Below are 282925 nucleotides of genomic sequence, written 5' to 3' on the forward strand. Positions count from 1 at the left end.
GGGCTGTGGGGGATCCTTCGGTCTCTTGGATGGGGCAGGGAGGGGGCAAATGGAATCAAGGTGAGACAGGGATCAGGCAGCCCCACGCCAGGCAGCGTTTTCTCCTCTGAGAGCTCCTCTGAGCTGAGCGAGCTGGTGAATCCTGCGGAGCAAATGAGACCCGGGAGCGAGGGAAGGGCTGGCTGGGGAGTCAGATAAACCCAGTGGGTATTTCCCTTTCCAAGGGGCTTCTGGGGAGACAAAGGAGACAAGAAGGATTCCCCATCTCGTGACATTCCCTTTTTTCCTTCAGTAGTCCAATTGCAGTCACTGCATACAAGAGTTTAGTTGATCCCTTTGATGCCAGGGAGCACCCAGAACTTGAACCTTGCTGGATCCAGCCCTGTCTGCCTATCACTGAGCAGAGGGAAAAGATAAAGAACCTGGGTGGGGGTTGAGCCAAAATGGCATTTTGCCACTTCTAATCTTCTCCCAGCTTTTGCAGCAGGGCAACAACCCCATCGCTGCAAACCACTCCCTTTTGCAAGGCACACGTGGACCTCGCTGGCAGCTCAGGGCTCCTGAAGGAGCTGCTGCCGTTGGCAACTGGAGCTGTTGTTGAACTTTTCACATTGCTTACCCCCCCCCATCCAAATGCCATCAACTGTCTGAGGAAGGACACAAAAATATTACCCTGGAGAAAGTGGGGCCAAAAGCTTGGAAAAGGATAAAAGAAATGTTCTTATGATGACAATGACAAAAAAACACAATTTATTTTTGACAGCAAATGAATACCCACAGCCCTCCAGCCCTCCCAGACTGGCAGGCCGAGTGGGGCCGTTTCCATGGCATGAGGAGCTGGCAGCCTGCAGAGAGAAACCAGAGAGCCACGGTCAGTCACAGAAGGCTCCTGTGCCCCTGTCCCACCACGGCCTGTGCCTGGGCCAGGCTGCTGTGTGCTCAGAGCCCAAACCTCCTGACCCATTCTCCGTTTTTAGAGAAGGGCAGAGTGGTAAGCCACATTCCATCTCCTCTGCTGAAGCACAGCCCAGCAGCCTCCTCAGCAGCTGCAAGGGCGGGATGCCCGTGTGCTCGGTTTCCTGGCTCCCCGGCAGACCAGGGGTTAAACGTTGGGTGTCTCCTGGATTGTCCCCGGAAAGAGCCCATCTCTGCACCCAGCTACCTTTTTTCATTTAGAAATTAGGTCTTTCTTTCTCTGCCAACTGGTTTCTCCAGCCCCGGCTGCAGCCACTGGTCATATAAAACTTTAAGAATCTTTTTCTACAAGCACAACTGACTTGATGTATATTTTACACAAGCACAAATTATTCCATAACATATATTACAATGGAGCTGCGGAGATCCCCTGCAGGTCCATGGGGCTGCAGAGATCCCCCTGCAGGTCCATGGGGATGCAGAGATCCCCTGCGGGTCCATGGGGATGCAGAGATCCCCCTGCAGGTCCATGGGGATGCAGAGATCCCCTGCGGGTCCATGGGGATGCAGAGATCCCCCTGCAGGTCCATGGGGAGGCAGAGATCCCCCTGCAGGTCCATGGGGATGCAGAGATCCCCTGCAGGTCCATGGGGCTGCAGAGATCCCCTGCAGCCCCTGGAGGAGCCGGGCTGGAGCTCGGCGATGCCTGAGAGGAGGCTGTGAGCCCGCGGGCAGAGGGGCCCCGCTGGAGCAGCCTGTCCTGGCAGGACTGAGCCCGTGGCACAGTGACCCACGCTGCAGCACTCGGAGGGGGCTGTGCCCAGGGGATGGACTCCGCTCCGAGAAGTTCCTGGAGAAGTCTCGGCCGGGAGAGAGCGCAGGGTGCAGCAGGGAACGACTCCTGTCCCTGAGCAGAGGGAGAAGCCCCGGGGGATGAGCTGAGCATGGCCCCATTCCCTGTCTCCTGCCCTGCCGGGGGAGGAGGTGCAGCTGGGAGCAGGGAGGCGTGGGGAAAGCTGCATTTAAGGCTCTGCGCTGACTTCTCCTTCTCCTGCTCCGAGTCTTTGGAGTTTTCTGCCAGAAATCTCTCCCCTGCCCCACCCACCCACAGGGCTTCGGGCAGGTTTCCCTTTTCGGGGGAAATCAAAGCGAAGCACTGATGCGCTAACGAGGGGCAGGAGAAGTGAGGCTCCTGGGCTTCCCGCAGAGGCGGAGGCACGGAAGGCGCAGGGCCGGGAAAGCCGTGGCGGGAGGCGCGGAGAAGTTTGTTTGTGTGGGCAGCTCAATCCCGGCTCGGGCCGGGCCCGTGCCGGGGCTGTTCCTCATCTCCGGCTTTCCCCTCACGCAGCCCGGGGGCGCCGAGAGCGCGGGGCGAGGCGGGGCCGTGCGCAGAGCCCGCCCCGAGCTCGCTGCCATTGGCCGCCGGTGCCGTCAGTCGCGGTTGCGGCGCGCTGATTGGTGGGAGCGGGGCGCGGCGCGGCCCCGGCGGCGGGCTGAGGGCGGCCGTGGCCGCGCAGCGCCGCCATTGGCCGAGCGGCTGTGCGGGCCCGGCAGCGGCGGCAGCGGCCGGAGCGCGGTGAGGCGGCGGCGGCGGAGCTCGGAGGCGGCCCCGGCGCAGGTGGGAGCCGCGCTGGGCTCTGCGGGGGCTCGGGGCCGGCTGCGGGCGGAGGGGGCGGCAGGGGGCTCCGGCGGCTCGCCGGTGCCGTGTCCGGCCCGTGCCGGCCCCGGGCCGAGGGCGCTGCGGGAGCGGCTGCCCGCGGTCTCCTTCCCGCCGGGGCCGGGCAGGAGCCGCTGCCGGAGCAGCGCTGGCTCGGCCCGGCTGCTGTGGGTAGGACAGAGGGGCTGCCCCGCGGCCGGGAGCGGGCGGGGAAATTCCCGTCGCCGGAGGTTCGTGTGCCCGGCGGAGAGCGAGGAGTCCTGTCAAAGTGACTTTATTGCCGAGCAGGGGCAGAGGCCGTGGGGCATTTGCCGTGCGCTCTCTGCCGTGGCTGTAGTCCGCAGCCTCCTTTTTATCCTCATTTTCCCGGCCGATCTCCCTCTGCCTTTGCCCACCGGCTGAGTTCCTTGGAAGGTTCCGACTTCCCGATGCGCCTGGAGCCTGTCCTCGTTAATGTGCACCCTCCTTTTGTATAGCAGCCGATATTCATGGCTCTGATAAGTCTTTGTTCTTCTCCTCGAAGTCCAGGAATGTGGCGGGACTTTGAGCAGCTGTCTGGGTCAACTTGTAACATTTATTGGAACTGATGGTTTCTCCCCTTCTCTACAAGTGCCCGGCCCTATCTCCAGGCAGATTCACTCCTTGACTCTGTTTTGTCCTTCTCGGGTCCTCTTTGGTTTTGGGATTATTCTCGGTGCCCTCATTCCCTGTCCTTTTGTAGCCGTTTGTGGATCAGGAGGCCTGGCTGCCACCTGCATGCCCTGGCTCAGCTGCTGGATGAGCTGCACTGCCAAGGTGTGGAGCATGGTAAAGAGATGAGAGTTGCTGCAGCACAGAAGAGGAGAAGCAGCATTCCTTTATCCCCTGGTGTGCTGGGGAGCCAGGAAAGCGTGTCCCATTCCCATCCTTTCCATGTTTGGACCAATACATAAACTGCTCTCCTATTTCCTTTTTATCTTTTTTAGCAGTTTTCTCGTCATCTCTTTGCCAACAGCAGTTTGAGCCATTTAGTTTTCCACAAACTCCTGCTTTTTCTGCTAAGAGATAATCTGATCCCATTCTCTGGTGAAATGTTGTGTTCCTCGTTTCAGTGGCTTGGTCGGCAGGAAGGTCAGGAGCTGGAGCTGTCTGGTTGGTTCTTATTCTGAGGACAGCTTGTAATCAAATTATGCCATTCAAATGAAAAATGGGTTCTCTGTCTCCTGATATGAATTTGTGAGAAACGCCAATCACTTGGTTTTTAAAATGTTAGAAGTTTAATACTAGTAAAATGGTTATAAAAGTAGGAATACAATTAGACTAATAAAAATTTAGAGTTAGGACAATTGCAAGACATTAAAAAGCAAAGACTTGCAGATGTCCGGATGCTCTCTTGGGCACTTAAGCCACAACAAGCATACCTTGTGAATAAAGGAATCACCCCTAAAAAAATACACTGTTGCATATTCTTATATCCTTCATGGTTATGCATACATTTTATTTAAAACAAGTAACTCTGTCTGTTGTATGTCAGCTGTTTTTTTTAATCCCCACGGCATCCTCCAGTCTGAGCATGGCCTGAAGAAATTAACTTCTTCTAGTAAGAAATCCATAAATTGCTCTTCTCTGGAGAATGTAGGTGTACCTTGAGCGAATTTAGGTGTTCTCATTCCTTAAACACCCCCCCCCCACACACACACACACACACATGCATGTTTTCTCTTTTAACTGCTAAAGCTTAATTTTATCTACAAAGCTACGTTTACCGTACTATTAAAATGTTAATACAGCACAAGTTATCATTATAACATAATACATGTAGTAACTATCTGCACAGAGCCATATAACATGCATTTTTCACAAAATCGTTTTGGTTCCCAGGGGCTGGTCCATGGTGTTGTAGGATTTGTTCTGGTGGCCGTTCATCTTTTCCCCATGTTTGGGCGCTCCCTCAAGCTGGGGCTGCATCAATTGACCATTTTTTTTCTTACTCCTTCATCATACACTTGAATTCCAACTGATTTCCCTGAACTTGTTCTAGCAAAACCCCCAGTGCTCTGATACACCCTGTACAGCACAGACAGTGGCAGCAGATGTTGGAGTGGGCAGAGGGATGATCCCCCCCTTATTTTAGTGAAGTTTTCCCAACATTCTCCATTTGCTGTTTCCCTTTGCAGCTTCAGCCATTTCTGTTGCAGTCAGAGATCCTCAGCATGGGCTCTGCCTTCAGCTGTGCAGATTCCATCTGTGCAAGCAGGCAGAGCTTGGGGTGAGGGGCAGAGGGAATCAGCCAATTCCTGCCCCAGGCAAGAAGAGCCAGGTACATTGTCCCCAGTTTGCCCCAGCAGTGTTAATTTGCATTTCTGAAGCTCCTCCTGGGTGCCTGGAATGCAGCTTCTCTTCCACAGCAGCCTTCAGCAGCCTCAGTTGTGCCCCCCCCCACAATCTGCTGCTTTTTTTTTTTCCTTCAAATCATCTATTTATTGTTCATGAGTTAAAGGGTCACCTTTAAATCTCATCTAGTTTTGATAATTTTGAAAAACTCTAATCACTTGGTTTTTAAAATTTTAAAAGTTTAATAATAATAAAATGGTTATAAAAATAATAATACAATTAGAGTTAGGACAATTACAAGACAAAAAAAGCAAAGAATTACGGATGTCCAGATGCTCTCGGACCCTAAGTCAAGAAAAGCATGACTTGTGAACAAAGGAATCACCCTTAAACCAAGACACTTCTTGCATAGTCATACATCCTTCATGGTTATGCATACATTCTGTTCTAAACAAGAAACTCTGTTGTATGTCAACTGTTCCCTTTAATCCCCTGGCGTCTTCAAGTCTGAGCAAGGCCTGAAGAAATTAGCTTCTCCTGATAAGAAGCCATAAATTCCTCTCCTTTGGAAGATTTAGGTGTTCTTGGAAGGGAGCATCTCATTCCTAAAAAGAAAACTCCCCCCACATACATAATCTCTATTTTAACATTATGTTGTAACCTAAAACTACACTTAACACAATATGTAAGGGAATTAATACAGCATAACTTTCTAACATTACACATATAATATTCATTGTAACATTTGCGAAAAGCCAATCATAAATATGCATTTTTCACAATCTCACCTCTTACTGCTCAAGCCAAATGATTTATAAAGAATATTTCCTGTCCTCTTGCATTCTTTGGACTCTGTTGGTAATCAAATAAAACATGGGATTAAACAAAGAAGAAATAACAAAACACTTGTAACACATAAAAGGAAGAATCCTAATTTCTTCCACCATCCCATTCTCAATACATTACCCCACCTGCTAGTTTTTAACGTTATTTTCCCATTTTTGGACTGATACCTGGGTCATAATTTTTTTCTGATATCCTTTGTTTTTTCCAGGATGACATCCTCATTGCCATCTATTTTCAACAATCTGTTCACCCCATTCTTTAGCCAATAACTAGCGTAAAGCCAACCTATTTTAATGCACTGCAGGTGATGTTTGGCTTTGCAGACTCAATATTAATTCCAATGCCTGAGCAGCTTTGTTTATTATCTTCTCTATAACCGCTTGGAGTCATTTAATATGATTCAGGATATAATTTGGGGTTAACACAGAGCTAGACTGCTGTGCTTGTTTTACCTTTTTTTTACTAACTGTCTCTTTACCGAATCTTGAACTATATTTCTAAGATCAAATGTAAAACAAATCCATCTCTCTCCTTTTGGACATTCCATGCCCCAAGTATTACTACTTTTTCCTAAGTTCTTTGTAATGTGATAATTTTCCCCCTTTTTCCTGCAGGTACTTAATTTGGATGGGTTATAACAGTGGCTGTTGACATGGGTGTGTGTACCAAAAAGGAACTTTGGTTTCTTTCCATGTGATACTTTCTGTAGCATTTGTGACACGATCTTGCTGCTATCTCAGAAGGGAAAAGACAACAAATGAGAGACAGAAACAGGAATGACAGAGGTCTGGCGTGGCTTATACCCCCACCTCCCCTGCCTGTGGGGCTGCTGCCCACAGCAGGTACGTGTGATCTTCTCGCTGGTGAGTACAGTGCTCAATCCAGGCTTGCCCTCTGTTTCCCTTGTCACTCCTTTTTTACTCATTTCCAGGCAAATTGTTTTTGACACCTTTTAACTGTGGTTTTCCACCATTCCTCAGGTATCTCTCAGTCCACAGGCATTGATAATCCCCATCTACAAAAGCAATTTATTACTTCAGTTTTTGAGGTCTTTCTGTATAGGGGATTGATTCAGTACTCAATACTTCTTGCCACAAGAACATAGATTTTGTGAGCTACAATGCCAATTATTCTCATAATTTAAACATTCACTTATAACCCAGCTGCCATGTCCAATATGGGGATGAATCAAATAAAGTATACAGCATAGTATTAATGGCAATTTCCCTTCTTGCCTGTACAAGCCACAGGCTAAGGCCAGACTATAAGAACTCTTTGACTCAAACACTCCCGATCCTCCTGTTTGAAGTGGCAGTGTTCCTCTGCCAAGGAGGTGTCGGAGGCGTCTCAGGGCTTATTCAGGCAGGGCTTAGAACCAGTGATGCAAGCTTTGCCTTATTTCTCAGTTAGGTGTTATTCTTTGTACCTGCCTTGGGTCATTTGGGTCTTCCCAAACCATTACCACCCAGTCCTGGTTGAAAGTCAATTTGGTATCACCCGGTTTAGACGTGATAGTCCATTCCTCACGTTTCTTCACAAATTCATTTATTTTGCTGGCATGAATTCACCCTCTTTTCCATGGTTGGGATTGCTGCTTTAGTAGTACCTGGAAAGGACTTCTTAATAACACAGTGTTAAAAGAAAAACAGTACTGCATTAACTTTCACCATTAGTTTTCTTCAAAACTTTCTGGGTTTAACTAAAAACTTTTTCTGTAGCTGCTTCTTCTTCTTGTATCCAGCTGTACTAATTGCTGCAGAGGCCAATTCTTCTTCTTGTGAGCTATAATTAGTTAAATAAAAAAAGACTAGCCCAAATTTAACACAAGATGTATCACATCTCTTGTTTTTTTGCTTTTTAGGCAACATCCAACTGTTTTAGTCTTACAGACCCATTCTTCAGAACAAAAGCCTCCTTTCCTTAACAACAAAAATCAGAAGGAAAAAAAAGAAGTCTTGTTTAAAAAAATAAAGCACATTGTGAGAGTCAGCTATCTCTGCTTTGATCTTATCTCTATTGGTGGTCCAGCTCTCCCTCTTTTTCACAGCTTTGCCTTTGACTGTACTTCCTCACTCCCCTCCCCTTGTTGTCACTCTGTCTAGCAGGAATGGGGGAGAACTTACAAATAGCTGCGGTATGGGGACTTTGGGGTGTATTTCACTCTTTCTCTTTCTCTCTCTTTCCCTTTCTCTCTCTTTCTTCTTCTCTCTTCTTCTCTCTTCTCCCTTTCTCTCTCTTTCGCTCTCTTTTTCTCTCTTCACATTTCAACATCCACATTCCAATATCAGTCCACTTTCTAACATTAGTCCTACATCCTGGAGAGGTGAGTCTGCCAATCACCTCTCCCTCCTTTTTCAACTTCCTTACAAATTTAATTACTTTTGTTATGTGTGTTCTGCAGGCCTTTAATTCACGGCACCCTCCACCAAGGGCTACCAGCTACCCACAGCTGACACTGCTAAAACTAAAGACTTATTTTGCTGTCACAATTTTCCATTCACAAGCTTGAAAGGGTTGTAGGAACAAGGTAAACAAAAACTTACTTCTGAAGTGATCTTGCCTGCAATAAAAAATTTAAGGCAATGCTTGTTAGTGCAATATAATTTGCAAAGAAGCCAAGGTTTGATTTGGGAAGGGCATCTGAGGACACAGAGCATGAGTTTTGCAAATCTATAATTTGAAGAGGGAATAGACAAAATGTGGATACAGTGGGGGAGACAGCAAGTAAGGAATTTATCTCTGCGATACTCTCTTTTTGACTGCCAGGAGACACTCTCTGAAGAGGTTCTTACAGTACAAACAATAACTGGATGGGAAGAGGCACTCTTGAATTTAAGCTTTGGTGTCAAAATAGGAAACTGCCCCTGAGCACTGCAGTGCTGGAGCACCCTGCCTGCAAACTCACCAGAGGCAAGCCACTGCTGCCACGCTGCAGGGCTGCCTGCAGCACAGAGGGAACCATGGCCAAGCCCTCCCTGCAGGCCTGGGCAATCCACACAAGGAATCACAATTGCTTCATAGCTCTCTAACTCATTAAAGAAATAGGAAACTGTAGTAAACAGAGATCTCCCTCACCATCTTTTTCATATGTGTGTGTCAAACACCCACTGTGATGCTGGAAGTAACAAATTGTTTACATTAGAAGATACTGAAACTTTTTCTTCATCTAGCTTTGTAGGTTCCCTTTTCTATATGTAGCCACCTCCCATTGTGGGGAAAAAATGAACCCTATGTTTTTTACAAGTGTTTTGTATGCACAATTTTAATTTCTGTTCTAGATACACTGCAAGTAGTTAGCACTTCCAGAAAAAACAGCAAACAAACAAAACAAAAAAACTAAGAAAGCAAAACACATTTGGGTACATGAAAAAGGACTGGTTGGAAGGAAAAATGTTTCTCATTGACCTACCAAGCAGCTGGTGTTACCTTTATTTTAACTTTACACACTGAGAACACTTGATTGAACAGCCTGCATTGACTCAAATTAATAGCAGGTTTTGCTATGTCACAGCTGTAAACTAGTTTTTCAATCCTAGAGTACAGTAAGTTATGTATTTCAAGATAAAAATCACAATGCAAATTGGAAGAAATTTAGTACTGCATGAGGTGTGCACACAATTAATTTACCTCTAGAAGTCAGTTTATGACTTTCCTCTACCAGGATTGCAGTAGCTGCTGTAGCTTGAATACACACTGGCCAGCCTTAATTTACTGGACGCCACATCTTTGATAAATAAGCCATGGGTCTCTTTACTCCTCCCCACTCTTGAAACAAAACCCTATGAGCTACCCCCTTTTTTTTCATTTACATACAAATGAAAGGGTTTTGCTAGTGAAGGTGAGCTTAAAGTTGATATTGGGGCTAGTTTTTACTTCTTTTTTCTTAGTTTTTCATTATCCTTTTTGGTCCATTTTATATCATTTCCCTCTGTCAATTTTTTTATTCAAAAATTTTACTGCCTGTGTATATCCTTCAATCCACAATTTATAATATCCAAATAATCTGAGTAGCTTTCTGATTTCCCCCTTTGAAGGGGGAGGGGGAAGGGATAGAATCCCTGTGTTTCATTCTAGGTTGAGCTTTCAACTACCCTTCCTAATCAAGTGTCCAAGATATTTTACCTCTGATTCTACAAATTGCAGCTTCCCTTTTGATACCTTTAATCCTTTTTCCCCAAGAAAATTCAAAAGCTTTATAGTAGCCTCTCTAACTTCAGCTTCAGCTTTCCCAGAAAGTAAAAGATCATCTATGCATTAGATAACTTGTATTCCAGGGGGAGTGGGGAATGTTTGTAGTATTGTTTCTAAAGCTTGTCCAAATAAGTTTGAGGATTCTGTAAACCTCTGTGGTAGTTTTGTCCATCTTAATTTCTGTTTTCTCCCAGTGAGTGGGTCCTTCCATTCAAAAGCAAAGATTACTTGCTCTCCTGGGCATCTTTAAGGTCCACTACACTAAACCACTGATGCTGGGGAGGAACTTTACTGGAAAGAGTATAAGGATTTGGTACCACTGGATAGCGGGTCTGAGTTCCTTTGTTAACCTCCCTTAAGGCTTGTACCAGTCTATAGCTCCCATCAGGCTTCTTTACTGGGAGTATTGGGGTATTATGGGGAGACATACAAGGTTCTAATGTCCCATCCTTTGTTAGTCCTTCTATTACTGGCTTTAAACATTCCCGTCCTTCTAAAGATACAGGATACTGCCGTACATGTATGGCACAATTTTTTTTTCCTCAATTGTAATCTTTATGGGGTCAATATTTAATCTTCCCCTATTTCCCTCCCCAGCCCAAACTTCCTTGTTAATTCTTCTTCCATCCTCCTGGCCTAGTTTTAAAAGTCTAGCTGTCATCTTCCCATCTTTTGGAACAACCCCTATTCCTAATTTCACTTGTAAATCTCATCCCAATAAATTGCTACCTGCCCCTGGGACCAAGAAATTATCCCTCATCCAAAATCTAGTTTCTCCCTCTATTGCCACATTTTTAATAATGGGTACTGTGAAACTCTCTCCTTTTGGTCCTGTTACTTTTACAGTATCTTTGCTTACACTATAACCTTTTGGAATATTTAACATAAAGGTTCTTTTTGCCCCTGTGTCTACCACAAATTCCAATTCTTCTTCTTGGGGACCCACTCTTAAAGTTATCTCAGCATTCCCCACCTGGACCCACCTGTGCCCCCCCTCGGCCCCATGGCCCCGCGAGGGGAATTTGGGGAGGTGGGAGTGGGGCAGCGCCAAGGCCGGGCCCCCCGCGCTGTCCTGGCGGGAGCGGCTGCAGTGGGGACCGAGTGCGGGCGGGAGCGGCCGAGAGCCCAGCGCTGCCCCAGCCCGACCTGCCCCAGCTCCATCCCTGCCCCTGCGCTGGGATGCTGTGGGGCTGGGGAGAAGAGGGAGCCAGCAGTGGGTGCTGGGGCTGGGGGCAGGAGGAGAAGGGAAGGAGAAGCAGGCTTGAGGAACAGAATGGTCATAGGATGCAGGTGGCAGGAGAGGGTGGGATTGTGCAGGAGAAGGAGGAATAGTAGGAGGAAGAGGAGAGACACAGGAGGAGGAGGAGGAGGAGCAGAAAGAGGAAGCAGCAGAAGGTTCCACCCCTCCCTGTGTCTGCAGCCTCCCCCCAGCCCAGGAGTGCTGCTCCCCCCACATGCAGCAGGTGACTGTGGAGGGGGATCCACGATTTTCACAGGGTGAATCTTGGTGTTTCTGAGCTTGCTTGGGCTAAATGTTGGTGCTTTGGTTTTATGTGGCAGCTGAATCTTTATGTTTTGGAGGTGGATTTGCTGAGCTGTTATGTTTGGGGAGGTTTTGTACTGTGTCTTGAAGTTTGCAGGATTTTTGAGCTAAATCTTGGTGTTTTGTAGGTTCTTATAGACACAAGATTCCCAGTGACTTCCTGAGATGAACTTGGGCAAGGAGGAACCTCCAGTAAAAGGAGCTTTTCTCTTGTTTTTCTGTCAAATCAGGATTTGTCATTTCCAGGGCTTGGCTGGATGGAGGAGGAGCAAAAGCCCCGGAGATGCTGCAGGAAGAGGAGCTGCAAACCCAGCCCAGGGAGCTGCAGGGAGGAAAGAGCCCCCCTGAGCCAGGAAGGCGGGCGGAGATCCAGGCGGAGCTCGGAGCTGGTGGAGAAGCTTCATGGCAGGGAGAAGCCCCACAAGTGCTTGGAATGTGGGAAGGGTTTCAGCTGGAGCTCCAACCTGATCCAGCACCAGAGGATCCACACTGGGGAGAGGCCCTATGAGTGTGGGGAGTGTGGGAAGAGATTTCAGAGAAGCTCCCATCTCCTCAGACACGAGCGGAGTCACACAGAGGAGAGGCCCTTCCTCTGCCCCGACTGCGGGAAGGGCTTCAAGCACAACTCCCACCTCATCAGGCATCGGCACATCCACACCGGGGAGAGGCCCTACGAGTGTGGGAAGTGTGGGAAGAGCTTCAAAGACAGGTCTGGCCTGATTGAGCACCAGGTGATCCACAGTAGGGAACAGTCCTATGAGTGCTTGGAATGTGGGAAGAGCTTTGGGAGTATCTCACACCTGAGAACACACCAGCGCATCCACACTGGGGAGAGGCCCTACGAGTGTCCCCAGTGTGGGAAGAGGTTTCATACCAGCTCCAATCTCCTCCTTCATGAGCGGATTCACACAGAGGAGAGGCCCTACTGCTGCCCCGACTGCGGGAAGGGCTTCAAGCACAACTCCAATCTCACTGTGCACCGGCGCATCCACACTGGGGAGAGGCCCTACGAGTGTGGGAAGTGTGGGAAGAGCTTCAAAGACATGTCTGGCCTGATCCAGCACCAGGTGATCCACACTGGGGAACGGCCCTACGAGTGCTTGGAATGTGGGAAGAGCTTTGGGTGGATCTCACACCTGAGAACACACCAACGCATCCACACTGGGGAGAGGCCCTACGAGTGTCCCCAGTGTGGGAAGAGGTTTCGGACCAGCTCCGATGTCCTCAAGCATGAACGGATTCACACAGAGGAGAGGCCCTACCGCTGCCCCGACTGTGGGAAGGGCTTCAAGCACAACTCCAGTCTCACTGTGCACCGGTGCATCCACACTGGGGAGAGGCCCTACGAGTGTGGGAAGAGCTTCTCCATGAGCTCAAACTTGACCAAACACCAACGGAGGCACCACTAAGGGAAGCCCTGTGAGTGCCCCGAGTGAGGGAAGAGCTTGGAGTGAGGGGAGAGCTTGCAGTGAGGGAAGAGCTTGGAGTGAGAGAAGAGCTTGGAGTGAGGGGAGAGCTTGGTGCGCTGCTGCAGCTCCATCCCCCATGGGAGGATCAGGGCTGGATGATCCCCAGTGACCCCCGTTGGGCAGAGCCCTGCTGATCCATGGTCCTGGTGATCCCTGTTGGGTGTGGGGAAGGTTTTGGCTTCTTCTCCTTGTGCTGCTGTGATTTGGGTGGGTTCCCATGGATGGGGGATGGGAGGTGAGTGGGGGGTCCTGGCACACTGCGGGGGGCTCATGGCTTGGGGGGTCCCAGCACTTTGGGGGGGTCGGTGAAGGGGGGAAACAGTGAATGGAGGGGGTCCCAGTAAATTGGGGGGGCCCTGATGATAACAGGGGCTCCTGGGAGATAACGGCGAGGGGGGGGGGAAGGACCAAACCCTAAGGGACTCCCCCAGTGCTGCTGAACCCCCCCGTGCCTCCCCGGCGCTTGGGGTCCCCCCCAGTCACAGCACTGTTCCTGGGGGTCCTGCAGCTCTGGGGGGGTCAAAGGGGAGGGAATGGAACCTCCGTCATGGCTGGGGGACACAAAGGGGAATCCAGGCCCAGTGCTTGGGGGGGTCGGTGCACGAGGGGGGCCCGGTCCCTGTCCCGGTGCACGGGGGTGGTGCTGCCCAGGGGGTCCCGGTGCCCGGGGGGTTCCCAGGGTTCAAGGGGGGTCCGGTCCTTATTCCGGTGCTTGGTGAGGGGGGTGCTGTGCCCGGGGGGCTCCCACTGCTCAGTAATTGGGGGGTGTCAGAATCCAGGACATCCCTCTGGCTGCCTGGATGGCTCAAGACGCTGGCAGGGGGCTTGGAAACCTTGGCATGGTGTCGAGAACACCAGTGGCTTTGGTTTTAGCCCCTGGAGAAAATTGCCAACTTTGTATGAGGAATTACAAGGCACAAGGGTTTGAGTAGCGTGGTAGGTGAATTAACACAGGGTGGAAAAGTAGAATTGCAACATTTTAAAATATGGGGTTCAAGGGAACAAGGTGGAGGGATTTGGGTGTGTCCTGACCTTCTTCTTCTTGCCCTCCATGTCTTGCTGTGATGGTGACACTTTTCTATTGGTTGAAGGTAGAGACACACTGTCCAACATAAATGATAGATGTTGGCACGTTATTGTAAACACAGTAGAGGTAGTTTTTAGTGTAAAAGGCACATAGCGCCCTGAGGGCAGGGAGGCTGCCACAGACCGAGCTGCCAGACAGAGCTCAGCAGAGGGGACAAAGCGTGTTAGAGACAAGGGAAAATAAACGGCCCTGAGAAGCAAAGCTCCGCATCTCGACTCCTTCTCTGCCCACGCGGGCTGGGAGAAAAGGACTTTTCACAATCTCGGGGTCATCTCGACCACCAGAAAACCAAAGGGGGGTCTCCACTTGTCCCAGTGCCCGGTGAGGGGGGGTCAGTGCTAGAGGTGCGTCTGGGGCACTGAAGGGGGTGCGGGTGCAGTTTTTGGGGGGTCCTGGCACCCCCCTGGGAAGGGTCAGTACTCAGCAGCGCGGGCTGCCTGGGGACCCCCCCGGCCCCCAAATCCCAGCCAGGTCTCCTGCAAAGCACTGAGGGGAGGCTCGTTCACCCCCCTGCCCCCACCAGCATCACCACATGCCTTCCCAAAGTGTCCCCAAGTGCTCCCAAAGTGCCCTCAGTGTTATGATTGTGCACAAGAGGCCATCTGATCCAATTAACAGAATTTATTTAATTCATTTAAGAGAGTATATGAGAGCAAAGCAAAAAGCAGCGCTGCGGCGACAGAGGGGAGCAACCGCTCCGCCAAACTGCCGCCCTGTGATCTCCTAGCTCACTGTTTTTATCTCCTTCCTTAGTTCACTCGTTTCTTCTGCGCAATCGCATTCTGTTGCTAGGTGGTCGTTTTCTGCCTCCTGATGGTCGTGGGATGAAGGCTGGTTGTCTTCCTCACAGGTGTCCTTTGATCTGGGGATTCTCACAGTCTCAAGTATACGTGTTATCTTAGAAATGCGTGTTATCAGTTAAGCACTGCAAAGCCTATTGCCTACTACCGCTGTAAAAGGTTAGGAATGCGTATTATCAGCAATTCACAGCCTGTTGCCTATTACCGCTGTAAAAACAAACTTCTTTGAAACAAATTACTATCTGCAGCTGCATCGAACAAAAAGGTCACCCTTCTCTTACACTCAGGATGTCCCCGAGTCTCTGCAGAGATGACACCAGCCTGATGACAGCCCAGTGGTGATGTTGTTCTGTGCACAGCAGCCTCAGGATGTCCTCCATGGCACTTTGGCCCCGCTCGGCCACCACGCGGCCACCGTGGCCAGGAGAGGGACAGAAGAAGAGGGTGTTGATGTCCGAAAGTGTCCCCAGCAGGTGACGTGTGGCCAGGCGGGCACTGGCCTCCCACAGCTGCTCAGCCTCGGCCACTGTGGCCACCAAGGCCACACGGAAATCGGGGGACACCTCCGTTGTCCCCTCCAGGGCAGCTTTGATGTCCCCGAGCCGGTGCTGCAGCTCCCGGGGGAACGCGGTGGCTTCGTCACACGCGGCCACCAAGTCCCCCAGCAGCCCCAGTGCAGCTCCAGCCGCTGTCCCCTCCTGGTGGCCGCATCCCTGCAGGCGTCGCAGAGCTTGGTGGCCCCCTTGGCCAGCCGGGCCCAGCTGTCCATGAGCCTGTCCAGCACACGCCTGGCGCTGGCCAGGGCTCTCACACAGGCCCAGGTGGTCCCTGGGGTGTCCCCGAGGTGGGCCAGGGTCCAGCCCAGGGAGGGGACACGGTAGTGGCGCAGGGCGTCCTGGAGGTGAAAGATCAAGGTCCCCACAGCCACCTGCAGGAACTCTGGGGACACGGCCAGCAGCACGTCCCTGTGTGGCCTGGCCACGGTGGCCGTCAGTTCTCTCAGGGTGGCCACCAGCTCGCCCAGTGTGGCCACCACAGCCACCATCACCTCCAGCAGCTGGTGGGGGGACAGCTGGGGAGGGGACAGGGGAGGTGTCAGGGGCCTGGTGGCACTTGTGGCCTCCTACAGTGCCCCTGTGCCCTCCCAGGGTTCCATTGTCCCCTCCCTGGAGGGCTCTGCTGTCCCCTCTGTCCCTTTGCCACCCCCTCATCCCCCACTGTCCCCTCCTGCCACCCTCAGTCCCCTCCACCCCTCTGGCCCTCCTGTGTCCCCCCAGTCCCCTCCCGCCCCCACGCCGGGATTGTCGCACCTCGTGGGGCTCCATGGCTGCTGGGGACACTCCGGGGAGGGGACACGGCCGGGGACACTTGGGGACACGCGGGAACATGGCTGGGGAGGGAAAACAGGAAGAGGTGACGTCATCGCCCCGGCCCTGCCCCACCTTTGGCCGCTTTTGGGGAGTCCTGAGGAGATTTTGGGGAAGTCCTAGGTGAGCTTTAGGGGGTCCCAGGTGAGGTTTGGGGGGTCCCAGATGAGAATTCCCAATGATTTGTGGTTTCCCAGCTGCCCAGGTGAGGTCTGGGGGTCCCAGGAGAAGTTTGGGGGTCTCAGGTGAGAGTTTGGGGGGTTCCAGGTGAGGTTTGGGGGTCTCAGGTGAGGTTTGCAGGGTCCTGAGGAGATTTTGGAGGGGTGCAGGTGAGCTTTAGGGCATCCCAGGTGAGAATTCCCAAAGATTTGGGGGTTCCCAGCTGAAAACAGCTCCGGGGGACCGAGGGGGGAGGGGCTGGGGAGGTTTCGGGGTGTGTCCCATGGGTGGGGGAGAGGCAGTGAGGGAAGGTACGGAGGAATTTGAGGGGGTGGGAGCGGGCAGGACGAACCCCCAGACACTGACCCCACCCCCTTGGGCCGCGCCCCGTGTTTTAGCCCCGCCCCTCGCGGCTGGACACGCCCACCGAGCGCCCCGCCCCCTCAGGCCCCGCCCCTCCCCATTCCCAGCTCCGCGTTCTGGCCCCGCCCCTCCTGAGGCCCCGCCCCGAATCAGCCTTGGCCCCGCCCCTGAGTAGATAGTTTTATCAATGGAAACCAAGAATCGCCACAAATCGACCCAAAAATTCAAACGCAGGGCAGTGGGGGAACAGGACCACACCTGTGATGTCAGGAGGGAGAGGCCAGGTGAGATTTTAGGGGTTTCCAGGTGGGCTTTGGGGGCGTCCAAATGAGTTTGGGGGGGTCCCAGGTGTCCCTGGGTGGGTCCAAGTGGGTTTTCAGGGAGTCCCAGGTGGATTTAGGGGGGATCCAGGTGAGTTTTAGCAGGGTCCTAGTGAGTTCCGGGGGTCCCAGTGAGTTTGGGGGGCAGGTCCAGCTGTCCCTGGGTGGGTCCATGTGATCCTGGGTGGGTCCAGATGGCTTTTGGGTGGCTCCTGGTGGGTTTTGGGTATATCCAGGTGGGTTTTGGGTGGGCCCAGGTGGTTTTTGAGGAGATCCAAGTATCGTGAGGGAGGTTCAGATGTCCCAGGGGTGATCCAAGTGTCCCTGAGGCATTTCCAGGTCGTTTTGGGGGTGTCCCAGGTGTTATTCGGGTGGATCCAGGTGTGCCTGGGGGTTCCTGCTGTGTTCAGGAGGCATCCAGGTATTCCTGGGAGGGGTCTCAGGTATCCCGGGGGCAGTTCCAGGTGTTCCTCCATGGCTCCAGGTGTTTTTTGGAGGGATCCCGGTGTCCTGGGATGATCCAGGTGTGTCTGAGTGGGGTGCAGATGCCCAGTTGTGTTGGGAACTGGTGATCCAGGTGTGCAGGAACCCCAGCATCTGGGTGGGCTGGGACTCAGGTATGAGGGATCCAGGTGGGAGGAAACAGGTGTGAGGGTTCCAGGTGCCCGGGTGTGGGTGGGACCTGGTTATCCAGGTGTGATGTCACCTGGTTATGACATCACCCACCTACCCAGGTGTGACATCACCAGCTCACCTGGCCATGACATCACCTGTCCACACACCCTTCCTGCCCAGCTGTGACATCATCCAGGTGTGTGACCTCCAGGCTCACCTGGGCGTGACATCCCGTCATGCCCAGCTGTCCCCTCCCCTGTCACCTCTCCAGCCCACCAGGTGTGATGTCACCAACTCCACCAGGTGTGATGTCACCAATACCACCAGGTGTGATTTCACCTCACCAGCTGTGATGTTCCCCCCCACTCCCCAGGTGTCTCATCCCCCAGCTCTGATAATGTCACACATGTGACATCACCGTGTCCCTGCACAGGTGGCTCTGTGTCCCTGCACCCACCCAGGTGTGACATCACCCGTGCCGAGGTATGACATCTGTCCTCAGGTGTAACATTACCTGTGCCCAGGTGTCACTCAGGTGTTACTCAGGTGTGATGTACCTGTGTCCAGGTGTGCCAGGTGTCACTCAGGTGTGCCAGGTGTCACTCAGGTGTCACTCAGATGTGCCAGGTGTCACTCAGGTATCACTCAGGTGTCAGGTGTGCCAGGTGTCGCTCAGATGTCACTCAGGTGTCACTCAGGTGTCACCCAGGTGTAGTAGATAGGGACAGGCGAACGGAAGATTTCGGGATGTGACGGAAAGAAAGACCCCTTCCCCCTCTCACCCTGCAACATGTTATCCATTTACCCCAAAGAATGTAACCACACCTAACCCAGTAGTTTTCCACTCCTGACTAACCCTAGAGACCCTACCAACCCCCCCTGACGTAGCAGAGTCCCCCAAGACTATTTAAACCCATGAGATAAGATAATAAAGGCTTTCGACCGTCCACCACATTGGTGTCCAGCGCGTGTTGTTAGCCCGAGTGGCCCAGGGGAGACTGGGCTGCCGTGCTGTTCCTTGAAACCAGGTCGCCTTGCCTTCCCCTGAAGGCAACATAACTGGTGCCGAAACCCGGGAATAATTCGCTCGGGCAGCGGGTGTCGCCTGGACAAGAGCAGCGGCCAGACCGGTGAGACCGTGTTCTCGGCAAGGGAGACGTCCCAGGACCCGCGATCATCATGGATGCCATCGCCAGGGTCGTAAGTGAGGTTCATAAGCAATGGGGAATTGAGTGTAAGCTCAAAGACTTTTATCTTGCTATAGCAAGGCTGCTTGAGCTTGGGGCAATTGAACACCCTGTGGATGTTTTGCATCCGGAGATATGGGAAAAATGCACAGCCTTGCTGGCCGAGGACACGAAATCCTCAGGCAGCGGCAAATGCCTTAAGTCATGGGGAAAAGTAGAGAAAGCCCTGCGCAGAGCAATAGAAGAGCAGGAGACATGGAGCGCGGCGCGTACGTGTTTATTGGTTACACCCAAGCTAGGGGTAGGAGCGGCAACGCAAACAGCCCCTGAGGGTAATCCGCCCGGGAGCGGGGATCCGGGGGGGCCCGGCGCGTCACCCCCCTCCGCGGGCCGGGGCCCGGGACCCCCCGCGGAAACCTCCCAAAAATCCGCGGCTTCCCCATCCGCCCCGCCACCGCCGGTCAGTGACCCGGTACCGGAGGTGCAGCAGCGCGCAGAGCTCTGTCAGCGGGGACTGGCGGGGGAAGCCAGAGGCGCGGGAGCCGCGGCTCGGGAGGAGATCCTGCCCACACCGCCTCCATACCCCTTTGAAAATGGCGCCGGCAGCCAAGGGGAGGGGCGGGACGCGGGCAGTCTCGGGGCGGAGTTTTGCTAATGAGCGTGTGCGGGAGAAAGAGGAGGGGAGCGGCAGAGGGCTCGGAGCCGATCGGCAGCCGCGCCCGACGCCGCTACCATGTAAGGGAGAAACCCACCCCTGCAGGAGGCAGGGCGAGCCCGGGGGGCGGCAGCGGCGCCACCCCCGGGGGGAGGAGCGGGGTCGGAGCCGCACAAAACGGCACCGAGCCCCGGAAGTGCGCTGGCATTCGACTTCCGACTCTGAGTCCAACAGCAGCTCCAGCAGCTCAGAAGAGCTGCCAGGAGCCGGCTGGGACTCTAAGACGAAGGGAACAGAGCTAACGCAATTTAAAACAAAACCAAGTAAAGCTTTAAGCCGCACCAAAAAGCAGCCACAATACGAACCAGCCCAGTTTACCGACTGGGGAGAAATAAAAATAGCCTGTGCCGAATGGTCCCCAGCGGCTGCCGTACAAGCCTTCCCGGTGAGGATCACCGGCCCGGAAGGGAACCAGCAGAGGGTATATGCCCCAGTAAACCCAAAAGATGTACAGTCAATTGTCAAAGCCATTGCAGAAAAAGGAATCAATTCGGCCATGGTCTCCACATTAATTGATGGTCTTTTTAGTAATGACGACCTGCTTCCCTTTGATATCGAGCGAATAGGTCGCATGATACTTGATGGTGCGGGAATGATTGTGTTTAGACAAGAATGGGAGGATAATTGTACAAAGCTATTAGCCCAAGCATCTGGCGCGAGGCAGCCACTACACAGATCGACTCTATCCAGGCTTATGGGAAAGCACGATGATATGATCACGGCTCAGCAATAAGCCACGCAGATGCGGGCTGAGGAGGTCAGGGCGACCACTTGGGCTGCTAGGGAGGCTATTCGTGCAGCCTCCCGGGTCGTAGCCAAGCCGTCGCCGTGGTCCACCGTGAGGCAGGCAGAGAGCGAAAGCTTCACGCAGTTCATAGATCGCCTGCAGGCAGCAATAGACTCCTCTACCCTGCCGGCAGAGGCAAAGGGCCCCGTGGTATCTGACTGCTTGCGCCAGCAGTGCAACTCTGTCACCAAAGATATCTTACGTTCCCTGCCAGCCGGAGCCAGCCTGGCTGACATGATCAGACATGTAGTGAGGGAAGAACACCTGACACCCATTCAGGCAGCCGTCCACACCCTGACCAGTGCCATGGCGTGTTTCAAGTGTGGTGAAGCAGGTCACATCGCGGTGAGCTGTCCCCAGCCGGCACGGCAGCCCGCCGCGGCACCTCCACCCCAAACACGCAAGAGAAGAGCCTGTTGGAGCTGCGGGAGGAAAGGACATCTAGCCAAGGAATGCAGGTCCCGGCCCCAGGGAAACGGGAGAGGGAGGGGGCGTGCGGGCTGCACCCAGCCTCCTCCCGCTGCAAATGCAAGGCAGCCCATCTATGCCAACCCCCAGTGGGACGGGGCGCCCTTATACCCCATACCCCCACAGGAAACAGCCAGCTTCGTACCCTCACCAGCGAATTTCGCAACACAGCCTGCGGTACCTTCGTACCCACTACCGCCGCAAGCAGCGCCCGTGCCGCAGGGTCAGCAGGGGACGCCCCAGAACGGGACCCCTGGGTGGCCCTGGCCATGAAAATAGGGAAAGAGCCACCGAAGGTGTGGGGGACGTGCCGCCTTTATGGCAGTCAGGACCACCATGTCATAGGGCTTCAGTTTTGGGTGGCAACCACAGGAGCCCGACAAATTCTTACAGTTCACCTGGGCACCCTTTGGCTGCGGAGATCACAATGCACAGCCTAGATATCGGGGATGTGTAAGTTATAACATGACCGTTCTACAGCCAGACCACCCTAGTTAGACCACAGGTAGAACGTGGACAGTGGTCCTCAGAGGACCGAGAAGGTGGGTGAATGTACGAATTATCAAACTCCAACCACCAGCACCTCGACCAGTAGGACCCAATAAAGTTATCAGGAATGTGCTCAAAGGGAAAAACACAACCCACCCCAAAACCTTGCCCCCAAAAGTCACCGACACCCCGGCTAGCCATGCAGATGTATTCCAGATAAGCCGCACAGCCGAGTCCGATCCAAACCCAATCTTTCGTATGCTAGAAGCTACCTTTCTAACCCTAAACGAAACCAAACCGAACCTGACTAACTCCTGTTGGCTTTGTTATGATGTTAAACCCCCTTTCTACGAAGGCATTGCTTTAGACACCCCCTTCAGTTACTCCACAGCCAGTGCCCCCCACCAGTGCAGATGGGACACTCCCCGCAGAGGAATCACCCTGAGTCAAATCACAGGACAAGGCAAATGTTTTGGTAATGCAACTTTAGCAAAGCAGAAAGGCAACTTCTGCACTAAAGTTGTCAAGCCCAACAGAAAGATCGGTAAGTGGGTGGTCCCATCCGCATCTGGGATGTGGGTTTGCCAGCGATCCGGAGTGAGTCCTTGTGTGTTCCTTGCCAAATTTAATGACTCTATTGACTTCTGTGTCCAAGTTCTGATTGTTCCTAGGGTCCTGTACCACTCAGATGAAGAAGTGTACCACCTTTTCGAAGAACCTGACAGACTCCACAAAAGAGAAATAATCACAGGTATAACTATCGCAATGCTGCTCAGCCTGGGAGCAGCTGGTACAGCCACAGGTGTCTCAGCCATCGCAACCCAACAGCACGGACTCTCTCAGCTGCAAATGACCATCGATGAAGACCTGCAGAGGATCGAGAAATCCATCTCCTATCTAGAAAAATCAGTCTCTTCGCTTTCAGAAGTAGTTTTACAGAATAGGCGAGGACTGGACCTCTTGTTCATGCAACAAGAAGGACTGTGTGCAGCTTTAAAAGAGGAATGCTGCTTTTATGCAGATCATACAGGAGTCGTTAAAGACTCTATGGCAGAACTCCGAGATAGACTGGCTCAAAGAAAGAGAGACAAGGAAACCCAGCAGAGCTGGTTCGAATCCTGGTTCAATCAATCACCTTGGCTCACCACTTTAATTTCTGCCCTGGTAGGTCCACTGGCAATACTGCTTTTAGCTGTTACCATAGGACCATGCCTGCTGAACAAGCTAGTCTCATTTGTTCAGGCCCGTCTAGAACGGGCAAACATTCTGTTTGTAGGCCAGCAACAAATGCTGTAAACCAAAAAGTGCGAACACAGTCAGTTGCAAAAGCCTTCGAAACTCACCTTGCGAGATTTACTCAGGTTTACCAAAAACCCTTTTTTCCTTACCAAGTTACAAGTTTGTACCTCACTCCAGTGCCTATATCTACGACTACCTCATGTTACTTATGAAAAGGAGGGGGGAGATGTAGTAGATAGGGACAGGCAAACGGAAGATTTCGGGATGTGACGGAAAGAAAGACCCCTTCCCCCTCTCACCCTGCAACATGTTATCCATTTACCCCAAAGAATGTAACCACACCTAACCCAGTAGTTTTCCACTCCTGACTAACCCTAGAGACACTACCAACCCCCCCTGACGTAGCAGAGTCCCCCAAGACTATTTAAACCCATGAGATAAGATAATAAATGCTTTCGACCGTCCACCACACTGGTGCCTGCGTGTGTCGTTGGCCCGAGTGGCCCAGGGGAGACTGGGCTGCCGTGCTGTTCCTTGCAACCAGGTCGCCTTGCCTTCCCCTGAAGGCAACAAGCCACCTTAAGACAAAGATAAACAACGTTAGCTTGCCAATCAGAGTGCCTTTGTAAATTGTAAACTATGTAGAAGTGTATAAAAACTGCCATCTTCTCTCAAATAAGCGGAGAACGTGGCATTAATAATATTGGTTGGTGGGCGTTCTGTCTGCCAGCTTTCCCGTTTTTTGATGTCCCTGGCTTTTATCAAGGACCCACCGTGTTACTCAGAATGACATCAGCCCATGGTGAGATGCTCCACCCAGGGGGAAGAGCTAAACATTCCGACCTAGATATATCCTGCGATTTCTAGACAGAGAGGCAGCCTTCCCACAGGTTTCCAAGAGGACACAGCTGGGGTTTTCCACTGGACCGACTACACCTTTTATACAGGACCACTGCTCTCACAGAAACCAGCTTTGGCTGCCTTCTGGCAGAGAAGCCCTTTTGGGGCACGGATTTCTGGAAATGGGCACCGGTGCAGCCAGGGCTCGGGGGAACTCTGCTTGGGCAGGGACTGTGCCTCACCTGCTGCTGTCAGCGCTGCCCGGGCCCCAGGGCTCAGAGCAGCATTCCTGCCCTGGCCCACACGTTCCCGGTCTGTGTCCCACGGCCGTGCTTAGGATGGCCACCATGTGGGACGTGTCCCGAGGAGGCCGTGCCAGCTTCTGTGGAGGCCCCGTGCCCTTCCTGCCGCGGCTGCATCGGCAGCTGCGGGGGCTCCTGCTGCTCTGAGCCCGCAGAGCAGGGCAGCGTTTGCTGATGGGCTGAGCCCTTCCTAAAGATCCTGTTGGGCTGTCTGACACACCTGGGGCTAGGCATTCCTTCCACCCTGGGCCACTCTGGGGGGCTGGGGGTGGCCCCAGGGCAGGTGGCAGTGCGTGCAAGGGCCCTTGGTGACACGGTGCAGCATGGTCACCGTGGAATGGAACGGGACAGGGGATCCAAGGGCCCTTTGTGACATGGTGCAGCATGGTCACCGTGGAATGGAACGGGACAGGGGATCCAAGGGCCCTTTGTGACACGCTGTGGCAGAGGTGTTGGCAGTGACATGGCCATGCCACAGTGCTCAGTGCACGCAATGGGACAGGACGGGAGAACGGTGCTGTGAGGAGCCCTCGCACAGCCACTCGTTCCTGGCTGACGCAGAGCTTTCCCAAGGTATTACTCCTGCAGGTGAGCTCGTGTCCAGACCAGAGCACTTGGTGACCCCTGGCCTTCCCGAGGCATCTCTTCTGCAGCTGCCCTCGAGAGCAGACTGTGGGGTTTGCTTAGCACCGTCCTTGACAGGAGTCTCCTGTCCTTGTGGCTGGAGCCCCCAGGACCAGAGTGCAGGACTTGCTGTCCTGTAGCCTTGCCAAGTCTTCACACTTGCAGGTGCCCTCAAGGCACGACTGCAGCACTTGCTGACTCGGACCTTTTCCGAGCCACCTTCTCCTACAAGTAGCCATGAATCCAGGCAGTGAAGATAGAGCTCAGACCTGCGAGCATCCCATCCCATCCCATCCCATCCCATCCCATCCCATCCCATCCCATCCCATCCCATCCCATCCCATCCCATCCCATCCCATCCCATCCCATCCCATCCCATCCCCTGGGGCCATGCCCATGGACAGGATGGAATAGGGGCTGGGCAGACACCCCACAGCCGTGCTCCATGCCCTGGGCCGTCGCGGGGCTGTCCCTGCCTGGGCAGCGCAGGGCTGGGCTGTGTTCTCCGGCCTCTCCCGCAGCCCCTCAGCTCGGGCTGCGCTCGCTCTTTGCCAGGTGCAGCCGTGCAGCGAACACGAGAGCAGGAACGCACCCGTGGCCGCTTCCGCAGAACAGCGCAGGTACCTGCAGCCATCCCCACCTGGGCTGGGCCTGCTGGCACTGCTCAGCCCAGCAGCACGCCTGCAGCACTCCGTGGCTTCTTGCCCTTCTACAGCTCGTTTGCAAATTCATCAAGAGAATTCGGCAGGAAGAGACCAGCGCCATGGGCCCTGGGCTCAGAGCCTACTCAGAGCTCCTCGGACATGAGACCAGTGCTGCCCTGCTGGATTTGCTTGTGCAGAGGGGTGTTTCCAGAGCAGAGCAAGTAGGCAGCTGTGGCCAGGCTTCAATTCCCCCATGAGTCACACGGCTTCCCAAGCCACAGTGCTGGGCCCTGTGAGCCTTTGAGGCCATCGCAGTGTGGTGGGAAGGGAAGCACTTCTCTGGGGACCCTGGGAACACTGCTCCCTCTGGCAGCTTTCCAAGTCTCCCTGTGCCTTCTCCAGGTGCCTGCCATGGTGAGGTACATCCACCAGTGGCTCATGGCCAATGATTCTGCAGAGCACAGGCTGGACAACGCCCTGCTGTATCTCACAGAAGCGCAGCCAAATGACGCAGTAATGACACTCCTGCGTGTGGCCCCATCCTGTGACAGGTACGGGGCCCACCTGCCCAGAGGGCTCAGGGCTCACCCCAACCCATCAGCCCTGCACAGCCTGTGCCAGGTGTCTGACCAACAGAGAGTCCCAGGGCCCTCTGGCTGCTCCCTCTGCCAGCCCTGGCACGTCAGCCCCCGAGCCTGCTGCCATGTTCCCTCGCTGCCCCACAGGGGCCTGTCCCCACAGGGCTGGGCTGCCTGGCTGCTGCTGGAGAGGGGCAGTGGGCAAAGGCAGAGCCGTCGGTCAACCCGGGCCCCTAGAGATGCCCAGGCCACGGTGCTGTGTCTGAGATCCCCTGAGACAGATCTCTAACCCCACAGAGCTGCCATGGCCATGTGGAAGAGCACCATGTGCACACCCTGGACTGCAAAGCTGGCACAGCAGATACTCCTGGATGTGCTGGGGAGCTGGCCAGAGCACAGCACGTGCACCTCCGATGGGGACAAAACGAGTGTCTTTGTCCTGGCTGTGAGTTTCTGCCAGTGGACTTTGCTGGCCCCAAGGCCACCTGTCCAGCAGCTCTCCATCCTCCTTCCCCCACTGCATCTCCCTGCCTCAGGGCCTGAAAGCTGGCCTAGGGACAGCTGCAGGGCCACCAGGCCCGCTGCTCCCCCTGTGTCTCTCTGGGCCTCTCCCTGCCACGCTTGGGCCCTGTCACACGAACACCTTGGCACTGAGCCCTGTCTCGGGGGGCTTTGTCCTTTGCAGGCAACTGTGGTGATATGGAAGATCCTCCAGGAGCGCTGTGTCCCAGATATAGTGGATGAGCATTTCCCGCAGTTATTTGTGCATCTGCTCTTCCATGTGTTCTTCAGCACCAAAGAGATGCCAGAGGCGGTTGGTACCTTCTGGAAGGGATGCCAGGAAGAACACAGCCTTGCCACTAGCCCCAAATAGTGCTCCATCCCAGTCCTTCTGTCCCTGCCACACAGCCAGGGCAGGAGCCAGTGTTCCCAGTGTGACCCGGGCTTTGCTCTGCACTCAGGTTTGCAGTGAGGACCCTGAAGTCCCTGCTGTGCCAAATGAACTATGAGGATGTGGTGTTGTCAATGGAACGCAAGCGTGGCTGGGACACGCTGCTCTGTGCTGACACCCACATTTATGCCGTGGGTCTGCTGGCCAGGTGAGACCCCCTTCTCCCCATTGCTCCTGGCATTTGTGCTCTGTGTCTGGGGTATCCCACTCAGTCCCCGTGGCTGTGGGCCAGAGGGACAAGGGACGGCCAAGCAGACTGGGAAAGGCTGGGAGAGGAGGCTGCCCAGTAGCAGCCACATCTCAAAGGGCCCAGGTCCCCCTGCAGGGTGGGGGGTAAAGACAAGAACTGCATCAGTCTGTCCTGGAAGGGGCTTCCCCCCCCGGCTCAGGGTCTTAGTGTCGTAGGAGCAGGCCCCCAGCCGGGTAATCATTATCACTGACTCCATGTATTGCATAAGTCTGATTAATAATAATCTTTATTAAGAAACCCATTGTTCTTATAGATAGTTATGATATAGGTAGATTTAATTGCTTTTCTAGTCTAAACACTATCACCATTAGTTAATTAAGAAAGCACCCTTTGGTAGACAAATCTCCGTAACATATTCCATATGTTCACAATACCAGTTGCAGCATGTTAGGATAAGAATGTTTTTTCATTCTTTCCTCTGATCTTCTCAGACTTTCTCAGGCGATGCCTGGGAAGGTTGTCTGTTTCTCTCTGAGGCCAGAGAGCTGCTGCCACATCTTAGTGCCATTTTCCTCCTTGCAGAGAGATGCGCAATGAATCCACCTGCTTGTGCAAAAGCATCTCAGGCTGTCTCCTTGAGTTGCTCAGCAAAGAGATGCCATACTGGCACTTCCCTGCCCTGGCATTCCTTGTGGAGGTGAGTCTGAAGGCCGGCACTGCCTCCCAGCTCTCTGCCCTCTCGTAGCCGCAGCTGCCTGGGACGGTGCCCACGCCCTGTGCTGCTGCCTGGTCCCCGCCCTGTGCGGTTCTGGGCTCCTGCCGGCCGGGTCCCCTGTCACTGCCCTGTGCCTTTCAGGTCCTGCATTGCCTGGACTTGAGCGCATGCAGTGACAGCATCATGGATCTCTTGTCGAGGCACTTGCTGAGTGAGTGCACAGAGATGCGCCGCCAGGTTCTGAGGGCCCTCCTCTTGCTCAGGGATAATCCCTCGCTGGTAAGGAGGGGCAGCAGCTGAAGCCGTGCAGGCAGCGTGGGGCTGGGGAACGCAGTCGCTGGAACTTGGCTGGGCTTCAGGCACTGGGGCAGCCGCTCCCAGCTCTCCTGCCTCCCACTTCAGCTGCCCGAGTGCCGCGGGACAGGCCTTTGGCCTCTGGGCCCTGTGGCAGCAGGGTGGCCTTTCACACACCTTTGTTCCAAACAGGCCAAAATAATGTGGAGCCTGACTGAGATCTCGCTGTGCTCACCAAGGATCCTTGGATGGTAAGAATGGGGCAGTGGCTGAAGCTGTGCTGGGCAAAGCAGCCCCTTGGACTGGCAGGGCTTCAGGAGCTGAGGCAGCTGCTCCCAGCTCTCCTGCCTCACCTGCCCCAGTGCTTTGGGACAGGCCTTCGGCCTCTCTGTGATGTCACACGGACATCTCTGTGATGTCACACTGAAACTGTGAGGTCACATAGCTGTTTGTGATGTCACAGTGACAGCTATGTGATGTCACAAAGCCCTCTGTGATGTCCCACAAACATTTCTGTGATATCATACAACTTCCTGTGATGTCACACTGACATCTCTGTTATGTCACACAGCTCTCTGTGATTTCACAGGTTCATCTTTCTGATGTCACAATATCTCTTGTGATGTACACAGACAACTCTGTGACGCCACAAAGCTCTATGTGATGTCACATGGACATCGCTGTGCTCTCACACATCCTCCTCTGATGTCACAGAGACATTTTTGTGATGTCACACTGACATCTCTCTAATGTCAGACAGCTCTCTGTGATGTCACACGGACATCTCTGTGATGTCACACAACTCTCTTTGATGTCACACTGATATGTCTGTGACGTCACACAGCTCTTTGTGATGTCACACTGAGATCTCTGTGATATCACACAACCTCCTGTGATGTCACACAATCAACTCTGTGATGTCACACATCTTTTTGTGAGGTCACACAGACACACAACTCTCTTTGATGTCACACTGACATTTCTGTGATGTCACACAACTGTCTTTAATGTCACATAGCTCTCTGTGATGTCACACAGCTTTTTGTGATGTCACACGGTCATCTCAGTGATGTCATACAACCTCCTATGATGTCACACTGACATCTATATGATGTCACACTGAAACCTTTGTGACGTGGCACAGCTCTCTGTGATTTCACACTAACCCTGTGATGTCACAAAGCTCTCTGTGAGGTCACACTGACATATCTGTGATGTCACATAGCTCTCTGTGACGTCACATGGACATCTCTGTGGTCACACAGCCTCCTGTGATGTCACATGAACATCTCTGTGATGTCAAGATGACATCCCTGTGATGTCACACTGACATCTCTGTGATGTCACACAGTTCTCTGTGATGTCACATTGACTTCCCTGTGATTTCTCACACTCTGTGATGTCATAATGACATCTCTGTGATGTCACACCACTCTCTGTGATGTCACATGGACACCTTTGTGATGTCACACAACCTACTGTGATGTCACAGAGACATTTCTGTGATGTCACATGGAGATCTCTATGATGTCACACAGCTCTTTGTGATGTCACACAGATATCTGTGATGTCACATGGACATCTCTGTGATGTCACATTGACTCACTGTGATGTCACAAAGCTCTCTGTGATGTCACACGGTCATCTCTGTGATGTCACACTGAGATCTCAGTGATGTCACACAACCTCCTGTGATGTCACACAGTCATCTCTGTGATGTCACACAGTATTTTGTGATGTCACACAGACATCTCTCTGATGTCACACAACTCTCTTTGATGTCACACTGACATTTCTGTGATGTCACACAACTCTCTTTAATGTCACACAGCTCTCTGTGGTGTCACACAACTTTTTGTGATGTCACACGGACATCTCTGTGATGTAACACTGGCATATCCGTGATGTCGCACAAAATACTGTGATATTACATTGGCATCCCTTTGATGTCACACAGCTCTCTGTCATGTCACGCGGTCACATCTGTGATGTCACACTGACATTTCTGTGATGTCACACAATTTTTTGTGATGTCACATGGACATCTCTTTGATGTCACACAACTCTCTGTCATGTCACACTGTTCTCTGTCATGCCACAAGGTCATCTTTGTGATGTCACACAAGCTCCACTTGATGTCACCTAGACATCTCTGTGATGTCACTCTGACATCCCTGCGATGTCACACAGCTCTCTGTGATGTCACATTGACATCTCTGTGACGTCACAATGATATGTCTGTGATGTCACACAGACAGCTGTCTGTGATGTCACACTTACATTTCTGTGATGTCATGCAAGCTCCTGTGATGTCACAGAGACATCTCTGTGATTTCACACAGCTCTCTGTGATGTGACACTGACATCTCAATGATACCATGAAGCTCTCTGTGATGTCACACGGTCATCTCTGTGATGTCACACTGACATGTCTGTGATGTGACACTGACAGCACAGCCTGGAGCAGAGCCCGCGCGGCCTCGGGCTGCAGCAGCGGGCAGGGGCACAGCTGCCAGCCCGCACACCGAGCACCGCGCGCAGGGGCTGCTCCAGGCTGGGGCTGCAGCTTCCCGGCCCTCCTTACCAGGATCTTAATGAACCTCCACAATTTCTCCTTCTTTACAGATTTTTCAAGGTCTCTCCTATTCAGGAATTTGGCCAAACAAAGCAGGGTTTCCCGAGAAGACTGGAGAGCAATAGAGACACGGAAATGTCCCCGCAGCCCAGGGCCCAGGATCAGCATCCCTGTGCCAGGGCCAGGAGGAGGATGCAGCCCACCAGGCACCAGGGCAGGAGGCAGCCGAGCCCCCTCCCAGGGGAACAGCAGCAGCCCAGGTGTCCTCACCTCTGCCACACTCTGATTCTCCTCATGGCAGTGGAAGAAGAGTGGCAGCAGGCTCTTACACACTTGTGTCATCAGGGGCTTTTTTCCTTCTTCTTCTTCTACAGCAGACAGCAAGGTTTGAAATACAAACATGGAGATCCACTGCACATGCCTGTCATCCTGTGGAACAGGAAGGAAACAAGACCTTGGCATCAGCTGATTCTGGCCCACGTTGGTGCAGGCCTGCATCTCCACAGGGCACCAAGTGTCTGGGCAGCAGCCAGTGACCGTGGCTGAGGGCACAGAGCCTTATGTGGTCAAAGAGTGGCAGGAGCACCTTAGCCAGCTGCAGGGCGATGGGGCTGGGTATTGGGGCGTCATTATCCAGGAACAAATCACTAACTAGAACAATGGCCATCCTGACCACATCACTATCATTTCCCTGCAGGAGCTCCCCGAGGCTTTCGGTCAGGCTCCACATTCTTTTGGCCTGTGCGGAGCAAAGGTGTGTGAAAGGCCACCCTGCTGCCACAGGGCCCAGAGGCCAAAGGCCTGTCCCAGCACTCGGGCAGCTGAAGTGGGAGGCAGGAGAGCTGGGAGCGGCTGCCCCAGTGCCTGAAGCCCAGCCAAGTTCCAGCGACTGCGTTCCCCAGCCCCACGCTGCCTGCACGGCTTCAGCTGCTGCCCCCTCCTTACCAGCGAGGGATTATCCCTGAGCAAGAGGAGGGCCCTCAGAACCTGGCGGCGCATCTCTGTGCACTCACTCAGCAAGTGCCTCGACAAGAGATCCATGATGCTGTCACTGCATGCTCTCAAGTCCAGGCAATGCAGGACCTGAAAGGCACAGGGCAGTGACAGGGGACCCGGCCGGCAGGAGCCCAGAACCGCACAGGGCGGGGACCAGGCAGCAGCACAGGGCATGGGCACCGTCCCAGGCAGCTGCGGCTACGAGAGGGCAGAGAGCTGGGAGGCAGCGCCGGCCTTCAGACTCACCCCCACAAGGAATGCCAGGGCAGGGAAGTTCCAGTATGGCATCTCTTTGCTGAGCAACTCAAGGAGACATCATGAGATGCTTTTGCACAAGCAGATGGATTCATTGTGCATCTCTCTGCAAGGAGGAAAATGGCACTAAGATGTGGCAGCAGCTCTCTGGCCTCAGAGAGAAACAGACAACTTTCCCAGGCATTGCCTGAGAAAGTCTGAGAAGATCAGAGGAAAGAAAGAAAAAACATTCTTATCTTAACATGCTGCACCTGGTATTGTGAACATGTGGTATATATTATGGAGATTTGTCTACCAAAGGGTTCTTTCTTAATTAACTAATGGTGATAGTGTTTAGACTAGAAAACCAATTAAATCTACCTATATCATAACTATCTATAAGAACAATGGGTTTCCTAATAAAGTTAATTATTGATCAGACTTCTGCAATACATGGAGTCAGTGATAATGATTACCCGGCTGGGGGCCCGCTCCTATGACACTAAGACCCTGAGCCGGGGGGGAAGCCCCTCCCAGGACAGACTGACGGAGTTCTTGTCTCTACCCCCCACCCTGCAGGGGGACTTGGGCCCTTTGAGATGTGGCTGCTACTGGGCACCCTCCTCTCCCAGCCTTTCCCAGTCTGCTTGGCCATCCCTCGTGCCTCTGGCCCACAGCCACGGGGACTGAGTGGGATACCCCAGACACAGAGCACAAATGCCGGGAGCAATGGGGAGAAGGGGGTCTCACCTGGCCAGCAGACCCACGGCATAATGGTGGGTGTCAGCACAGAGCAGCGTGTCCCAGCCACGCTTGCGTTCCATTGACAACACCACATCCTCATAGTCCATTTGGCACAGCAGGGACTTCAGGGTCCTCACTGCAAACCTGAGTGCAGAGCAAAGCCCGGGTCACACTGGGAACACTGGCTCCTGCCCTGGCCGTTTGGCAGGGACAGAAGGACTGGGATGGAGCACTATTTGGGGCTGGTGGCAAGGCCGTGTTCTTCCTGGAATCCCTTCCAGAAGGTATCGACCTCCTCTGGCATCTCTTTGGTTCTGAAGAACACTTGGAAGAGCAGATGCACAAATAACTGTGGGAAATGCTCCATCACTATATCTGGGACACAGCGCTCCTGGAGGATCTTGCATATCACCACAGTTGCCTGCAAAGGACAAAGCCCCCTGAGACAGGGCTCAGTGCCGAGGTGTTTGTGTGGCAGGGCCCGAGCACGGGAGGGAGAGGCCCGGAGAGCCACAGGGGGAGCAGCGGGCCTGGTGGCCCTGCAGCTGCCCCGAGGCCAGGTTTTAGCCCAGCGCCTGAGGCAGGGAGATGCAGTGGGGGAAGGAGGATGGAGAGCTGCTGGACAGGTGACCTTGGGGCCAGCAAAGGCCACTGGCAGAAACTCACAGCCAGGACAAAGACACCCATTTTGTCCCCATCGGAGGTGCACATGCTGTGCTCTGGCCAGCTCCCCAGCACATCCAGGAGTATCTGCTGTGCCAGCTCTGCAGTCCAGGGCGTGCTCATGATGGTCTTCCACATGGCCATGGCAGCTCTGTGGGGTTAGAGATCTGTCTCAGGGGATCTCAGACACAGCACCGTGGCCTGGGCATCTCTAGGGGCCTGGGTTGACGGACGGCTCTGCCTTTGCCCACTGCCCCTCTCCAGCAGCAGCCAGGCAGCCCAGCCCTGTGGGGACAGGCCCCTGTGGGGCAGCGAGGGAGCATGGCAGCAGGCTCGGGGGCTGACGTGCCAGGGCTGGCAGAGGGAGCAGCCAGAGGTCCCTGGGACTCTCTGTTGGTCAGACACCTGGGACAGGCTGTGCAGGCTGATGGGTTGGGGTGAGCCCTGAGCCCTCTGGGCAGGTGGGCCCCGTACCTGTCACAGGATGGGGCCACACGCAGGAGTGTCATTACTGCGTCATTTGGCTGCGCTTCTGTGAGATACAGCAGGGCGTTGTCCAGCCTGTGCTCAGCAGAATCACTGGCCATGAGCCACTGGTGGATGTACCTCACCATGGCAGGCACCTGGAGAAGGCACAGGGAGACTTGGAAAGCTGCCAGAGGGATCAGCGTTCCCAGGGTCCCCAGAGAAGTGCTTCCCTTCCCACCACACTGCGATGGCCTCAAAGGCTCACAGGGGCCAGCACTTTGGCTTGGGAAGCCGTGTGACTCATGGGGGAATTGAAGCCTGGCCACAGCTGCCTACTTGCTCTGCTCTGGAAACACCCCTCTGCACAAGCAAATCCAGCAGGGTGGCACTGGTCTCATGTCCGAGGAGCTCTGAGTAGGCTCTGAGCCCAGGGCCCATGGCGCTGGTCTCTTCCTGCCGAATTCTCTTGATGAATTTGCAAACGAGCTGTAGGAGAAGGGCAAGAAGCCACGGAGTGCTGCAGGCGTGCTGCTGGGCTGAGCAGTGCCAGCAGGCCCAGCCCAGGTGGGGATGGCTGCAGGTACCTGCGCTGTTCTGCGGAAGCGGCCACGGGTGCGTTCCTGCTCTCGTGTTCGCTGCACGGCTGCACCTGGCAAAGAGCGAGTGCAGCCCGAGCTGAGGGGCTGTGGGAGAGGCCGGAGAACACAGCCCAGCCCTGCGCTGCCCAGGCAGGGACAGACCCGGGATGCCCCAGGGCATGTAGCACGGGCACTGCGGGGTGTCTGCCCAGGCCCTCTTCTGTCCTGTCTATGGGCACGTCCCCACGGGATGGGATGGGATGGGATGGGATGGGATGGGATGGGATGGGATGGGATGGGATGGGATGGGATGGGGCCAAGCTGTCTGTGTCCAAGTGGCCTGGCTCTGCCACTCACCCTTCTGCCGTGGCTGGAACTGCTTCACTTCTTCAGGCTGCTGTGCTGGGGCAGCTCCAGGGCCTTCTTTCTTTTCCTTGCCCCAGGCCACCCTGGGCACAGTTGTAGGTCTGTGCTCTACGTCACTACCTGGATTCATGGCTACTTGTAGGAGAAGGTGGCTCGGAAAAGGTCCAAGTCAGCAAGTCCTGCACTCTGCTCTTGGGGGCTCCAGCCACAAGGACAGGAGACTCCTGTCAAGGATGGTGCAAATGCCACAGTCTGCCCTCGAGGGCAGCTGCAGAAGAGATGCCTTGGGAAGGCCAAGGGTCACCAAATGCTCTGCTCTGCCCACGACATCACCTGCAGGAGTAACGCCTCGGGAAAGCCTCGGAGTCAGCCAGGAACGAGTGGCTGTGCGAGGGCTCCTCACAGCACCGCTCTGTCCTGTCCTGTCCCGTCGCGTGCACCGAGCACTGTGGTGTGGCCTTGTCACTACCAACACCTATGCCACTGCGTGTCACAAAGGGCCCTTGGATCCCCTGTCCCGTTCCATTCCACGGTGACCATGCTGCACCGTGTCACCAAGGGCCCTTGGATCCCCTGTCCCGTTCCATTCCATGGTGACCATGCTGCACCGTGTCACCAAGGGCCCTTGCACGCACTGCCACCTGCCCTGGGGCCACCCCCAGCCCCCCAGAGTGGCCCAGGGTGGAAGGAATGCCTTGCCCCAGGTGTGTCAGACAGCCCAACAGGATCTTTAGGAAGGGCTCAGCCCATCAGCAAACGCTGCCCTGCTCTGCGGGCTCAGAGCAGCAGGAGCCCCCGCAGCTGCCGACGCAGCCGCGGCGGGAAGGGCACGGGGCCTCCACAGAAGCTGGCACGGCCTCCTCGGGACACGTCCCACATGGTGGCCATCCTAAGCACGGCCGTGGGACACAGACCAGGAACGTGTGGGCCAGGGCAGGAATGCTGCTCTGAGCCCTGGGGCCCGGGCAGCGCTGACAGCAGCAGGTGAGGCACAGTCCCTGCCCAAGCAGAGTTCCCCCGAGCCCTGGCAGCACCGGTGCCCGTCTCCTGCCCCAGAAACCTGTGCCCCAAAAGGGCTTCTCTGCCAGAGGGCAGCCAAAGCTGGTTTCTGTTGGAGCAGTGGTCCTGTAGAAAAGGTGTAGTCGGTCCAGTGGAAAACCCTAGCTGTGTCCTCTTGGAAACCTGTGGGAAGGCTGCCTCTCTGTCTAGAAATCCCAGGATATATCTAGGTGGGAATGTTTAGCTCTTCCCCCTGGATGGAGCATCTCACCATGGGCTGATTTCATTCTCAGTAACACAGTGGGTCCTTGATAAAAGCCAGGGACGTCATAAAACCAGAAAGCTGGCCGGACAGAACGCACATCCAAACAATATTATTAATGCAATGTTCTCCACTTATTTGAGAGAAGATGGCAGTTTTTATACACTTCTACATAGTTTACAATTTACAAAGGCACTCTGATTGGCAAGCTAACATTGTTTATCTTTGTCTTAAAGTGGCCGAAACCTTACACTATAAACCTATACTACTTCACACCCAGACAGCCCAGTGCTCCCCATCACACCTTAATACAATTTCTAACTGCACCACAAACTCTTAATTTCTAACTGTTTCAGAGGCTGGAAGGCCTCACAGGGCCCAAATCTGAGGCCCAGACTGGAGTAGCTCAAATCTCATTCCAAACATAAATCATGACCTCAGAAATGCTCAGAAATGCTGCAACACTCGATCCCCTGTTAAACAGAAATGGCTCTGGAGGGAGTTATCTCTGAGCCATGTGGGAAACATTGATGGGCCCATTCACAGGAGATAAGGAAAACAGTCCAGAGGCAACTGCTACACAGATGGCAATAGAAAACATCTGGCCTCTCAATCTCAGACAGCAAACAAACTGTATGTTTACTGATAAATGAAATTGGATATTGAAAGATGAAAGAAACGATGGGGAAAAAACATAGATTCCATGAAAATGAAAATCTAAAAGTGAGGGTCATAGATTAGAGGGGAATCTTTGGTATCAGGCATATCAGGAAGTCTGTACCACTTAAGTACCTTATCCAGTGTGGAAAGACAGAAGGGAAATTAGGATAAAAAGGAGGCTGTGTCCTCCAAAAATTGGAAAGACCTCAAGAGAATGCCCCATGGCCTCTCCCTTTATTTGAATAAAATAAAAGGACTCCTCTGTCCCTGTTTAGGACATAAACCTGTGGCAGCAGCTCTCTGGCCACAGAGAGAAATAACTTTCCCAGGCATTGTCCTGGGGGCAGGCTGTGAGAAGATCAGAGAAAAGAATGAGAAACAATTCTTATCTTCACTTGCTGCACCTGCTGTTGTGAACATTTGGAATGTGTTATGGAGATTTGTTTACCAAAGGGTGATTTTTAATTAGCCAATGTTGGTGGTGTTTGGATTAGTGGACCAATTAGGTCCAGGTGTATTATAACTGTATAAAAGCAATGGGTTTCTTAATAATGATATATAATATAATGAAGAGGTTGATCAGCCTTCTGTGAATCCTGGGGTCAATGCTAATTATTACCCAGCTGGGGGCCCGTGGCAATGACATAAACCTCTGGTGTTTGTGGATTAATTTTCCTGACAAGTTCTTCCCAAACTGTTCCAGCGGGGATCACTCTTCCACAGAGCGCAGTCCTTCAAGGACAGCCTGCTCCAGCTCGGGTCCTCCCAGGATCACACGTCCAACCAGGAAACCTCCTCTGGGGTGGGCTCCTCTCTCCACAGGTCTGCAGGTCCCTGCCAGCAATCTGTTCCAGCACAGGCCTCCCACGGGCTCACAGCCTCCTCTCAGGCATCCTCCTGCTGGGGCATGTGCTCCTGCAGGGCTGCAGGGCAATCTCAGCATCCCCGTGCCCTCCCTGTGCTCAGGGCTCAGCTGCCTCCCCAGGGCTGCCCCAGGGCTGCAGGGCAATCTCAGCATCCCCGTGCCTGGAGCACCTCCTGCCCCTCCTGCAGGGACCTGGCTGTCTGCAGGGCTGCTCCTCTCATACATCCTCACTCCTTTCTGGACACAATTCCTTTGCTGCACTTGCTTTTCCCTTCTTCAGTGAGTTTACATATTCACAGCAATAACAGAGGCATCAGCACATCCGAGACGGGCCCGGCCCAGGCCAGTGGGCCTCTCCTGGAGCCGGCTGGCATTTGCTCTGTGGGCATGGGGGAGCTTCCAACAGCTTCTTACAGAAACCATTACTTCACCTACCAAAACCTGGCCATGCTAACCCAACAGACTTTCTTATCTATTTCCCACCTCCTCACTACACTAAGAATTTAATGCTAGTGATGATAATCATCAAGTGGTGACCAAGAGAGAAATTTAACATGTAAGTCTGCAGGCACTGAAGTTCACACTACAGACTAAATGAAAAAATGCCTCAAACCTACTCATCAAAGAGTCTAACTGCTGGCACATTTGTACATGTGCATTTATTCAATAAAACTCATAATTAGTTGTAATGTTTAGGCTGAATACTAATTTCGCACCAAGATCCAGGTGGCACTGAATTTTAATGTTAAGAGGGACTGGAACATACTACATTCTTTATAATGATTTACATTGACAGTTCACCCTTACTGCTTATGTCACAGCCCTCAGGTATCCAGCTGACACTACAGACTGTCTTTCTCAGGTTCAACACCTACACAAACAGAGAGATGGCCTCCCAACACATCTGCATAGGTAAGATGGGTAAAACAAGAGAAAAATTTCCTTTTCTGATTGTCCAAGATTGGAGCACCAAGATGTTTCTTATTACCATCTGAGTAGGAGCTGCCTCTGGGCAGTTTTCCTTAACTCCTGTTAATGGCCCATCAATGTCTTGCCTCATGGCTCAGAGACACTCTCCAGGAGACAGTTCTGTTCAACAGGTGATCAAGGACACACCTCGTGACTCAGAATAACATCAGCCAATTGTGAGATGCTCCAGCCAGGGGGGAGGAGCTAGGCATTCCCACCTGGATAAAACCGGGACTTTCTAGACAGAGAGGCAGTCTTTCCACAGGTTTCCAAGAAGACACAGCAACCACATCTACCAATCCAAGAGAACTGCAGCCACTCCAATTTGGACTGCTACCAGCATGCTGGCCAGAGGGGTGTTAGGTTGTATTCTGACTTTGTCAGTGGTCTTCTTTTTGTATTATTGCACATATTTTTGGGTTTTTTTCTCTTTTCCCAATACATTGTATTTCTGACTTACAGTCTCTCACTGGTTTTTCTTTCAAACCAGAACATTGATACAAAATAAAGAGGAAAGCTGGCAGTCCTCACCCAGAGCTCTGCAGAAGGCTCTGTGGGGAGCGCACCTGATGTTACTGAAGCTGTGTGTTCAGCCCAGAGCCCTGGAAAGATGGGATTGGCCTGGCTGCCTCAGCCTGTTTGGCGCTGGCTCTTGCACCGTTCTGGCCCTGCTGGTACAGCACTCACTGCTTGCCCAGCTTCCCTGCCATGTGTTGTACATGTTCCTGACCCATAAATCCTGTGAGACTATTGCTGATGGAATAGGGAGGAGTCACACTTTGAAAGAACCCTCTTCAGTTCCCCTTTGTTTGAACAGAGGTAATTCAACAAATCTATCCACAAATGCTGGAAGATATCCTCCAGTTCTGCCCATGGAGATGCAAATGGCCCTGAGCAGCACAAGGGCTTTGGCAGGAAGGCCACTCCTTTCCAGGATTTCCCCAGGAGCCCCAGGTCAGTCTTTTCTTCTCTGTGCTCCCCTCTGGCTCCATTCCTATGCTGCCTCCAGATCATGAATGTGGCAGGGACAGCCAAGCAAACCACCGTGCATGTGTGACAATGGATCTTTCCTCCAGTTCCCACAAAGGCCATGCCAGACACTCCTGTCTGGCTTCCAGGTCTGCAATTTCCTCCTCCAAGTGCAGCTGGTGCTGCCGAAGGGTTACCTCCTGCTCCTTCATCCTCTGGGCAATTCCTTTGTCGTCCTCAGGAGAAATCCCATTTTTTCCAGGGGGCTGGTTGATGCTGACAATGGCCATCAGCACCAGGTACCTATGGAAGATTCCTTCAGCCATGGCTGATCCTTCCCTGAAAGACAAAGAAAGGAAGACAGAGCCAAGATCCAGACTATATTGCCTCGGGAAGAGACAGGAAAGAGGCTCGCCCCTGGCAGGAAGGCTCTGGCCAGCCCTGCAGAAAGGCTGGAGGCCAGAGGTGCTCCTCAGGGCTCACCTGCTGCTGCCAGTTCCAGCCCAGCTGCCCAAAGAGGCTCCATGAGTATGTGATAAGGAGGAAGAGGAGGAAGTGTGAGACACAGGGACACAAACCTGAGCAGCTGGGTCTGAGGAGAAAGAAGCTCAGCATTGTAGATGGCAGAAGAAACCTAGCCCAGTCCCCCAAGCAGGAGGAGGAGAGGAAGGGCCCCCAAGCTGGCTGCAGGCAGACAATGGAGACCTTTCCCAAATGTTCCCAAATGGGCTGGGGGGAGGGAATACACAGCTTTGCTTTCCAGATGCTCCCACCACTTCTGTCCCTGCCACTGACTTGAGACAAAGCCTGATGAAATCCTGCTCAGCATGGGCAAATGAGACCTTGAAGGGCTTAGTGTCAGGTCAAGGCTTCCTTTCCCTCCCAAAGCCTTCCCTTGGCAGCCTTGGGCAGGGGATTCATCCTCCCTCCCTCACTCCTTCCCACAGACCTGCTCTGAACCACTCCATGGGCACTTTCCATTCTCTGTGTCTGTCCTCAAGTGCTTTGCCAGCCTAGGTCAGTCCTGGCTCTGTCCTGAGCTCCCAGGAGCTCACAGGCTGAGATGGCAATGCTCAGCCACACCAGGGCCCTGCCCCTGCCAGCAGCACCCCCACAAGCAGAAGCAGCAACAGCAGCAGCAGCAGCAGCAGCAGAAGCAGCAGCAGCAGCAGCAGCAGCAGCAGCAGCTGCAGCTGCAGTCGCCTCTCAGCTGTTGGTGCCCCTGCACTGCAGCCCCTCCCGCTGGCACCAACGTTCCCCTGTGACCTTGGAGACAGTCATGAATCCATCCATGAGGTCACAGAGCCATGGAATCCCAGAGTTCCAGGTTCCTGTAATCCTAGAGTCATTGAATCCTGAGAACCACACTCAGAGGAGGAGGAGGGGGAGGAGGACGAGGACGAGGATGATGAGGAGGAGGAGGATGAGGAGGAGGACAAAGAGGAGGTGGAAGATGAGGAGGAGGAATAGGAGGAGGAAGAGAGAGAACAAGGACAAAGAGGATGATGAGGAGGATGAGGAGGAAGAGGAGGAGAACGAGGAGGAGGAGGAGGAGGAGGAGGAGAAGGAGGAGGAGGAGGAGGGGGAGGAAAAGGATGAAGAAGAGGAGAACAAGGAGGACACGGAGGAGGATGACAAGGAGGAGAATAATGAGGAGGAGGAGGAGGAGGACAAGGATGAAGAGGACCAGGAGGAGAAGGACAAGGAGGATGCGGAAAAGCAGGATGGGGAGGACGAGGAGGAAGTGGAGGAGGAAGATGAGGAGGAGGAGAAAGAGGAGAATGAGGATGAGGATGAGGAAGAGGACGATGAGGAGTAGGAGGAGGATAAGGATGAGGAGGATGAGGAGGAGGATGATGAGGATGAGAAAAGGACAAGGATGAGGAGGACAAGGAGGATGAGGAGGACAAGGAGGACAAGGAGGAGGAGGACGAGGATGAGGAAAAGGACAAGGATGAGCAGGACAAGGAGGATGAGGTGGACAAGGAGGACAAGGAGGAGGAGGACGAGGAAGATGAGGAGGAGGAGGAATAGGAGAAGGAAGAGGAGGAGAATGAGGATGTGGAGGAGGATGATGAGGACGAGGAGGATAAGGATGAACAGGACAAGGAGGACGAGGATGAGGAGAAGAAGGAGGAGGAGGAGTAGGAGGACAAGTAAATGGAGGAGGAGGATGAGGAGGAGCAAGAGGACAAGGAGGATGAGGAAGACCAGTAGGAGGAGGACGAAGAGGAGGAGAAGGAGGAGGAGGAGGAGGAGGACGAGGAGGAGGAGGCGGAGAAGGGGTTGTTCAAAGAGCAGTTAAAGAATGAGTGCTGGGAACCTGTCCCCATGGGGAACCCATCTCCAGATGTGCTCCATGCCCTTAACAATGGCCCCTGGGGAAATGGAAACCCCCTGGCTGTGCACGGCTGTTCCCAGTGTGCAAATACAGCCCTGGGCAGTGATACTGGGACTGCCTGGGAAATTATTCTGGGTGTGATGGCCCTGGCAGGGCCAGCCCAGAGGCTGCAGGGCTGGACCTTCATGCACTGGAATTAGTCAGGATAAATCAGAAGCAAATGAGAGTTAACAATGCAGGAACAGGAATCCAGATTCCTCCAGGACACTTCGGTAACTGCTCTCTGGAGCTTGGCCTTGCAAAGTGCTCATGCCATGGGAGGAGGAACTGATGCAGATTATCAAGGAGAAATTGAAGTAATTTGGTTAAAGAATAGTGAACAAGATGGGCTTATTCAACCCCATGACAGGGTAGCACAATTATTGATATTGTCAGGGTTTAAAACAATTGGAAAAAAGGAGATCCACCTCAAATCACTGCTGTTGGTGGAGATAAAGGGTTTGGATCCAGCAGTGCTAATAATGGAGCCAGAGTGTGGCTCCAGAGGCCAAAAGGCCTCCCGAGGCAGCTGAAGGAACAGCTCCTGGGAAGGACAGCAGTGTTTGAATCCTGAAACCTGGGCAGGAATGATGGGAATGTGTCCCTGCAGCCAAGTGCTCTGTGTGAGAACAGGTAGATATTACAGGGGATTGTTTTACACATCCTGCCAGACCAAATCCCCCTGTTTGCCCCAGTGAAAACTCGTGACCTGGACTCCCTTCTAGGATGGAGCCAGGGCCAGGCTCTTGTACTGCCAAAGGTGTATCCCTTGAAGGCCTTTTAATAAATCCTGCTTTATTCCTTTAACACTGCCTAGCTCTGTTCTAGGCAGCCTCTCAAGGCATCACCACCAAACCAAGGGAACACGGACCAGGTCTGGCTGGCTGGGCCTCCTGGGGACCACCTGACCACCTTGGCATGTCCAGGGCTGCTTCTCACCTGCCCTGAAGCCCTGGGGCTCTGGGCTCTCCTTCCTATGGGAGAGAACTCTCCTTCTCCTCCATGGGCCATGGCCAAAACTGGGATTCCTCCTCCAAAACTCTGTACATCCAAGGATTGCTCCCAAGTGAAAGCTGCCAGGACAGACAGGTCTGGCTGCCCTTGGCCTCCTGGGAGCTGCCTCTCATCTGCTTTTGAAACACTGGGGCTTGGTGCTTTCCCTCCAGTGGAAATAACTGTCCTTTATCTCAAGGTGACTGTTGTCAAAATTGAGATATCTCCTCCCAAATTCCATGTATGCAATGATTCCTCCATGACAAATGATGCCAGGAAGAACAGGTCTGTTTGGCTGAGCCTCCCAGGAGCCACCCCTTTCTTCTTCTGCCTTTGAAACACTCGGGCTCTGTGCTTTCCTTCCTATGGAAAAAACTGTCCTTCTCCAGGTGTCCATATCTGAAACTGGGATCCCACCTCTAAAATTCCCTATATCCAAGGGTTGCTCCCAGCCAAAATCTGCCAGTACCATCAAGTCTGGATGGCTTTGGTCTCTGGTGGCTGCCCCTGCCACACTGGGGCTCGGTTCTTTCCTTCCCATGGAGATCACTGTGACACTGTGGGCACCTCATGGAACCAAGGGGATCATTGTGGCACCACTGGAGCCCATGGAACCAAGGGGCCATGGTGACACCGCAGGGGCTTCATGGACCCAGAGACCATTATGACTCTGTGGGGCAGATGGAACCATGGAGACCATTCTGACCCTTCAGGGCCTGGGGTCACCATAGGGGCATTGTGACACCTCAGGGCCTCCTGGAAGCAAGGGACCATTGGGACACTGTGGGGCCACATGGAAGCGAGGGAAACATGGAACAGGTCTGGCTGGCTTGGCCTTCCAGTGGCCATCTGACAGGTCTGGCTGATGCTGGGATGTCAAGGGCTGCCCCTCATCAACTCCTGGTGCAATGGGGCTCCTTTGTTTCCTTTGTATGGAAAAGAACCATCCGTCTTTTCAGATGCCCATTGCTGAAACTGACACTCTGCCTAAAATCTTTCCTATATTCAAGGGTATCTCTAAGAACAGGATCTGGCAGCTCTGGCTGGACATTGCCGCTTGTGGTCACTTCTCATTTGCCCCAAAAGCAGTGGGGCTCTGTTCCTTCATTCCTATAGAAAAGAACTGGTCTTCATGTCCAGGGACCATGGCCAAAACAAGAATTGGCTACCGAGCCCGGCCGGGCTCACAGAACCATCTGCAGCCCCGGGAGATATTGACTCTGCCAGTGCTGCCATCCTCCCTCCAGTGAGAGAAAAGGACACAGGGCAGGCACACAGAGGAGCAGCATGAACACACCGAGGTCAGTGAAGAGGAAGTTGAGTCCCAGATGGGAGGGATGAGGAGATGCCTTGATCTTGGGGCTGAAATCCTCTGCTAAAGCTATGGAGAAGGATATAATGGATACATCAGACTATCTTTTTCCCTATAATGCATTGAAAAGTATGGGGAGATGACTTGTTTCAGCAAAGGCCTCCATGCTAAAGTAAGCTAATGTTGAAGTAGCTGTGATCCCATGAGAAGTTTGAACAGAGAAGGAGAGCAGAGTGATGAGACCCTGTGTCCTCAGGGAGAGAAGATCTCTGTTCCCAGAGATGATGATTTCAGAAATAGATGAAGAGAACCTTTGCTCTTAAACAGCTCATGTTTATACTAATACCCCATAAGCTGACATGGCCCATAAACACAACTGTGGGAAAAGCTGTGAAAAAATGGGAGGGACTTCATGACTGCAGATTTTTCCAGTCAGCTGTTACTCACGGAAATGAAAAGCCATGAGATAACTGTTTTCTTGTGGAGAAGTCTTCATAACATTAACAAGAGGAACTTCTCTCCCTAAGTGAAGTGAAGAAAGACTATTTTAGAGGTGGTAAACTGACTGAAAATTTTGGGTTTTGTCTCTTTACATTGTCAGGTTGTATGGAGAGAGGAAGTGTTCTGAAAGTTTTGTTGTAATTCTTATTACTCTTTCTTTAGTTATTGTTAATACAATTTATTTATACCCTTTTAATATTTTTTGACTACTTTGCCTTTCTCCTAATCCTATGTCACAGCAGGAAATAGTAAGTATATTCTAGTGAGTGCACTGGTAATTAGCCACCACACTATTGAAGCATTGGCCGAGAAATCTCAAAATGATGACCCAAAATCACTACAGAAACTTAATGACAAGCTGCACGAGAGCAGAGAGAAATTGAGGCAGACCCGTGGTTTGTCAGGACATACTTGACCCTAATGAGCCCCATGGTGCATTTGGAGCTGAGCCCTGGAACCTCAGGGCCTGAGAGGAGATTGCAAAAACTTTTCCCAGAGTCAAAGTCAGAAGAAAACCCCAAAGTGGTTGGGGTCTAAAGCATTAATGGGAACCACAAAGGTTCATCTATACCACAGTCTCTTCATGGAGTCCTTGGAGGAGAGAACTGGAGGCCAGGATGGCACAAAAACCTCTCAGAGACTCAAAATGGCACAAAGAACTGTCAATGTGGAAAGGAAAATCCAAAGTACCTTACAAAAGCTAAGAATCTCAAAGTATTAATGAGCCCTACTGAGTGCCTGTACAAAGCTCTCAAGGGACTCATTAAAGCAGATAATTGGGGCCATGATTGCACAAACCTCTCACAGAGTCTGTATAAAAAGGCAAACACCAAGTACCTTAATAAAACTGAAGTACCTTGAAGCATTAATGGGCCCCACTGAGTGTTGTTCCTGACAAAGCCTCTCCTGGGACTAATTACAGCAGATAATTGGAGGCCATGATTGCATAAACCTCTCAGAGACTCCAAGGCAAAAGCAAAAGCCAAAGTCCTTTGAAGAACCTGCAGTCCCTGGGAGCATGAAGGAGCCCCCAGGGCCATTCCTGACCAAGGCTCCCCAGGGACTCCTTCCAGCAGATCCTTGAGGCCACTGGGATGTGGGCATGGGGGGGATGCTGAGGGCAGGACCAGGGGGTGACAGTGCCCAGCCTGGCTGGGGCTGTGCCAGGAGGCCCCAGGGCCTCAGGACAAGGTGTCTCCTCACAGCCCTTGGTGGCACAGACCCTGCTGTGCCCCAGGGCACCAAGACTTGGCTTCTCTTTGTCCCCACCTGGCATCAGTGCCTCCAGTTCTCTGCCCTGCCTGGGGCCTGGGGACACTTTCTCAGTCGTGTCCCTCAGTGGGACCCATTAAAAGTCCCAGAAACTTTGGAGGTGGATTCTGACTTGGAGTTCTGCAGAGGTTTCTGCAGCTCCCTCTCAGGGCCTGATGCTCAGGGCCTGAGCACAAAGCCCCAGAGGGTCATTAAAGTCCTTGTGCTGTGTCTGTGCTGCTGAGCTGGGCCGGGCTCCTGGCACAGAGGGTGATCCTGGTAACCAAGCAGAGCTTCAAAAGCACATTTCTCTTGCTGAGCAGCTCTTCTGCCAGCCCAGCAGGGCTGGGGCACTGCCTGCAGCCAGCCCGGGCACAGCACAGAGGCACAGAGAGCTTCAATCAGTCAGGGCTGGGAAGGGGCTGAGAAGTGCCTGGGGCAGAATCACTGCCAGCCCTTGGCACAGGAACCTCTGGCTGCAGGACAATGCAGCTGCAGCTCCTGGAGAGATCTCCTAAAGCTGGAACATGCCAATGCCCACAGAGCCTGTGAGTGCATTCTCTGCTCATCTCCTGTGCAGAGCAGCCAGGGGTGCCCAGGGCTGTCCTGCAGAGCAGGGTCCTGCAGCCCAGGGCGCTGTGCTGGGCCAGGGACTCTGCTGCCTGCCAGGGACAGCTCTCAGCCAGCCCTGGAGCTGCTCCCAGCGCTGGCCAGGAGCTGTGGGGGGAAGGAGCCACCCTGAGCAGGGCAGGTGCTGCTGCTGAGAGGGGCTGGCTGGGGCAGGGCTGCTCCCAGCTCCAGACCAGCCTGGGCACAGCTCCAGAGGACACTTCCCAAAGGAGGTAAACCTGGGATTGCTGTAAAGGTCAGGAGCTTTCCTGAGAGTATTTTCTATTTCCTGCTTGGTGCAGGATGGGAATGTTGGGGTGGTTACATAAAGATTTTTGCTTTTTATACATTTTTCATATACTGTAGCTCTGTAAGTTACTATTTTATAATTATAAAATTATAATCCTTACTTAGCTCCATTAAACTCTTAATTAGCTTTATCAAACTACTATTATGTACTTATGTAACTGTAATCTTTGCTGACACTAGTATGTTTCCTACTTTTCTCTTAGATTTTAGTACAATAAATTGACTGTCTAAATATATTCCTGAAATACTGTATCGTCTTATTATCAGGAAGAGTGTATACAAGAAGAATATTTTGGTATTTGACCACAATGTGAACAGTCATAACTAAAACTGGGGCAAAGAAGTCCTCGGACTTACTGGAATGTGTTGATCCAGGGGTGTGGAATTGGGGCAACTGAATCTCCTACTGGACGTTCCTGTTAAATATGTTAATTAATTAACCATAATGAACTTTTGAAATCAGGGGCTGGGTGTTCCTCATCCTCACTGGGACACCTGGAAACTTCCAATAAAGGTATGGTTTTTACTTTACTGTTCTAACACTGTTGCAAGGGTTCTTTTTTTGTCTTTTGATTATAGGCAGCAGGGCGTTGAGAGAAGCAGAACAGAAATTGTAATCCCAGAATCACAGAACATTCTGAGTTGAAAGGGACACACAGGATCATCAAAGGAATGATAGAACATTTACAGAGACTCCAGAACTGTGACTTTGGGTGGTCAGTGTCTCTGCTGGGAGCCTCCCAAAGGGCCTTCAGCCACTCCTCAGCCCTGGGCAGCAGCAGCATCACCTCTGCAGGGCCCAGCAGGGCTCTCCTGAGCTGCCCTTACCCAGCTGCACACAGAGCCTGCCCCAGCCAGGGCCCTGCACACAGGCAGGTTTCTGTAGGGCCGGGCCCAGGGCACACAGGGTGGGATGGGCTCTGTGAGCGCTGGCAGGGACAAGGCACCTCTCAGGAGGGGATGTCCAGGCCCAGGGAGATGCTCAGGGAAGGAGAGGGGGCTGGACAGAGCAGTGCTGGGGGAACAAGCCCATCCAGCCCCTCACCTTCCCTCAGCCACAGGGAATCCTTTGCCTCTCACATCTCTCAGTGGCAAACTCTGAGTGCAGCAGGAATGCTGGGGATTTCTGACCTCAGAGAACCATAAATGGTGTGTAGGTAGGAACACAGTTCCTAAAACCATCTCCTTCCATCCTTTTGACCTGGGAGTGCAGATGGTACCAAGCCTTTCTGCAGTAGGAGTGATTCCCCTGAAAAATACTGAATATCCACCCTTGTCCCTCTGCCAAATGGCCACAAACCCAGGGCAGCAGGGCAGGGATGGCTCCCTGAGAGCCCCCACACACAGCCTTGATTGCTCCTGGCACACTCAGCCAGCACAACTGGAGCTCAGGCAGGGACCTGGGTGAAGGTTTTCCCAGAGCAGGAACAAGGGTGGGTGAGTCCCAGCAGGACAGGCTGCAGGGAATGGCCCAGGTTTGGCTCCAAGCAGCCTCTTCTGACTTGTCCCTGTCCTTTCTCCATGAACAGGTGCCCATGTGCAGCCACAGCAAATGTCCAACAGCAGCTCCATCAGCCACTTCCTCCTGCTGGCACTGGCAGACACGCGGCAGCTGCAGCTCCTGCACTTCTGCCTCTTCCTGGGCATCTCCCTGGCTGCCCTCCTGGGCAACGGCCTCATCATCAGCGCCGTAGCCTGCGGCCACCACCTGCACACGCCCATGTTCTTCTTCCTGCTCAACCTGGCCCTCAGCGACCTGGGCTCCATCTGCACCACTGTCCCCAAAGCCATGCACAATTCCCTCTGGGGCACCAGGAACATCTCCTACACAGGATGTGCTGCACAAGTTGTTTTTTTTTTTCTGTACTGCAACAGAATATTTCCTGCTGACCATCATGTGCTACGACCGCTACGTGTCCATCTGCAAACCCCTGCACTACGGGACCCTCCTGGGCAGCAGAGCTTGTGCCCACATGGCAGCAGCTGCCTGGGCCAGTGCCTTTCTCAATGCTCTGATGCACACAGCCAATACATTTTCCCTGCCCCTGTGCCATGGCAATGCCCTGGGCCAGTTCTTCGGTGATATCCCAGAGATCCTCAAGCTCTCCTGCTCCAATTCACACCTCAGGGAACTTGGGCTTCTTGTGGTTACTAGCAGTTTATCGTTTTGTTGTTTTGTGTTCATTGTTTTCTCCTATGTACAGATCATCAGGGCTGTGTGAGGATCCCCTTTGAGCAGGGACGGCACAAAGCCTCTTCCACCTGCCTCCCTCACCTGGCTGTAGTCTCTCTCTTTGTCAGCACTGCAGAATTTGCTCAGCTGAAGCCTGCCTCGATGTCCTCCCCATCCCTGGATCTGGCCCTGTCAGTTCTGCACGATGAAATCCTGCTCAGCGTGGGCAACTGAGCCCTTGAAGGACTTAGTGTCAGGTCAAGGCTTGCTTTCCCTCCCAAAGCCTTCCCTTGGCAGCCTTGGGCAGAGGATTCATCCTCCCTCCCTCCTCCTTCCCACAGACCTGCTTGGAACCACTCTGGGCACGTTCCATTCTCTGTGTCTGTCCTCAAGTACAGTGCCAACCTGGGTCAGTCCTGGCCCTGTACTGAGCTCCCAGGAGCTCGCAGGCTGAGATGGGAACGCTCAGCCACACCAGGGCCCTGCCCCTGCCAGCAGCACCCCCACAAGCAGCAGCAGCAGCAGCAGCAGAAGCAGCAGCAGCAGCAGCAGCAGCAGCAGCAGCAGCAGCTGCAGTCACCTCTCAGCTGTTGGTGCCCCTGCACTGCAGCCCCTCCCGCTGGCACCAACGTTCCCTTGTGGCCTTGGAGACAGTCATGAATCCATCCATGTGGTCACAGAGCCATGGAATCCCAGAGTTCCAGGTTCCTGGAAGCCTGGAGTCGTTGAATCCTGAGAACCACAGTCAGAGGAGGAGGAGGAGGAGGAGGAGGAGGAGGAGGAGGAAGATGACAAGGTCGAGGAGGACGAGGAGGACGTGGAGGACGAGGATGAGGAAGAGGACGAGGAGGAGGAGGACGAGGAGGAGGAGGACAAGGATGAGGAGGAGGAGGACGAGGACGAGGAGGAGGAGGAGGAGGACAACGAGGAGGACGAGGACGAGGACGAGGACGAGGAGGAGGACGAGGAGGAGGAGGAGGAGGAGGATGAGGAGGAGGAGGACGAGGAGGAGGACGAGGAGGAGGAGGACGAGGAGGAGGATGAGGAGCAGGAGGACGAGGATGAGTAGGAGGAGGACGAGGATGAGGAGGAGGAGGACGAGGAGGAGGAGGACGAGGGGGAGTATGAGGAGGACGAGGAGGACGAGGAGGAGGAGGAGGACGAGGAGGAGGAGGATGAGGAGGAGGAGGATGAAGAGGAGGAGGACAAGGAGGAGGAAAAGGAGGACGAGAATGAGGAGGAGGACGAGGAGGAGGAGGACGAGGAGGAGGAGGACAAGGAGGAGGAGGACAAGGAGGAGGACGAGGAGGAGGACGAGGAGGAGGACGAGGAGGAGGACGAGGAGGAGGAGGACGAGGAGGAGGAGGACAAGGAGGAGGACGAGGAGGAGGAGCACGAGGAGGAGGACGAGGACGAGGAGGACGAGGAGGAGGACGAGGACGAGGAGGACGAGGACGAGGAGGAGGAGGACGAGGACGAGGAGGACGAGGAGGAGGAGGTGGAGGAGGAGGAGGAGGAGGACGAGGAGGAGGAGGAGGAGGAGGAGGAGGAGGAGGACGAGAAGGAGGAGGACGAGGAGGAGGAGGACGAGGAGGAGGAGGAGGAGGACAAAGAGGAGGAGGAGGACAAGGAGGAGGACGAGGAGGAGGAGGGCGAAGAAGAGAAGGAGGAGGAGGAGGACGAGGAGGAGGAGGACGAGGAGGAGGAGGATGAGGAGGAGGATGAGGAGGACGAGGAGGACGAGGAGGACGAGGAGGAGAAGGACGAGGATGAGGACAAGGAGGACGAGGATGAGGAGGAGGAGGACGAGGAGGAGGAAAAGGAGGACGAGGACGAGGAGGAGGAGGACGAGGAGGAGGATGAGGACGAGGAGGACGTGGAGGACGAGGAGGACGAGGATGAGGAAGAGGACGAGGAGGATGAGGATGAGGAGGAGGAGGACGAGGAGGAGGAGGACGAGGAGGAGGAGGAGGAGGAGGAGGAGGAGGACGAGGAAGAGGAGGAGGAGGACGAAGACAAGGAGGAGGAGGAGGACGAGGAGGAGGAGGAGGAGGACAAAGAGGAGGAGGAGGACGAGGAGGAGGACGAGGAGGAGGAGGACGAGGAGGAGGAGGAGGAGGAGGAGGACAAAGAGGAGGAAGAGGACAAGGAGGAGGACGAGGACGAGGAGGACGAGGAAGAGCAGGAGGAGGAGGAGGACGAGGAGGAGGAGGACGAGGAGGAGGACGAGGACGAGGAGGACGAGGACAGGACGAGGAGGAGGAGGATGAGGAGGAGGACGAGGAGAAGGAGGATGAGGAGGACGAGGAGGACCAGGAGGAGGAGGAGGACGAGGAGGAGGAGGACGAGGAGGAGGAGGACGAGGAGGAGTATGAGGAGGACGAGGAGGAGGAGGAGGATGAAGAGGAGGAGGACGAGGAGGAGGACGAGGAGGAGGAGGACGAGGAGGAGGACAAGGAGGAGGACGAGGAGGAGGAGGACGAGGAGGAGGAGGAGGAGGACGAGGAGGAGGAGGACGAGGAGGAGGACGACAAAGAGGAGGACGAGGAGGAGGTGCACGAGGAGGTAGAGGAGGACGAGGATGAGGAGGAGGAGGAGGACCAGGAAGAGGAGGACGAGGAGGAGGATGAGGAGGACGAGGAGGACGAGGAGGAGAAGGACGAGGAGGAGGACGAGGAGGAGGAGAGGAGGAGAAGGACGAGGAGGAGGACGAGGAGGAGGAGGAGGATGAGGACGAGGACGAGGAGGACGAGGAGGAGCACGAGGAGGACGAGGATGAGGAGGAGGTGGACGAGGAGGAGGAGGAGGACGAGGATGAGGAGGAGGAGGACCAGGAAGAGGAGGACGAGGAGGAGGATGAGGAGGACGAGGAGGACGAGGAGGAGAAGGACGAGGATGAGGACGAGGAGGACTAGGATGAGGAGGAGGAGGAGACGAGGAGGAGAAAGGAGGACGAGGACGAGGAGGACGTGAGGACGAGGATGAGGAAGAGGACGAGGAGGATGAGGACGAGGAGGAGGAGGACGAGGTGAGGAGGAGGGCGAGGAGGAGGAGGACGAGGACGAGGACGAGGAGGAGGAGGAGGAGGAGGAGGAGGAGGAGGAGGAGGAGGAGGAGGAGGAGGAGGAGGAGGAGGAGGAGCGCGAGGAGGAGGGAGGAGGAGGGGAGGAGGAGGAGGAGGAGGCGAGCCGAGGAGGAGGAGGAGGAGGAGGACGAGGAGGAGGAGGAGGACGAGGAGGAGGAGGACGAGGAGGAGAAAAATGAGGATGAGGACGAGGAGGACGAGGATGAGGAGGAGGAGGACGAGGAGGAGAAAATGAAGACGGGGACGAGGAGGAGGATGTCTCCTCCTCCTCCTCCTCTTCCTCGTCCTCCTCCTCCTCCTCCTCCTCCTCTTCCTCGTCCTCCTCCTCCTCCTCCTCCTCGTCCCCCTCGTCCTCCTCCTCCTCGTCCTCCTCCTCGTCCTCCTCCTCCTCCTCGTCCTCCTCCTCCTCATCCTCGTCCTCCTCGTCCTCGTCCTCGTCCTTCTCCTCCTCGTCCTCCTCATCCTCCTCGTCCTCCTCATCCTCCTCCTCGTCCTCCTCTTCCTGGTCCTCCTCCTCCTCATCCTCGTCCTCCTCCTCCTCCTCGTCCACCTCCTCCTCATCCTCCTCCTCCTCGTCCTCCTCGTCCTCGTCCTCCTTCTCCTCCTCCTCCTCCTCGTCCTCCTCATACTCCTCCTCGTCCTCCTCGTCCTCCTCGTCCTCCTCGTCCTCCTCGTCCTCCTCATCCTCCTCCTCGTCCTCCTCTTCCTGGTCCTCATCCTCCTCATCCTCGTCCTCCTCCTCCTCTTCCTCGTCCTCCTCCTCCTCCTCCTCCTCCTCATCCTCGTCCTCCTCCTCCTCATCCTCATCCTCCTCGTCCTCTTCCTCATCCTCGTCCTCCACGTCCTCCTCGTCCTCATCCTCCTCCTCGTCCTCCTCCGCCTCGTCCTCGTCCCCCTTTTCCTCCTCCTCGTCCTCCTCCTCCTCATCCTCGTCCTTCTCCTCCTCCTCCTCCTCCTCAGCCTCGTCCTCCTCGTGCTCCTCCTCGTCCTTCTCGTCCTCGTCCTCATCCTCCTCCTCCTCCTCGTCCTCCTCCTCGTCCTTCTCCTCGTCTCCTCCTCGTCCTCCTCCTCGTCCTTCTCCTCCTCGTCCTCCTCCTCATCCTCCTCCTCGTCCTCCTCTTCCTGGTCCTCCTCCTCCTCATCCTCGTCCTCCTCTACCTCCTCGTCCACCTCCTCGTCGTCCTCCTCTTTGTCCTCCTCCTCCTCGTCCTCCTCCTCCTCGTCCTCCTCCTCGTCCTCCTCCTCCTCTTCCTCCTCCTCGTCCTCCTCCTCCTCGTCCTCCTCCTCCTCGTCCTCCTCCTCCTCGTCCTCCTCCTTGTCCTCCTCCTCCTCGTCCTCCTCCTCCTCGTCCTCCTCCTCGTCCTCATCCTCCTTTTCCTCCTCCTTGTTCTGCTCCTCCTCATCCTCCTCCTCCTCATCCTCCTCCTCTTCGTCCTCCTCCTCCTCCTCGTCCTCCTCATACTCCTCCTCGTCCTCCTCATCCTCGTCCTCCTCCTCCTCGTCCTCTTCCTCCTCCTACTCATCCTCGTCCTCCTGCTCCTCATCCTCCTCCTCGTCCTCCTCCTCCTCGTCCTCCTCCTCCTCGTCCTCCTCCTCGTCCTCGTCCTCCATTTCCTCCTCCTTGTCCTCCTCCTCCTCATCCTCCTCCTCCTCCTCCTCCTCCTCCTCCTCCTCGTCCTCCTCCTCCTCCTGGTCCTCCTCGTCCTCCTCATCCTCCTCCTCCTCGTCCTCCTCCTCGTCCTCCTCCTCCTCGTCCTCATCCTCGTCCTCCTCGTCCTCGTCCTCGTCTTCGTCCTCCTCCTCCTCGTCCTCCTCCTCCTCCTGCTTTTCCTCGTCCTCCTCCTCCTCGTCCTCCTCCTTGTCCTCCTCCTCCACTTTGTCCTCCTCCTCCTCCTCCTCCTCCTCGTCCTCCTCCTCCTCGTCCTCCTCCTCCTCGTCCTCCTCCTCATCCTCCTCCTCCTCTTTGTCCTCCTCCTCCTCCTCGTCCTCCTCCTCCTCCTCGTCTTCGTCCTCCTCCTCCTCTTCCTCGTCCTCCTCCTCCTCCTCCTCCTCCTCCCCCTCGTCCTCCTCCTCCTCGTCCTCCTCCTCGTCCTCCTCCTCCTCCTCGTCCTCCTCCTCGTCATCCTCATCCTCCTGGTGCTCATCCTCCTCCTCGTCCTCCTCCTCCTCGTCCTCGTCCTCCTTTTTCTCCTCCTCGTCCTCCTCCTCCTCATCCTCGTCCTCCTCGTCCTCCTCGTCCTCCTCATCCTCCTCCTCGTCCTCCTCTTCCTGGTCCTCCTCCACCTCATCCTCGTCCTCCTCCTCCTCCTCGTCCACCTCCTCCTCAGCCTCCTCCTCCTCGTCCTCCTCCTCGTCCTCCTCGTCCTCGTCCTCCTCCTCTTCCTCCTCCTCCTTGTCCTCCTCCTCGTCCTCGTCCTCTTTTTCCTCCTCCTCGTCCTCTTCCTCCTCATCCTCGTGCTCCTCGTCCTCGTCCTCCTCCTAATCCTCCTCCTCCTCTTTGTCCTCCTCCTCCTCCTCCTCCTCCTCCTCCTCCTCATCCTCCTCCTCCTCCTCCTGCTCCTCCTCCTCCTTCTGCTCCTCGTTTTCGTCCTCGTACTCGTCCTCCTCCTCCTCCTCCTCGTCTTCCTCCTCCTGGTCTTCGTCCTCCTCCTCCTCCTCCTCCTCCTCGTCCTCCTCATCCTCATCCTCCTCGTCTTCGTCCTCCTCCTCCTCCTCCTCCTCGTCCTCCTCCTTCTCATCGTCGTCCTCCACCTCTTCCTCCTCGTCCTCCTCCTCCTCGTCCTCCTCCTCCTCGTCCTCCTCCTCCTCCTCCTCCTCCTCGTCCTCCTCCTTCTCGTCGTCGTCCTCCACCTCTTCCTCCTCGTCCTCCTCCTCCGTCCTCCTCCTCCTCGTCCTCCTCCTCCTTGTCCTCCTCCTCCTCCTCCTCCTCCTCCTCCTCCTCCTCCTCCTCCTCCTCCTCCTCCTCCTCCTCCTCCTCCTCCTCCTCCTCCTCCTCCTCCTCGTCCTCCTCGTCCTCGTCCTCGTCCTCCTCATCCTCGTCCTCCTCCTCCTCATCCTCGTCCTCCTCCTCCTCATCCTCATCCTCCTCGTCCTCTTCCTCATCCTCGTCCTCCACGTCCTCCTCGTCCTCCTCGTTCTCGTCCTTCTCCTCCTCCTCCTACCGCTCCTCCTCCTCCTCCTCCTCCTCTGAGTGTGGTTCTCAGGATTCAATGACTCCAGGCTTCCAGGAACCTGGAAGTCTGGGATTCCATGGCTCTGTGACCACATGGATGGATTCATGACTGTCTCCAAGGCCACAAGGGAACGTTGGTGCCAGCGGGAGGGGCTGCAGTGCAGGGGCACCAAGAGCTGAGAGGCGACTGCAGCTGCTGCTGCTGCTGCTGCTGCTGCTGCTGCTGCTGCTGCTGCTGCTGTTCTTGGAGGAGCTGCTGGCAGGGGTAGGGCCCTGGTGTGGCTGAGCGTTGCCATCTCAGCCTGCGAGCTCCTGGGAGCTCAGGACAGAGCCAGGACTGACCCAGGTTGGCACTGCACTTGAGGACAGACACAGAGAATGGAAAGTGCCCACAGAGTGGTTCCGAGCAGGTCTGTGGGAAGGAGGAGGGAGGGAGGATGAATCCCCTGCCCAAGGCTGCCAAGGGAAAGGCTTTGAGAGGGAAAGCAAGCCTTGACCTGACACTAAGTCCTTCAAGGGCTCAGTTGCCCACGCTGAGCAGGATTTCATCGCGCAGAACTGACAGGGCCAGATCCAGGGATGGGGAGGACATTGAGAGGGGCTTCAGGTGAGCAAATTCTGCAGTGCTGACAAAGAGAGAGACTACAGCCAGGTGAGGGAGGCAGGTGGGAAAGGCTTTGTGCCGTCCCTGCTCAGAAGGGATCCTCAGCACAGCCCTGAAGATCTGCACATAGGAGAAAACAATGAACACAAAACAACAAAATGATAAACTGCTAGTAACCACAAGAAGCCCAAGTTCCCTGAGGTGTGAATTGGAGCAGGAGAGCTTGAGGATCTGTGGGATATCACAGAAGAATTGGCCCAGGGCATTGCCATGGCACAGGGGCAGGGAAAATGTATTGACTGTGTGCAGCAGAGCAGTGAGAAAGGCACTGGCCCAGGCAGCTGCTGCCATGTGGGCACAAGCTCTGCTGCCCAGGAGGGTCTCGTAGTGCAGGGGTTTGCAGATGGACACGTAGCGGTCGTAGCACATGATGGTCAGCAGGAAATACTCTGCTGAAATGAAGAACATGAAGAAAAAGAGCTGTGCAGCACATCCTGAGTAGGAGATGTTCCTGATGTCCCAGAGGGAATTGTGCATGGCTTTGGGGACAGTGGTGCAGATGGAGCCCAGGTCGCTGAGGGCCAGGTTGAGCAGGAAGAAGAACATGGGCGTGTGCAGGTGGTGGCCGCAGGCTACGGCGCTGATGATGAGGCCGTTGCCCAGGAGGGCAGCCAGGGAGATGCCCAGGAAGAGGCAGAAGTGCAGGAGCTGCAGCTGCCGCGTGTCTGCCAGTGCCAGCAGGAGGAAGTGGCTGATGGAGCTGCTGTTGGACATTTGCTGTGGCTGCACATGGGCACCTGCTCATGGAGAAAGGGACAGTGAAGGGTTAGAGGAGATGCCTGTAATTAAAGTTAACGCCATTTCCCATACACCCTCCTCTGTAACACAGATGTGTACACTTCTGTATTTGAGAGTTTTGTGGTTTTCTTTTTATGCTGCCTCCATGTTTCTCCTGGTATTCCTGGATATCAGAAACCCTCAGCATATCTCCATCCCATTGATGACTACAGTGAGTTTTCTGAGGAAAGATGATGAGTGGAGACTGAGAGGAGATGATTATTCATTCTGTTTGGAGCTTCTCTTGGCTTTCATTTTTCTCACATGAAGGATGGTCACACTCCCATGTTTCTCTTACAAACCCTCAGGTACAGGTAAGAGCAGATGGATCCACCGCAGCCCAGTTCCACATTTGTAGCCAAGGACTCACTTTGCTCATTTCACCAACCCAGCAGCATTTTCAGTGCCACAACACCTCTACCTTTCCCCATAAATCTCATAAATCAGAGATGCTCTAGGACAGCTTTGCACTCTGCATTGAAGCTCCCAGCTTGGACTGAAATCTCAGGGACACTTCCAAGTGTCCTTCTGATGGCACTGGATGAAGGGAGGTGCAGCTCCTTCCCTGGCTGCACAGCCATCATTGCCCAGAGCCGGGCACTGGGGACAGCTGTGTCACCCTGAGCCAGCTGTGCCCCCTGCCAGAGCCCCCAGTGCCGGGCAGCTGCTCCCAGCCCTGTGCTCTGCAGAGGGAACTGGGCCCGGGGCTGCAGAGCTGCCCCACGGCTCTGCTGCAGCTCTGCCAGCACAGGAGGGGCTGCACGCCTTGGAGCCCCGGCCCTGAGGGCAGAGGCTTGGCTGGGGCACAGGAGGGAGGGGGCTTGTGCAGAGGGAGGGGCTGCACTGGAGGGGATCCTCTGGACATCTCTAAACTCTCCCTGCCTCAGCATTTCTGGGTTTTCTTTTCTCTCCTTCCCTGATCTTCTCTCTGCTTCCTGGAGATTTTCCTCCTGCAGGTGTTTCCCTGTGCCTCATCTCTCCCTGCCAGCATTCCCACACCCCAAATATCTGTGCACTCTCCTTGGCCTGACAGAACCCTGCCTGTTTGCAGGGCACTGGCTGGGGGCATGTTCTGTTTGCAGCTTGGAGAAAGGACAGCGCAGACTGAGCCTGATGGCTCCAGCAAAGGTGCTGCTGGTGCTGTCCATGTGCAGAGTGGCTGAAAGCACATTAGGGATCTCCTGTGAACCTACTGATCACTAAAAGTTACAGTTCAGACGTCTCATGCACTTGTCAATATTCATAATCAACCTTTAATATTTATCCTTCTTTCCCTGCCACTCTTCAATAGTACACAGCTGACTACAAATTCTTAGGAAATTTCCACATTTTTATCAAAATCCTTGTCTTGGAAATATTCTATGACTAATCAGAAGCCCTCAGTATGTCAGAGCTTCATGAGCATTTCACCTCCCCTGCACCAGAAATACTCAGTACTCACAGGATCTGTGGGCATTGGGATGTTCCAGCTTTAGGAGATCTCTCCAGGAGCTGCAGCTGCATTGTCCTGCAGCCAGAGGTTCCTGTGCCAAGGGCTGGCAGTGATTCTGCCCCAGGCACTTCTCAGCCCCTTCCCAGCCCTGACTGATTGAAGCTCTCTGTGCCTCTGTGCTGTGCCCAGGCTGGCTGCAGGCAGTGCCCCAGCCCTGCTGGGCTGGGAGAAGAGCTGCTCAGCAAGAGAAATGTGCTTTTGAAGCTCTGCTTGGTTACCAGCATCACCCTCTGTGCCAGGAGCCCAGCCCAGTTCAGCTGCAGAGACACAGCACAAGGACTTTAATGACCGTCTCAGGGGCTGCTGTTGTTTTCATTAGTCTCATTCCCAGAGAGTGTGCTCAAAAAACTTCTCAAGAACTCAAAGTGTGATTGAAACACTGAAGTTTCTTGGACTTTTAATGGGCCCCACTGAGGGACACGACTGAGAAAGTGTCCCCAAGTAGAGCATAATGCTGGAGCAGAGATGACAGCAAGGGACAAGCAAGGGGAAGGTGTCTCTGGTGCTGAGCAAACCTGGATGTGTTTCAGGAATGCAAAGGGCCCAGGCCAGAGCCCCAGCCCCTGGCAAGGCAGATCCTGTCCCTCCCTCATTGCTCAGGGCTCTTCCCGGGATGGGCACTGGCATGTGGGGATGTGCAGTGCCAAGGGCAGGACCATGGGGCGGCCCCTGCCAGGCTGCTGAGCAGGGACAAGGAGGCACTGAGGCCCCAGGGCTGCAAGGGTCACTTGTCCCCTCGTGGCTCAGGCCCAGGGCCAGCAGCCATGGCCAAAGGGCTGCACAGGTTGGCTCTGTCAGGGCCTTGCAGCTGCTGCACATCCCTGAGCCCTCTGCAGCCCAGGCTGTCCCACGGTGTCCCTGCCCTGCGCCTCTGTCCCTGCAGGCTGTCGTCACCCCCGGCTGCCCCACCTCGCTGGCCCTTCCTTTGCTGGCAGCTCTGCCTCCTGCTGCCCCTGCCTGGCCACACAAAGCCTTGGGCTGCTCCAGGCTCCTGCTGGGGACGTGCTGCACCACAGCCCTGCCCTGGGAGGGAAATTCCTTTCTCCTCCTGTGTCCAGTCTGGACTTCCCCAGCTGCATTTGTGGCATAATTTCTCTCCCTGCCTGATTCCCACTATGGAGAAAAGCTCCACCATTTCAGAATCCACCTTTCAAGCCCTGCCAGGCCACTCCTGATCTGTCCTCAGTCTCTTCACAACTGAGCCCAGGCACATCAGCCTCCATACATGGGTTATGTTCCTGAGGCCTGCAAAACCCAGCTCGGGAGATCTCTGGGTCCTGTCCAAGGTGTTTGCAAAGGAAAACATTCTGCTCATATCACCAGAGGCCAAGGCCAGGCAGAACTGTCCTTCCTGGCAGCTTTTGTCTGGGAGCAATGCAAGGATAGATGGGATTTTGGTGGCCACATTCCAGTTCCTGCCATGGCTCCTGGACAAGAGGGTCAGTTCTTTTCTGCAGGAAGAAAGGAACAGAGCCCCAGTGCTTCTGAGGCAACTGAGATGCGACCATCAGAGGCCAAGGCCAGCCAGAGCTGGCAGGTTTTTTTCTGGCAGATACCCTTGCATACAGGAAATTTTTTAGGGGAAGTACCAATTTTGTCCATGGGTGTCTGAAAAGAGGGACAGTTCTTTTCCATAGCAAGGAAAGCACGGAGCCCCAGTGGTTCATGGGCAGATGAGAAGCAGCCCTTGACATTCCAAGATCAGCCAGATCTGTCAGGTGGTCCCTGGGAGGCCAAGCCTGCCAGACCTGTTCCCTGTTCCCCTCATTCCATGGAGCCTGGTCCCTTGTTTCCAGAAGGCCCTGAGGTGTCACAATGCCCCCTTGGTGACACCAGGCCCTGAAGAGTCGGAATGGTCTCCATGGTTCCACAAGGCCCCACAGAGTCATGGTGGTCTCTGGGTTCCATGGAGCCCCACGGTGTCACCATGGCCCCAAAGTGTCACAATGGACTCCATGGTTCCTCCAGGTCCTCACTGTGCCACCATGGTCTCCACAGGAAGGGAACAACCCAGCCCCAGTGCTGCAGGGGCAGATGAGCCACAGCCACCAGAGGCCAAGGGCAGCCAGATCAGATGGTGCTGGCAGATTTTGTCCTTGGATATAGGGAATTTTAGAGGTGGAATGCCAGTTTCAGACCTGGCTGCCTGGAGGTGAAGGACGGTTCTTTTCCATAGGAAGGCAAGGACAGAACACCGGTGTTTCAGGGGCAGATGAAAGGTGACCATCAGAGGCCAAGGGCAGCCAGACCTCTCTGTTCTGGTATTTTTTTTGTCTGAAAGAAACCCTTGGATATAGGGAATTTGGGAGGTGGAACCCCATTTTCGGCCATTTCTGCATTGTTAAGAAGGATGGTTCTTTTCCATAGGAAGGAAAGCCCAGAGCCCCAGTGTTGCAGGGGCAGAAGCAGAGAGAGAAGGTTCCTGGGAGGCCGGGCCAGCCAGACCTGTTTGTCCTGGCAGCTTTTGTCACTGAGAAATCCTTGGACCTAGGGAATTCTGGAGGAGGATTCCAAACTTTGGCCATGGGCATCTGGTCAAGATGGATGGTTTTTCCCATAGGAAAGAGAAGCGTGGAGCCCAGGTGTTTTGGAAGAAGATGAGAGGTGGTCACCATAGGCCAAGAGAGCCAGACCTGTCTCTCCTGGACCTTTCATCTGGGGGAAATCCTTGGATATTCAGAATTTTGAAGGTGGAATCTCAGTTCTGGCCATGGGCACCTGGGCAGGAAGAAGAGTTCTTTTCATCAGAAAGGAAAGCACAAAGCCCCAGTGTTTCAAAGGCAGATAAGAATCAGCTCTTTGGAAACCAAGGCCAGCCAGACTTGTCTCTCCTGGAAGCTTTCACCTCGGAGAAATCCATGGATATAGGGAATCCTGGAGGCGGATTCCCAACTTTGGCCATGGGTGCCTGGATGTGAAAGGTGCTTTTTTCCCATAAGAAAGAAAAGCACAGGGTCCCAGTGTTTCGCAGGCAGATGAGAGGTGGCCCCCAGGTGGCCCAGCCAGCCAGGCCTTGATGCCTTGAGAGGCCACCTAGAGCAGAGGCTGGACAGTGTTACAGGAGTAAAGTGGGGATTTATTAAAAAGGCCTTCAAAGGATTCACCTGGGCAGTACAAGGGCCTGGCTGAGGGTACACCCAGGATGGACGCCAGGTCACGCGTTTTCACACTTTTAAAAGTTCTGGTTCATTTCCATATTGGGGTTAATTGTCAATTACACCTTCAGGTTATGCAGCCCCACCCTCCCAGTCTGCTCTCCTCAATTCGCTGGTGTTTTCACTTTTTGGGCCTGAAGCTGCAGCGGTGTCCTTGGATCTCGGGCAGGAAAAGGATTGTTTTGTCTGACTACACTGTAAGAGAACTTGCTGACACTCTGCATGAAGTTCAGAGTTACAGACTGATACAGCACAGAATTGGGAAAATATGGAAGCTAAAACTTAAGGCATCAGCCTGTCCCATGTTCCCTTGGTTCCATGGGGACCCACAGTGTCACAATGGCTCCTCGTGACACTCTGGGCTCCACAGTGTCACCCTGGGCCCTTGGATCCATGGGAGCTTCCCAATGGTCTGCTCTGATTCCACGAGGTCCCCACAGTGTCACAGCTGACCCATGGCTCCATGAGGTTCCCCAGTGTCACCAGGGTGTCCTTGGACCTGCCTTGTCACAACTGACCCATGGTCCCATGATGTTCCCCAGTGTCACCAGGGTGTCTCTGGACCTGCCTTGTCCCAACTGACCCATGGCTCCATGAGGCTCCATGAGGTTCCCCAGTGTCACCGTGGTCGCTGTCAGAGGCTGGATGAGATCAATGTCCCCAGACACCTTGGGCTGAGCTGTCAATCAGTCACACAGATGGGACAGCGCTCACCCAGCTCTGAACACTTGAGATATCAGAAGTCCCAGCTGGGGGGAGGCCCACGAAGGCCCAGGGGCTTAAAACCAAGGAGCTCAAGGTCAGCCCCTGGTATGGACTCTGCCTTCTCCTGGGGTTTGTGTCTCGCCCACACTGGAGCCCCGGGAGATGGGAGCCACATGTGTGTCGTTCTGTGGAGCTTCTGTCTTCCTGTCTCTCTCTCTTTCCTCTCCTTCTAATGCTCTTTATATGGAACAGTTTTGGGTACCTGAACAACTTCAGTGTTTAGGGGTTTCCAGGCTAAATGGGCTGAGGGAATGAAGTTACAGCTGTGAAAAGTGATTTAAGTTGGATTGGATTTGTATTAAACACTTTTCCAAAGTTCCTTGTTCTTTTGTACTTTGCCAGTAAAATTTTGGGGGTCCCGAATGGGCGCTGAGGAGCACTTGGGGGTCCCGGAGGGTCTGGGGGACACTGATGGGACAGATGGGGGCGGTACCGGGGTTCTGTGGAGCGCGGGGCATGACGGGCGTTGTAGTCCCGGCTTTAATGGGGTTCTACGGGGCCGCAGAGCATGACGGGAGTTGTAGGCAAAAGAAAAGATGGCGCACACCCCAGGCACCGGCCTCAAAGCCATGATCCCTGGCACTGATTGGTTGGGGCTGTGATGGGCGGGAGCCTCGGCCAATGGGAGCCAGTGCGGGCGGGAACAGCCCATTCAACCCCTCCAGTCCCTCCCAGCACAGCCCAGTTCATCCCCAGTACAGCCCAGTACAGCCCCAGTGCCCCTCCAGTCCCTCCCAGTACAGCCCAGTCCCTCCCAATACACCTGAGTTCATTCCCAGGCCCTCCCAGTTCCCCCCAGTGCCATCCATATCCCGCTCCAGTGTCCCCCAGCCTTCCCCACAGCGTTCCCGCCCATTGCGGGGCAGCGGCACAGACGGAATGTCCTGCGGCCCAAACCTCCTGCTCCTGCCACACAGCGCCAGCCTTCTCCCCTCCTCCTCCTCTCCCAGCACGGCACAAATTGCAGCTCGGAGGAGGCTTCCCCAGAGAGGGCTCCGGCTCCTGTCTCAGCCCGAGTGTCCCTGCAGGGGAACAGAGCATCTTTCAGGCACTTCCACAAGCTCAGGGTTCCCATTTCATGGGGAATCTGGGATGAAAATGGCCTTTTTCAGAAAGACAAATGCAGAGGAGATGGATTAGAAATTATTTGGGAAAAGTGACCCTTCTTCCAGACAAAGTTCACCAAGTCATTGCCTGCATTTCTCCTTTTCAGATTCTTACAGTCATCTCCTGAGAAGTTCAGATTGTTCTGGTGCTTTTCATGAACTGATTGAACTCTTGATATATATCAGTGCATGAGATGTGGAAGCTTCTAAACTGAACACAGAAACAAACTCCCTCTGTCAGCCCATTTTCATCTTCCACATCACTTTCAAGCTGTCCATAGGGGTGTTGGAATGATTATCACACAGCTCTCCATTTCTGGCTGCAGGCTCTGGAGATTCTTTCTCTGCATTCAGTCAGGCTTGCATTCCCTGACAATTCCTGGTAGCCCATCATGGTTTCTTAGGGTAGAACAATAACAGTGAAAATCTCACCAATGGCCCAACTGCCCATCCCACAAGGAAAAGAAAGAACAAGTTATAAAGTTCTTCAACTATTTGTCCCGCTTTTCTGCAAGAGTTGAGCTGCACACACGGTCTGGAAAGGCAAGAGAAGCTGCAGCTGGTGGCACATCTTGTGACAGAAGCTGCTCAAAGCCTCCTCGTTCTCCAGCCAAGGTTCTTGGAAATAGCAAACAGGACTGTGGAGAAGATTCTAGGAAAACTGAAACAGCTTTTAGAAATGAAATGAAAATTGAAAGAAACAATCCAAGATGTTTTTCTCTGTTTGTTTTTATGCTACCTTTTTCTATCTTTCACTACTTGTCCTCTTCTCCTTCCCATTAATTGCAAGTGGATCTCACTTCTATGATCCACGATGTGGAAAGTTTTAGAAAGTGTAAAATAAAATACCATGAGCTGTTTTGTTTTTTTTTTTTTTTTTTTTTTTGGAGATCAGTGCTGGGGACTAAGTGCAGTTCTTGGGACAGGTACAAATTCAGCATTGAGGGAATGTGCTCCAAGAGTGTTTGACCCTCAGCAGGGACAACGCACAGCCGTGACCGAGGGGATTCCTGTGCTCCTGGGCAGGAGTCCAGGCTCTGGATCTGGGCTGGACACGGCAAAGTTCCCATGTTTGGACAGGCTCAGGGGCTGCCCCGGGGAGCGTGGGGCTGCGCACGGGGGCGAGTGGGCAGCAGACACACGGACACGGAGACACACGGACACGGGGACACACGGACACAGGGACACATGGATACGGAGCTTCAGCTGCAGAGGCAGCAGTGGCAGCGAAAGCAGCGAAAGCAGCGAAAGCATCTGGCACTGGGGCGAGCTGGTGATGAGCCGGGCCAGCGGCAGAAGCCGGGCCGTGCCGGGATGAGCCGGGGCCCGGCAGGGTGGGAGCTGCCAGGACGCCTGGAGGGAGAGCGGGCATGGGGCCAGCACAGGGCGCAGAGCATCCCGGGCTGGCTGAGGGGTTCCCGACCCCCGGCACGGCATCAGCCCCACTGACGGCATCGTGCTCCTCCCGCAGCCCCACGGCACCAGCGCAGCCCTGGAGATCGCGCTGCTGGACAAGGTCTCCTCTGGCTGTGCTGGTGTCATTCAGCTCCAGGAGTGGCTTCAGCTCCCCGACAGCTTTGTGCTGGTGCTGGAGCATCCGGAGCGGTGCCAGGACCTGTTGGGTTTCCTGGCGGAGCGGGGGTTCCTGCCGGAGGAGGAGGCACGGGGGCTGTTCCGCCAGGTGCTGGAGGCTGCAGCATCCCCCTGATGAACTGTGTCTGTGTTCCACAGAAACCCTGTCCTACAGCCCACCAGAGTGGATCCACCAGCAAGGCTACCACGGTGAGGCAGCGACGATCTGGTCCCTGGACCTTCTGCTGCACCACCTGGTCATGGGGAAGCTCCCGTTCAGGAGGGGCCAGGAGATATCTGGGGGCAGATCTTGTTCCCAGGATGGCTCTCTCAAGGTGGATCCTCATCTCTGGGCAGAGGGGCAAAGCCAGGGCTGGGAGACAGCAGCAGCTCATGGGCGTCCTGCTCTGGCAGCTGCTGAGGAGGTGGCACATGTCCTCCTCTCCTGCTCTCCTCCAAACAGAAAATCCATGGGGAAGTTTAGGCCCAGCTCTGGGCACACCCAGCATGGCCTGGAAGTAGGGGGGCAACTTCTCCATCTGACTGGTGATTGCTGGTTTCTCTCCCCAGAGTGCCAGGATGTCATTAAGAGGGGTTTGTCCATGCAGCCCTTGAACAGGCCATCCTTAGAAGAGCTTTTCCGTGATCCTTGGGTGCAGGGTGTTCCTCTGCCCTAGAAGGTGGGAGAGATCCATGTGCACAGTTGGATCCAGGAGCCTGGCACGTAACAGCTCCACACATCTCTTGTCACTCAGTGGCAAAGCCAACCAGACAGGTTTTGTCCTGCCTGTAGCTCTGAGCAGGGGTCAGCAGAAGGGAACACAGCTCATGGGCTGGAGCTGAGCTGGAGACCTGGTGTGGCAAGCACTGGGGGCCACCATCCCCCTGGTTTTGCTTGCCATGGTTCATGGATGGCTGTGGCCCTGGGCAGAGCCCTGACAGCCTGGTCTGGCCCAGGGAAGGAGAAGGAGCCCCTGGAGAAGCTGTCCCAGGTGGGGCTGCTGCTGCTGGGGACAGTGAAGATGATGTCAAGGATGACAACCTCTTGCTCCACCTGGTCTCTGGCATGCTGAAGATGATGGACTTTGATTCTGACACCTTCTCCAAAGCCAGGTTCCACAGGGAGTTTGCAGATGAGTCCACATGCAGGGGGATGCTCCCAGATTTGGGCATTGCACAGCCTGGCTGGGAACCAAAGGTTCCCCCTTTGCTGGGGCGGATGCAGCTGATCCTTCAGTCGGCTGCCAGGCTGCTTCTGGCAGGGCTGGGGGCATGGGCTGGGGTGGATATGAAATGGGAGTGGGCTCCTGGCCCTGCCAACAGCCCCCAGCACCCACCGTGCCCCGGGCTGGGGCTGGGCTGGGGCAGCCAGCCTGACACAAACAAACCCCCATGGTGGGAGCAGAGGTGGGACTCCAGACCCTGTGCAGGGTCTGCTTTGCTTTGCAGGCAAGGAAGGACTTGGGCTGCTCCACTGCCCTTGTTTGCTTTGGGATCACCATGGGGGCAGTGCAAGGGAAGGGAGAAAGCCTGGGATTCCCTCACCCATGGTGGGTTTTTCCCTGGCATGCAGGGGTTGGGCCTTCCTTAAGGCCCTGACAGAGGTAAGATCTTTGACCTTTTATCTTGTTCTCCTTTTTGTCTGTAACCTATTTTCCATAATTTGATGTTTGTCTTTCTAGAGGAAGCGTTCCAGGTGGGGCCCAGTCTGGATCAGGACGTGCTTGGGAGCAGCTGTGGCGTGGATGGGCCGTGCCCTTGGAGAAGGCTGAGGGCATCGTTTGGGACCAGCTTTTCTTCCAGCAGGGGATGGCGTGAGGTGGGTCCTGTCTGCTGGGGATGGTGGGATCAGAGCTCTGGGGAGATGGCAGCGAGCACAAGAGCATCCTGCTCTGGGCAGCTACTGAGGGCTGGAGGTGCCGTGGCTGGCTGCAGGCTGGGCACATGTCCTGCCCTCCTGCTCTGCTCCCAAAGGCAGCAGTGATGGGCAGCTCTGGGCACAGCTCTGGCACGGCCAGCATGGCCTGGGCACCGCGGGTGGCTGGGACAAGGGGACAGGAGCCTTCAGCTGACGGGGCTTTCTGGTTTCTCTCCTTGCAGCCGGGCTCTGCGGGTGCTGAGGCTGCTCTGGGCTCTGCCAGGGCCCTGCTGGAGCTCAGCACTGGGCTGCAATCAGCCAAAGGAGAAATGGGGTGACCTGCAGCACAGACTGGCTGGAGCATTTCAGCAACACAGCTCAAGTTTGCAGAGTGTACACCTCCAAGAGAAAACATGGCACCACCGAAAAAATAAACTTGTTCAATAACTTCTGAAATGAAATCAATCTGGGATGACCCCAAATGACTTTTTGCAGCTTGCTCAAGCAGTACCTCAGCCCTTCTCTGAACTGTTCTCTCCCCCACCTGTCTTTTACTTCCCAGCTGCTCCCTATTTTCCCTCAGTGAGTTCCCAGCCCATTCCAGTCTCCATCACACTGTTGCCTTCCCTGGTGCCCCTCACCATGAGGAAGGCCGAGCCCCAGACTTAAGGACTCATCCTGTCACTGGCTGAGGAGCAGCAATGTCTCAGATGTCCAGTGGGATTTTAGTGTCATTCAGAGCTGCTCTCCAGCCCCCAGCTCTCCTCACTGCTGAGTTCCTGCTCCCTTTTCCTCATCCTTGCAGCAGGATGAGCTCTGTGAATCCCCTGGAGCCTCCCCACTCTTCCCAGCCCACAAACCCACCCCAGTTAGGCTGAAGCTGCAGCTTCTCTGTCTCCTCTGGCACACCAGTGCAGTCTCCTGTGCGGGGAGCCCCAGCCCCAGAGCACAGCACTCAGCAGTGCAGTCGGGGCTGGAGCAGCTGCCCTACAGCCCTGCCTTGGCTCTTTGTGGCAGGGAATGCTCCCTGTTTGCAGCTGTCCCTGCAGGATGGCCCCAGGGCAGAGCCCAGCCGGGCTCCCACTGCAGCCCCTGAAGCTTGGGGCAGACAGTGGTCCCAGAGCTGAGGTTCACGGGGAGCTCCCGGAGCTGTGCCTCGCACTCTGTTGCCGTGTGTCACCGTGCAGGCTGGCTTGTACGGGGTGAATGTACCAGCCCTGGTTTGACTGACAGGGGCCGGGCCCATCACATCTCTCCCAAGGCTGCAGGCATTCCCCAGGCCAGAATCTGAAGGGGCACAGAGATCAGAGCAGTGAAATCATCCAGACTGGGTTTTCAAATGCCCTTCAGAAAGAAAGTCTTGAGAATAAAAGTGTTCTTTTTGCCACACAAACATCAGGGTGAGTGGTCTCTTTAGCTCCAACCCACTTTCCTCCCCGAGCCAACGTTACCCTCTCCCTCACACGTCCCCCCTGTGCCTTCCCACTGCCTCGTCCTGTCACGGCTTCTGCAGCCCCTCATCCCTTTGTGGCCCCGTCCCCTCAGGGTCTCCCCAGCCCGGCCAACCTGCCCGGCAGCAGCGCCGCAGCCCCACAGGAGCTCCAGAGGAGCCCCACCAAGAGGCACCTGGGAGCCCTCAGCAATCCAGCCAGCAACACACGGGCAGGACACGGATGGCGCTTCCTGCCTGGGACAGGGCTTGTGGCCGTCTCCAGGCACCGCTCTCACAGAGATCCCCACAGCTCCAGCCCCTGCCCATCTGCTCTGTGGGCAGCACAGAGGCTTCAGCAGAACCACCAAAGGCCAAGGGGCTTCTGGCCATTTTCCCTGCAACCCTGCATGCCTGGGCAGCTTGCTGAGCCCAGGAACCCTTTTCTCCCTCTTCCCCTCAGCCCTGCAGAGCCTGGGCAGCCAAAGAAAGATCCTGCGAGACTGTCTATAGCAACACATCCTATATTTCTACACTAAAGAAAAAAAAAGAAAGAAAAGAACAATCTTAAAGAAACAAAACATTCCTGCTGGCTCAGGTGGCCCCAGCAGACAGAGCCTCTGGAATCAGCTCTCTGCAGAGCTCCAGCAGCGCAGCCAGCCGAGCCCCGACAGACGAGGCCGTCTCCTCCATGCCCTGCAGAGCCGATCACGCAGGCTGTCAAAGATGGAATATGGAGCTCTCTCTGCTTCCTGGACGATGTATGGTGTTTGAACTGCCAGGCTTGCGACGGCGTCACTGTTGTCATTTTCCAAGCCTTCAAGGGCTGAAAGAGAGAGGAACAGAGCCATGGTCAGTTCCCACATCTGAGGGGACCCGAGGGGACTCTGTGCCAGGGCCATCCCAGCCGGCTCTGGCCATGGCCAGAGGGAGCAGGGACCAGCCGGATCAGCCCAAAGCTGCTGGCCATGAATCCCCCAGGTGCCCTGAAAGCTCTGTGTGCTCTGCCCACGCCGGCCCTGGTCCGCACAGGGAGCAGAGCCCTCCACAGCCGGGGCAGGGCTCGCAGCTCCCCCGGCAGCCCCCGCTGGCAGCCTGCTGCCCTTGGTCACCCTCAGAGAGGAGCTGGAGCTCTTCCTTCCTCCCCCTCAGGTGCCGCCCGGCCGTCCCTGGGAACACAGAGCCTGTCAGGCCCAGGGCACAGCTCCCTGCCAGCGGCGCCGCCAGCCCTGTGCCCACACGCCCTCCTGGCCCGGCTCGTGGCTCACCCATGAACCTGACGGCCGCCTCTCGCAGGGGCTCCTGTGGGCTCTGCAGGTAGGGCAGGGCCTGGCGCAGGTGCTCGGCCACGCTGCTGCTGTCCTCTGCCAGCTGGAGAGAGCGGCAGGAGGGAAGGGTTGGCCCCGCAGCCCCCCGGGCCGGGGCTCCATGGGCACCCGGCTGGGGCCGCAGGAGCCTGGAGCAGAGCCCGCGCGGCCTCGGGCTGCAGCAGCGGGCAGGGGCACAGCTGCCAGCCCGCACACCGAGCACCGCGCTCAGGGGCTGCTCCAGGCTGGGGCTGCGGCTTCCCGGCACTCCTTACCAGGCACTCGGTGAACTGCCACAGCTTCTGGTTCTGAACCATCTGTCCAAGATCCCTCCTCTTCAGGAACTCGGCCGCACAGAGCAGTGTTTCCTGAGAAGCCTGGAGAGCAGCAGAGACGCGGAGATGGCCCCACAGCCCAGGGCGCAGGACCCCGTCCCTGTGCCAAGGCCAGCAGGAGCTGCAGCCTGCGAGGCACCAGGGCAGGGCCAGCCCAGCCCCTGCCAGGGGCCAGCGGCAGCTGCCGAGTCCTCACCTCTGCCACTCGCTGGTTCTCATCGTGGCAGTGGAAGAAGAGTGGTACCAGGCTCTGGTGCACATGTGCCTTGAGGACCTTTTTTTCCTCTTCCGGAAAAAAATCCAGCATCTCTCGGAAGATAAACAGGGAGCACAACTGCACCTCGCTGTCCTCCTGTATGAAAGGAAGGAAGAAAGACCTCAGCGTCAGCTGTTTCAGGCCCACCTGGGCACAGCCCGTGAGTGCACAGGGCACAAAGTGTGCGGGCAGCACCCGCTGGCCGTGGCTGGAGGCGCAGAGCCTTACGTTGTCAAAAAGTGGCAGGAGCGCCTCAGCCAGCTGCAGGGCGAGGGCGCTGGTTACTGGGGCACCATTGCAGAAAAATAACGCTCTGAGGAGAACTGTGGTCATCCTGAGCATGGTGCTGTCATCTTCGTGCAGGAGCTCCACGAGCCTTTCATGCAGGCTCCACATCCTTATGGCCATCTACTTGTGGAACACAAGTGTGTGAAAGACCATCCTGCTGCCATAGGGCCCAGGGGCCACAGGCCTGTGCCAAAGCCCTGGGGCAGCTGCAGCAGGAGGCAGGAGAGCTGGCAGCAGCTGCCCCAGTGCCCCAAGGCCAGCCAAGCCCCAGGGACTGCCTTCCCCAGCCCCACGCTGGCAGCACGGCTTCAGCCCCTGCTCTCTTCTCACCGAGACACTGGTGGTGCCGAGCGCCACGAGGCCTCGGAGTGCCAAGCGACGCCTCCCCCTGCACTCGCCCTGCAGGTGCTTGGACAGGAACTGCAGGACGCTGTCCCGGCACTCACTCAAGTTCAGGTGCTCCAGGATCTGAAAGGCACAGGCCGGTGACGGGGGAGCGGCCGGCGGGAGCCCAGAACCGCCCAGGGCCGGGCCCAGGCAGCAGCACAGGGCGCGGGCTCCGTCCCAGGCACTGCGGCCAAGAGAGGGCAGAGAGCCGGGAGGCAGCTCAGCGAGGCAGCGCCGGCCTTCAGGCTCACCTCCACAAGGAACGCCAGGGTGGCCAAATCCCGGCATGGCGTGTCCTTGCTGAGCAGCCCGAGCAGGTGGAATGCAATCCTGGAACACGCGGCTTCGGATGCGCGGTGCATTTCTCTGACAGGAGGAAACACGAGTCAAAGCCCTCAGCCAGCGGGGGCAAACCTCTCCCAGGACTGCCTCACAGAGCTCTGGCCTTTCTCCACCACCCTGCAAGGGGCAGCTGAGCCCTCGGGGAGGTTGCTGCTCTTGGGCACGCTCCTCTCCCAGCCTTTTGCAGCCTCCTTGGCCGTCCCTTGGTGACAAGGCCTTCTGGCCCACGGCCATGGGGACTGTGTGGGGCACCTCGGGCACAGGGCACACATGCCGGGGACAGCTGGGGAGCAGGGGGTCTCACCTGGCCAGCACGCCCACAGCACAGTGGTGGGTGTCAGCACAGAGCAGTGTGTCCCAGCCACGCTTGTCTTCCATGGCCACCACCACATCCTCATAGTGCAGTCGGCAGAGCAGGGCCTTGAGGGTCTGCTCTGCAAAGCTGTGCACAGAGCAAAGCCCAGGTCACACTGGGAGCACTGGCCCTGCCCTGGGCACATGGCAGGGACAGGAGGACTGGCATGGAGCACCTGCTGGGGCTGGTGGCAAGGCCGTGTTGCTGCTGGCATCCCTTCCAGAAGGTATCGACCTCCTCTGGCACATCCAGAGTGCTGAAGAGCACTTGGAAGAGCAGATGCACAAAGAGGCCGGGGAAATACACGGTCACTACATGTGGCACACAGGGCAGCTGGAGGATCTTCCACATCACCACGGTTGCCTGCAAAGGACAGAGCAGCCTGAGACAGCGCTCAGTGCCGAGGTGTCTGTGTGGCAGGGCCCGAGCACGGGAGGGAGAGGCCCAGAGAGACACAGGGGGAGCACCGGGCCTGGTGGCCCTGGAGCTGCCCCGAGGCCAGGTTTCAGCCCAGCGCCTGAGGCAGGGAGACGCCGTGGGAGAGGGAGGATGGAGAGCTGCTGGAGAGGTGGCCTTGGGGCCAGCAAATGCAGGAACTCACAGCCAGGGCAAGGACAGCCGTGTGGTCCCCATCGGAGGTGCACGTGCTGTGCTCTGGCCAGCTCCCCAGCACATCCAGGAGTACGAGCATGGCCGGCTCTGCAGTCCTCAGCGAGCACATGATGCTCTTCCACATGGCCAGAGCAGATCTGTGGGGTCAGAGCTCTGTCTCAGAGGAGTCTGGGACACAGCAGCGTGGCCTGGGTGGCAGCGGGGAGCTGAGCTGCTCTGCCAGCCCTGCCTCTGCCCACTGCCCCTCACTGGCAGCACGCAGGCAGCCCAGCCCTGTGGGCACTGGCCCCTGAGGGGCAGGGGGGAAGCATGGCAGCACACTGGGGGGCTGGCAGGGGCCAGGGCTGGCAAAGGGAGCAGCCAGAGGGCCCTGGAATTCTCTGTGTCAGACACCTGGGACAGGCTGCACAGGGGGAAGGGCTGCTGAGCCCTGAGCCCTCTGGGCAGGTGGGCCCCGTACCTGTCACACAATGGGGCCACACGCAGGAGAGCCATCACCACGTCAGAGGGCTGTGCCTCTGTCAGATCCAGAAGGGGCCTGTACAGATTGTATTCAGGAAACTCATTGGCCACGAGCCACTGGTGGATGTACCTCACCATGGCGGGCACCTGGAGAAGGAAGGGGAGACTTGGAAAGCTGCTGGAGGAAGGAATGTGCCCAGCTGCCCCAGAGAAGTGCTTCCCTTGCCACCACACTGCTATGGCCTCAAAGGCTCCCAGGGAGCAGCAGGTGTGGCTTGGGAGGCCAAGCAATTGCTGGGAGAAGAATAGCCAGGCCACAGGCTGCTTACTTGCTTTGGGCTGGAAGGACCCTCCTCCACAAGCATATCCAGCAGGGCAGCGCTGGTCTTGGTTTTGAAGATGGGAGAGTACGCTCTGAGCACGGTGCCCATGGCGCTGCTCTCTTCCTCCCGAATCCTCTTCATGAATTTGCAAACCATCTGCAGCAAAAAGGCAAGAAGCCCGGGATGCTGCATGGAGTGCTCCGAGCACAGTGCTGGGCTGAGCAGTGCCAGCAGGCCCAGCCCAGGTGGGGATGGCTGCAGGTACCTGCGCTGTTCTGCGGAAGCGGCCACGGGTGCGTTCCTGCTCTCGTGTGCGCTGCACGGCTGCACCTGGCAAAGAGCGAGCGCAGCCCGAGCTGAGGGGCTGCGGGAGAGGCCGGAGAACACAGCCCAGCCCTGCGCTGCCCAGGCAGGGACAGTCCCGTGACGGCCCAGGGCACGGAGCACGGCTGTGGGGTGTCTGCCCGGCCCCTATTCCATCCTGTCCATGGGCATGGCCCCAGGGGATGGGATGGGATGGCATGGCATGGCATGGCATGGCATGGCATGGCATGGCATGGGGCCAAGCTGGCTGCAGGCACCAGCCCTGTGGCCCAGCTCTGCCACTCACCCTTCTGCCGTGGCTGGAACTGCTCCAGCTTTTCAGGCTGCTGTGCTGGGGCAGCTTCAGGGCCTTCTTTCTCCTCCTTCCCCCAGGCCAGCTTGGGCACGCTCGCAGGTCTGTGCTCTACGACACTGCCTGGATTCATGGCTGCTTGCAGAAGGTGAAAAGGAAAAGGTCCGAGTCAGCAAGTGCTGCAGTCGTGCCTTGAGGGCACCTGCAAGAGTGAAGTCTTGGCAAGGCTACAGGACAGCAAGTCCTGCACTCTGCTCTTGGGGCTCCAGCCACAAGGACAGGAGACTCCTGTCAAGGGCAGTGAAAAGCAAATGCCACAGTCTGCCCTCGAGGGCAGCTGCAGAAGAGATGCCTTGGGAAGGCCAGGGGTCACCAAGTGCTCTGGTCTGGCCACAAGCTCACCTGGAGGAATAATACCTTGGGAAAGCTCTGGGTCAGCAAGGAACGAGTGGCTGTGCGAGGGCTCCTCACAGCACCGCTCTCTCGCGTCCTCTCTCGTCGTGTGCACCGAGCACTGTGGAGTGTAACTGTAACTTGTAACTGCCAACACCTCTGCCAGAGCGTGTCACCAAGGGCCCTTGGAATCCCTGTCCCGTTCCATTCCACGGTGACCATGCTGCACCGTGTCACCAAGGGCCCTTGGATCCCCAGTCCCGTTCCATTCCACGGTGACCATGCTGCACCGTGTCACCAAGGGCCCTTGCACGCACTGCCACCTGCCCTGGGGCCACCCCCAGCCCCCCAGAGTGGCCCAGGGTGGACACGGAGCCTTTGCTGGGTAGGGCTCGGCCCTGAGGCGCCGGGCGGGCGGTGCCGCTCCCGCCGGGAGCCTGCGGGAGCCGGGACAGCGAGAGAGCCCGGGCCGAGCATCAGCCCCGGGGCACGGCCCGGGAGGGGGCACAGCCCGCGGGTCCCGCAGAGCCTCCCTGCTCCAGAGCCGCGCCTGCCGCAGCGGGGCAGCTGCGGCACCTGCGGGGCGCGGAGGAGCCGCAGGCGGCGTTCCGAGCGCTCCTTCGGGGCAGGATTTTGTCCCGCTGCGGGGAATTCCCGCGGGCCGGGCGGGCCGGGGCCGCTGCCGAGCGCCGCCGCCTTTCCCGGGAGCCGCCGGGCAGAGCTCTCTGCTCGGGGCTGGGAAAAGCACCTTCACTGCCCTGGGAACATTTAAAAAGTTTAATACAGGACAAGAGGAGACAAGGGCCATAGAGCAAAGGTTCTTACGGCCGGGTGCATCTCGGCACTGAGCCAAGAGCACACGGTTATCTCCGGAGATACCCCTTGAATACCTTTTCCCTTACACCAGCCGGTTGCATATTCATAGTCCCTTATGCATAGTAAACTTTTTCCCAAGCTAGTTTACATATTCCAAGAACTGTTTAGCATGGCTCCTCCTCGGTTTCACCTTTTTAGGGCATGTGTATTCCTTGGTTGTGGTTTTGGTCCCTTTTTTATCATCATCTTCAGTTTTGGCCCCGGCCCACACTGCCTTCAGACGGTGAGTGCTGATGGTTGGCAGATCTGTACAGGTGTCCTCATCCTGTGCTCACTGGATGTTATCCCATCCAAGCAGGAATTTTAACACAAGCATGCTTCTATCAGCTATGGCACTAGTATGTCTGAGCGTAATCAATGAACAACAGAAATAAAAACTATATAACAAAGTTATTGTAACACCACACATATAAAATCCAATGGAATGTTTACAAAAAGCCAATATTATAATATGTATCTATAACAGGGCCAAGGGCCGGGTGCCCGCTCGGTGGCCCCGGGACAGCAGAATTTTGGGGTCCCGGTGCTGGCTGCCGGCAGAGCCCCGGCGCTGGGCCGGGGATGCGTGGGACCCTCCCGCGGTGGGGTTGGGCTGCCCGGGGCAGGCGCTGCATCGTCAGCCCGGAGCCACCGGGGATCGCCCGGTACCGGCGAGGCGGGGCTGGGGAGCGGAGAAGGGCGGCACCGGAGCGGGGGGACCCTCTGCAGCCTGCGGGGTCGGACAGACCGATAAGGGGGTCCCCGGGAGCCTGGAACGTTGTGAAAAACGCTAATCACTTGGTTTTTAAAATTTTAAACGTTTAATAATAATAAAATGGTTATAAAAATAGTAACACAATTAGAGTAATCAAATTTAGAGTTAGGACAATTACAAGACAATAAAAAGCAAAAAATTATAGACGTCCAGATGCTCTCTGACACTTAAGCCAGGACAAGCATGCCTTGTGAACAAAGGAATAACCTTAAAAGCAATAGCCTATTGCATATTCATGTATCTCATACATGATGCATAAATTCCTTGCAAATTAGGAACTTTTCTGGATTTTGTCAACTTCTTTCCCTTAATCCTGGTGCTTCCATAAAGATGGAGACAAGATGGAAGAATGTTTGTCTCTTCTGATAAGGAGGTTGTAACTCTTTATGTGCCCCAAGTCACCACCATCCCTGTGTGAAGAGTTTATTGATTATCTCATCTCTTGCTTGAGCAAGTAAAAACATCCTACATCGCAGAGTTTCTATTTTAATATTATGTTGTTACCTAAAACTCTATTTAACACACTGCTTAAGAGAATTAATACAGCATTACTGTCTAACATTACACATATAATATTCATTGTAACATTTGTGAAAAGCCAATCATAAAATAAGCATTCTACACAGAAAGTGTTGAAATGGTAAAACCAGTCAAAACCCCTTAGGAATTGGAAGGAAAACCAGAGGCAGTGGCAGCTAACACCTCAGAAACCCGTGGCTTTTGCTCCTCTCTTCGACCTGAGAGCTTCCTGGGCAGGGGCGACTCTTCCAACTGCACCAGCGTGGCCATGGCTGGGAAGGGCAGCGAGCAGATGGGTTGAGCTTCTCCTGCCAGCCCCTGAAGTGCCAGCTGTCATTTGTGTGCGCTGAGGATTCCCTTCAGGCTCGGAGCTGGCGCAGCTGCTCCTGGGCGCTGCTCGCCCGCGGGCGCAGCGGTGCTGCAGCCGCTGTCCCGCACACAGGGAGGGCTCTGGAGCCTCCCAGGGCACCAAGGAGCGGAGCAGGGAACGTGCCGGGATCTGCTGCAGGACCGTGGGGCTGTGGGGGATCCTTCGGTCTCTTGGATGGGGCAGGGAGGGGGCAAATGGAATCAAGGTGAGACAGGGATCGGGCAGCCCCACGCCAGGCAGCGTTTTCTCCTCTGAGAGCTGCTCTGAGCTGAGCGAGCTGGTGAATCCTGCGGAGCAAATGAGACCCGGGAGCGAGGGAAGGGCTGGCTGGGAAGGAGTCAGATAAACCCAGTGGGTATTTCCCTTTCCAAGGGGCTCCTGGGGAGACAGAGGAGACAAGAAGGATTCCCCATCTCATGACATTCCCTTTTTTCCTTCAGTAGCCCTATTGCAGTCACTGCATACAAGAGTTTAGTTGATCCCTTTGATGCCAGGGAGCACCCAGAACTTGAACCTCGCTGGATCCAGCCCTGTCTGCCTATCACCGAGCAGAGGGAAAAGATAAAGAACCTGGGTGGGGGTTGAGCCAAAATGGCATTTTGCCACTTCTGATCTGCTCCCAGCTTTTGCAGCAGGGCACCAACCCCATCGCTGCAAACCACTCCCTTTTGCAAGGCACACGTGGACCTCGCTGGTAGCTCAGGGCTCCTGAAGGGGCTGCTGCAGTTGGCAATTCGAGCTGTTGTTGAACTTTTCACATTGCTAAACCCCCCCATCCAAATGCCATCAACTGTCTGAGGAAGGACACAAGAATATTACCCTGGAGGGGCCAAAAACTTGGAAAAGGATGAAAGAAATGTTCTGATGATGACAATGACAATGACAAAAAAACACAATTTATTTTTGACAGCAAATGAGTACCCACAGCCCTCCAGCCCTCCCAGACTGGCAGGCCGAGTGGGGCCGTTTCCATGGCATGAGGAGCTGGCAGCCTGCAGAGAGAAACCAGAGAGCCACGGTCAGTCACAGAAGGCTCCTGTGCCCCTGTCCCACCACGGCCTGTGCCTGGGCCAGGCTGCTGTGTGCTCAGAGCCCAAACCTCCTGACCCATTTTCCGTTTTTAGAGAAGGGCAGAGTGGTAAGCCACATTCCATCTCCTCTGCTGAAGCACAGCCCAGCAGCCTCCTCAGCAGCTGCAAGGGCGGGATGCCCCTGTGCTCGGTTTCCTGGCTCCCCGGCAGACCAGGGGTTAAACGTTGGGTGTCTCCTGGATTGTCCCGGGTAAGAGCCCATCTCTGCACCCAGCTACCTTTTTTCATTTGTAAATTAGGTCTTTCTTTCTCTGCCAACTGTGGTTTCTCCAGCCCCGGCTGCAGCCACTGGTCATATAAAACTTTAAGAATCTTTTTCTACAAGCACAACTGACTTGATGTATAATTTACATAAACACGAATGATTCCATAACATATATTACAATGGGGCTGCGGAGATCCCCCTGCAGGTCCATGGGGATGCAGAGATCCCCGTGCAGGTCCATGGGGCTGCAGAGATCCCCTGCAGGTCCATGGGGATGCAGAGATCCCCTGCAGGTCCATGGGGATGCAGAGATCCCCCTGCAGGTCCATGGGGATGCAGAGATCCCCTGCAGGTCCATGGGGATGCAGAGATCCCCCGCAGCCCCTGGAGGAGCCGGGCTGGAGCTCGGCGATGCCCGAGAGGAGCTGTGAGCCCGCGGGCAGAGGGGCCCCGCTGGAGCAGCCTGTCCTGGCAGGACTGAGCCCGTGGCACAGTGACCCACGCTGCAGCACTCGGAGGGGGCTGTGCCCAGGGGATGGACTCCGCTCCGAGAAGTTCCTGGAGAAGTCTCGGCCGGGAGAGAGCGCAGGGTGCAGCAGGGAACGACTCCTGTCCCTGAGCAGAGGGAGAAGCCCCGGGGGATGAGCTGAGCATGGCCCCATTCCCTGTCTCCTGCCCTGCCGGGGGAGGAGGTGCAGCTGGGAGCAGGGAGGCGTGGGGAAAGCTGCATTTAAGGCTCTGCACTGACTTCTCCTTCTCCTGCTCCGAGTCTTTGGAGTTTTCTGCCAGAAATCTCTCCCCTGCCCCACCCACCCACAGGGCTTGGGGCAGGTTTCCCTTTTCGGGGGAAATCAAAGCGAAGCACTGATGCGCTAACGAGGGGCAGGAGAAGTGAGGCTCCTGGGCTTCCCGCAGAGGCGGAGGCACGGGAGGCGCAGGGCCGGGAAAGCCGTGGCGGGAGGCGCGGAGAAGTTTGTTTGTGTGGGCAGCTCAATCCCGGCTCGGCCCGGGCCCGTGCCGGGGCTGTTCCTCATCTCCGGCTTTCCCCTCACGCAGCCCGGGGGCGCCGAGAGCGCGGGGCGAGGCGGGGCCGTGCGCAGAGCCCGCCCCGAGCTCGCTGCCATTGGCCGCCGGTGCCGTCAGTCGCGGTCGCGGCGCGCTGATTGGTGGGAGCGGGGCGCGGCGCGGCCCCGGCGGCGGGCTGAGGGCGGCCGTGGCCGCGCAGCGCCGCCATTGGCCGAGCGGCTGTGCGGGCCTGGCAGCGGCGGCAGCGGCCGGAGCGCGGTGAGGCGGCGGCGGCGGCGGAGCTCGGAGGCGGCCCCGGCGCAGGTGGGAGCCGCGCTGGGCTCTGCGGGGGCTCGGGGCCGGCTGCGGGCGGAGGGGGCGGCAGGGGGCTCCGGCGGCTCGCCGGTGCCGTGTCCGGCCCGTGCCGGCCCCGGGCTGAGGGCGCTGCGGGAGCGGCTGCCCGCGGTCTCCTTCCCGCCGGGGCCGGGCAGGAGCCGCTGCCGGAGCAGCGCTGGCTCGGCCCGGCTGCTGTGGGTAGGACAGAGGGGCTGCCCCGCGGCCGGCAGCGGGCGGGGAAATTCCCGTCGCCGGAGGTTCGTGTGCCCGGCGGAGAGCGAGGAGTCCTGTCAAAGTGACTTTATTGCCGAGCAGGGGCAGAGGCCCGTGGGGCATTTGCCGTGCGCTCTCTGCCGTGGCTGTAGCCCGCAGCCTCCTTTTTATCCTCATTTTCCCGGCCGCATCTCCCTCTGCCTTTGCCCACCGGCTGAGTTCCTTGGAAGGTTCCGACTTCCCGATGCGCCTGCTGCCTGTCCTCGTTAATGTGCACCCTCCTTTTGTAGAACAGCCGATATTCATGGCTCTGTTCAGTCTTTGTTCTTCTCCTCGAAGTTCAGGAATGTAGCGGGACTTTGAGCAGCTCTCTGGGTCAATTTGTAACATTTATTGGAACTGATGGATTCTTTCGTTGCTTCCTTATCTACAAGTGCCCGGCCCTATCTCCAGGCAGATTCACTCCTTGACTCTGTTTTGTCCTTCCCGGGTCCTCTTTGGTTTTGGGATTATTCTCGGTGCCCTCATTCCCTGTCCTTTTGTAGCCGTTTGTGGATCAGGAGGCCTGGCGGCCACCTGCATGCCCTGGCTCAGCTGCTGGATGAGCTGCACTGCCAAGGTGTGGAGCATGGTAAAAAGATGAGAGTTGCTGCAGCACAGAAGAGGAGAAGCAGCATTCCTTTAACCCCTGGTGTGCTGGGGAGCCAGGAAAGCGTGTCCCATTCCCATCCTTTCCATGTTTGGACCAATACATAAACTGCTCTCCTATTTCCTTTCTTATCATTTTTAGCAGTTTTCTCGTCATCTCTTTGCCAACAGCAGGCTTTGAGCCATTTAGTTTTCCACAAACTCCTGCTTTTTCTGTTCACAGATAATCTGATCCCATCCCCTGGTGAAATGTTGTGTTCCTCATTTCAGTGGATTGGTCGGCAGGAAGGTCAGGAGCTGGAGCTGTCTGGTTGGTTCTTATTCTGAGGACAGCTTGTAATCAAATTATGCCATTCTAAGGAAAAATGGGTTCTCTGTCTCCTGATATGAATTTGTGAGAAACGCCAATCACTTGGTTTTTAAAATGTTAGAAGTTTAATACTAGTAAAATGGTTATAGAAGTAGGAATACAATTAGACTAATAAAAATTTAGGGTTAGGACAATTGCAAGACATTAAAAAGCAAAGACTTACAGATGGACAGATGCTCTCTTGGGTGCTTAAGCCACAACAAGAATACCTTGTGAATAAAGGAATCACCCCTAAAAAAATACACTGTTGCATATTCTTATATCCTTCATGGTTATGCATACATTCTATTTCAAACAAGAAACTCTGTCTGTTGTATGTCAGCTATTTTTTTTTAATCCCCACGGCATCCTCCAGTCTGAGCATGGCCTGAAGAAATTAACTTCTTCTAGTAAGAAAACCATAAATTGCTCTTCTCTGGAGAATTTAGGTGTTCCTTGAGCGAATTTAGGTGTTCTCATTCCTTAACCCCCCCCCCGCCACACACACACATGCCTGTTTTCTCTTTTAACTGCTAAAGCTTAATTTTATCTACAAAGCTACATTTACCATACTATTAAGATGTTCATACAGCACAAGTTATCATTATAACATAATACATATAGTAACTATCTGCACAGAGCCATATAACATGCATTTTTCACAAAATCGTTTTGGTTCCCAGGGGCTGGTCCATGGTGTTGTAGGATTTGTTCTGGTGGCCGTTCATCTTTTCCCCATGTTTGGGCGCTCCCTCAAGCTGGGGCTGCATCAATTGACCATTTTTTTTCTTACTCCTTCATATATACTCGAATTCCAACTGATTTCCCTGAACTTGTTCTAGCAAAACCCCCAGTGCTCTGATACACCCTGTACAGCACAGACAGGGACAGCAGATGTTGGAGTGGGCAGAGGGATGATCCCCCCCTTATTTTAGTGAAGTTTTCCCAACATTCTCCATTTGCTGTTTCCCTTTGCAGCTTCAGCCATTTCTGTTGCAGTCAGAGATCCTCAGCATGGGCTCTGCCTTCAGCTGTGCAGATTCCATCTGTGCAAGCAGGCAGAGCTTGGGGTGAGGGGCAGAGGGAATCAGCCAATTCCTGCCCCAGGCAAGAAGAGCCAGGTACATTGTCCCCACTTTGCCCCAGCAATGTTAATTTGCATTTCTGAAGCTCCTCCTGGGTGCCTGGAATGCAGCTTCTCTTCCACAGCAGCCTTCAGCAGCCTCAGTTGTGCCCCCCCCACAATCTACTGCTTTTTTGTTTTCCTTGAAATCATCTATTTATTGTTCATGAGTTAAAGGGTCACCTTTAAATCTCATCTAGTTTTGAAAATTTTGAAAAACTCTAATCACTTGGTTTTTAAAATTTTAAAAGTTTAATAGTAATAAAATGGTTTTAAAAATAATAATACAATTAGAGTTAGGACAATTACAAGACAAAAAGAGCAAAGAATTACGGATGTCCAGATGCTCTCAGACCCTAAGTCAAGAAAAGCTTGACTTGTGAACAAAGGAATCACCCTTAAACCAAGACACTTGTTGCATAGTCATACATCCTTCATGGTTATGCATACATTCTGTTCTAAACAAGAAACTCTGTTGCATGTCAACTGTTCCCTTTAATCCTCTGGCATCTTCAAGTCTGAGCAAGGCCTGAAGAAATTGGCTTCTCCTGATAAGAAGCCGTAAATTCCTCTCCTTTGGAAGATTTAGGTGTTCTTCGAAGGGAGCATCTCATTCCTAAAAAGAAAACTCCCCCCACATACATTGTCTCTATTTTAACATAATGTTGTAACCTAAAACTACACTTAACACAATATGTAAGGGAATTAATACAGCATAACTTTCTAACATTACACATATAATATTCATTGTAATGTTTGTGAAAAGCCAATCATAAATATGCATTTTTCACAATCCCACCTCTTACTGCTCAAGCCAAATGATTTATAAAGAATATTTCCTGTCCTCTTGCATTCTTTGGACTCTGTTGGTAATCAAATAAAACATGGGATTAAACAAAGAAGAAATATCAAAACACTTGTAACACATAAAAGGAAGAATCCTAATTTCTTCCACCATCCCATTCTCAATACATTACCCCACCTGCTAGTTTTATAACGTTATTTTCCCATTTTTGGACTGATACCTGGGTCATAATTTTTTTCTGATATACTTTGTTTTTTCCAGGATGACATCCTCATTGCCATCTATTTTCAACAATCTGTACACCCCATTCTTTAGCCAATAAGTAGCGTAAAGCCAACCTATTTTAATGCACTGCAGGTGATGTTTGGCTTTGCAGACTCAATATTAATTCCAATGCCTGAGCAGCTTTGTTTATTATCTTCTCTATAACTGCTTGGAGTCATTTAATATGACTGAGGATATAATTTGGGGTTAACACAGAGCTAGACTGCTGTGCTTGTTTTACCTTTTTTTTTACTAACTGTCTCTTTACCGAATCTTGGACTATATTTCTAAGATCAAATGTAAAACAAATCCATCTCTCTCCTTTTGGACATTCCATGCCCCAAGTATTACTACTTTTTCCTAAGTTCTTTGTAATGTGATAATTTTCCCCCTTTTTCCTGCAGGTACTTAATTTGGATGGGTTATAACAGTGGCTGTTGACATGGGTGTGTGTAACAAAAAGGAACTTTGGTTTCTTTCCATGTGATACTTTCTGTAGCATTTGTGACACGATCTTGCTGCTATCTCAGAAGGGAAAAGACAACAAATGAGAGACAGAAACAGGAATGACAGAGGTCTGGCGTGGCTTATACCCCCACCTCCCCTGCCTGTGGGGCTGCTGCCCACAGCAGGTACGTGTGATCTTCTCGCTGGTGAGTTCAGTGCTCAATCCAGGCTTGCCCTCTGTTTCCCTTGTCACTCCTTTTTTACTCATTTCCAGGCAAATTGTTTTTGACACCTTTTAACTGTGGTTTTCCACCATTCCTCAGGTATCTCTCAGTCCACAGGCATTGATAATCCCCATCTACAAAAGCAATTTATTACTTCAGTTTTTGAGGTCTTTCTGTATAGGGGATTGATTCAGTACTCAATACTTCTTGCCACAAGAACATAGATTTTGTGAGCTACAATGCCAATTATTCTCATAATTTAAACATTCACTTATAACCCAGCTGCCATGTCCAATATGGGGATGAATCAAATAAAGTATACAGCATAGTATTAATGGCAATTTCCCTTCTTGCCTGTACAAGTCACAGGCTAAGGCCAGACTATCAGAACTCTTTGACTCAAACACTCCCGATCCTCCTGTTTGAAGTGGCAGTGTTCCTCTGCCAAGGAGGTGTCGGAGGCGTCTCAGGGCTTATTCAGGCAGGGCTTAGAACCAGTGATGCAAGCTTTGCCTTATTTCTCAGTTAGGTGTTATTCTTTGTACCTGCCTTGGATCGTTTGGGTCTTCCCAAACCATTACCACCCAGTCCTGGTTGAAAGTCAATTTGGTATCACCCGGTTTAGATGTGATAGTCCATTCCTCACGTTTCTTCACAAATTCTTTTATTTTGCTGGCATGAATTCACCCTCTTTTCCATGGTTGGGATTGCTGCTTTAGTAGTACCTGGAAAGGACTTCTTAATAACACAGTGTTAAAAGAAAAGAAAAACAATACTGCATTAACTTTCACAATTAGTTTTCTTCAAAACTTTCTGGGTTTAACTAAAAACTTTTTCTATAGCTGCTTCTTCTTCTTGTATCCAGCTGTGCTAATTGCTGCAGAGGCCAATTCTTCTTCTTGTGAGCTATAATTAGTTAAATAAAAAAAGACTAGCCCAAATTTAACACAAGATGTATCACATCTCTTGGTTTTTTGCTTTTTAGGCAACATCCAACTGTTTTAGTCTTACAGACCCATTCTTCAGAGCAAAAGCCTCCTTTCCTTAACAACAAAAATCAGAAGGAAAAAAAAGAAGTCTTGTTTAAAAAAATAAAGCACATTGTGAGAGTCAGCTATCTCTGCTTTGATCTTATCTCTATTGGTGGTCCAGCTCTCCCTCTTTTTCACAGCTTTGCCTTTGACTGTACTTCCTCACTCCCCTCCCCTTGTTGTCACTCTGTCTAGCAGGAATGGGGGAGAACTTACAAATAGCTGCGGTATGGGGACTTTGGGGTGTATTTCGCTCTTTCTCTTTCTCTCTCTTTCCCTTTCTCTCTCTTTCTCTCTCTTCTTCTCTCTTTTTCTCTCTTCTCTCTTTTTCTCTCTTTTTCTCTCTTCTCTCTTCTCTCTTCTCTCTTCTTCTCTCTTCTTCTCTCTTCTTCTCTCTTCTCTCTTCTTCTCTCTTTCTTCTTCTCTCTTCTTCTCTCTTTCTTCTTCTCTCTTCTTCTCTCTTCTCCCTTTCTCTCTCTTTCGCTTTCTTTTTCTCTCTTCACATTTCAACATCCACATTCCAATATCAGTCCACTTTCTAACATTAGTCCTACATTCTGGAGAGGTGAGTCTGCCAATCACCTCTCCCTCCTTTTTCAACTTCCTTACAAATTTAATTACTTTTGTTATGTGTGTTCTGCAGGCCTTTAATTCACGGCACCCTCCACCAAGGGCTACCAGCTACCCACAGCTGACAGTGCTAAAACTAAAGACTTATTTTGCTGTCACAATTTTCCATTCACAAGCTTGAAAGGGTTGTAGGAACAAGGTAAACAAAAACTTACTTCTGAAGTGATCTTGCCTGCAATAAAAAATTTAAGGCAATGCTTGTTAGTGCAATATAATTTGCAAAGAAGCCAAGGTTTGATTTGGGAAGGGCATCTGAGGACACAGAGCATGAGTTTTACAAATCTACAATTTGAAGAGGGAATAGACAAAATGTGGATACAGTGGGGGAGACAGCAAGTAAGGAATTTATCTCTGCAATACTCTCTTTTTGACTGCCAGGAGACACTCTCTGAAGAGGTTCTTACAGTACAAACAATAACTGGATGGGAAGAGGCACTCTTGAATTTAAGCTTTGGTGTCAAAATAGGAAACTGCCCCTGAGCACTGCAGTGCTGGAGCACCCTGCCTGCAAACTCACCAGAGGCAAGCCACTGCTGCCACGCTGCAGGGCTGCCTGCAGCACAGAGGGAACCATGGCCAAGCCCTCCCTGCAGGCCTGGGTAATCCACACAAGGAATCACAATTGCTTCATAGCTCTCTAACTCATTCAAGAAATAGGAAACTGTAGTAAACAGAGATCTCCCTCACCATCTTTTTCATATGTGTGTGTCACACACCCACTGTGATGCTGGAAGTAACAAATTGTTTACATTAGAAGATACTGAAACTTTTTCTTCATTTAGCCTTGTAGTTTCCCTTTTCTATATGTAGCAACCTCCCATTGTGGGAAAAAATGAGCCCTATTTTTTTACAAGTGTTTTGTATGCACAATTTTAATTTCTGTTCTAGATACACTGCAAGTAGCTAGCACTTCCAGAAAAACTAACAAACAAACAAAACAAAAAAACTAAGTAAGCAAAATACATTTGGGTACTTGAAAAAGGACTGGTTGGAAGGAAAAATGTTTCTCATTGACCTACCAAGCAGCTGGTGTTACCTTTAGTTTAACTTTACACACTGAGAACACTTGATTGAACAGCCTGCATTGACTCAAATTAATAGCAGGTTTTGCTATGTCACAGCTGTAAACTAGTTTTTCAATCCTAGAGTACAGTAAATTATGTATTTCAAGATAAAAATCACAATGCAAATTGGAAGAAATTTAGTACACAATTAATTTACCTCCAAAAGTCAGTTTACGACTTTCCTGTACTAGGATTGCAGTAGCTGCTATAGCTTGAATACACACTGGCCAGCCTTGATTTACTGGATCCCACATCTTTGATAAATAAGCCACGGGTCTCTTTACTCCTCCCCACTCTGGAAACAAAACCCTATGAGCTACCCCCTTTTCTTCATTTACATACAAATGAAAGGGTTTTGCTAGTGCAGGTAAGCTTAAAGTTGATATTGGGGCTAGTTTTAACTTCATTTTTCTTAGTTTTTCATTATCCTTTTTGGTCCATTTTATATCATTTCCCTCTGTCAATTTTTTTATTCAAAAATTTTACTGCCTGTGTATATCCTTCAATCCACAATTTATAATATCCAAATAATCTGAGTATCTTTCTGATTTCCCCCTTTGAAGAGGGAGGGGGAAGGGATAGAATCCCTGTGTTTCATTCTGGGTTGAGCTTCCAACTACCCTTACTAATCAAGTGTCCAAGATATTTTACCTCTGATTCTACAAATTGCAGCTTCCCTTTTGATACCTTTAATCCTTTTTCCCCAAGAAAATTCAAAAGCTTTATAGTAGCCTCTCTAACTTCAGCTTCAGCTTTCCTAGAAAGTAAAAGATCATCTATGCATTAGATAACTTGCATTCCAGGGGGAGTGGAGAAAGTTTGTAGTATTGTTTCTAAAGCTTGTCCAAATAAGTTTGAGGATTCTGTAAACTTCTGTGGTAGTTTTGTCCATCTTAATTTCTGTTTTCTCCCAGTTAGTGGGTCCTTCCATTCAAAAGCAAAGATTACTTGCTCTCCTGGGCATCTTTAAGGTCCACTACACTAAACCACTGATGCTGGGGAGGAACTTTTACTGAAAAGAGTATAAGGATTTGGTACCACTGGATAGCGGGTCTGAGTTCCTCTGTTAACCTCCCTTAAGGCTTGTACCAGTCTATAGCTCCCATCAGGCTTCTTTACTGGGAGTATTGGGGTATTATGGGGAGACATACAAGGTTCTAATGTCCCATCCTTTGTTAGTCCTTCTATTACTGGCTTTAAACATTCCCGTCCTTCTAAAGATACAGGATACTGCCGTACATGTATGGCACAATTTTTTTTTCTCAATTGTAATCTTTATGGGGTCAATATTTAATCTTCCCCTATTTCCCTCCCCAGCCCAAACTTCCTTGCTAATTCTTCTTCCATCTTCCTGGCCTAGTTTTAAAAGTCTAGCTGTCATCTTCCCATCTTTTGGAACAACCCCTATTCCTAATTTCACTTGTAAATCTCGTCCCAATAAATTGCTACCTGCCCCTGGGACCAAGAAATTATCCCTCATCCAAAATCTAGTTTCTCCCTCTATTACCACATTTTTAATAACGGGTACTGTGAAACTCTCTCCTTTTGGTCCTGTTACTTTTACAGTATCTTTGCTTACACTATAACCTTTTGGAATATTTAACAGAAAGGTTAATTCTGCCCCTGTGTCTACCACAAATTCCAATTCTTCTTCTTGGGGACCCACTCTTGAAATTATCTCAGCATTCCCCACCTGGACCCACCTGCGCCCCCCCTCGGCCCCATGGCCCCGCGAGGGGAATTTGGGGAGGTGGGAGTGGGGCAGCGCCAAGGCCGGGCCCCCCCGCGCTGTCCTGGCGGGAGCGGCTGCAGTGGGGACCGAGTGCGGGCGGGAGCGGCCGAGAGCCCAGCGCTGCCCCAGCCCGACCTGCCCCAGCTCCATCCCTGCCCCTGCGCTGGGATGCTGTGGGGCTGGGGGGAAGAGGGAGCCGGCAGTGGGTGCTGGGCCTGGGGGCAGGAGGAGAAGGGAAGGAGAAGCAGGCTTGAGGAACAGAATGGTCAAACGATGCAGGTGGCATGAGAAGGTGGGATTGTGCAGGAGAAGGAGGAATAGCAGGAGGAAGAGGAGTGTGAGGAAGAGTAGAGACACAGGAGGAGGAGGAGGAGCAGAAACAAGGATCACCACAAGGTTCCATCCCTCCGTGTATCTATAGCCTCCCCTTAGCCCCAGGAGCATTGCCACCCCACATGCAGCAGGTGACTGTTGAGGGGTTCCACGATTTTCACAGGAGTGAATCATGGCATTTCTCAGCTTTATTGGGTTAAATGTTGGTGCTTTATTTTTTTTAGGGGCTGAATCTTTATGTTTTGGAGGAATTTTTTACTGAATCTTGATGTTTGGGGAGGTTTTGATCTGTGTCTTAAAGTTTTGAGGATTTTTATGCTGAACCTTGGTGTTTTGGAGGTTCTTATAGACACACAATGCCCAATGACTTGGTGAGATGAAGTGGGGACAGGAGGAACTCCCAGTCCAAGATGCTCTGTTCTTTTTTTTTTCCCCCAGACCAGGATTTTTCATTCCCGGGGAGGAATAAAAATGGAGGAAATGGAGGAGGAGGAAAAGCCCTGGAGATCCCGCACAAGGAGTGGCAGCAAACCCAGCCCAGGGAGCTGTGGGGAGGAAAGAGCCCCCCTGAGCCAGGAAGGCGGGCAGAGATCCAGCCAGAGCTCAGAGCTGGTGGAGAAGCCTCGTGGCAGGGAGAAGCCCCACAAGTGCTTGGAATGTGGGAAGGGTTTCAGCCGGAGCTCCAACCTGATCGAGCACCAGGTGATCCACACTGGGGAGAGGCCCTACGAGTGTGAGGAATGTGGGAAGCGTTTCCGCTGGAGCTCCAGCCTGAGACTTCACCAGAGATTCCACACCGGGGAGAGGCCCTTTGAGTGTGGGGAGTGTGGGAGGAGCTTCAGCAAGAACTCCATTCTGATCCAACACCAGAGGATGCACACTGGGGAAAAGCCCTTTGAGTGTGGGGAATGTGGGATGAGCTTCAGCCAGAGGAGCAGCCTGATGCAGCACTCGGTAATCCACACTGGGGAAAAGCCCTTTGAGTGTGGGAAATGTGGGATGAGCTTCAGCCAGAAGGGCTACCTGATGCAACACCAGAGGATCCACACTGGGGAAAAACCCTATGAGTGTGGGGAATGTGGGAAGAGCTTCAGGCAGAGCTCTGGCCTGAGGAGACATGAGAGGATCCACACTGGAGAAAAGCCCTACGAGTGTGGGGTGTGTGGGATGAGTTTCAGCCTCAACTCCCAGCTTACGGAACACAAAAAGATCCATACTGGGGAAAAGCCCTACAAGTGTGGGGAATGTGGGAAAAGTTTCAGAGAAAGCTCAGCCCTGATTCGGCACCAGGTGATCCACACTGGGGAACGGTCCTACACCTGCTTGGAATGTGGGAAGAGCTATGGGTGGCACTCAGACCTGAGAAAGCACCAGCGCATCCACAGCGGGGAGAAGCCCTACGAGTGTCCCCAGTGTGGGAAGAGGTTTCAGATCAGCTCCAGTCTCCTCGTACATCAGCGGAGTCACACCGAGGAGAGGCCCTACCGCTGCCCCGACTGCGGGAAGGGCTTCAAGCACAACTCCAATCTCACCGTGCACCGGCGCATCCACACCGGGGAGAGGCCCTACGAGTGTGGGAAGTGTGGGAAGAGCTTCTCAGAGAGATCAAACTTGATCAAACACCAACGGAGGCGCCACTAAGGGGGGAAGCCCTGTGAGTTCCCCAAGGGTGGGAAGAGCTTCTTATGCTCCTCCCAGCTCCATTCCCTATGGGAGGATCCATGATGGATGATCCTGAGTGACCTTCATTGGGCAGTCTTGGTGATCTATGGGCCTGGTTATCTGTGTTGGGAAGACACTTGGCTGGGAGGCTCCACATCTTCCTCGTTCCCTGCGGGCACCTAGATAAACCCAGTGGCAGGAACATCCATTGGGGCACAGACCAACAATGAGAATTCCTTGGGGAGAGCAGATTTAATGACTTCCAACTCCATAAAATCTTTTGCATTCAATCCTATCTTCTGGTGGCATCAAGGAATACTGAATGGTCTTGGAGGTATGTCCTAGGTTGACTATATGATGCTTGTATCTCCAGTTGTCTGTTCTGTTTATAGTGAATTATAATTTTTGCACCTTTAAGACTTGTTCCGAGAGCAAAGGAGGGAGAGAAGGGCAGAGTTTGTTTTCAGAAACTGCACTCACTCCTCCACATTCCTGCTCCTGGGCCGGGTTGTCTGCAGATGGACAGACAGAGGTACAGAGCTCTCCTTTGCTGTTAATTAGTTTTAGCTAGCTGTGGCAGAGAAGTTCCCTGGACTGTGGCTGCTTTTCCCTTTTCTTTGGACCTGTTTAAACCTGCTCTGGCCTGAACACCCAGAAGAGCACCGGCAGCTCACACCTGTGGCCCAGCGGGCCAGGCCTGGACTGTGGCATTTCCAGCACCGGAGGGACTGATAAGAGACTGAGTGAGCTGAGCTACAACCCACGGAGGGACTTCCTGAGTTTGTCTATCTTTTAGAGCAGCAAGAGGTTTTATTGTTTAATATTGTTTAGGTTTTATTCTTTAAAAAACAGTTTTTTCCACTGTTCTCCAAGGAGATACTTTTCCCAAACTGGCTGGGGGAGGAGCCAATTGAATCTGCTTTCCAGAGGAATCCCTTTGGAGGTTCTCTCCCAAATTTGCTCTGAACCAGGACAAGGTCTTTTCCAACTTCAGGGATTCCACGATTTTGATTTCCTATTGCCCAAGGGTGTCTTCTGCAGCCAGATGGTGGAAAAACTGGGGAAAAGACCAAGATTTTGGAGACAATGGGGTAGAAACTCCACCAAAAAGGTTCTTCCCTCCACCCAAGCACGTGGATCCTCAGCTGGCATGGACATGGAAGTCTTTTTCTTTTGGCCTTGATTTTGTTTTCATTTCTCTTTATCCCTTTAAAATATCCAATATTGAAGTAAAAATAGACATTGAACTAAGTTAGTGGATATGGCCATGGTAGGACACAGACATGGTGGGACACGTGTAAGAATGTGCCCTCTGTTGACAGAGTAGACAAGTTACCTTTTGTTCCCTTAAAAAGGACAAAAGGCCAGGTGTTTCTCTCCTCAATTTGGTTTAAAGACACCTCATAGGACCTCTGGGACTTCACCTCAAACTTAAGGGTAGCTAATTGGACAGGAGCCAAAAAGTCCCACCTAAGCAATTCCCTAGAAAAGAAGAGAACAAAAGAAGTTAATTGCTTTAGTGAAGTGTTTTAGCAAGAGCAAGAGCCTCTGCCCTGACTTGGCTTTTCTCTGTAAAAAGCTTTTTTATTTTTGCCTTTTATTAAAACTTTTTATTCCCAACACTGTCACATGAGCCATCCTGCTTGTTTTATGCCACCTGAGGTAGCTGAGCTATCAAGGGTATAATGCTTATCTCTGAGAGCTTATAAGACCAGGCTCAAAAAGAGAAAAAGCATTAGACATGGAGAGTGACATGGGCACGCATGGACATGGAGGGGGACAGGGCCATCCCTAGGGACATGGGGAGACACAGGCATGGATGGAGACATGGGGGGCAGTGACAGGGATGGAAACATGGTGGGGAGACAGCCATGGGTGAGGACATGGTGGGACATGGCCAGTGACAAGTGGGGACATGGCCATGGCCGGTGCCATGGGAGGAACTTGCAGGGGATGTGGGGGATGCTGGGTTTGAGGGAGTTGAGGGTTCCTGGGCAGGACTTGGACCTTGCTGAGGCCTTTGGGGAGCCCAGGCCGAGCGGCTCCGGCTGCACTGGGAGAACCTGGTGGAGGTTCTGGGGCAGCTGCTCAAGGACCCCTGACCTGGAGCCCCAGCTGGGCACTGGGCTCCTGGAAGGGGATGAACGTCCTTGTCCCTAGGAGGGAAATCCCAGCACCCCCAGGGTGTTGGGGACAGCTGAGGGGCCACAACAGGGAGGGGAAAGCCTAACAGAGCTGTCCTCCTCCTAAGCTACATCCTAAAAGTCCCAAAACTCAGGGATTCCTCCCAGGAAAAAGCTGCCAGGAGCTGCCTGAATTGAGGGAAAGGGGGGATGTGATCCTCAAACTGAACAGGAGGGGCCTGGATCCCCAAATCCAAGCCCAGGGGTGAGAGATAGAGCTGGAGGCACAATGGGGAAGGGGTGGGAGAGCAGGGGAAAAGAGGATTCTGACCAGGAGAGGAATGGGACCCTCAGATTGAGTTGGGAGGGGTCTTTGGGTTGGGGGAACAATGGGAGTGGGGAGGGAAGGGTGGGGATGGGATCAAAAATGGGTGGTTCCATGGGCATCCCTTAGTGTCCCCATCGCTTGATCCCTGGAGTGATTTCCGTGAGGCTCTGGGAGGGGGGAATGGATCTGCACTGGGTGGGTCCCCAAGCCCCCTGCCCATACCTGGGGGGCTCATGGGAGGTTCCCTCTACCCAAACGCTGGTGCTGCAGCCATGGGGGAGAGGTGGGTAGGAAAGGGGGATCTGGGGTGGTCAGGGAGAGGAGCACTAGGAAGAGGAGAGAGAGATGAGGAGGAGGTTAGGGAAAAGAAGGAGCAGGAACAGGAGGAGGAAGAGGAGGAACCGCAGCAGATCCACACGGTTTGTCTGCCCTTCTGCTGAGTCTGCAGCTCCCCTGGTCATGGCAGCATTTACTCCCCCAGATCCTGCAGGTAAGTGGGGAGGGGGAGCTCACCCCAAATCCATTGGGGGATTTCTGGGAGTTTTTTTTGCAGGGAAAGGGATATTTGGATCTTGCATTGCCCCAAAGGTGAGACGCAGATGCCTCTTTGGAGACTTGTGAAGGGTTCCTGTAGCGATCTCTGTACTGGCTGGGGCAGTGGTAACAGTTTGGGGGGGACATTGGTTTTGGGGTTCCAATTGGCATCGGAGTGGGGAGAGCAGCAATGGCCAATCCTGGAGCTGGGGGATCCCAGCAGCCTGGAGGAGTGGGGGACTCTGGAGATGAGCAGAGTCTGGGCCCATCCAACTGTGAACAGGGTGGTGACTTCTCAAGCTGGACTTGGGCAGCAGGACCAAGGTGCTCACCCTTTGTTTTTCCCCCAAGCCAGGATTTGTCCATCCCAACCTTTGTGCAGGTGGAGCTGGTGGAGGCTGTGAGGAAAAGGAAGATAGCATGGAACACTGAGGCAGGTGAGGAGGAAGTCACTGCCCCTTTCCCCCTCTCCTCTGCTCCACCTATCAGCCCAACATTGCCCCTGGCTGCAGGACAGCGCTGCTGCCAACGCTGTCCTGCCAGGGATGAATTGGTGGGATCTCCTTCCCCTTCCCTCTGGCATGGAGGCAAATCCCATCCTCTCCTTGTCCACCCTCCTTCCTCTTCTCATTCTATCCTTCTTCCTTCCACTTTCCACTTATCCTTCTTCCTTTCCACATTCCTTCCTCTTCTTTTCTTTCCTTACCCCAGGCACTGAGCTGCAGACAGAGACCTGGGAGGACAAATCGCTGCTCAGAACCTCTGTTTTGAGGCTGTTTTGAGCAGCTCCACAGCATGGGAACCCAATGGGGAGGAAAAGCCCTGGGGATCCCACACAAGGAGGGGCTGCAAACCCAGCCCTGGGAGTTGTGAGGAGGTAAGAGCCCCTCTGTGCCTAGAAGGCAGCCAGAGATCCATTTGACACTCAGAGATGGTGGAGATGACTCATGGCGGTCAGAAGCTCCACAAGCACTTGGAATGTGGGAAGGGCTTCAGCTGGAGCTCCGGAAATCAGACCTGATCTGGCGCCAGGTGATCCAGATCGGGAATCAATCAGCCCTACAAGTGTGGGGAGTGTGGGAAGGGCTTTGGGTGGATCTCCAAGTTCATCAGTACCACAAGATTCACACCAGGGAGAGGCCCTATGAGTGTCCCAAGTGTAGGAAGTGGTTTCTGAGAAGCTCCAATCTCATCGTAATGAGCCAAGGGTCAGCTGGAAATGTATTTAGGATAATTGAAAACTGTGGATGAGTCAAGGGGACAGCTGGGAATATAACTGAGATAGTAGAAGATTTCATATTTTAGTTAAGATTTTAAAATTAGTTGAGAAGCCAAGTTAGCTAGCAAAAATCACATGCCTTAGTTAAAGAGTAGCAAATATATTAGAAAAGTAAAGCTAGGAGTGACAGGGATAGATGTAGGAATTGTGAAGGAGCAGAGACCATAGAAATATCTTGCCTTAAGAATAATCAGCAGTTAGGAGAGGCTACCGTGACCAGCAGATCAAAAAGTCCTGCAAACTGGCCATGGGTGAAGAGTTTACCTTGAGGAAGACAGCTTTCTTCCTCCCTTACACCCACTCCCTTATTTCAAAATCCCAAAGACCCAGTTAAGGAAACACGATTGCACAGCCGTAATGGATATTCAGCTGATTATAATACGAAGCGGGCAGGTAATGATTATGTATTTTGTGTCCTTAGAAACAGCTTGGATATGTAAAACCTTTTCTGTATAAATAGAAAGCAGGAGTCTGCAACTCCTTGCACATGTACTTGGAAATGATTCCACATGTGTCCAGCACTGCAATAAAATACCCTTCTTTCCAGCTTTAATTAGTTGAGGAGCCGTCTGCCCATGCTTCAGTGCATCAGTGGATTCACACACAGGAGAGGCCCTTCTGCTGCCCTGAGTGCGGGAAGGGCTTCAAGCACAGCTCCAGCCTCGTCACCCACAGGCACATCCACACCGGGGAGAGGCCCGGTGAGTGTCCTGTGTGTGGGGAGAGATTCTCCAGAAGCTCTCGCTTGACCCAACACCGAAGGAGGCACCATTAAGGGAAGCCCTGCGAGCACCCCCAGTCCCAGTGTCACCCCCTTTCCTGCCCACAGAGCTCCTGAGCCAGCGGCGGCCGCAGCCGCTCCCCGTGGCCTTGCACAGGACCCCCTGTGATGGGGCAGGGAGGATTCGGGAGGATTTGGGAGGATTTGGGGAGGGTTTGGGAGGACTGGGGAGGATTGGGGAGGATTTGGGAGGATTTGGGGAGGATTTGGGAGGATTGGGTAGGGTTTGGGAGGATTTGGGAGGATTTGGGGAGGATTTGGGGAGGATTTGGGAGGATTCGGGAGGATTTGGGGAGGATTCGGGAGGATTTGGGAGGATTTGGGGAGGATTTGGGGAGGATTTGGGAGGATTTGGGGAGGATTTGGGGAGGGTTTGGGAGGGTTTGGGAGGATTTGGGGAGGATTCGGGGAGGATTTGGGAGGATTTGGGGAGGATTCGGGAGGATTCGGGAGGATTGGGGAGGATTTGGGAGGATTTGGGAGGATTTGGGAGGATTTGGGAGGATTTGGGCCGTGGCGGGGCGGGGTCCGGCCGGGACCGCTGGTCGCTGCGGGTCTGCCCAGCAACTGGTGAGTCATCAGCCGCGCTGTCTCTGATTGGCTGAGGGAAGGCGGGAGTAGGAAAAGGATCGGGAGAGATCCCGCCCCGAGCACCAGCGCTGGCAAAACAGTCCCAGCCCGGGCACAGGGAGGGAATTTATTACCATCCAAATCACAGCAGGAGAGGGGAAAGAAATCTCTCCAACACCTTCCCCCCACCCAACAGGGATCACCCAGACCAGGGGTTATCAATGATGGAGAGTCGGGGGCATCTGAGTTGGGATCAGAAGCCAATTTTATTGAGTGTATCAGGTGTTTATATAGAATTTCACTTGTATGGTGCTTATATAGGGCTCTGTTTTTGGTAACAATTTCCCATTGGTTACACATCACCTGGTAACATTATTTTATCACTATGTCTCACAATATGTTTCTTGGTCACTTCTTGCCCAAGGAGACTTTCACTGTGTCTGTCTCTCCCATGGTTTCTGCTCAATCAGGCAGAAGAAGAAGAAGATATCAGGCCCCTTTATCAGTTCCACTGTACTCTCTGGTTTGTTCCCCATACCTCCCCCTATCTGTTCAAACAAAAATACATTCTTAAGTGATTTGTCTATTAATTTTTTCACACAATATAAAATACAAGGAATAAGCATAACAATACATAATATAATCCTAATACATATAAGCCTATTTTAACTAAATTTCTTATCCATCCACCAAGTCTCCAATCCCCCAGAAGCTGATCTAGCCCTGTAAGCCCTGATACCACTGGGTAATCATAACCATTTTCCCAAGGGCATAAGTCTGTTAGAGGTTAAACAGGTGCTGATGTGGTGGCGAGGTCCTGTTCACAAGGGTTCTCCTCCAATGTTGATGTTCAAGGTGAATCTGCAAATGATGCAGTCAAAGAATCTCAAAACGCCTTCACATTGTTTGCTGGAATCCACTTGGAACCATTCTCTGTGGACATGCAAGCAAAACCTCTACCCCAGCCTGGTCAGAGAGAAAGCCAGGTAAACTTTCCTAGGAATTGTTCTGGGGAGTTTTGAGAAGGCTGAGAGAAAGAATTGAAGCAATCTTGCAGCTGGTGTTTTGAACAGTTGTTTTCTTATGTTTACTAAAGGGTGTTTCCTTAATTAGCCAATCATGTGAGGTGTGTTGATTAAAGGACCAGTCAGGTCCACCGGTGTTGGAGCAGTGTATAAAAAGAAATGGGTTCCTAATAAAATTAGTATTAGTCTCCTGGAGAGTTAGATTTTATGTGTCACCTGACTCTTGTTCCTGACTCAGTGGTGACACCAGGTGACATCAGGTGACCTAAGGATAAAGCCCCAGTATCTTACCAGATCCTGGATCCTTCACTAAGGCAAGGGATTTTTCCTTTTGTTGCAATTGTGAATTACAATTAAAATGTCAAACAATCAGGGGTTGGGGTCCATCAAAGATCATTTCAAGAAGTTGAACACATAAAAGGCTTTCTGCAGTCTCTCGGAAGGGTTGTCCTCTCTGGCCCCCCCTTTCTATTGTACCAGGAGACGCTTGAGGGAGCCATGTTCAGTGACAGAATGGCCTTTTGAGGAATGAGGAATACCTGTTTTGTGCATAATTCCCCAAAGGCAAAAAAGGTAGCAACTCAGCAGGAAGTATAAGCTGGGCCATTGCCTTTACTTCAGGTGGTATACCCAGAGTTACAAAAGCAGCAGTGAAGTTCTAGAGACATCTTTAGCCATTTTCCCTGAACGGGCTGATGCAATGTCTTGGTTTGGAAAGACAGGAGTCTGTGTAGGAAGGCAAGACCCTCCTGTGAAATGGAAAAGGTAAACCCCTCTCCCTCTGAATTACCACAATTTCAAAATTAAAAGGCTGTCAAGCAAAGATATGGGAATGGGAATAACAGTTCTTTACTAGGAAAAAAACGAAATTAAAAAAAATGCAGTTAGTACAAACAAAACTAGTGATGGAGTCAGAAACCTGACACCCTGAGGAGTCAGGGTGTTGGTAATAGTCCAGTTAAATGGTGGCTGCTCCTCCTGGAGTGTCTGATGAAATGCTGCTGAAGCGGTGATCTCTAGAAGGGTGGAGCTTTCTCTGAAGGTCTGATAGTAGTTGGGCCTGGTCTTCCTCTGGGAATCCAGCAGAGAAGCTGCTCCTCGGGGAATCCAGCAAAGTGGCTGCCAGTGTCTCAAAAAGTGCTGATTTTATGCAGGTAGGAATGCTTGGCTCCTCCCTCTGGGTGGAGCATCTCGCCATGGGATGATGTAACTTTACTGGTCATGCAGTGAGTCATTCCATGGTCCATGAACAGAAGATATCTCCCCGGAGGGAGACATCGTTCTTGGAAGAGATAAGAAAACTGCCCAACCTCCAACAGATGGCAAATAGAATACATGCTGATCTTACAAACCAGGACACCCCACATCCCCATTGTCCCCATTGTCCCCAGTGTCCCCCTACTGTCCCGATGTTCCCAATGTCCCCGATGTCTCTGATGTCCCCAATGTCCACCCGTTATCCCTGATGTCCCCCCAAATGTCCCCATATCCCTGATGTCCCCCTATTGTCCCTTATGCTCCTGCATTGTCCCCATGTCCTCAGTGTCCACCCATTATCCCCGATGTCTCTGATGTCCCCAGTGTCCCCTCCCCATTGGCCCAAATATCTCAATGTCTCCAATGTCCCCACATTGTCCCCATGTCCCCCAATGTCTCCTATGCCCCTGCACTGTCCTCATGCCCCCAGTGTCTCTCCATTGTCCCCACATCCCTGATGTCCCCCCACATCCCCATTGTCCCTGATGTCCCCAGTGTCCCCCCACATCCCTGATGTCCCCACATCCCAAATGTCCCCCCGTTGTCCCCGATGTCCCCACGCCCCATGACGCCCTGTCCCACCCCGCAGTGTCCCTGTTAGTGTCCACGCGGACGCCGCAGACGCGGGCGCTGCTGGGGGCGCCGGGGCGGCTGCACTGCGCCTTCGCGCCCCCAGCCGAGCCCTTCACGCTGCAGTGGCTGCGGCACCGCCACGGCGCCACGCGGCGCCTGCTGGCCTTCGACTCGGCCGCTGCCCGCCGCACCGAGGCCGCGCCGGGGGTGCTGCTGTTCCTGGGGGCCACGGGAGCCCCCCCGGCACCGCGCAGGTGAGGGGAGGGGAGGGGCTGCGGAGCCCTGCGGGGACAGTGGGGGGCGCCACCGAGCAGGGGGGTGTCGGGTGCTCCCGGCCGCCTCCTGGCCACTATGGGGCGCCACTGGGCAACCTCGGTCCTCCCGGCCGCTAGGGGGCGCTGGGGGCATGAAACCGCTTTTGTCATCCTGGCCACCAGGGGGCGCCGCTGGCACTGGAAAGCCTTGGTCCTCCCGGCCGCTAGGGGGCACTGCGGGCATTGAACGGTTTTTGGAAGGTTTTGGGAGCATTTTTCGGGGACATTTTTTGGGAAGTCCTGGGGGGGTTCGGTGAGTGATTTTGGGGGGTTTTGTTGTGGGGGGGCTTGGAAACATTTTTTGTGTTTAGGGGGGTCGTTTTTGGGGGCATTTTTTGGGGTTTTTTTGGGGGGTTTTGGGCACGGCCATAGTCCTCCCAGTCACCGGTGGGCGCCGCTGAGGCCGAACGTTTCCTCAGTCCTCCCAGCCGCCGGGGGGCGCCAGGGAGGTGTCGCTGCAGCTGCCGCCGCTCTCGGTGTCGGACGACGGCGCCTTCGTCTGCTCCGTGAGCGCGCCCCGTGGGCAGGTGCAGCAGGTGCTGCGGCTGTGCCTGATTGGTCAGTGCCGGGAATGGGCGGGGCCGGGGCTCCCAGTTCCCAGTATCTCCCAGTCCCTCCCAGTCCATCCCAGTCCCTCCCAGTTCCCTCCCAGTATGTCCCAGTCTTCTCCCAGTATGTCCCAGTCCCTCCCAGTTCCTTCCCAGTCACTCCCAGTATCCCCAGCTCACTGTCTCGTGTCCCAGCCCCTCCCCGGGTGTCTCTGCTGCCGTCCCGGCTGTCCCCGGGGCTCCCGGCCAAGCTGCGCTGCGACGCCGTCGGCTTCTTCCCGCTGGACGTGGAGATCCGCTGGGAGCACCGTGCCCGCAGCCACCCCAGGCCACGCTTGGGGGACACTGAGGGGGACACCGAGGGGGACACCGAGGGGGACACCTTGGTGACCACCCTGGGGCCTGGCTGGGACGTGCCACACCGGGTCACTGTGGTGGTGGCGGGTGAGGGACACATGGGGACATCAGGGATGGGGTTTGGGGACACCTGGGGACATCAGGGACAGGGTTTGGCCACAGCTGGGGACATCAGGAACGGAGTTTGGGACACTTGAGAACATCAGGGATGGGGTTGGGGACACCTGGGGACATCAGGGATGGGATGTGGAGGGTCTTGGGACACCAGGACTGGAGCTGGTGACACCTGGGATGGGGTTTGGGACATTGAGGATAGAGTTGGGGACACCAGGACAGAGTTGGGGACATCAAGAGTGGGGTTGGGGACAGCTGGGGACATCGGGTTTGGAGGGTCTTGGGACAGCAGAGATGCCTGGGGACACTGGGGACAGGGTTGGGGACATCAGGAATGGGGTTGGGGACACCAGGGATGGGGTTGGGGACACTGGGGACACGACTGGGATCTCCTAAGGGACATCAGGAGCAGAGCTGGGGACATCGGGGGGTGGCCGGTGCCACCAGGATGGGCTCGGTGCCACCCGGGGGTGTCGGTGCCACCCAGGGGTGTCGGTGACACGTCCCCAATGTCCCCACAGGTGCCACCAGGCCCAGCATGGAGAACATGGCGGGGATTGGCCTGGTGGACATTTGGGGAGGTCTGGGGAGGTTTGGAGACATCTGGGGACATCTGGGGATGTTTGGAGACATTTGGGGAGTTTGGGGTCATTTGGGGAGGTTTGGGGATATTTGGGGATATTTGGAGAGTTTGGGGACATTTGGGGAGGTTTGGGGACATTTGGGGAGTTTGGGGACATTGGGGACACCGGTGGGGTTGGTGGCACTGGAGGAGTTTGTTCCAGTTTGGATTTTAAGGTTCTTTCTTAAAGCATTGATTAAAAAACCCAAAGCACGAATTTAAAGTCATTAGAGAACCAATTACCCAGCTCCAATTGTTCACTGGATTTTTTTTAAAAAGCAATTTTAGAAAAGTTCCGTTTCCCATTTTATTGATTTTTCATCAAATCTTCGCTTTTGTCACGGGAGAGAGAAGGGCAAAAAAAGGAGAAAAAAAATGGGGAAAAAAGGAAAAAAAAGGAGATTTCCATTCCCATTGTTCCTTCATCTCCACACATCCAAATCAATAGCAGAGAGTTAGCAATGATCAATAGTAGGGAGTTATCAATAATCAATAGTGAGTTATCAATAATCAATAGCGGATTATCAATAATCAATAGCAGTGAGTTATAAAAAATCAATAGCAGATTATCAATAATCAATAGAAGGGAGTTATCAATGATCAATAGCAGGGAGTTATCAATTATCAATAGCAGGGAGTTATCAATAATAGAAGATTATCAATAATCAATAGCAGTGAGTTATCAATAATCAATAGCAGTGAGTTGTCAATAATCGATAGCAGATTATCAATAATCAATAGCAGGGTGTTATCAATAATCAATAGCAGGGAGTTATCAATAATCAATAGCAGCGCATCATTCAATCGGCATTTTTCACAAATTACAAAGAAATCAATCCAAGATTAATTATTGATCATTGATTATTGATAATTGATTATTAATTATTAACCATAACAAATAAATTTATCCAATATCAACTATTGATTATTAATTAATCAGTATTTAAGAGAAATAAATTCAGTAGTAATTATGAATTCTTTATTATTACCAGCATTGCAAAGAAATAGACACAATATCAACTATTGATTATTAATTAATCAACACTAAAAAGAAGTTGATCTATTATTAATTATTAAGGATTAATTAATCAATATTACAAAGAAATCTATCCAATATTAATTATTAATTATTTATTATTAAGAATCAATATTACACGTAAATTAATACTGTTATTAGTTATTTATTATTAATCAATATTACAAGGAAATCAATCCTATATTATTAATTATTATTAATATTACAAAGTAACAAATCCAATAGTGTTAATCAATGTTAAAAATAAAATAATCCAATATAAATTATAAATTATTAATCAGTATCACAAAGGAATCAACCTATGTTATTCGATATTAGTAATTATTAATTATTAATCACTCGATATTACAGAAACTTTTATCCACTCTTTATTATTATTTATTATTAATCAATGCTACAGTGGAATCAATCCAATGTCAATTATTTATTATTAATTAATCAATATCACAAATTAATAGTTCCAGTATTACTTATTAATTATTGATTATTGAGCAATCCACAGGAATCGATCCAGCATTAGTTACTGATTATTGATCAGTATCACACAGGAATCGATCCAAAGCTCGTTCCCGTGTAACGTTTCCCGCTCGCCGCGAGCTCTGAAAGTGCTGATCGCGGGTCTGTAAAATCACAAGCTAATCACTAATTACACAAGTTAATTAATAATAAACTAATTATTACACAAGTTAGTTAGTAATAAATAACTAAACAAGTTAATTAGTAATGAAATAATAATTATAATAGCGATAAAATCGGAGCAATAAAAACGTGGACAATGAGGGTCAGGACACCACAAGATGATAAAAAATGAAGAATTTTGGACACCCAGGAGTTCTTGGGCACTGTGAAAACACCGATCAGTTGTTCTTGAAATGTTAAAAGTTCATTAGTAATAAAATAGTTATTAAAAAATAAAATAAAAAATTAAAATAATAAAAAAATAAAAAATAAAAAATAAAATCAGAGTAATAAAAATCTGGACAATGACATTTAGGCCACCACGAGGCGATAAAAAGAAAAAAATTTTGGATGTCCAGATGTTTTTGGGCACTGTGAAAAATGTCAGTTCTGGTTCTTTAAAATCTTTTAAAAATTACTGATTCAAACAAGTTAATTAGTAATAGAATAGTTATAAAAATAGCAATAAATAGGAGTAATAAAAATTTGGACAATGAGGGTCAAAGCACCACGAGACGATAAAAAATGAAGAATTTCAGACATCCAGGAGTTTTTGGGCACTATGAAAACACCGATCAGTTGTTTCTGAAATTTTAAAAGTTTATTATTAATAAAATAGTTATTAAAAATATAAAAAATAAAAATTAAATAATAAGAAAAAAATAATAATAAAATAAAATTTAAAAATAAAATCAGAGTAATAAAAATGTGGACAGCGAGGGTCAGGCACCACGAGCCGATAAAAACCAAAGAATTTCAGACACCCGGTAGTTTTTGGGCACTGTGGAAAATAACAATCAGTTATTTTTTAAATTTTAAAAGTTTATTAGTAATAAAATAGTAATTAAAAATAAAAATAAAAATAAAAATAACAAAAAAAAAAAACCAAAATCAGAGTAACAAAAATGTGGACAATGAGGATGACGACACCACGAGATGATAAAAAATGAAGAATTTTGGACATACAGGAGTTCTTGGGCACAGTGAAAAATGCCACTCTCTGGTTTTTAAAATGTTAAAAAATTACTGATTCAAAAAGTTAATTAGTAATAAAATAGTTATAAAAATAGCAATGAAATCGGAGCAATAAGAATCTGGACAATGAGGGTCAGGACGATGACAAGACAATAAAAAGTGAAGAATTTCGGACATCTGGATGTTTTTGGGCACTGTGGAAAACACCAGTCAGTTGGTTTTTAAAATTGTAAAGGTTTATTAGTAATAAAACAGTTATTAAAAACCAGCGATAAAATCAGAGCAATAACAATGTGGACAATGAGGTCAGGACAGTGACAAGACAATAAAAAGCGAGGGATTACGGACGTCCGGATGGTTCGGGCACTGAGCTGCCAAAACCACGCCTTGAACAAGGAATAACCTAAAAGCAGCAGCCTGTTGCATATTCATCGATCTCATGCATGATGCATCAATCCTGTCCAGCCACAGAGCCCGGAGCAGTGGCAGCCTCTTCTCAATCCCGCGGCGCCCGCAGGGCTGAGCGGGGCACGGAGAGTGAATTTCCTTTAATCAGGGAGCGCTTGTGGCAGCACATTGCTCTGCCTCCCAGCATTTTCCACAGAGGAGCACAGAGGGAAACGAAAGAGAAATCAATTTCTGTTTCTGCTCCTTGTTTTAGTATGTGGAACGTGTTTGGAGAATCGTTTAACAATTTGTTACCCAAATTGTTGTGGGGTTGCCTGCTGGGTTGGGTTCTGGTGAGGATCGTTTGAGCCTGGGGCCAATCCAACCCACCTGGGGCTGGAATCTCAGAGAGGGTCACGAGTTGTGAGGAGTTACATTTGGGAGTTAGAAAAAGCAGTTTGTAGTTTTAGTGTCTCCTTTAAATAGAGTATTAATAGAAAAACCAGGTTTGTAGTTTTAGTGTCTCCTTTAAATGGTATATTAATAGAAAAAGCAGGTTAGTAGTTCTAGTGTCTCCTTTAAACAGTGTATGAATAGAAAAAGCAGGTTTGTAGTTTTAGTATCTCCTTTAAACAGTATAGGAATAGAAAAAGCAGGTTAGTAGTTTTAGTGTCTCCTTTAAACAGTATATTAATGTATATTAGTATAGTTCTAATAAAGAAATCATTCATCCTTCTGAGCTGGAGTCAGGCATCGTCATTTCTTCCCCCTGGCTCGCCTGCATTTACAATAAGCTGTAAATTCTTTTTCTCTGGAAGATTTCGGTGTCCCGCGGCTGCTGTCCCGGTGCAAGTACCTCATTCCTTTCTTCCCACGCACAGAGTTTCTGTTTTAACCACAAAAGCTCCGTTTTAACCACAAATCTACATTTACCCTACCATTAAAATGTTAATACAGCACTACTAATCAATGTAACATAATGCAAATCCTATTCAATTTAATACTTGCAAAAGCCAACCATAAAATATGCATTTTTCACAGAGGACATCCCGAGGCTGCTGCAGGGACAGCGATGTCACCGCTGTGACGTCTCGGGGACGGTGACATCATCAGGGACATCGCTGCTGTCACTTCTCCCCCCTCCCCAAACCACACTGGATTTGAGACGAATTCGGGGAATTTTCTGGGAATTTTCATTGCAATTGTCCCAAATGCTGATGGGAATTCCTGGGGTGACGTCACTGGGGACACTTGGGGACATTCTGAGGACGCTCTGGGGACACTGATGGGGGTGGCGGTGGGTCAGGGGCTGAATGAGCCCCTCGGTGCCTTGCAGCAGAGCCGGGTTATAAATGACAATAGAATAATCGGCTTTTGAAATTCTGTATTGCCTTCTGCACGTTGTTATTGAGCACGAGGATTTTGCTGTGGTACTTGATATTGATATTGATTACTGATAATTCCTTGCAGCTGCTCGCTGGTACAATAAAATCAATCCATTTATGTGTACACCGTATAACAAATTTACTGCTAGAGTAATAAAAAGATATTATATCATAGGCCTTAATATATTAAAAATAGATAAACATTAAATAGATCAATAATAAATACTGGAATAGAGACTATGTAATGTTAAAATGCTTTTGTGTGACTGACTCAGGTGTAAAGCAATTCTGTTGTTTCTCACATCTGCAGACCAGCCTCACCAGGTGATACCAGTGACACAAAGCTCAGAAGAATTTATGAATTTATCAGGGGGCCTGAAACAACAGGGTGGAACCATGAGAAGAAATCAAAAACATCGACTTAATCTACAGAATGTCCTGCAGACAAGTCAGAGGTGAGACCCAAACACGAGTTCCTGGGACACCCAAACCTCCCGGGAGTGTTTGAATAATGTCAAAACTCAGGAGTGTGTTCGTGGCCCTGCAGTGGAACCGGATCCGGAGAACGAAGGGTTAAGTTGAGGGCGAGTTCTTTGGCCAGCCCCAAAACCCTTTTTTATCCCTGATTAAACTTTGTTTAGTAATCCCTTAGTGAACTTTGTTTTTCACACCCGGCTGGGATTTGGGGGGGCCGGGGGGGTCCCTGGACAGCCCCCGCTGCTGAGCACTGACCCCCCCTCACCGAGCACCGGGACCCCCCAAAAACCGCACCCGCACCCCTTCAGTGCCCCCGACCCCCCGAGCACCAGGCCCGGACCCCCCTTTGTGCCCCCCACCCTTCACGGGGGTTCCTCCCCCTCCCCTTTGACCCCCCAGAGCCGCGGGACCCCCGGGAACAGCGCCGGGACCGGGGGGGCCCAGGGATGTGAGAATTGGATTCGTAAAGGATTCCCAAATCCTGGCAGAAAGCTCACACTGCCTTGGACTTGTCCATGCAAACTCTGAGATTTTATTGTGCCAGCGAGCAGCTGCAAGGAATTATCAATAATCATTATCAGTATGAGCACCTGAGCAAAATGCTGGGGGTCAATAGGAACCTGCAAAAGGCAACAGAGAAATGCCAAACCCAACAGAAAAAACAGGAAAATGCAAAAGGCAGCAGGGGAATGCAAAAGCCTTCTGAGTGCTCTCAGAATGTCCCCAGGTGCGGCTGGTAACGTCATCCCAGAAACTCCCATCAGCATGTGGGACAATGCCCATGAAAATTCCCAGAAAATTCTCCGAATTGGTCTCAAATCCCGCGCAAGGAGGGGACTGGTGACGCCAGCACTGCCCACCAGGATGTCACTGTCCCTGATGGCATCAGAGCGGTGCCATCGCTGCAGCAGCCTGGGGAGATCCTCCACGGCTTTTTGGCACCGCTGGGCCAGGGCGCGCCTGCTGGGGCCACCGGGGCCGCCGGAGCCACCACAGGGACTCAAGAGGAGGTCGTGGATGTCCCCAAGTGTCCCCAGCAGGTGATCCTTGCCCAGGCAGGCACTGGCATCCCACAGCTGCTCAAACCTGGCCACTTTGGCCACCAAGGCCTCAGGGACATCAGGGGACGCCTTCTTTGTCCCCTCCAGGATGGCCTCGATGTCCCCGAGCCGGCGCTGCAGCTCCTCGGGGAACCACCTGCCTCCTTCACACTCTTCCACCAAGCGCTCCAGTGGCCCCAGGGCCACCTGTGCCCAATGTCCCCTTCTGGTGGCCACCATGGCTTGGCTGCTGGCCACCACGGCCTCTCCCACGGCCTCGTTGGTGGCCGCAGCCACCTGGGCCTTGTGCATGGCCCTGCCAAGGCCCTCTTTTCCCTGCCCAGGGCCACCTTCAGCTGCTGGGCTGTGGCCACCAGGCTGCTCCCAGCCGTCCTCCTGCGGGTGGCCACGTTCTGCAGGTCCCCGGCCCGGATGGCAGCGATGGCCGCGTCCCAGCGGGTGTCGTGGAGCTCAGTGGCATCCCAGGCCAGCAGGGCCCAGCTGTCCTCGAGCCTGACCACCAACTCCTGCCAGGCCCAGCCCGCAGCTCTCACATCGGCCCAGGTGGCCCCTGGGGTGGCCACAAGCACGGCCAGGGCCTGGCCCAGGGAGGGGACACCACGGTGGCCCAGGGAGGTGACACCGCCCTGCTCCAGGGTCTCATGGAGACTCCAGGTGAAGTTCCTCAGGTTCCCGTGCAGGGACTCTGGGGACATGAGCTGCTGCTCGTCCCTCTGTAACCCGGGCACGGTGGCTGCCACCTCACCCAGGGTGGCCACCACATTCACCAGTGACTCCAGCTGGTAAGGGGACACCTGGGGAGGAGACAGGGGAGGTGTCAGGGACCTGCTGGCACTTGTGGTCTCCTGCGGTGGCCTCTGAGTCCTCCCAGGGTCCCCTTTGTCCCCTCCCTGGAGGGCTCTGCTGTCCCCTCTGTCCCTTTGTCACCCCCTCATCCCCTCTGTCACACCCCTGCCACCCCCCACTGTCCCCTCTTCTTGCCCAGGGAGACAAACTGTGTCTGTGTCTCCCACAGTTTCTGCTCAGTCAGGCCTCAGATATCGGGCCCCTTGATCAGCTCCATTGCTTTACTCTCTGTTTTATTCCCCATACCGGGGTACCAGGGCTCTGCCCCACGGGGGTCACTGGGGATCATCCAGCCCGGATCCTCCCATGGGGGATGGAGCTGCAGCAGCGCACCAAGCTCTTCCTGCACTCTCTTCCCTCACTCCAAGCTCTTCCCTCACTCAAAGCTCTTCCCTCATTCAGGGCACTTACAGGGATTCCCTTAGTGGCACCTCCGTTGGTGCTGGGTCAAGTTTGAGCTCCTGGTGAAGCTCTTCCCACACTTCCCACACTCGTAGGGCCTCTCCCCGGTGTGGATGCGCCGGTGCACGGTGAGGTGGGAGTTGTGCTTGAAGCCCTTCCCGCAGTCAGGGCAGCGGAATGGCCTCTCCTCTGTGTGAATCCGCTCATGCTTGAGGACATCGGAGCTGGTCTGAAACCTCTTCCCACACTGGGGACACTCATAGGGCCTCTCCCCAGTGTGGATGCCCTGGTGTCTTCTCAGGGCAGAGGCCCACCCATAGCTCTTCCCACATTCCAAGCACTCATAGGGCCGTTCTCCTGTGTGGATCACCTGGTGCACCATCAGGCCAGACCTGTCTTTGAAGCCCTTCCCACACTTCCCACACTCGTAGGGCCTCTCCCCGGTGTGGATGCGCCGGTGCACGGTGAGGCTGGAGTTGCGGTTGAAGCCCTCCCCACAGTCGGGGCAGCGGTAGGGCCTCTCCTCTGTGTGAATCCACTCATGTCTGAGGAGATTGGAGCTGGTCCGAAACCCCTTCCCACACTCCCCACACTCATATGGCCTCTCCCCAGTGTGGATCCTCTGGTGATTAATCAGGTCTTTGCTCCGGCTGAAACCCTTCCCACATTCCAAGCACTTGTGGGGCTTCTCCCTGCCATGACGCTTCTCCACCAGCTCCGAGCTCCGCCTGGATCTCCGCCCGCCTTCCTGGCTCAGGGGGGCTCTTTCCTCCCTGCAGCGCCCTGGGCTGGGTTTGCCGCTCCTCCTCCTGCAGCATCTCTGGGGCTTTTCCTCCTCCTCCATCCAGCCACAGCCAGGGAATGAAAAATCCTGCTTTGACCGAAAAACAAAAGGAGAGCTCCTTAGACTGGAGGTGCCTCCTTGCCCAAGTTCATCTCAGGAAATCATAGGGAATCTTGTGTCTGTAAGAACCTCTGAAACACCAAGATTCAGCCCAAAAATCCCACAAACTTCAAGACACAGGACAAAAACTCCCCAAACATCACAAGTCAGCAAAAACCTCCTCCAAAATATAAAGATTCAGCTGCCACATAAAACCAAAGCACCAACATTTAGCCCAAGAAAGCTCAGAAACACCAAGATTTACCCCCTGAAAATCTTGGATCCCCCTCCACAGTCACCTGCTGCATGTGGGGAGAGCAGCGCTCCTGGGCCTGGAAGGAGGCTGCAGATACAGGGAGGGGTGGAACCTTCTGCTGCTCCCTCTTTCTGCTCCTTCTCCTCCTCCTCTTGTGTCTCTGCTCTTACTCACAATCCTCTTCCTCCTGACATTCCTCCTTCGCCTGCACAATCCCACCCTCTCCTGCCACCTGCATCCTTTGACCATTCTGTTCCTCAAGCCTGCTTCTCCTTCCCTTCTCCTCCTGCCCCCAGGCCCAGCACCCACTGCCGGCTCCCTCTTCCCCCCAGCCCCACAGCATCCCAGCGCAGGGGCAGGGATGGAGCTGGGGCAGGTCGGGCTGGGGCAGCGCTGGGCTCTCGGCCGCTCCCGCCCGCACTCGGTCCCCACTGCAGCTGCTCCCGCCAGGACAGCGCGGGGGGGCCCGGCCTTGGCGCTGCCCCACTCCCACCTCCCCAAATTCCCCTCGCGGGGCCATGGGGCCGAGGGGGGGCGCAGGTGGGGTCCAGGTGGGGAATGCTGAGATAATTTTAAGAGTGGGTCCCCAAGAAGAAGAATTGGAATTTGTGGTAGACACAGGGGCAGAATTAACCTTTCTCTTAAATATTCCAAAAGGTTATAGTGTAAGCAAAGATACCGTAATAGTAACAGGAGCAAAAGGAGAGAGTTTCACAGTACCCGTTATTAAAAATGTGGTAATAGAAGGAGAAACTAAATTTTGGATGAGGGATGTTTTCTTGGTCCCAGTGGCAGGTAGCAATTTATTGGGAGAAGATTTACAGGTGAAATTAGGAATAGGGGTTGTTCCAGAAGATGGGAAGATGACAGCTAGACTTTTAAAACTAGGCCAGGAGGATGGAAGAAGAATTAACAAGGAAGTTTGGGCTGGGGAGGGAAATAGGGGAAGATTAAATATTGACCCCATAAAGATTACAACTGAGGAAAAAAAAATTGTCCCATACATGTACGGCACTATCCTGTATCTTTAGAAGGACGGGAATGTTTAAAGCCAGTAATAGAAGGACTAACAAAGGATGGGACATTAGAACCTTGTATGTCTCCCCATAATACCCCAATACTCCCAGTAAAGAAGCCTGACGGGAGCTATAGACTGGTACAAGCCTTAAGGGAGGTTAACAAAGGAACTCAGACCCGCTATCCAGTGGTACCAAATCCTTATACTCTTTTCAGTAAAGTTCCTCCCCAGCATCAGTGGTTTAGTGTAGTGGACCTTAAAGATGCCTTTTGGGCTTGCCCATTAGCCCAGGAGAGCAAGTTATCTTTGCTTTTGAATGGAAGGACCCACTAACTGGGAGAAAACAGCAATTAAGATGGACAAAACTACCACAGGGGCTTACAGAATCCCCAAACTTATTTGGACAAGCTTTAGAAACAATACTACAAACTTTCCCCACTCCCCCTGGAATACAAATTATCCAATATGTGGATAATCTTTTACTTTCTGGGGAAGCTGAAGCTGAAGTTAGAGAGGCTACTATAAAGCTTTTGAATTTTCTTGGGGAAAAAGGATTAAGGGTATCAAAAGGGAAGCTGCAATTTGTAGAATCAGAGGTAAAATATCTTGGACACTTGCTTAGTAAGGGTAGTTGGAAGCTCAACCCAGACTGAAACACAGGGATTCTATCCCTTCCCCCTCCCTCTTCAAAGGGGGAAATCAGAAAGATACTCAGATTATTGGGATATTATAGATTGTGGATTGAAGGATATACACAGGCAGTAAAATTTTTGAATAAAAAAAAGTGACAGAGGGAGATGATATAAAATGGATCAAAAAGGATAATGAAAAATTAAGAAAAAAGAAGTTAAAACTAGCCCCAATATCAACTTTAAGCTCACCTTCACTAGCAACACCCTTTCATTTGTATGTAAATGAAAAAAAGGGGGTAGCTCATAGGGTTTTGTTTCAAGAGTGGGGAGGAGTAAAGAGACCCATGGCTTATTTATCAAAGATGTGGGATCCAGTAAATCAAGGCTGGCCAGTGTGTATTCAAGCTATAGCAGCTACTGCAATCCTAGTAGAGGAAAGTCATAAACTGACTTCTAGAGGTAAATTAATTGTGTGCACACCTCATGCAGTACTAAATTTCTTCCAATTTGCATTGTGATTTTTATCTTGAAATACATAACTTATTGTACTCTAGGATTGAAAAACTAGTTTACACCTGTAACATAGCAAAACCTGCTATTAATTTGAGTCAATGCAGACTGTTCAATCATGTTCTCAGTGTGTAAAGTTAAACTAAAGGTAACACCAACTGCTTGGTAGGTCAATGAGAAACAATTTTCCTTCCAACCAGTCCTTTTTCATGTACCCAAATGTGTTTTGCTTTCTTAGTTTTTTTGTTTTGTTTGTTTGCTAGTTTTTCTGGAAGTGCTAACTACTTGCAGTGTATCTAGAACAGCAAATAAAATTGTGCATACAAAACACTTGTAAAAAAATAGGGCTCATTTTTTCCCACAATGGAAGGTGGCTACATATAGAAAAGGGAAACTACAAAGCTAGATGAAGAAAAAGTTTCAGTATCTTCTAATGTAAACAATTTGTTACTTCCAGCATCACAGTGGGTGTGTGACACACACATATGAAAAAGATGGTGAGGGAGATCTCTGTTTACTACGGTTTCCTATTTCTTGAATGAGTTAGAGAGCTATGAAGCAATTGTGATTCCTTGTGTGGATTACCCAGGCCTGCAGGGAGGGCTTGGCCATGGTTCCCTCTGTGCTGCAGGCAGCCCTGCAGCGTGGCAGCAGTGGCTTGCCTCTGGTGAGTTTGCAGGCAGGGTGCTCCAGCACTGCAGTGCTCAGGGGCAGTTTCCTATTTTGACACCAAAGCTTAAATTCAAGAGTGCCTCTTCCCATCCAGTTATTGTTTGTACTGTAAGAACCTCTTCAGAGAGTGTCTCCTGGCAGTCAAAAAGAGAGTATTGCAGAGATAAATTCCTTACTTGCTGTCTCCCCCACTGTATCCACATTTTGTCTATTCCCTCTTCAAATTGTAGATTTGTAAAACTCATGCTCTGTGTCCTCAGATGCCCTTCCCAAATCAAACCTTGGCTTCTTTGCAAATTATATTGCACTAACAAGCATTGCCTTAAATTTTTTATTGCAGGCAAGATCACTTCAGAAGTAAGTTTTTGTTTACCTTGTTCCTAAACCCTTTCAAGCTTGTGAATGGAAAATTGTGACAGCAAAATAAGTCTTTAGTTTTAGCACTGTCAGCTGTGGGTAGCTGGTAGCCCTTGGTGGAGGGTGCCGTGAATTAAAGGCCTGCAGAACACACATAACAAAAGTAATTAAATTTGTAAGGAAGTTGAAAAAGGAGGGAGAGGTGATTGGCAGACTCACCTCTCCAGGATGTAGGACTAATGTTAGAAAGTGGACTGATATTGGAATGTGGATGTTGAAATGTGAAGAGAGAAAAAGAGGGCGAAACAGAGAGAAAGGGAGAAGAGAGAAGAAGAGAGAAGAAGAGAGAAGAAGAGAGAAGAAGAAAGAAGAGAGAAAAAGAGAGAAAAAGAGAGAAAAAGAGAGAAAAAGAGAGAGAAAGGGAAAGAGAGAGAAAGAGAAAGAGTGAAATACACCCCAAAGTCCCCATACCGCAGCTATTTGTAAGTTCTCCCCCATTCCTGCTAGACAGAGTGGCAACAAGGGGAGGGGAGTGAGGAAGTACAGACAAAGGCAAAGCTGTGAAAAAGAGGGAGAGCTGGACCACCAATAGAGATAAGATCAAAGCAGAGATAGCTGACTCTCACAATGTGCTTTATTTTTTTAAACAAGACTTCTTTTTTTTTCTTCTGATTTTTGTTATTAAGGAGGCTTTTGTTCTGAAGAATGCGTCTGTAAGACTAAAACTGTTGGATGTTGCCTAAAAAGCAAAAAACCAAGAGATGTGATACATCTTGTGTTAAATTTGGGCTAGTCTTTTTTTATTTAACTAGTTATAGCTCACAAGAAGAAGAATTGGCCTCTGCAGCAATTAGCACAGCTGGATACAAGAAGAAGAAGCAGCTATAGAAAAAGTTTTTAGTTAAACCCAGAAAGTTTTGAAGAAAACTAATGGTGAAAGTTAATGCAGTATTGTTTTCCTTTTCTTTTAACACTGTGTTATTAAGAAGTCCTTTCCAGGTACTACTAAAGCAGCAATCCCAACCATGGAAAAGAGGGTGAATTCATGCCAGCAAAATAAAAGAATTTGTGAAGAAACGTGAGGAATGGACTATCACATCAAAACCAGGTGATACCAAATTGACTTTCAACCAGGACTGGGTGGTAATGGTTTGGGAAGACCCAAATGACCCAAGGCAGGTACAAAGAATAACACCTAACTGAGAAATAAGGCAAAGCTTGCATCACTGGTTCTAAGCCCTGCCTGAATAAGCCCTGAGACGCCTCCGACACCTCCTTGGCAGAGGAACACTGCCACTTCAAACAGGAGGATCGGGAGTGTTTGAGTCAAAGAGTTCTGATAGTCTGGCCTTAGCCTGTGACTTGTACAGGCAAAAAGGGAAATTACCATTAATACTATGCTGTATACTTTATTTGATTCATCCCCACATTGGACATGGCAGCTGGGTTATAAGTGAATGTTTAAATTATGAGAATAATTGGCATTGTAGCTCACAAAATCTATGTTCTCATGGCAAGAAGTATTGAGTACTGAATCAATCCCCTATACAGAAAGACCTCAAAAACTGAAGTAATAAATTGCTTTTGTAGATGGGGATTATCAATGCCTGTGGACTGAGAGATACCTGAGGAATGGTGGAAAACCACAGATAAAAGGTGTCAAAAACAATTTGCCTGGAAATGAGTAAAAAAGGAGTGACAAGGGAAACAGAGGGCAAGCCTGGATTGAGCACTGTACTCAGCAGCGAGAAGATCACACGTACCTGCTGTGGGCAGCAGCCCCACAGGCAGGGGAGGTGGGGGTATAAGCCATGCCAGACCTCTGTCATTCCTGTTTCTGTCTCTCATTTGTTGTCTTTTCCCTTCTGAGATAGCAGCAAGATCGTGTCACAAATGCTACAGAAAGTATCACATGGAAAGAAACCAAAGTTCCTTTTTGTTACACACCCCCATGTCAACAGGCACTGTTATAACCCATCCAAATTAAGTACCTGCAGGAAAAAGGGGGAAAATTATCACATACAAAGAACTTAGGAAAAAGTAGTAATACTTGGGGCATGGAATGTCCAAAAGGAGAGAGATGGATTTGTTTTACATTTGATCTTAGAAATATAGTCCAAGATTCGGTAAAGAGACAATTAGTAAAAAAAAAGGTAAAACAAGCACAGCAGTCTAGCTCTGTGTTAACCCCAAATTATATCCTGAGTCATATTAAATGACTCCAAGCAGTTATAGAGAAGATAATAAACAAAGCTGCCCAGGAATTGGAATTAATATTGAGTCTGCAAAGCCAAACATCACCTGCAGTGCATTAAAATACGTTGGCTTTACGCTATTTATTGGCTAAAGAATGGGGTGTACAGATTGTTGAAAATAGATGGCAATGAGGATGTCATCCTGGAAAAAACAAAGGATATCAGAAAAAAATTATGACCCAGGTATCAGTCCAAAAATGGGAAAATAACGTTAAAAACTAGCAGGTGGGGTAATGTATTGAGAATGGGATGGTGGAAGAAATTAGGATTCTTCCTTTTATGTGTTACAAGTGTTTTGATATTTCTTCTTTGTTTAATCCCATGTTTTATTTGATTACCAACAGAGTCCAAAGAATGCAAGAGGACAGGAAATATTCTTTATAAACCATTTGGCTTGAGCAGTAAGAGGTGGGATTGTGAAAAATGCATATTTATGATTGGCTTTTCGCAAACGTTACAATGAATATTATATGTGTCATGTTAGAAAGTTATGCTGTATTAATTCCCTTACATATTGTGTTAAGTGCAGTTTTAGGTTACAACATTATGTTAAAATAGAGATTATGTATGTGGGGGGAGTTTTCTTTTTAGGAATGAGATGCTCCCTTTGAAGAACACCTAAATCTTTCAAAGGAGAGGAATTTATGGCTTCTGATCAGGAGAAGCTAATTTCTTCAGGCCTTGCTCAGACTTGAAGATGCCAGAGGATTAAAGGGAACAGTTGACATACAACAGAGTTTCTTGTTTAGAATAGGATGTATGCATAACCATGAAGGATGTATGAATATGCAACAAGTGTCTTGGTTTAAGGGTGATTCCTTTGTTCACAAGTCAAGCTTTTCTTGACTTAGGGTCTGAGAGCATCTGGACATCTGTAATTCTTTGCTCTTTTTGTCTTGTAATTGTCCTAACTCTAATTGTATTATTATTTTTATAACCATTTTATTACTATTAAACTTTTAAAATTTTAAAAACCAAGTGATTAGAGTTTTTCAAAATTTTCAAAACTAGATGAGATTTAAGGTGACCCTTTAACTCATAAACAATAAATAGATGATTTGAAGGAAAAAATAAAAGCAGCAGGTTGTGGGGGGGGGCACAATTGAGGCTGCTGAAGGCTGCTGTGGAAGAGAAGCTGCATTCCAGGCACCCAGGAGGAGCTTCAGAAATGCAAATTAACACTGCTGGGGCAAACTGGGGACAATGTACCTGGCTCTTCTTGCCTGGGGCAGGAATTGGCTGATTCCCTCTGCCCCTCACCCCAAGCTCTGCCTGCTTGCACAGATGGAATCTGCACAGCTGAAGGCAGAGCCCATGGTGAGGATCTCTGACTCTGCAACAGAAATGGCTGAAGCTGCAAAGGGAAACAGCAAATGGAGAATGTTGTGAAAACTTCACTAAAATAAGGGGGGGATCATCCCTCTGCCCACTCCAACATCTGCTGTCACTGTCTGTGCTGTACAGGGTGTATCACAGCACTGGGATTTTTGCTAGAACAAGTTCAGGGAAATCAGTTGGAATTCAAGTATATGATGAAGGAGTAAGAAAAAAAAAGGTCAATTGATGCAGCCCCAGCTTGAGGGAGCGCCCAAACATGGGGAAAAGATGAACGGCCACCAGAACAAATCCTACAACACCATGGACCAGCCCCTGGGAACCAAAATGATTTTGTGAAAAATGCATGTTATATGGCTCTGTGCAGATAGTTACTACATGTATTATGTTATAATGATAACTTGTGCTGTATGAACATCTTAATAGTACGGTAAACGTAGCTTTGTAGATAAAATTAAACTTTAGCAGTTAAAAGAGAAAACATGCATGTGTATGTGTGGCGGCAGGGGGAGAACACCTAAATTCGCTCCAGGAACACCTAAATTGTCCAGAGAAGAGCAATTTATGGATTTCTTACTAGAAGAAGCTAATTTCTTCAGGCCATGCTCAGACTGGAGGATGCCGTGGGGATTAAAAAAAACAGCTGACATACAACAGACAGAGTTACTTGTTTTAAATAAAATGTATGCATAACCATGAAGGATATAAGAATATGCAACAGTGTATTTTTTTAGGGGTGATTCCTTTATTCACAAGGTATGGTTGTTGTGGCTTAAGTGCCCAAGAGAGCATCCGGACATCTGCAAGTCTTTGCTTTTTAATGTCTTGCAATTGTCCTAACTCTAAATTTTTATTAGTCTAATTCTATTCCTACTTTTATAACCATTTTACTAGTATTAAACTTCTAACATTTTAAAAACCAAGTGATTGGCGTTTTTCAGAAATTCATATCAGGAGACAGAGAACCCATTTTTCATTTGAATGGCATAATTTGATTACAAGCTGTCCTCAGAATAAGAACCAACCAGACAACTCCAGCTCCTGACCTTCCTGCCGACCAAGCCACTGAAACGAGGAACACAACATTTCACCAGAGAATGGGATCAGATTATCTCTTAGCAGAAAAAGCAGGAGTTTGTGGAAAACTAAATGGCTCAAACTGCTGTTGGCAAAGAGATGACGAGAAAACTGCTAAAAAAGATAAAAAGGAAATAGGAGAGCAGTTTATGTATTGGTCCAAACATGGAAAGGATGGGAATGGGACACGCTTTCCTGGCTCCCCAGCACACCAGGGGTTAAAGGAATGCTGCTTCTCCTCTTCTGTGCTGCAGCAACTCTCATCTTTTTACCATGCTCCACACCTTGGCAGTGCAGCTCATCCAGCAGCTGAGCCAGGGCATGCAGGTGGCAGCCAGGCCTCCTGATCCACAAACGGCGACAAAAGGACAGGGAATGAGGGCACCGAGAATAATCCCAAAACCAAAGAGGACCCGGGAAGGACAAAACAGAGTCAAGGAGTGAATCTGCCTGGAGATAGGGCCGGGCACTTGTAGATAAGGGGAGAAACCATCAGTTCCAATAAATGTTACAAGTTGACCCAGAGAGCTGCTCAAAGTCCCGTCACATTCCTAGACTTCGAGGAGAAGAACAAAGACTTAACAGAGCCATGAATATCGGCTGTTATACAAAAGGAGGGTGCACATTAACGAGGACAGGCAGCAGGCGCATCGGGAAGTCGGAACCTTCCAAGGAACTCAGCCGGTGGGCAAAGGCAGAGGGAGATGCGGCCGGGAAAATGAGGATAAAAAGGAGGCTGCGGACTACAGCCACGGCAGAGAGCGCACGGCAAATGCCCCACGGCCTCTGCCCCTGCTCGGCAATAAAGTCACTTTGACAGGACTCCTCGCTCTCCGCCGGGCACACGAACCTCCGGCGACGGGAATTTCCCCGCCCGCTGCCGGCCGCGGGGCAGCCCCTCTGTCCTACCCACAGCAGCCGGGCCGAGCCAGCGCTGCTCCGGCAGCGGCTCCTGCCCGGCCCCGGCGGGAAGGAGACCGCGGGCAGCCGCTCCCGCAGCGCCCTCAGCCCGGGGCCGGCACGGGCCGGACACGGCACCGGCGAGCCGCCGGAGCCCCCTGCCGCCCCCTCCGCCCGCAGCCGGCCCCGAGCCCCCGCAGAGCCCAGCGCGGCTCCCACCTGCGCCGGGGCCGCCTCCGAGCTCCGCCGCCGCCGCCTCACCGCGCTCCGGCCGCTGCCGCCGCTGCCGGGCCCGCACAGCCGCTCGGCCAATGGCGGCGCTGCACGGCCACGGCCGCCCTCAGCCCGCCGCCGGGGCCGCGCCGCGCCCCGCTCCCACCAATCAGCGCGCCGCAACCGCGACTGACGGCACCGGCGGCCAATGGCAGCGAGCTCGGGGCGGGCTCTGCGCACGGCCCCGCCTCGCCCCGCGCTCTCGGCGCCCCCGGGCTGCGTGAGGGGAAAGCCGGAGATGAGGAACAGCCCCGGCACGGGCCCGGGCCGAGCCGGGATTGAGCTGCCCACACAAACAAACTTCTCCGCGCCTCCCGCCACGGCTTTCCCGGCCCTGCGCCTCCCGTGCCTCCGCCTCTGCGGGAAGCCCAGGAGCCTCACTTCTCCTGCCCCTCGTTAGCGCATCCGTGCTTCGCTTTGATTTCCCCCAAAAAGGGAAACCTGCCCCAAGCCCTGTGGGTGAGTGGGGCAGGGGAGAGATTTCTGGCACATAACTCCAAAGACTCGGAGCAGGAGAAGGAGAAGTCGGTGCAGAGCCTTAAATGCAGCTTTCCCCACGCCTCCCTGCTCCCAGCTGCACCTCCTCCCCCGGCAGGGCAGGAGACAGGGAATGGGGCCATGCTCAGCTCATCCCCCGGGGCTTCTCCCTCTGCTCAGGGACAGGAGTCGTTCCCTGCTGCACCCTGCGCTCTCTCCCGGCCGAGACTTCTCCAGGAACTTCTCGGAGCGGAGTCCATCCCCTGGGCACAGCCCCCTCCGAGTGCTGCAGCGTGGGTCACTGTGCCACGGGCTCAGTCCTGCCAGGACAGGCTGCTCCAGCGGGGCCCCTCTGCCCGCGGGCTCACAGCCTCCTCTCAGGCATCGCCGAGCTCCAGCCCGGCTCCTCCAGAGGCTGCAGGGGATCTCTGCATCCCCATGGACCTGCAGGGGATCTCTGCATCCCCATGGATCTGCAGGGGGATCTCTGCAGCCCCATGGACCTGCAGGGGATCTCTGCATCCCCATGGACCTGCAGGGGATCTCTGCCCCATTGTAATATATGTTATGGCATAATTCGTGATTTTGTAAAATATACATCAAGTCAGTTGTGCTTGTACAAAAAGATTCTTAAAGTTTTAAATGACCCGTGGCTGCAGCCGGGGCTGGAGAAACCACAGTTGGCAGAGAAAGAAAGACCTAATTTACAAATGAAAAAAGGTAGCTCGATGCAGAGATGGGCTCTTTCCGGGGACAATCCAGGAGACACCCAACGTTTAACCCCTGATCTGCCGGGGAGCCAGGAAACCAGGCACACGGGCACCACGCCCTTCCAGCTGCTGAGGAGGCTGCTGGGCTGTGCTTCAGCAGAGGAGATGGAATGTGGCTTACCACTCTGCCCTTCTCTAAAAACGGAGAATGGGTCAGGAGGTTTGGGCTCTGAGCACACAGCAGCCTGGCCCAGGCACAGGCCGTGGTGGGACAGGGGCACAGGAGCCTTCTGTGACTGACCGTGGCTCTCTGGTTTCTCTCTGCAGACTGCCAGCTCCTCATGCCATGGAAACGGCCCCACTCGGCTGCCAGTCTGGGAGGGCTGGAGGGCTGTGGGTACTCATTTGCTGTCAAAAATAAATTGTGTTTTTTTGTCATTGTCATTGTCATCATCAGAACATTTCTTTCATCCTTTTCCAAGTTTTTGGCCCCTCCAGGGTAATATTTTTGTGTCCTTCCTCAGACGGTTGATGGCATTTGGATGGTGGGGGTAAGCAATGTGAAAAGTTCAACAACAGCTCCAGTTGCCAACTGCAGCAGCCCCTTCAGGAGCCCTGAGCTACCAGCGAGGTCCACGTGTGCCTTGCAAAAGGGAGTGGTTTGCAGCGATGGGGTTGGTGCCCTGCTGCAAAAGCTGGGAGCAGATCAGAAGTGGCAAAATGCCATTTTGGCTCAACCCCCACCCAGGTTCTTTATCTTTTCCCTCTGCTCGGTGATAGGCAGACAGGGCTGGATCCAGCGAGGTTCAAGTTCTGGGTTCTCCCTGGCATCAAAGGGATCAACTAAACTCTTGTATGCAGTGACTGCAATTGGACTACTGAAGGAAAAAAGGGAATGTCATGAGATGGGGAATCCTTCTTGTCTCCTTTGTCTCCCCCGGAGCCCCTTGGAAAGGGAAATACCCACTGGGTTTATCTGACTCCTTCCCAGCCAGCCCTTCCCTCGCTCCCGGGTCTCATTTGCTCCGCAGGATTCACCAGCTCGCTCAGCTCAGAGGAGCTCTCAGAGGAGAAAACGCTGCCTGGCGTGGGGCTGCCTGATCCTGTCTCACCTTGATTCCATTTGCCCCCTCCCTGCCCCATCCAAGAGACCGAAGGATCCCCCACAGCCCCACGGTCCTGCAGCAGATCCCGGCACGTTCCCTGCTCCGCTCCTTGGTGCCCTGGGAGGCTCCAGAGCCCTCCCTGTGTGCGGGACAGCGGCTGCAGCACCGCTGCGCCCGCGGGCGAGCAGCGCCCAGGAGCAGCTGCGCCAGCTCCGAGCCTGAAGGGAATCCTCAGCGCACACAAATGACAGCTGGCACTTCAGGGGCTGGCAGGAGAAGCTCAACCCATCTGCTCGCTGCCCTTCCCAGCCATGGCCACGCTGGTGCAATTGGAAGAGTCGCCCCTGCCCAGGAAGCTCTCAGGTCGAAGAGAGGAACAAAAGCCACGGGTTTCTGAGGTGTTAGCTGCCACTGCCTCTGGTTTTCCTTCCAATTCCTAAGGGGTTTTGACTGGTTTTACCATTTCAACACTTTCTGTGTAGAATGCTTATTTTATGATTGGCTTTTCACAAATGTTACAATGAATATTATATGTGTAATGTTAGACAGTTATGCTGTATTAATTCTCTTAAGTAGTGTGTTAAATAGAGTTTTAGGTAACAACATAATATTAAAATAGAAACTCTGCAATGCAAGATTTTTTTCCTTGCTCAAGCAAGAGATGAGATAATCAATAAACTCTTCACACAGGGATGGCGGTGACTTGGGGCACATAAAGAGTTACAACCTCCTTATCAGAAAAGACAAACATTCTTCCATCTTGTCTCCATCTTTATGGAAGCACCAGGATTAAGGGAAAGAAGTTGACAAAATCCAGAAAAGTTCCTAATTTCCAAGGAATTTATGCATCATGTATGAGATACATGAATATGCAATAGGCTATTGCTTTTAAGGTTATTCCTTTGTTCACAGGGCATGCTTGTCCTGGCTTAAGTGTCCGAGAGCATCTGGACGTCTATAATTTTTTGCTTTTTATTGTCTTGTAATTGTCCTAACTCTAAATTTGATTACTCTAATTGTGTTACTATTTTTATAACCATTTTATTATTATTAAACGTTTAAAATTTTAAAAAACAAGTGATTAGCGTTTTTCACAACGTTCCAGGCTCCCGGGGACCCCCTTATCGGTATGTCCGACCCCGCAGGCTGCAGAGGGTCCCCCAGCTCCGGTGCCGCCCTTCTCCGCTCCCCAGCCCCGCCCCGCCGGTACCGGGCGATCCCCGGTGGCTCCGGGCTGACGATGCAGCGCCTGCCCCGGGCAGCCCAACCCCACCGCGGGAGGGTCCCACGCATCCCCGGCCCAGCGCCGGGGCTCTGCCGGCAGCCAGCACCGGGACCCCAAAATTCTGCTGTCCCGGGGCCACCGAGCGGGCACCCGGCCCTTGGCCCTGTTATAGATACATATTATAATATTGGCTTTTTGCAAATATTCCATTGGATTTTATATGTGTGGTGTTACAATAACTTTGTTATATAGTTTTTATTTCTGTTGTTCATTGATTACGCTCAGACATAGTAGTGCCATAGCTGATAGAAGCATGCTTGTGTTAAAATTCCTGCTTGGATGGGATAACATCCAGTGAGCACAGGATGAGGACACCTGTACAGATCTGCCAACCATCAGCACTCACCGTCTGAAGGCAGTGTGGGCCGGGGCCAAAACTGAAGATGATGATAAAAAAGGACCAAAACCACAACCAAGGAATACACATGCCCTAAAAAGGTGCAACCGAGGAGGAGCCATGCTGAACAGTTCTTGGAATATGTAAACTAGCTTGGGAAAAAGTTTACTATGCATAAGGGACTATGAATATGCAACAGGCTGGTGTAAGGGAAAAGGTATTCAAGGGGTATCTCCGGAGATAACCGTGTGCTCTTGGCTCAGTGCCGAGATGCACCCGGCCGTAAGAACCTTTGCTCTATGGCCTTGTCTCCTCTTGTCCTGTATTAAACTTTTTAAATGTTCCCAGGGCAGTGAAGGTGTTTTTCCCAGCCCCGAGCAGAGAGCTCTGCCCGGCGGCTCCCGGGAAAGGCGGCGGCGCTCGGCAGCGGCCCCGGCCCGCCCGGCCCGCGGGAATTCCCCGCAGCGGGACAAAATCCTGCCCCGAAGGAGCGCTCGGAACGCCGCCTGCGGCTCCTCCGTGCCCCGCAGGTGCCGCAGCTGCCCCGCTGCGGCAGGCGCGGCTCTGGAGCAGGGAGGCTCTGCGGGACCCCCGGGCTGTGCCCCCTCCCGGGCCGTGCCCCGGGGCTGATGCTCGGCCCGGGCTCTCTCGCTGTCCCGGCTCCCGCAGGCTCCCGGCGGGAGCGGCACCGCCCGCCCGGCGCCGCAGGGCCGAGCCCTGCCCAGCAAAGGCTCCATGTCCACGGCCGGGCCCTGCCGGGGCTGCGGCCGCTGCCCGGCCCGGCACAACCCGCAGCGCCCGGCGCGGCTCCCTCCAGCCGGGCACTGCGGCTCCAACCAGGCGGAATATTCAGCGCACGGAATCTCTGTCAGCGCTGCTCACATTGCAAAACCAGCTGCTGCCGAGGCAATCCCAGCTCCCACTGAAGCCTTCCACTCAAAATGCTGCCTTCAGCTCGGACACACCGGTAAGAAACCCAAGAGCAAACTGAAAGCTGATTAGAGAATCTTGCACAATCACATCCAAGAACATTTTGTTATAAAATCACAAATATTAACAGAAGCTGAGAAAGTCGACAATGTTAGAAAACAAGCTTCCAACAATGGGACTCAAAGAGCTAAGGGCATGCGTTTGAATGGAATGAGCCCCTCTCTTTCTGACATGTGAGCAATGCCATGGAATTTTCCAAACCAGAGAAATAGGGTGGCCTGGCAGCAGCAGCTTCACACACAGACACAGCAATGACACAGAACAGGGCAGGGCAAGAGGCTGACAAAACTCTAGCCGCTACTTGCAATGAAGTACCTTTGTTTCCAGTTCTAATCTAGCCACTATTAATATAGAGTCCAAAAGACTAAAAATACTAGTAATAATAATAACTGTACCATTAATAGCAAAAATAGAGGTAATAGAAATAATAAGAATTAATAGTGGTAATAAAAACTCTACCATACTTATACCAGGTTTGCATGGCCACGTTTTGGTAAGGCAAGGGATCTAGGAGCAGCTTCTGTGAGAGCAGCTGCTCCTCCATGTCCCACAGAGTCAATTCCAGCCAGCTTCAGGACAGACTGGCTGCTGGCCAAGGCTGGCCCAGTTAGAAATGGTGGTAACACCTTTGGAATAAGAGATTTAAGGAAATGGGTGATGCTGGAATTGTGGCTGTGAGCAGGGAGGAGCAGGGTGAGGACCTGTGAGGGGAGCAGCTCTGCACACCCCCAGGGCAGGGCAGGGCAGGGCAGGGCAGGAGGTGCAGGAGCTGCTCCAGCTGCTGGAGCTGATTGCCCTGAGATTCCCTGGTCAGTCCCTGGTGAGGCAGCTGGGCCCTGCAGCCCATGGAGGGCACGGAGGGCAGAGATGCACCTGCAGCGCCTGGAGGAGCCCGTGCTGGAGCAGGGGGATGCCTGAGCAGAGGCTGCGACCCCATGAGAAACCTGTGCTGGAGCAGGGACCTGGCAGGGACCTGCAAACCCCTGGAGAGGAGCCCACGCTGGAGCAGGGCCCTGCCAGGACTTGTGAGCCCATGGAGGAGCGAGCCACGCTGCAGCAGCTTGTGGAGAACTGCTGTCCGTGGGATGAACTCACCGTGGAGAAGTTCATGGAGAAGTGTCTCCAGGAGGGACCCCTGGCACAGCAGGGGAATGACTCCTCTCCCCGAGCAGCAGGAGAAACAACAGGGGATGAACTGACCAGAGCCCCCATTCCCTGTCTCCCTGCAGCCACTGTGGGAGGAGATAGAGCTGGGAAGGAGGGAGGGAAGGGCAGAAGGTGTTTTTAAAGCTTGGTTTTACTTCTCACTATCCTGCCCTGATCCAGATAGCAATAAATTCCATTATTATCTCCAATTTTGAAAATGGTTTGCCCATGATGGCATTTGCTGAGTGATCTGTCCCAGTCCTTAGCTCAACCCATGAAGCCTTCATTCTGTTTTCTCCCTCCTGTCCATCTCTGGAGGGGAGTGAGAGAGCAGCTTTGGTGGGTGCCTGACATCCAGCCAGGGTGAACAGCCAACACTTCCTTTCCTTCATTCATTCTTTCTTTCCAGAGGTCACTGTGAAGGGGTTGAGTGGGGCTTTGAAGGAGGGAGTGAAGGTGGTGGGGAGTGGTGGGGACAGGAGCCACAGGGACATGGGACAGGCATCAGAGGGGCCTGGGCAGCTGGCAGGGGGCACAGCCTGTCCCCTGGCCCAGCAGCAGGGGACAGGGGGCACGGCCTGTCCCCCTGGCCCAGCAGCAGGGGACAGGGGGCATGTCCTGTCCCCCTGGCCCAGCAGCAGCAGCCCCGTGCCCTGCCCAAGGCGCTCCCAGCAGGGGCTGGGCCCCAGAGGCAGGGGCAGACCCCAGTCCCGGGGCAGCATTTCTGCCCCGTCCCCTGTCCAGCCCAGCCTGCCCCGTGTGCGCAGTGCCCGCTGGCACGGGCTGCCCTGGACACTGTGACCTGCTGGGGACACTGAGAGCTGCCCCGCTGTGACACTGCCCTTGGGATTGCACAGGCACCAAACAAACCCCAGCCAGCACCGCCCCGTGTCATGTCCCAGGCACTGGAGAGCATCAGAGCCAGCCCCGCTCCTGGTGATGTCCAGGCACCAGAGCACATCCCAGCCCCGCTCCTGATGATGTCCCAGGCACCAGGGCACATCCCAGCCCCGCTCCTGGTGATAAACAGATTTCAGGGGCACAAAAACAGTTGCAGACTTCCCATACTTTAGGGATCCATTAAGCACAGGAAAACGGCAAGGTTTCATTTGTCACGTATCCATGGGAAAGGCAGAAAGGTCAGAACGAGGAAGGCTTATATTGCTTCTTCATTTTGGAGACCCCTCCCCGAAATGGACCCCCGACTCATTTCAGGGAACAGAACCACACATGCTTAATTGCCTTTTTGCCAATTAGCACATGAAGCGGAGCAGAGGAAGTGACAGGGATATGAATATGCATTCATATTTTGTGTATTCAAGACTTCTGCAAATAAAAAAGCTTTGTAATACCTGTGATTTTTGCAGTGTGCATTAGGGAATTATCCCACTTACTGCCTGGCTGACTCAATAAACATACACTTTCTAACTTTAAACTCTTAGAGAGTTTTTGTCCATCTCATTTGGATATCGATATTAGATTGATATTCATATTTTAGTAAATCATTGTCTTAAAGAAGTCCTAGTATGTGCATTAACATGTCTTTTCTTAATATTTGTGTAATTATTCTTGCATTGCTTCAAGATAAACTGGTATGATTCAAAGAATATCCACTGAGGTACAGACAGAACATTGATTTGTCATAAGCAAATTGCAGTTGCAATGTTTTTTCACTGAAATTCTGCCACTTGTCATCATTTTAAAAGTTAAAAGTCAGATTTTATTAAAGTCAATAAAAAATTTCTAACTTCTAACAAAGGGAAAAAAGTATATGGTTTGCACTAGATAAAATATAAATACAGAAAATGTCTCCCAACCAAGTTCCTTGCCCTGATCAAAACATCTCCCAATCAAGTTCTTTGCCCTGAACCTGGCTGGTAAAGAAAAATATTATCAGTAAACCTGGATGAAACTTTGCATAAGTTAATAGTATTCAAAATCCATGTTCTAATCCTATTATTATTTCTTAGACAAAGAAAAAAGGGGAAAGGGGTTGGATTGAGGGTACACCCTCCTCGCCTCTGAGTCTGTTCTCATGTTTTACAATAAATCCTACAACAGAGCAATACAGCTGCCTAAAATATGGACACTGGAAACCACAGACAGCATTACAAATGATCACCTGCCTCATGGACAGTTCATAGATGGATTTGATTTGTTTACAAATTATTTCTCATGTTTACAAACAGTTTTTCTGTTTACAGATTGTTTTCTGGAAGTTTGGTTTTTCCCCAAGGGATCAAGTGCTTAAAGGTTGTTTTTTAAAATTGGGTTTTTCTCCAAGTGTTAAATGGGCTCAGGATTAAATAGCTTTCTGCTTTTAGAGATAAGTTCAATTTGTAACCAAGAAGCATTATGCCTGTGGCCTGAGTTCTCCCCTAACAGTTCCTGGAGGAGAATGCTGCAGTTCCAGTGTAAATTAGATGCACGCTGTCCTCTGTCCCCATGTTGGCAAAGGGCCCTTGCAGATGGGTGACAGAGAACAATACACAGAATTTTATAAAGAAAAGAAGGTTGAGGTGTTACCATGATTGACAGGGGTCTTGACCAATCAAATATCTCCCAAAACTGCAGGCACCTCACGGGCCAGAACCTGAAGGGGCATGGAGCTCAAACCAATGAGAGCTTCCAGGCCTGGTCTTTCAAATGCCCTGTGTAAGGGGGGGCTTGGGAAATAAAATCTCTCTGTTGCCCCATGAACTCAGGAGGAGCAGTCTTTGTCTCCTGTGCCCTCGCTGCCCCACGAGACCAAAGAGATGTTCACCAGGGCCCTCCCTGTTTGTGGCCGTCCATTGCCCAGCTGAGCAGGCAGCCAGTTTTGTTTGCAGTGAGCTGCCACAGGAAGACACACAGCAGCTGGAGATTTGAATAGCAGGGCTTGGGCCAATTCTTCTTCTTTCAGAGTGCAAGAAAGATGCAAAAGCACAAGGAAACATGGCAGTGTTTCGGTGGAGTCCCTTTGTCCTGTGAAGTTCAGTAGCTGTTGGTGTTTCTGTGCTGCTGCTAATCCCTTCCATGAAAAAATCATCCCAGGAAGGAGCAACAACATCTGACACTCACCAAGTGTTGCCACCAGTTGCTCCAGGTGCTGCTCCCAACAGCCCCTGTAGGACGGAGCACAGCCCCCAGTGCACACCAGCTTTGGCTGCCCTCTGGCAGAGAAGCCCTTTTGGGGCACAGGTTTCTGGGGCAGGAGACGGGCACCGGTGCTGCCAGGGCTCGGGGGAACTCTGCTTGGGCGGGGACTGTGCCTCACCTGCTGCTGTCAGCGCTGCCCTGCTCTGCGGGCTCAGAGCAGCATTCCTGCCCTGGCCCACACGTTCCTGGTCTGTGTTCCACGGCCGTGCTTAGGATGGCCACCGTGTGGGACGTGTCCCGAGGAGGCCGTGCCAGCTTCTGTGGAGGCCCCGTGCCCTTCCCGCCGCGGCTGCGTCGGCAGCTGCGGGGGCTCCTGCTGCTCTGAGCCCGCAGAGCAGGGCAGCGTTTGCTGATGGGCTGAGCCCTTCCTAAAGATCCTGTTGGGCTGTCTGACACACCTAGGGCAAGGCATTCCTTCCACCCTGGGCCACTCTGGGGTGCTGGGGCTGGCCCCAGGGCAGGTGGCAGTGCGTGCAAGGGCCCTTGGTGACACGGTGCAGCATGGTCACCGTGGAATGGAACGGGGCAGGGATTCCAAGGGCCCTTGGTGACACGGTGCAGCATGGTCACCGTGGAATGGAACGGGGCAGGGATTCCAAGGGCCCTTGGTGACACGCTCTGGCAGAGGTGTTGGCAGTTACAAGTTACAGTTACACTCCACAGTGCTCGGTGCACACGACGAGAGAGGACGCGAGAGAGCGGTGCTGTGAGGAGCCCTCGCACAGCTACTTGTTCCTTGCTGACCCAGAGTTTTCCCAAGGTATTATTCCTGCAGGTGAGCTCGTGGCCAGACCAGAGCACTTGGTGACCCCTGGCCTTCCCGAGGCATCTCTTCTGCAGCTGCCCTCGAGGGCAGACCGTGGTATTTGCTTTTCACTGCCCTTGACAGGAGTCTCCTGTCCTTGTGGCTGGAGCCCCCAGGACCAGAGTGCAGGACTTGCTGTCCTGTAGCCTTGCCAAGACTTCACTCTTGCAGGTGCCCTCAAGGCACGACTGCAGCACTTGCTGACTTGGACCTTTTCCTTTTCACCTTCTGCAAGCAGCCATGAATCCAGGCAGTGTCGTAGAGCTCAGACCTGCGAGCGTGCCCAAGCTGGCCTGGGGGAAGGAGGAGAAAGAAGGCCCTGGAGCTGCCCCAGCACAGCAGCCTGAAGAGCTGGAGCAGTTCCAGCCACCGCAGAAGGGTGAGTGGCAGAGCTGGGCCACAGGGCTGGTGCCTTCAGCCAGCTTGGCCCCATGCCATGCCATGCCATGCCATGCCATGCCATGCCATGCCATGCCATGCCATGCCATGCCATGCCATGCCATGCCATGCCATCCCATCCCATCCCATCCCCTGGGGCCATGCCCATGGACAGGATGGAATAGGGGCCGGGCAGACACCCCACAGCCGTGCTCCGTGCCCTGGGCCGTCGCGGGGCTGTCCCTGCCTGGGCAGCGCAGGGCTGGGCTGTGTTCTCCGGCTTCTCCCGCAGCCCCTCAGCTCGGGCTGCGCTCGCTCTTTGCCAGGTGCAGCCGTGCAGCGCACACGAGAGCAGGAACGCACCCGGGGCCGCTTCCGCAGAACAGCGCAGGTACCTGCAGCCATCCCCACCTGGGCTGGGCCTGCTGGCACTGCTCAGCCCAGCACTGTGCTCGGAGCACTCCATGCAGCATCCCGGGCTTCTTGCCCTTCTGCTGCAGATGGTTTGCAAATTCATGAAGAGGATTCGGGAGGAAGAGAGCAGCGCCATGGGCACCGTGCTAAGAGCGTACTCTCCCATCTTCAAAACCAAGACCAGCGCTGCCCTGCTGGATATGCTTGTGGAGGAGGGTCCTTCCAGCCCAAAGCAAGTAAGCAGCCTGTGGCCTGGCTATTCTTCTCCCAGCAATTGCTTGGCCTCCCAAGCCACACCTGCTGCTCCCTGGGAGCCTTTGAGGCCATGGCAGTGTGGAGGCAAGGGAAGCACTTCTCTGGGGCAGCTGGGCACATTCCTTCCTCCGGCAGCTTTCCAAGTCTCCCCTTCCTTCTTCAGGTGCCTGCCATGGTGAGGTACATCCACCAGTGGCTCATGGCCAATGAGTTTCCTGAGTACAATCTGTACAGGCCCCTTCTGGATCTGACAGAGGCACAGCCCTCTGACGTGGTGATGGCTCTCCTGCGTGTGGCCCCATTGTGTGACAGGTACGGTGCCCACCTGCCCAGAGGGCTCGGGGCTCAGCAGCCCTTCCCCCTGTGCAGCCTGTCCCAGGTGTCTGACACAGAGAATTCCAGGGCCCTCTGGCTGCTCCCTTTGCCAGCCCTGGCCCCTGCCAGGGCTGCCATGCTTTCCCCCTGCCCCTCAGGGGCCAGTGCCCACAGGGCTGGGCTGCCTGCGTGCTGCCAGTGAGGGGCAGTGGGCAGAGGAAGGGCTGGCAGAGCAGCTCAGCTCCCCGCTGCCGCCCAGGCCACGCTTCTGTGTCCCAGACTCCTCTGAGACAGAGCTCTGACCCCACAGAGCTGCTCTGGCCATGTGGAAGAACATCATGTGCTCGCTGAGGACTGCAGAGCCGGCCATGCTCGTGCTCCTTGATGTGCTGGGGAGCTGGCCAGAGCACAGCACGTGCACCTCCGATGGGGACCACGCGGCTGTCCTTGCCCTGGCTGTGAGTTTCTGCCTTTGCTGGCCCCAAGGCCACCTCTCCAGCAGCTCTCCATCCTCCCTCCCCCACGGCGTCTCCCTGCCTCAGGCGCTGGGCTGAAACCTGGCCTCGGGGCAGCTCCAGGGCCACCAGGCCCGGTGCTCCCCCTGCGTCTCTCCGGGCCTCTCCCTCCTGTGCTCGGGCTCTGCCACATGAACACCTCGGCACTGAGCGCTGTCTCAGGCTGCTCTGTCCTTTGCAGGCAACCGTGGTGATGTGGAAGATCCTCCAGCTGCCCTGTGTGCCACATGTAGTCACCGTGCATTTCCCCGGCCTCTTTGTGCATCTGCTCTACCAAGTGCTCTTCAGCACTCTGGATGTGCCAGAGGAGGTTGATACCTTCTGGAAGGGATGCCAGCAGCAACACGGTCTTGCCACCAGCCCCAGCAGGTGCTCCATGCCAGTCCTCCTGTCCCTGCCATGTGCCCAGGGCAGGGGCCAGTGCTCCCAGTGTAACCTCAGCTTTGCTCTGTGCACAGCTTTGCAGAGCAGACCCTCAAGGCCCTGCTCTGCCAACTTCACTATGAGGATGTGGTGGTGGCCATGGAAGACAAGCATGGCTGGGACACACTGCTCTGTGCTGACACCCACCACTGTGCTGTGGGTGTGCTGGCCAGGTGAGACCCCCTGCTCCCCAGCTGTCCCCGGCATGTGTGCCCTGTGCCCGAGGTGCCCCACACAGTCCCCATGGCCGTGGGCCAGAAGGCCTTGTCACCAAGGGACGGCCAAGGAGGCTGCAAAAGGCTGGGAGAGGAGCGTGCCCAAGAGCAGCAACCTCCCAGAGGGCTCAGCTGCCCTTGCAGGGTGGTGGAGAAAGGCCAGATCTCTGTGAGGCAGTCCTGGGAGAGGTTTGCCCCCGCTGGCTGAGGGCTTTGACTAGTGTTTCCTCCTGTCAGAGAAATGCACCGCGCATCCGAAGCCGCGTGTTCCAGGATTGCGTTCCACCTGCTCGGGCTGCTCAGCAAGGACACGCCGTGCCGGGATTTGGCCGCCCTGGCGTTCCTTGTGGAGGTGAGCCTGAAGGCCGGCGCTGCCTTGCTGAGCTGCCTCCCGGCTCTCTGCCCTCTCTTGGCCGCAGTGCCTGGGACGGAGCCCGCGCCCTGTGCTGCTGCCTGGGCCCGGCCCTGGGCGGTTCTGGGCTCCCGCCGGCCGCTCCCCCGTCACCGGCCTGTGCCTTTCAGATCCTGGAGCACCTGAACTTGAGTGAGTGCCGGGACAGCGTCCTGCAGTTCCTGTCCAAGCACCTGCAGGGCGAGTGCAGGGGGAGGCGTCGCTTGGCACTCCGAGGCCTCGTGGCGCTCGGCACCACCAGTGTCTCGGTGAGAAGAGCGCAGGGGCTGAAGCCGTGCTGCCAGCGTGGGGCTGGGGAAGGCAGTCCCTGGGGCTTGGCTGGCCTTGGGGCACTGGGGCAGCTGCTGCCAGCTCTCCTGCCTCCTGCTGCAGCTGCCCCAGGGCTTTGGCACAGGCCTGTGGCCCCTGGGCCCTGTGGCAGCAGGATGGTGTTTCACACACTTGTGTTCCACAAGTAGATGGCCATAAGGATGTGGAGCCTGCATGAAAGGCTCGTGGAGCTCCTGAAGGAAGATGACAGCACCATGCTCAGGATGACCATGGTTCTCCTCAGGGGTTTGTTCCTGTGCAATGGTGCCCCAGTAACCAGCACCCTCGCCCTGCAGCTGGCTGAGGCGCTCCTGCCACTCTTCGACAACGTAAGGCTCTGAGCCTCCAGCCACGGCCAGCGGGTGCTGCCCGCACACTTTGTGCCCTGTGCACTCAGTGGGTTGTGCCCAGGTGGGCCTGAAGCAGCTGACACTGAGGTCTTTCTTCCTCCCATCCATACAGGAGGACAGCGAGGTGCAGTTGTGCTCCATGTTTATCTTCAAGGAGATGCTGGATGTTTTTCCAGAAGAGGAAAAAAAGGTCCTGAAGGCACATGTGCGCCAGAGCCTGGTGCCACTCTTCTTCCACTGCCACGATGAGAACCAGCGAGTGGCAGAGGTGAGGACTCGGCAGCTGCCGCTGGCCCCTGGCAGGGGCTGGGCTGGCCCTGCCCTGGCGCCTCGCAGGCTGCAGCTCCTGCTGGCCTTGGCACAGGGACGGGGTCCTGCGCCCTGGGCTGTGGGGCCATCTCCGCGTCTCTGCTGCTCTCCAGGCTTCTCAGGAAACGCTGCTCTGTGCGGCCGAGTTCCTCAGGAGGAGGGACCTTGAACAGCTGGTGAAGAACCAGAAGCTGTGGCAGTTCAGCGAGTGCCTGGTAAGGAGGGCCGGGAAGCCGCAGCCCCAGCCTGGAGCAGCCCCTGAGCGCGGTGCTCGGTGTGTGGGCTGGCAGCTGTGCTCCTGCCCGCTGCTGCAGCCCGAGGCCGCGCGGGCTCTGCTCCAGGCTCCTGCGGCCCCAGCCGGGTGCCCATGGAGCCCCGGCCCGGGGGGCTGCGGGGCCAACCCTTCCCTCCTGTCGCTCTCTCCAGCTGGCAGAGGACAGCAGCAGCGTGGCCGAGCACCTGCGCCGGGCCCTGCCCTACCTGCAGAGCCCACAGGAGCCCCTGCGAGAGGCGGCCGTCAGGTTCATGGGTGAGCCACGAGCCGGGCCAGGAGGGCGTGTGGGCACAGGGCTGGCGGCGCCGCTGGCAGGGAGCTGTGCCCTGGGCCTGACAGGCTCTGTGTTCCCAGGGACGGCCGGGCGGCACCTGAGGGGGAGGAAGGAAGAGCTCCAGCTCCTCTCTGAGGGTGACCGAGGGCAGCGGGCTGCCAGCGGGGGCTGCCGGGGGAGCTGCGAGCCCTGCCCCGGCTGCGGAGGGCTCTGCTCCCTGTGCGGACCAGGGCCGGCGTGGGCAGAGCACACAGAGCTTTCAGGGCACCTGGGGGATTCGTGGCCAGCAGCTTTGGGCTGATCCAGCTGGTCCCTGCTCCCTGCTGGCCATGGCCAGAGCCGGCTGGGATGGCCCTGGCACAGAGTCCCCTCGGGTCCCCTCAGATGTGGGAACTGACCATGGCTCTGTTCCTCTCTCTTTCAGCCCTTGAAGGCATGGAAAATGACATCGGTGTCGACGTCGCAAGCCTGGCAGTTCAAACACCATACATCGTCCAGGAAGCAGAGAGAGCTCCATATTCCATCTTTGACAGCCTGCGTGATCGGCTCTGCAGGGCATGGAGGAGACGGCCTCGTCTGTCGGGGCTCGGCTGGCTGCGCTGCTGGAGCTCTGCAGAGAGCTGATTCCAGAGGCTCTGTCTGCTGGGGCCACCTGAGCCAGCAGGAATGTTTTGTTTCGTTAAGATTGTTCTTTTCTTTCTTTTTGTTTTTCTTTAGCATGTTAATATAGGATGTGTTGCTATAGACAGACTCCCAGGATCTTTCTTTGGCTGTCCAGGCTCTGCAGGGCTGAGGGGAAGAGGGAGAAAAGGGTTCCTGGGCTCAGGAAGCTGCTCAGGCTTGCAGGGTTGCAGGGAAAATGGCCAGAAGCCCCTTGGCCTTTGGTGGCTCTGATGAAGCCTTTGTGCTGCCCACAGAGCAGATGGGCAGGGGCTGGAGCTGTGGGGATCTCTGTGAGAGCGGTGCCTGGAGATGGCCACAAGCCCTGTCCCAGGCAGGAAGCGCCATCCGTGTCCTCCTGCCCGTGTGTTGCTGGCTGGATTGCTGAGGGCTCCCCGGTGCCTCTTGGTGGGGCTCCTCTGGAGCTCCTGTGGGGCTGCGGTGCTGCTGCCGGGCAGGCTGGCCGGGCTGGGGAGACCCTGAGGGGACGGGGCCACAAAGGGATGAGGGGCTGTGGAAGCCCTGACAGGACAAGGCAGTGGGAAGGCACGAGGGGGACGTGTGAGGGAGAGGGTAACGTTGGCTCAGGGAGGAAAGTGGGTTGGAGCCAAAGAGACCACTCACCCTTATGTTTGTGTGGCAAACAGAGCACGTTTATTCTCAAGCCCTTCCTTCTAAAGGGCCTTTGAAAACCCGGTCTGGATTATGTCACTGCTCTGATCTCTGTGCCCCTTCAGATTCTGGCCTGGGCAATGCCTGCAGCCATGGGAGAGATGTGATGGGCCCGGCCCCTGTCAGTCAAAGCAGGGCTGGTACATTCACCCCGTACAAGCCAGCCTGCACGGTGACACGGCAACAGAGTGTGAGGCACAGCTCCGGGAGCTCCTGGGAACCTCAGCTCTGGGACCACTGTCTGCCCCAAGCTTCAGGGGCTGCAGTGGGAGCCCGGCTGGGCTCTGCCCTGGGGCCATCCTGCAGGGACAGCTGCAAACAGGGAGCATTCCCTGCCACAAAGAGCCAAGGCAGGGCTGCAGGGCAGCTGCTCCAGCCCCGACTGCACTGCTGAGTGCTGTGCTCTGGGGCTGGGGCTCCCTGCACAGGGGACTGCACTGGTGTGCTAGAGGAGACAGAGAAGCTGCAGCTTCAGCCTAACTGAGGTGGGTGCGTGGGCTGGAAAGAGTGGGGAGGCTCCAGGGGATTCACAGAGCTCATCCTGCTGCAAGGACGAGGAAAAAGGAGCGGGAACTCAGCAGTGAGGAGAGCTGGGGGCTGGAGAGCAGCTCTGAATGACACTAAAATCCCACCAGACCTCTTGAGACATTGCTGCTCCTCAGCCAGTGACAGGATGAGTCCCTTAGCCTGGGGCTTGGCCTTCCTCATGGCGAGGGGCACCAGGGAAGGGAACAGTGTGATGGAGACAGGAATGGGCTGGGAACTCACTGGGGGAAAAGAGGAAGCAGTTTGGATGTAAAAGGCAGGGAGAAGAGAGAACAGTTCAGAGAAGGGCTGAGGTACTGCTTGAGCAAGCTGCAAAAAGTCATTTGGGGTCATCCCAGATTGATTTAATTTCAGAAGTTATTGAACAAGTTTATTTTTTGGGTGGCTGCATGTTTTCTTGTGCTGTATTGCTAAAATGCTCAAGCCAGTCTGTGCTGCAGGGCACCCCATTTCTCCTTTGGCTGATTGCAGCCCCGTGCTGAGCTCCAGCAGGGCCCTGGCAGAGCCCAGAGCAGCCTCAGCACCCGCAGAGCCCGGCTGCAAGGAGAGAAACCAGAAAGCCCCGTCAGCTGAAGGCTCCTGTCCCCTTGTCCCAGCCACCCGCGGTGCCCAGGCCATGCTGGCCGTGCCAGAGCTGTGCCCAGAGCTGCCCATCACTGCTGCCTTTGGGAGCAGAGCAGGAGGGCAGGACATGTGCCCAGCCTGCAGCCAGCCACGGCACCTCCAGCCCTCAGCAGCTGCCCAGAGCAGGACGCTCCTGTGCTCGCTGCCATCTCCCCAAAGCTCTGACCCCACCATCCCCAGCAGACAGGACCCACCTCACGCCATCCCCCGCTGGAAGAAAAGCTGGTCCCAAACGATGCCCTCAGCCTTCTCCAAGGGCACGGCCCATCCACGCCGCAGCTGCTCCCAAGCACGTCCTGATCCAGACTGGGCCCCACCTGAAACGCTTCCTCTAGAAAGACAAACATCAAATTATGGAAAATAGGTTACAGAGAAAAAGGGGAACAAGAAAAAAGGTCAAAAATCTTATCTCTGTCAGGGCCCTAAGGAAGGCCCAACCCCTGCGTGCCAGGGAAAAACCCACCATGGGGGAGGGAATCCCAGGCTTTCTCCCTTCCCCTGCACTGCCCCCATGGTGATCCCAAAGCAAACAAGGGCAGTGGAGCAGCCCAAGCCCTTCCTTGCCTGCAAAGCAAAGCAGCCCCTGCACAGGGTCTGGAGTCCCACCTCTGCTCCCACCATGGGGGTTTGTTTGTGCCAGGCTGGCTGCCCCAGCCCAGCCCCAGTCCGGGGCACGGTGGGTGCTGGGGGCTGTTGGCAGGGCCAGGAGCCCACTCCCATTTCGTACCCACCCCAGCCCATGCCCCCAGCCCTGCCAAAAGCAGCCTGGCAGCCGACTGAAGGATCAGCTGCATCCGCCCCAGCAAAGGGGGAACCTTTGGTTCCCAGCCAGGCTGTGCAATGCCCAAATCTGGGAGCATTCCCCTGTGTCCTCACTGTCCCCAGCAGCAGCCCCACCTGGGACAGCTTCTCCAGGGGCTCCTTCTTCCCTGGGCCAGACCAGGCTGTCAGGGCTCTGCCCAGGGCCCCAGCCATCCATGAACCATGGCAAGCAAAACCAGGGTGATGGTGGCCCCCAGTGCTTGCCACACCAGGTCTCCAGCTCAGCTCCAGCCCATGAGCTGTGTTCCCTCCTGCTGACCCCTGCTCAGAGCTACAGGCAGGACAAAACCTGTCTGGTTGGCTTTGCTACTGAGTGCCAAGAGATGTGTGGAGCTGTTACCTGCCAGGCCCCTGGATCCAACTGTGCATGTGGATCTCTCCCATCTTCTAGGGCAGAGGAACATGGATCACGGAAAATCTCTTCTAAGGATGGCCTGTCCAAGGGCTGCATGGACAAACACCTCTTAATGACATCCTGGCACTCTGGGGAGAGAAACCAGAAATCACCAGTCATTTGGAGAAGTTGCCCCCTTTTCCCGTGCCCAGGCCATGCTGGGTGTGCTTAGAGGTGGGCCTAAACTTCCCCATGGATTTTCTGTTTGGAGGAGAGCAGGAGAGCAGGACATGTGCCACCTCCTCAGCAGCTGCCAGACCAGAATGCCCATGAGCTGCTGCTGTCTCCCAGCACTGGTATTGCTCCCGAGGCCAGAGATGAGGATCCACCTTGAGAGAGCCATGGTAGGAACAAGATCTGACCCCAGATATCTCCTGGCCCCTCCTGAATGGGAGCTTCCCCGTGACCAGGTGGTGCAGCAGGAGGCCCAGGGATCAGATCGTCGCTGCCTCACCGTGGTAGCATTGATGGTGGATCCCCTCTGGTGGGCTGTAGGACAGGGTTCCTGTGGAACACAGACACAGTTCATCAGGGGGATGCTGCAGCCTCCAGCACCTGGAGGAGCAGCCCCCGTGCCTCCTCCTCCGGCAGGAACCCCCGCTCCGCCAGGAAACCCGACAGGTCCTGGCACCGCTCCGGATGCTCCAGCACCAGCACAAAGCTGTCGGGGAGCTGAGGCCACTCCTGGAGCTGAATGACACCAGCATAGCCAGAGGAGACCTTGTCCAGCAGCGCGATCTCCAGGGCTGCGCTGGTGCCGTGGGGCTGCGGGAGGAACACGATGCCGTCAGTGGGGCTGATGCCGTGCCGGGGGTCGGGAACCCCTCGGCCAGCCCGGGATGCTCTGCGCCCTGCGCTGGCCCCACGCCCGCTCTCCCTCCAGGCGTCCTGGCAGCTCCCACCCTGCCGGGCCCCGGCTCAGCCCCGCCCGGCACGGCCCGGCTTCTGCCGCTGGCCCGGCTCATCACCAGCTCGCCCCGGCGCCGGACGCGGTTCCCTGGCACCCTTTTGATGGCCACCTGCGAGCCGAGGGCAGCAGCGGGCTGAGCTCGCCGCCTGCCCCGCACAGCCCCATCCTTCTCCTCCTTCTCCTTCTCTCCCTCCTCCTCCTCCTTCCCCTCCTCCGCGCCCGCCGCCGGCCCCGCCGCTCCCCGGGCGCCGTCCGAGAGCCGCGTGGCCGCGCAGCCGCCGCCGCAGCCGCCGCTGCCCAGCAGCGAACCCGCCGGGGCCGCTCCTGCCGGGCCTCCTGCGCCTTCCCTGCGGGCGGGACGCGGCTGTCAGCGCTCGGCCCGGGCCAGGAGCGGCCCCGAGCGCCGCCCGAGCGCCCCGGGCCGGCCATGCCCCGGCGTTCTCCCCCGGCATCCCAGATTCGCCATGAAATGGGAACCCTGAGCTTGTGGAAGTGCCTGAAGGATGCCCTGTTCCTCTGCAGGGACACTCGGGCTGAGACAGGAGCCGGAGCCCTCTCTGGGGAAGCCTCCTCCGAGCTGGAATTTGTGCCGTGCTGGCAGAGGAGGAGGAGGGGAGAAGGCTGGCGCTGTGTGGCAGGAGCAGGAGGTTTGGGCCGCAGGACATTCCGTCTGCGCCGCTGCCCCGCAATGGGCGGGAACGCTGTGGGGAAGGCTGGGGGACACTGGAGCGGGATATGGATGGAACTGGGGGGACTGGGAGGGCCTGGGAATGAACTCAGGTGTATTGGGAGGGACTGGGCTGTACTGGGAGGGACTGGAGGGGCACTGGGGCTGTACTGGGCTGTACTGGGGATGAACTGGGCTGTGCTGGGAGGGACTGGAGGGGTTGAATGGCTGTTCCCGCCCACACTGCCTCCCATTGGCCGAGGCTCCCGCCTATCACGATTCCAACCAATCAGCGCCAGGGATCATGGCTTTGGGGGCGGGGCCTGGGGTATGCGCCATCTTTTTTTTTTACCTACAACTCCCGTCATGCTCTGCGGCCCCATAGAGCCCCATTAAAGCCGGGACTACAACGCCCGTCATGCCCCGCGCTCCACAGAACCCCGGTACCGCCCCCATCTGTCCCATCAGTGTCCCCCAGACCCTCCGGGACCCCCAAGTGCCCTCAGCGCCCATTCGGGACCCACAAAATTTTATGGCAAAGTACAAAAGAACAAGGAACTTTGGAAAAGTGTTTAATACAAATCCAATCCAACTTAAATCACTTGTCACAGCTGTAACTTCATTCCCTCAGCCCATTTAGCCTGGAAAGCCCTAAACACTGAAGTTGTTCAGGTACCCACAAATGTTCCATATAAAAAGCATTAGAAGGAGAGGAAAGAGAGAGAGAGACAGGAAGAGAGAAGCTCCACAGAAAGACACACATGTGGCTCCCAGCTCCTGGGGTTCCAGCGTTGGGGAGACACAAACCCCAGGAGAAGGCAGAGTCCATACCAGGGGCTGACCTTGTGCTCCTTGGTTTTAAGCCCCTGGGCCTTCGTGGGCCTCCCCCCAGCTGGGACTTCTGATATCTCAGGTGTTCAGAGCTGGGTGAGCGCTGTCCCATCTGTGTGACTGATTGACAGCTCAGCCCAAGGTGTCTGGGGACATTGATCTCATCCAGCCTCTGACAGCGACCATGGTGACACTGGGGAACCTCATGGAGCATCATGGAGCCATGAGTCAGTTGGGACAAGGCAGGTCCAAAGACACCCTGGTGACACTGGGGAACCTCATGGAGCCATGGGTCAGCTGTGACACTGTGGGGACCTCGTGGAATCAGAGGGGACCATTGGGAAGCTCCCATGGATCCAAGGGCCCAGGGTGACACTGTGGAGCCCAGAGTGTCACGAGGAGCCATTGTAACACTGTGGGTCCCCATGGAACCAAGGGAACATGGGACAGGCTGATGCCTTAAGTTTTAGCTTCCATATTTTCCCAATTCTGTGCTGTATCAGTCTGTAACTCTGAACTTCATGCAGAGTGTCAGCAAGTTCTCTTACAGTGTAGTCAGACAAAACAATCCTTTTCCTGCCCGAGAACCATAGACACCGCTGCAGCTTCGGGCCCAAAACATGAAAACACCAGCGAATTGAGGAGAGCAGACTGCGAGGGTGGGACTGCATAACCTGAAGGTGTAATTGGACAATTAACCCCAATATGGAAATGAACCAGAACTTTTAAAAGTGTGAAAACGCGTGACCTGGCGTCCATCCTGGATGTACGCTCAGCCAGGCCCTTGTACTGCCCAGGTGAATCCTTTGAAGGCCTTTTTAATAAATCCCCACTTTACTCCTGTAACACTGTCCAGCCTCTGCTCTAGGTGGCCTCTCAAGGCATCAAGGCCTGGCTGGCTGGGCCACCTGGGGGCCACCTGACAGGTCCAGCTGACCTTGGCATGTCCAGGGCTGCTGCTCATCTGGCCCTGGAGCACTGGGGCTCGGTGCTCTCCTTCCTGTGGAAAGAACTGTCCTTCTCCTCCAGGTGCCCATGGGCAAAATTTGGATTCCTCTTCTTAGTTTGCTTCTATGCAAAGATTGTTCCCAGATGAAATCTGCCAGGACAGACAGACCTGGCTGGCTTGGCCACCCAGGGGCCACCTCTCATCTGCCTGTGAAACACTGGGACCCTGTGCTTTTCTTTCTTATGGGAAAAAAGCACCTTTCACATCCAGGCACCCATGGCCAAAGTTGGGAATCCGCCTCCAGGATTCCCTATATCCAGGGATTTCTCCCAAGTGAAAGCTTCCAGGAGAAACACGTCTGGCTGGCCTTGGTTTCCAAAGAGGTGATTTTTATCTGCCTTTTAACACTGGGGCTTTGTGCTTTCCTTTCTGATGAAAAGAACTCTTCTTCCTGCCCAGGTGCCCATGGCCAGAACTGAGATTCCACCTTCAAAATTCTGAATATCCAAGGATTTCCCCCAGATGAAAGGTGCCAGGAGAGACAGGTCTGGCTCTCTTGGCCTATGGTGACCACCTCTCATCTTCTTCCAAAACACCTGGGCTCCACGCTTCTCTTTCCTATGGGAAAAACCATCCATCTTGACCAGATGCCCATGGCCAAAGTTTGGAATCCTCCTCCAGAATTCCCTAGGTCCAAGGATTTCTCAGTGACAAAAGCTGCCAGGACAAACAGGTCTGAATGGCCCGGCCTCCCAGGAGCCTTCTCTCTCTGCTTCTGCCCCTGCAACAGTGGGGCTCTGGGCTTTCCTTCCTATGGAAAAGAACCGTCCTTCTTAACAATGCAGAAATGGCCGAAATTGGGGTTCCACCTCCCAGATTCCCTATATCCAAGGGTTGCTTTCAGACAAAAAAATACCAGAACAGAGAGGTCTGGCTGCCCTTGGCCTCTGATGGTCACCTTTCATCTGCCCCTGAAACACCGGTGTTCTGTGCTTGTCTTCCTATGGAAAAGAACTGTCCTTCTCCTCCAGGCAGCAGGTCTGAAACTGGCATTCCACCTCTAAAATTCCCTATATCCAAGGGCAAAATCTGCCAGCACCATCTGATCTGGCTGCCATTGGCCTCTGGTGGCTGTGGCTCATCTGCCCCTGGAACGCTGGGGCTGGGTTGTTCCCTTCCTGTGGAGACCATGGTGGCACGGTGAGGACCTGGTGGAACCATGGAGTCCATTGTGACACTCTGGTGCCATGGTGACACCGCGGAGCTCCATGGAACCCAGAGACCACCATGACTCTGTGGGGCCTTGTGGAACCATGGAGACCATTCCGACCCTTCAGGGCCTGGTGTCACCAAGGGGGCATTGTGACACCTCAGGGCCTCCTGGAAACAAGGGACCATTGGGACACTGTGGGGCTCCATGGAATGAGGGGAACAGGGAACAGGTCTGGCAGGCTTGGCCTCCCAGGGACCACCTGACAGGTCTGGCTGATCTTGGAATGTCAAGGGCTGCTTCTCATCTGCCCATGAACCACTGGGGCTCTGTGCTTTCCTTGCTATGGAAAAGAACTGTCCCTCTTTTCAGACACCCATGGACAAAATTGGTATTTCCCCTCAAAAATTTCCTGTATGCAAGGGTATCTGCCAGAAAAAGACCTGCCAGCTCTGGCTGGCCTTGGCCTCTGATGGTCACATCTCAGTTGCCTCAGAAGCACTGGGTCTCTGTTCCTTTCTTCCTGCAGAAAAGAACTGACCCTCTTGTCCCGGGGCCATGGCAGGAGCTGGAATGTAGCCACCAAAATTCCATCTATCCTAGGATTGCTCCCAGACAAAAGCTGCCAGGAAGGACAGTTCTGCCTGGCCTTGGCCTCTGGTGATATGAGCAGAATGTTTTCCTTTGCAAACACCTTGGACAGGGCCCAGAGATCTCCCGAGCTGGGTTTTGCAGGCCTCAAGAACATAACCCATGTATGGAGGCTGATTTGCCTGGGCTCAGTTGTGAAGAGACTGAGGACAGATCAGGAGTGGCCTGGCAGGGCTTGAAGGGTGGATGTGGAAATGGTGGAGCTTTTCTCCATAGTGGGAATCAGGCAGGGAGAGAAATTATGCCACAAATGCAGCTGGGGAAGTCCAGACTGGACACAGGAGGAGAAAGGAATTTCCCTCCCAGGGCAGGGCTGTGGTGCAGCACGTCCCCAGCAGGAGCCTGGAGCAGCCCAAGGCTTTGTGTGGCCAGGCAGGGGCAGCAGGAGGCAGAGCTGCCAGCAAAGGAAGGGCCAGCGAGGTGGGGCAGCCGGGGGTGACGACAGCCTGCAGGGACAGAGGCGCAGGGCAGGGACACCGTGGGACAGCCTGGGCTGCAGAGGGCTCAGGGATGTGCAGCAGCTGCAAGGCCCTGACAGAGCCAACCTGTGCAGCCCTTTGGCCATGGCTGCTGGCCCTGGGCCTGAGGCCACCAGGGGACAAGTGACCCTTGCAGCCCTGGGGCCTCAGTGCCTCCTTGTCCCTGCTCAGCAGCCTGGCAGGGGCCGCCCCATGGTCCTGCCCTTGGCACTGCACATCCCCACATGCCAGTGCCCATCCCGGGAAGAGCCCTGAGCAATGAAGGAGGGACAGGATCTGCCTTGCCAGGGTCTGGGGCTCAGGCCTGGGCCCTTTGCATTCCTGAAACACATCCAGGTTTGCTCAGCACCAGAGACACCTTTCCCTTGCTTGTCCCTTGCTGTCATCTCTGCTCCAGCATTATGCTCTACTTGGGGACACTTTCTCAGTGCTGTCCCTCAGTGGGACCCATTAAAAGTCCAAGAAACTTCAGTGTTTCAATCACACTTTGAGTTCTTGAGAAGTTTTTTGAGCACACTCTCTGGGAATGAGACTAATGAAAACAACAGCAGCCCCTGAGACGGTCATTAAAGTCCTTGTGCTGTGTCTGTGCAGCTGAGCTGGGCCGGGCTCCTGGCACAGAGGGTGATGCTGGTAACCAAGCAGAGCTTCAAAAGCACATTTCTCTTGCTGAGCAGCTCTTCTCCCAGCCCAGCAGGGCTGGGGCACTGCCTGCAGCCAGCCTGGGCACAGCACAGAGGCACAGAGAGCTTCAATCAGTCAGGGCTGGGAAGGGACTGAGAAGTGCCTGGGGCAGAATCACTGCCAGCCCTTGGCACAGGAACCTCTGGCTGCAGGACAATGCAGCTGCAGCTCCTGCAGTGATCTCCTAAAGCTGGAACATCCCAATGCCCACAGACCCTGTGAGTACAACTCTGAGTATTTCTGGTGCTGGGGAGGTGAAATATTCATGAATCTCTGACATTCTGAGGGGTTCTGATCAGTCATAGAATTTTTCCAAGAAAACGATTTTGATAAAAAGGAGGAAATTTCCTAAGACTTTTTATTTGGTTTCCTATTATTGGAGAGTGGCAGGGAAGGGGGATAAATATTAATGGTGGATTATGAATTTTGACAAGTGCATGAGACAATAGAAGTGTTATTTTAGTAATTAATAGGTTCACAGGGGATCCCTAATGTGCTTTCAGCCACTCTGCCTATGGACAGCCCCAGCATCACCTTTGCTGGAGCCATCAGGCTCAATCTGAGCTGTCCTTTCTCCAAGCTGCAAATAGAACCTGCCCCCAGCCAGTGTCCTGCAAACTGGCAGGGTTCTGTCAGGCCAAGGAGAGTGCACAGAGATTTGGGTTCTGGGAGTGCTGGCAGGGAGAGATGAGGCACAGGGAAACACCTGCAGGAGGAAAATCTCCAGCAAGCAGAGAGAAGATCAGGGAAGGAGAGAAAACAAAACCCAGAAATGCTGAGGCAGGGAGAGTTTAGAGATGTCCAGAGGATCCCCTCCAGTGCAGCCCCTCCCTCTGAACAAGCCCCCTCCCTCCTGTGCCCCAGCCAAGCCTCTGCCCTCAGGGCCGGGGCTCCAAGGCGTGCAGCCCCTCCTGTGCAGGCAGAGCTGCAGCAGAGCCGTGGGGCAGCTCTGCAGCCCCGGGCCCAGTTCCCTCTGCAGAGCACAGGGCTGGGAGCAGCTGCCCGGCACTGGGGGCTCTGGCAGGGGGCACAGCTGGCTCAGGGTGACACAGCTGTCCCCAGTGCCCGGCTCTGGGCAATGCTGGCAGTGCAGCCAGGGAAGGAGCTGCACCTCCCTTCATCCAGTGCCATCAGAAGGACACTTGGAAGTGTCCCTGAGATTTGAGCCGAAGCTGGGAGCTTCAATGCAGGGTGCAAACCTGTCCTAGAGCATCTTTGAGTCATAAGGTTGATAGGGAAAGGTAGAGGTGTTGTGACCCTGAAAATGCTGCTGGGTTGGTGAAATGAGCAACGTGAGTCCTTGGCTCCAAATGGTGGAGCTGGACTTTGGTGGATCCATCTGCTCTCAGCAGTACCTGGTGACATTTTAGGGGAAGCGTGGGAAGGTTATCATCCTCTAACTGAGAGCGGTTAAAGCCCAGAGAAATTTGAACATGTCAGAAGGACAGACCATCTCCCCTCAGTCTCCACTTATCATTTTGCCTCACAGAAATTGCTTTCTTCTCCCTGGGAGAAGGAGAAATGCTTCAGTTTTCTGATACCCAAGAACACAAGAAGAGACATGGTGGGAGCTTAAAAAGTAATCTGCAGAACTCTTGAACACAAAAATATGCCCGTGTGTGTCACAGAAAAAAGAGGTGTATGTGAAATGTCTTTGATTTTACTTAGAGATATCTCCTTTAACACTTCACTGTCCTTTCTCCATGACCAGGTGCCCATGTGCAGCCACAGCAAATGTCCAACAGCAGCTCCATCAGCCACTTCCTCCTGCTGGCACTGGCAGACACGCGGCAGCTGCAGCTCCTGCACTTCTGCCTCTTCCTGGGCATCTCCCTGGCTGCCCTCCTGGGCAACGGCCTCATCATCAGCGCCGTAGCCTGCGGCCACCACCTGCACACGCCCATGTTCTTCTTCCTGCTCAACCTGGCCCTCAGCGACCTGGGCTCCATCTGCACCACTGTCCCCAAAGCCATGCACAATTCCCTCTGGGACACCAGAACCATCTCCTACACAGGATGTGCTGCCCAAGTATTTCTGATTTTCTTTTTTCTTGCAGCAGAATTTTATCTCCTGACCATCATGTGCTATGACCGCTACGTGTCCATCTGCAAACCCCTGCACTACGGGACCCTCCTGGGCAGCAGAGCTTGTGCCCACATGGCAGCAGCTGCCTGGGCCAGTGCCTTTCTCAATGCTCTGCTGCACACAGCCAATACATTTTCCCTGCCCCTGTGCCATGGCAATGCCCTGGGCCAGTTCTTCTGTGAAATTCCCAAGATCCTCAAGCTCTCTTGCTCCAAATCCTATCTCAGGGAACTTGGGATCATTGCTGTTAGTGCCTGTTTATCATCTGGCTGTTTTGTGTTCATTGTTTTCTCCTATGTGCAGATCTTCAGGGCTGTGCTGAGGATCCCATCTGAGCAGGGACGGCACAAAGCCTTTTCCACCTGCCTCCCTCACCTGGCTGTGGTCTCCCTGTTCTTAAGTACTGCCACATTTGCTCACCTGAAGCCCCCCTCCATCTCCTCCCCATCCCTGGATCTTGCCCTGTCAGTTCTGTACTCGGTGGTGCCTCCAGCCCTGAACCCCCTCATCTACAGCCTGAGGAACCAGGAGCTCAAGGCTGCAGTGTGGAGACTGATGACTGGATGCTTTCAGAAACATTAAAATTCTGGCCAATTTCTGAAAATCACTTGTAATACATATCATCTTTGGTAAATCTTGTAGGTTTCATTATCGAGGTTCTTTTTACTTTGTTTTAGGTTTTTCAAATTGTCCACAAAAAAGTATCATTGTTTGTGCCATTTCTAATTTTGTTACTCTACACCTTCCCTGTGGCCACAGACAGAGTCAATGATGGGCTGCACTCTTGGTGGCTTTCAAGGAACTAAATTATCTCCCAGCAGAGTTTTCTGCAGAGATGCCCTTTTGTTGCCTTCTCTGGAGCGGCAGCAGCAATGTCTGTGTGCAGAGCTGGGGCAGATCAGTGCTGGCACAGCAGCTCTGCTCCTGCTGGCCACACCATTCCTGGTGAATGGATCCAGGCCAGGAGACATTGGCCTTCTTGGCCACCTGGGCACACTTCTGGCTCATGTCCAGCCTGCTGTCCATCAGACCCTGCAGGTCCCTTTCTGCCTGGCTGCTGTCCAGCCCCTCTGTCCCCAGCCTGTAGCACTGCAGGGGTTTTTGTGGCCAAAGTGCAGGACCTGGCACTTGGACTTGTTAAACCTCACCTTGTTGGATTTGGGCCCTGGATCCAGCCTGTCCAGGGCCCTGTGCAGAGCCCTTCTACCCTCCCACAGGTCAACACTCACACCCAGCTTGGTGTCATCTGCAAAGATGTCCTTGGTTCCAAGGGGCCCCTCAGTGTCACAATGTCCCTTTGGTTACACCAGGCCCTGCACTGTCACACTGGTCTCCTTGGTTCCATGGGCCCCAAAATGTGAGAATGGACTCCTTGGTTCCATGGGGCTCCACAGTGTCACAATGTTCTCTTTGGTGCCGCAGTTTCACAGTGGCCCCTTGGTTCCATGGGGCCCCAGGGTGTCACAAAGGCCCCATGGTCACACGAGGTCCCACACTGTCACAATGCTCTCTGTGCTTCCACAAGTCCCCTCAGTGTCACAATGGACTTCTTGTTTCCATGAGGCCACACAGTGTCACAAGGGCCTTCCAGATTCCCTGAGTCCCCAGAGTTCACAGTGTCCCCTTGGTTCCACGAGGCCCCACAGTGTCACCATGGCCTCTGTGGTTCCACCAGGACCCAGTGTCACGGGGACTCCCTGGTTCCATTTGGCCCCAGAGCACCACAATGGAGCCCTGTTTCTATGGGGCTGCACAGTGTCACCATGGTCCTCTTAGTTCCACGAGGCCCTGCAGGGTCAAAATGGCCCCAGAGTGTCCCAATCATCACAGAATGACAGAATCAAATAGTCTGGAAAAGACCTTTGGGATCATCAAGTCCAACCAATGCCCTAATACCGCCTTGTCACCCAGACCATGCCACTGAGTGCCACTGGAAAGGGACAGTGACTCTGCCACCTCCCCCCTGGCCTGCCCATTCCAATGCCCACTCACCCTTTCTGTGAAGAACTTCTTCCTCTTGTCCAGCCTAAACCTCCCCTGGTGCAGCTGGAGGCTGTGTCTTCTTGTCCTGCCCTCCAGCAGATCCACACTCACACCCAGCTTGGTGTCACCTGCAAATTTAGGGATGGTGGGCTCGATCCCCTCACCCAGATCTTCGGTTAATGATACCAGCACCATGCTCCATGTTCGGAAGGTGTTAAACGGGACTGGGCCCAGCACAGATCCCTGGGGACAGCACCAGGGACTGGACACCAGCTGGGTGCAGCACCATCCCCACCCCTCTCTGGGCCCAGCCTCCAGCCAGCTCTTCCATCTCCCAGCCAGGAGGGAACCTGCCCAAGCCATGGGCTGCAGCTTTTCCAGGGAATGCTGTCAGAGACAATGTCCAAGTCCACATGGACACATCCACAGCCTTTCCCACATCCACAGGTGGGTCACCTGGTCATAAAAGGAGATCAGGTTGCTCAGGCAGGACCTGCCCCTCTTAAATCCACGCTGGCTGGCTCTGACCCCTCGGCCATCCTGTGGGTGCCCTGTGGTGGCTCTCAAGGTGATCTGTTCCAAAACCTTGCCGAGCACCGAGGTCAGGCTGACAGGCCTGGAGCTCCCCAGATCCTCCTTCCAGCCCTTCCTGGGGATGGGCTCCCACTGGCACCTCCAGTGCTCTGAGACCTCCCTGGTGAGCCAGGACTGATGGCAAATGGTGGGGAGCAGCTTGGGGAGCTCATCCACCAGCTCCCTCATCCTCCTACCATGGATCCCATCCCATCCCATACACCTGTGAGCATCTGAGTGGCCCAGCAGGTCACCAGCTGCTTCCTCCTGGATTTCAGGGCCTGTTCTGCTCCCTGTGTCCATCTACCAGCCCAGGAGAACTCTTGTCCTGAGGACAATCTCTCCATATATTGAAAATTGAGTCAAACAAGGTGTTAACTACCTCAGCCTTTCCCTTATCTTTAGTTACTCTATTTTCCACTGCATCCAATAAAGAGTAGAGGTTCTCCTTATACCACGTTTTGCTATTAATCATAGACACATTTGTTATTATTTTTCACAGAAGTGTCCAGGTTAATCTCTAAGTGAAATTTCACCTCTTTCCTTTTCTCTTTCTGCATGATGTAACAATCTCCTTAAACACTTGCTAAGTTGCCTGACCTGTCCAAAGTTAATGCTCTCTCTGCTTTCCCCTGAGTTCCCACAAAAGCTCCACGGACAGTCAGGACAGTGATTTTCCTCACCAGGTCATCTTTTGCCACACTGTGACAGGCTGCTCCTTCCTCCTTAAGATTGCTTTTTCAAAATGTGTCCATCGTTCCTGAACCCCTTTGTTTTTAAGGGCTCTTTCCCTTAAAAAAAAATCAGTACCTGATTTTGTACTCCCCAAACCTGCATCCTAAATAGGCCAAAGTCTGCCCTTCCTAATTCCAGTGTGGAAGTTTTGTTGCTGCCCCTCCTTTTTGCACAGATCATTGAAAACTTGATTATTTCATGGTCCCAGTGCCCCAGGCAGCCTCTGACCCCCACATCTGCCACCAGCCCTTCCCTGTTTGTGAACAGCAGGAGACAGAGCTTTCCTTGGGAGTGGAGTGTTACCAAAAATTCAGTAAAACAGAAAACTCCTTAACACCAGTGCAGCATTAAGAAGCAGCATTCTTTATTCAGGGGGATGCACGGGGGATAGCTCCTCCCAAAGCTGAGCATGCTGAGTACAGGAAAGTGTCTGTTCATATTGTGTATTTTGCACACATATCCATTGATTGTGCTGGACTAAACACACATCTGATAATCATTTCCCCAGAATCATTAACATATTTCCCCTCCCCGTTACCCATGTGTTCTTCTGTCCTGGGGGTCTCTCTGGTTATCCCTGATGGTCATGGACCCCAATATTCCCGTGGTCCTGGCTGAGCTGGCAGGACACTGAGGCTTGTGAACTTCCAGTTCCCCTTCTCCCACAATGGGCTTTGTGTGGTTTCCATAGGCCTGGGGTTTTGGAGAACAAGCTCCAGGTGTCAGCTCACCTGGTGGAGATAATTTATCATCTAGTCACATGAGGTCAGAGAGTGATCTATGACATCACATGAGTGATCTATGACAGAATGGTCCATGACATCATAGAGTGGCTTATGTGAGGCCATCAAGGGGTTATGACATCATAGGCCATCCTTGGGACAACTCAGAACAGGGATCTGAAATCCCAGAACAGACTATGGGATCACAGGTTTGTCTGTGACATCAGAGACCAGGTGTGTGACATTAGACATTGGGTTGTGACATCTCAGACCAGGCTGTGACTTCACAGAGGGGCTGTGTGACATCTCAGAGAGGCTGTGTGACATCCCAGGAGGGCTCTGTGAGGTCACTGGGTTGGTCACTCCACCCCAGGTCTCCCTCACAGTTTCTCCCAACAAGTCCAGTGCTGTTCATGCCCAGAGGGGTCCCTGTCCCCTGGTATCCCCCCTGTGCCCCTGGAGCCACAGCCTCCACCAAAGGATGTTCCACAGGATCCACCCCAGAGACTGACATGGGGAAAAGGGGCCAGGGCTGTGTGACCAGGACATCAAGGACGTGGATTATCCAGGTGCCTGTGGCCTGGGTTGGGTTCCCCAGGGCAGGAAAGATGTCTGGCAGCTGGAGCAGGTTTAGGGAAGGGCCTCCAAGGTGGGATTGGAGCCCTTGGGCTGTGAGCAGAGGCTGAGGGAGCTGGGCTTGTCCAGCCTGGAGCAGGGAAGGCTGAGGGGCTCCTCATCCCAGCCTGGCAGTGCCAGCGAGGAGGGGATGGAGAACACAGAGCCAGGCTCTTCACTGGGGGCCTGGTGGGAGACAGAAGCCAATGGGTGTAAGGGGAAAGAGGGGAGATCAGCCAGGCCAGGAGGAGATGAAATGAGTCAGGCTGATTTCAGCATTTCCTCAACACCAAAAGCAGCCTGACCTCCCTTCTCCATCCACCACTGACAGCTTTGCACATCAGGAATTGTTTGAGCTGTTTTGCCCCCACTTCAGGATGAGAATCCTGATGCAAGAACTTAACTGTGTTTATATCTATCAGAGAACCACTTTTGTCTAAAATCACTTTTAGTATGGAAATCACTTGTGGATGGTGGACTCATCAGGCACTGCTGGGACGTAGCAAATAGCTCAGGGAAGAGCGTGATTGTTATTAAATAGTGTCCTGTTCATCCATGGTCTGTCAGCCATGAAGAGAAACTTTCTGTGCCTCTGAGTCTCACCAGTTCCTGACCCCCAAAGGACACAAACCTGATGAGTTGTGGTTGTGCCCTCCCTCCATAGCCAGAGCAGATCTCCCTTGTCCCAGAAAGTCCCTGGCAATGCAGGGATGAAGGAAGTAGGACAGGCTGTGGGGATCAGGGGCAGAACACGGCCAGGGATTTGGGGTGGTTGTGAGCCCAGGGCAGGACCCGGCCCTTGGCCTTGGTGAACCTCATCCCATTGTCCTGGGCCCATGGCTCCAGCCTGTCCAGATCCCTCTGCAGAGCTTCCTGCCCTCCAGCACAGCCACACTCCCACCCAGCCTGGGCTCACCTGGAACTGACTGAGGGTGCCCTCAATGGCCTCATCCAGATCAACAAAAAAGAGATTTCACTGACCTGGCCCCAGTCCTGAGCCCTGGGGACACCCCTGAATGTGACTCCATTCCTCAGCTGCTCCATTCCCAGAGCAGCCTGGGCTGAGCAGAGCTGTGGGGCCAGAGCCGGCTGGGCTGTGCTGGGGAGAGGCCCTTGGTGCTGCCCAGAGCTCAGGGCAGCTGGCAGAGCTGGCAGGGAGCTGGGCTGGGAGAGCCTGGCACAGAAACCATCAGTGTCCATCTCAGCCTGGCTGAGCGGGCAGGGGCAGGAAAAGCATCCAAGGTCCACAGGTTCTCTGTGTGGGAGCTGAGCTTGTGGCCCCTTGAGCCCTCCCAAGTGCTGGGGCTGCACCTCCAGCTCCAGAGGAGATGTGACAGATGGGAGCAGAGACAATAATGCCTGGTGTACTCTTTCTTGGGTTTGCTTATACAGGTGGCCTGGAGCCATATGTAGATGAGGTGTTTTGTGTCAGATAACACTGGGAGAGTGATAAGAGTAATATTTCTTTGCTGAAAATTATCTTTCACACATAATGCACAATGAGAAAAAAATACACATAGGATCAGAAGAGCATCTGCATTTTTCAGAGAATGAGAGACTCATTGATGTTCCAGCAGCCAAACCTCTTCAAATAATTTCCTCAGGGCTTTCTTGAGATGAGATGTGACCACCCGAGGCCAAGGCCAGCCAGAGCTGTCTGTCCTGGCAGATTTTGGGTGGGATTACTCTTGCATATATGAAAGTTTTCAGGAGGAGTATCCATTTTGGCCATGGGCATCTGGAAAGATGGATGGTTCTTTTCCATAGGAAGGAAAACACAGAGCCCCAGTTCTCCAGGAGCTGATGAGAGGCAGCCCTCAACATTCCAAGATCAGCTGGATTTGTCAGGTGGCCCCTGGGAGGCCAAGCCAGCCAGACCTGTTCCATGTTCCCTTGGTTTCATGGCACTCTGCAGTGTCCCAATGTTCTGCTTGCTTATGAAGTGTGGCCCCTTCCTTCCATGAGGCCCCCAGGGTGACAATGGCCCTTGGGTTCCACAAGGCCCCACAGTGTCACAATGGTCTCACAGAAAGGAAACCACAGAGCCCCTGTGTTTCAGGATCTGATGAACTCTGCACTCACCAGAGGCTAAGGCCAGACAGATCTGTCTGTCCTGGCAGGTTTGTCAGTGACCAACCCTTGGATATTTGGAATTGTGAATGTTGAATCCCAATTTCAGCCATTTGTGCCTGGAGGAGAAGGCCAGTTCTTTTCCATAGGAAGGGAAGCATGGATCCCCTGTGTTTGGAAGGCAGGTGAGAGCCCCCCTAAGGATGCCAAGGCCAGCCAGACCTGTCTGTAATGGCAGCTTTTGTGCAGGAGCAATCTTTGACTATGGAATTTCTGGATGTGGAATCCCAATTTCGGCCATGGACACCTGGCTGAAAGAAGGAGATGGATGAAGGATGAAGGATGGTTGTTTTCATAGGAAGGAAAGGACAGAGCCCCAGTGTTGCAGGGCAGAACAGGGAGATCACCAGAGGCCAAGGCAAGCCAGAGTAGTCGGTCCTGGCAGCTTTTGTCTGGGAGAAACCCTTGCATATAGGGAATTTTGGAGGAAAAGTGTCAATTTTGGCCATGGTTGCCTATGCAGGAGGGATGGTTCTTTTCCACAGGAAGAAAAGCACAGAGCCTCAGTGTTTGAAGGCAGGTAAGAGCCAGGTCTCAGGAAGACAAGGTCAAATAGACATGTTGGTAATGGTAGCTTTTGTTTAGGAGCAATCCCTGGATATTGGGAATTTTGAGAGGGGAATCCCATTTTGGCCATGGATGCTTGATTGAGAAGGGCAGTTCCTTTCCATTTCAAGGAAAGCCCAGAGCCCCAGGGCTCTGTTTCAGGGGTACATGAGAAGAAACCCTTGACATGCCAAGGTCAGTTGGACCAGTCAGGCCAAGCCAACCAGACCTGTGACCTGTTCCCTTGGATTCATAGGGCCCTGCAGGGTCACACCGGCCCCTTGTTTCCATGGGACCCTGCAGTGTCACACTGGTGGTGTCATATTGGATCCTTGGTTCCAGGAGTGCCGCGCTCCCGCCCCGGTTCCCTTTGTCTCAGCCCCGGCTAGCTCTCATCCTGGGGCGAGGGCGGGCGATGGAGGCACCCTCTGCCGCTCCCAGCTGGGGTTTGGAGAGTGCCTTTGTGGGTCCCGAGCAGCGCTAGCAAGCCTCGCGGTGGTAAATGAAGAGCGGATCCTGCTGGGGGCTAAGTCCGAGTTTATTGTAGCCCAACGGGGCCAAATATCCTAGAACGGTGCCAGCCAACAGGAACAAGCACAAGGTGCTTGCACTGGCTTATAAACTGTAAGGGAGGGGTATCTAACGACCAATGGGGATAGGGATAGGGGGTGGCTCTGGGATGGGGGGATATGGTGGGGTCCAATGGGGGAAGGATATGGGGGGAGCCCCAGGTCCTCGCCCAATCACCCGGTGCCCTGAGTAGAAGCTTCTGGATGGATGGGAAGGGGCACCGAGTGATAGACAAGGCACCCGGGGGGGGTAAAATGCCTCTTTCAGGGTGATGGATAGATACTGGGAAGGCGGGAAGGGCGGACAAGGCGGGAAAACTGGGGATAAACCAAGTTGCACACGGGGGTACAAAGGAATAAACCAATACATAATACAGGGATAATAAAACATATACATAACGCAACTCCACATAGGAGGCCCAGATGTGTCACGCTGGCCTCTTGTTTTCATGGGGCTCCATAGTGTCACAATGGTCCCTTGCTTCCATGAGGCCTTGCAGGGTCACAGGGGTCTCCTTGGTGCCACAGGGTCACAATGGACCCTTGGTTCCATGGGCACTCACAGTGTCAGAAGGATCTCCTTGGCTCCATGGGGCCCTGCAGAGCCCCCTGATTCAACAAGGCCTCAAAGTGTCAGAATGGCCTCCAGGATTCCAATGGGCCCCACAATGTCACAATGGACCTTTGGTTCCGTGGGGTCCCACACTGTTCCATGAATCCTTAGTTCCATGGGGCCCTGCAGCTCCTTGGTTCCATGGTGCCACTCAGTGTGACAGCTGCCCCTTGGCCTGCCAACACTCCATAGCGTCACAATGGCCCCTCGGTTCAATGGGGCCTTGTGGTGTCACAATGGTTCAGTGAGGCCTTTAGTGTCACAGGAGTGTCCCTGATTCCATGAGTGTTGGAACCCTGGATGCTGAGAATGTTAAACTTGCTGTGCTGAAAGGCACAGATTTGTAAGAGAACACTGCATTTGACCTGAGGCTGTGGAGAAGGCTTCCAAAATTGATTAATAGCACTGGGGTTACGGGTGCGTAGTTGGTTAGAGGTGTATACTACCACAGGGTGGAAAACATACAGCTTGGGGTTTTAGAACATAATAATAAATATGATACAATATTGAGGTTTTAGGGTGGACACAGGTTCTTCTTATTTACTTTCTCCTTTATGCGTTTGGGTGATATTTTGTGATTGGACAGAAAAGTCTGCATTGCTGGCTTCGAGGGATCAATTATTGGGTTAAAATGGAAAATAATTTAGGTGTCATTCCTTGGTTGGATAATTTTAAAAGACCTCTTAACAAGAGATATTTGGTCATTTTGTGACTTGCTAATGAAAGATTGCAGAATTCACAATTGTGAGGTTGAAACACTGATGAGAAACAAGAAGCACCTGAGTCTGAACATGAACTATGATCTCAAGTACCTTTAATCCTGGCCACAACACAGGTAGAAAAAACAAGCACAGCACCCACACCTAAGGCCTGGCAGTGTGACAACAGACCATTGGTTTCACTGAGCCCCACAGTGTCACGATGGTCCCCTGGCCCCACGAGGCTCTGAAGTGCCACAGAGGCCCTTTGGTTTCACAAGGCCTCGAAATGTAGAAATGGTCTCCATGGTCCCATGAGGCCCTGCTGGGTCACAATGGACCTTTGGTTCCAGGATGCCCCAGAGTGACACCATGGTGACACAATGGTTCCATTGGACCCTTCATCCCACGGAGACCCACAGTGTTCACTGCAGTCCCCTTGATTCCATGAGGCCCTGCCATGCTCTCATGGCCCCTTGGTTCCAGTGAATCCCAAAGCGTCAGAACAGTCTCCATTGTTCCATGAGGCCCCACAAAGTCACTGTGGTCCCCTTGGTTCCACAGAGCCCCACAGTGTCACAATGGACTCTTGGCTCCATGAGATGCCACGCTGTGTCCCAATGGCTCATGGTTCCATGAGGCCACACAGTTTAACAATGGTCCCTTGGTTCCATGAGGCCTCGCTGTGTCACAATGGACTTGGGGTTCCATGAGCTTTCCTACTGCCAAAAACAGTCTCCCTGGTTCCACAGTGTCACCATGGTCCCGTTGTTCCATGAGGTTCCATGGCAGAACCTTGGTTCCATGGCCACCTTGGTTCCGTGTGACCTTGCAGTGTCACAATGGACCTGTGGTTCCATGAGGCCTTGCTGTGTCAGAATGGCCCCTTGGTTCCAAGAGGTTTCTCAGGGTCACAATGGTCTCCTTGGATCTGTGGTGTCACAATGGACCATTGGTTCAATGTGGCCCCAGTGTGCCAAAATGGATTTTGGCTCCATGGGGTTTCACTGTGTCACCATGGACCCTTTGTTCCATGAGTTTGCAGAGAGTCACAGCTGACTCCTGGGTTCTGTGAGGCCCTGTGGTCACCAAATCTCTGAAATATCAGAACAAGACTCCTTAACACTAATTTGCTATTTAAGAGGGGGTCATTTATTCAGGCCTTGGGTCTAGTGAGGGATAACTCCTAACCGTATGTGGACATGTAACTCTACCAGTGTGTTGCTTCTACACAGTCACTAAATGTGTATTACAATTTACCCATTGCCATAAAACCCACCCCAAGTTCCCAGTTTCAGTCCTTGCTTTTTCTATCACTGCACCCTTGAGCCAGATGTCTTCGACACTTCCAACTGTCCCTGCTGGAAAAGCAGCTCCTGCACAACTTGTTCCTGTGTTAAAAGTTCCCAGGAATGGTAAAAATGGAATTAACCCTTTGGGTATCAGCCCAAGGCTTTGTGTGGCCAGGCAGGGGCAGCAGGAGGCAGAGCTGCCAGCAAAGGAAGGGCCAGCGAGGTGGGGCAGCCGGGGGTGACGACAGCCTGCAGGGACAGAGGCGCAGGGCAGGGACACCGTGGGACAGCCTGGGCTGCAGAGGGCTCAGGGATGTGCAGCAGCTGCAAGGCCCTGACAGAGCCAACCTGTGCAGCCCTTTGGCCATGGCTGCTGGCCCTGGGCCTGAGGCCACCAGGGGACAAGTGACCCTTGCAGCCCTGGGGCCTCAGTGCCTCCTTGTCCCTGCTCAGCAGCCTGGCAGGGGCCGCCCCATGGTCCTGCCCTTGGCACTGCACATCCCCACATGCCAGTGCCCATCCCGGGAAGAGCTCTGAGCAATGAGGGAGGGACAGGATCTGCCTTGCCAGGGGCTGGGGCTCAGCCTGGGCCCTTTGCATTCCTGAAACACATCCAGGTTTGCTCAGCACCAGAGACACTTTTGCCTTGTTTGTCCCCTGCTGTCATCTCTGCCTCCAGTGTTCTGCTCTGACTGGAACCTGGGGACACTTTCTCAGTCCTGTTCCTCAGTGGGACCCATTAAAACTTCAAGAAACTTTGGAGTTTAAATTTAGCTTTGAGTTCTTGAGAAGTTTTTTGAAGACACTCTCAGGGACTGAGTCTGATGTAAACAACATCAAAGCCCTGAGAGGGTCATTAAAGTCCTGGTGCTGTGTCTGTGCTGCTGAGCTGGGCCAGGCTCCAGGCAGAAAGGCAGCTCCTGGCATCCAATAAAACCTTCAAAAAGGCATTTCTCCTGAGGAGTAGCTCCTCTCCCATCCCAGCAGGACTGGGGCACAGCACAGAGGAACAGAGAGCTTCAATCAGTCAGGGCTGGGAAGGTTCTGAGAAGTGCCTGGGGCAGAATCACTGCCAGCCCTGGACAGGGGAATCTCCGGCTGCAGGACAATGCAGAGGCAGCTCCTGCAGTGATCTCCTAAAGCTGGAACATGCCAATGCCCACAGACCAAGTGAGTGCATTCTCTGCTCATCTCCTGTGCAGAGCAGCCAGGGGTGCCCAGGGCTGTCCTGCAGAGCAGGGTCCTGCAGCCCAGGGCACTGTGCTGGGCCAGGGACTCTGCTGCCTGCCAGGGAAAGCTCTCAGCTGGCCCGAGGAGCTGCTCACAGTGCTGAGGGACAAGATCTGGCTGGAAGGAGACAGCTGGTAAGGCTTGGAAGTGTTCATGTTGTGTGGTGAGGATGCTGCATTGTTCAGGACTGTTCCCAGCATGACATTTACTTCCAGGGTATTTCCTAGTAGATTAAGTGATGAGCACAGGAAGGCAGGGGCTGCATAAAAGAGAAAAATCCTGCTTTTTAAATCTACATCTCTGTGTGGCATGGATGGGAAATTGCCCATAGATATTAATCTCTCTGTTCAGGTTGAGAAAAAACAAAAAAAATTTCTCTCTGATCTGGATAAACCAGGAAGTAACAGAAATCACCACAGGGTCCTCTTACAGGTAGCATCAGTATCGCTTTTCAAGCCCCCTCAGGGCTGCTCTGATGTTGCCATGAGAGCATGCAGGGCCAGAGCTGCCCCTGGGCAGTTCCAGATCTGGGAGGGGTCTGCAGGGCAGAGATGAGCCCCCAGGGCTGGGCTGGGCTCTGGCGGAACTGTCAGGATCCAGCCCTGGGCACAGGGAAGCAGCTGCTGACAGGGACAGCCCCAGGCAGAAGAGCCCTGGGCAAGCAGAGTGGGAAAAGGGCCCCCAGGCTGTGCTGGGATATTTAAAATCTTCCACAAATTGAACGATTCCATATTGCTTATTTTGCAGATATCCATGCCAAGACACAGCAAATGTCCAACAGCAGCTCCATCAGCCACTTCCTCCTGCTGGCACTGGCAGACACGCGGCAGCTGCAGCTCCTGCACTTCTGCCTCTTCCTGGGCATCTCCCTGGCTGCCCTCCTGGGCAACGGCCTCATCATCAGTGCCGTAGCCTGCGGCCACCACCTGCACACGCCCATGTTCTTCTTCCTGCTCAACCTGGCCCTCAGCGACCTGGGCTCCATCTGCACCACTGTCCCCAAAGCCATGCACAATTCTCTCTGGGACACCAGAACCATCTCTTACTCAGGATGTGCTGCACAGGTATTTTTCTTTGCCTTTTTCATTGCATCAGAATTTGCATTTCTCACCATCATGTGCTATGACCGCTACGTGTCCATCTGCAAACCCCTACACTACGGGACCCTCCTGGGCAGCAGAGCTTGTGCCCACATGGCAGCAGCTGCCTGGGCCAGTGCCTTTCTCAATGCTCTCATGCACACGGCCAATACATTTTCCCTGCCCCTGTGCCATGGCAATGCCCTGGGCCAGTTCTTCTGTGAAATCCCTCACATCATCAAGCTCTCCTGCTCACACTCTAGCTTAAGGGAATTTGGGCTTCTTGTAGTCACCTTCTCTTTTGGCTTTGGCTGTTTGGTGTTCATGGTTTTCTCCTATGTGCAGATCTTCAGGGCTGTGCTGAGGATCCCCTCTGAGCAGGGACGGCACAAAGCCTTTTCCACCTGCCTCCCTCACCTGGCCGTGGTCTCCCTGTTCCTCAGCACTGACACATTTGCCTACCTGAAGCCCCCCTCCATGTCCTCCCCATCCCTGGATTTGGCAGTGTCAGTTCTGTACTCAGTGTTGCCTCCAACCCTGAATCCCTTCATCTACAGCCTGAGGAACCATGAGCTCAAGAAATCTCTCAGGAAAGCTGTGACTGGATACTTTTCAGCCTCTTCATTGTCCCATAACATAAAGCCCTGACAGTGCTTCGCACTGGGAGCCAGAAAGGAGCTGGAAACACACCCCTGGTTTGGCTCCTGCTGTGTCCCAGCATTCTCCTTCCATCAAGTGGCTGTGAGTGGGTCAGATGCTGGGAAGGGACACCAGGCCAGTGACCCAATTAACCAAATGGGTATTCCAGGCTGTATGGCTATAGTTCTGGTGCAAAAGCTAAGGAAAGAGGAGAAATAGGGGACATTTCTTATCTACAGTGTTTGCCTTCCTGATCAACCACTCCACCTGCTGAATTCCTGCTTCCTGGGAAGTGGCTGAACATCCATGATGATGGGAAGGAGAGAATAAAATTACTGGCTTTTTTCTCATTGCTGGTGCATGTAAAAACTTCCTCTTTTGCTACAGAAAACTGCCTTACCTAAATCTACGATTTGTCTCCCATATTATTTTCTCTCCCCTGTCCAGCCAAGGAGGGGAGTGCTAGAGTGACTTGGTAGGCACGTGGACTCCAGCGGAGGCTACTCACAAGAAGAAGAAGCCACAGAATGCCTGCTGTCCTCTGTCAGCAACTGTCAGTATATGTCATGTGAGGCTAAATCTGCCCTTAAGTATATTTTAATTTCTTTCTGCTTTTGATTCTGTTATATTAAAATAAATGCTATTATTTACCCTCTTAATCTTAATTATCCCTCCTTCTTGTGCGACCCAGGGATATTGTGTAGGAAGGGAGTCTTACATTGTATTTAGGTGAAATAAATGAATATGCAACCACTTTTTAAAACTTTTTGTACTATCCTCATCAGAGCAGGAATGAACGGAAATGGGCACAGCTTTGTGGCTGCCCCAGCTCTGGGATGGGCCCTGGGCCTGGAGCAGGAGCAGCTCTGGAGGGCCCCAGAGCCGGGGCTCTTGTGCTGGCCTGGGCAGATGGGATGGCAGGAGGGGCTGCAGAGCTCTCAGCACCTCAGGCAGAGGGGAGCAGGGCAGCCAGGGAGCTCCTTTGGCCTTGGCCAAGCCCCTTCCCCCATGGTGGGGCTGAGTCCTGGCTGAGCTGCAGCTGCTGCTGTGCCCTTGGCAGGGGCTGAGGCCGTGGGGCAGTGCCCAGAGCAGCCTGGGCTGAGCAGAGCTGTGGGGCCAGAGCCAGCTGGGCTGTGCTGGGGAGAGGCAGAGCTGGCAGGGAGCTGGGCTGGGCTGGGAGAGCCTGGCACAGCAACCATCAGTGTCCATCTCAGCCTGGCTGAGCGGGCAGGGGCAGGACTCAGCCCAGGCCGTGTGGGGCAGGGCCAGCGCCTGGGCAGGCATTGAAAACAGGCAAGAGCCCCAGAGAGGAGGCTGCTCTGTGCCCTTGGGGCACGGACAGAGCAGGGAGGGGCCCAGGACATTTGTCAGCACCAGCCTCTGTCTGTGCCAGCCCTGGGCAGCCCTGGCTGCTGAGCCCAGCTCTGCCCTGGGCTGAGTTTGGCTGTGGCCCAGCTCCATCCTCCTGCGGGGCTCAGGGCCTGTTCCCGGCCATGGCCAGCCCTGGCCGCCTCTCTGCTGGCCCCGAGGCCGGCAGAGCCCGGGCAGGGCTGTCTGTGCAGCCCCACAGGTGCCACGGGCTCTGCAGGAGCTGGCAGAAGCTGCCCAGCAGGGAGGCCATGGGGCACAGAGCCCCAAGGCTGCCCAGGGCCCCACGGCACAGGGGCCGTTCCCAGCCGCAATGCTCCTGTCCTGGGCTGGGCTGCACAGGGGCTGTGGCACCAAGGCTGGGCCAGCACAGGGCCACAGAGGGGCCACGCAGCCGCTGCCGGGGCTGGCAGCAAGGCCGGGCACAGACAAGGAATTGCTGAGCATGGCCTGCGCTGGCCAGGGCTGCCTGTGCCCAAGGCAGAGCTCAGCTGCCCTTGGGGGCTGCAGGAACACTCAGGAGCCCAAAGAGCCTCCATGGCTGTGCTGGAGACCAAGGCTGGAGCAGGGAAATGCAGGGCTGCTGTGCCATGGGGAGGGCATGGAATTCCAGCACACAGCTCTCTGATGGTCCCGGCACCGTGCTGGGCCCTGTTCCAGACTGGAGCAGAGCAGATGTTGATGGCACAGGAGCCCTGCGGGGCTGGCAGGGACCTGCAGCTTGCAAGGTGCTCTGCTCTCCCTCAGCTCCTCTCGGAGAGATCCAGTCCCAGCTCAGCACCTCAGGGCACAAGTGGCACTGCCTGTTCATGGGCACACAGCTGATGTCTGCCTGGAAAGGGACACAGGTTTTAATACTTGTACTTTTCATATTATGGAAGCAATTTTTTATTATCTAGGTTACTTCAGTGCTTTTAAGAAATGGCAAAGTTTTCCCACCTTGAGCAGGAATTTTCTTCAAGTGTACTAATGGTAGGAGGAGAAATTACTGACATTGCCTTCTACTTTTGTCACCAATTTTCTGTTTATTCTTTCCTCTCCCTCTTCCTTCAGGTGTTTCCATCTCTCCTATTGAAATAGCCATGTCTAAGGACATCTCTTAACTAGTCCAACTGGATCTATGTCCTTCCTGCTGCTCCCAGATTTCCTCCACCTGATGCTATCTGGTCATTCAAGTACCTCTCAATTGACTGGTTTCATGCTTTGAGCTTCAGGGAGTTGCCAAATCTTCCCGAAATTAATATAAATATTATATAAGTCAACATCCTTATTGTTCTTAAATCTATCTAAGAACTACCTTTTTTTATGTCTTTATCTGAAGCTGTTCCTGTATGGAAATCCCTTGGGGATGGGGACATATCAGATGCTGCTGGGACATCCCAGAGAGCTGAGGGAAGACCTGTGATGGTTATTAAACTGTTCAAATGCTCATTTTGTGTTTGTTGGCAAGAAACCTTTCTGTGCCTCTGAGTGTCACCATCCCTGAGCCCAAAGGACACAAACCTGATGAGTTGTGGTTCCCCCTGCAGGGGCACTTGGACCTTGGCTCTGAACAGGAGAGCTCTTCATCCACTTTCCCTCTTTTCTCCCCTCTGGCCATGGAGGGAACTCCTGACTTCAGCCTGTGACTCGTGTGTGCAAAGAGCAAATCTGGGCAGAATCGGGGCAGGGAGGGTCTGGGGGGGCCTTGGGATCAGTGCTGGGCACAGAAGGTGTTTTCCATTGCTCTGAGACTGTCTGCTGTGCAAAGTGGATTTAATAGTCAGCAGAGGAATTACTTTTGCATTTGATGGAACTGTGCCTTCCCTTGGCTTTGTTGGCTGGCAATAAATGAACATCCCTCTTTGTCTGTGGCAGCTCCTTCTCCAAGGAAAGCAGGTGGGAGTTGGAGCCCAGGAGCTGAAAGCTGCAGGTGCAGCCTGGCCTGGAGGGAGCTCAGATTTGCACAAGGCTGCTCTGAGTGCCAGGGCTGGGATGGGGGAAATGGTGGGGTGGGGGTAGGGACAGAGTCTGATGGATTGTCAGCCACAAAGGGTCTTGATTTTCATATCTATTCAAACTGCATGAGGAGGTACTTGGATTCAATGTCAATTGGAGATTGCACATATCAATGTATTAACTAAAAAATCAAAATGGGACCTGAAAAATGGTTTCGCACTCCCTGTGTAAATAAAATTCATTCATTTCAACTACACTAATGGAATCAGCCTAACCAACCACAAAGGATTTGGAAACTTAAATCAAATTATTCCCAGAGGTTTGGCTTGTTAAGGTGTTCTGAATGTTAATGAGCCCTGGGGCACTGAATTCCTGAACTGAAGAGCTGAAGGCTGAAGAAGCCTCTGGAGCAGTAAAATTCAGCAGCAGCCTCCAAGTTGCTGAGGATGTCAGCAGCCCCCACTGAGGCCATCCCTGCCCAGAGGCCCTGGGGGAATGGGAAGACAAGGAGAGCGTCCCTGGGGCTGGGACAGCAGAACTCAGAGGCACCAGCGGCTCCAGCTGGGAAATGGAGTGAGGGATGGGGCTGTGAAAGCCCTGCCTTGGCTGTGCCAAGCAGGACACACAAGCCCTGACCCCCATACAATAAAAACTCTCTCAAGGAGATATTTGAAAGGAATGACAATTGTTTGTGTCCTCTGAGTTGGATGCACTGGAGAAATACCAACAAGAGATTATCAGGAGCTCAAAACAACAAAACAGCCATTACTGGCAACATAGAAGATCTGAGAAACTTTGAGAAAAGGTTTAATAGGATATTCAGTCAACAAAAAACACTTCTCAAAGCATTGACTTGGCCCATTCAACATCACTAACTATAAGCCATTTATGTTACTCAAATTTGGCAAGGGTACAGAAATAGATGAAGAAGACACAGAAGGAGAGAAAGACATAAAAGGTGTAGAGAAGCACACACAGAGCTACCATCTCCTGGATTCCAGCAGTGTTCAGATAGAAATTCCAAGAGGAGGTAGGGTCAAGATGTGTGCTTGCCTTGTGGTCAGCCTTAAATACCCCTTGGTCTTCCTGGGCCCTTCCCCCAGGTGGGACTTGGGGTCATTTGGTCACTCAGGAGCTGGGCTGGGGCTCCAGAGGTGGCTGTGGAGCATTGCCTGTGCTGTGCCAGGGACTGGCAGACACTGCTGGGCTGGGATAGAGGCTCTGGGGGGATTGGGGTTCCTGGGCAGGGCAGTGCTGGGGTTCCAGGGCAGGGCAAGGCTGGACCTGCCCCTTCCTCCCCCACACATGAAATGTTTCCAGCCAACAATCTCCTCCAGTCTGTCACAACAGTCAACATGGGAGGTGAAATCCCAATATGGCCATTGGCACCTACAGGAGAAGGACAGTTCTTTTCCATAGGAAGGAAAGCACAGAGCCCCACTGTTTGGAAGGCAGGTGAGAGCATTTCTAGGCCAAGGCCAGTCAGATTTGTCAGGAATGGCAGATTTTGTCTGGAGGCAGCCTTTGGATATAGGGAATTTTGGAGACAGAATCCCAGTTTCACCCATGGGCACCTGGAGAAGCAGGACAGATTTTTCCCATAGGAGGGAAAGCATGGAGCCTTCCCCAGTGTTTTGTGGACAGATGGGAGGTGACACTCATGAAACCATTGCCAGCCAGACTTGTCCTTGCAATATTCTTATGGGAACAATCCAGGCATATAAGGAAATTTGGAAATAAAATCTGAATTCTGGCCATGGGTGCCTGATGGAGAAGCAGAGTCCTTTTCCATAGGAAGGAAAGACCTGAGCTGCAGTGTTCCAGTAGGAGATGAGAAGATATCCTCAACATGCCCAGGTAAGCTGGATCAGTCAAGTCGTCCTCCGGAAGCCAAACCATCCAGACCTGTTCCGTGTTTCTTTGGTTTTATGGTGCTCCATAGTGTCACAATGGCACCTTGCATCCATGGGGCACCACAGTGTCATAATGGTGCTTTGGTTCCATGGGGTCCCACAGTGTCACAATTGACCCTATGTTCCACAAGGCCCTGCAGTGTCCCAGTGGTCTCCGTGGCTCCCCAGGCCCCACAATTTCATGGGACTCCTCTGTTCCATGAGCCCTGTAGGGTCACAATGGACATTTGGACCATGGTGGTTTGCTGTGTCACATTGGTCTCCTTTGGATCCACAGTGTCACAATGGACCACTGATGACACGAGGCCCTCCAGTGTCACCCTGTAGTTTTTTGTTCAGTGCAGCCTTGCAGTGCCACAAAGACACTTGGTTTCATAAGGCCCCACAGTGTCACAATGGCCCCTTGGTCTCACAGGCCCCACACAGTGTCACAATGGTCCCTTGGTCTCACAGGCCCTACAGTGTCACAATGGTCCCTTGGTTCCATGGTTCCTGTGCTGGTGCATTCCACCCTCCCCTTCTCAGGCCGCCCTGCCAGCTGAGAAATGCTCGCTGGCCTCGGCCTTGGCCAGCAGCCCCTGGGCTCAGCTCCTCTGGAGCTCAGCACAAACACGCTCTGCTCCAGGCACTGCTGCTGCCCAGCCAGCTCCTAGCTGCTTTAGGAGCAGCCCTGGGAACTGTTTGTGTTCCCTCAGTGGCACAACATCCCTGTTCTCAGCCTGCCAAAGAAAGCTGCTGATGCCAAGTGCGGCCAGGATGAAACATGGCTGGGACTGCAGCCCCTCTCTTGGGGCCCTACAAACAGCGATCCAAAAGGAGCCCTTGGAGCTCTCCTGGGCCAGCGACTCCCTCTGAGTGGGGCCTCTCCGAGCCGGGAACTCTCCCGTTTGCTGCACTCGGGGATCCCCAACAACGAGGGAGCCTGGGCCGATCCCCCCACTCCTCCAGGCTCAACCCTTCCCTGCTGGGGAGATGCCACAGCATCCCAAGGGAGCATTTCCCTTTGCTCAGGGGAATTTCTCACAGGTGCCTTGCACTGACTCTCTGTGTCTGTGTGCACACAGGAGTGCCTGTGCTGGGCAAATGTGGCAGGAATGCTGCTCCTGGAGGGGTCTGAGTGCCTTGGATAGCTGAGCCAGTCAGTCCTGTAATAAGTTCAAGTCATGAGGAATAACCTAAATTAAATGCTTCTAAGAGTTTTTCTTTTGCTAAGTTGTTAGGTTTAATATAAGTTATAAGCTAAGTTGAATATTGTTAAATGTTATTCCTCTGTTAAATTGCAAAGTTATAGGTAATTAGTTAGGTTAAATACTGTTAAGTGTTGTTCTATTGCTAAATTGTGAAATTAAAGGTAGAAGTTAACCTTAAGGGATGTAAAGTCCTGTTAAATTTGAGCCCAGTAAAGCTTTTAGGCTGAATTCACTCCATCCTTGTCCTCACTGTCCATGTGTATCACACACACACAGGGATGGTTCTCAGTTAATTTCTGGTTTGATTGCCTGGATTTGGTTTGGTTTTGTTGTTGCTTTGTTTCCTTGCTGTGCCTGAAGTGTCCAGTCAGGAGCAGAGTGACTCTTGCCAAGGAACTTTGTGCTGCTGTCACTTTAATATTAAATCTGGTTTTTGCTGGGGATTTTTTCAGCGCTCTCAATCCCTCGTTGGTCACAGGGTGAAGGAGCCCTGGCCCAGGCTCTGGCCCTGGGGGACACGGGGACGCTGCCGGGGGTCCCTGTCCCCCTGTCCCACCCCCCATGGCTCCAGCCCCCGTCCCCATGTCAGGCTCTGGGGTCGATCTCGTGGAACATCCTCTGGGGGAGGCTGCGGCGCCGGGGGCAGGTGGACCCGGGGGGACAGGGGACCCCGCTGTGCACGAGCAGCGTTGGACTTCTCTGGGGGAACTGGGAGGGGAATGGGGCAGAGTGACCTCCCCAGTGAGCTCACACAGCCCCTGTGATGTCACACAGCCCTGTGATGTCACACAGCCCCTGTGATGTCACACTGCTGCACTAGGACACAAAATAACTCACGCACTGATTTTAAAATTAAAAAGAGTAAAAGGAAGTAACTTTTATTTTTGATTTATGTAATATCTGATTTTTTTAAAGAGGCAGTGATTTGGAGGATGTAATTGCTACTTCTCTAACTTCACAGGTTAAACTCACAGTCCACCAATTCTCTCTTCTTATAAAGAAGAATGTACAACAATTATTATTTACATAAACAGTGCATGAGAATTCTAGTAGAAATATGTAAACATTAGGAGACATAGAAAACATTAAAAAGTACGTTAAAGCATTCAAATAAGCATGGTGATATTACATAACCTTCCTTTGCTGTCACACAGACATCTCTGTGATGTCACACAGCTCCTGTGATGTCACACAGCCACAGTGAGGTCACACAGCTTTTTGTGATGTCACACAGACCTCTCTGTGATGTCACAGTGACACCTCTGTGATGGTCACACAGCTCTCTGCAATGTCACATGGAAATCTCTGTGATGTCACAGCGCTCACTGTGATGTCATATGGCCATCTCTATGATGTCAGAGAGCTCACTATGACATCACACTGACATCTCTATGATGTCACCCTGACTTATCTGTGATGTCACACAGCTCTCTGTGATGTCACATGGACATCTATGTGATGTCACAAAGCTTCCTATGACATCACAATGACATCTCTATGATGTCACACTGACATCATTGTGACATCACACAGCTCTCTGAGATGTCACATAGGCATCTCTGTGATGTCACAGAGATAACTGTGATGTCACATGGACATTTCTGTGATGTCACAGAGCTCACTGTGATGTCACATTGAGATGTCTGTGAAGTCACACTGACCCTGTGAGGTCACAGAGCTTATTGTGATGTCACACAGACATCTCTGTGATGTCACGATAACATCTGTGTTATGTCACACAGCTCTCTGTGATGTCACACAGACATCTCTGTGATGTAACACAACCTCCTGTGTTGTAATCCAGACATTTCTGTGATGTCACACAGCTCTCTGTGACATCACTTGCACCTGTAAGTGACGTCACACAGCTCCCTGTGATGTCACATGGACATTCTGTGATGTCACAGTGACATCTCTGTTATGTCACACTGACCTTGTGAGGTCACATGGCTTTTTGTGATGTCACACAATCAACTCTGTCACTTCACATTGATATCTCAGTGATGTCACACTGACATCTTCATGATGTCACACAACCTCCTGTGATGTCACATTAACATCTTTGTGATGTCACACAGCTCTCTGTGATGTCACACTGAGATATCTGTGAAGTCACACTGACCCTGTGAGGTCACACAGCTTTTTGTGATGTCACACAGACATCTATGTGATGTATCACAAACTGCTGTGTTGTCACCTAGACATTTATGTGATGTCACACAGACTTCACTCTGATGTCACAAGGCTCTCTGTGATGTCACACGGACATCTTTGTGATGTCACACAAACTTCTGTGATGTCACACAGCTCTATGTGATGTCACACTGACACCCCTGTGATGTCTCACAGCTCTCTGTGACATCACACTGAGATTTCTGTGATGTCATAATGGCGCTATGAGGTCACACGGACATGTCTGTGATATCACAGTGACCTTGTGAGGTCAATGGCTTTTTGTGATGCCACACAATCAGCTCTGTGACTTCACATTGACATCTCTGTGATGTCACACAACCTCCTGTGATGTCATATTAACATCTCTATGATGTCATACAACTCTCTGTGATGTCACACAGACAGCTGTCTGTGATGTCACACTGACATGTCTCTGATGTCACACTGACATCACAGCCTGGAGCAGAGCCCGCGCGGCCTCGGGCTGCAGCAGCGGGCAGGGGCACAGCTGCCAGCCCGCACACCGAGCACCGCGCTCAGGGGCTGCTCCAGGCTGGGGCTGCGGCTTCCCGGCCCTCCTTACCAGGATCTCAATAAACCTCCACAGTTTCTCCTTCTTTACAGACTTTTCAAGATCTCTCCTGTTCAGGAATTTGGCCACACAAAGCAGGGTTTCCTGAGAAGCCTGGAGAGCAATAGAGACATGGAAATGGCCCCGCAGCCCAGGGCCCAGGATCAGCATCCCTGTGCCAGGGCCAGGAGAAGGCTGCAGCCCGCCAGGCGCCAAGGCAGGAGGCAGCCGAGCACCCTCCCAGGGGGACAGCAGCAGCCCATGAGTCCTCACCTCTGCCACACACTGATTCTCCTCATGGCAGTGGAAGAAGAGTGGCAGCAGGCTCTGACACACTTGTGTCATCAGGGGCTTTTTTCCTTCTTCTGCTATAGCAGACAGCAAGGTTCGAAAGACAAACATGGAGAGCTGCTGCACGTGGCTATCATCCTGTGGAACAGGAAGGAAATAAGACCTTGGCATCAGCTGATTCTGGCCCACGTTGGTGCAGGCCTGCATCTCCACAGGGCACCAAGTGTCTGGGCAGCAGCCAGTGGCCGTGGCTGAGGGCACAGAGCCTTACGTGTTCAAAGAGTGGCAGGAGCACCTTAGCCAGCTGCAGGGCGATGGGGCTGGGTATTGGGGCGTCATTATCCAGGAACAAATCACTAAGTAGAACAATGGCCATCCTGACCACATCACTATCATTTTCCTGCAGGAGCTCCCCGAGGCTTTCGGTCAGGCTCCACATTCTTTTGGCCTGTGCAGAGCAAAGGTGTGTGAAAGGCCACCCTGCTGCCACAGGGCCCAGAGGCCAAAGCCCTGTCCCGCAGCACTCAGGCAGCTGAAGTGGGAGGCAGGAGAGCTGGGAGCGGCTGCCCCAGTGCCTGAAGCCCAGCCAAGTTCCAGCGACTGCGTTCCCCAGCCCCACGCTGCCTGCACGGCTTCAGCTGCTGCCCCTCCTTACCAGCGAGGGATTATCCCTGAGCAAGAGGAGGGCCCTCAGAACCTGGCGGCGCATCTCTGTGCACTCACTCAGCAAGTGCCTCGACAAGAGATCCATGATGCTGTCACTGCATGCACTCAAGTCCAGGCAATGCAGGACCTGAAAGGCACAGGGCAGTGACAGGGGACCCGGCCTGCAGGAGCCCAGAACCGCACAGGGCGGGGACCAGGCAGCAGCACAGGGCGTGGGCACCATCCCAGGCAGCTGCGGCTACGAGAGGGCAGAGAGCTGGGAGGCAGCGCCGGCCTTCAGACTCACCTCCACAAGGAATGCCAGGGCAGGGAAGTGCCAGTATGGCATCTCTTTGCTGAGAAACTCAAGGAGACAGCCTGAGATGCTTTTGCACAAGCAGATGGATTCATTGCGCATCTCCCTGGAAGGCAGAAAATGGCACTAAGATGTGGCAGCAGCTCTCTGGCCTCAGAGAGAAACAGACAACTTTCCCAGGCATCACCTGAGAAAGTCTGAGAAGATCAGAGGAAAGAATGAAAAAACATTCTTGTCTTAACATGCTGCACCTGGTATTTTGAACACGTGGAATATGTTACGGAGATTTGTCTACCAAAGGGTGCTTTCTTAATTAACTAATGGTGATAGTGTTTAGACTAGAAAACCAATTCAATCAACCTATATCATAACTATCTAAAAGAACAATGGGTTTCTTAATAAAGATTATTATTAATCAGACTTCTGCAATACATGGAGTCAGTGATAATGATTACCCTGCTGGGGGCCTGCTCCTACAACACTAAGACCCTGAGCTGGGGTGGGAAGCCCCTCCCAGGACAGACTGATGCAGTTCTTGTCTTTACCCCCCACCCTGCAGGGGGACCTGGGCCCTTTGAGATGTGGCTGCTACTGGGCACCTTCCTCTCCCAGCCTTTCCCAGTCTGCTTGGCCATCCCTCGTGCCTCTGGCCCACAGCCACAGGGACTGAGTGGAATACCCCAGACACAGAGCAGAAATGCCGGGAGCAATGGGGAGAAGGGGGTCTCACCTGGCCAGCAGACCCACGGCATAATGGTGGGTGTCAGCACAGAGCAGCGTGTCCCAGCCACGCTTGCGCTCCATTGACAACACCACATCCTCATAGTCCATTCGGCACAGCAGGGACTTCAGGGTCCTCACTGCAAACCTGAGTGCAGAGCAAAGCCCTGGTCACACTGGGAGCACTGGCTCCTACCCTGGCTGTGTGGCAGGGACAAAAGGACTGGGATGCAGCACTATTTGGGGCTAGTGGCAAGGCTGTGTTCTTCCTGGCATCCCTTCCAGAAGGTATCACCCGCCTCTGGCATCTCTTTGGTGCTGAAGAACACTTGGAAGAGCAGATGCACAAATAACTGCGGGAAATGCTCCATCACTATATCAGGGACACAGCGCTGCTGGAGGATCTTCCACATCACCACAGTTGCCTGCAAAGGACGAAGCCCCCCAGTACAGCGCTCAGTGCCGAGGTGTTCGTGTGACAGGGCCCGAGCGTGGCAGGGAGAGGCCCAGAGAGACACAGGGGGAGCAGCGGGCCTGGTGGCCCTGCAGCTGTCCCTAGGCCAGCTTTCAGGCCCTGAGGCAGGGAGATGCAGTGGGGGAGGGAGGATGGAGAACTGCTGGAGAGGTGACCTTGGGGCCAGCAAAGGCCACTGGCAGAAACTCACAGCCAGGGTAATGACACCCATTTTGTCCCCATCGGTGGTGCACGTGCTGTGCTCTGGCCAGCTCCCCAGCACATCCAGGAATATCTGCTGTGCCAGCTTTGCAGTCCAGGGCGTGCACATGATGGTCTTCCACATGGCCATGGCAGCTCTGTGGGGTTAGAGCTCTGTCTCAGGGGATCTCAGACACAGCACCGTGGCCTGGGCATCTCTAGGGGCCCAGGTTGATCATCGGCTCTGCCTTTGCTCACTGCCCCTCTCCAGCAGCAGCCAGGCAGCCCAGCCCTGTGGGGACAGGCCCCTGTGGGGCAGCGAGGGAGCACGGCAGCAGGATCGGGGATGACATGCCAGGGCTGGGAAAGGGAGCAGCCAGAGGGCCCTGGGACTCTCTGTGGGTCAGACACCTGGCACAGGCTGTACAGGGCGATGGGTTGGGGTGAGCCCTGAGCCCTCTGGGCAGGTGGGCCCCGTACCTGTCACACAATGGGGCCACACGCAGGAGTGTCATTACTGCCTCATTTGGCTGCGCTTCTGTGAGATACAGCAGGGCGTTGTCCAGCCTGTGCTCTGCAGAATCATTGGCCATGAGCCACTGGTGGATGTACCTCACCATGGCGGGCACCTGGAGAAGGCACAGGGAGACTTGGAAAGCTGCCAGAGGGAGCAGTGTTCCCAGTGTCCCCAGAGAAGTGCTTCCCTTCCCACTGCACTGCGATGGCCTCAAAGGCTCACAGGGCCCAGCACTGTGGCTTGGGAAGCTATGTGACTTATGGGGGAATTGAAGCCTGACCACAGCTGCCTACTTGCTCTACTCTGGAAACACCTCTCTGCACAAGCAAATCCAGCAGGGCGGCACTGGTCTCATGTCCGAGGAGCTCTGAGTAGGCTCTGAGCCCAGGGCCCATGGCGCTGCTCTCTTCCTGCCGAATTCTCTTGATGAATTTGCAAACGAGCTGTAGAAGGGCAAGAAGCCATGGAGTGCTGCAGGCGTGCTGCTGGGCTGAGCAGTGCAAGCAGGCCCAGCCCAGGTGGGGATGGCTGCAGGTACCTGCGCTGTTCTGCGGAAGCGGCCACGGGTGCGTTCCTGCTCTCGTGTGCGCTGCACGGCTGCACCTGGCAAAGAGCGAGCGCAGCCCGAGCTGAGGGGCTGCGGGAGAGGCCGGAGAACACAGCCCAGCCCTGCGCTGCCCAGGCAGGGACAGCCCCGCGACGGCCCAGGGCACGGAGCACAGCTGTGGGATGTCTGCCCGGCCCCTATTCCATCCTGTCCATGGGCACGGCCCCAGGGGATGGGATGGGATGGGATGGGATGGGATGGGATGGGATGGGATGGGATGGGATGGGATGGGATGGGATGGGATGGGATGGGATGGAATGCTCGCAGGTCTGAGCTCTACGTCACTGCCTGGATTCATGGCTACTTGAAGGAGAAGGTGGCTCGGAAAAGGTCCGAGTCAGCAAGTGCTGCAGTCATGCCTTGAGGGCACCTGCAAGAGTGAAGTCTTGGCAAGGCTACAGGACAGCAAGTCCTGCACTCTGCTCTTGAGGGCTCCAGCCACAAGGACAGGAGACTCCTGTCAAGGACGGTGCTAAGCAAACGCCACAGTCTGCTCTCGAGGGCAGCTGCAGAAGAGATGCCTCGGGAAGGCCAGGGGTCACCAAGTGCTCTGCTCTGGCCACGAGCTCACCTGCAGGAGTAATACCTTGGGAAAGCTCTGGGTCAGCAAGGAACGAGTGGCTGTGCGAGGGCTCCTCACAGCACCGCTCTCTCCCGTCCTGTCCCGTTGCATGCACTGAGCACTGTGGCGTGGCCATGTCACTGCCAACATCTCTGCCACAGCATGTCACAAAGGGCCCTTGGATCCCCTGTCCCGTTCCATTCCACGGTGACCATGCTGCACCATGTCACAAAGGGCCCTTGGAATCCCTGTCCCGTTCCATTCCACAGTGACCATGCTGCACCGTGTCACCAAGGGCCCTTGCACGCACTGCCACCTGCCCTGGGGCCAGCCCCAGCCCCCCAGAGTGGCCCAGGGTGGAAGGAATGCCTTGCCCCAGGTGTGTCAGACAGCCCAACAGGATCTTTAGAAAGGGCTCAGCCCATCAGCAAACGCTGCCCTGCTCTGCGGGCTCAGAGCAGCAGGAGCCCCCACAGCTGCCGACGCAGCCGCGGCGGGAAGGGCACGGGGCCTCCACAGAAGCTGGCACGGCCTCCTCGGGACACGTCCCACATGGTGGCCATCCTAAGCACGGCCGTGGGACACAGACCAGGAACGTGTGGACCAGGGCAGGAATGCTGCTCTGAGCCCTGGGGCCCGGGCAGCGCTGACAGCAGCAGGTGAGGCACAGTCCCCGCCCAAGCAGAGTTCCCCCGAGCCCTGGCTGCACCAGTGCCCATCTCCAGAAACCCATGCCCCAAAAGGGCTTCTCTGCCAGAGGGCAGCCAAAGCTGGTTTCTGTGAGAGCAGTGGTCCTGTATAAAAGGTGTAGTTGGTCCAGTGGAAAACCCCAGCTGTGTCCTCTTGGAAACCTGTGGGAAAGCTGCCTCTCTGTGTAGAAATCCCAGGATATATCTAGGTGGGAATGTTTAGCTCTTCCCCCTGGGTGGAGCATCTCACCATGGGCTGATGTCATTCTGAGTAACACGGTGGGTCCTTGATAAAAGCCAGGACATCAAAAAACGGGAAAGCTGGCAGACAGAACGCACATCCAACCAATATTATTAATGCCACGTTCTCCGCTTATTTGAGAGAAGATGGCAGTTTTTATACACATCTACATAGTTTACAATTTACAAAGGCACTATGATTGGCAAGCTAACGTTGTTTATCTTTGTCTTAAGGTGGCTGAAAACTTACACTATAAACCTCTAATACTTCACACCCAGACAGCCCAGTGCTCCCCATCACACCTTAATACAATTTCTAACTGCGCCAGAAACTCTTAATTTCTAACTGCGTCAGAGGCTGGAAGGCCTCACAAGGCCCAAATCTGAGGCCCAGACTGGAGTAGCTCAAATATCATTCCAAACATAAATCATGACCTCTGTCTCAGAAATGCTTCAACACTTGATCCCCTGTTAAACAGAAATGTCTCTGGAGGGAGTTATCTCTGAGCCATGTGGGAAACATTGATGGGCCCATTCACAGGAGATAAGGAAAACAGTCCAGAGGCAACTGCTACACAGATGGCAAAAGAAAACATCTGGACTCTCAATCTCAGACAAGAAACGAACTGTAGGTTTACTGATAAATGAAATTGGATATTGAAAGATTAAATAAACGATGGGGAAAAAACATAGATTCCATGAAAATTAAAATCTAAAAGTGAGTGTCATACATTAGAGGGGAATCTTTGGTATCAGACATATCAGGAAGTCTGTACCACTTAAGTACCTCATCCAGTGTGGAAAGACAGAAGGGAAATTAGGATAAAAAGGAGACTGTGTCCTTCAAAAATTGGAAAGACCTCAAGAGAATGCCCCATGGCCTCTCCCTTTATTTGAATAAAATAAAAGGACTCCTCTGTCTCTGTTTAGGACATAAACCTGTGGCAGCAGCTCTCTGGCCACAGAGAGAAACAACTTTCCCAGGCATTGTCCTGGGGGCAGGCTGTGAGAAGATCAGAAAAAAGAATGAGAAACAATTCTTATCTTCACTTGCTGCACCTGCTGTTGTGAACATGTGGAATGTGTTATGGAGATTTGTTTGCCAAAGGGTGTTTTTTTAATTAGCGAATGGTGGTGGTGTTTGGATTGGTGGACCAATTAGGTCCAGGTGTATTATAACTGTATAAAAGCAATGGGTTTCTTAATAATTATATATAATATAATGAAGAGGTTGATCAGCCTTCTGTGAATCATGGGGTCAATGCTAATTATTACCCAGCTGGGGGCCTGTGACAATGACATAAACCTCTGGTGTTTGTGGATTAATTTTCCTGACAAGTTCTTCCCAAACTGTTCAAACAGGGATCACTCTTCCAAAGAGCGCAGTCCTTCAAGGACAGCCTGCTCCAGCTCAGGTCCCCCCAGGATCACACGTCCAACCAGGAAACCTCCTCTGGGGTGGGCTCCTCTCTCCACAGGTCTGCAGGTCCCTGCCAGCAATCTGTTCCAGCACAGGCCTCCCACGGGCTCACAGCCTCCTCTCAGGCATCCTCCTGCTGGGGCATGTGCTCCTGCAGGGCTGCAGGGCAGTCTCAGCATCCCCGTGCCCTCCCTGTGCTCAGGGCTCAGCTGCCTCCCCAGGGCTGCCCCAGGGCTGCAGGGCAATCTCAGCATCCCCGTGCCCTCCCTGTGCTCAGGGCTCAGCTGCCTCCCCAGGGCTCCCCAGGGCTGCAAGGCCATCTCAGCATCCCCGTGCCTGGAGCACCTCCTGCCCCTCCTGCACGGACCTGGCTGTCTGAAGGGCTGCTCCTCTCACACATCCTCGCTCCTTTCTGGACACAGTTCCTTTGCTGCACTTGCTTTTCCCTTCTTCAGTGAGTTTACATATTCACAGCAATAACAGAGGCATCAGCACATCCCTGACAGGCCCGGCCCAGGCCAGTGGGCCTCTCCTGGAGCCGGCTGGCATTTGCTCTGTGGGCATGGGGGAGCTTCCAACAGCTTCTTACAGAAACCATTACTTCACCTACCAAAACCTGCCCATGCAAACCCAACAGACTTTCTTATCTATTTCCCACCTCCTCACTACACTAAGAATTTAATTCTAGTGACGATAGTCATCAAGTGGTGACGGAAGAGGGAAATTTAATATGTACGTCTGCAGGCACTGAAGTTCACACTACAGACTAAATGAAAAAATGCCTCAAACCTACTCATCAAAGAGTCTAACTGCTGGCACATTTGTACATGTGCATCTATTCAATAAAACTCAGAATTAGTTGTAATGATTAGGCTGAATACTAATTTCGCACCAAGATCCTCCTGCTTTTGGACCCAATTCCAATTGAAAAATATTACAATAAGCATTACATTTTTGGTAAAGACACATGCCTAATCCACAACCCACTGGAGCCACTGGTGGCACTGAATTTTAATGTTAAGAGGGAGCATACTACATTCTTTATAATGATTTACATTGACAGTTCAACCTTACTGCTTATGTGACAGCCCTCAGGTATCCATCTGACACTACAGACTGCCTTTCTCAGGTTTAACACCTACACAAACAGAGAGATGGCCTCCCAACACATCTGCATAGGTAAGATGGGAAAAACGAGAGAAAAATTTCCTTTTCTGATTGTCCAAGATTGGAGCACCAAGATGTTTCTTATTACCATCTGAGTAGGAGCTGCCTCTGGGCAGTTTTCCTTAACTCCTGTTAATGGCCCATCAATGTCTTGCCACATGGCTCAGAGACACTCTCCAGGAGCCAGTTCTGTTCAACAGGTGATCAAGGACACACCTCGTGACTCAGAATAACATCAGCCAATTGTGAGATGCTCCGGCCAGGGGGAAGGAGCTAGGCATTCCCACCTGGATAAAACCGGGACTTTCTAGACAGAGAGTCAGCCTTTCCACAGGTTTCCAAGAAGACACAGCAACCACATCTGCAATTCCAAGAGGACTGCAGCCACTCCAATTTGGACTGCACCAGCATGCTGGCCAGAGGGGTGTTAGGTTGTATTCTGACTTTGTCAGTGGTTTTCCTTTTGCAGTATTGCACGTATTTTTTGGTTTTTTCTCTTTTCCCAATAAATTGTATTTCTGACTTAGAGTCTCTCACTGGTTTTGCTTTCAAACCAGAACATTGATACAAAATAAAGAGGAAAGCTGGCAGTCCTCACCCAGAGCTCTGCAGAAGGTTCTGTGGGGAGCACACCTGACGTTATTGAAGCTGTGTGTTCAGCCCAGAGCCCTGGAAAGATGGGATTGGCCTGGCTGCCTCAGCCTGTTTGGCGCTGGCTCTTGCACCGTTCTGGCCCTGCTGGTACAGCACTCACTGCTTGCCCAGCTTCCCTGCCATGTGTTGTACATGTTCCTGACCCATAAATCCTGTGAGACTATTGCTGATGGAATAGGGAGGAGTCACACTTTGAAAGAACCCTCTCCAGTTCCCCTGTGTTTGAACAGAGGTAATTCAACAAATCTATCCACAAATGCTGGAAGATATCCTCCAGTTCTGCCCATGGAGATACAAATGGCCCTGAGCAGCCCAAGGGCTTTGTCAGGAAGGCCAATCCTTTCCAGGCTTTCCCAAGAAGCCCCAGGTCAGTCTTTCCTTCTCTGTGCTCCCCTCTGGCTCCATTCCTACGCTGCCTACAGATCATGAACTTGTCAGGGACAGCCAAGCAAACCACATGCATTTGTGCCATTGGATCTTTCCTCCAGTTCCCACAAAGGCCATGCCAAACACTCCTGTCTGGCTTCCAGGTCTGCAATTTCCTTCTCCAAGTGCAGCTGGTGCTGCCGAAGGGTTACCTCCTGCTCCTTCATCCTCTGGACAATTCCTTTATCATCCTCAGGAGAAATCCCATTCTTTCCAGAAGGCTGGTTGATGCTGACAATGGCCATCAGCACCAGGTACCTATGGAAGAGTCCTTCAGCCATGGCTGATCCTTCCCTGAAAGAGAAAGAAAGGAGGACAGAGCCAAGATCCACACTATATTGCCTCGGGAAGAGACAGGAAAGAGGCTCGCCCCTGGCAGGAAGGCTCTGGCCAGCCCTGCAGAAAGGCTGGAGGCCAGAGGTGCTTCTCAGGGCTCGCCTGCTGCTGCCAGTTCCAGTCCAGCTGCCCAAAGAGGCTCCATGAGCATGTGGTGAGGAGGAAGAGGAGGAAGGCGTGAGACACAGGGACATGAACCTGAGCAGCCAGGTTTGAGGAGAGAGAAGCTCAGCATTGCAGATGGCAGAAGAAACCAAGCCCAGTCCCCCAAGCAGGAGGAGGAGAGGAAGGGCCTCCCAAGCTGGCTGCAGGCAGACAATGGAGACCTTGCCCAGATGTTCCCAAATGGGCTGGGGGGAGGGAATACACAGCTTTGCTTTCCAGCTGCTCCCACCACTTCTGACCCTGCTACTGTCGTGAGACAAAGCCCGATGAAATCCTGCCCAGCATGGGCATCTGAGCCCTTGAAGGGCTTAGTGTCAGGTCAAGGCTTGCTTTCCCTCCCAAAGCCTTCCCTTGGCAGCCTTGGGCAGGGGATTCATCTTCCCTCCCTCCTCCTTCCCACAGACCTGCTCGGAACCACTATGTGGGCACTTTCCATTCTCTGTGTCTGTCCTCAAGTGCAGTGCCAACCCGGGTCAGTCCTGGCTCTGTCCTGAGCTCCCAGGAGCTCACAGGCTGAGATGGCAACGCTCAGCCACACCAGGGCCCTGCCCCTGCCAGCAGCACCCCCACAAGCAGCAGCAGCAGCAGCAGCAGCAGCAGCAGCTGCAGTCTCCTCTCAGCTGTTGGTGCCCCTGCACTGCAGCCCCTCCCGCTGGCACCAACGTTCCCTCGTGGCCTTGGAGACAGTCCTGAATCCATCCATGGGGTCACAGAGCCATGGAATCCCAGAGTTCCAGGTTCCTGGAATCCTAGAGTCATTGAATCCTGAGAACCTCACTCAGAGGAGGAGGAGGAGGAGGACGAGGAGGAGGAGGACAAGGACGAGGAGGAGGAGGAGGAGGACGAGGACGAGGACGAGGACGAGGACGAGGAGGAGGAGGAGGAGGAGGAAGAGGAGGAGGAAGAGGATGAGAATGAGGATGTGGAGGAGGACGATGAGGAGGAGGAGGATAAGGATGAGCAGGACAAGGAGGAGGAGGGGGAGTAGGAGGACAAGTAAATGGAGGAGGAGGAGAAGGAGGAGCAAGAGGATAAGGAGGAAGAAGAAGACCAGTAGCAGGAGGAAGAGGAGGAGGAAGAGAAGGAGGACGAGGAGGAGGAGGTGGAGAATGGGTTGTTAAAAGACCAGTTAAATAATGAGTGCTGGGAACCTGTCCCCATGGAGAACCCATCTCCCAGATGTGCTCCATGCCCTTAACAATGGCCCCTGGGGAAATGGAAACCCCCTGGCTGTGCACGGCTGCTCCCAATGTGCAAATACAGCCCTGGACAGTGAGACTGGGACTGCCTGGGAAATTATTCTGGGTGTGATGGCCCTGGCAGGGCCAGCCCAGACTCTGCAGGACTGGACCTTCATGCACTGGAATTAGTTAGGATAAATCAGAAGCAAAGGAGAGTTAACAATAGAGGAAGAGGAATCCAAATTCCTCCAGGACACTTTGGTTTGGTAACTGCTCACTGGAGCTTGGCCTTGCAAAGTGCTCATGTCATGGGAGGAGGAACTGATGCAGATTATCAAGGGGAAAATGAAGTAATTTGGTTAAAGAATAGTGAACAACATTGCATTATTCAACCCCATGTCAGGGTAGAACAAGTATTGACACTGTCAGTGTTTAAAACAATTGGGGAAAAAAGGAGATCCACCTCAAATCACTGCTGTTGGTAGAGATAAAGGGTTTGGATCCAGCAGTGCTAATATTGGAGCCAGAGTGTGGGTCCAGAGGCCAAAAGGCCTCCCGAGGCAGCTGAAGAACAGCTCCTGGGAAGGACAGCACTGTTTGAATCCTGAAACCTGGCCAGGAACGATGGGAATGTGTCCCTGCAGCCAAGTGCTCTGTGTGAGAACAAGTAGATATCACAGGAGATTGTTTTACACATCCTGCCAGACCAAATCTCCCTGTTTGCCCCAGTGAAAACTCGTGACCTGGGCTCCATCTAGGATGGAGCCAGGGCCAGGCTCTTGTACTGCCCAAGGTGCATCCCTTGAAGGCCTTTTAATGAATACCTGCTTTATTCCTTTAACACTGCCTAGCTCTGTTCTAGGCAGCCTCTCAAGGCATCACCACCAAACCAAGGGAACACGGACCAGGTCTGGCTGGCTGGGCCTCCTGGGGACCACCTGACCACCTTGGCATGTCGAGGGCTGCTTCTCACCTGCCCTGAAGCCCTGGGGCTCTGGGCTTTCCTTCCTATGGGAGAGAACTCTCCTTCTCCTCCATGGGCCATGGCCAAAATTGGGATTCGACCTCCAAAACTCTGTACATCCAAGGATTGCTCCCAAGTGAAAGCTGCCAGGACAGACAGGTCTGGCTGCCCTTGGCCTCCTGGGAGCTGCCTCTCATCAGCTTTTGAAACACTGGGGCTTTGTGCTTTCCCTCCAGTGGAAATAACTGTCCTTTATCTCAAGGTGACTGTTGTCAAAATTGAGATTCCTCCTCCCAAATTCCATCTATCCAAGGATTCCTCCATGACAAATGATGCCAGGAAGAACAGGTCTGTTTGGCTGAGCCTCCCAGGAGCCACCTCTTTCTTCTTCTGCCTTTGAAACCCTCGGTCTCTGTGCTTTCCTTCCTATGGAAAAAACTGTCCTCCAGGTGTCCATATCTGAAACTGGGATCCCACCTCTAAAATTCCCTATATCCAAGGGTTGCTCCCAGACAAAATCTGCCAGTACCATCAAGTCTGGATGGCTTTGGTCTCTGGTGGCTGCCCCTGCCACACTGGGGCTCGGTTCTTTCCTTCCCATGGAGATCACTGTGACACTGTGGGCACCTCATGGAACCAAGGGGATCATTGTGGCACCACTGGAGCCCATAGAACCAAGGGGCCATGGTGACACCGCGGGGCTCCATGGACCCAGAGACCATTATGACTCTGTGGGGCAGATGGAACCATGGAGACCATTCTGACCCTTCAGGGCCTGGGGTCACCAAAGGGGCATTGTGACACCTCAGGGCCTCCTGGAAGCAAGGGACCATTGGGACACTGTGGGGCCACATGGAACCGAGGGAACATGGAACAGGTCTGGCTGGCTTGGCCTTCCAGTGGCCATCTGACAGGTCTGGCTGATGCTGGGATGTCAAGGGCTGCCCCTCATCAACTCCTGGTGCAATGGGGCTCCTTTGTTTCCTTTGTATGGAAAAGAACCATCCGTCTTTCAGATGCCCATTGCCAAAACTGACACTCTGCCTAAAATCTTTCCTATATTCAAGGGTATCTCTAAGAACAAAATCTGGAAGCTCTGGCTGGCCTTTGCCACTTGTGGTCACTTCTCATTTGCCCCAAAAGCAGTGGGGCTCTGTTCCTTCATTCCTATAGAAAAGAACTGGTCTTCATGTCCAGGGACCATGGCCAAAACAAGAATTGGCTACCGAGCCCGGCCGGGCTCACGGAACCATCTGCAGCCCCGGGAGATATTGACTCTGACAGTGCTGCCATCCTCCCTCCAGTGAGAGAAAAGGACACAGGGCAGGCACACAGAGGAGCAACATGAAGACACCGAGGTCAGTGAAGAGGAAGTTGAGTCCCAGATGGGAGGGATGAGGAGATGCCTTGATCTTGGGGCTGAAATCCTCTGCTAAAGCTATGGAGAAGGATATCATGGATACATCAGACTCTCTTTTTCCCTATAATGCATTGAAAAGTATGGGGAGATTACTTGTTTCAGCAAAGGCCTCCATGCTAAAGTAAGCAAATGTTGAAGTAGAGGTGATCCCATGAGAAGTTTGAACAGAGAAGGATAGCAGAGTGATGAGACCCTGTGTCCTCAGGGAGAGAAGATCTCTGTTCCCAGAGATGATGATTTCAGAAATAGATGAAGAGAACCTTTGCTCTTAAACAGCTCATGTTTATACTAATACCCCATAAGCTGACATGGCCCATAAACACAACTGTGGGAAAAGCTGTGAAAAAATGGGAGGGACTTCACAATTGCAGATTATTCCAGGCAGCTGTTATTTCTGGAAATGAAAAGCCATGAGATAACTGTTTTCTTGTGGAGAAGTCTTCATAACATTAACAAGAGGAACTTCTCTCCCTAAGTGAAGTGAAGAAAGACTATTTTAGAGGTGGTAAACTGACTGAAAATTTTGGGGTTTGTCTCTTTACATTGTCAGGTTGTATGGAGAGAGGAAGTGTTCTGAAAGTTTTGTTCTAATTCTTATTACTCTTTCTTTAGTTATTGTTAATACAATTTATTTATACCCTTTTAATATTTTTTGACTACTTTGCCTTTCTCCTAATCCTATGTCAAAGCAGGAAATAGTAAGTATATTCTAGTGAGTGCACTGGTAATTAGCCACCACACTATTGAAGCATTGGCCGAGAAATCTCAAAATGATGACCCAAAATCACTACAGAAACTTAATGACAAGCTGCACGAGAGCAGAGAGAAATTGAGGCAGACCCGTGGTTTGTCAGGACATATTGATCCTAATGAGCCTCGTGGTGCATTTGGAGCTGAGCACTGGAACCTCAGGGCCTGAGAGGAGATTGCAAAAACTTTTCCCAGAGTCAAAGTCAGAAGAAAACCCCAAAGTGGTTGGGGTCTAAAGCATTAATGGGAACCACAAAGGTTCATCTATACCACAGTCTCTTCATGGAGTCCTTGGAGGAGAGAACTGGAGGCCAGAATGGCACAAAAACCTCTCAGAGACTGAAAATGGCACAAAGAACTGTCAATGTGGAAAGGAAAATCCAAAGTACCTTACAAAAGCTAAGAATCTCAAAGTATTAATGAGCCCTACTGAGTGTCAGTACAAAGCTCTCAAGGGACTCATTAAAGCAGATAATTGGGGCCATGATTGCACAAACCTCTCACAGAGTCTGTATAAAAAGGCAAACACCAAATACCTTAATAAAACTGAAGTACCGTGAAGCATTAATGAGCCCCACTGAGTGTTGTTCCTGACAAAGCCTCTCCAGGGACTAATTACAGCAGATAATTGGAGGCCATGATTGCATAAACCTCTCAGAGACTCCAAGGCAAAAGCAAAAGCCAAAGTCCTTTGAAAAACCTGCAGTCCCTGGGAGCATGAAGGAGCCCCCAGGGCCATTCCTGACCAAGGCTCCCCAGGGACTCCTTCCAGCAGATCCCTGAGGCCACTGGGATGTGGGCTAGGGGGGGATGCTGAGGGCAGGACCAGGGGCTGACAGTGCCCAGCCTGGCTGGGGCTGTGCCAGGAGGCCCCAGGGCCTCAGGACAAGGTGTCTCCTCACAGCCCTTGGTGGCACAGACCCTGCTGTGCCCCAGGGCACCAAGACTTGGCTTCTCTTTGTCCCCACCTGCCATCAGTGCCTCCAGTTCTCTGCTCTGCCTGGGGCCTGGGGACACTTTCTGAGTCATGTCCCTCAGTGGGACCCATTAAAAGTCCAAGAAACTTTGGAATTGGATTCTGACTTGGAGTTCTGGAGAGGTTTCTGCAGCTACCTCTCAGGGCCTGATGTTCAGGGCCTGAGCACAAAGCCCCAGAGGGTCATTAAAGTCCTTGTGCTGTGTCTGTGCTGCTGAGCTGGGCCGGGCTCCTGGCACAGAGGGTGAGCCTGGTAACCAAGCAGAGCTTCAAAAGCACATTTCTCTTGCTGAGCAGCTCTTCTGCCAGCCCAGCAGGGCTGGGGCACTGCCTGCAGCCAGCCCGGGCACAGCACAGAGGCACAGAGAGCTTCAATCAGTCAGGGCTGGGAAGGGGCTGAGAAGTGCCTGGGGCAGAATCACTGCCAGCCCTTGGCACAGGAACCTCTGGCTGCAGGACAATGCAGCTGCAGCTCCTGGAGAGATCTCCTAAAGCTGGAACATCCCGATGCCCACAGACCCTGTGAGTGCATTCTCTGCTCATCTCCTGTGCAGAGCAGCCAGGGGTGCCCAGGGCTGTCCTGCAGAGCAGGGTCCTGCAGCCCAGGGCGCTGTGCTGGGCCAGGGACTCTGCTGCCTGCCAGGGACTGCTCTCAGCCGGCCCTGGAGCTGCTCCCAGCGCTGGCCAGGAGCTGTGGGGGGAAGGAGCCACCCTGAGCAGGGCAGGTGCTGCTGCTGAGAGGGGCTGGCTGGGGCAGGGCTGCTCCCAGCTCCAGACCAGCCTGGGCACAGCTCCGGAGGACACTTCCCAAAGGAGGTAAGCCTGGGATTGCTGTAAAGATCAGGAGCTTTCCTGAGAGTGTTTTCGATTTCCTGCTTGGAGCAATATGGGAAAGTTGGGGTGATGAAAAAAACGTTTTTGTCTTATACATTTTTCATATATTTATACCTCTGTAAATTACTATTTTATAGTTATATACTATTATATAGTTATAAAATTATAATCCTTATTAACTATTAAACTCTAATTAACTCTATTGAAATATTATTATATAACTGTAATCCTTAAATAACTCTAGTACATTTCCTTACTTTTATTTTAGATTTTAGAAGAATAAACTGACTGCCTAAACACATTCCTGAAATACTGCATAGTCTTATTATCAGGAAGAGGACCTACGAGAACAACATTTTGGTTTTCGACCAAAATGTGAGCAGTCACAACAAAAAGTAAAGGCATAGAAGCCCTTGGACCTACTCCAATGGTTTGAGCCTGGGGAGTATAACTGGGGCAACAGAATCTCCTATTGGATGTTCCTATTAAATACCCAAATTAATTAACCTTAATAAATTGTTGAAATCAGGGACTGGGTGTCCCCTGGGGACACTTGGAAGCTTCCAATAAAGGTCTGTTTTTTACAGTAGTCTTCTAACACTGTTGCAAGGGTTTTTATTTTATTTTTTTTTTCTCTTTTGATTATAGACACCAGGGGGATGAGAGAAGAAGAGCAGGAATTGTAATCCCAGAATGACAGAACATTCTGAGTTGAAAGGGACACACAGGATCATCAAAGGAATGTTTGAACATTTACTGAGACTCCAGAACTGTGACTTTGGGTGGTCAGTGTCTCTGCTGGGAGCCTCCCAAAGGGCCTTCAGCCCCTCCTCAGCCCTGGGCAGCAGCAGCATCACCTCTACAGGGCCCAGCAGGGCTCTCCTGAGCTGCCCTTGCCCAGCTGCACACAGAGCCTGCCCCAGCCAGGGCCCTGCACATAGGCAGGTTTCTGTAGGGCCGGGCCGAGGGCACACAGGGTGGGATGGGCTCTGTGAGCGCTGGCAGGGACAAGGCACCTCTCAGGAGGGGATGTCCAGGCCCAGGGAGATGCTCAGGGAAGCAGAGGGGGCTGAGCAGAGCAGTGCTGGGGGAACAAACCCATCCAGCCCCTCAGCTTCCCTCAGCCACAAGGAATCCTTTGCCTCTCACATCTCTCAGTGGCAAATTCTGAGTGCAGCAGGAATGCTGGGGAGTTCTGACCTCAGAAGGCCAGCAATGATGTGTGGGTAGGAAAACAATTCCTTAAACCAACTCCTGACATCTGTTTTGTTTCCCTTAGAAGTATGAGTGCAGATGGTATCAAGCCTCTCTGCAATAGGAATTACTCCCCTAATAAATCCTGAATATCCAGCCTTGCCCCTCTGCTAAATGGCCACAAACACAGGGCAGCAGGACAAGGATGGCTCCTCGAGAGCCCCCACACACAGCCCTGGCTGCTCCTGGCACACTCAGCCAGCACAACTGGAGCTCAGGCAGGGACCTGGGTGAAGGTTTTCCCACAGCAGGAACAAGGGTGGCTGAGTTCCAGCAGGACAGGCTGCAGGGAATGGCCCAGGTTTGGCTCCAAGCAGCCTCTCCTGACTTGTCCCTGTCCTTTCTCCATGAACAGGTGCCCATGTGCAGCCACAGCAAATGTCCAACAGCAGCTCCATCAGCCACTTCCTCCTGCTGGCACTGGCAGACACGCGGCAGCTGCAGCTCCTGCACTTCTGCCTCTTCCTGGGCATCTCCCTGGCTGCCCTCCTGGGCAACGGCCTCATCATCAGCGCCGTAGCCTGCGGCCACCACCTGCACACGCCCATGTTCTTCTTCCTGCTCAACCTGGCCCTCAGCAACCTGGGCTCCATCTGCACCATTGTTCCCAAAGCCATGCACAATTCCCTCTGGGACACCAGCACCATCTCCTACACAGGATGTGCTGCTCAGTTTTTTTTTTTTCCTTTTCTGTGCTGCAACAGAACATTTCCTCCTGACCATCATGTGCTACGACCGCTACGTGTCCATCTGCAAACCCCTGCACTACGGGACCCTCCTGGGCAGCAGAGCTTGTGCCCACATGGCAGCAGCTGCCTGGGCCAGTGCCTTTCTCAATGCTCGGCTGCACACAGCCAATACATTTTCCCTGCCCCTGTGCCATGGCAATGCCCTGGGCCAGTTCTTCTGTGATATCCCACAGATCCTCAAGCTCTCCTGCTCCAATTCCCACCTCAGGGAACTTGGGCTTCTTGTGGTTACTAGCAGTTTATCATTTTGTTGTTTTGTGTTCATTGTTTTCTCCTATGTACAGATCGTCAGGGCTGTGCTGAGGATCCCTTCTGAGCAGGGACGGCACAAAGCCTTTTCCACCTGCCTCCCTCACCTGGCTGTAGTCTCTCTCTTTGTCAGCACTGCAGAATTTGCTCAACTGAAGCCCGCCTCGATGTCCTCCCCATCCCTGGATCTGGCCCTGTCAGTTCTGCGCGAAGAAATCCTGCTCAGCGTGGGCAACTGAGCATTTGAAGGACTTAGTGTCATGTCAAGGCTTGCTTTCCCTCCCAAAGCCTTCCCTTGGCAGCCTTGGGCAGGGGATCCATCCTCCCTCCCTCCTCCTTCCCACAGACCTGCTCGGAACCACTCTGTGGACACTTTCCATTCTCTGTGTCTGTCCTCAAGTGCAGTGCCAACCCGGGTCAGTTCTGGCCCTGTCCTGAGTTCCCAGGAGCTCCCAGGCTGAGATGCTCAGCCACACCAGGGCCCTGCCCCTGCCAGCAGCACCCCCACAAGCAGCAGCAGAAGCAGCAGCAGCAGCAGCAGCAGCAGCAGCAGCAGCAGCAGCAGCAGCAGCAGCTGCAATCTCCTCTCAGCTGTTGGTGCCCCTGCACTGCAGCCCCTCCTGCTGGCACCAACGTTCCCTCGTGGCCTTGGAGACAGTCCTGAATCCATCCATGGGGTCACAGAGCCATGGAATCCCAGAGTTCCGGGTTCCTGGAATCCTAGAGTCATTGAATCCTGAGAACCACACACAGAGGAGGAGGCGGAGGAGGAGGAGGAGGAGGAGGAGGAAGAGGAGGAGGAGGAGGAGGAGGAGGAGGAGGAGGAGGAGGAGGAGGAGGAGGAGGAGGAGGAGGAGGAGGAGGAGGAGGAGGAGGAGGAGGAGGAGGAGGAGGAGAGGGAGGAGGAAGAGGAGGAGGAGGAGGACAATGACAAGGAGGATGGGGAGGGGGAGGAGAATGAGGAGGAGCAGGAGGAGGAAGAGGAGGAGGAGGAAGACGACAAGGACTAGGGCAAGCACAAGGAAGATGAGGAGGAGGAGGAGGACAAGGAAGAGGACGAGGCAGAGAAGCATGAAGAGGAGGAATAGGAGGAGGAAGAGAGAGGACAAGGACAAGGAGGGTGATGAGGGTGAGCAGGAGGAGGACAACGAGGAGGAGGAGGAGGAGAAGAAGGATGAGGACGAGGACGAGGAGGAGAAGGATGAGGATGAGGAAAAGGATGAAGATGCAGAGGACAAGGAGGACGAGGAGGAGGAGGACGAGGAGGAGAAGGAAGAGGAACAGAAGGAAGAGGAGGACAAGGAGGAGAATAAAGAGGATGAGGACAAGGATGAGGAGGACCAGGAGGAGGAGGACAAGGAGGATGAGGATGAGCAGGATGGGGAAGATGAGGAGGAGGAAGAGGAGGAAGATGAGGAGGAGGAGAAATAGGAGAATGAGGATGAGGAGGACAATGAGGAGGATGAGGAGGATAAGGATGCGGAGGATAAGGAGGAGGAGGATGAAGAGGAGGACAAGGATGAGTAAAAGGACGAGGATGAGGAGGACAAGGAGGACGAGGAGGACAAGGAGGCCAAGGACGAGGAGGACGAGGAGGACGAGGAGGACGAGGAGGACGAGGAGGAGGAGGAGGAGGAGGACGAGGAGGAGGAGGACAAGGAGGACGACGACAATGACGACGACGAAGAGGAGGTGGAACATGAAGAGGAGGAATAGGAGGAGGAAGAGAGAGAACGAGGACAAGGAGGATGATGAGGATGAGGAGGAGGAGGATAAGGAGGAGGAGGAGGACGACGAGGAAGAGGAGGAGGAAGAGGAGGAGGAGGAGAAGAAGGAGGAGGAGGAGGACGAGTAGGTGGAGGACGAGGAGGAGGAGGATGAGGAGGACGAGGAGGAGGAGGAGGAGGATGAGGAGGACGAGTAGGTGGAGGACGAGGAGGAGGAGGGTGAGTAGAAGGAGGATGAGGACGAGGAGGACGAAGACGAGGAGGACGAGGAGGATGAGGAAGAGGAGGACGAGGAGGAGGACGAGGAACAGGAGGACGAGGATGACGACAACGACGACGACGAAGAGGAGGTGGAAGATGAGGAGGAGGAATAGGAGGAGTAAGAGAGAGAAAAAGGACAAGGAAAATTATGAGGAGGAGGAGGAGAACGAGGAGGAAGAGGAGAATGAGGATGAGGAAGAGGAGGAGGAGGAGGACAATGACAAGGAGGATGAGGAGGGGGAGGAGAAAGAGGAGGAGCAAGAGGAGGAAGAGGAGGAGGAGGAGGACGAAAAGGACTAGGGCAAGCACAAGGAAGATGAGGAGGAGGAGGAGGACAAGGAAGAGGAGGAAGCAGAGAAGCATGAAGAGGAGGAATAGGAGGAGGAAGAGAGAGGACAAGGACAAGGAGGATGATGAGGATGAGGAGGAGGAGGACAACGAGGAGGAGGAGGTTGAAGATGAGGAAAAGGATGAAGATGCAGAGGACAAGGAGGGCGAGGAGGAGGAGGACGAGGAGGAGAAGGAAGATGAACAGGAGGAGGAGGAGGACAAGGAGGAGAATAAAGAGGAGGAGGACAAGGATGAGGAGGACCCGGAGGAGAAGGACCAGGAGGATGAGGATTAGCAGGATGGGGAGGATGAGGAGGAGGAAGAGGAGGAAGATGAGGAGGAGCAGAAGGAGGAGAATGAGGATGAGGAGGACAATGAGGAGGATGAGGAGGATAAGGATGCGAAGGATAAGGAGGAGGAGGATGAGGAGGAGGACAAGGATGAGCAAAAGGACGAGGATAAGGAGCACAAATAGGATGAGGAGGACAAGAAGGACAAGGAGGAGGAGGACGAGGAAGACGAGGAGGAGGAGGAATAGGATGATAAAGAGGATGAGAATGAGGATGTGGAGGAGGACAATGAAGAGGAGGAGGAGGAGGACGAGGACGAGGATGACGAGGAGGAGGACAAGGAGGACGAGGAGAATGAGGAGGAGGACGAGGATGAGAACAACAACGACAACGAAGGCGAGGTGGAAGATGAGGAGGAGGAATAGGAGGAGGAAGAGAGAGGACAAGGACAAGAAGGATGATGAGGATGAGGAGTAGGAGGACAATGAGGAGGAGGAGGAGGAGAAGAAGGATGAGGACGAGGACGAGGAGGAGAAGGATGAGGATGAGGAAAAGGATGAAGATGCAGAGGACAAGGAGGATGAGGAGGAGGAGGAGAAGGAGGAGGAGGAGGAGGAGGAGGATGATGAGGACGATGAGGACGATGACGACGACGACGACGACGAGGACGATGATGAAGAGGAGGTGGAAGATGAGGAGGAGGAATAGGAGGATGAAGAGAGAGGACAAGGAAAAGAAGGATGATGAGGATGAGGAGTAGGAGGACAACGAGGAGGAGGAGGAGAAGAAGGATGAGGACGAGGACGAGGACGAGGAGGAGAAGGATGAGGATGAGGAAAAGGATGAAGATACAGAGGACAAGGAGGACGAAGAGGTCAAGGAGGAGGAGGAGGAGGAGAAGAAGGATGAGGATGAGTAAAAGGATGGAGATGCAGAGGACAAGGAGGACGTCCTCATCCTCGTCCTCCTCCTCGTCCACCTTGTCCTCCTCATCCTCCTCGTCCTCCTCATCTTCCTTGTCCTCGTCCTCCTCCTCGTCCTCATCCTCGTCCTCGTCCTCGTCCTCCTCCTTGTCCTCCTCCTCGTCCTCCTCCTCCTCTTCCTCCTCCTACTCGTCCTCCTTGTCCTCCTCATCCTCCTCGTCCTCGTCCTCCTCTTCCTCCTCCTCCTCCTCCTCTTCCTCCTCCTCCTCCTTGTCCTCCTCGTCCTCCTCTTCCTCCTTGTCCTCTTCCTCATCCTCCTCCTCCTCTTCCTCCTCGTCCTCGTCCTCGTCGTCGTCCTCCTCATCCTCCTCGTCCTCCTCATTATCCTCCTCCACATCCTCATTCTCATCCTCTTTATCCTCCTATTCCTCCTCGTCCTCCTCGTCCTCCTCGTCCTCCTCCTCGTCCTCCTCCTCCTCCTCGTCTTGCTCCTCCTCCTCCTCATCCTCTTTGTCCTCTGCATCTTCATCCTTTTCCTCATCCTCAACCTTCTTCTCCTCCTCCTCGTCCTCTTCCTTGTCGTCCTCCTTGTCCTCCTCCTCCTCCTCCTCCTCCTCCTCCTCCTCCTCATCCTCCTCGTCCTCCTCGTCCTCCTCGTTCTCGTCCTCCTCCTCGTCCTCCTCCTCCTCCTCTTTCTCCTCTTCCTCGTCCTCTTCCTCGTCCTCTTCCTCCTCCTCCTCTTCCTCCTCCTCCTCGTCCTCCTCCTCCTCGTCCTCCTCCTCCTCATCCAAGTCCTTGTCATCCTCCTCCTCCTCCCTCTCCTCCTCCTCCTCCTCCTCTGTGTGTGTTTCTCAGGATTCAATGACTCTAGGATTCCAGGAACCTGGAACTCTGGGATTACATGGCTCTGTGACCCCATGGATGGATTCAGGACTGTCTCCAAGGCCACGAGGGAACGTTGGTGCGAGCGGGAGGGGCTGCAGTGCAGGGGCACCAACAGCTGAGAGGCGACTGCAGCTGCTGCTGCTGCTGCTGCTTCTTCTTCTGCTGCTGCTGCTGCTGCTGCTGCTGCTGCTGCTGCAGCTGCTCCTTGTGGGGGTGCTGCTGGCAGGGGCAGGGCCCTGGTGTGGCTGAGCGTAGCCATCTCAGCCTGTGAGCTCCTGGGAGATCAGGACAGAGCCAGGACTGACCCAGGTTGGCACTGCACTTGAGGACGGACACAGAGAATGGAAAGTGCCCATGGAGTGGTTCTGAGCAAGTCTGTGGGAAGGAGGAGGGAGGGAGGATGAATCCCCTGCCCAAGGCTGCCAAGGGAAGGCTTTGGGAGGGAAAGCAAGCCTTGACCTGACACTAAGCCCTTCAAGGGCTCAGTTGCCCACGCTGAGCAGGATTTCTTCGCGCAGAACTGACAGGGCCAGATTCAGGGATGGGGAGGACATCGATGCGGGCTTCAGTTGAGCAAATTCTGCAGTGCTGACAAAGAGAGAGACTACAGCCAGGTGAGGGAGGCAGGTGGAAAAGGCTTTGTGCCGTCCCTGCTCAAAGGGGATCCTCAGCACAGCCCTGACGATCTGTACATAGGAGAAAACAATGAACACAAAACAACAAAATGATAAACTGCTAGTAACCACAAGAAGCCCAAGTTCCCTGAGGTGGGAATTGGAGCAGGAGAGCTTGAGGATCTGTGGGATATCACCGAAGAACTGGCCCAGAGCATTGCCATGGCACAGGGTCATGGAAAATGTATTGGCTGTGTGCCGCAGAGCATTGAGAAAGGCACTGGCCCAGGCAGCTGCTGCCATGTGGGCACAAGCTCTGCTGCCCAGGAGGGTCCCGTAGTGCAGGGGTTTGCAGATGGACACGTAGCGGTCATAGCACATGATGGTCAGCAGGAAATGTTCTGTTGCAGCACAGAAAAGGAAAAAAAAAACTGAGCAGCACATCCTGTGTAGGAGATGTTCCAGGTGTCCCAGAGGGAATTGTGCATGGCTTTGGGGACAGTGGTGCAGAAGGAGCCCAGGTCACTGAGGGCCAGGTTGAGCAGGAAGAAGAACATGGGCGTGTGCAGGTGGTGGCCGCAGGCTACGGCGCTGATGATGAGGCCGTTGCCCAGGAGGGCAGCCAGGGAGATGCCCAGGAAGAGGCAGAAGTGCAGGAGCTGCAGCTGCCGCGTGTCTGCCAGTGCCAGCAGGAGGAAGTGGCTGCTGGAGCTGCTGTTGGACATTTGCTGTGGCTGCACATGGGCACCTATTCATGGAGAAAGGACAGGGACAAGTCAGGAGAGGCTGCTCGGAGCCAATCCTGGGCCATTCCCTGCAGCCTGTTCTGCTGGAACTCAGCCACCCTTGTTCCTGCTCTGGGAAAACTTTCACCCAGGTCCCTGCCTGAGCTCCAGTTGTGCTGGCTGAATGTGCCAGAAGCAGCCAGGGCAGTATGTGGGGGCTCTCGAGGAGCCATCCTTGTCCTGCTGCCCTGTGTTTGTGGCCATTTAGCAGAGGGGCAAGGCTGGATATTCAGGATTTATTAGGGGAGTAATTCCTATTGCAGAGAGGCTTGATACCATCTGCACTCATACTTCTAAGGGAAACAAAACAGATGTCAGGAGTTGGTTTAAGGAATTGTTTTCCTACCCACAAATCATTGCTGGCCTTCTGAGGTCAGAACTCCCCAGCATTCCTGCTGCACTCAGAATTTGCCACTGAGAGATGTGAGAGGCAAAGGATTCCCTGTGGCTGAGGGCAGGTGAGGGGCTGGATGGGCTTGTTCCCCCAGCACTGCTCTGCTCAGCCCCCTCTGCTTCCCTGAGCATCTCCCTGGGCCTGGACATCCCCTCCTGAGAGGTGCCTTGTCCCTGCCAGCGCTCACAGAGCCCATCCCACCCTGTGTGCCCTCGGCCCGGCCCTACAGAAACCTGCCTGTGTGCAGGGCCCTGGCTGGGGCAGGCTCTGTGTGCAGCTGGGCAAGGGCAGCTCAGGAGAGCCCTGCTGGGCCCTGCAGAGGTGATGCTGCTGCTGCCCAGGGCTGAGGAGTGGCTGAAGGCCCTTTGGGAGGCTCCCAGCAGAGACACTGACCACCCAAAGTCACAGTTCTGGAGTCTCTGTAAATGTTCAAACATTCCTTTGATGATCCTGTGTGTCCGTTTCAACTTAGAATATTCTGTGATTCTGGGACTACAATTCCTGTTCTGCTTCTCTCATCCCCCTGTTATCTACAATTAAAAGAGAAAAAAAGCACTTGCAATAGTGTTACAACATTAAAGAAAAAAACAGACTTTTATTGGAAGGTTCCAGGTGTCCCAGTGGGGATGGGGCACACCCAGCCACTGATTTCAACAATTATTAAGGTTAATCTATTAGGATATTTAACAGGAACATCCAATAGGAGATTCAGTTGCCCAAGTTACACACCCCTGGATCAACCCATTGGAGTAGGTCAAAGGGCTTCTTTGCCCCACTTTTTGTTATGACTGCTCATATTCTGGTCAAAAACCAAATGCTGTTCTTGTAGATCCACTCCCTCCTAATTAGACTATACAGTATTTCAGGAATGTATTTAGACAGTCAGCTTATTGGTGTAAAATCTGAGAGATAGGAAGAAAACATAGTAGACACAGCTAAGGATTCCAATTATATAAGTACATAATAGTAGTTTAGAAGAGCCACTTAACAGTTTAATAGAGTTATGTAAGGATTATAGTTTTATAACTAAATCATAGTAATTTGCAGAGCTATGAATATATGAAAAATATATAAAAAGCAGAACACTTTTTGTCATCACCCCAACCTTCCCATCCTTCTCCAACAACGAAATTGAAAACACCATCTGGAAAGCTCCTGATCTTTACAGCAATCCCAGGCTTACCTCCTTTGGGAAGTGTCCTCCGGAGCTGTGCCCAGGCAGGTCTGGAGCTGGGAGCAGCCCTGCCCCAGCCAGCCCCTCTCAGCAGCAGCACCTGCCCTGCTCAGGGTGGCTCCTTCCCCCCACAGCTCCTGGCCAGCGCTGGGAGCAGCTCCAGGGCCGGCTGAGAGCTGTCCCTGGCAGGCAGCAGAGTCCCTGGCCCAGCACAGCGCCCTGGGCTGCAGGACCCTGCTCTGCAGGACAGCCCTGGGCACCCCTGGCTGCTCTGCACAGGAGATGAGCAGAGAATGCACTCACAGGGTCTGTGGGTATTGGCATGTTCCAGCTTTAGGAGATCTCTCCAGGAGCTGCAGCTGCATTGTCCTGCAGCCAGAGGTGCCTGTGCCAAGGGCTGGCAGTGATTCTGCCCCAGGCACTTCTCAGCCCCTTCCCAGCCCTGACTGATTGAAGCTCTCTGTGCCTCTGTGCTGTGCCCGGGCTGGCTGCAGGCAGTGCCCCAGCCCTGCTGGGCTGGCAGAAGAGCTGCTCAGCAAGAGAAATGTGCTTTTGAAGCTCTGCTTGCTTACCAGGCTCACCCTCTGTGCCAGGAGCCCGGCCCAGCTCAGCAGCACAGACACAGCACAAGGACTTTAATGACCCTCTGGGGCTTTGTGCTCAGGCCCTGAACATCAGGCCCTGAGAGGGAGCTGCAGAAACCTCTGCAGAACTCCAAGTTGCAATCCAGCTCCAAAGTTTCTGGGACTTTTAATGGGTCCCACCGAGAGACACGACTGAGAAAGTGTCCCCAGGCCCCAGGCAGAGCAGAGAACTGGAGGCACTGATGCCAGGTGGGGACAAAGAGAAGCCAAGTCTTGGTGCCCTGGGGCACAGCAGGGTCTGTGTCACCAAGGGCTGTGAGGAGACACCTTGTCCTGAGGCCCTGGGGCCTCCTGGCACAGCCCCAGCCAGGCTGGGCACTGTCAGCCCCTGGTCCTGCCCTCAGCATCCCCCCCTAGCCCACATCCCAGTGGCCTCAAGGATCTGCTGGAAGGAGTCCCTGGGGAGCCTTGGTCAGGAATGGCCCTGGGGGCTCCTTCATGCTCCCAGAGACTGCAGGCTTTTCAAAGGACTTTGGGTTTCGCTTTTGCCTTGGAGTCTCTGAGAGGTTTATGCAATCATGGCCCCAATTATCTGCTTTAAGGAGTCCCATGAGAGCTTTGTACTGACACTCAGTGGGGCTCATTAATGCTTTGAGATCCTCAAGGTTCTTAGGGTACTTTGGATTGTCCTTTCAAAACGGAGAGGTTTTTGTGCCATTTTCAGTTTCTGAGAGGTTTTTGTGCCATCCTGGTCTCCAGTTCTCTTTTCCAAGGAATCCACGAAGACTCTGTGTTGGGGATGGACCTCAGTGGGTCCCATTAATGCCTTGAGACACCTTGGGTGTTTCCTCTTGACTTTTACTCCTGTAAAGGTTTGTGCAATCTCCTCTCAGGCTGTGAGATTCCAGGGCTCAGCTCCAAATGCATCATGGGGCTCATTCGGATCAAACAAGTCCTGACAAACCATGGCTCTGCCTTGATTTCTCTCTTGTCTGGGGCAGTGGATCAGGAAGTGTCGTGGTTTGACACGGAAAGAGAATTTTTTTCCGGAAGGAAGAGGTCAATTTAGATATTGACCAATTGAAAGTAGACACGCCTCTGAGAACACAGAGGGGTGAAAGCAGAATTCCCAGGGGAACTCACTCTCTTTGGTTCCGGTCAGCGTGCAGTGCAAACCTCCCCTGCCCAGCCACGAGCTGGGTGGGGGAGGGGAAGCCCCCATGGCCTGAAAGGTAGGCCCCAAGGGTGGTGGAAGGACTGGAACCGGGCTGGCCCCTGCAGATGGAAGGGTGGAAGAAATCTGGGATGTCTCCATTTCCCACCCCCCCCTCCCCAGTTTCTCTCTGGAGGGGGAGAGAGAAAGAGACGGCGGCGATCCTGTCCTGTCAGCAATTCCACCGCGAGGAAGGAGGAGCGGGGGGAGCTCCAAGGTGCCCAGTTGTGTGGGAGTTGCTGGATGTCCGGGCATCGAGCCATCCCTGGGAGTTCAGACTTTTAACCCTTTCTTGAGAAAATGAAAGCTTTGTGAATTTTCCTTTCCCCTCCTCGGTTTGAAAGAGAGGAAGATGGACACCTTGGACCCTGGGATGTTGGAAGGAGGAATTCTAGAGGGGAGGGGGACAAGGAGTGGCTTTTGGCTGGACTTTTCCGTGTTAGCCACAACCTGAACCAATCTTCTCCTTCAAGAGGGACTGTGTTTTGGGAGGATGCCAGTGAGTCAAGAGACCTGCTTCGGCTGGGAAAAAGACAAAATTGGAGTGAACAGAGAAAAGGTTAGAGGGTTTGTGGTGGCGCCCCCTTGCCCTGGAAGGGAAAGAGAAGAGAAGAAGATCTCTGTTCTTGAGCCCTCGGCCCCAGGGGAAAATGGGGGGGACTGTGGTCCCAAACAATGAAAAACTGAACTGTTGTTTTCTCCCCTCTTGGCAGGGCATCCTTGAAAGTAAAAATCCTAAAGGCAGTGACCATCCATGCATTGTGGTGAGAGCACTGTGCATGGCAAGGAGAAGGGTCACCATGGCAAACTTTTTCTCCGGGTGGTGCCATGTGTGACATGGAAACACAGGATGTGGAGCTGTGTTTCTTGGGGGGGTCTGTGGCACAGGAGAGACTCTGTTCCCTTGATGGACTGAGTGTCGATTGTTTGGAGGGTGGAAACCTGATTGGGGTCCAGATTGTGTCTCACTGTGGTTTGTTGGAGTTGGGTGGTGGGGGGAGGAATGTTTTGCAAGGTTTTCATTTGATCTTTGTGTGGTTTTTTTCTCCTTCTTTAGTTTTCTCTTTTCTTTTGTAGTAGTAGTTTAATAAAGTTTTTTTTCTGTTATTAAGCTTGGGCCTGCTTTGCTCTATTCTAGATTCCACTTCACAGCATTCAAGGGAGGGATCACATTTTCATGGGGGCACTGGCATTGTGCCAGTGTCAAACCATGACAACGGTCTATGTGCCAATTCCCGTCCCCCCCATTTCTCACACCACTCAGGATTTCTCACACCTGGGTCTACTCCTGGGTCAGGGGTCTCTTCAGCCCCCCTAGAAATCTCAGCCCTCATTCTAGAGAGACTGCAGACTGTAGAGAGAAAGTTACCAGATTAAACACATTAAAGATGGTCTCTTTAACAGTCAGGGGAAACGGAACATTCTCTAATAGGGAGCTGAGAGATTCAGAGGAGAAGAAGGAAAGCAAAGGCTGAGAAGCCTCATCCCCTGCTTCCCCTCTAACAAACTGGCTGCACAACCATGACCATGAGCCATGCATTCCTGGAACAGACTTCAGCACCTTCATAAACCCCTGAAAGCCATTACACCCAAGCCCAACCTGATGGATATTCTGGTCAGTGGCCTTCTACTGCAAAAACTACGTATTAGGGACAATACTGGAGCTATTCCTGGATAAGAAAATAAACCTAGGGACCATAGAGGGATTAAGATCTCAAAAAAACCCTAGGGACCAGAAACACATACAGGCCTCCACTCTAAAAAGACACTATGAATTCAAACAACAAAGCCAGTAACTGCTCCATACTAACACAAAGTAATTGGAAGCAAAATATGATTAGAATGAGTTTGTTTTTTTTTTTTTTCCCTCTCTCCAGCCATGAAATGGGAAGCAAAATATTTGTCCTAGTTCAGAGCAAATCTGGGAGAAAAACCTCTGGAAGGAGCCCCCAGAAAAGAAACCCCCATGGCCCCTCCCCGCCCACCTGATTCGGGAAGAATTTCTCTGAGAGAAGTGGAAAAGAACCTGTTTATTTAACAAACAAAACCCTTCCCAGCACTAAAAAAATGAACAACACCAGATGACAACAAAACTCTTTCACCACTCTGCAGAGATGACAAATCCAGAAAGTCTCTCCTGGGAGTGGTCGCCCGGGTCTGGGCGCTGGGGATTGCTCTGGGCACGGGATGGCTGCTGCGGATCACAGAGCGCAGGCTCCCGGTGCTCCTCGGTGTTCCCAGGTCCCAGTCCGGAGCAGGTTGGATGGTATTCAGGAAGAGGAAAGGAAAAGAAACAGTCCAGGGAAAGAACTGGACTGCTCAGCTAAACTAACTAGGAAGCAAAGGCAAAAGCAGAAGCAAGCCAAGCAAGCCAAGTAAAGCAAAAGCCAGCCAGCACTGGCCTCTTCTAGACAGCAGAGCATGGGGGGAGGTGAGCCGGCTGATAACAAGGCAAAACAAACCTTCACTTTCAGAGTCAGTTCTGAAAGCACAGAACAGAATATCAAACATGAACAGAACCCAGGATTGGAGATACAAACACCAGAACCTCACCCTGGGACATTCCACCCCTTATCTCCATATCTTCAACATCATGTAAAAACTTCATCAAGTTAAAACTTCCATCTTTCACTTACTCATACACATTTCCTTCCATCTCAATTACTCAAACCTTCAACACTTACACATTTCCTTCTATTTCACTTGCTCAAACCTTTGACACTTACACATTTCTTTCTGTCTCATGTCTGTATGTTTTCATGCACAGACACTGGCAGCAACATCCAGCAAACAGTGATATTTGCACATGAGTCTCACCCCACAATCAGATCCCCCTGAGGTACACATCGTGTTGCTCCATCTCTCTGCATTATCCACCATGTACAACCTGGTCCCTGAGCAAAGACAATCCCACAAATGGGTTTGTCTGTACTCAAGGCAGAATTGATCCACACTGATTTCCCTAACAAACCTCTGACATGTGCCACTGGGACTTCATGAACTATACTCAGGGGCTCAGACTGGGCAGGACCTGCTCGATTGGTGGAACCTCAGCTGTTAACTAACCAGGTGACCTTTGCTAAATGCTGCTCCCAATTTTTGAAAGATCCTCCACCCAATGCTTTTAAGGTGGTTTTTAACAGTCCATTGTGCCTCTCCACTTTGCCTGCAGCTGGTGCATGGTAGGGGATGTGGTACACCCACTCAATGCCATGTTCCCTAGCCCAGGTGTTGATAAGGCTGTTCTTGAAATGAGTCCCATGGTCTGACTCAATCCTCTCAGGGGTACCATGCCTCCAAAGGACCTGCTTTTCAAGGCCCAGGATGGTGTTACAGGCTGTAGCATGAGACACAGGGTAGGTTTCCAACCATCCAGTGGTGGCTTTTACCATGGTGAGCACGTAGCGCTTGCCTTGGCGTGTCTGGGTCAGTGTGATGTGGTCAATCTGCCAGGCCTCCCCATACTTGTACTTGGACCCCTGCCCACCATACCACAGGGGCTTCACCTGCTTGGCCTGTTTGATGGCAGCACAGGTCTCACAGTCATGGATCACCTGAGAAATACTGTCCATGGTTAGATCCACCCCTCGGTCTCGTGCCCACTTGTAGGTGGCATCTCTGCCCTGATGACCTGAGGTATCACTGGCCCATTGTGCTCATAGCAACAGCCACTGGTTGAGGCTCACAGTCTGGTTTAGCTGCTGGCTTAGGCTCCCTGTCTGGTTTAGCTGCTGGCTTAGGCTCACTGTCTGTTTTAGCTTCTGGCTTCGAGCCGGGGCTGTTGGCTGCAGCCTGAGTGACTGGGATCGCTGCTGATTTATCTCCCTGCCCCCCTTCCTCTGTCTGCTGCCCTACAGTATCTAGCAGGGTGTGATAAGCACATGCCACGGCCCAGCTCCCTGCAATGATCTTTTTCTCCTTAGACTTATCATGGCATTTATCTTTCAGGTATCTTGCCACCTCAGCTGGATTCTGAATTTGTTCACATGGGAAGTCCCAGGCTATAGGGTCAGAAAATTCCTTTAAGATTTGGCCCATATGCTCCCATTTCTTTCTTGAACTCCCTCACGTCTCCTGAGCTGAGAGGTACCTCTACATAACCTATTCCCAGAATTTGGGTTGGTTGTCCCTGCTGACCAGCACTGGGGTTAGGGATCATTCCCAAAGCTACTTCCCTTCATGGATATAGAGATTGCCCTTCCCTTTCTCTTTCCCCCCTTGTTAGACTGTGAGTAACACAGCGATTTTCCTCAGGGATCGGCTCTGGGATTTCTACCTCTTGGTTATCAAAATCTCCCCCTTGATCTAAATTGGGGTAGACTGCAGGTGGTGCTGGTGGGGGTTGGAGGAGGAGGGATGTATGGTAGAGGGGGTGCAGTTGGAACTTCCTCAGGCTTTTTATTTTTCTTTTTCCCTCCCTGGGTGCTTCAGGCAAAGTTTTGCTCTTGTTTCCCCCACTATCCAGACAGCATACTTGCTCTCTCCCATATCAAAAGGTTCTTTGGAGTTTACATAAATGTTTAATGCCTGGAAAATCCAGACCTTGAAGTTTCCAAACACTGGCCAAAACAAATTATCACTACAGATTTGTTTTCCTCCCCATTCTTTTATACAATAATGTATCATTTTTGCCCTATCCTTCCCTTTCCTTGAAGGATATTCATCCCAGGATTTTATCATTAGACCTAACGGACTGTCAGGGGGTATCTGGGGAAGCGTTACCGGGGTCCCCGTCCCCATGGAAGCAGAGGGCTTGCTTTTCCTCTGTCCCATCTCCCAGGACACCTTCAGGCACACACACACTCGCGGCCCCTGTTGGTGCCCAGCCCCTCGCGGGCTCTGCAAACCGCACTACTCAGAGCTCTGCCCGTGCCTCGTCCTACAAGGACGTCTCACGCGTTATGTCCTGGGATCCCAGCCCAACCCAGCGGATCCCCACTTTTATACTCACGCTGTCCTGCGTCTTCGCCCGGCTTCGTGCACAAAGATTACGGGGTTACTGGTATCCCTTGTGCTCAATACCGAATTTGGGTTCGTCGGTAAGGGTCTGGGAAGGAAAAGCCTGCACCAGGGCCGCTGCAGAGGCAGCGGGGCGCCTCCCTGATTAGGAATTCCCACCTGTTCGCCGTTATCCGAGTCACGGCACCAAATTTGTTATGGACAAATTCAACTGGGGAGGCTAATTATCGATAAATCAATTAACAAGAATTTATTAAGCCAGCGGTATTAAGCAAAAGAACAGCGCTGGGCAGCCGGGGAGCCTCTGCTCTGCCACGGAGCACCTTCCCCCTTTGACCTTTTGGTTTTATACGTCCCGGTTGACCTATTTTCTCTCGATGCACTCTGCGCCGGTGCAATTGGTTCCTGGGGGTCTTTTGTTCTGCCCTTGGAGGTCGCAGGAATGAAGGCTCCTCATCTTCCTTGCAGATTGTCCTTGGCCTAAAAGTTAACTTGTATATAATTAGTTACACAGCCTTCTATGCTAGTTGCATTCCCTACTCAGTTCAAATTCTTGTCTCCTTTAACACTCATTTTGATGAACAACGACCTTTGTATTTATTACACCCACTCTCTCCCAGTGCCTCCCAGCATGTCCATCTCTCTGCTGCCCTCGAGCTCCCGGCCCGGCCCCGGCCGCCTGCTCCCATCCAGCTGAGGTGGTTCCAGGGCCAGCAGGAGCTCTCTGTGGTGGCCACCAACGTGGTCCCCAACGGGGACTGGACCCACCAGCTCCTGGTGCTGCTGGAAACCCCAACCCGGGCCAGGCTCACCTCCACCTGCCAACAACATCAGCCTGGAACAACCTGTGAGCCGACACTGGGGTACAACAGAGGAACTGGGGTTGCTGGGAGAGCCACTGGGATGTGCTGGGAGCAACTGGGAGGGAGTTGGAGAGAGCCTGGTTTCAACTGGGAGAGGAGGTTGTAGGTTTGGAAGGGCTAAGAAGGGGTTTGAAGGATACTGGGGAGGGTGGGATGGGGTTCTGGGGGTCCTGGCGGGCACTGGGAAGGGACTGGGAGAGAGTTTGGGGGTCCTGGGGCAGTGGGGGTGACTGTAAGAAGGCTGTGGGATCCTATGAGTGACAGGAGGGGCTTTGGTGGGTCCTGGGGAGGTCAGGAAGGGATCAAGAGGGAGGTTTTAGGGGATCCTAAGTGGGCTGGGAGTGACCTGGAGGGTGCTTGGAGGGGCCTGGGTGTCTGTGAGTTTTTGGGAGATCCTGACCCCTGTGGACCACCCAGAGATGCTGCTGGATGCTGCCGCAGCAAGATGCTGATAGGAAATGGAGACTCCTGAGTTGGGTTCTGTCTTCCTGACACTGGGGATCGGGTTCTACCTGTGCAAGAGAGTCTGGGGGGGTCCAGTGAGTTGTGTCCTCCCTCCTCTGGAATGTGTGCTCCCCTGGGGCCCCCAGTCAGGTGTCACCCCCTTTTCTCTGCCCACAGAGCTCCTGAGCCGCCGGCGGCCGCAGCCCCTCCCCGTGGCCTCGGGCCGAGCCAGGACCCCCCCCGCTCCATCACGATGCTGATTTTGGGGGGATTGAGTGTCCCCCAGCCCTGCTGTCACTCTGCCCCTGCCCGCCTGCTCCCAGTGTTCCCAGTAAAGCTTCCCAGTTAAACCCAGCCCAGTTCCTGGGGGCACTGGGGAGGGACTTGGGGGGACCCCACGGCGGGGCCGGCCCTGGGCAGGGAGGGCGGGTCCAGGTGGGGAACACTGCCTGCTGCGGGTCTGCCCGGCAACTGGTGAGTCATCAGCCCCGCTCTCGCTGATTGGCTAACTCTTCTCCACCGCGTTCTCTCATTGGCTGAGGAGAGGCCCGGCAGTGCAGAGAAGGAACGGGAGAGATCCCGCCCCGAGCACCGGCACGGGGACAACAGACCCGGCCTGGGCACAGGGAGGGAATTTATTACCAACCAAACCATGGCAGCACCACGAGAAGGGAAAGAAATCCCTCCAGCACCTTCCCCCACCCAACGGGGATCACCCACAACAGGGTTATCCACCATGGAGAGACGGGGACATCCGAGTTTAGACCACAGCCAATTTTATTGCGTGTACCAGGTGTTTATACAGGGATTTACTTCTATGGTGCTTATAGAGGGCTCTGTTTTTGGTAACGATTTCCCATTGGTTACACATTCATGGTGACATCCAGTAACCTGGGAACATTTATCTTAACACAAAGTCTCACACCATGTTGCCTGGTCACTTCTTGCCCAGGGAGACTTCAAGTGTGTCTGTGTCTCCCACAGTTTCTGCTCAGTCAGGCCTCGGATATCGGGCCCCTTTATCAGCTCCATTGCTTTACTCTCTGTTTTATTCCCCATATCGGGGCACCAGGGCTCTGCCCAACGGGGGTCACTGGGGATCATCCAGCCCAGATCCTCCCATGGGGGATGGAGCTGCAGCAGCGCACCAAGCTCTTCCCTCACTCTCTTCCCTCAATTCAAGCTCTTGCCTAACTCTCATCCCTCACTCAGGGCACGCACGGGGCTTCCCTTAGTGGCGCCTCCGTTGGTGCTGGGTCAAGTGAGAGCTCTGTGAGAAGCTCTTCCCACACTCCCCACACTCGTAGGGCCTCTCCCCGGTGTGGATGCGCCGGTGCACGGTGAGGCTGGAGCTTTGCTTGAAGCCCTTCCCGCAGTCAGGGCAGCGGTAGGGCCTCTCCTCTGTGTGAATCCGCTCATGTAGGAGGAGATGGGTGCTGGTCTGAAACCTCTTCCCACACTGGGGACACTCATAGGGCCTTTCCCCAGTGTGGATGTGCTGGTGTCTTCTCAGGTGTGAGCTCCACCCATAGCTCTTCCCACATTCCAAGCACTCGTAGGGCCGTTCCCCAGTGTGGATCACCATGTGCCGGACCAGGTCCGAGCTGTCTCTGAGACTCTTCCCACACTCCCCACACTCGTAGGGCCTCTCCCCAGTGTGGATCATCTCGTGCCGGATCAGGGTGCAGCTCCAGCTGAAACGCTTCCCACATTCCAAGCACTTGTGGGGCTTCTCCCTGCCATGAGGCTTCTCCACCAGCTCCGAGCTCTGCCTGGATCTCTGCCCGCCTTCCTGGCTCAGGGGGGATCTTTCCTCCCCACAGCTCCCTGGGCTGGGTTTGCAGCTCCTCCTCCTGCAGCATCTCCGGGGCTTTTCCTCCTCCTCCATCCAGCCACGCCCTGGAAATGATAAATCCTGGTTTGAGGGAAAAACAAGAGGAGAGCACCTTGGACTGGAGGTTCCTCCTTGCCCAAGTTCATCTCAGGAAGTCATTGGGAATCTTGTGTCTGTAAGAACATCCAAAACACCAAGTTTCAGCCCAAAAATCCCACAAACTTCAAGACACAGATCAAGCTCAGAAACACCATGATTCACCCCGTGAAGATCGTGGATCCATCTCCACAGTCACCTGCTGCATGTGGGGGGAGCAATGCTCCTGGGGCTGGGGGGACGCTGCAACTATAAGGAGTCGTGGAACCTTCTGCTGCTTCCTCTTTCTGCTCCTTGTCCTCCACCTCTTGTGTCTCTACTCTTCCTCACACTCCTCTTCCTCCTGCTATACCTCCTTCTCCTGCACAATCCCACCCTCCCCTGCCTCCTGCATCGTTTGACCATTTAGTTCCTCAAGCCTGCTTCTCCTTCCCTTCTCCTCCCCTTCTGCTCCTGCCCCCAGGCTCAGCACCCACTGCCGGCTCCCTCTTCCCCCCAGCCCCACAGCATCCCAGCGCAGGGGCAGGGATGGAGCTGGGGCAGGTCGGGCTGGGGCAGCGCTGGGCTCTCGGCCGCTCCCGCCCGCACTCGGTCCCCACTGCAGCCGCTCCCGCCAGGACAGCGCGGGGGGCCCGGCCTTGGCGCTGCCCCACTCCCACCTCCCCAAATTCCCCTCGCGGGGCCATGGGGCCGAGGGGGGGCGCAGGTGGGTCCAGGTGGGGAACGCGGGGAGCTGCGAGTCTGCCTGGCAACTGGTGAGTCATCAGCGCCGCGGGCTCTGATTGGCTGAGCTCTGCCCGAGCCCTGGGGCTGCAGCACAGAGGGGACACCCTGCTCCAGGGGGGATGTCCCACAAACGGGGGACCCCATGGAAGGAACCACAGGAAAGTGTCTTTACAAACAGATGCTCTGAATCTCCTCAGAGATAGTACCACGGACCTGTTCATAAGGAAGTGACAGGAGAAGCCATCGGTTTCAGGAAATAAGTGATGACACAGACTGCTCCTAAGACAAGGTACTACTCTATTCATGAACTTCTAGAAACATAAAAAAGCCTTAACCGAGCCATGAATATCGTTTGCCATACAGAAGTGGGGTGCATATGAAGGGGGTATATAGAAGGTGGATTGGGAAGTCTGTACCTCTCAAGTGCTTCAGCCAATGAGGAAAGCAGAGGGAGATGTGGCCTGGAGAATTAGGTTGAAAAGGAGGCTGTGTGCTCCAACAATTGGAGATATCCCATCGGGAATGTCCAATGGCCTTTCCCATTTTTTGGAATGAAATTACTTCTACAGGACTCCTCTGTCTGCTCTGTGGACAGAATCCTCTGCTGATGTCAATTTTTCCACACACCCTGAGGTTCATCCCGATTTTCTTCCACCGTCCGGGGCGGCGGGCAGGGAGTGCAGCTGAAGGTGCCTCACCCACTTTGGGTGATCGGCTCCCTTGGCTGGCGGCGGCACCAGAGATTGACTGGGGACCCGGGAGTGACCAGGAGACAGACGAGTGACACATCAGGGGGTCTGTGAAGAGTCAGCAGGGAGAGAGCACTGAAAATCTCATCAGTGAGTGCCCTGGGATCTTCGGGGAGTGAACATGGCAGGGCACCCATGGAGGGGAGAAAAGGGAAAGCCAGGGAGGGGGCCTGGCCAAAGGGATGATGATCCCAAAATGTCTCTGAAGGGTCCCTTGGGAGAATGCTGAAATAGTTTGCACATTCCCCCAGAGCTAATTAAGGTATGGACACCCAGGGGGGCAATAAGGGAAGTGGAGAAGGGATTTGGACAACAGGGGATGGATGGTGTTGGTGTGCTGGGAAGGGATCAGGTGAAGGGGAGTGTGCAGGAATATGGTTCAGGCAAGAAGCAGCAGGAGGAATCTATGTGGTAAGAAAAAGTATGATGGAAAAGAGGAGAAAGAGAAAATTAGTCACGATTGGGATGATTTTCAGCAGGGTCTTATTCTAGAAATTTGCCAGCTGATCCAGATCCTTTCCATCCCCGGTTTCCAGGAGAGGAAAAGCAGGAGGTCAGGATGCCAGGGGTTTCTCTGCGCTGGCAGCGGCAGCACCGGGCGCAGAGGTGCGGCACCGGGAGCACGGGCTGGGGCCTGTGGGGAGCTGCGGGGCCGGGCCGGGGCTGTGGGGCAGCCGGGGCTCAGCGCCGGGCGCTGCCTGACCCCACCAGCCCCGGGCAGGGCCGGCAGTGGCCCCCGGCCCCCAGGAGGCTGCGGGACGCCCCGGCCGCTGCCCGGCCCCGGGGAGCTGCCGGCCCTGCCCGCCGGGGGGGCCGCCTTTGGACACTGCGGCAGGACAGGCACCGGCTCTGCCACACGGGCTGGGCAGGGACCCTGAGCACAACGGGGAAAACAAAGGAACAGCTGGGAAATGCAGAGTGCACATGGAAGGATCAGGATTTTCTGTTCAGGATTTGGTTTGGGTCCCTGCAGAAAGGAAAGGTTTTGCAGAAAGCTCAGCAGCTCTCAGAGGATGAGCACCCACAGGCAGTGACCGGGGCTGCAGGAGTGGCACAAGAAGCCCTGCAGCACTTGGGCACAAAGGCACAGCAGCTGAAGGCAAGAAGGGATGAGCAAAAGGCCAAGCTGAAGGCAAAGGCCATGGCAGAGTTCCTACAGCCCTGAGGGATCAACCCCAGGGCCCAAGGGGGCCCCAGCACCCAGGGCATGACGGGGTCGGCCACAAGCACCTGGCAGAGGCATTGCCCTCCTGGCCAGGGCAGAGCCCACCCAAACAGCCCCTGGGAAGGAGTCAGGGCTCCAGCTGCAGCCCACAAGGACACTGCAAGCACAGACAGCAGCATCCTCAGCAGGAGCAAGTCCACCCCTGCATGGACATAGATTGGCAGGGCTCTCTGAGCTCCCATCCCACCGGGGACCCACCACACTGGAGCCCTGGAGAACGCTCAGTATTGACCTGAAAATGAAGAAAATGTCTTTGTGGATGGCTCTTCAAGGGCAGCAGAAGGGAAAAGAGTTCCAAGACACGCTGTTATTGAGGAAAGGGAATCAGACAAAGCGCAGGTTACCCCCATGGTCAGCTCAACCGGCACAGCTGTGTGTGCTTGTAAGAGCCTGGCACTGAAATGCCCTGAGCAGGAAGGCTTCAATATCTTCTGGTGACACCATCTCACCTAACAGGGGGGAAAAAGCAATTCTGACTGCTCAGCAACCACTGGATCACTTATTAAGGTATCTCTAAAAGAAATCATTCCAATAAAAGGGATTGTAGAAGCAACAAACTCAGACAGCAGAACTCATTTTACAGGAAAAAATCCTCCAGGGGGTTATGGCAGCTTTAGGAATACAATGGGACCTCCATAACCCCTGGCACCCCAAGAGCTCAGGATGGGTACAAAGAATGAAAGGGGAAAGAAAGAAATACCTTTGGAAGCTGGGGATAGAGACCAAGATGCCATGGGTACGGCTTTTGCCATTGGCTTGGGTAAGAAGAAGAGCCAGGGCCAGGGCAGATATTCAATTATTACCCTTGTAATTGATCTCAGGAATTCCTTACTCTGGGAATTCTCCACCTAGTGCAGGGTGGAGATAAGGGATGCACATTTAAAGCAGTCTGTGGCCAGAATCCTGTCTCTGGTGCAATCTCTCCCACAGGAAGCTGGGCTGGCACAGAGCCTGCCTTGGCACTTTGCTGCTGCCAACATCCAAGCAGGACATGGGCTCTGCCTAAGGAGTGCAAAGCAGCACCACTGGTGGCCAAGTGGCGTGGCCCATGCCAAGGGGCCCCGAGGCCAGAAACAGCCGCCAGCACAGCTGAACACGGGGGGACCCCTCAGCCTGGGCTCCAGGTCTCTGCAGCCCCGGAGATTTGCACTTCCCGCCTGCAGCAGGAGGATGGGAGGCCCCCCTGAGCCTGCACTGAAGGCAGCGCAGCAGCAGCCAGGGCTCCACAGCGGGGCAAGGCCCTGGGCCTGCCCACACCTCCTCTGCTGAAATCCTCGGCCTGGCCACCCTCCCTGGGCAGCTCCAGCCACCGGGGCCAGCCCTTGCTGCCACTGCTGCAGCTTCAGTGCTCGCTGGGCCTGCACTGCCACAGCTGCTGGGGACACACCGGGACAATTCCACTCTGGCTCTCACTCACACTCACACACTGCCCTGCCTGCCAGTGCATCCATGGAAAATAGACCAGCTCATAGACTTGAAATTGTTAACCTTTGATTTCTCTACTCAGGCTTGCTTTGCCTTGGCCTTGGGGAAACAAATGTTAAAGGTTTTGTTAAGGGATGTTACACCACTCAGTGGAGATGAGTTTAACATCTCAACACACTGGGAATGGCCCAAAAGAGACCCAAAAAGATAACGACCAGCAGCAAAACATCAACCCCAGCAGCAAACAGCAACCAACACCTACCCCAGACACTGCCCCCGGCAGGGCTGCAGACACCTGGTCTGCAAAAGGCTGAGAAGGAAATCCAGCACTTCCCACCTCATTAACAGCAGAAGCAAAGAAATCCGGGTCCAACAGGAAACCAAATACTAAAAACTGCACAAGTTGAAACTACAGAACATTAAACCAGTGGATTTAGAGTGGTTCAGACTATATCAAGTTTGGGAAAAATCAACTAAAACCCATGTGTCATTGAACAATTTTCTCTGCACACCCGAGCTATGTGGGGATGGAATGATTTCTGTTGCACATCCTGGCCAGAATCAAGGAATGCCTTGACTCTAACACTAAATATATTGGTGGAGTTTTTCTTTTTCCTGCAGTTTCAGTGCAAAGTTTAGAGCCTTGGAGTATTTTTTGTATTACTCCTATTTCTATGTTGCCAGTTAGGTTTGGGTCAGGGATGTGAGAATGAGTTTTTACTTTGAAGAGAAGTAGAAAAAACTGAATTGCCTTGGAATTTTTTTGTGTATGCTTCTGCATAGCTCTTAGAGATACCAAAATTTTGGTCCTGGCTTTTTAATATTCACCTTTAGGCTGCATTTTTGTGAAAAATGCATATTTATGATTGGCTTTTCGCAAACGTTACAATTAATATTATATGTGTCATGTTAGAAAGTTATGCTGTATTAATTCCCTTACGTATTGTGTTAAGTGTAGTTTTAGGTTACAACATAATGTTAAAATAGAGACAATGTATGTGGGGGGAGTTTTCTTTTTAGGAATGAGATACTCACTTCGAAGAACACCTAAATCTTCCAAAGGAGAGGAATTTATGGCTTCTTATCAGAAGAAGCTAATTTCTTCAGGCCTTGCTCAGACTTGAAGACACCAGGGGATTAAAGGGAACAGTTGACATACAACAGTTTCTTGTTTAGAATAGGATGTATGCATAACCATGAAGGATGTATGACTATGCAACAAGTGTCTTGGTTTAAGGGTGATTCCTTTGTTCACAAGTCAAGCTTTTCTTGACTTAGTGTCCGAGAGCATCTGGACATCCGTAATTCTTTGCTTTTTATTGTCTTGTAATTGTCCTAAATCTAAACTTTATTACTCTAATTGTATTATTATTTTTATAACCATTTTATTACTATTAAAATTTTAAAATTTTAATAACCAAGTGATTGGCGTTTTTCACAATTTTGGTAGCAGAGGATTGTTGCTAACACCTCTCTGCCGGTGCCTTAGGAGACTCAGTGAAGAGACGCATCCTGCCCTGGTTGGGCAGCTTCGCTCTGTTCCCCTGGTGTGTGACTGACAGACACAGGTTTTGATCCAGGGACAAAAGGAGACAATAAAACAAAGAAAAGGGAAAGGATTCCCTAAAACCGCGGTAATTAGCCCCTAAGATTAATGTGTACATGAAGAACAAAGACCTAAGGAAAGAGGATAGGTGAGTATTTGTTGGGATGGGGTGGATAAGGGGGGAATGAATGCGTGTGAATGAGAGGTGAGCTGGTTATCCCAGACTTGCCAAATGAGAGTGGAGTCTCCCATGCTGCCTTTCCGTCATTTTTGTGAGAAAAGCGGCCAGTAAAGAGACGAGGCATGTGAAAACAAGAGTGAGAGAAACCCCCCTGGGGAAACTGGGACTGGGTCTCCGGGAAGAAGTGGGACACCTTGGTGGGGGGGGGGGGATAGAAAATTAAAAAAAAATAAAAGGGTAAAAAAGAGAGGGTCTTCCTTGGAGGGTCATTAATTTGCTCAGTTTAGGGATTAATATCCTGAGAGCACTCAGGGTTGCTGGGTTGAGGGATTAACATCCTAAGAGCACTCAGGGTTGCCGGATCGAAGAATATCCAAGAGAATCTGGGGTTGTGGCTGGATTGAGGGATATCCAAGAACACAGGAACTGGCCGGTAACACCTAAAAGTGTAATAGGTGTGTTAAAATACTGCAGAATCACCGGACATCCAGGATTAATAGACATCCAGGATGAAACCTGCTGGGTTGATGGATAAGGGTTACAGTCCAAGAGCACTCAGAATAAATGTAGATATGCAATATAAATTGTTTGAAAGTAAAAGGTACCTTGTTGTTGAATGTGAGAGTGAGTGAAAAATAAGAGTGAGCGTGAGCAAATGAAAAGCATATATAACACTATTGTGAAGTCAAGAAGTATGAATGAACAGGCTTGAGGGTGTCAATGTGTGTGAGAGTGAGAGATAAAGGTGAGTAAATGTAGATGAATGGAAGTATATGCAATGTAGATTGTTTATTTTCATCTCTACTTTATTTCCTTGAAGGAAGGTGGATGATTTTGGATTATATTGTGTTAAATGATATTGTGAGAAAAAGGACTTTTTGTGTAGTTGAATGAAGGTGGTAATTCAGGTTGTTAAAGAAAGTGGGAAACAAAGGCATGGAATGACTAGGTAAGATTTTGGAAAATGGGACTAAAAACGTGTAAAAAAGAAGACAAAGGGAAAGCAAAGGGAGGGGAACAAGAGGGGAAAAGAGGAAAAGGAGTGGGATCCTTCACAGGTTTTGCCCCCTCCGCCCCTGCTCACGCCCGCTTCGGCCCCGCCTGCCCCGGTGCCGGCGCCTGTCCCGGCTCCCGGCTCGCCGCCCGCTCCTGCCCCGCTCCCGTCCCAGGCGCGGGTTCGCTGCTCTCAGCGGCTGCTCCTGCCCCGGTTCCCGTCCCGGCTGTGAGCCCACCGCCCGCAGCGGCCGCTCTGCCGGTCCCGCCCCGCCGCCCGCAGCCGCTGTGCCCGGCCCCGTCCCGCTGCTCGCGGCTGCCCGGCCGGCCCCGGCCCCGACCCGCCCGGCTGCTCCGCCCGCCGGGCTCCCGGCGCTCCCGCCCGGCCCATCCCGGGGCTCCTCCCGCGGCTGATTTCTCTGCCCCAGCCCCGGCGACTCTGCCCGTCCCGGCTGCGCTGGGCACCGCCGCTGCTGCTTTGCCTCTGCCGGGAGCACCGGCCCAGCCGCCCTTAACCACGGGCGGGCCGATCCCGCTCCCGGCTGGTGCCCCCGGCACTGCCCCTCCTGCGGCGGCTCCGGCAGCACACCCTGCCCGGGCTCCGCCTTCGGAGGACCAGGGCTGGGCGCTGGGCCCTGCCCTCAGCCCCTTCCTGCCCGGAGCTCCGCTCCCCGGGAACCGCAGCCCCAGCTCCGAGAAACTCTTTCTGTCTGGAGGACGCCCCTTACAGGAACACAGGGAGTTCAGTTAGGAGGCAACATTCTCCGGACTCTTCCTCACAGCACGGGAGAAAGGCTATAGAAAGAGACTGGGATAAAGGCATGGATCTATTTCCACTAAGAGAGGTCCCGATGGGAGGGCGTGGAGCCGGCTTTGTGAATGCTCCTTTGACTTCTTCTGGGGTCAGGAATTTTAAAAAGGAAATCAAAGGGATTTTGGAGGATCTCATAAGCACTGCTGAACAATTAGACCAATTTTTAGGTTCAAACATTTATATTTGGGAAGAAATGTGGTCGATAATAAAGATACTATTTTCTTAAGAAGAAAGGCAAATGATCAGAATTGCAGGCATAAAAGTCTGGACTAAAGAAAATCCACAGGGCCCCCCGAGGAGGGCAAATGCCAACCACACCTCCTGAGTGGGGTCAAAATGATGAGGAGGGGAGAAAACATATGAATGAGTATCAAATTTGATTGTCGGGGGAATAGGGGGGCAGCATCTCGAGGGCAAAGTCCTGAGGGGACTTTTGGGGCACAGCAGGGGAGGGGGGAGGCTCCGGCTGAGTGGTTGGACAGACTGGGGAGAAATAGGAGGCAGTGTTCCAGAGTGGATCCTGAGACTGATGTGAAAAAAGCTTTGTTAAGGATTAACTTTGTGCTTGGCCAGATAATGGAAAAAATTGAAGATTGGCATGACAGATTATTAGATGATTCATTAAAGGAAGCTCAGAAAGTCTGTGGCCAAAGCCAAACTAAAAGCAAAGATTGTGGCAGTCACCATGCAAGGAAACGATTGCAAGAAAGCAATAAAAAACCCACAGGCCCTATTCCTAGATATGATAGTGGTAGAGACAGGGGAACAGGAAAGAATAAAATCCCAATGCAAAGTTTCAGAAATATTGTAAGAATGTCTCCTTTTACTGTAAGGGCAAAGGTCATTATAAGAGAGATTGTCCTAAGAGGGTAACAGATCTGAGAATTTGTAAAGAGATGGGCACCGAAGAAGAATAAGGATGTCAGAGGCTCTATTTTTTCAGGGGACAGATACCATGTAAAGCCTATGATAGCTTTAAAAGTCGTTCCCCAAGAAGAAAAATTGGAGTTTGTGGTAGACACAAGGGCAGAAATAACTTTTCTGTAAAATATTCCATAAGATTATAGTGTAAGCATAGATACTGTAAAAGTAACAGGAGCAAAAGGAGAGAGTTCCACAGTACCCGTTATTAAAAATGTGGTAATAGAGGGAGAAACTAGATTTTGGATGACGGATGTTTTCTTGGTCCCAGGGGCAGGTAGCAATTTATTGGGACAAGATTTACAAGTGAAATTAGGAATAGGGGTTGTTCCAAAAGAATGGAAGATGACAGCTAGACTTGTAAAACTAGGCCAGGAGGATGGAAGAAGAATTAACAAGGAAGTTTGGGCTGGGGAGGGAAATAGGGGAAGATTAAATATTGACCCCATAAAGATTACAACTGAGGAAAAAAAATTGTCCCATATGTGTACGGCAGTATTCTATATCTTTAGAAGGACAGGAATGTTTAAAGCCAGTAATAGAAGGACTAATAAAGGATAGGACATTAGAACCTTGTATGTCTCCCCATAATACCCCAATACTCCCAGTAAAGAAGCCTGATGGGAGCTATAGACTGGTACAAGACTTAAGGGAGGTTAACAAAGGAACTCAGACCCGCTATCCAGTGGTACCAAATCCTTATACTCTTTTCAGTAAAGTTCCTCCCCAGCATCAGTGGTTTAGTGTAGTGGACCTTAAAGATCCCTTTTGAGCTTGCCCATTAGCCCAGGAGAGCAAGTTATCTTTGCTTTTGAATGGAAGGACTCACTAACTGGAGAAAACAGCAATTAAGATGGACAAAACTACCACAGGGGCTTACAGAATCCCCAGACTTATTTGGACAAGCTTTAGAAACAATACTACAAACTTTCCCCACCCCCCTGGAATACAAGTTATTTAATGTATAGATGATCTTTTACTTTCTGGGGAAGCTGAAGCTGAAGTTAGAGAGGCTACTATAAAGCTTTTGAATTTTCTTGGGGAAAAAGGATTAAGGGTATCAAAAGGGAAGCTGCAATTTGTAGAATCAGAGGTAAAATATCTTGGACACTTGCTTAGTAAGGGTAGTTGGAAGCTCAACCCTGACTGAAACACAGGGATTCTATCCCTTCCCCCTCCCTCTTCAAAGGGGGAAATCAGAAAGATACTCAGATTATTGGGATATTATAGATTGTGGATTGAAGGATATACACAGACAGTAAAATTTTTGAATAAAAAAAACTGACAGAGGGAGATGATATAAAATGGATCAAAAAGGATAATGAAAAACTAAGAAAAAAGAAGTTAAAACTAGCCCCAATATCAACTTTAAGCTCACCTTCACTAGCAAAACCCTTTCATTTGTATGTAAATGAAAAAAAAGGGGTAGCTCATAGGGTTTTGTTTCAAGAGTGGGGAGGAGTAAAGAGACCCATGGCTTATTTATCAAAGATGTGGCATCCAGTAAATCAAGGCTGGCCAGTGTGTATTCAAGCTACAGCAGCTACTGCAATCCTAGTAGAGGAAAGTCATAAACTGACTTCTAGAGGTAAATTAATTGTGTGCACACCTCATGCAGTACTAAATTTCTTCCAATTTGCATTGTGATTTTTATCTTGAAATACATAACTTACTGTACTCTAGGATTGAAAAACTAGTTTGCAGCTGTGACATAGCAAAACCTGCTATTAATTTGAGTCAATGCAGGCTGTTCAATCAAGTGTTCTCAGTGTGTAAAGTTAAAATAAAGGTAACACCAGCTGCTTGGTAGGTCAATGAGAAACATTTTTCCTTCCAACCAGTCCTTTTTCATGTACCCAAATGTGTTTTGCTTTCTTAGTTTTTTTGTTTTGTTTGTTTGCTGTTTTTTCTGGAAGTGCTAACTACTTGCAGTGTATCTAGAACAGCAAATAAAATTGTGCATACAAAACACTTGTAAAAAACATAGGGTTCATTTTTTCCCCACAATGGGAGGTGGCTACATATAGAAAAGGGAACCTACAAAGCTAGATGAAGAAAAAGTTTCAGTATCTTCTAATGTAAACTGTTAATTTGTTAGTTTCAGCGTCACAGTGGGTGTGTGACACACACATATGAAAAAGATGGTGAGGGAGATCTCTGTTTACTACAGTTTCCTATTTCTTGAATGAGTTAGAGAGCTATGAAGCAATTGTGATTCCTTGTGTGGATTACCCAGGCCTGCAGGGAGGGCTTGGCCATGGTTCCCTCTGTGCTGCAGGCAGCCCTGCAGCGTGGCAGCAGTGGCTTGCCTCTGGTGAGTTTGCAGGCAGGGTGCTCCAGCACTGCAGTGCTCAGGGGCAGTTTCCTACTTTGACACCAAAGCTTAAATTCAAGAGTGCCTCTTCCCATCCAGTTATTGTTTGTACTGTAAGAACCTCTTCAGAGAGTGTCTCCTGGCAGTCAAAAAGAGAGTATTGCAGAGATAAATTCCTTACTTGCTGTCTCCCCCACTGTATCCACATTTTGTCTATTCCCTCTTCAAATTATAGATTTGTAAAACTCATGCTCTGTGTCCTCAGATGCCCTTCCCAAATCAAACCTTGGCTTCTTTGCAAATTATATTGCACTAACAAGCATTGCCTTAAATTTTTTATTGCAGGCAAGATCACTTCAGAAGTAAGTTTTTGTTTACCTTGTTCCTAAACCCTTTCAAGCTTGTGAATGGAAAATTGTGACAGCAAAATAAGTCTTTAGTTTTAGCACTGTCAGCTGTGGGTAGCTGGTAGCCCTTGGTGGAGGGTGCCGTGAATTAAAGGCCTGCAGAACACACATAACAAAAGTAATTAAATTTGTAAGGAAGTTGAAAAAGGAGGGAGAGGTGATTGGCAGACTCACCTCTCCAGGATGTAGGACTAATGTTAGAAAGTGGACTGATATTGGAATGTGGATGTTGAAATGTGAAGAGAGAAAAAGAGAGCGAAAGAGAGAGAAAGGGAGAAGAGAGAAGAAGAGAGAAGAAGAGAGAAGAAGAGAGAAGAAGAGAGAAGAAGAGAGAAGAAGAGAGAAGAAGAGAGAAGAAGAGAGAAGAAGAGAGAAGAAGAGAGAAGAAGAGAGAAGAAGAGAGAAGAAGAGAGAAGAAGAGAGAAAAAGAGAGAAAAAGAGAGAAAAAGAGAGAAAAAGAGAAAGAGAGAGAAAGGGAAAGAGAGAGAAAGAGAAAGAGTGAAATACGCCCCAAAGTTCCCATACCGCAGCTATTTGTAAGTTCTCCCCCATTCCTGCTAGACAGAGTGACAACAAGGGGAGGGGAGTGAGGAAGTACAGTCAAAGGCAAAGCTGTGAAAAAGAGGGAGAGCTGGACCTCCAATAGAGATAAGATCAAAGCAGAGATAGCTGACTCTCACAATGTGCTTTATTTTTTTAAACAAAACTTCTTTTTTTTCCTTCTGATTTTTGTTGTTAAGGAAAGGAGGCTTTTGTTCTGAAGAATGGGTCTGTAAGACTAAAACAGTTGGATGTTGCCTAAAAAGCAAAAAACCAAGAGATGTGATACATCTTGTGTTAAATTTGGGCTAGTCTTTTTTTATTTAACTAGTTATAGCTCACAAGAAGAAGAATTGGCCTCTGCAGCAATTAGCACAGCTGGATACAAGAAGAAGAAGCAGCTATAGAAAAAGTTTTTAGTTAAACCCAGAAAGTTTTGAAGAAAACTAATGGTGAAAGTTAATGCAGTATTGTTTTTCTTTTAACACTGTGTTATTAAGAAGTCCTTTCCAGGTACTACTAAAGCAGCAATCCCAACCATGGAAAAGAGGGTGAATTCATGCCAGCAAAATAAAAGAATTTGTGAAGAAACGTGAGGAATGGACTATCACATCAAAACTGGGTGATACCAAATTGACTTTCAACCAGGACTGGGTGGTAATGGTTTGGGAAGACCCAAATGACCAAAGGCAGGTACAAAGAATAACACCTAACTGAGAAATAAGGCAAAGCTTGCATCACTGGTTCTAAGCCCTGCCTGAATAAGCCCTGAGCCGCCTCCGACACCTCCTTGGCAGAGGAACACTGCCACTTCAAACAGGAGGATCGGGAGTGTTTGAGTCAAAGAGTTCTGATAGTCTGGCCTTAGCCTGTGACTTGTACAGGCAAGAAGGGAAATTGCCATTAATACTATGCTGTATACTTTATTTGATTCATCCCCATATTGGACATGGCAGCTGGGTTATAAGTGAATGTTTAAATTATGAGAATAATTGGCATTGTAGCTCACAAAATCTATGTTCTCGTGGCAAGAAGTATTGAGTACTGAATCAATCCCCTATACAGAAAGACCTCAAAAACTGAAGTAATAAATTGCTTTTGTAGATGGGGATTATCAATGCCTGTGGACTGAGAGATACCTGAGGAATGGTGGAAAACTACAGTTAAAAGGTGTCAAAAACAATTTGCCTGGAAATGAGTAAAAAAGGAGTGACAAGGGAAACAGAGGGCAAGCCTGGATTGAGCACTGTACTCACCAGGGAGAAGATCACACGTACCTGCTGTGGGCAGCAGCCCCACAGGCAGGGGAGGTGGGGGTATAAGCCAAGCCAGACCTCTGTCATTCCTGTTTCTGTCTCTCATTTGTTGTCTTTTCCCTTCTGAGATAGCAGCAAGATCGTGTCACAAATGCTACAGAAAGTGTTACATGGAAAGAAACCAAAGTTCCTTTTTGTTACACACACCCATGTCAACAGCCACTGTTATAACCCATCCAAATTAAGTACCTGCAGGAAAAGGGGGAAAATTATCACATACAAAGAACTTAGGAAAAAGTAGTAATACTTGGGGCATGGAATGTCCAAAAGGAGAGAGATGGATTTGTTTTACATCTGATCTTAGAAATATAGTCCAAGATTCATTCGGTAAAGAGACAATTAGTAAAAAAAAAGGTAAAACAAGCACAGCAGTCTAGCTCTGTGTTAACCCCAAATTATATCCTGAGTCATATTAAATGACTCCAAGCAGTTATAGAGAAGATAATAAACAAAGCTGCTGAGGCATTGGAATTAATATGGAGTCTGCAAAGCCAAACATCACCTGCAGTGCATTAAAATAGGTTGGCTTTACGCTATTTATTGGCTAAAGAATGGGGTGTACAGATTGTTGAAAATAGATGGCAATGAGGATGTCATCCTGGAAAAAACAAAGGATATCAGAAAAAAATTATGACCCTGCTATCAGTCCAAAAATGGGAAAATAACGTTAAAAACTAGCAGGTGGGGTAATGTATTGAGAATGGGATGGTGGAAGAAATTAGGATTCTTCCTTTTATGTGTTACAAGTCTTTTAATATTTCTTCTTTGTTTAATCCCATGTTTTATTTGATTACCAACAGAGTCCAAAGAATGCAAGAGGACAGGAAATATTCTTTATAAATCATTTGGCTTGAGCAGTAAGAGGTGGGATTGTGAAAAATGCATATTTATGATTGGCTTTTCGCAAATGTTACAATGAATATTATATGTGTAATGTTAGAAAGTTATGCTGTATTAATTCCCTTAGGTATTGTGTTAAGTGTAGTTTTAGGTTACAACATTATGTTAAAATAGAGATTATGTATGTGGGGGGAGTTTTCTTTTTAGGAATGAGATGCTCCCTTCGAAGAACACCTAAATCTTCCAAAGGAGAGGAATTTATAGCTTCTTATCAGGAGAAGCCAATTTCTTCAGGCCTTGCTCAGACTTGAAGATGCCAGAGGATTAAAGGGAACAGTTGACATGCAACAGAGTTTCTTGTTTAGAACAGAATGTATGCATAACCATGAAGGATGTATGACTATGCAACAAGTGTCTTGGTTTAAGGGTGATTCCTTCGTTCACAAGTCATGGTTTTCTTGACTTAGGGTCTGAGAGCATCTGGACGTCCGTAATTCTTTGCTTTTTTTTGTCTTGTAATTGTCCTAACTCTAATTGTATTATTATTTTTATAACCATTTTATTATTATTAAACTTTTAAAATTTTAAAAACCAAGTGATAAGAGCTTTTCAAAATTTTCAAAACTAGATGAGATTTAAAGGTGACCCTTTAACTCATAAACAATAAATAGAGGTTTTGAAGATAAAAAAAAAAGCAGCAGATTGTGCGGGGAGGGGGGGGGGGGGGGGGGGGTGTGCACAACTGAGGCTGCTGAAGGCTGCTGTGGAAGAGAAGCTGCATTCCAGGCACCCAGGAGGAGCTTTAGAAATGCAAATTAACACTGCTGGGGCAAATTGGGGACAATGTACCTGGCTCTTCTTGCCTGGGGCAGGAATTGGCTGATTCCCTCTGCCCCTCACCCCAAGCTCTGCCTGCTTGCACAGATGGAATCTGCACAGCTGAAGGCAGAGCCCGTGCTGAGGATCTCTGACTGCAACAGAAATGGCTGAAGCTGCAAAGGGAAACAGCAAATGGAGAATGTTGGGAAAACTTCACTAAAATAAGGGGGGGATCATCCCTCTGCACACTCCAACATCTGCTGTCACTGTCTGTGCTGTACAGGGTGTATCAGAGCACTGGGGGTTTTGCTAGAAGAGGTTCAGGAGTAAGAAAAAAAATGGTCAGTTGATGCAGCCCCAGCTTGAGGGAGCGCCCAAACATGGGGAAAAGATGAACGGCCACCAGAACAAATCCTACAACACCATGGACCAGCCCCTGGGAACCAAAACGATTTTGTGAAAAATGCATGTTATATGGCTCTATGCAGATAGCTACTATATGTATTATGTTAAAATGATAACTTGTGCTGTATTAACATTTTAATAGTATGGTAAACGTAGCTTTGTAGATAAAATGAAGCTTTAGTAGTTAAAAGAGAAAATATGCATGGGGGAGGGGGGGGTTAAGGAATGAGAACACCTAAATTCGCTCAAGGTACACCTACATTCTCCAGAGAAGAGCAATTTTTATGGATTTCTTACTAGAAGAAGCTAATTTCTTCAGGCCATGCTCAGACTGGAGGATGCCGTGGGGATTAAAAAAAATAGCTGACATACAACAGACAGAGTTTCTTGTTTTAAATAAAATGTATGCATAACCATGAAGGATATATGAATATGCAACTGTGTATTTTTTTAGGGGTGATTCCTTTATTCACAAGGTATGGTTGTTGTGGCTTAAGTGCCCAAGACAGCATCCGGACATCTGTAAGTCTTTGCTTTTTAATGTCTTGCAATTGTCCTAACTCTAAATTTTTATTAGTCTAATTGTATTCCTACTTTTATAACCATTTTACTAGTATTAAACTTCTAACATTTTAAAAACCAAGTGACTGGCGTTTCTCACAAATTCATATCAGGAGACAGAGAACCCATTTATCATTCCAATGGCATCATGAGATTACAAGCTGTCCTCGAAAGAAGAACCAACCAGACAGCTCCAGCTCCAGACCTTCCTGCCGACCAATCCATTGAAATGAGGAACACAACATTTCACCAGGGGATGGGATCAGATTATCTGTGAGTAGAAAAAGGAGGAGTTTGTGGAAAACTAAGTGACTCAAACTGATGTTGGCAAAGAGATGACAAGAGAAAACTGCTAAAAAAGCTAACAAAGGAAATAGGAGAGCAGTTTATGTATTGGTCAAACACGGAAAGGATGGGAATGGAACAGGCTTTTGTGGCTCCCCGGAACACCAGGGGTTAAACGAATGCTGCTTCTCCTCTTCTGTGCTGCAGCAACTCTCATCTTTTTACCATGCTCCACACCTTGGCAGTGCAGCTCATCCAGCAGCTGAGCCAGGGCATGCAGGTGGCAGCCAGGCCTCCTGATCCACAAACGGCGACAAAAGGACAGGGAATGAGGGCACCGAGAATAATCCCAAAACCAAAGAGGACCCGGGAAGAATAAAACAGAGTCAAGGAGTGAATCTGCCTGGAGATAGGGCCAGGGAGTTGTAGAGAAGGAAGTAACGGGAGAAACCATCAGTTCCAATAAATGTTAAAAGTTGACCCAGACAGCTGCTGAAAGTCCCGCTACATTCCCGAACTTCGAGGAGAAGAACAAAGACTTAACAGAGCCATGAATATCGGCTGTTATACAAAAGGAGGGTGCACATTAACGAGGACAGGCTCCAGGCGCATCGGGAAGTCGGAACCTTCCAAGGAACTCAGCCGGTGGGCAAAGGCAGAGGGAGATCGGCCGGGAAAATGAGGATAAAAAGGAGGCTGCGGGCTACAGCCACGGCAGAGAGCGCACGGCAAATGCCCCACGGCCTCTGCCCCTGCTCGGCAATAAAGTCACTTTGACAGGACTCCTCGCTCTCCGCCGGGCACACGAACCTCCGGCGACGGGAATTTCCCCGCCCGCTCCCGGCCGCGGGGCAGCCCCTCTGTCCTACCCACAGCAGCCGGGCCGAGCCAGCGCTGCTCCGGCAGCGGCTCCTGCCCGGCCCCGGCGGGAAGGAGACCGCGGGCAGCCGCTCCCGCAGCGCCCTCAGCCCGGGGCCGGCACGGGCCGGACACGGCACCGGCGAGCCGCCGGAGCCCCCTGCCGCCCCCTCCGCCCGCAGCCGGCCCCGAGCCCCCGCAGAGCCCAGCGCGGCTCCCACCTGCGCCGGGGCCGCCTCCGAGCTCCGCCGCCGCCGCCTCACCGCGCTCCGGCCGCTGCCGCCGCTGCCGGGCCCGCACAGCCGCTCGGCCAATGGCGGCGCTGCGCGGCCACGGCCGCCCTCAGCCCGCCGCCGGGGCCGCGCCGCGCCCCGCTCCCACCAATCAGCGCGCCGCGACCGCGACTGACGGCACCGGCGGCCAATGGCAGCGAGCTCGGGGCGGGCTCTGCGCACGGCCCCGCCTCGCCCCGCGCTCTCGGCGCCCCCGGGCTGCGTGAGGGGAAAGCCGGAGATGAGGAACAGCCCCGGCACGGGCCCGGGCCGAGCCGGGATTGAGCTGCCCGCACAAACAAACTTCTCCGCGCCTCCCGCCACGGCTTTCCCGGCCCTGCGCCTCCCGTGCCTCCGCCTCTGCGGGAAGCCCAGGAGCCTCACTTCTCCTGCCCCTCGTTAGTGCATCAGTGCTTCGCTTTGATTTCCCCCGAAAAGGGAAACCTGCCCCAAGCCCTGTGGGTGGGTGGGGCAGGGGAGAGATTTCTGGCAGAAAACTCCAAAGACTCGGAGCAGGAGAAGGAGAAGTCAGTGCAGAGCCTTAAATGCAGCTTTCCCCACGCCTCCCTGCTCCCAGCTGCACCTCCTCCCCCGGCAGGGCAGGAGACAGGGAATGGGGCCATGCTCAGCTCATCCCCCGGGGCTTCTCCCTCTGCTCAGGGACAGGAGTCGTTCCCTGCTGCACCCTGCGCTCTCTCCCGGCCGAGACTTCTCCAGGAACTTCTCGGAGCGGAGTCCATCCCCTGGGCACAGCCCCCTCCGAGTGCTGCAGCGTGGGTCACTGTGCCACGGGCTCAGTCCTGCCAGGACAGGCTGCTCCAGCGGGGCCCCTCTGCCCGCGGGCTCACAGCTCCTCTCAGGCATCGCCGAGCTCCAGCCCGGCTCCTGCAGGGGCTGCAGGGGATCTCTGCATCCCCATGGACCTGCAGGGGATCTCCGCATCCCCATGGACCTGCAGGGGGATCTCCGCATCCCCATGGACCTGCAGGGGGATCTCCGCATCCCCATGGACCTGCAGGGGGATCTCTGCGGCCTCATTGTAATATATGTTATGGAATAATTTGTGCTTATGTAAAATATACATTAAGTCAGTTGTGCTTGTAGAAAAAGATTCTTAAAGTTTTATATGACCGGTGGCTGCAGCCAGGGCTGGAAAACCAGAGTTGGCAGAGAAAGAAAGACCTAATTTACAAATGAAAAAAGGTGTCTCTGCAGAGATGGGCTCTTTCCGGGGACAATCCAGGAGACACCCAACGTTTAACCCCTGGTCTGCCGGGGAGCCAGGAAACCGTGTCCCATTCCCATCCTTTCCATGCTTGGACCAATACAGAAACTGCTTTCCTATTTCCTTTCTTATCTTTTTCAACACTTTCCCCTTGTCATCTCTTTGCCAACATCAGTTTGAGTAATTTAGTTTTCCACAAACTGCTTTTTTTTCTGCTAACAGATAATCTGATCCCATCCCCTGGTGAAATGTGTTCCTCATTTCAGTGGCTTGGTCGGCAGGAAGGTCAGGAGCTGGAGCTGTCTGGTTGGTCCTTATTCTGAGGACAGCTTGTAATCGAATGATGCCATTGAAATCATAAATGGTTTCTCTGTCTCCTGATAGGAATTTGTGAAAAATGCCAATCATTTGGTTTTTAGAATTTTAAAAGTTTAATAATAATAAAATGGTGAGAAAGATAGGAATAGAATTAGAGTGATAAAAATTTAGAGTTAGGACAATTACAAGACAATAAAAAAGAAAGAATATCTGAGGTCCAGATGGTCTCAGGCACTTAAGCCAAGAGGAATGTACCTTGTGAATGAAGAAATCACCCCTAAAACAATACACTGTTGCATATTCATATATCCTTCATGGTTATACATACATTATATTTGAAACAAAAAACTCTGTCTGTTGTATGTCAACTGCTTTCTTTAATTCCCACGGGGTCTTCAAGTCTGAGCAAGGCGTGAAGAAATCAGCTTCTTCTAATAAGAAAACCATAAATTGCTCTTCTCTGGAGAATTTGCGTGTTCCTTGAAGCGAGTATCTCATTCCTTAAACCCCCCCCAACACACACATACATAGTTTCTTTTTTAACTACTAAAGCTTCATTTTATCTACAAAGCTACATTTACCATACTGTTATATGTAGCAGATATAATTGCACCATTTCTAATATGATATATGTGATATTGAATGTTTGTTAGATTTGTTAGAACACTGTAACACTCTACACGTTTGTATTAGGATTCCCCCCCACCCTCGCAGGTGAGACCGGGTGTATATTGGAAACTGATTTACAAGTAAGAAGGTGCGGCTCCCCAGGAGATGGGCCATGGCTGGGGAGATGCGGGAACCCCAGGTGCTGATCCCTGCCTGAAGGACCCGAGATGGATATCATGGAAATCCTTGGGCAGACACAGGTGAATGCAGCGTTCCCTCCCGTAAATTTCATCAAGGGATTCAACAAACTCCAGACACTGAATTGTTCTCCCTCATCACCAAAGCAGAAAATCTTATTAACATGTGGACTCTGAAGAGAAGAAAAGACTGATTACTGAAACCTTGGCCTCAGGAAGAATTTTCCCTATAAAAACCGCTTGTGCCAGGATGGAGGTGTGTGGGCATAGAGGAAAACCTGTGCTGAGGCTGACCTCTTTGTTGCACACCCAGGGCCGACCCCAGGCTCGGCTCTGTTCTTTCCTTGTGGCTGGCCTAGATAGAATTTGATTGCAAAATAAATATTTTATTTTTTCATATTAATTTGGCTGGACAAATTTTCATTTATAACAGTTGTAATACATAAAAGGAAGAATCCCCATTTCTTCCACCATCCCATCCTCAATACATTACCCCACCAGTTAGTTTTTAACACTGTTTTCCCATTTTTGGATTGGTGTCTGGGTTGTTTTTTTCTAGGATGACCTCCCCGTTGTCATCTATTTTCAACAATCTGATATATTAAACTTTCCACAAACACCCCCTTCATTAGCCAATAAACAGTCTAAAGCCAGCCTATTCTGGTACACTGCAGTTTTTCCCCATTTTCCCTGCAGGTACTTAATTTGGATGGGTTATAACAGTGGCTGTTGACATGGGTGTGTGTAACAAAAAGGAACTTTGGTTTCTTTCCATGTGATACTTTCTGTAGCATTTGTGACACGACCTTGCTGCTATCTCAGAAGGGAAAAGACAACAAATGAGAGACAGAAACAGGAATGACAGAGGTCTGGCATGGCTTATACCCCCACCTCCCCTGCCTGTGGGGCTGCTGCCCACAGCAGGTACGTGTGATCTTCTCGCTGGTGAGTACAGTGCTCAGTCCAGGCTTGCCCTCTGTTTCCCTTGTCACTCCTTTTTGCTGATTTTTCTATGCAAGTCCTTTTCAACGCTCCTTTGGTGTGTTTTGGTGTTGCCCATTTTAGATGTGATAGTCCATTCCTCACGTTTCTTCACAAGTCCTCTGCCTCTGTTTCCCACTTTCTCTAACAACCTGAATACCACCTTCTTTCAACTACTCAGAAAGTCCTTTCTCTCACAATACCATTCAACACAATCCACCTCCCTCCAAGGAGATAAAGTAAAGCTCAAAATAAACAATCTACATTATATATACTTCCATTCATCTACATTTACTCACTTTTATTTTTCACTCACTCTCACATACAACAAGGTACCTTTTACTTTCAAACAGTCTACATTACATATCTACACCCTGAGTGCTCATGGAATGTTAATCCATCAACCCAGCAGGTTTAATCCTGGATGTCTCTCAACCCAGCAGAATTTTAGGTGTTACTGTTTTCCAACCCCAGATCCCCTTGGATATTTTTAACCCTCAGTCCAGCTGTGTTGTCCAACCCCAGATCCCCTTGGGCATAACCTCAATCTGCAACCCTGAGTGCTCTTGGAATGCAAATCCCCCAAATCCTCCTCTGGAAGGAGCCCCCAGAAAACAAACCCCCACGGCTCCTCCCCACCCACCTGATTCGGGAAGAATTTTCTCTGAGAGAAGTGGAAAAGAACCTCTTTATTTAAAAAACAAAACACTCCCCAGCACTAAAAAAAAAATGAACAACACCAGATGACAACAAAACTCTTTCACCACTCTGCAGAGATGACAAATCCAGAAAGTCTCTCCTGGGGGTGGTCGCCCGGGTCTGGGCGCTGGGGATTGCTCTGGGCACTGGGGATGGCTGCTGCAGATCACAGAGCGCAGGCTCCCGGTGCTCCTCGGGGTTCCCAGGTCCCAGTCCAGAGCAGGTTGGATGGTATTCAGAAGAAGGAAAGGGAAAGAAACAGTCCAGGCAAAGAACTGGACTGCCTAGTTAAACTAACTAACAGGAAAAAGCAAAGGCAAGAGCGGAAGCAAGAGCAAGCAAACAAAGCCAGCAAAAGCAAGCCAAGCCAGCCAGCACAAGCCTCTTGTGGAGAACAGACCATGGGGGGAGGTGAGCCAGCTGATAACAAGACAAAACAAACCTTCACTTTCAGAGTCAGTTCTGAGAGCACAGAACAGAATATCAAACATGAACAGAACCCACGATTGGGGATACAAACACCAGAACCTCACCCTGGGACACCTGGGTTTCCACATCAGCAGGAGACAGTTCCTGACAGTCAAAGGGTCAGCGGCAGGGTCCTCAGCACACCCGTTCCTTAAATGTTATCTGGCCATACAGACGGTTTTAGCTACTTCTACAAGTATTTAAATCAACATTGGCTGTTTCACAAATACCTCTGAGTTATTACTGTCAGTTAGTTACAAAAATAAAAGCATTAGTTATTATTTCACAACTACAGCTACTTCTGCAAAAGTTAACATTCTAATGCATAGCACATGGCATCCAGTTCAATATTTTGCAATAGCCAAAACTAGTATGTATGTTTTTCACACTGTGCACAAACTAAACTATCAGCCATGAATGATGTTCTGAGGATATGAGCTACACAGGGGCCAGGGCATTGGCCACAAAAAGCTGACAAATTATATTACAGCAAAAGCAGTTAAAAGTGATTACAAACTGTACTGTATCAAAATCGTTGTGATTAAGAATAAGTTGCAGAAGTCAAGACATAAGAGCAAAAGCCACCATCTACATAGTTCTCTATAACAAACCCAGGGCAGGTGTTTCCCTTGCAGGGAGCACTGGGGCCTTCCCCGGGCCCCTTCTGCCCTCTGGCAGAGCCGGTGGCATTTTCCAGCACACGCAGTTTGTAACCAAGAGTCGGGTGCAGCCCAGAAGGCTCCGAGCGCCTCCTCCCAGGCTGACTCTGCAGATCCGAGGCTGCTCTGGGCTCTGCCAGGGCTCTGCTGGGGCTCAGCTCTGGGCCAGGCTGGGCCCGCTCTCCCCTCACATTGCTCCGGGCAGCCGAGTCACGGAGGGAGGAGGAAGGGACACCTCAAGGGAGTTGAGGTTTAAGAGAGTTTTTATTCAAAAAACTGCCATACCAAACAGGCTGTCATAAGAGCCGTAACAAACAGGCTGTCCTAACTACCATAACCAACTAGCACTGCTAACTACCATCACTAACTAGTTGTCCTAACTAACTACTGTAACTAAAAGCTGTCCTCCACTGCTTCATCTCCTCCGCTGCTCCCTCAGTTGCTTTGCTGCGGTGATCAGAGGGGTCAGGCTGGAGAGAGGCTTGGCTGATGATAAAAATGGGTGCTGCCCAAAGGATAAAAAAGAAAGAAATGAACTGTTACTTTCCAGAGTCAACTTCCTCACAGGCTCTGTTGCAACAGGACAAAGGGAAATGGTCAGAAACTCAGGAGAGGGAAGCAGGCTCAGGTTAGATCTAAGGCAGAATCTTTTTGCCAGGAGTGGGGAAACACTGACAGAAGGTGCCCAGGGATGTGGGAGGTGCCTCCTCCCTGGGAACATCCAAGCTCAGGCCAGGCAGGGCTCTGAGCACCGGACCTGCCTGAAGATGGCCCTGCTCCTCGTGGGGCACCAGGGGCAGATGCCCTCGAAAGGACCCTGCCAAGCCAAACCCGGCGAGGATTCTGCTTGCTTTGCGTGTGGAACGCAGCGAGGCTGGAGACTATCGGAGGGGCCCCAGCAGAAAACCCCTCCCTGGTGCTGCTGCTTCCCCTCAGCCGCTCGGCATTCACCTGCAGCAGCTCCTGGGCAGACCAGCGCTGCTCCTCGTCCGGCTCCAGGCTGCACTCGAGGAAGTCCCGCAGCAGAGCCGACAGGCGCCGGGGCTCCTGCAGCTGCGGGGTCCCGTTGTGCCGGATCAGAGCGCGAGCCTGCAGGAAAAGCAAACTCAGCGCTCTGCCAGCTTCCTTCCCACCCACAGGTGCTCACAGCGACCCCGGGTTCTCAGCCCCAGCTCCAGGGGCACTTTCCTCCCTGGCAGAGATGCTGCTTACAGCTCATTTTCCTATGCCAACCAAAAAACCCAAACCCTGGTGCTGCCACAGCCATTGGAAAGAGCTGATGCACTTGATTCACATTTTCAGGTCATCCTCAGAGCCAGAAGAGCTGCAACAGCATAAATCCCAAAGCAAATTGTTGCTGGAGACTGCAGAACATTTGTCTGTGTTGAGGCCCGAGTGCTCTGGGAATTCCCTTCCCCAGGTGCAGAAACCTCCAGCTGCTGCTCCCAGTGCAGGGTCACCCTGTGCTCACAGGGCTCTGCAGCCCCTGGAGAATTTGCCTCTTACCATGGCCCTCGTTTCCTTGAAGTAAGGAGGTTCTCCTTCCACCATCTCAATGGTCACAATGCCAAAGGACCAGATGTCCACCTTGGGGCCATAAGGAGAACTGGTCACAACTTCTGGGGCCATCCAGTGAGCAGTGCCCACCATGGAGCTGCGCCGGTCCTGCTCAGAGCTGAGCTGAGCACAGAGGCCAAAATCAGCTGAGGACAGAAACAAACACTGTCAAAGGCAGCTGGAATGAGGAAACCAAGCACCAAGACTCCCCACTCTCAGTCTGAGAATGCAGTAGTGAAGTGAGCTGGAAAAGTGCTCAGGGCTGTAGCCAAGGGAAGGTGGAACTGGACCCTTAAAGAAACCCTCAGCTTTCGTGCAGTGGCTTTTCCTGATTCCCTTGAAGCTTTAGATTCCAACTCCTGCCCCTCTGGCAGGGCCATACCCAGAGCAAAGCCACCCCTGGCACCCTGCTGCTCTCCGGAGCTCTCTGCAGGGGCAGCCGCTCTCAGCTGGCAGCAGGGGCCGGGCAGTGCCCCCAGCAGCACTTGTGGGGCTCTGGCCGGCACTGGGAAGCAGCCCCACAGCCGCACCCGGGAGCGCCGTGCCTGGCCAGGAACACCCACCCAGCTTGACAGAGCCGGCCATGCCCAGGAGGATGTTGGAGCTCTTCAGATCTCTGTGGATCACCCGGTTTGCATGGAGGAAATCCAGGCCCTGCAGGCACTGAGAGAGAACAAGAAACACCAGGACAAAAACCAATGGCCGGAATCTATCACACAAGAAAGGACAGTTCCGAATTCTGCCAGCAGCAGCTTTGCTGTGACAGGCCAGGAGTGCAGAGCAGACAGGCTCCAGGCAAACGGTTCAGGGCAAAGCTGAGAACAGCACATCAAATCCAGAACAGACAGAGAGTGCCACAACAGCAGGAAAGAGCAAGAACAGAGCAGAAGTGCAGCAATGCTGGCAGGCCGTTCACTGCAGAGGCTCTTTCTTCTCCAGCTCATGAAACCAACAAACAGAGCCCTGAGCATGGAGCCATTCCTGTTCTCACGCCTGTATGGAAGGACCATCGTGTCCAAGCCATGGCAGCAACAGGCAGGATCCCTCACCTCCCGACTGACAGCTGCCATCTCTCCTTCAGCCATGCGTGTCTGTCTGACAACGTCCTGCAAAGTTCCTCCATCCATGTATTCCATCACCAGCCAGAGATCTCCGTCAACAAGGAAGCTGGAAGAGAAAAGCAGTGGCATGGAGATGAATGTTCAGTGCTCAATTCCCCCATGGAAAAGCCTGGAGTGTAGTTTTGTTTCCAGGTCACTTGTCCATGAGGACAGAATCCCATGGAGAGACATTCCTGCGAGGCTGCAGAGTCCTTGGAATCTGCACAGTCTAAGGGAAGAGACACCTGTGAGAAAGGAGAGTCCTTAGATGGCAAGCAGGTGAAAAATGCAGTTTAGCAACAGCCCAGATCAGTGTGGAACCACAACACTGGCCCCCAGCTGGTTCAGCTTCTGAGCTCATCAGTTCCACCATTCCCTGCAGAACAAGGCAACACAACCCCCAGGGTTATCCAGGGGAGGAGGCCGTGCAGCACTTGGGACAAAAGCAATCAGAAAACCTTTCAGAAAGTCCCTTCAGAAACAGGCAAGAACAGTGAAAAATGGGCAAATGAGGCATTTCTGGAAACAAGGCCCTGGTCTTCCTGGCATCTGCAGCAATGGAAAAGGGCTGGGAAGAGAAAGCCAAGGGAAATAATTTCTGCTGTGGTTTATCAGCACTTGTTGTAAGACACAGAAAACGGGGTCAACTTGAAGGAAAAACCAAACCAAAGCAATCAAAGCACACGGAGGGAGCGAACTGCCAGGCTGTTGTTTTGGGAAGATACGGCTGGGTCAGGCATTTTCAAAACAGGCTACAGACTACGGGTGCCAGGAAAGGTTAAGGCAGGGCCCGTGCACGGGATGAGGCCTGGAGCACTCACCTGTCCAAAGAGTTGACAATGTTGGGGTTCTTCTTGTCCTTCAGGAGCAGGAGCTCATTCACAGCGCGTTCCCCGTTCTGCCCTCTGAGACTCGTTTTCTTTATGGCCACCTGAGGGGACATTGCAGACCTTTAACTGGAGGAGTCTGTGGCAGGAGGCCACAGCCAACACGGGGCGAGGCTTTTTGGAGCGATGGAGCCGGGCTGTGCCAAACTGCCCTGGGATGGGCACCAGAGCTCAGCAAGGGCCACTCCCACAGCCCATTGCTCTGCTTGCTGGGGCTGCTTACAGGACACATGGCCAGAGACATTTGGCCTTGCAAGCTCTGCAGAAATGGCCCCTCAGCTGTCAGCCTCCCAGCTCTAACCACATTCTCTGCACCTACAGTCTTCTCAAATGGCCTCAACACTCTCATTATTATTCAAATACATTTTGCAAGCAGGAGGTAATTCTGGTTCTGTGAAAACAGAGCAAAACAGCCAGGAACCCTTTAGCAATTCCATGGGATTTGGTCATGATTTCAGATGCAGCTGCTTTGTTTGGGATTGCACAACAAAGCAAACACACACATCCATTGCTCAGGTGATCCCTGTCACAGGCTGTCACTGACCCCAGACCCAAAAACAACTGCAGGGTTTAGGAGAGAGCTTTGCTCTGGACATCCATCTTCTCATTTCTCTCCTTCTCTCTCTGTGGACAGCTGAAGTGGAATTAAATCCCCAAATTGAGCCCAAGCAGGATCTCACCCTAATTAGGCCTTGAGGTACCCTTTGAAGATGAAAGGCAGGATGGAAAAACTGCTAAATAGTGCTCCTGTCTGCGGCTGGGGTGAAGATAAATTGGGCCTCAGTCTCCAGCCCTGATGCTGGAGATATGAAGAGCTTTTAGATATGAAGAGCAAGCCAGCGCGTCCTGCTCTGACAGACACCGCTGCCCTCCTTGCATCCCTTTGGGCACTCCAGAAGGACCAAGTGTGTCCCAGCTGTGCTCTGCAGGCTGACACTGCTCTGCCTTCAGAGGAGCAGCCTGTGCAGGAAAGCTCTGCTGGCCCCCAGAGCTGCAGCCACAGCTCCCAGCAGAGGGGAGAGCCCTGGAGAGCTGCCAGACGTGCTGGGCGTGTTGGCACTGACCTCTCCTAAAGTGGCCCTGTCGAGTCCTTTGGAAATGGTTCCGAAAGCCCTGGAGACAAAACAGCAGAGAAGAAAGAAGCAGCACTTGAGGCCCTGGGAGTGAAAGCCAGCCCAGACAGGAGATCTCTGCTGCCTGCAGCGCTCACAAACACCTGGGTGCATCGACCCTTGCAACAACAGCGCAGCAGCCACCAGCCCTCTGCCATGCCAGGTGTGCAAGAGAAAACTGAGACCCAACACGAAGGAATTGGGCTGGAGCAAATCCCAAATGTCCACACTTAATTGCTTTAGTTCAAAACCTGTTGTGAGCAATGGGTGTCTAAAGAACTGGAAAAGAATGCATTTCATCCTTTTCCATTTCCTGCCTAAGACCTGCAGGATCCACAAGGGCCCTGCCATCAGGCAGGTGATGAATTTTCCCCCAGAGTGCATCAGCTCTGTCTCTGTTGCTGAATGTATGGGCTCTACGAGTTGTGCTAGAATAGAGCACTCATTAGTTCATCTCTGGTTCCTGTTTCTAAACCATTAGGTTGTTAATGCTGACTGGAGGATATTTTTTGAAGCAAAATATTTGAAAGAAATCCCCTTGAGAGCTGTTGTCTGACAGTCTCCAGATGGTGAGTGGCTCTTTTAGGCAATCCAGTTCCAGACACAGAAGATCTCCCAGGTCCTGCTCCTTGCTGCAGGCAGGACACTGCCAGCCTCAGGGGCCTGTGACGGCTCCTTCTGACCACAGTTCTCAGTTCTGATCAGGACTGAGAGACAGCAGGATGGCACCCCAGTGTCTGAAGGTGTTTGCAGCTCTCCTGACTTCTCCCTTGATCCTGCACCAGCACAGCCCCTGGGCTGCTTGTGCAGAAGTAGCTGCCGTGCACTTACCCTTGGCCAATCTGCTCCACTTCCAGGTATTTCTCGGCTGGCTCCGCCACGCTCACGATGTTCCCTGAAAGAAACCACGTGGAAGAGGCTCCCTCCCAGAGCGAGACCCCACCAGAGCAGAGCCAGAATGCAGCCCCACTCCCTGGGGCCGTGAGCCCCTTGGTCTCAGCTGGGGAAGGACAATAAATGCCCCTGTGACATTCAGCTGCAGAGCAACGCTGGCTGCAGCTGATGCCGAGACACACACACAGCCCCTGCTCTGAACACAGGAACAGAGCAGACGTACTCAGCTGCACCAGGCACCACTCCCCTCTCCCCTCTGGCTGCAGGGCTGTGCTGCTGTCAGAACCTTCAGCCCAGGATCCCACAGCGGAGGGAGGTTCTGTGTCCTCTTCCCAAGCACAGGGAGGTTCAGTGTCCTCTTCCCAAGCACAGGGAGGTTCTGGGTCCTCTTCCCAAAATGCTGCAGGTTCGCCATCATCTTTCCAAGCCAGGGGATGTTCACTGTCCTCTTCCCATGCTGGGAGAAGTTCACCCTCCTCTTCCCAAGGCACAGGATGTCCTCTGTCCTCATCCCACACCATGGGGGCTTGGCCATCCTCGTCCTGCACCAGGGGACATCCACTGCCCTCGTCCCACGCCGGGAGATGTCCACTGTCCTTGTCCCACGCCGCGGGAGCCTCGCCGCTGTATTCCCACAGCGCGGGATGTTCGCCCTTGTCTCCCAGAGCAGCGGGAAGTTCACTGTCATCTCCTGGCACCGAGGGAAGTTCACCAGCGTCCTCCAGAACAGCGGGGAGCTCACTGCTGTCTTCCTCCTCTTTGGCCTCCTCTTTGGGAGCAGAGGGAGCCAGAGGAGGGGCTGGTGCTGCTTTTGTGCCCTGTGGACAGACGGCAGCGTGAGGGACGGGAAGTTCTGTCTCAGTGATCACCTTATTTACCTTCAGCTGCACATCCAGCTGCACAAAGCAGAAATTGGGTTTGGAGTCCTTCAAACTAACAATGGGCTAAAGTCGACGTTGCCACTTATTGTTGGGAAAACGATATTCCACTGTGGCTAAAGCTAGCAAGCAATCCTCTGCCTGCAAAACCAGACCTGCAGCTCTTCAAAAGCTCAGCAGCAGAAAAGGAGAAATCTGCTGGGGATCCCTTTGCTGCTGCTGCTGCTGCTGCAAAGACTCTGACAGGAACTTTCCTTCAGCCTCCTAAGCTGGCACTCAGCTGCCACACGCCGAGCTCACAGCTTGCTGCACAATTCCAAACACCAAAGGTTCCTTTCCCACTCACCAGAGGAGGAGCTGCTCGGAATCCACACATGAGGTGCCCTGCAACAGGAGAGGGAACATGAACCAGATGCTGTCAGGAAAAAACTGCCTGTCGTGGGAAATGCCATAGTGCAAGGCAACCCCGAGAGAGCATTTTGCTTTCCCAGCGTCCCTCCAGGAGCCACAGTCCCTTCCCACAGCAAGAGAACAGCACAAAATGCTGGGCTGTGTCAGTTCTTGGCTGGACAGGGAGTTCCCGGCTCTGCTGCCACAGACTCCCCGCTGGAGGGAACAGAACCCCCCAGGGCTCATTGCAAATGCTGTGCACGCCCCGCTGGCTGCAGACACCCCCTTTTTCAGCTGCAGCTGCTGGCAGGAGCTCTCCCAAAGCAATGGTGCCTTCATGGCCATTTGGTTACAAAGTCAGCTCGGGTCCAGAGGAAGAACAGAAAGCACACAGCAAGCCCAAAGCCACAGCACCGAGAGAAAACCTCGACTTACGTGCCAAGTGGGTTAAAAAATATCCCGAATAAGCCACAGAGTACAGCGTGCAAACTGCAGCAGCCACGTGCTGGATCATTCTGGCTGCGCTGCACACGTCTGCAGACTGCAGCCCTGCAAGCACACAAGGACACCCGTCAGGGCTGGGCTGGTGCTGAGAATGCCTCGGGCAGGAGGATCCTCCGGCAAGGAGCAGTGCCCAGAGCCACTGGGGACACTGAGGCCTCCGTGTCCCACAGCCACGGGAGCACCTCGGGGACGTGGCAGTGCTCCTGTGACATCACAGCAGCAGCTCACGCAGAAACCGCCCGGAAGGTTCTCCTGGGTCACAAAGGAGCACAAAGAACCCTCCCAGGGCACAGCCTATTGCCCAAAGGCTCCAGGAGGAGCTCTGAAAATGCAGCAAACAGGGACACCCCATAGCCCAGCCTGAACACTGAGGAGGAACAAGGACGGGAGCACAGCAGAGGAAACAGGACCTTTAGTCACTGCTACTTCTGACTGAAGCCAGCAAGCCGTGTTCCCGCTGGGATCTTTGTTCTCGCTCTAAAAACAAGCAAGGTGCTGCACTCGAAATATACAGAAGGCAGGAACTGGGCAGGAGGTGGGATTAGGAAGGAGGAGGAGGAAGATGAGGATGAGGAGCAGGAAAAGGAGGAGAAACAGGAGGTTCCAGTGCCCCCTGAGGCCGCAGCACCCTTGGCCCCGGGACCATCGCCCCCAGCTCATCCTGCAGGTGAGAGGGGAGGGGGAGCTTGTCCCAAATATATCGGGGAGTCTCTGAGAGGGTTTTTTATTGGGGTGTGTTGGGAGCTTGCAGATTGTGGAATTGAGCCCCAGATGTCGTCTGGGAGGCCCAAATATACCCTGGGAGGTTTTTTTCTCTGTGTGTGTGTAGGTTTGGATCTTGCAGGACCCCAAAGCTGAGCCCCTTGGGGGATCTTTGGGAGTCCACGTGGCCATTGCCCAGTGTCACCAGGGGGAGGACATTGGTCCTGGGGACCCCCGGGGGAGCAGAGGAGGGGAACCCCTGGGACCCCCGGAGTGGGGAGAGCAGAGAGGGGCGATCCTGGAGCTGGGGGACCCCCGGCTGGCTGGAAAGGGGGGGAGCCTGGAGAGGAGGAACCCCTGGGACACCTGGGATCTCAGAGTAGAGCATCAGGGGAGAAGGGACCCCATGGAGCCCCAACAGCCCCTGGATCATCCCTAAGCAGGACACCTGAGAAGGGGGAACCCCTGGAGCCATTGGACCCCCATCATCCCAAGGAAAGGAAACCTCTGGAACCCCAAAAGTGGAGAGATCAGAGATAGGGAACTCCTGGGAGAGTTGTTTTGGGCTGAACCTTGAGACTGTGGAGATTTTCATGGACACAAGAGTCCTGCTGAGTTCTAGGGATGGACTTGGGCAGGAGGAGCCTCCAGTCCAAGGTGCTCGCCTCTTGTTTTTCCCCCAAACCAGGATTTGTCATTCCCTGGGTGTGGCTGGATGGAGGAGGAGGAAAAGCCCCGGAGATGCTGCAGGAGGAGGAGCTGCAAACCCAGCCCAGGGAGCTGCGGGGAGGAAAGAGCCCCCTGAGCCAGGAAGGCGGGCGGAGATCCAGGCGGAGCTCGGAGCTGGTGGAGAAGCCTCATGGCAGGGAGAAGTCCCACAAGTGCTTGGAATGTGGGAAGGGTTTCAGCTGGAACTCCCACCTGATGGAACACCAGAGGATCCACACTGGGGAGAGGCCCTACGAGTGTGGGGAGTGTGGGAAGAGCTTCAGTGGGACCTCCGACCTCACCAAGCACCACAGGATCCACACTGGGGAACGGCCCTATGAGTGCTTGGAATGTCAGAAGAGCTTCAGGTGGAATTCAGAGATCATCACTCACCAGCACTTCCACACCAGGGAGGCCCTGCGGGTGTCCTGAGTGGGGGCAGAGCTTCGTGCGCTGCTCCAGCTCCATCCCCATGGGAGGATCCGGGCTGGATGATCCCCAGTTGTTGCAGCCTGAGCTGCTACAAGGAGAGTCCAGGGTAAAGAAGCAGAAAAGGCCTTTGCATGGTATCCACAGATGTTTGATTCAGCCATGCCGTGAGATGTTCAGGGTTTTCCCCAGCACGCCCATCCCCCTGCTCCAACTCTCAGCTCTCCCTGTCCTGAGGAGTCGGGGTGGGGGTGACCCTGGTCCCTGGGCAGTACAAAGATGAGGCCCAGTCAGGGAACAGGGAGGGAGTGGCCCAGGGACACAGGAACAGACACAGGAACAGGGAAAGGAGCAAACGGAGTCCAACAGCCCCTTGAGGGAAGCCTCCTGCGTCTCCCCAAACCAGGGAAATGCCCCCCAGGGTCCCCACAATTCCCCTTTTTATATTATTAAGAAAGCTTCTCTGGAGGATCAACTGAATCAACACAAAATGACAAAAACAATCAAAAGCACTCATACAATTTTCAAAATGCAAACAATTCTGAATCTCTAATGTCCAAATAGATTTTCTTAGAGCTGGCAGGAGGGATGTGGGGTTTTCTTAGTCCAGTTTATCAGGAGATGGAATCAGGAGCCTTCAGTAGGGACTGGTTCTCTGGCCCCTGTGGCAGTGCTGCTGGCTGTGACAGACTCTGTACGAGGTAATGTAGGTGATGGTGTGCCTGTTGGAAACTCTAAATAGAAATCATTACCTTTTAAGAAAAAGATAGTTACTTTAGGAAAATCTTCCTTTCTTTCCCCCCAATTACACTCCCTCGGGTATTATGAAGGAACTCTGGGGAAAGGGACTAGTGTAGGGAGGCCATGGAAAGGGGGAAAAGGAGGTAGGAATTTGTGGGAACATAAAAAAGGGGTAATAGGACAAGGGAAAGGAAACAGGGAAAGTGGGAGGGGGGCAGGGAGGCCACAGGAATTGGGGAAGGGTATTAGAAGAAGTGAGATTTATCGGACTGGAAAGTTGTTTTGATATGGAGTTGGAGTCTTGGATGGAGGATGGCTTATTGGTCTTCTGTGCTCTTTCAGCTTTTGGGCTGTTGCTGGGATTTGGTTGTTGGTTTTGGGTTTTATTTCCTCAATAGGAGTGTGGAGGACTTCCATGACATGGGTAATATTTTGCAGGTTTGCAGTTTGGTGCATGTTTGCTACCTTGCACTGGAACTCCACCAAGGTCCTGTCACATCGGCTGCTTGGGGGCCTTTTCTTCCTTGTATTATATTAAATTCCACAATTTCTACATCTCCTAGACTGTGGAGTTATTTCCTGGGGTTATTCTTTTTTATAGCAGTCTGTTGAACAAACACATCTTGTTTGTTATCATTCTGGGTTATGAAACGGTATCTGTTTTTGACATTGAACCATTTCCTGTCCCCAGAACGTTCATGGCAAGGACTTTTTTACCTTGGCCAGCGGGTTTGCGTGTGTGTTGGTGATGCTGGACGTGGCGCCGGTGCTGGGGCGCTGCCGTGCGGGGCTCGTCCCGCTCCCGGCGCTGGCGGCCGCGCCGAGGCTCGGCCCCTTCTCCTTCCCGGGCTCTGTCCCGGCCGGTGCCCGCGGACGCTGCGGGCGCAGGAGCTCCGGAGCAGCAGCGGGGCGGGGGCGGCAGTTTCGCCCCAGGACTGCGGTTCTGAGCCGCCCCCGGCGGGGCTGCCCGCCCGCCGGCCTCGCCCGCCCGCCCTCGGCCCCGGGGCCGCGGCTGCCGCTCGTTGTCTCCGTGCGGGACCGCGCCGCGCTCCCCGCCCGTTTCCCGGACGCTGCGAGGGCTGATCATTTCTAGGTGTTCTGGAGAGGGCAGCGAGGTGAGTTAAAGTGCACAGGAGGCCAGTGAGGGCAGTTGGCTTGGAAATGGCCGAACTGGCCACAGTTCAAGCACCTCACGTTGTTAATGGGCACCACTGCCTCCCCCACCCCTTTGCTCATGGCCAGGGCTAAAGCAGTTTCTGAAGAAGAGGCCTTAGTGCAGGTGTCGACCATCTGTGGGATGAGTGGCTCTGGATTTTGGGGAAGAGCTCCGAGAATCTTTTTGGTTTCTGGGTTGGCGTTAGACATTGCCATTTTTCCCAGGAGTTCATCCCTGGCCTCTACATTATCAATTTGGCGAACAATGGCCTCTGGGAGGTGGTCAACAAACTTAACAAATGTCTCTTCAACCCCCTGATGGATTGAAGAAAAGTTTTGGACAAGGGTGGTTCCATCAGGGATTTTTAAAGGAGCAGTCTTTGCAGCAGATTTGATGTCATCTAAGACATTGTTGGGCAGCATGACCTGATCCTCTGGTCTGCTAAATTCCCCCTCTCCTGCCAAAGCCTCAGGGCCTTCTGGCCTTCGCCTAAAACTTCACTCAAGTCATACTTGGATAGGATTGGCTTTAAAAGTTTTTTCCACTGCAATAGTGCAGTGGTAATGTAATGGAAGGCATGGGGAATTAAGGTATGTCCTGTGAAAGTTTAGTCCAATACATTTTTAAAATATGGAGAATTGCAGCCATAGTCTCTGGCCGCTTTTCTCAACTCCTTCACCTCAGTGTGAGGAATCCACTCCCATCGCGGCTCCTTTCCCCGTTTAATGATGACAGGCGCCGCAAGGCAATCGAGATCTCTCACCAAGTCCAGGTCCCCATCCCGCAGGGCTCCTCCCTGATCCGTGTCCAGCCTCCTCCCGGCCTGTTGTTACTGCCGGGGTGCCGCCGTCCTCATCCTCTTCGGAAGGTGGGTCGGGGCGGGCTGGAGCGCGCAGCCTCCGGCGGAGCGGTGGGGCCCGGTGACTCGGGGCCTGCAGGCCAGCATGGCGGGCTTCCAGCCAGGCCCGCGTTCGGTTCCGCGGCGTGGGAACCGGGATGGGCTGGAGAAGGAGGGAACCACCCTCAAGGGCCCACTCGGGGATGTGGGCAGGGGACAGAAGGGGCTGGTCCGGACGGTGACACCATCGACGCAGCTGCGAGCGCAGGGGAGGGACCCGAGGCGGGGCTGTACAACTGACATTCCTGGAGCTGGGGACCAAACTGGGGACAGGGCAGTCGGGGACAAGGGAGCGGGGAAGGCTCGGGCTGGAGTGGCCAGGGCCAGCCTGAGAGAGGGACTGAGTGGGGCAGGAGGCAGCAGGGAGTAGGTGACAGCCCTGTGCCCGTGGGCAGGGTCTGGCTCCCATCCCACCCATAGGGGAAGCAGGGTTAGGATCAGGGAGGGAGTAACACGGGGAACAAGAACCAGGGACCCAACTTTCTCACTTAGGCTTTACTAATTTAAAAATCAAATTGAAAATAGGATTAAACTTGCCCACTTTATAATTTCCACCCACTTGTATATCATAAATGCATCACCCAACTTTCCCCCAGAATGAAAGTGACAAAACATCTTCCTGGGAAGCCTCAGGAAAGTGCTCAAACAAAAACTGAACAAAAGTTTTAAGATCCCTCTTTTTAAATGAAACATTCCCTAGTACTAAGGTTGCTTTAATCTGAATATAAATCTCTCGTTGAGCTGGGGATAAATGATTGTCCATGTTCCCCAAACAACCCAAAATTCCCCCCCACGAGGCAAAAGGATTAACTTAAGATAAATGTGTTCATGTGTAGTGCTCTCCCCCGGGCACCTGGCAGCCCACGCTGCAAGTACTCACCAATGCGAGGGACACAAAGGAAAAGCGAAACCTCGAGGGGGCTGGTGGGCTCCTGCCGGTCCTTTGGATTCTGAAAGCTTCCCTTCCAAAGCGGCAGCCTTCCCTCAGAATTCCAAAGGGGTGCCGACAGGCCAGGAGAAACAGTCCTCACAAAGCGAAGGAAGAAGCTCCTCCTGGAGCTGGTCCCAAACGACGCTTGAATTCCCAAAGATCCCAGATCCGATGACCTTCAGGAGATGCTCTCCGGGACTGGACAACTGCCCAAGGTCCCTGTTCTGGGAGCCATTTGTTCCAGCCTGAACTGCTACAAGGAGAGTGCAGGGTAAAGAAGCAGAAAAGGCCTTTGCATGGTATCCACAGATACCACGGGACAGATACTCCAGGGACAGCAGCCAGGTACTGCAACAGCGACCCACACGTTATGGAGCAAAGAAGGACTGCGGTGGGCTGGCTCTGCCGGTGCAACCACGAGTATCTCAGGCCGTTCCTCACGGAGCGCCGAGGTGAGCGTGGGGCACAGCGTGTCCCCTCGAGCCCTGCTCTGGCAATGACCCTGAGGCCCCTCAAAACCTCCCTGGGAATCGCCCCAGAGCCCTCAGCCCTCCTTGTGCCCATCCCCGAGACCTTCTGTCCCTGCCACTGACCCCCGTGGCTCTCCCAGTCCATCCCAGTCTCTCCCAGTGCCTCCCGGCTGTCCATCTCAGCCTGGCGTGGCGCTGCCGCCCCTCAGCCAATCAGAGCGCGAGTCTCTGATGACTCATCAGTTGCCAGGCAGACCCGCAGCGCCGCGTGCCCCGCGCTGGACTCGGCCTCCCAGTGCCGCGCGCTTCATTCCCAGTTCCTCCCAGTGCCGCCCCAGTCCCTCCCACTCCTTCCCAGCCCATTCCCAGTTCCTCCCAGTGCCGCCCCAGTCCCTCCCACTCCTTCCCAGCCCATTCCCAGTTCCTCCCAGTGCCGCCCCAGTCCCTCCCACTCCTTCCCAGCCCATTCCCAATTCCTCCCCAGTTCACTCCGAGATCTCCACCCTCTGCCAGTGTCCCCCATCCCCTCCCCTCTCTCTGAGTATCATCCCAGTCTTTCCCAGTTCATTCCAAGTCCCTCTCAGTCCATTCCCAGTCTGCCCCAAGGCCACACCACCCCTCCCCTCTCTCTCCACGTTTCTCCCAGCTGATCCCAGTGTGTTCCCGCTCTCTCCCAGTCACCCCCACCTTGTCGATCTCTCTTCTGCCCTCGAGCTCCCAGCCCAGCCCCGGCCACCTGCTCTGCTCCTTGGTGGATTTCTACCCGGCCCACACCCAGCTGAGGTGGTTCCAGGGCCAGCAGGAGCTCTCTGTGGTGGCCACCGACATGGTCCCCAACGGGGACTGGACCCACCAGCTCCTGGTGCTGCTTGAAACCCCAACCCGGGCCGGGCTCACCTCCACCTGCCAGGTGGAGCACGTCAGCCTGGAGCACCCCCTGAGCCAGCACTGGGATACAGGGGAGGAATTGGGGGCACTGTGACAGCCACTGGGATGTGCTGGTTTCAACTGGGAGGGAGTTGGAGAGCCTGGTTTCAACTGGGAGAGGAGGTTGTGGATTTGGAAAGGCTAAGAAGGGGTTTGAAGGATACTGGGGAGGGTGGGATGGGGTTCTGGGGGTCCTGGTGGACACTGGGAGGGAGTTTGGGTGTGCTGGGTGTGACTGGGAGGGATGTGAGTGAGCCTGGAAGAGCTGGATGGAGATTGGGGATGGAAGAGCAGAGATTGGGACAAGGTTGGTTGTGCTGGGAAGAGACTGGGAGGGGTCTGGATGAACCCTGGTGGGGCTGGGAAGGGAATGAGAGAGAGTTTGGGGGTCCTGGAGCCGTGGGGGACAACTGGAAGGAGGCTGTGGGATACTGAGAGGGACAGGAGGGGCTTTGGTGGGTCCTGGGAAGGTGAGGAAGGGATCAAGAGGGAGGTTTCAGGGATCCTGAGTAGGTTGGAAGCAACCAGGAGGGTGCTTGGAGGGGCCTGGGTGCCTGTGAGAGTTTCTGGGGGGTCCTGACCCCTGCGGAGACCCCAGAGATGCTGCTGGATGCTGCCACAGCAAGATGCTGGCAGGAACTGGAGACTCCGAGTTGGGCTTCATCTTCCTGGCACTGGGGATCTGGTTCTACCTGCACAAGAAAGGGGGGTCCCGTGAGTCGTATCCCACCTCCCCCAGAATGTGAATGGTCCCCCCGGGGACCCCAGCCCGGTGTCACCCCCTTTACTCTGCCCACAGAGCTCCTGAGCCACTGGCAGTGAGAGCCCCTCCCCGTGGCCCCGGACCCGGCCGGGATCCCCGCTCCATCATGATGCTGATTTTGGGGGGGTCGAGTGTCCCCCAGCCCTGCTGTCACTCTGCCCCTGCCCCCTGCTCCCAGTGTTCCCAGTAAAGCTTCCCAGTTAAACCCAGCCCAGTTCCTGGGGGCACTGGGGAGGGACTTGGGGGGACCCCACGGCGGGGCCGGCCCTGGGCAGGGAGGGCGGGTCCAGGTGGGGAACACTGCCTGCTGCGGGTCTGCCCGGCAACTGGTGAGTCATCAGCCCCGCTCTCGCTGATTGGCTGACTCTTCTCCACCGCGTTCTCTCATTGGCTGAGGAGAGGCCCGGCAGTGCAGAGAAGGAACGGGAGAGATCCCGCCCCGAGCACCGGCACGGGGACAAGACCCAGCCTGGGCACAGGGAGGGAATTTATTACCAACCAAACCACGGCAGCACCAGGAGAAGGGAAAGAAATCCCTCCAGCACCTTCCCCCACCCAACGGGGATCACCCACAACAGGGTTATCCACCATGGAGAGACGGGGACATCCCAGTTTAGACCAAAGCCAATTTTATTGAGTGTACCAGGTGTTTATACAGGGATTTACTTGTATGGTGCTTATAGAGGGCTCTGTTTTTGGTAACAATTTCCCATTGGTTACATATTCTTCGTGACATCCAGTAACGTGGGAACATTTCTGTTATCACAAAGACTCACACCATTTTTTCTGGTCACTTCTTGCCCTGGGAGATTTAAACTGTGTCTGTGTCTCCCACAGTTTCTGCTCAGTCAGGCCTCAGATATCGGGCCCCTTTATCAGCTCCATTGCTTTACTCTCTGTTTTATTCCCCATACCGGGGCACCAGGGCTCTGCCCAACGGGGGTCACTGGGGATCATCCAGCCCGGATCCTCCCATGGGGGATGGAGCTGCAGCAGCGCACCAAGCTCTTCCCTCACTCTCTTCCCTCACTCCAAGCTCTTCCCTCACTCGGGGCACTCACAGGGCTTCCCTTAGTGGTGCCTCCGTTGGTGCTGGGTCAGTTGAGAGCTCCTGGAGAAGCTCTTCCCACACTTCCCACACTCGTAGGGCCTCTCCCCGGTGTGGATGCGCTGGTGCCTGATGAGGTGGGAGTTTCGCTTAAAGCCCTTCCCGCAGTCGGGGCAGTGGAAGGGCCTCTCCTCTGTGTGAATCCGCTCATGTCTGAGGAGATTGGAGCTGGCCTGAAACCTCTTCCCACACTGGGGACACTCGTAGGGCCTCTCCCCAGTGTGGATGCACTGGTGTCTTCTCAGGTCTGAGCTCCGCCCAAAGCTCTTCCCACATTCCAAGCACTCATAGGGCCGTTCCCCAGTGTGGATCACCTGGTGCTGGATCAGGCCAGACATGTCTTTGAAGCCCTTCCCACACTTCCCACACTCGTAGGGCCTCTCCCCAGTGTGGATCCTCTGGTGATAGATCAGGCTGGATCTCCAGCTGAAACCCTTCCCACATTCCAAGCACTTGTGGGACTTCTCCCTGCCATGAGGCTTCTCCACCAGCTCCGAGCTCTGCCTGGATCTCCGCCCGCCTTCCTGGCTCAGGGGGCTCTTTCCTCCCCGCAGCTCCCTGGGCTGGGTTTGCAGCTCCTCCTCCTGCAGCATCTCCGGGGCTTTTCCTCCTCCTCCATCCAGCCACGCCCTGGAAATGATAAATCCTGGTTTGGGGAAAAAAACAAGAGGGGAGCACCTTGGACTGGAGGTTCCACCTTGCCCAAGTTCATCTCAGGAAGTCATTGGGAATCTTGTGTCTGTAAGAACCTCCAAAACACCAAGATTCAGCCCAAAAATACCGCAAACTTCCAAGACACAAATCAAAAACTCCCTAAACATCACAACTTGGGAAAAACCTCCTCCAGGATATAAATATTCAGCTGCCACATAAAACCAAAGCATCAACATTTAGCCCAAGAAAGCTCAGAAACACCAAGATTCACCCCGTGAAAATTGTGGATCCCCCTCCACAGTCACCTGCTGCATGTGGAGGGAGCAGCACTCCTGGGCTGGGGGGAGGCTGCAGACACAGGGAGGGGTGGAACCTTCTGCTGCTTCCTCTTTCTGCTCCTCCTCCTCCTCCTGTGTCTCTCCTCTTCCTCACACTCCTCTTCCTCCTGCTATTCCTCCTTCTCCTGCACAATCCCACCCTCTCCTGCCACCTGCATCTTTTGACCATTCTGTTTCTCAAGCCTCCTTCTCCTTCCCTTCTCCTCCTGCCCCCAGGCCCAGCACCCACTGCCGGCTCCCTCTTCCCCCCACACCCACAGCATCCCAGCGCAGGGGCAGGGATGGAGCTGGGGCAGGTCGGGCTGGGGCAGCGCTGGGCTCTCGGCCGCTCCCACCCGCACTCGGTCCCCACTGCAGCCGCTCCCGCCAGGACAGCGCGGGGGGGCCCGGCCTTGGCGCTGCCCCACTCCCACCTCCCCAAATTCCCCTCGCGGGGCCATGGGGCCGAGGGGGGGCGCAGGTGGGTCCAGGTGGGGAACGCGGGGAGCTGCGAGTCTGCCTGGCAACTGGTGAGTCATCAGCGCCGCGGGCTCTGATTGGCTGAGCTCTGCCCGAGCCCTGGGGCTGCAGCACAGAGGGGACACCCTGCTCCAGGGGGGATGTCCCACAAACGGGGGACCCCATGGAAGGAACCACAGGAAAGTGTCTTTACAAACAGATGCTCTGAATCTGCTCGGAGATAGGGCCAGGGACCTGTACATAAGGGTGTGACAGGAGAATCCATTGGTTTCCGAAAATGTTATTTGATGACACAGACTGCTGCTCAGCCAAGGTCTTGCTAAATTCATTAACTTGGAGAAGAACAACAAAGCCTTAACAGAGCCATGAATATCATCTGCTATACAAAAGTGGGGTGCATATGAAAGGGGTAAGCAGTAGGTGGATTGACAAGTCTGTAGCTCTCAAGTATTTCAGCCAACACAGAAAGGGAAAGGGAGATGCAGCTGGGAAAATTAGGATGAAAAGGAGACTGTGTCTTCCAACAATTGGAGAGATCCCATGGGGAATGTCCAATGGCCTCTCCCTTTTATTAGGAAAGAAATTACTTTTACAGGATTCCTCTGTCTGCTCTGTGGACAGAATCCTCTGCTGATGTCAATTTTTCCACACACCCTGGGGCTCATCCCGAATTCCTTCCATCCTCCAGGGTGGAGGGCAGGGAGTGCAGCTGAAGGTGCCTCACCCACTTTGGGTGATCGGCTCCCTTGGCTGGCGGCGGCACCGGGGATTGATTGGGGACCCGGGAGTGACCAGGAGACAGACGAGTGACACATCGGGGGGTCTGTGAAGAGTCAGCAGGGAGAGAGCACTGAAAATCTCATCAGTGAGTGCCCTGGGATCCTCGGGGAGTGAACATGGCAGGGCACCCATGGAGGGGAGAAAAGGGAAAGCCAGGGAGGGGTCCTGGCCAAAGGGATGATGATCCCAAAATGTCTCTGAAGGGTCCCTTGGGAGAATGTTGAGGTAGTTTGCAAATTCCCCCAGAGGTAATTAAGGACATGGACACCCAGTGGGGCAATGAGGGAAGTGGAGAAGGGATTTGGACAACAGGTGATGTATGGTGTTCATGTGCTGGGAAGGGATCGGGTGAAGAGGAGTGTGCAGCAATATGGTTCAGGCAAGAAGCAGCAGGAGGAATCTGTGTGGTAAGAAAAAGGATGATGGCAAAGAGGAGGAACAGAAAAATACTCAGGATTGGCTTGTTTTCGAGCACCGTTTTTTGTTTTTTCCTCAGAATTTCCCAGCTGATACTTTCAATTCCCAGTTGCCCAAGACAGGAAAAGCAGGAGGTCAGGATGCCAGGGGTTTCTCTGCGGTGGCAGCGGCAGCACCGGGCGCAGAGGTGCGGCACCGGGAGCACGGGCTGGGGCCTGTGGGGAGCTGCGGGGCCGGGCCGGGGCTGTGGGGCAGCCGGGGCTCAGCGCCGGGCGCTGCCTGACCCCACCAGCCCCGGGCAGGGCCGGCAGTGGCCCCCGGCCCCCAGGAGGCTGCGGGACGCCCCGGCCGCTGCCCGGCCCCGGGGAGCTGCCGGCCCTGCCCGCCGGGGGGGCCGCCTTTGGACACTGCGGCAGGACAGGCACCGGCTCTGCCACACGGGCTGGGCAGGGACCCTGAGCACAAGGGGGAACACAAAGGAACAGCTGGGAAATGCAGAGTGCACATGAAGGATCAGGATTTGCTGTTCAGGATTTGGTTTGGGTCCCTGCAGAAAGGAAAGGTTTTGCAGGAAGCTCAGCAGCTCTCAGAGGATGAGCACCCACAGGCAGTGACCGGGGCTGCAGGAGTGGCAGAAGAAGCCCTGCAGCACTTGGGCACAAAGGCACAGCAGCTGAAGGCAAGAAGGGATGAGCAAAAGGCCAAGCTGAAGGCAAAGGCCACGGCAGAGTTCCCACAGCCCTGAGGGATCAACCCCAGGGCCCAAGGGGGCCCCAGCACCCAGGGCATGACGGGGTCGGCCACAAGCACCTGGCAGAGGCATTGCCCTCCTGGCCAGGGCAGAGCCCACCCAAACAGCCCCTGGGAAGGAGTCAGGGCTCCAGCTGCAGCCCACAAGGACACTGCAAGCACAGACAGCAGCACCCTCAGCAGGAGCAAGTCCACCCCTGCATGGACATGGATTGGCAGGGCTCTCTGAGCTCCCATCCCACCGGGGACCCACCACACTGGAGCCCTGGAGAACATTCAGGCTGGGTCTGCATCCAGAGGAGGCCTCTCCTGATGGACACAGGGGCCTCTCCATACACTCTGAATCTTACACCTAAACGGGACAACTGCTAAAAATGTCTTTGAGTATTCAGGGGAGAAGTAGGAAAGAGGAGTGGCTTTATTCAACCACTTCTAGCATATGTGGGAAAGGGTTTGAAATGCAAGAATTTTTACTTGCTCCTAATTGTGACTATAGTTTACAGGGAAGGGATTTGATCGCTAAACTGGGAATGCAAATTAACATTATAAAAGCTGACACAGAGGCTACTTCTGTTGTACCTTTGTGTCATATGTCTGGCAAGGCCTATGCTGAAGTGAACCCACAAGTGTGGGCAGCCTCAGGGAAATGGGGAAAATTAGATATGGAGCCTCTTCAAAGTACTTTGAAGCAACCAGCACAAGTGTTGTCTAGAAGCAACACCCTATTCCAAGGGAGGGAAGAATGAAAAATGCATATTATATGATTGGCTCATTGCAAATATTAAAATGAATCCTATATGTGTTATGTTGGAAAGTTATGCTTTAGTAATCTCTTTTAAGTAGTGCTGTATTAATCTCTTTTAAGTAGTGTGCTACATACAGTTTTTAGCCTATAGCATGAGATTAAAATAGAAACTATGTGACATAAGATACTTTTTGTAACTAGCTCAAGGAATGGAAAAGATAATAAAGAAATTCTTTGCATTATTGATGCTGGATAGAGATCACAGCAACAGACAATTGGAACCCCAGAAAAGAATCATTGCCTCCTTTACAGAAAAGCTCAGACTTCCAGGAACCAAGAAGGCTGATTTACAACATGGGGGGGAATCTAAAATTAAGCAGAAACACCCTGGTTTGAAAGGAATGTTTGAATCATGTATGAGATATATGAATATGCAATAGGCTATTGCTTTTAAGGGGTAATCCTTTATAAGCAAGGTGTGCTATTTGGTGGAGTGCCAGGCAACCAGACTCCATAATTGTTTACATTTATTGTCTCTTATTGTCCTAATTTTTATGACTATTTTCTTACTAATAAAGTTCTAAAATTTTAACAAAAGTGAATGGTGTTTTTCACAGGAAGGAAGGGGAATTAGACAAAGCGCAGGACAAACCCACAGAGCTGTGTGTGCTTGTAAGAGCCTGGCACTGAAATGCCCTGAGCAGGAAGGCTTCAATAGCTTCTGGTAACACCATGTCAGCTAAAAGGGGGCAAAATCAATTCTGACTTCTTCAGCAACCACTGGATCACTTATTAAGGTATTTCTAAAAGAAATAATTCCAATAAAAGGGATTGTGGAAGAAATAGAATCAGACAGTAGAACTCATTTTACAGGAAAAATCCTTCAGGGGGTTATTTCAGCTTTAGGAATACAATGGGACCTCCATAACCCCTGGCACCCCTACAGCTCAGGTTGGGTAGAAAGAATGAATAGGGAACTTAGGAAACACCTTTGGAAGCTGGGGATACAAACCAGGATGCCATGGGTACGGCTTTTGCCATTGGCTTGGGCAAGAAGAAGAGCCAGACCCAGGGCAGATATTCAATTCAATCTCCCATGGAACTGATCTTGGGAATTCCTTACCCTGGGAATTCTCCACCTAGTGCAGGGTGGAGATAAGGGATGCACATTTAAAGTAGTCTGTGGCCAGAATCCTGTCTCTGGTGCAATCTCTTCCCCAGCAAGCTGGGCTGGCACAGAGCCTGACTTGGCACTTTGCTGCTCCCAATGATATGTATGTTTGTTATAATTTGCACCAATGTAATATTGTTGTATTTGGTTAAGGGAAATATGATTTGACACGTATAATATTTTGTTATTGCAAAGCACACACGCCAGCACTGAGAACTGCCCCCCCCCCATATTGGTTACACCAATACCAGCTTTCTTGGACAAAGCCTCATTTACAATTTAACACATGTGGCTCGCCTGAAGATGGGGAGATGGGCTGCTCAGAAGGGCGATACTGGAATGCCTGGGCACTGATCATCCTGGTAACAACCCTAGATTGGGATTGCTGAACTCCTCCGGGCTGATACATCTGAAAGCCACGGCTCCATAACTCCATCAGAGGATCGAGGATCATCCACACCTGGACTTGGATTGTTCAACCTTGACTCAGAGAAAAGAACTTTATGAATATGTGGGACTTTGAATAGAAAGAAAAGGCAGATGGCTGAAATCCCAGCCTTGGGCAGAAAATTTCCTGTAAGAACTGCAGGGTCCAGGAGGGTGTGTGTGTGCCTAGGGTAGGGGAACCTCTGCCAAATGGCGTCCTTCCTGTCACACACCCAGTGCCGACCCCAGGCTCAGCACTGTCCTTCTCCTTGTGGCTGGCTCAGAGAGAATTTGACTCTAAATAAAATTTTCATTTTTCATTTTTATTTGGATGGACAAATTTTCATTTATAACACCAACATCCAAGCAGGACATGGGCTCTGCCGAAGGAGTGCAAAGCAGCACCACTGGTGGCCCAGTGGTGTGGCCCATGCCAAGGGGCCCCGAGGCCAGAAACAGCCGCCAGCACAGCTGAACACGGGGGGACCCCTCAGCCTGGGCTCCAGGTCTCTGCAGCCCCAGAGATTTGCACTTCCCGCCTGCAGCAGGAGGATGGGAGGCCCCCCTGAGCCTGCACTGAAGGCAGCGCAGCAGCAGCCAGGGCTCCACAGCGGGGCAAGGCCCTGGGCCTGCCCACACCTCCTCTGCTGAAATCCTCGGCCTGGCCACCCTCCCTGGGCAGCTCCAGCCACCGGGGCCAGCCCTTGCTGCCACTGCTGCAGCTTCAGTGCTCGCTGGGCCTGCACTGCCACAGCTGCTGGGGACACACCGGGACAATTCCACTCACTTACACTCACACTGCATTAGCTGGGTTGGTGGAAAATGTAGCAAGTTTCATTAAAAAAAAAAATTATTTCTCTACTCAGGCTTGGTTTGCCTTTGCCTTGGGGAAAGAAATTTTAAAGGTTTTGTTAAGGGCTGTTACACCACTCAGTGGAGATGAGTTTAACATCTCAACCCACTGGGAATACCCCAAAAGATACCCACAAAACATCAACCCCAGCAGCAAACAGCAACCAGCACCTACCCCAGACACTGCCCCCAGCAGAGTTAGAGGCACCTGGTCTGCAAAAGGCTGAGAAGGAAATCCAGGAGTTCGAACCTAATTAACATCAGAGGCAAAGAAATCTGGGTCCAGTAGGAAACCAAATACTGAAAACTACACAACTTGGAAGCAATGAACATTAAACCAATGGATTTAGATTGGTTCAGACTATATAAATTTAGGAAAATCTACTAAAACTCACATGTCATGGGATAATTTTCTCTGCACAGCCAGCCTATGTGTGAATGAAATGATTTCTGTTGCACATCTTTGCCAGAACCAAGGAATGCCTTGACTCTCTAGCACTAAAATATTATTGTTGGAAAATAAAGATATTGTTGGAAATTTTTTTTCCCTGCAGTTTCAGAGACAAGATTACACTATGAGAATAACTTTCCGAAATAATTGTCCTGGCTTGTAAGATAAGCAGGTATTCTATCTGCCGTCTGTTGGAGGTTGGGCAGTTTTCTTATCTCTTCCAAGAACAAAGTCTCCTCTGGGGAGATATCTTCAGTTCATGGACCATTGAATGACTCACTGCATGACCGGTAAAGTTACATCATCCCATTGTGAGATGCTCCACCCAGAGGGAGGAGCCAAGCATTCCTACCTGCATAAAATCAGCACTTTTTGGGACACTGAGCAGCTATTAGCTGGATTTCCAGAAAAGCAGCTCATTTCTCTGCTGGATTCCCAGAGGAAGACCAAGCCCAACTACTACCAGACCTCCAAAGAAAACTCCACCCTTCTAGAGATCGCCAATCCAGCAGCATTTCATCTGCCACTCCAGGAAAAACAGCCACCATTTAACTGGACTACTGCCAACACCCTAACTCCTCAGGGTGTTAGGTTTCTGACTCTATCACTAGTTTTGTTTGTACTAATTACATTTTTATTGTTATTATTTTTATTTAGTTTTTCTCCTAATAAGGAACTGTTATTCCCATTCCCATATCTTTACCTAAGAGCTTTTTTTGAAATTGTGGTAATTCGGAGAGAGGGAGTTTACCTTTTCCATTTCACAAGAGGCTTTTGCCTTCCTTCACAGACTCCTGCCTTTTCAAACCAAGACAGAGCCCTTGGACAATCTTCCACCCCTGTACCTGAATTCTCCTCCCCAGGCTCAGGCCCCTGTGCCTGCACCAGCGGGGCGCCCGCCTCAGCCTGCACAGGCACAGGCACCGCCGTGTAACACACAGCCCTCGGCTCCGCTGCTGCCGGACCCATCAGGTCCCTCCCAGCCCCACCTGCACCACAACAGGCAGACGATCCCGGGCACACACCTCCCCCTGGGAAAACTGCTTATCCTCCAGCTAGCAGAACACGGTGCAAGACACGGAGAGAAAACCATGACGATAGTGAGGAGGAAGGGGACAGACCCAGTCTTTACCCTCTAAGAGAAGTACCAACTGCTCCCAGAGTCACTGGGTACGTAAATGTGCCGATCAATATGGGAGATGTAAGAGCTTTCAGCAAGGAAATGCAGAAATTAATGGATAATCCTCTAGGGGTGGCAGAGAGGCTGGATGAATTTTTGGGGAACATCATCTATTCATATGATGACATCTGCACCATTCTAAGCTCGTTATTCAACGCCGAGGAACAGGACATGATACGGCAGGCTGCAATAAATGATTGAGAACACAGGAATCCCCAGGGAGGGAGTGGCACGAGAGAAAGCCTGAACAGAGACCATCATAGAACACCCAGGCAGAGAAGGATCAGTCTAAAATGATAGGGCTAAGGAACATGGTAATACAGGGAATTTGGGGGACGGTACCAAAGGGACAGAACATTAGTAAAGCATTGGGGGAATGCCAGGGGAGGGATGAAATACCCACCAAATGGCTGGAGAGGCCGAGAAAGAGCCTCCAAATGTATTCGGATACCAACCCTAATTCACCTGTCAGGGGCTATTCTGTTTAAAACACAATTTGTTGCTAAATCATGGGAGGACATATGGAAAAAGCTAGAAAAAATAGAAACTTGTCAAGAGAAAAGCCTCCAAGAATTGTTAAGGGAGACACAGAAGGTTTACATGAGAAGGAATGATGAAAAATAAAAAGCACAGGCAAGGATACTGGTGGCGCAATAAGGGAAGTGCAAAAACAGGAGCAGATACAAAATCCCGGAAAGCTGGCACAAACACAACAGCCCCAGGGAAAACCTAACCCCTCTCAGAAGAAAGGCATAAACAAACAGGTAAGCAGCCCTGAGTGCTTTTACTGTAAACAGAAAGGGCACTTTAAAAGAGACTGTAAGAAGAGAATGAAGGATGAACAGATCTTCCAGGAGGATTAGAGGTGTCAGGGGCTTTATAATTTGGGGTCCAGAACACCTGGAGAGCCCTTGATAAAATTAAAAATTAGACCCCAAAAACAAGAATTGGTGTTTTTGGTCAATTCAGGCGCAGAAAGAACTACAGTTCAGCGACTGCCACCTGGATGTACTAAAAGCAAGGATTCAATGGTGGTCACTGGGGCTAAAGGGGAACCCTTTAAGGTTCCGGTTTTAACAAATGTGGAAATAGAAAATAAGTTTTGTCTGGGGAACATAGTACTGGTAGAAGAAGCAGATTATAATTTGCTGGGGGGGGATCTAATGGTAGCTCTGGGATAAGCCTGATAGCACAGGACTCCCAGCTCACAGTAAGTTTATACAAAATAACCGCTGAGGACAAAAATGAGATAAATCCCAAAGTGTGATTTGGGAAGAGGCGGGGAGGTTAAACATGGAGCCAATTCACACTGAGATCCAGAGATCGGAGGATCCAATCAGGATTAAACAGTACTACATTCCCATGAAAGGCAGGAATGGACTGAAGGCTGTAATAGAAGATCTAAGAAAGAAAGGCACATTGGAACTGTGCATGTCAAGACATTACACTCCTACCTTGGCAGTACAGAAGGTGGATGGTAATTACAGGCTGGTGCAAGATTTGAGGGTGGTAAATCTATTCTCTGTACTCACCAAACCTATTTGGACAAGCCCTTGAAAAACTCTTAAGTGAGTTTGTGCCCGTTAAAGGGACCAAATTACTACAATACGTAGATGACCTATTGGCAGCCGGACTCAGGGAGGAGGATGTGTGGGACCATAGCACTATTAAACTCTTTGGGGAAAAAGGGTTGAAAGGTCTCAAATTGAAATTACAGTTCACAGAGCCTGAGGTCTAGTACCTAGGGCATTGGTTAACAAAAGGTAAGAAGTTGGATCCGGACAGGATAACAGGTATCATTACTTTACCCCCTCCATGAACAAAAAAGGAGGTCAGGCAGCTGCTGGGGCTTCCAGGATACTGCAGGCAATGGATCAAGGGATATAGTGAGAAGGAAAAGTTTCTCCATGAAAAGCTTATCACGGACAAGCTAAAGTAGACAGAGCAGGATGAGGAGGGTTTCAAGAAATCAAAAGAAATCCTCGCGGCAGCTCCAGAGTTGAGCCTCCCTGATGTAAAGAAACCTTTTCAGCTGTTCCTGGACATCAGTAATCACACTGCCCATGGGGTTTTAATGCAGGATTGGGCCGGGGCCAAGAAGCTGGTGGGGTATGTATCAAAGCTTTTAGATCCTGTAAGCAGGGATCTTACAAGCAATTGCAGCAGTGACAGTATTGGTGGAGGAGGCTAAGAAGGTGACTGTTACAGAATTTCTGAGAGAGAGGGCATGATTTATGTCTGGAGTGAGAACTGAGCTTCCCCTCAGTCTAGGCCACAGATTTGGGGCTTGTGAGGCATTCCAGCCTCTGACGCAGTTAGAAATTAAGAGCTTGTGGTGCAGTTAGAAATTGTATTAAGGTGTGATGCGAAGCACTGGGCTGTCTGGGTGTAAAGTAGTATAGGTTTATAGTGTAAGGTTTAGGCCACTTTAAGACAAAGGTAAACAATGTTAGCTTGCCAATGAGAGTGCTTTGTAAACTATAAACTATATAGAAGTGTATAAAAACTGCCATCTTCTCTCGAATAAATGGAGAACATTGCATTAATCATATTGGTTGGATGTGTGTTCTGTCCCGTCCAGCTTCCCGTTATCTGAGGTCCCTGGTCGCAGGTGACCGTCGGGGCATTCTGCAGCAAAAGGCTGACAAGTGGCCAACTGACGCCAGGCTCCTACAGTATGAGGCTGTATTAATCCACTCCCGGGATTTGGAATTGTGAACTACCTCGGTGCAAAATCACGCGCGATTCCTGGCTGGGGAAGCCGCAGGAGTGCCTTCCCATGACTGCGCAGAAGTGGTGGAGCTGCAGATCAAAATAAGGCCAGATTTAGAAGAAGGTGAAAAATGGTTTGTGGGTGGTTCTGCAAGGGTCATAGATGGGAAAAGGAAATCAGGATATTTCCTAATGGCAAAACCAGGGAGGTAGTGGAATCAGGACCCCTGAATCCCGGATGGTCAGCACAAGCTTGTGAGTTGTACACAGTATTGAGGGCCCTGTGGCAATTAGAAGGGAAAAAAGGAACAATTTTTACAGATTCAAATTATGCATTTGGGGTGGTACACATATTTGGAAAGATTTGGGAAGAACAAGGGTTACTCAATACTCAGGGAAAGAGGCTAGTGCATGAAGAAATAATCAGGCAAATCTTAAAGGTTATAAGGGGGCCAGAGGCAATTGCCATAGTCCACGTGAAAGGGCACCAGACAGGAATGCAGTTCAGGACCCAAGGGAACAATTTAGCAGAGAAAGAGGCCAAAAGCATGCCTCTAATGAAGGTAAGTACCCCAGGAATCAAAGAAGGGCAGGTTCAGGAATATCCTCCCCACCCCTTCCTGAAGGAAATCGAGGGGTAAAAGAAGATAGGAGGCCAGCTAGAAGGAGGTAAGTGGAAATTGCCAGATGGGAGGGAGCTGTTGTCTAAAGACTACAGCAGAAACATCCTGAGGATATTACATCAACAAACACACAGGGGAGTCCAGGCCCTGGCAGAGCAATTCCCTGGATTCTTCGGGTGCAAGGGGATTTATGAACTGGTAAAACAAGAGGTGCAGGGGGGTATGATTTGTCAAAAGATTAATCAGGCAAAAACACAGCAGGTGGCACTGGGAAGTCACCCAGTGGCATACAGACCTTTCAAAAGGATTCAGGTAGATTTTACTGATCTGCCTAAGGTGGGGAGATATAAATTTTTATTGGTAATAGTGGACAAACTAACCCACAGGGTAGAAGCCCTCCTGAGCTCTCAGGTGATGGCTCAGACAGTATCAAAATTTCTACTAGAAGAAATCATACCCTGATATAGGTTAGTAAAATACATAGATACGGACCAGGAGACACACTTCCCCTCAAAAATTATTAGACAACAAGCCAATGCTGTTGGGATCCAGTGGGAATACCACACCCCATGGCAGCCTCAGAGCTCTGAACAAGTTGAAAGGATAAATCAAACATTAAAGGTTCAATTAGCAAAATTGATTTTGGAAACAAAAATGTCCTGGTTAAAGTGCCTCCCCTTAGCCTTGCTAAATATCCAGACCATGCCTCACTCTGAGACTGGAGTGTCACCTTTCAAAATGCTGTATGGGATGCCATATGAACATGGCATGCCAGTGGGGCATCTGAGGATAGAAGATGCACAGACACAGCCGTATCTCATAGCCATAAGTAAGAATCTGCAGGAATTGCGGAAGCAGGGAATAACACAAGGTGCCCCTTTAGGTTTTTCCACACATAAAGCACATCCCGGGGACAAAGTGCTCATAAAAACGTGGAGAGAAGCCCCACTGACAGCTGACTGGGAAAGCCCTTTTCTCGTCCTCTTAACCACAGATACAGCAATACAAACAGCAGAAAAGGGGTGGACACACGCATCCCGAGTGAAGAAGGTTGAGCACCAGGAAGAGATGCCAGAGTGCAAAGTCACTTCTCCTCCTGGGGATTTGAAGATAACCTTGTGGTGGCCAAGTAAATGACTGACAGGGATCTGATAAGATGCACTGAACCTCATTGTGAATGTTATCCATTTGTATATTTCAAATGTGAGTATTGTAACAAGGTTTGGGTCACACACTGTAGAAGGGAATATTGGCCAAAGGGTTTATGTGATAAGTGCCTAGAAGGGGAACTAGCCATATCTTAGAGCTGTGGGTCTCAGATTCAGTCAAAGAAAGAAACTGAGAGTTTCTAGCCAGACAAAAAGCTGGGAAAGAGCTGGGAAAGAATGTAAATAATGCTTTATTTCTCTTGTTTTTCACATTGTTTATAGTTAAGTTCTATCACTGTGCGTCAAGCACTTTGCCCCAATGCTCTGGATTGTTTTCACTTCAGAACAAATAGATTTGATCCTTGCTAAGCTCTGTATAAAAGAGGTGTGTATTTTGAATAAATGGGAGTTTTACTCTCAGCAGCCTTCTGAGTCAAGTCTATTCATTCCCATCCTGCCTCGACAGCAACAAGAGCTTGCCACAAGCCTAGGAATAATCAAAGCAGACTCTGAGATCTGCTTTCATTTGTTTCAAAATAGGCTAAGGGGAAAATTGAGATCAAAAGCTCAAATCATTACTGTTGAGTGCCGGAGGTTAAATAAAGTACCCTGCAGTGCAGATACAGTTAAACTACCGAGGTGGAGCATCTTTAAACGGAGGTATGCAGCTCAGTCCAGGTATGACACCACAGAAGACTATTCTTGCTGCCGAGAAAATGGTTTACCTCACCACTGGTGGCAACCCAGTGGGCACAGGCAAAGGCAGAGGAATAATAATCGTGGGGATCCTGATCAATCTGAGTCCAGCAATGTGCCTCAAGACCAGCACGCGTTGCACTGACTGGCCCAGCACAGAGGTGTGAGGCCCCGGTGAAGGTGCGGGCTCTGCATACAGACTGTCCGGAGAGCACACGGGGAATCGGAGGCTCCGACAGCCCCAGCCCCAAGGAACCGCGGCAAGGGTAAGATAAGCGGGCACTGTCCCATAAACGGCACCCAGCAGGGGATACGCAAGCTAAAAGAAAGAATAAGGTGTTACTCACAAAGGGCGACCCCCAAGGACGGGCAGTCAGAGCACAAGGTACATAAAAGAAATGTTGAACAGATATCTGTCCCAATCTGTGATAAATGTAACCGCACAGTATGGACTGGGGGAAGGATGGAGTCAGTGTTTGTAGCATACTTTCAGGCTAACCCATTGTGTTATGACAATAACCACTTGGGAATGTGTGTTATGGGTGGACAGACATACTGGGTCAGGAAGAACTTAAAATATGAGACCAAGATGTCCCTCAAAAACGAGCCAGTTATCTTGGACCTTTTAGAGGATTAGGATGACCGTGTTTGTTTGCAATATGACAGGATGTTCTGCTTTTCAAGAACAAAGAGCGAGTGGACCCGGAGAGCAAAATTAAACAGGTATCACAGGAACTAAAAAGACAAGAGGCAGAGATGAGAAAAAGAAGGATGGAGCAAGAAAGGCTGAGAACCCTAAGCGAGCAATATGATCAGCTCAAAAAACAATATACCAGTTGGAGTTTCCCTGCCTCCGATCAAAACCTATTTGTGGATCTGATGCAAGAAACTGCAACAGAATTGGGGCTGTCCAATTGCTGGATCTGCAGAGGGCTCAAGTCTGCAGAGAAGTGGCCTTGAAAAGGTGAGAGCTTAGCTCTAGATCAACTCCTGAAATGGGATAATGCTATAATTGGGACATTTTGCATTAGCAGGGAGGGAAAGGAGCACACTGAAATGGTGGGATACACTTCATGTCTGTCCACTCCAACAGTAAATTCCCTTAACAAAAGCAGAATCTGGCAGCCAGAAATCCCTACTGGAGTACTCCAGTACCTAGTAGGTACCTAGTAGGGTACTGGAGCTGGGAAAAAGGCACTAAATGTGAATGGAGAGAAAAAAATTGAACACTGCTGGAACAAAGGCTCTGGAGCTAACCCTTACCAATCCTTAGATGAATTGAGAGGATTCTGGAGTAAACCCAAAAACACAAAAGTCAGGTGGAAAGCCCTGAATGGTTTATATTGGATTTGTGGGAAGAAAGCATACAGCAAACTACCTCAGTGGTGGAGAGGATCATGCACTATTCAATTGATCAGACATGTTTTCTTTACCCTACCTCAATCAGAACACAGCTCACTAGGGGCCCCCTTATACGAAACTTTGAGCAGAAGAAGAAGGGATTTGAAAAAGAAATTCCCTATCTTTGGTGGGGGTCAGACCTGGGGCGAGAAGTGGCCAGCAGAAAGAAGAATAGAGGATTATGGTCCTGCAACATGGGCCCAGGATGAAAGCTGGGGGTATAGGACCCCAATTTATCTGTTAAACCGACTAATAAGATTTTGGGCAGTGGTAGACATGGTCTCTAACCACACCTCAAATGCCCTTGAGCTGTTGTCTAAACACCACTCCCAAATGAGGGCCTTTGTGTATCAAAACAGAATAGCCCTGGACTATTTACTAGCAGAGGGAGTAGGGGTCTGTGGAAAGTTTAATGAATCATAATGCTCTATAGAGATTGATGACTATGGAGAAACCATCAGAGGCCTGTGACAGAAATTAAAAGGGTAGCACATGTCCCAGTATCAAAATGGAACTCCGTACTCCAAGCATCCTGGTGGGATCATCTGTTTGATGGAGCATGGTGGAAAAAGGTAATATTTTTTTATATTGTGTTCAATAGCTGGGATCATATTCCTACCCTGCCTGATACCATGCTTTATCAGGTCGATACGCTCAGTAGTGCAGGGTATGCAGGTGGCTGCCATGCCCACAGACCCAGAATGTGCTATGGGAAAAACAAATCAGGTATCAAAAATAATGAAATTGGGGGAGGAAAATCTACACGGTAGGGCAGCAGATGCTTTGGCCAGATTCAAAGAGCAGATACAGGGAGAAGGGGATGTCTACAAATTGTACCAGGGAATTCCAAGACAAGAGTGGGATAATAAGCCTTGAGGGAACTAAGAGGTTTATTTCCTTCTTATAAAGAACTAGGAAATGGGATAGTAGTATAGGGTAGAAGTAAAGTCACACATAATTATGTAGAAAGTTTAGAAAGCAGGAATTACTATGTTTATGTAGAAGGGGAAGGATTGTTTTCTGTATATGGGATAATTCATGCCGATAAAAATTGCCATATATATTTTATGTATGTATTGGTAAGAAATACCCTTATAAAAAGATTTTTAAGCACACAAGTCGGTGTCGGGGATTGCATCACAGTGTTGAAACCACCTGGACAAGAGGAAGGAGATCTTCATTTACAAATGAATGAATGTGGCCAGCCCACAGATGGGTGTTCCCCAAGGTGATCCACCAGGATGATGAATACCTGATAAACATCTAAGACTGAGATAGCTGGAGCCATCTGTGAGATACATCTCAATACTGGATTACTGGATTCCTGGATTCTGGGAACACATCATTAATGTTTATCACTCCCCGGCCATGGTTTTGTTCCCTGGATGTTTATCACTCCCCGGCCATGGTTTTGTTCAGCTCCTTGCAGAGAAAGAACTCCACAGGAATATGTGCAGTCCTGAAAGGAAGGAAAGGGACTCTGCCTCAGGCAGGACAATCGGTGTGAAACAAGAGGGGACCCTCTGCTGTAGGGATCAGACCTGTGTCTCACCCAGCACCGGTACCCAGGCTCTGCACTGACCCTTTTTGAATGGATTGTGGCTCTTTTTTTTTTTTTCTCTAAATTTATACTTTGATCATTTAATAAATTTTCGTTAATTAATAAATTGGAGCATTCATTTATCACAAAGGTGATACTTACACTCATTAACAGTTAATAGTGTGTTTAAAAATATGCTTTAAAAAGAAAAAATAAAAGCAGCATATTCTGGGGTGGCCACATATGACTCATCCAATGGCTGCTCTGGAAGAGAATTTTCCTTCCAGCAGCCTGGAGAGGAGCTTAAGAAATGCAAATTAACAGTGCTGGGGTAAAGCATGGACAATGTGTTTGGGTTTCTTGCCTGGGGCTGGAATTGGGCTGATTCCCTCTGCCCCCTCACCCCAAACTCTGCCATCTCCCACAGATGGAATTTGCACAGCTGAAGGCAGAGCCCGTGGTGAGGATCTCTGACTCTGCAACAGAAATGGCTGAAGCTGCAAAGGGAAACAGCAAATGGAGAATGTTGGGAAAACTTCACTAAAATAAGGGGGGGATCATCCCTCTGCCCACTCCAACATATGCTGTCACTGTCTATGTTTTATAGGGTGGATTAGAGCAATGGGGTTTTTGCTACCACAAGTTCAGAAAAATCAGTTAGAATACAAGTATTTGATGTTTACATTAGAGAAAATCAGTCAATTGATGCAGCCCTGGCTCCCGAGGGAGTGCCAAAAATGGAAAAAACAAAACGGCTACCAGAATAAATTCTACAACACCACAGACCAGTCCCTGGGAACCCTATGAAACTCATATCAGGAGCCAGAGAACCCATTTATCATTTCAATGGCATCATTAAATTACAAGCTGTCCTCCAAATAAGAACCAACCAGACAACTCCAGCTTCTGACCTTCCTGCCGACCAAGCCACTCAAATGAGGAACACAACATTTCACCAGGGGATGGGATCAGATTATCTGTTAGCAGAAAAAGGAGGAGTTTATGGAAAACTAAATTACTCAAACTGCTCCTGGCAAAGAGATGACCAAGGAAAACTGGTGAAAAAGATGAGAAAGGAAATAAGAAAGCAGCTCATGTTCTGACCCAAATGTGGAAAGGATGGGAATGGGACACGATTTTGTGCTGCACTGGCAGACCATGGGTTAAACGAATGTTGCTTCTCCTCTTCTGTGCTGCAGCAACTCTCATCTTTTTACCATGCTCCACACCTTGGCAGTGCAGCTCATCCAGCAGCTGAGCCAGGGCATGCAGGTGGCAGCCAGGCCTCCTGATCCACAAACGGCTACAAAAGGACAGGGAATGAGGGCACCGAGAATAATCCCAAAACCAAAGAGGACCCGGGAAGAACAAAACAGAGTCAAGGAGTGAATCTGCCTGGAGATACGGTCGGGCACTTGTAGATAAGGGGAGAAACCATCAGTTCCAATAAATGTTACAAATTGACCCAGACAGCTGCTCAAAGTCCCGCTACATTCCCGAACTTCGAGGAGAAGAACAAAGACTTATCAGAGCCATGAATATCGGCTGTTATACAAAAGGAGGGTGCACATTAACGAGGACAGGCTCCAGGCGCATCGGGAAGTCGGAACCTTCCAAGGAACTCAGCCGGTGGGCAAAGGCAGAGGGAGATCGGCCGGGAAAATGAGGATAAAAAGGAGGCTGCGGACTACAGCCACGGCAGAGAGCGCACGGCAAATGCCCCACGGCCTCTGCCCCTGCTCGGCAATAAAGTCACTTTGACAGGACTCCTCGCTCTCCGCCGGGCACACGAACCTCCGGCGACGGGAATTTCCCCGCCCGCTCCCGGCCGCGGGGCAGCCCCTCTGTCCTACCCACAGCAGCCGGGCCGAGCCAGCGCTGCTCCGGCAGCGGCTCCTGCCCGGCCCCGGCGGGAAGGAGACCGCGGGCAGCCGCTCCCGCAGCGCCCTCGGCCCGGGGCCGGCACGGGCCGGACACGGCACCGGCGAGCCGCCGGAGCCCCCTGCCGCCCCCTCCGCCCGCAGCCGGCCCCGAGCCCCCGCAGAGCCCAGCGCGGCTCCCACCTGCGCCGGGGCCGCCTCCGAGCTCCGCCGCCGCCGCCTCACCGCGCTCCGGCCGCTGCCGCCGCTGCCAGGCCCGCACAGCCGCTCGGCCAATGGCGGCGCTGCGCGGCCACGGCCGCCCTCAGCCCGCCGCCGGGGCCGCGCCGCGCCCCGCTCCCACCAATCAGCGCGCCGCAACCGCGACTGACGGCACCGGCGGCCAATGGCAGCGAGCTCGGGGCGGGCTCTGCGCACGGCCCCGCCTCGCCCCGCGCTCTCGGCGCCCCCGGGCTGCGTGAGGGGAAAGCCGGAGATGAGGAACAGCCCCGGCACGGGCCCGGGCCGAGCCGGGATTGAGCTGCCCACACAAACAAACTTCTCCGCGCCTCCCGCCACGGCTTTCCCGGCCCTGCGCCTCCCGTGCCTCCGCCTCTGCGGGAAGCCCAGGAGCCTCACTTCTCCTGCCCCTCGTTAGCGCATCCGTGCTTCGCTTTGATTTCCCCCAAAAAGGGAAACCTGCCCCAAGCCCTGTGGGTGAGTGGGGCAGGGGAGAGATTTCTGGCACATAACTCCAAAGACTCGGAGCAGGAGAAGGAGAAGTCAGTGCAGAGCCTTAAATGCAGCTTTCCCCACGGCTCCCTGCTCCCAGCTGCACCTCCTCCCCCGGCAGGGCAGGAGACAGGGAATGGGGCCATGCTCAGCTCATCCCCCGGGGCTTCTCCCTCTGCTCAGGGACAGGAGTCGTTCCCTGCTGCACCCTGCGCTCTCTCCCGGCCGAGACTTCTCCAGGAACTTCTCGGAGCGGAGTCCATCCCCTGGGCACAGCCCCCTCCGAGTGCTGCAGCGTGGGTCACTGTGCCACGGGCTCAGTCCTGCCAGGACAGGCTGCTCCAGCGGGGCCCCTCTGCCCGCGGGCTCACAGCCTCCTCTCGGGCATCGCCGAGCTCCAGCCCGGCTCCTCCAGGGGCTGCAGGGGATCTCTGCATCCCCATGGACCTGCAGGGTGATCTCTGCATCCCCATGGACCTGCAGGGGATCTCCGCAGCCCCATTGTAATATATGTTATGGAATAATTTGTGCTTATGGAAAATATACATCAAGTCTGTTGTGCTTGTAGAAAAAGATTCTTAAAGTTTTATATGACCAGTAGCTGCAGCCCGGGCTGGAGAAACCACAGTGGCAGAGAAAGAAAGACCTAATTTACAAATGAAAAACGGTGTCTCAGTGCAGAGATGGGCTCTTTCCGGGGAAAATCCAGTAGACACCCAACGTTTAACCCCTGGTCTGCCGGGGAGCCAGGAAACCAGGCACACGGGCACCCCGCCCTTGCAGCTGCTGAGGAGGCTGCTGGGCTGTGCTTCAGCAGAGGAGATGGAATGTGGCTTACCACTCTGCCCTTCTCTAAAAACGGAGAATGGGTCAGGAGGTTTGGGCTCTGAGCGCACAGCAGCCTGGCCCAGGCACAGGCCGTGGTGGGACAGGGGCACAGGAGCCTTCTGTGACTGACCGTGGCTCTCTGGTTTCTCTCCGCAGGCTGCCAGCTCCTCATGCCATGGAAACGGCCCCACTCGGCCTGCCAGTCTGGGAGGGCTGGAGGGCTGTGGGTACTCATTTCCTGTAAAAAATAAATTGTGTTTTTTTTGTCATTGTCATCATCAGAACATTTCTTTCATCCTTTTCCAAGTTTTTGGCCCCTCCAGGGTAATATTTTTGTGTCCTTCCTCAGACAGTTGATGGCATTTGGATGGTGGGGGTAAGCAATGTGAAAAGTTCAACAACAGCTCCAGTTGCCAACTGCAGCAGCCCCTTCAGGAGCCCTGAGCTACCAGCGAGGTCCACGTGTGCCTTGCAAAAGGGAGTGGTTTGCAGCGATGGGGCTGTTGCCCTGCTGCAAAAGCTGGGAGCAGATCAGAAGTGGCAAAATGCCATTTTGGCTCAACCCCCACCCAGGTTCTTTATCTTTTCCCTCTGTTCGGTGATAGGCAGACAGGGCTGGATCCAGCGAGGTTCAAGTTCTGGGTGCTCCCTGGCATCAAAGGGATCAACTAAACTCTTGTATGCAGTGACTGCAATAGGGCTACTGAAGGAAAAAAGGGAATGTCATGAGATGGGGAATCCTTCTTGTCTCCTTTGTCTCCCCAGGAGCCCCTTGGGAAGGGAAATGCCCACTGGGTTTATCTGACTCCTTCCCAGTGTGGGCCAGGGCCAAAACTGAAGATGATAAAAAAAGTTGCAGACTTCCCATACTTTAGGAATCCATTAAGCACAGGGAAACGGCAAGGATTCATTTGTCACGTATGCATGGGAAAGGCAGAAAGGTCAGAACGAGGAAGACTTATTTTACTTCTTCATTTTGGAGATCCCTCCCCAAAATGGACCCCTGACTCATTTCAGGGAACAGAACCACACATGCTTAATTGCCTTTTTGCCAATTATCATATGAAGCGGAGCAGAGGAAGTGACAGGGATATGAATATGCATTCATATTTTGTGTATTCAGGACTTCTGTAAATAAAAAAGCTTTGTAATACCTGTGATTTTTGCAGTGTGCATTAGGGAATTATCCCACCTACTGCCCAGCTGTGTCAATAAACATACACTTTTGAACTTTAAAATCTTAGGGAGTTTTTGTCTGTCTCAGTTGGATATCGATATTAGATCGAGATTCATATTTTAGTAAATCATTGTCTTAAAGAAGTCCTAGTATGTGTATTAACATGCCTTTTCTTAATATTCTAGTAATTATTTCTGCATTGCTTCAAGATAAACTGGTATGATTCAAAGAATATCCACTGAGGTACACAAAGAGCTTGGATTTTTCATAAACAAATTGCAGTTGTAAAGTTTTTTCACTGAATTCTGCCACTTATCATCATTTTAAAAGTCAGCTATTAAAGTCAATAAAAAATTTCTAACTTCTAACAAAGGGAAAAAAGTATATGGTTTGCACTAGATAAAATATAAATATAGAAAATGTCTCCCAACCGAGTTCCTTGCCCTTATCAAAACATCTCCCAATCAAGTTCTTTGTCCTGAACCTGGCTAGTAAAGAAAAATATTATCAGTAAACGTGGATGAAACTTTGCATAAGTTAATAGTATTCAAAATCCATGTGCTGTTCCTATTATTATTTATTATACAAAGAAAAAAGGGGACAGAGGTTGGATTGAGGCTACACCCTCCTCGCCTCTGAGTCTGTTCTCATGTTTTACAATAAATCCTACAACAGTACAATACAGCTGCCTAAAATATGGACACTGGAAACCACAGACAGCATTACAAATGATCACCTGCCTCATGGACAGTTCATGGAAGGACTTGATTTGTTTACAAATTATTTCTCATGTTTGCAAACAGTTTTTCTGTTTACAGACTCTTTTCTGGAAGTTCAGTTATTCTCCAAGGATCAAGTGCTGAAAGGTTGTTTTTTAAAATTGGGTTTTTCTCTAAGGTTTAAATGGGCTCAGGGTTAAATAGCTTTCTGCTTTTAGAGATAAGTTCAATTTGTAACCAAGAAGCATTATGCCTGTGGCTTGAGTTCTCCCCTAACAGTTCCTGAAGGGGAATGCTGCAGCTCCAGTGTAAATTAGATGCACGCTGTCCTCTGTCACCATGTTGGCAAAGGGCCCTTGCAGATGGGTGACAGAGAACAATACACAGAATTTTATACAGAAAAGAAGGGGGAGGTGTTCCCATGATTGACAGGGGTCTTGACCAATCAAATATCTCCCAAAACTGCAGGCACCTCACGGGCCAGAACCTGAAGGGGCATGGAGCTCAAACCAATGAGAGCTTCCAGGCCTGGTCTTTCAAATGCCCTGTGTAAGCGGGGGCTTGGGAAATAAAATCTCTCTGTTGCCCCATGAACTCGGGAGGAGCAGTCTTTCTCTCCTGTGCCCTCGCTGCCCCACGAGACCAAAGAGATGTTCACCAGGGCCCTCCCTGTTTGTGGCCGTCCATTGCCCAGCTGAGCAGGCAGCCAGTTTTGTTTGCAGTGAGCTGCCACAGGAAGACACACAGCAGCTGGAGATTTGAATAGCAGGGCTTGGGCCAATTCTTCTTCTTTCAGAGTGCAAGAAAGACACAAAAGCACAAAGAAACATGGCAGTGTTTCGGTGGAGTCTCTTTGTCCTGTGAAGTTCAGTAGTTGTTGGTGTTTCTGTGCTGCTGCTAATCCCTTCCATGAAAAAATCATCCCAGGAAGGAGCAACAACATCTGACATGCACCAAGTGTTGCCCCCAGTTGCTCCAGGTGCTGCTACCAACAGCCCCTGTAGGACGGAGCACAGCCCCCAGTGCACACCAGCTTTGGCTGCCCTCGGGCAGAGAAGCCCTTTTGGGGCACAGGTTTCTGGGGCAGGAGACGGGCACCGGTGCTGCCAGGGCTCGGGGGAACTCTGCTTGGGCAGGGACTGTGCCTCACCTGCTGCTGTCAGCGCTGCCCGGGCCCCAGGGCTCAGAGCAGCATTCCTGCCCTGGCCCACACGTTCCTGGTCTGTGTCCCACGGCCGTGCTTAGGATGGCCACCATGTGGGACGTGTCCCAAGGAGGCCGTGCCAGCTTCTGTGGAGGCCCCGTGCCCTTCCCGCCGCGGCTGCGTCGGCAGCTGCGGGGGCTCCTGCTGCTCTGAGCCCGCAGAGCAGGGCAGCGTTTGCTGATGGGCTGAGCCCTTCCTAAAGATCCTGTTGGGCTGTCTGACACACCTGGGCCAAGGCATTCCTTCCACCCTGGGCCACTCTGGGGGGCTGGGGGTGGCCCCAGGGCAGGTGGCAGTGAGTGCAAGGGCTCTTGGTGACACGGTGCATCATGGTCACCATGGAATGGAACGGGACAGGGGATCCAAGGGCCCTTGGTGACACGGTGCAGCATGGTCACCGTGGAATGGAACGGGACAGGGGATCCAAGGGCCCTTGGTGACAGGGTGCAGCATGGTCACCGTGGAATGGAACGGGACAGGGATTCCAAGGGCCCTTGGTGACACGGTGCAGCATGGTCACCGTGGAATGGAACGGGACAGGGATTCCAAGGGCCCTTGGTGACACGCTCTGGCAGAGGTGTTGGCAGTTACAAGTTACAGTTACACTCCACAGTGCTCGGTGCACACGACGAGAGAGGACGCAAGAGAGCGGTGCTGTGAGGAGCCCTGCACAGACACTCGTTCCTTGCTGACCCAGAGCTTTCCAGAGGTATTACTCTTGCAGGTGACCTCATGGGCAGACCAGAGCACTTGGTGACCCCTGGCCTTCCCGAGGCATCTCTTCTGCAGCTGCCCTCGAGGGCAGACCGTGGCATTTGCACCATCCTTGACAGGAGTCTCCTGTCCTTGTGGCTGGAGCCCCCAGGACCAGAGTGCAGGACTTGCTGTCCTGTAACCTTGCCAAGTCTTCACTCTTGCAGGTGCCCTCAAGGCACGGCTGCAGCACTTGCTGACTCGGACCTTTTCCTTTTCACCTTCTGCAAGCAGCCATGAATCCAGGCAGCGACGTAGAGCTCAGACCTGCGAGCGTGCCCAAGCTGGCCCGGGGGAAGGAGGAGAAAGAAGGCCCTGGAGCTGAACCAGCAGAGCAGCCTGAAGAGCTGGAGCAGTTCCAGCCACGGCAGAAGGGTGAGTGGCAGAGCTGGGCCACAGGGATGGTGCCTGCAGCCATCTTGGCCCCATGCCATGCCATGCCATGCCATGCCATGCCATGCCATGCCATGCCATGCCATCCCATCTTCTGGGGCCATGCCCATGGACAGGATGGAATAGGGGCCGGGCAGACACCCCACAGCCGTGCTCCGTGCCCTGGGCCGTCACGGGGCTGTCCCTGCCTGGGCAGCGCAGGGCTGGGCTGTGTTCTCCGGCCTCTCCCGCAGCCCCTCAGCTCGGGCTGCGCTCGCTCTTTGCCAGGTGCAGCCGTGCAGCGCACACGAGAGCAGGAACGCACCCGGGGCCACTTCCGCAGAACAGCGCAGGTACCTGCAGCCATCCCCACCTGGGCTGGGCCTGCTGGCACTGCTCAGCCCAGCAGCACGCCTGCAGCACTCCATGGCTTCTTGCCCTTCTCCTACAGCTCGTTTGCAAATTCATCAAGAGAATTCGGCAGGAAGAGACCGGCGCCATGGGCCCTGGGCTCAGAGCCTACTCAGAGCTCCTCGGACATGAGACCAGTGCTGCCCTGCTGGATTTGCTTGTGCAGAGGGGTGTTTCCAGAGCAGAGCAAGTAGGCAGCTGTGGCCAGGCTTCAATTCCCCCATGAGTCACACGGCTTCCCAAGCCACAGTGCTGGGCCCTGTGAGCCTTTGAGGCCATCACATTGTGGTGGGAAGGGAAGCACTTCTCTGGGGACACTGGGAACACTGCTCCCTCTGGCAGCTTTCCAAGTCTCCCTGTGCCTTCTCCAGGTGCCTGCCATGGTGAGGTACATCCACCAGTGGCTCATGGCCAATGATTCTGCAGAGCACAGGCTGGACAACGCCCTGCTGTATCTCACAGAAGCGCAGCCAAATGACGCAGTAATGACACTCCTGCGTGTGGCCCCATCCTGTGACAGGTATGGGGCCCACCTGCCCAGAGGGCTCAGGGCTCACCCCAACCCATCGCCCTGCACAGCCTGTGCCAGGTGTCTGACCCACAGAGAGTCCCAGGGCCCTCTGGCTGCTCCCTTTCCCAGCCCTGGCATGTCAGCCCCCGAGCCTGCTGCCATGCTCCCTCGCTGCCCCACAGGGGCCTGTCCCCACAGGGCTGGGCTGCCTGGCTGCTGCTGGAGAGGGGCAGTGGGCAAAGGCAGAGCCATCGGTCAACCCGGGCCCCGAGAGATGCCCAGGCCACGGTGCTGTGTCTGAGATCCCCTGAGACAGAGCTCTAACCCCACAGAGCTGCCATGGCCATGTGGAAGACCATCATGTGCACGCCCTGGACTGCAGAGCTGGCACAGCAGATACTCCTGGATGTGCTGGGGAGCTGGCCAGAGCACAGCACGTGCACCTCCGATGGGGACAAAACGGGTGTCTTTGTCCTGGCTGTGAGTTTCTGCCAGTGGCCTTTGCTGGCCCCAAGGTCACCTGTCCAGCAGGTCTCCATCCTCCTTCCCCCACTGCATCTCCCTGCCTCAGGGCCTGAAAGCTGGCCTAGGGACAGCTGCAGGGCCACCAGGCCCGCTGCTCCCCCTGTGGCTCTCTGGGCCTCTCCCTGCCACGCTCGGGCCCTGTCACACAAACACCTCGGCACTGAGCGCTGTCTCGGGGGGCTTTGTCCTTTGCAGGCAACTGTGGTAATATGGAAGATCCTCCAGGAGCCCTGTGTCCCAGATATAGTGGATGAGCATTTCCCGCAGTTATTTGTGCATCTGCTCTTCCAAGTGTTCTCCAGCACCAAAGAGATGCCAGAGGCGGTTGGTACCTTCTGGAAGGGATGCCAGGAAGAACACGGCCTTGCCACCAGCCCCAGCAGGTGCTCTATCCCAGTCCTTCTGTACCTGCCACATGGCCAGGGCAGGAGCCAGTGCTCCCAGTGTGACCCGGGCTTTGATCTGCACTCAGGTTTGCAGTGAGGACCCTGAAGTCCCTGCTGTGCCAAATGGATTATGAGGATGTGGTGTTGTCAATGGAACGCAAGCGTGGTTGGGACACGCTGCTCTGTGCTGACACCCACATTTATGCCGTGGGTCTGCTGGCCAGGTGAGACCCCCTTCTCCCCATTGCTCCCGGCATTTCTGCTCTGTGTCTGGGGTATCCCATTCAGTCCCTGTGGCTGTGGGCCAGAGGCACGAGGGACGGCCAAGCAGACTGGGAAAGGCTGGGAGAGGAGGGTGCCCAGTAGCAGCCACATCTCAAAGGGCCCAGGTCCCCCTGCAGGGTGGGGGGTAAAGACAAGAACTGCATCAGTCTGTCCTGGAAGGGGCTTCCCCCCCCGGCTCAGGGTCTTAGTGTCATAGGAGCAGGCCCCCAGCTGGGTAATCATTATCACTGACTCCATATATTTCAGAGGTCCGATCAATAATAATTATTATTAAGAAACCCAGTGTTCTTATAGATAGTTATGATATAGATTGATTTAATGGGTTTTCAAGTCTAAACATTATCACCATTAGTTAATTAAAAAATCACGCTTAGGTAGACAAATCTCTGTAACATATTCAGATGTTCACAATACCAGGTGCAGCATGTTAAGATAAGAATGTTTTTTCATTCTTTCCTCTGATCTTCTCAGACTTTCTCAGGCGATGCCTGGGAAGGTTGTCTGTTTCTCTCTGAGGCCAGAGAGCTGCTGCCACATCTTAGTGCCATTTTCCGCCTTCCAGGGAGATGCACAATGAATCCATCGATTTGTGTAAAAGCATCTCAGACTGTCTCCTTCAGTTGCTCCGCAAAGAGATGCCATACTGGAACTTCCCTGCCCTGGCATTCCTTGTGGGGGTGAGTCTGAAGGCCGGCACTGCCTCCCAGCTCTCTGCCCTCTCATAGCCGCAGCTGCCTGGGACGGTGCCCACGCCCTGTGCTGCTGCCTGGTCCCCGCCCTGTGTGGTTCTGGGCTCCTGCCGGCCGGGTCCCCTGTCACTGCCCTGTGCCTTTCAGGTCCTGCATTGCCTGGACTTGAGCGCATGCAGTGACAGCATCATGGATCTCTTGTCGAGACACTTGCTGAGTGAGTGCACAGAGATGCGCCGCCAGGTTCTGAGGGCCCTCCTCTTGCTCAGGGATAATCCCTCGCTGGTAAGGAGGGGCAGCAGCTGAAGCCGTGCAGGCAGCGTGGGGCTGGGGAACACAGTCGCTGGAACTTGGCTGGGCTTCAGGCACTGGGGCAGCCGCTCCCAGCTCTCCTGCCTCCCACTTCGGCTGCCTGAGTGCTGGGACAGGCCTTTGGCCTCTGGGCACTGTGGCAGCAGGGTGGCCTTTCACACACCTTTGCTCCGCACAGGCCAAAAGAATGTGGAGCCTGACCGAAAGCCTCGGGGAGCTCCTGCAGGAAAATGACAGTGATGTGGTCAGGATGGCCATTGTTCTAGTTAGTGATTTGTTCCTGGATAATGACGCCCCAATACCCAGCCTCATCACCCTGCAGCTGGCTAAGGTGCTCCTGCCACTCTTTGAACACGTAAGGCTCTGTGCCCTCAGCCATGGCCACTGGCTGCTGCCCAGACACTTGGTGCCCTGTGGAGATGCAGGCCTGCACCAACGTGGGCCAGAATCAGCTGATGCCAAGGTCTTGTTTCCTTCCTGTTACACAGGATGACAGGCATGTGCAGTGGATCTCCATGTTTGTATTTCGAACCTTGCTGTCTACTGTAGAAGAAGAAGGAAAAAAGCTCCTGATGACACAAGTGTGTCACAGCCTGCTCCCACTCTTCTTCCACTGCCATGATGAGAATCAGTGTGTGGCAGAGGTGAGGACTCGCGGGCTGCTGCTGTCCCCCTGGGAGAGGGCTTGGCTGCCTCCTACCCTGGCACCTAGTAGGCTGGATCCTCCTCCTGGCTCTGGCACAGGGATGCTGATCCTGGGCTGTAGGGCAATTTCCGTGTCTCTACTGCTCTCCAGGCTTCTCAGGAAACTCTCCTTTGTGTGGCCAAATTCCTGAACAGGACAGATCTTGAAAAATCTGTAAAGAAGGAGAAGCTGTGGAAGTTCATTGAGATCCTGGTAAGGAGGGCCGGGAAGCCGCAGCCCCAGCCTGGAGCAGCCCCTGAGCGCGGTGCTCGGTGTGCGGGCTGGCAGCTGTGCCCCTGCCCGCTGCTGCAGCCCGAGGCCGCGCGGGCTCTGCTCCAGGCTCCTGCGGCCCCAGCCGGGTGCCCATGGAGCCCCGGCCCGGGGGGCTGCGGGGCCAACCCTTCCTTCCTGCTGCTCTCTCCAGCTGGCAGAGGACAGCAGCAGCGTGGCCGAGCACCTGCGCCGGGCCCTGCCCTACCTGCAGAGCCCACAGGAGCCCCTGCGAGAGGCGGCCGTCAGGTTCATGGGTGAGCCACGAGCCGGGCCAGGAGGGCGTGTGGGCACAGGGCTGGCAGAGCCGCTGGCAGGGAGCTGTGCCCTGGGCCTGACAGGCTCTGTGTTCCCAGGGACGGCCGGGCGGCACCTGAGGGGGAGGAAGGAAGAGCTCCATCTCCTCTCTGAGGGTGAGTGAGGGCAGCGGGCTGCCAGCGGGGGCTGCCGGGGGAGCTGCGAGCCCTGCCCCGGCTGCGGAGGGCTCTGCTCCCTGTGCGGACCAGGGCCGGCGTGGGCAGAGCACACAGAGCTTTCAGGGCACCTGGGGGATTCGTGGCCAGCAGCTTTGGGCTGATCCAGCTGGTCCCTGCTCCCTCTGGCCATGGCCAGAGCCGGCTGGGATGGCCCTGGCACAGAGTCCCCTCGGGTCCCCTCAGATGTGGGAACTGACCATGGCTCTGTTCCTCTCTCTTTCAGCCCTTGAAGGAATGGAAAATGACATCAGTGACGCCGTCGCAAGCCTGGCAGTTCAAACATCGTACATTCTCCAGGAAGCAGAGAGAGCTCCATATTCCACCTTTGACAACCTGCGTGATCGGCTCTGCAGGGCATGGAGGAGACGGCCTCGTCTGTCGGGGCTCGGCTGGCTGCGCTGCTGGAGCTCTGCAGAGAGCTGATCCCAGAGGCTCTGTCTGTGGGGCCACCTGAGCCAGCAGGAATGTTTTGTTTCGTTAAGATTGTTCTTTTCTTTCTTTTTGTTTTTTTTTAGCATGTTAATATAGGATGTGTTGCTATAGACAGACTCCCAGGTTCTTTCTTTTGCTGCCCAGGCTCTGCAGGGCCTAGGGGAAGAGGGAGAAAATGGTTCCTGGGCTCAGCAAGCTGCCCAGGCATGCAGGGTTGCAGGGAAAATGGCCAGAAGCCCCTTGGCCTTTGGTGGTTCTGCTGAAGCCTCTGTGCTGCCCACAGAGCAGACGGGCAGGGGCTGGAGCTGTGGGGATCTCTGTGAGAGCGGTGCCTGGAGATGGCCACAAGCCCTGTCCCAGGCAGGAAGCGCCATCCGTGTCCTCCTGCCCGTGTGTTCCTGGCTGGATTGCTGAGGGCTCCCAGGTGCCTCTTGGTGGGGCTCCTCTGGAGCTCCTGTGGGGCTGCGGCGCTGCTGCCGGGCAGGCTGGCCGGGCTGGGGAGACCCTGAGGGGACGGGGCCACGAAGGGATGAGGGGCTGTGGGAGCCCTGACAGGACAAGGCAGTGGGAAGGCACGGGGGGGACGTGTGAGGGAGTGGGTAACGTTGGCTCGGGTAGGAAAGTGGGTTGGAGCCAAAGAGACCACTCACCCCGATGTTTATGTGGCAAACAGAGCACATTTATTCTCAAGCCCTTCCTTCTAAAGGGCCTTTGAAAACCCGGTCTGGATGATTTCACTGCTCTGATCTCTGTGCCCCTTCAGATTCTGGCCTGGGCAATGCCTGCAGCCTTGGGAGAGATGTGATGGGCCAAGCCCCTGTCAGTCAAAGCAGGGCTGGTACATTCACCCCGTACAAGCCAGCCTGCACGGTGACACACGGCACCAGAGTGCGAGGCACAGCTCCGGGAGCTCCCCGCGAACCTCAGCTCTGGGACCACTGTCTGCCCCAAGCTTCAGGGGCTGCAGTGGGAGCCCAGCTGGGCTCTGCCCTGGGGCCATCCTGCAGGGACAGCTGCAAACAGGGAGCATTCCCTGCCACAAAGAGCCAAGCCAGGGCTGCAGGGCAGCTGCTCCAGCCCCGACTGCACTGCTGAGTGCTGTGCTCTGGGGCTGGGGCTCCCTGCACAGGGGACTGCACTGGTGTGCCAGAGGGGACAGAGAAGCTGCAGCTTCAGCCTAACTGAGGTGGGTGCGTGGGCTGGAAAGAGTGGGGAGGCTCCAGGGGATTCACAGAGCTCATCCTGCTGCAAGGATGAGGAAAAGGGAGCGGGAACTCAGCAGTGAGGAGAGCTGGGGGCTGGAGAGCAGCTCTGAATGACACTAAAATCCCACCAGACCTCTTGAGACATTGCTGCTCCTCAGCCAGCGACAGGATGAGTCCCTTAGCCTGGGGCTTGGCCTTCCTCATGGCGAGGGGCACCAAGGAAGGGAACAGTGTGATGGAGACTGGAATAGGCTGGGAACTCACTGGGGGAAAAGAGGAAGCAGTTGGGAAGTAAAAGGCAGGGAGAAGAGAGAACAGTTCAGAGAAGGGCTGAGCTACTGCTTGAGCAAGCTGCAAAAAGTCATTTGGGGTCATCCCAGATTGATTTCATTTCAGAAGTTATTGAACAAGTTTATTTTTTGGGTGGCTGCATGTTTTCTTGTGCTGTATTGCTAAAATGCTCAAGCCAGTCTGTGCTGCAGGTCACCCCATTTCTCCTTTGGCTGATTGCGGCCCAGTGCTGAGCTCCAGCAGGGCCCTGGCAGAGCCCAGAGCAGCCTCAGCACCCGCAGAGCCCGGCTGCAAGGAGAGAAACCAGAAAGCCCCGTCAGCTGAAGGCTCCTGTCCCCTTGTCCCAGCCACCCGCGGTGCCCAGGCCATGCTGGCCGTGCCAGAGCTGTGCCCAGAGCTGCCCATCACTGCTGCCTTTGGGAGCAGAGCAGGAGGGCAGGACATGTGCCCAGCCTGCAGCCAGCCACGGCACCTCCAGCCCTCAGCAGCTGCCCAGAGCAGGACGCTCCTGTGCTCGCTGCCATCTCCCCAGAGCTCTGATCCCACCATCCCCAGCAGACAGGACCCACCTCACGCCATCCCCCGCTGGAAGAAAAGCTGCTCCCAAACGATGCCCTCAGCCTTCTCCAAGGGCACGGCCCATCCACGCTGCAGCTGCTCCCAAGCACGTCCTGATCCAGACTGGACTCCACCTGAAACGCTTCCTCTAGAAAGACAAACATCAAATTATGGAAAATAGGTTACAGACAAAAAGGGGAACAAGAAAAAAGGTCAAAAATCTTATCTCTGTCAGGGCCCTAAGGAAGGCCCAACCCCTGCGTGCCAGGGAAAAACCCACCATGGGGGAGGGAATCCCAGGCTTTCTCCCTTCCCCTGCACTGCCCCCATGGTGATCCCAAAGCAAACAAGGGCAGTGGAGCAGCCCAAGCCCTTCCTTGCCTGCAAAGCAAAGCAGCCCCTGAACAGGGTCTGGAGTCCCACCTCTGCTCCCACCATGGGGGTTTGTTTGTGTCGGGCTGGCTGCCCCAGCCCAGCCCCAGCCCGAGGCACGGTGGGTGCTGGGGGCTTTTGGCAGGGCCAGGAGCCCACTCCCATTTCATATCCACCCCAGCCCATGTCCCCAGCCCTTCCAAAAGCAGCCTGGCAGCCGACTGAAGGATCAGCTGCATCCGCCCCAGCAAAGGGGGAACCTTTGCTTCCCAGCCAGGCTGTGCAATGCCCAAATCTGGGAGCATCCCCCAGTGTGTGGACTCATCTACAAACTCCCTGTGGAGCCTGGCTTTGGAGGAGGTGTCAGAATCAAAGTCCACCATCTTCAGCCTGCCGGTGGTCAGGTGGAGCAAGAGGTTGTCATCCTTGATGTCCTCACTGTCCCCAGCAGCAGCAGCCCCACCTGGGACAGCTTCTCCAAGGGCTCCTTCTTCCCTGGGCCAGACCAGGCTGTCAGGGCTCTGCCCAGGGCCCCAGCCATCCATGAACCATGGCAGGCAAAACCAGGGGGATGTTGGCCACCAGTGCTTGCCACACCAGGTCTCCAGCTCAGCTCCAGCCCATGAGCTGTGTTCCCTCCTGCTGACCCCTGCTCAGAGCTACAGGCAGGACAAAACCTGTCTGGTTGGCTTTGCTACTGAGTGCCAAGAGATGTGTGGAGCTGTTACCTGCCAGGCCCCTGGATCCAACTGTGCATGTGGATCTCTCCCATCTTCTAGGGCAGAGGAACATGGATCATGGAAAATCTCTTCTAAGGATGGCCTGTCCAAGGGCTGCATGGACAAACACCTCTTAATGACATCCTGGCACTCTGGGGAGAGAAACCAGAAATCACCAGTCATTTGGAGAAGTTGCCCCCTTTTCCCGTACCCAGGCCATGCTGGGTGTGCTTAGAGGTGGGCCTAAACTTCCCCATGGATTTTCTGTTTGGAGGAGAGCAGGAGAACAGGACATGTGCCACCTCCTCAGCAGCTGCCAGAGCAGAATGCCCATGAGCTGCTGCTGTCTCCCAGCACTGGTATTGCTCCCAAGGCCAGAGATGAGGATCCACCTTGAGAGAGCCATCCTGGGAACAAGATCTGCCCCCAGATATCTCCTGGCTCCTCCTGAACGGGTGCTTCCCCATGACCAGGTGGTGCAGCAGAAGGTCCAGGGATCAGATCGTCGCTGCCTCACCGTGGTAGCATTGCTGGTGGATCCACTCTGGTGGGCTGTAGGACAGGGTTCCTGTGGAACACAGACACAGTTCATCAGGGGGATGCTGCAGCCTCCAGCACCTGGCAGAGCAGCCCCCGTGCCTCCTCCTCCGGCAGGAACCCCCGCTCCGCCAGGAAACCCGACAGCTCCTGGCACCGCTCCGGATGCTCCAGCACCAGCACAAAGCTGTCGGGGAGCTGAAGCCACTGCAAGAGCTGAATGACACCAGCACAGCCAGAGGAGACCTTGTCCAGCAGCGCGATCTCCAGGGCTGCGCTGGTGCCGTGGGGCTGCGGGAGGAGCACGATGCCGTCAGTGGGGCTGATGCCGTGCCGGGGGTCGGGAACCCCTCAGCCAGCCCGGGATGCTCTGCGCCCTGCGCTGGCCCCACGCCCGCTCTCCCTCCAGGCGTCCTGGCAGCTCCCACCCTGCCGGGCCCCGGCTCAGCCCCGCCCGGCACGGCCCGGCTTCTGCCGCTGGCCCGGCTCATCACCAGCTCGCCCCGGTGCCGGACGCAGTTCCCTGGCACCCTTTTGATGGCCACCTGCGAGCCGAGGGCAGCAGCGGGCTCAGCTCGCCGCCTGCCCCGCACAGCCCCATCCTTCCCCTCCTTCTCCTTCTCTCCTCCTCCTCCTCCTTCCCCTCCTCCGTGCCCGCCGCCGGCCCCGCCGCTCCCCGGGCGCCGTCCGAGAGCCGCGTGGCCGCGCAGCCGCCGCCGCAGCCGCCGCTGCCCAGCAGCGAACCCGCCGGGGCCGCTCCTGCCGGGCCTCCTGCGCCTTCCCTGCGGGCGGGACGCGGCTGTCAGCGCTCGGCCCGGGCCAGGAGCGGCCCCGAGCGCCGCCCGAGCGCCCCGGGCCGGCCATGCCCCGGCGTTCTCCCCTGGCATCCCAGATTCGCCATGAAATGGGAACCCTGAGCTTGTGGAAGTGCCTGAAGGATGCCCTGTTCCTCTGCAGGGACACTCGGGCTGAGACAGGAGCCGGAGCCCTCTCTGGGGAAGCCTCCTCCGAGCTGGAATTTGTGCCGTGCTGGGAGAGGAGGAGGAGGGGAGAAGGCTGGCGCTGTGTGGCAGGAGCAGGAGGTTTGGGCCGCAGGACATTCCGTCTGCGCCGCTGCCCCGCAATGGGCAGGAACGCTGTGGGGAAAACTGGGGGGCACTGGAGCGGGATATGGATGGCACTGGGGGGACTGGGAGGGCCTGGGAATGAACTCAGGTGTATTGGGAGGGACTGGGCTGTGCTGGGAGGGACTGGAGGGACAATGGGGCTGTACTGGGCTGTACTGGGGATGAACTGGGCTGTACTGGGAGGGACTGGAGGGGCACTGGGGCTGTACTGGGCTGTACTGGGGATGAACTGGGCTGTGCTGGGAGGGACTGGAGGGGTTGAATGGGCTGTTCCCGCCCCCACCGCCTCCCATTTGCCGAGGCTCCCGCCCATCACAGCCCCAACCAATCAGCGCCAGGGATTATGGCTTTGGGGGCGGGGCCTGGGGTCTGCGCCATCTTTTTTTTACTTACAACTCCCGTCATGCTCTGCGGCCCCATAGAGCCCCATTGGGGCCGGGACTACAACGCCCGTCATGCCCCGCGCTCCACAGAACCGCGGTACCGCCCCCATCTGTCCCATCAGTGTCCCCCAGACCCTCCGGGACCCCCAAGTGCCCCTCAGCGCCCATTCGGGACCCCCAAAATTTTACTGGCAAAGTACAAAAGAACAAGGAACTTTGGAAAAGTGTTTAATACAAATCCAATCCAACTTAAATCACTTGTCATAGCAGTAACTTCATTCACTCAGCCCATTTAGCCTGGAAAGCCCTAAACACTGAAGTTGTTCAGGTACCCACAAATGTTCCATATAAAGAGCATTAGAAGGAGAGGAAAGAGAGAGAGAGACAGGAAGACAGAAGCTCCACAGAAAGACACACATGTGGCTCCCATCTCCTGGGGCTCCAGTGTGGGTGAGACACAAACCCCAGGAGAAGGCAGAGTCCATACCAGGGGCTGGCCTTGTGCTCCTTGGTTTTAAGCCCCTGGGCCTTCGTGGGCCTCCCCCCAGCTGGGACTTCTGATATCTCAGGTGTTCAGAGCTGGGTGAGCGCTGTCCCATCTGTGTGACTGATTGACAGCTCAGCCCAAGGTGTCTGGAGACATTGATCTCATCCAGCCTCTGACAGCGACCATGGTGACACTGGGGAACCTCATGGAGCATCATGGAGCCATGGGTCAGTTGGGACAAGGCAGGTCCAGAGACACCCTGGTGACACTGGGGAACCTCATGGGACCATGGGTCAGCTGTGACACTGTGGGGACCTCGTGGAATCAGAGCAGACCATTGGGAAGCTCCCATGGATCCAAGGGCCCAGGGTGACACTGTGGAGCCCAGAGTGTCACAAGGAGCCATTGTGACACTGTGGGTCCCCATGGAACCAAGGGAACATGGGACAGGCTGATGCCTTAAGTTTTAGCTTCCATATTTTCCCAATTCTGTGCTGTATCAGTCTGTAACTCTGAACTTCATGCAGAGTGTCAGCAAGTTCTCTTACAGTGTAGTCAGACAAAACAATCCTTTTCCTGCCCGAGATCCAAGGACACCGCTGCAGCTTCAGGCCCAAAAAGTGAAAACACCAGCGAATTGAGGAGAGCAGACTGGGAGGGTGGGGCTGCATAACCTGAAGGTGTAATTGACAATTAACCCCAATATGGAAATGAACCAGAACTTTTAAAAGTGTGAAAACGCGTGACCTGGCGTCCATCCTGGGTGTACCCTCAGCCAGGCCCTTGTACTGCCCAGGTGAATCCTTTGAAGGCCTTTTTAATAAATCCCCACTTTACTCCTGTAACACTGTCCAGCCTCTGCTCTAGGTGGCCTCTCAAGGCATCAAGGCCTGGCTGGCTGGGCCACCTGGGGGCCACCTCTCATCTGCCTGTGAAACACTGGGACCCTGTGCTTTTCTTTCTTATGGGAAAAAAGCACCTTTCACATCCAGGCACCCATGGCCAAAGTTGGGAATCCGCCTCCAGGATTCCCTATGTCCAGGGATTTCTCCCAGGTGAAAGCTTTGAGGAGAGACAAGTCTGGCTGGCCTTGGTTTCCAAAGAGCTGATTCTTATCTGCCTTTGAAACACTGGGGCTTTGTGCTTTCCTTTCTGATGAAAAGAACTCTTCTTCCTGCCCAGGTGCCCATGGCCAGAACTGAGATTCCACCTTCAAAATTCTGAATATCCAAGGATTTCCCCCAGATGAAAGGTCCAGGAGAGACAGGTCTGGCTCTCTTGGCCTATGGTGACCACCTCTCATCTTCTTCCAAAACACCTGGGCTCCACGCTTCTCTTTCCTATGGGAAAAACCATCCATCTTGACCAGATGCCCATGGCCAAAGTTTGGAATCCTCCTCCAGAATTCCCTAGGTCCAAGGATTTCTCAGTGACAAAAGCTGCCAGGACAAACAGGTCTGGCTGGCTCGGCCTCCCAGGAGCCTTCTCTCTCTGCTTCTGCCCCTGCAACACTGGGGCTCTGGGCTTTCCTTCCTATGGAAAAGAACCATCCTTCTTAACAATGCAGAAATGGCCGAAATTGGGGTTCCACCTCCCAAATTCCCTATATCCAAGGGTTTCTTTCAGACAAAAAAAATACCAGAACAGAGAGGTCTGGCTGCCCTTGGCCTCTGATGGTCACCTTTCATCTGCCCCTGAAACACCGGTGTTCCGTCCTTGCCTTCCTATGGAAAAGAACCGTTCTTCACCTCCAGGCAGCCAGGTCTGAAACTGGCATTCCACCTCTAAAATTCCCTATATCCAAGGACAAAATCTGCCAGCACCATCTGATCTGGCTGCCCTTGGCCTCTGGTGGCTGTGGCTCATCTGCCCCTGCAGCACTGGGGCTCGGTTGTTCCCTTCCTGTGGAGACCATGGTGGCACGGTGAGGACCTGGTGGAACCATGGAGTCCATTGTGACACTTTGGGGCCACGGTGACACCGTGGGGCTCCATGGAACCCAGAGACCACCATGACTCTGTGGGGCCTTGTGGAACCATGGAGACCATTCTGACCCTTCAGGGCCTCGTGTCACCAAGGGGGCATTGTGACACCTCAGGGCCTTCTGGAAACAAGGGACCAGGCTCCATGGAATGAGGGGAACATGGAGCAGGTCTGGCAGGCTTGGCCTCCCAGGGGCCACCTGACAGGTCTGGTTGATCTTGGAATGTCAAGGGCTGCTTCTCATCTGCCCATGAACCACTGGGGCTCCGTGCTTTCCTTGCTATGGAAAAGAACTGTCCCTTTTTTCAGACACCCATGGACAAAATTGGTACTTCCCCTAAAAAATTTCCTGTATGCAAGGGTATCTGCCAGAAAAAAACCTGCCATCTCTGGCTGGCCTTGGCCTCTGATGGTCGCATCTCAGTTGCCTCAGAAGCACTGGGGCTCTGTTCCTTTCTTCCTGCAGAAAAGAACTGACCCTCTTGTCCAGGAGCCATGGCAGGAACTGGAATGTGGCCACCAAAATTCCATCTATCCTTGCATTGCTCCCAGACAAAAGCTGCCAGGAAGGACAGTTCTGCCTGGCCTTGGCCTCTGGTGATATGAGCAGAATGTTTTCCTTTGCAAACACCTTGGACAGGACCCAGAGATCTCCCGAGCTGGGTTTTGCAGGCCTCAGGAACATAACCCATGTATGGAGGCTGATGTGCCTGGGCTCAGTTGTGAAGAGACTGAGGACAGATCAGGAGTGGCCTGGCAGGGCTTGAAAGGTGGATTCCGAAATGGTGGAGCTTTTCTCCATAGTGGGAATCAGGCAGGGAGAGAAATTATGCCACAAATGCAGCTGGGGAAGGACAGACTGGACACAGGAGGAGAAGGGAATTTCCCTCCCAGGGCAGGGCTGTGGTGCAACACGTCCCCAGCAGGAGCCTGGAGCAGCCCAAGGCTTTGTGTGGCCAGGCAGGGGCAGCAGGAGGCAGAGCTGCCAGCAAAGGAAGGGCCAGCGAGGTGGGGCAGCCGGGGGTGATGACAGCCTGCAGGGACAGAGGCGCAGGGCAGGGACACTGTGGGACAGCCTGGGCTGCAGAGGGCTCAGGGATGTGCAGCAGCTGCAAGGCCCTGACAGAGCCAACCTGTGCAGCCCTTTGGCCATGGCTGCTGGCCCTGGGCCTGAGGCCACGAGGGGACAAGTGACCCTTGCAGCCCTGGGGCCTCAGTGCCTCCTTGTCCCTGCTCAGCAGCCAGGCAGGGGCCACCCCATGGTCCTGCCCTTGGCACTGCACATCCCCACATGCCAGTGCCCATCCCGGGAAGAGCCCTGAGCAATGAGGGAGGGACAGGATCTGCCTTGCCAGGGGCTGGGGCTCTGGCCTGGGCCCTTTGCATTCCTGAAACACATCCAGGTTTGCTCAGCACCAGAGCCACCTTCCCCTTGCTTGTCCCTTGCTTTCATCTCTGCTCCAGCATTATGCTCTACTTGGGGACACTTTCTCAGTCGTGTCCCTCATTGGGACCCATTAAAACTTCAAGAAACTTCAGTGTTTCAATCACACTTTGAGTTCTTGAGAAGTTTTTTGAGCACACTCTCTGGGAATGAGACTAATGAAAACAACAGCAGCCCCTGAGACGGTCATCAAAGTCCTTGTGCTGTGTCTGTGCAGATGAGCTGGGCTGGGCTCCTGGCACAGAGGGTGATGCTGGTAACCAAGCAGAGCTTCAAAAGCACATTTCTCTTGCTGAGCAGCTCTTCTCCCAGCCCAGCAGGGCTGGGGCACTGCCTGCAGCCAGCCTGGGCACAGCACAGAGGCACAGAGAGCTTCAATCAGTCAGGGCTGGGAAGGGGCTGAGAAGTGCCTGGGGCAGAATCACTGCCAGCCCTTGGCACAGGAACCTCCGGCTGCAGGACAATGCAGCTGCAGCTCCTGGAGAGATCTCCTAAAGCTGGAACATCCCAATGCCCACAGATCCTGTGAGTACTGAGTATTTCTGGTGCAGGGGAGGTGAAATGCTCATGAAGCTCTGACATACTGAGGGCTTCTGATTAGTCATAGAATATTTCCAAGACAAGGATTTTGATAAAAATGTGGAAATTTCCTAAGAATTTGTAGTCAGCTGTGTACTATTGAAGAGTGGCAGGGAAAGAAGGATAAATATTAAAGGTTGATTATGAATATTGACAAGTGCATGAGACGTCTGAACTGTTACTTTTAGTGATCAGTAGGTTCACAGGAGATCCCTAATGTGCTTTCAGCCACTCTGCCCATGGACAGCACCAGCAGCACCTTTGCTGGAGCCATCAGGCTCAGTCTGAGCTGTCCTTTCTCCCAGCTGCAAACAGAACCTGCACCCAGCCAGTGCCCTGCAAACAGGCAGGGTTCTGTCAGGCCAAGGAGAGTGCACAGATATTTGGGGTGTGGGAATGCTGGCAGGGAGAGATGAGGCACAGGGAAACACTTGCAGGAGGAAAATCTCCAGGAAGCAGAGAGAAGATCAGGGAAGGAGAGAAAACAAAACCCAGAAATGCTGTGGCAGGGAGAGTTTAGAGATGTCCAGAGGATCCCCTCCAGTGCAGCCCCTCCCTCTGCACAAGCCCCCTCCCTCCTGTGCCCCAGCCAAGCCTCTGCCCTCAGGGCCAGGGCTCCAAGGCGTGCAGCCCCTCCTGTGCAGGCAGAGCTGCAGCAGAGCCGTGGGGCAGCTCTGCAGCCCCAGGCCCAGTTCCCTCTGCAGAGCACAGGGCTGGGAGCAGCTGCCCGGCACTGGGGGCTCTGGCAGGGGGCACAGCTGGCTCAGGGTGACACAGCTGTCCCCAGTGCCCGGCTCTGGGCAATGCTGGCAGTGCAGCCAGGGAAGGAGCTGCACCTCCCTTCATCCAGTGCCATCAGAAGGACTCTTGGAAGTGTCCCTGAGATTTCAGTCCAAGCTGGGAGCTTCAATGCAGAGTGCAAAGCTGTCCTAGAGAATCTCTGATTTATGAGATTTATGGGGAAAGGTAGAGGTGTTGTGACACTGAAAATGCTGCTGGGTTGGTGAAATGAGCAAGGTCAGTCCTTGGCTACAAATGTGGAGCTGGGCTGTGGTGGATCCATCTGCTCTTACCTGTACCTGAGGGTTTGTAAGAGAAACATGGGAGTGTGACCATCCTTCATGTGAGAAAAATGAAAGCCAAGCGAAGCTCCAAACATAATGAATAATCATCTCCTCTCAGTCTCCACTCATCATCTTTCCTCAGAAAACTCACTGTATTCATCAATGGGATGGAGATATGCTGAGGGTTTCTGATATCCAGGAATACCAGGAGAAACATGGAGGCCGCATAAAAAGAAAACCACAAAACTCTCAAATACAGAAGTGTACACATCTGTGTTACAGAGGAGAGTGTATGGGAAATGGCGTTAACTTTAATTACAGGCATCTCCTCTAACTCTTCACTATCCTTTCTCCATGAACAGGTGCCCATGTGCAGCCACAGCAAATGTCCAACAGCAGCTCCATCAGCCACTTCCTCCTGCTGGCACTGGCAGACACGCGGCAGCTGCAGCTCCTGCACTTCTGCCTCTTCCTGGGCATCTCCCTGGCTGCCCTCCTGGGCAACGGCCTCATCATCAGCGCCGTAGCCTGCGGCCACCACCTGCACACGCCCATGTTCTTCTTCCTGCTCAACCTGGCCCTCAGCGACCTGGGCTCCATCTGCACCACTGTCCCCAAAGCCATGCACAATTCCCTCTGGGACATCAGGAACATCTCCTACTCAGGATGTGCTGCACAGCTCTTTTTCTTCATGTTCTTCATTTCAGCAGAGTATTTCCTGCTGACCATCATGTGCTACGACCGCTACGTGTCCATCTGCAAACCCCTGCACTACGGGACCCTCCTGGGCAGCAGAGCTTGTGCCCACATGGCAGCAGCTGCCTGGGCCAGTGCCTTTCTCAATGCTCTCATGCACACAGCCAATACATTTTCCCTGCCCCTGTGCCATGGCAATGCCCTGGGCCAATTCTTCTGTGATATCCCACAGATCCTCAAGCTCTCCTGCTCCAATTCACACCTCAGGGAACTTGGGCTTCTTGTGGTTACTAGCAGTATATTATTTTGTTGTTTTGTGTTCATTGTTTTCTCCTATGTGCAGATCTTCAGGGCTGTGCTGAGGATCCCTTCTGAGCAGGGACGGCACAAAGCCTTTTCCACCTGCCTCCCTCACCTGGCCATGGTCTCCTTGTTCCTCAGCACTGCTATGTTTGCTCACCTGAAGCCCCTCTCAATGTCCTCCCCATCCCTGGATCTGGCCCTGTCAGTTCTGCCCGATGAAATCCTGCCCAGCGTGGGCAACTGAGCCCTTGAAGGACTTAGTGTCAGGTCAAGGCTTCCTTTCCCTCCCAAAGCCTTCCCTTGGCAGCCTTGGGCAGGGGATTCATCCTCCCTCCCTCCTCCTTCCCACAGACCTGCTCGGAACCACTCTGTGGGCACTTTCCATTCTCTGTGTCTGTCCTCAAGTGCAGTGCCAACCTGGGTCAGTCCTGGCTCTGTCCTGAGCTCCCAGGAGCACACAGGCTGAGATGGGAACGCTCAGCCACACCAGGGCCCTGCCCCTGCCAGCAGCACCCCCACAAGGAGCAGCTGCAGCGGCAGCAGCAGCAGCAGCAGCAGCAGCAGCAGTCGCCTCTCAGCTGTTGGTGCCCCTGCACTGCAGCCCCTCCCGCTGCCACCAACGTTCCCTTGTGGCCTTGGAGACAATCATGAATCCATCCATGGGGTCACAGAGCCATGGAATCCCAGAGTTCCAGGTTCCTGGAAGCCTGGAGTCATTGAATCCTGAGAACCACACTCAGAAGAGGAGGAGGAGGAGGAGGAGCGGTAGGAGGAGGAGGACGAGGACGAGGAGGACGAGGAGGACGTGGAGGACGAGGATGAGGAAGAGGAGGAGGAGGATGAGGAGGAGGAGGAGGACGACGCGGAGGACGAGGACGAGGACGAGGACGAGGATGAGAAAGAGGATGAGGACGAGGAGGACGAGGACGAGGAGGAGGACGAGGAGGAGTAGGAGGAGGAGTAGGAGGAGGAGGAGGAGGAGGAGGACGAGGACGAGGAGGAGGAGGACGAGGAGGAGGAGGACGAGGAGGAGGAGGATGAGGAGGAGGAGGAGGAGGACGAGGAGGAGGAGGAGGAGGACGAAGACGAGGAGGAGGAGGACGAGGACGAGGAGGACGAGGACGAGGAGGAGGAGGACGAGGAGGAGGAGGAGGAGGAGGAGGACGAGGAGGAGGACGAGGAGGACGAAGACGAGGAGGAGGAGGACGAGGAGGAGGAGGACGAGGACGAGGAGGAGGAGGACGAGGAGGAGGAGGACGAGGAGGAGGAGGACGAGGATGAGGAGGAGGAGGAGGACGACGCGGAGGACGAGGACGAGGACAAGGACGAGGATGAGAAAGAGGATGAGGACGAGGAGGACGAGGACGAGGAGGAGGACGAGGAGGAGTAGGAGGAGGAGGAGGAGGAGGAGGACGAGGATGAGGAAGAGGAGGAGGAGGAGGAGGAGGAGGAGGACGAGGAGGAGGACGAGGAGGAGGAAGACGAGGAGGAGGATGAGGAGCCGGAGGACGAGGAGGAGGAGGATGAGGAGGAGGAGGACAAGGAGGAGGAGGAGGACGAGGAGGAGGAGGAGGAGGACGAAGACGAGGAGGAGGAGGACGAGGACGAGGAGGACGAGGACGAGGAGGAGGAGGACGAGGAGGAGGAGGAGGAGGAGGAGGACGAGGAGGAGGACGAGGAGGACGAAGAGGAGGAGGAGGAGGACGAGGAGGAGGAGGAGGAGGACGAGGAGGAGGAGGACGAGGAGGAGGAGGACGAGGAGGAGGAGGACGAGGAGGAGGAGGAGGTGGAGGACGACGAGGAGGAGGAGGAGGACGAGGAGGAGGAGGACGAGGACGAAGACCAGCAGGAGGAGGACGAGAAGGAGGAGAAGGAGGACGAGGACGCGGACGAGGACGAGGAGCAGAAGGAGGAGGAGGAGGAGGACGAGGAGGAGGAGGAGGCTGAAGAGGAGGAGGAGGTGGATGAGGAGGAGGACGAGGAGGAGGAGGACGAGGACGAGGAGGACGAGGAGGAGGACGAGTAAGAGGAGGACGAGGAGGAGGTGGACGAGGAGGAGGAGGAGGACGAGGATGAGGAGGAGGAGGACCAGGAAGAGGAGGACGAGGAGGACGAGGAGGACGAGGAGGAGAAGGATGAGGATGAGGACGAGAAGGACGAGGATGAGGAGGAGGAGGACGAGGAGGAGGAAAAGGAGGACGAGGATGAGGAGGAGGAGGACGAGGAGGAGGATGAGGACGAGGAGGAGGAGGACGAGGAGGAGGAGGAGGAGGACGAGGAGGAGGAGGACGAGGACGAGGACGAGGAGCAGAAAGAGGAGGAGGAGGAGGACGAGGAGGAGGAGGACGAGGAGGAGGAGGAGGAGGAGGACGAGGAGGAGGAGGACGAGGACGAGGATGAGGACGAGGAGGACGAGGACGAGGAGGAGGAGGACAAGGAGGAGGACGAGGAGGAGGACGAGGAGGAGGAAAACGATGAGGAGGAGGAGGACGAGGAGGAGGAAAAGGTGGACGAGGATGA

The 282925-nt window shown here is 53.1% G+C and overlaps 6 protein-coding genes across 6 annotated transcripts; 4 read left to right on the forward strand and 2 right to left on the reverse strand.

The window, feature by feature from the left end:
* Positions 1-78358: 78358 nt before the first annotated feature.
* Positions 78359-94144, forward strand: LOC144248841 (uncharacterized). Its single transcript, XM_077790821.1, is given in 6 exon segments — positions 78359-78440; positions 87754-88946; positions 91385-91400; positions 93020-93071; positions 93074-93156; positions 93807-94144. Coding segments are annotated over 5 exon segments (1521 nt in total). The 5' UTR covers positions 78359-78440; positions 87754-87786; the 3' UTR covers positions 94017-94144.
* An 8019-nt stretch (positions 94145-102163) lies between these two features.
* LOC144248848 (uncharacterized) lies at positions 102164-116843 on the reverse strand. The gene is made up of 3 exons (XM_077790828.1): positions 116764-116843; positions 106659-107520; positions 102164-103364 (listed from the first exon to the last, which is right to left on the reverse strand). Exon 2 carries the CDS (start codon positions 107491-107493, stop codon positions 106669-106671), a length of 825 nt encoding a protein of 274 aa, XP_077646954.1. The 5' UTR covers positions 107494-107520; positions 116764-116843; the 3' UTR covers positions 102164-103364; positions 106659-106668.
* An 815-nt stretch (positions 116844-117658) lies between these two features.
* Positions 117659-232791, reverse strand: LOC144248836 (uncharacterized). The gene is made up of 15 exons (XM_077790817.1): positions 232659-232791; positions 232232-232316; positions 229286-229906; positions 229021-229108; positions 228142-228190; positions 227012-227121; positions 226140-226257; positions 225654-225753; positions 225040-225236; positions 224485-224622; positions 223962-224038; positions 222940-222979; positions 219301-219401; positions 117798-117839; positions 117659-117722 (listed from the first exon to the last, which is right to left on the reverse strand). Exons 1-15 carry the CDS (start codon positions 232737-232739, stop codon positions 117659-117661), a joined length of 1911 nt encoding a protein of 636 aa, XP_077646943.1. The 5' UTR covers positions 232740-232791.
* On the forward strand, positions 143433-144063 carry LOC144248838 (olfactory receptor 14J1-like). Its single transcript, XM_077790819.1, has one exon. The coding sequence runs from the start codon at positions 143433-143435 to the stop codon at positions 144018-144020; it is 588 nt and encodes a 195-aa protein (XP_077646945.1). The 3' UTR covers positions 144021-144063.
* LOC144248827 (olfactory receptor 14J1-like) lies at positions 155915-156871 on the forward strand. Its single transcript, XM_077790809.1, has one exon. The coding sequence runs from the start codon at positions 155915-155917 to the stop codon at positions 156869-156871; it is 957 nt and encodes a 318-aa protein (XP_077646935.1).
* Positions 232792-235535: 2744 nt separating the features above from the next.
* On the forward strand, positions 235536-238563 carry LOC144248837 (class II histocompatibility antigen, B-L beta chain-like). The gene is made up of 4 exons (XM_077790818.1): positions 235536-235711; positions 236730-236872; positions 237568-237868; positions 238440-238563. Exons 1-4 carry the CDS (start codon positions 235536-235538, stop codon positions 238561-238563), a joined length of 744 nt encoding a protein of 247 aa, XP_077646944.1.
* Positions 238564-282925: the final 44362 nt, after the last annotated feature.

This window comes from Lonchura striata, unplaced genomic scaffold (genome assembly GCF_046129695.1).
Source record: "Lonchura striata isolate bLonStr1 unplaced genomic scaffold, bLonStr1.mat Scaffold_92, whole genome shotgun sequence".
In the NCBI taxonomy this organism is placed as follows: Eukaryota; Metazoa; Chordata; class Aves; order Passeriformes; family Estrildidae; genus Lonchura; species Lonchura striata.

What these genes read in the sequence shown, in the direction of transcription:
- LOC144248848 (XM_077790828.1), bottom strand. Translation starts at nt 107,493, where the DNA reads ATGGAGGAGGAGGAAAAGCCCCAGAGATGCTGCAGGAGGAGGAGCGGC.
- LOC144248838 (XM_077790819.1), top strand. Translation starts at nt 143,433, where the DNA reads ATGTGCTATGACCGCTACGTGTCCATCTGCAAACCCCTGCACTACGGG.
- LOC144248827 (XM_077790809.1), top strand. Translation starts at nt 155,915, where the DNA reads ATGTCCAACAGCAGCTCCATCAGCCACTTCCTCCTGCTGGCACTGGCA.
- LOC144248836 (XM_077790817.1), bottom strand. Translation starts at nt 232,739, where the DNA reads ATGGGGATGGAGCTGGAGCAGCGCACGAAGCTCTGCCCCCACTCAGGA. An exon ending in TACGTCTGCTCTGTTCCTGT is followed by an intron (nt 229,109 to 229,285) that starts GTTCAGAGCAGG and finishes TCTGGGAGGGAG; the next exon opens with CCTCTTCCACGTGGTTTCTT. An exon ending in ATTGTCAACTCTTTGGACAG is followed by an intron (nt 226,258 to 227,011) that starts GTGAGTGCTCCA and finishes TTTCTCTTCCAG; the next exon opens with CTTCCTTGTTGACGGAGATC.
- LOC144248837 (XM_077790818.1), top strand. Translation starts at nt 235,536, where the DNA reads ATGGCGGGCTTCCAGCCAGGCCCGCGTTCGGTTCCGCGGCGTGGGAAC. An exon ending in GTTCCTCACGGAGCGCCGAG is followed by an intron (nt 236,873 to 237,567) that starts GTGAGCGTGGGG and finishes GCTCTCTCCCAG; the next exon opens with TCACCCCCACCTTGTCGATC. An exon ending in GGGGAGGAATTGGGGGCACT is followed by an intron (nt 237,869 to 238,439) that starts GTGACAGCCACT and finishes ATGCTGCCACAG; the next exon opens with CAAGATGCTGGCAGGAACTG.